Source organism: Neovison vison, chromosome 9 (assembly GCF_020171115.1).
Source record: "Neovison vison isolate M4711 chromosome 9, ASM_NN_V1, whole genome shotgun sequence".
NCBI classification, from domain to species: Eukaryota; Metazoa; Chordata; class Mammalia; order Carnivora; family Mustelidae; genus Neogale; species Neogale vison.
In genome coordinates, this window is record NC_058099.1 from 4043895 (window position 1) to 4248185 (window position 204291).

The window sequence follows — 204291 nt, forward strand, 5'->3', positions numbered from 1 at the left end:
TGGGTGGGGCTGCGTTCTTTGCTCCGCAGCCGATGCCCCGCCCTCCGCAACACGGACGCTTTCTATTGGCCGAGCCCGGTATCCCGGAAGTGGCGTCAACGTCTCGGCCTCGCGGCGGAGCCCGAGTGCGCCTCTTCCTATTCCCCGCCCCTCGGCGCACCAAAACAAGCCCGCGGCAGTCGGGGCGGGGTCTTCGTTGGTCCGGCGCCGCGCGCACGCGGGGGGGGGCGGGGCTTTCGCGCGCGGCGCCCCCGGGTTGGGCGACCGAGTGGGGACGGAGGCGCCCGGGTGCTGGCCCGTGCATCCGCCTTCGGCCGACGGTTGAGCCGAGGCATGGAGATGGGCTAGCGGCCGACGCGAGGCGGAGCGGGGTGAGGACAGCGGCGGGCTCGAGGCCGCGACCGGGCGGGCGTGAGCGCTCGTGCGCGACCGGTGCGCGCGGGGCCGCGTGGAGTAACCGCCACGGCGCGTGAGGCCCGGCGGGTGGGGGAGGGGCGGCGCGAGCGGGGCCGCTGCCCTCAGGAGGGCCGCGGCGCCGGAGGCGGGAGCAGCCCGCGGGCGCCGCCTGCAGCCCGGGGTCCCGGGCGTCGGGACCCCCGCCCCTCCCTCGCCGTCGTGTCCTCTGCGGTCTCGTGCGAGCTGCCTTTGGTCTGGCCACTGCGTAGTTTCTTCGGGGAGCCGTCGGGGGCTCGCGGGAGACCGCCTCCCCTTCCGGAGGGAGTGCGGGTCCCGGGTGGCCGCTCTCCCGGCCTGGAGGCGCCGGTGGCCGGCGGAGGGGCTCTGTCCTCCTCCCCGCCTGTCGGGGCTGCGAGGGGACGAAGACGCGCTCGGCCCGGCGGGAACCGGGCTCGGGGCTGGCAGGGGGAAGAAGCCCCGGTGAGGAAGAGACTGGCGGCCCGAGGGCTCGGTGACCTGCTCTCCGGGCGTGCGGGGGTGTCGGACGTGTTCTGAGCGCTGCCCCCGGCCGGCCGGCGGACCTCCCCGAGCCCGAGCCGTTTGACCGGCTGGTACCGTCTGCCTCCACTTCCCTGGACTGATGAGGACGTCTTCTGTCTTATTCCAGACATGCTCTCGTGGGGCCGGAGTCTGGGTCTGTGTGAGCGCAAGTCCTCTCCCGCTCCCAAGTAAGCCTCGGAGTCTCGGCTGAGCGTCACTTCTCTGTAGGCCACTAGCCCAGGTATTTATTTTTTAAAGAAACGTGTAGGACACTTCCCGCCCCTTAGTACGTGTGAAGCCCTGGAGTAGAAACCTGCCCGACAGCCCCTGCCCTGACAGACTCGGGACTGGTGAGGACGGAGCCGGTCGGGGGTGGGAGACCAAAGTCAACCGCCCCAGTGAGCGCTGGAGCGCCGGGATGGAGCCCGTGCCAGGCCCGAGAGGAGAGCAGAGAAGTCCTCGCAGACGGGAGAGGATGGGTCCTTCCCGACAAGCCCAGGGCTGTGGTGACACTCAGGGTCGCCCGGCGGGCAGGAAGCTCGCAGATCTTTTTATCCGAATCACGGGGGACGTTCCTTTAAAAAATGGAATCTGAATTTTACTTATCTCCTCTCTTAGTTCCTTTGGTGACTCCGGTGTGCATATCGGGTGAAGAACCAGGCGGAGGGATGAAAGGCGGATGTTGAAGGCAGTTGAAGGAGCTTGTACAAAGGCAGGGGATGCCACATACCACGAAGCGTTTTCGGAGGAGCAAGGGAGGGAGAGTGGCAGGAAATGCCAAAGCCAGGTTAGGGAGGCCTTCTGTTGGGGAGGTCAGAAATTAGAACTTTATCCCCAGATTGTAAGAATGCAAAACTCAGTTTTTGGTTTGTCCTTCACTCGCATTTTGGAGGAAATATTATTGGTGGTGGATGAAATCAGAGGCAGAGATACTTAGGTTTCTGTAATCCACACAGATGGTGAAAATATATTCATCCTACTCAGGCGGTAGCAGTGTCACTGAGAATAAAGGGCAGAGACGATAAGGGAGATGGACTTGACGGAATTCGTGAAGATGGGGGTTAAGGGAGGGAGACTGTAGGATAATTACCAGGTAACTGATTTGAGCACTGAAGGGATCCTAATGTCCGCACACAGGGTGAATAACAGATTTAAGGGGCGGGTCTCACTCTGTTATGACTTTGGTGGTGGCTGTCGGGAGAGGTTGGCTTCGCTAGGTTGGATATTGACTAGAAACTGTAGGTTAGGTTAGGTTACTGATTGAGCTCTCACTGATTGAGTGGCTCCGTTAGAGTGAATCATCACACGGAGAGTGGTAGCTGCATCCTCGGTCCTTGGGTGGCTTCATTACAGGTGGTAGTGGAAGCGTGGTTTGAATTAGGTCACTCAGAAAGAGGACATCGAGCGAGGAGTGCTGAGGCAAGCCTTTGGAAACTCGGGAGAAAAGAGTAAGTGATTGTGAAGGAGATGAGGTAGAGGAAGTGAAAGGTTGGTATGTCGTCCTAGCTGAAGAACAGATGGTGGGCATTCCATATGCTTCAGGGGAGGCGAGTCCAGAACGTCTGGGATTTGCCAAGACAGATTATTAGGGACTCTTGGAAGACCCGCAGTGAAATGTGAGGGTAGAAGCCAGATTGCCAAGGAGTCGAGGAAGTGAATCTAGATTACTTTTTCAAGAAGTTTAGCTGAGAAGGGTAGAGGGAAGTGATTGCTCTTTGAAGTTTCTGGCCAGCTAATATTGAGAAAGGTATCCTCAGGGCAAGTCTGGAAAGTCGGTGAAGCATCCTTCATTTCTGACAAATCTGCTCTCTTTCTGGTGGTGCCCAGAGTGCAGCTCTTATTTCTGTTCTGCAGTTAGAGGGGTCCCTGGACACCACCGTCTCTGACTCAGTAATGGTTCCAAGCAGTTAAAATCTGACAAAATCAACAAAACTGACTTTCAGAGGACCTGAGTTGTGCAAAAATGTAACAGGATTTATGGTCACCTATCTGCCATTTTCCCTTAAAAGAAACATGATCTATTTCATTTAGATTTTTGTTGGTGTAAGTATCAGGCCAGTGATTATTTCAGATTTGGTGACATAACCACCTATTTATGGCCTTGAGAGGAATCCTAGAAACTGTTTCTGTTGTTGACATGCTCTGTCGCACTGTTTTCTGTATTCTGGAGCCCATGGCATTCATCTCTTACATGAAAGGCAAGAAAATTTAGTTCTGCTTTCTGGGGTATGGAAGTAGGCTAGGCTAGCTTTCTGAGTGAGTGAAGTAAGACTCCTTAATTTTCTTAGCAGAAAGGGTTTTTTTGTTGTCATTGTTATTTTAAAGTTATACTAGCTTATTTGTACTTCACATCCTTAATTTTTCCAAAGTTTTGATTGACTGCATAAATCCTGCTTGACACAACTGATGATGTTTGAGAAATTTCCAAGGAGTTTCACTTTCTATTCTCAGATCTTAGATCTTCTAAGTTCACTCCCCACTTTGAATGAGATCACCGGAAGAAAACAGCTTCTGCAGACTTTGAATTTCATAGTATTTATGTTACTGGCGTTTTAGGTATAAGGACTTCTTCCTTGAATAAAATATTTTTATACTCTGCAAAACCACAGTATCCATTATGTTACCTGGTATTCCCTAGTTTGCTGCACACGTGGGCAGGCTGTAGGATGTAATTGAATTAGAATTAGGTCAGGAAAGAGACTCTCCAGCTGAATTAGCAGACTTTTTCTATTATTCAAGTGAGGACTGTGTAACTCACATTATTTTTATTTATTTATTTTGCTCTTTTTTTTGGAAGCTCCTAATTTAGGACGTGAAATTTTCTTCTAAATGAGTTTTGATTTCTCCTTTTTAGTGTCCTTTTCTGTATGTTTTCTAAATGTCCCTTTTTATATGTCCTTTTCAACTTTAATGTTGAAAGTCACCTAGAGTTCTTTACAGAAGCACGAAGAAAGCATAGTTAGTACTTCAATAAATTAAAAAAATTCACAAGACAAATGCATGTATTTGATTTTACTTATGTATTTATATATAATTTTTCAGTCAACGATACGAGAAAAAAATAAGGAAAGAAATTTTAAAAAATCAGCTTATTTTAGGAATTGGCATTATGCCAAAAAACCCTCAGTGGTGAAATACACTTTCTGTCAAGATGTCATTGATTTCCTGTTAGCAGAGATTTTTTTACTTTCGAGTTTTAGGATGATAATGCATTCAAAAACATCCCACTACCGGGTTTCCATATCTAGATATTCAGTGACTTGGCCGTGTTGTTTCTTAACCTTTTATTGTTCCTTTTCCCTCCCTGAAAAGAAATGTTTTAGACATTTCTTTCCTGTGAATATCCCATGAATTTTAAACCACCAATACATTGTATATCTTTTTATGGACTTTATGCATATCTGTGCTTTACACATTAAAAAAGGTAGGGCTTTTTTATGTCCTGCTAACCAGTTTTCATCTTCTTGAGGAAGATGTCACGTCCAGTTATGAAATGGACTTAGCTGTTAGTGTATAGTTTACAGTTGGGTTTGCAACTTGATTCACCTTATATAGGATGATATTTTATATTTGTTGGATAGTTAATTTAAGGTCAAATTTCCTTTTTAAAATAATTTTTATTATTATGTTAGTCACCATACAATACATCATTAGTTTCTGATATAGTGTTCCATGATTCATTGTTTGCATATAACACCCAGTACTCTGTGCGATTCGTGCCCTCCTTAATACCCATCACTTGGCTTAATACCCATCATCTCCACCCCTCTACAACCCTCAGCTTGATTCTCAGAGTCCATAGTCTCTCATGGTTTGCCTGCCCCTCTGATTTCCCCCCTTCATTTCCCCCTTCCTTTTCCTGATGTCCTTCATGCTATTTCTTATGTTCCACAAACAAGTGAAATTATATGATAATTTTCTCTCATTTCACTTAGCATAATCTCCTCGAGTTCCATCCATGTTGATGCAAATGTTGGGTATTGATCCTTTCTGGTGGCTGAGTAATACTCCATTGTATATATGGACCACATTTCCTTTATCCATTCATCCTTTGAAGGGCATCTTGGCTCTTTCCACAGTTTTGCTATTGTGGCCATTGCTGCTATGAACATTGGGGTGCAGATGGTCCTTCTTTTCACTATGTCTGTATCTTTGGGGTAAATACCCAGGAGTACAATTGCTGGGTCATAGGGTAGCTCTATTGTTAACTTTTTGAGGAAATTTGACACTGTTTTCCAAAGTGGCTATACCACCTTGTATTCCCTTAAGGTCAAATTTCTTTCTTTCTTTTTTTTTTTTTTTTTGCCCCCCCCCCAAGGTCAAATTTCTGAAGATGAGGCTTGGATATTTTTCTGGCCCAGTTCCCAATAAATCATTTCCATATGAAAGAACATTTGCTTCATTCTTGGGTGTGGTTTTCTTCCTTCTTGCGGACTGGCTGATAGCTGTGTAGACAATTGTCACTCTGGGTTTGTCTCATGTTTTTCTCATGCGTAGAAAGGGGGGGGTTTGGAGAAGCATTTTACAATTGAAGTTCCTTCCTCAGTACATTAGGTGAGGGGTTATCAGCTACAGTGAGGTGAGCCTCGATTACTTGGTTAAGTGTGTGTTTGCCAGCTGTCTCCACTGTAATGTCACAGTATCTCCCTTTCCATACTCTCTTCTTTGGCAGTGAGTCAGCAAGTCCCGCCCACACTCAAGATGGGGTGGGATTAAGCTCCACCTCTTGGAATGGAGAGTATCTGTAGGTATTATTTGGAATTCTTCTGTGAAAAAGGTTGGTCTCCCGCCTTTGTTAGTTCATGCAGTCATTTATTGATATCCCTGTAGACTCAGGTGCGTCTGTGCTGTGGGTTATAATCCACAGTTACATTGTTCGTTTTGTTGATCAAATTGTTTCAGCTTTGGCCCTCCAGAGCTCTTTCAGGTTGGCTGCAATTATTTCTTTGACATGCCCACAAACTTTTGGATTTTGAGTTCTTTATGGTATTTGGAGGCTCCCCTTGTATTTTTAGCCATGTTTAGCCATGACACACTGTTTACTGATGGCAAGCTTCGTATTTACTTTTATATGCGTTTAGTTAGGGATAAAAACGTAGTATCTTATTTTTATTACATTTAATTGGAGTTGGAGATCTCTTTGGATTTTGGCCTCCATTGAACTATTTGCTAATCCACGCATTTCCGTGCTGTCTGTAGTTTTGATAAACCTTCCTCATTTGTGTATCTTTATGAAAACCTTTGATGCGTTTGGTTCTTGGGATTTCCTCCTGTTCCTGGTACCGTCCTGTTACTTTGCTCTTTTTGAGACTGCTAGGGTTTGGAAAATTAGTTTAGCTTAACCCTTTCACATGAGTTTGGATGGTGGAGGCTGTGATGGTATTATACAAACCGAAAGTTGCAGATAGTCAAAAGTCGTTAAGTGTCAAACTTAGTAGCAATAGGTTGACATTTGTAGCTAATACAGCTTATAGTGGGTTATGGGCAGCAGTTCATACACAATGTGTGCAGATTCTTGTATCTGTACTTTCTAAATCAGGGAAAGTTCTCTTGTGTTTTTGTTATTGGTATCAATTAATACTTAATGGATATTTATATTTCCATGAATTTCTGGAAAAATGTCTTCTAAGAATGTAAAGGTTCCCCGAACTTTTGACTTGGCTCCAGCACATCACTAGAAAACTCCAAAATCTATACGTTGAAGGCATTGACAAGTTTCTGTCTCTGTAATTTTCTGTCTGTACCACACAGTTTTGAGCTTGCTTTATAATACAGTTGTGTTTTGCATGATGTTTTTTAGTAACAGAGTGCTTTCGTTTCATCATATTTTTTATGTGTCAAAGATAAAGTTTTTCAGAGTGGGTTCAGATTTGAGGTTAGGCAGTAATTGATAAACTGGCCAGCAGGACTTTCTCGATATGGTGGAGGCACATTTTAAATTGGAGAGGAGAGTCCCACAGAAGAGGCCTGAAGTATTGTTACTTTCTTTAGTGTTCAGAAGTTGTCTTTTCTGGATGCAGGTGCAGAATGAGCACATGTTGTTGGTGTACGCCAGGTGGCATTTCCACCGTTGACTTCCTGCAGCGCTATGCGTCCAGGACCCACTCTGGCGAGTTTCAAACAGCTGATGAAGACCTCTGCTATTGCTTAGAGTGTGTAGCCGAATACCACAGAGCAAGGGACGACTTACCATTCCTGCATGAGGTAATTTACATCCGATGGACAATACTTTTCAGAGCTTGGTAACAACGAAGAGGAGAAACCTCAACTCTTTTGGAAACATTCAGGAGCCAGGATTGATGGATGGAATTGAATGGAAGCCTAAAGCAGAATTTTAGGATCCTTCACTTTTAGTCATTGTGATATAAAACAGCCTTAAGAAATGACGTATGGGTTTTTTTCAGTTTATGTTTTTAAGTCTGTATATTCGGTAGTTTTACTTTCATGTATCTGAATGTCTTGGGTTATTTTATTGGTTGATTCCTTTTTCTTTTTTCATTTTTTAATGGGTAAATGGTATAAACTTCTAAGGGTGTGTTTGCTGGTCATAGTAAACAAAGTAAAACATATAATTTAAAATATGTGGCTTTGATTATTTGGTTTATTACATGAAAAACACAGCCAGATTGTAGAGTTATGTATGGATATATAGAAAGGAGGAGAGGCTGATTACTTACAAATCTGTTGAGGAAACCTTTGCATTTACAGTGTTTCCTAGTTATGAACCTAATCAGTGTCTTTACGCTAAAGCTAATGTTTTAAGGTGGGTATCTATGGCTGGGCCGTGGAAGTGCAGACAGAGAAGGCCTGATCATGCCTTTGACAGAGATGCTTCAACTTCTCATCCCCCTACCTCTTTGGGGGAGTGGGTGTGGAACCCAGCTTAGGGCTTAAACTCAAAACCCTGAGATCAAGAGCTGGAGGTTTAACCAGCTGAGCCATCCAGGCTCCATATCATTCCCTTTTGATAAGGGATGTTGAAATATTTTGAGCAAAACTCAGTGTTTACACATCTCAAGTTGTATGTACTCATATCTTAAAAGTGGCCTTGTTTAATGACTGTTTTCTTCAAATCTAATGTGGTATTTACTATTTAAATTTCTGTATTTTTTTATTTAAAGATTTTATTTATTTGACAGAGAGAGAGAGAGATCACAGGTAGGCAGAGAGGCAGGCAGAGAGAGAGGGGGAAGCAAGCAGGCTCCCTGCTGAGCAGAGAGCCCGATGCGGGGCTTGATCTCAGGACCCTGAGAGCATGACCTGAGCTGAAGGCAGAGGCTCAACCCACTGAGCCACCCAGGCATCCATAAACTTTTGTATTTTTTTTTTTAAATTCTCATATATTTTTTTAAAGATTTTATTTTTATTTATTTATTTGACAGAGATCGCAAGTAGGCAGGCAGGCAGAGACAGAGAGAGAGGAGGAAGCAGGCTCCTTGCTGAGCAGAGAGCCCGATGTGGGGCTCGTTCCCAGGATCCTGGGATCATGACCTGAGCCGAAGGCAGAGACTTTAACCCACTGAGCCACCCCGGCGCCCCAATTTCTGTATTTTTATACTTAGAAAGCTTTCTAAAAACATCATGACATCCAGTATTCTGTTGATAATAAGGTATAAAGCACACTACCCATTTTCCTTTTTCTGTAGGTTTTATGGGAATTAGAAACCTTACGTCTCATAAATCACTTTGAAAAATCCATGAAGGCAGAAATTGGAGATGATGATGAATTGTATATAGTAGACAACAATGGAGAGGCACAGCTGTTTGACTTTACTGGCCAAGACTTTGAAAATAAGCTTCGAGTTCCTCTTCTTGAAATACTGAAATATCCTTATCTGCTTTTACATGAGCGTGTTAGTGAGTATCATGAGTGTTCTACAAGTTTTATCAGTCTTTTTTAAGAATTGTAAAGGCTTAGTTTTATCGGTATTGAAAGTCTGTTTGTTAAACACATAATTAGGATACTTCATACTTTTCCCCAACAGTTTAGTATGCACGTTTCCAAACATACAGAAAAGCGAATGATATGGTGAACACATATGTCCATCATGCAGTTTCTACAGTTACTAAAGTCTTGCTGTATTTGCTTTATCACACATTTACTCATCTGTCCTTAAGTTAATTTTCATTCTTATAATTTGTCTATAGCAGAGTTTCTCAGCGTTGGCATAGTGACATTTTGGACTGGGTGCTTCGTCATTGTGGGACTGTGCTGCCCGCTGTAGGATGTTCAGCAGCATCCCTGGCCTCCATCCATTAGATGCCAGTAGCACTCCGCCCTTCCCGCTGCCCCTGTTGTGATGACAACCGGACTGGTGCCACATATTGCCAGATGACCCTTGAGCGTTGAGGGCAAAACTATCCGTGGTTGAGAACTACTGGTCTGTAGTAATATTCACTAATTACTACGGTGTGCCATATTATGGCTGCCTAGATTTGGGTCATTTATATTTGCATTTCTTAATATGAATCTCATAAAAATGAAGACATTTTTGTGATCTAACAAAAAGCCATACCTTCCCCCGACACACCAAAAAAAACAATAACTTTAAGCTACCTAGTATCTAGTCCATATTCAAATTTTCCCAGTAGTTGCAAAATGAGGTTTTTGGCTGGTTTGTTTAAATAAGAATCCATTCAGGGACCAAATATTGCCTTGATTCATATGTTGTACATCTCTTTGAATGCAAAACAGTCGACCTGTACACATACACAAATTTATTTATTTATTTATTGCCATAACCTTGACTTATTGAGACCATATAGTTACCCTGTAATGTATGTATAATGCACTTTCTGGATTTTTTAGATTGTTTCCTTGTGATGTTTTTTAACTTCCTTATGCTCTATTTTCAGCACACCGAAAAGTAGATCTAAAGATTGTTTACATACATCAATTCCTTCTAAATAAGTTCTAAATAATGAGGTTTTAAAATTCTAACAAGTCTGTTTTCAGGCATTTATTAATGGATACTCTGTTCAAGAAAAGTACATAAATGTTGATTTTTCACCAAACACACCTGTGTAGCCAGCACCCAGATACGGAAACAAGCCATCAATACCCAAGTGCTTCCTTCATGCTTTTCCTGTTATCATCACTGTTTCCCAAAGCCAGTCTCCATCACTAACAATATTCTTTGAAGTTTGAGAAAGTAGAGTTGATTCATTAGGTGGGGTAGATTAGTAGGAGTCTATTGAGGACACTTCTGAAAGGGTGCTGTAGAGATTTCCGTAAAGCAGCAGGAGTCAGAACAGTGCAAGCATGGCTCAACTTGGGGAACAGCATTGAGTCTGGAAATGAACCAACCATGTTTGGGAAGCTTGTTTGATGATGGTAGCTTTTCAAACTAGTGAAGCAAGTGGATTATTCAATAAATCAGAGTAGGACCAAAAAAAAAAAAAAAAGTGGGAAAGCCCACTTTATCACTAGTGCTAAACAAAGTCTATGTGGATCAAAATGTAGAATCCTAATGGAACTGGACTTATATCCATACTTCTGAGAAGATACCCTGTGGATATAATTACGCCAAGTGTAAGAAAAGAAGTGTATATCAGTAAAGTCAGGGTAGTTTATAGGAACACATGATGATCAGTCACACTGGGTTAGGCTTTTAGATACGTAAATACTGTTACGTGATCAGCATTTTTAATGCCTTATTTAAAAAAAAAAAAAGGAACACTTTTATTTACTCAGAGAACAAGCAAAAGAGCCAGATTTAGGAACTCTTGATAAGCTAAGATCTATTTATATTTACTTTATATTTACTGTCTTTATATTTACTGTGTTGCTTCTTCTGTTTAGATGAATTATGTGTTGAAGCACTTTGTCGGATGGAACAAGCTAATTGCTCCTTTCAGGTTTTTGACAAACATCCGGGCATCTATTTGTTTTTGGTCCATCCCAATGAAATGGTGAGTATAAATGGTGGGCAATGAAAGGACATGTTTTTTGCACTTATAATAGCTGTAATAGAGGGTTTGGGTATATATTTTGTTTAAAATATTAAACTGTTAAAAATGTATAATCACCCCCCTCAAGAGGTGAATGTTTCTGTGGAGGAGCAACGGAGCAGAAACACTGAGCGATAGATGGTGAAACCTGTAGGCCGGGGTGGCTTTAGGTAGCTGGAGTTGGTTTGTCAGGATAACAGGAATTCCAGGTGTACTCCAGGCAAGGCAAAGGACCAGCATCAAGGCCTGTGCTCAACATAAAGGTGAGACTTCCCTGCCTGTGAAAGAAAATGGACAGAAAGTATAGTAAGGTGCCCTCCGGGCCTGGTCTTCTTTACACCTGCACAGCAATAGAGGAAGCAGGTCCAGCCAAGCCCCCAGGACCCGAGCGAAGCCCGCACAGGCTTTGTGACCGAGTCTACAATGTCCCTTAAGTGACCAGTGGTGGAGAGTCTTGAGCTGCTGGTGTGAGACTGTCGAGTGAAATCCTTAACAAGAAGAATTCAGACGCTGTCAGGGATCTATGAAATCGATTGAATACTGTGATAAAATTTGTTATTTAAAGAAAAACTAAGTTCAAGGAAAGTGAAACCTTGGACTAGGTGGTATCACTGTGATGAGGTTGTCAGGCAAGGACACAAGAGGTGAGGGCGCGCGTGCCGGGTTCTTATCTGGTTAAGGACAGAGCTAGGTACTGAATTATCTTAAATAATGAATTTATATAGAAAATGCCTTAAAAGAAATAGAAAAAGTTCATACATACAAACAGGTTTAAAAATACCAGTATTTAATATAAGTGGGCTGAATTTGTCAGTTAAAAGACAAAGATTGGGTAACAAAGTCCGCGTAGCTCCTAAGACAAACACTCACACACAACATCGGGTGCAAGGGACGCCTGGGTGGCTCAGTGGGTTAAAGCCTCTGCCTTCCGCTCAGGTCATGATCCCAGGGTCCTGGGATCGAGCCCCACATCGGGCTCTCTGCTCAGTGGGGAGCCTGCTTCCTCCTCTCTCTCTGCCTGCCTCTCTGCCTACTTGTAATCTCTGTCTGTCAAATAAATAAAATCTTTTAAAAAAAAAAATACGGTGCAAGACGGGTGATGTAGGAGTTGGAAAAAGAACTAATTGGCAGATACTGACCTAAACAAAGTGGTGAAGCTATTGTAATATCAAATAGACATTTGGATAAGGATGGATAAGGTTATTATGTAATAAAATAATTTGGTTCAAGATCATAGATCATTTTTAAACAATATGCTGGTTAAAGTAGGCTCAAATAAGTGATGCATTTATTTGTAGAACTACAAGAAGGGATAGTAGACTCATCATTGTAAAAGATTTTCATGTCCTCATCTTCAGTCTTGAATTAGTAGGCCAATAAAGACCTCAGTGAGTAAGGGAATATGTGTACAAGGTAGTTTACAAACGTAACCTAATGAGTATATAAGTGAACTGGGCATCTAACTGTTTTTTCAAGTATACGTTGAACATGACAAAAGTGAGCAATGATAAATGTTTCAGCGCATTTCAAGGACTATCATGATTTGTGATCATAATACAATTTAGACAGAAGTTAATGAAAAGATGAGTTTTCATGTTTTGAAATTAACACATGCTAAAGAAGTCGTCAAGACTTAATACCCAGAATTGAATCATAATGACGATGCCACATAAAAAAATTATAGGATGTAGTAAAAGGAAGTGCTTTCAGGGAAATTTATAACTTGAAATAGTTATGGAAAAGCAGAAAGCCTCAAACTTAGTGAGCCGATTATTCAGAATAGATTATCCTGATTTTATGATGTCCTTCCAGAAAAGAAATACTCTTAAATTTATAAAGCCAGTAATAACATATAAATAACAACTTAATAACATAAAAACATAAATAATAAGACATAATAACAAAAATAAGACGCCTAACACATTAAGGGTAAATTATGATCATTAATATGCAAATATCTTAAAATTTTAGAAAATCTATAAATAGAATTCCACCTTACTGACAAGTTAAAAACTCTCATGGTTGACTGGATGCAGGAAAACTATTTGATAAAGTTCAGCAACCATTCAGATTTAAAATGCTTATTAGCAAATTAGGAACAGAAGGGAACTCTATGAGCTGATGAGTTGTATCTGTAAAAAAAAACCTGAAGGAAACATTATCCAAATTGACTAACTTTTAGTGAAGCAGTCCCTTTTTTTTTTTTTTTAAAGATTATTTATTTATTTATTTGACAGAGATCACAAGTAGGCAGAGAGGCAGGCAGAGGGAGAGAGAGGAGGAAGCAGGCTACCTGCTGAGCAGAGAGCCCGATGCGGGACTCGATCCCAGGACCCTGAGATCATGACCCGAGCCGAAGGCAGCGGCTTAACCGACTGAGCCACCCAGGTGCCCGAAGCAGTCCCTTTAAAATCAGAAATAGACAAAGGTGCTCACTATCACCACTTCTTGTAGAGTGTCAAGTTGGGAGTTCTGGTCAGTGCAGTAAAAATTAGAAAAAGAAACTAGAGGCATTAAAATTTGAAAGGGAGAACTAAAATGACATAATTTGCAACAATAAGATTATTTACATAGGAAGCCCCAAAGAATCTACAAGTTTTAAGAAATAAGTGTCTAACAAGGTGATTGAAGTATTTATAGAAGTTGGTGGTATTTTCTGTACACAGTCAGCCAAAAATTAATAAAGTTAAGTTTCCATTTATTATAGGTTCAGAAAATATTAAGTACGCAGGCATAAATCTAACAAAGATAAGAAATTTCTACCGGAAAAAAAAAAAAGAAATTTCTACCGGAAAATCATAAAACTTAATTAACACATGAAAGAGGGGTGCAGGGGTGGCTCAGAGGGTTAAGCCTCTGCCTTCAGCTTACGTCATGATCCCAGAGTCCTGGGATCAAGCCCCGCATCGGGCTCTCTGCTCAGCGGGGAGCCTGCTTCCCCCTTTCTCTGTGCCTGCCTCTCTGCCTACTTGTGATCTCTGTCAAATAAATAAATAAAATCTTTTTTTAAAAATTGAATTAACACATGAATGAACTTAAATAAGTAAAGAAAGACCCTGTGTTCATAAATAAGAAAACTTATATCTGTTTGCTTCAGATTGATTTATATATTGACAGTGTTTTTAAATAAATTCTGGCAGGGTTTTTAATGTAACATGTTAAGATATTTCTAAAATACATATATGGAAGAGGAAGAATCCAAAGTTGCCAGGACATTTCTGAGAATGAGGGAGACCTACTACGAAGCTCTGATAGTTAAGACAATGTGATTTTGATGTGCAGACAGATATTTTGGCTGGTGGAATAGAATAGAGACTCAGAGTCATTCATATTTAAATCTTTGGTATTTGATAGAGATGATGTGTCAGATCAATGGGGCAAAGGAGGACTGAAATGGAAATGATACAAAGGTATCTCTATGGAGAAAATCATATTTTTAAATCCTATCCTTAAAACATCAGGTATTTAAAAACTCTAGATTAAATGTCAAAAATAAAATGGCCAAACTATTGGCAGAAAATCAAGGTATAACTGAGATTTTAAGTAAGGGAAAGCTTGCCTTTTTTTTTTTTTTGGAAAGGAAAGCTTTCGTGAAAAGAAAACATTGGGCTTTGGTTACAAAGAAAGGCTGATAAACGTGACTATATCAAAATGAACTTTTATTTATCAAAAGACATCTTGACGTGAAAAGACAAGTTACAAGTTGGGAGAAACTATAAGCAACACTAACAAAACCCCAGAAGAAAAATGGTAGAAGACCTGAATAGTCATTTCCCAGAAGAGGAATTTCTGTGGCTCATAGACCTATGAAGGACAGTTTGACATTAACGACAAGGAAGTAGTAAGACCACAGTGAAAGTTCTGCAGCGCGCGCTAGTTTGGGGCCACAGGTGTTAGAATGTGGATCTGCAGGACTTTGTTGCTGGTGGACGTGCAAACTGGGGCAACACCTGGGAGATTAGTTCGGCTTCATCTGCATTTGCACATTCCTTTGTCCTGTGATCTGGCAGTTTCCTACCTGTGTGTGTATGTGAGAGACAGACTCTTGAACATTTGTAACAGGCGGCACGCAAAAGAAATTCCATAGCACACTCCTCAGAGTTCACCCAAACCTGCAAGCAACCTTTGGTGCGTAAATTGTGAAGGGTCTTTACATAGGAATATCACGCAGCAGTTCAGACAGTCGACTCGAAACAAAATGGATGAATTCTGGTAATAGAACATTGTAAGTGGAATAAAGTTTCCAAAGATGATGTATAGGAGGAAACCCTTTTTATTGGTTTATTTATTTAAAAAGATTTTACTTGTTTATTTGACAGACAGAGATCACAAGTAGGCAGAGAGGCAGGTGGGGGGTGGGTAAGGAGAAGCAGCCTCCCCGCTGAGCAGAGAGCCAGATGCGGGGCCAGATCCCAGGACCCTGGACCATGACCCGAACCGAAGGCAGAGGCTTAACCCACTGAGCCACCCAGGTGTCCCGGAAGAAACCCTTTTTAAAAAGTTGAAAACAAAACCGATGTTTACAGGTAGGTACCATAACTGTATTAAAAAATAAGCAAGGGGATGAAGAACGTGGTATTGGAGATGATGGTGACCTCAGGTTGGAAGGGGCAGGAAGTAGAGGGGGCGTGGAGGGCCCCATATAGTTAGATGCGTGTTAGAGTGAAGGGACCTTAGTTTCTGTGTTGGATGAGGAGTTTATGGATACATGTTGCATTAATAATAAAAATTAAAAATGGGTTATGCATGGACCAAAGATGAAAGTTTGTCGTGAATAAAAGGTTATAGTCTTAATTCTGAGGTCTTCCTCCCTAATCCTCATCCAAAGAAGGTGTTCAAAGAAATGTTCAAATTTAGATGAAATTTGGGTTTAACAGATGTGTATTAAAGCATTGAGATAGGAGTTAGAGGCTCTACCATAAAACAGACTTTTGATGGGCCATCTCTCAGTCAAAAAGGCAGTAGAAAATAATTCACAGGTGACAGAAATGTGTCTGTTTCTGAAATCCTAGTGAGGAAAAAAGGTTTCCCTGAAAATTGTAACCAAAGCCTTCTTTTCATAAGAGAAGTTCCTGTTTGCCTGCTTGCTCAACACTTGCAGAAACCATTGCAGATCTTTCCAGAGGGACACATCATCAACTGAGTCCTTGCCAGATTCCCACAGACACATCCCAACTGAAGATGGCAAAATTTTAAAACAGCAAAACCACTATGTATGAGTAGAAATAAAAACAAGAAAGGGGACCCAAAGAACTCTTTACTAGAATGATCAGACACACAATATAAAGTGCTTCAATTAAAAAAGACTTGAAAACTCACGGTCCCAAGACCGGGAATAGTTTTTAAAGATTCAATTAAAATATGTAGAAATGAAACACATAAAATTAAACATTTTAGATGGATTGAATGGCTAGTTAGGTGTGGCTGAAAAGTTAATGAATTTAGAAGACGGGTAGGCTGCTTAGAAAGCAGACAGACAAAGAGATGGAGAGGGAAAGCTGGAGGCAGGAATAGTGGGAAGATGTAATCTCCGTTTGCCCTGTATTGGCGAAGGAAAGAATCAGAATGAAGAGATGATAGTGGTCTGTTGCTTCTTAGAGTCCATGAAAAACACAGAAGCATTCTCCAGATTCTGAGGTGGAAAAATGAAAGAAAAAGCCACACCAACGCACACTATAATATCACAGGACATGACAGACAGAGGTTTTAATTTTATTTATTTACTTTTTAAAATATTTTATTTATTCCTTTGACAGAGATCACAAGTAGGCAGAGAGGCAGGCAGAAAGAGAGGAAGGGAAGCAGGCTCCCTGCTGAGCGGAAAGCCCAATGCGGGGCTGGATCCCAGGACCCTGGGATCGTGACCTGAGCCGAAGGCAGAGGCTTTAACCCACTGTGCCACCCAGATGCCCCGGACAAAGGTTTTAAAGGAGCTGGAGAAATGACTCCCTGCGGGAGAGCTGCAGTTAGCTGCTTGGTGACAGGAATAAAACCAGAACAGTGGGATGGTATCTTCCTCGTGCTGAAGAGTGGTAGCGTCTGTCTAGAAAGGTGTGCAAGAGAGAAGGCGAAACAAGACCTTTCATACAGCTGGGGTCCTTACCGCCTACAGTCTCTGCAAAGTCGGCTTGTGCCTTTTCGCTTCATTTGGACAGTCCCTAGTGTTACATGACACACTGCTTTCTTGGATAAAGGCTCTTCGTGACCATAAATGTTCTGGTCTGCTGTGTTTTGGGTGCAGTGTTGCGTGGTTTCCAGATGTTAACTCGTTAAAACCTTACAGCCCACATTTCTTAGGACACAGAGTCAGACTTGTCCACAGTCGTCCGACTAGTGTGTTGTGACCAGGGTGTATAGGTACGCAGAGTCCCTAGGTTTGGTTTGGTTTTTTAACTGTTTGGAAAGTCCCACTTTCAGAAAAATCTCAAGAATAAAAATAGTAGGAGATACCTGTATCACCTTAAGCCATATTCATGAATTGTTAAGTGTCTCCGTTTGCTCTATCATTTGCTTTTTTCCTGAACCATTTGAAAGTTGGTTGCATCCCTCTGTGCTTCACCGTTAAATCCGTCATGCGTGTTTCCTAAGAAGAGGCTCTTCTCTTTCTGTAAGGACATTGTTAACAGGCTTCTGTGAATCTTGCACTGACCTGGTCATGTCCATCTTCCCGTCGTCCCGTGCATTCCAGTGTTGTCCTTCGTGTGTCTGCGCTGTGCCCCAGTATCAGGGCCGGCATCAGCTCTAACACGTGGTTATGTTCTTTGAATCTCCCTTCATCTGGATTGCTGTTCCCCCAGCCTTTGTCTTTCATGACGTTTCTGAAGTGTGCCGTCATCCCTGCCTCTGCCCCTTTTAAAAAAATAGAATGCTCTTCATTTTGGGTCTGTCTGCTTTTTGCTTGTTGTTCTAGTCAGGCTGTGTATTCCCAGCTGGGGTGCTCCATAGAAGTGGCGTGATGTCCTCCCGTACAGATGCAAGCCATAGCATTTGCCCTTCGTGGTTATGGTAGTTTTGATCAGCTAGTCACAGTGTTATCCCGTTTCTTCACTTTATAATTTCTGTTTCTTAGATACTGGAGATCACAGAAATGGATTTCATCCATAAAATACTTCGGTATCTCTCTAAAGACAAGGACTTTTTAAAAAATCACCACACCTAAAATAATTTCTTAATATATATATATATATTTTTTTTTTTTAATGAAAATTTTTAATTTCTTATTTGAGAGAGAGAGCACAAGCAGGGGGAGCTGCAGAGGGCGATGGAGAAGTGGGCTCCCTGCAGGGAGCCCGATACGGGGCTTGAGCTCTTAAAACTGACTGAGCCACCCAGGCACCCTTATATATTTCTGATCGTTGTTTAAATTAATCGAAATGATTATCTCAGAAATGCTTTTGTAGGGTTAGTTTGTTCAAATCAGGATAAAATAAGGTCCAAGCATTGCATGTATTAATATCTCAGGTCTTTAAAAATCTATAGAGAATCCTATTTTCTTAACTAGGTTCTTGCTGCACATAGACAATTATCTGTTGAATGAAGTAGTGAACGTGTTATGCCCTTAGGTTCGGCGTTGGGCTATCCTGACCGCAAGAAATTTGGGAAAAGTGGACAGAGATGATTATTATGACTTGCAGGAGGTTTTGACTTGTCTTTTTAAAGTCATTGAGTTGGGGCTTTTGGAAAGTCCAGACATTTATACTTCTTCTATCCTCGAGAAGGGTAAACTGATTCTTCTGCCCTCACACATGTATGATACCAGCAACTACAAAAACTATTGGTTAGGTAAGTATTGCTTTACACAAATACAGTGCTGTTTTTCTATAATTCTTAATGAGTATCCTGCAAAGGAAGTGATTTCTTGTGCTCTGATCAAGGATTTCATGGTTCCCGATTTTTGTTCTGTTGTTAAAATTAATGGAGTCATTATACATCCTGTTCTTAAACACTATGTATCCTAGACACCATCTTTGTAAGAGGTCGATGTTCAAGTATGGCAGATCTCTTATTTAAAGCAATACTGCGTATAACAAAACATTAGTATAGCAGTTGATTTTAGTGGGGTTTGTTATATATATATTTTTTAAAGATTTTTATTTATTTATTTGACAGACAGAGATCACAAGTAGGCAGAGAGGCAGGCAGAGAGAGAGGAGGAAGCAGGCTCCCTGCTGAGCAGAGAGCCCGATGTGGGGCTTGATCCCAGGACCCTGAGATCATGACCTGAGCTGAAGGCAGAGGCTTAAACCACTGAGCCACCCAGGTGCCCCATGGGTTTGTTATATTTTAAAGAGATTTTCCCATCTGTAAAATATTTCCTGGTTGAAAGGGATAATAGCTTTGGTTTTCAGTTTTACACTGACCCAGAATAGTTCTACCCTACTTACTTTGAGTCTTACAATCATACGTCATATTTGGTAGGATGAGTACTCAGGATATGGGGATCTTAAAATTGAAGGCACCTTAGATTTGAGGAAATAAAAATTGTGTGGTAGTCATCTTAGAAATTGTTTTCTAACCAAGTTTGTACCATTTCCTCCTTTTACTTTCAAGTCCGTCTAAAGTCCTGTTACTTGGGAGCAGTTGGGTATGACTATCTCAGACTTAAGTGTTTGAGGAACTGGATACTGGTTTGCTTCATTTTACCACCTTGTTACTCTTTTGCCACCTAAACCAGAGAAGGCATGAGCGCTGTGTTTTTTTAATCAAATCAAGAAAACTGCCAACGATCTTACAGGTATTTGCATGTTGCTGACCATTCTGGAGGAGCAGGCCATGGACTCACTGTTGCTGGGCTCAGACAAACAGAATGATTTCATGCAGTCAATACTTCACACCATGGAGAGGCAATCAGATGGTAATAACCTTTATTTGCGAAATGCTTTTGAATACTGTGAGGTAAAATGTTAGTGTCATTGCAAGAATTTGGGTGTATGGTGTGGACAAAAGAAGAGTGAACATTTGTATGGTTAATTCACAGATTCAGATTTTTCAATTGGAAGGGGCCTTTAGAGTTTAAATTTTAGTACCTTAACCTTTATAAAATTGGAGACTGAAGCCCAGGAAAGTTAACTTACTGTTTCATGTTGAAATGCCCAGTTAGTGGTAGAATCAAGACTAGTAGATACACACACACACACACACACACACATATAATTTTTTAAAGATTTTATTTATTAAAAGATTTTATTTGTTTGACAGAGATCACAAATAGAGATGTAGGCAGAGAGAGAGGGAGAAGCAGGCTCCCCACCAAGCAGAGAACCTGATCAGTCTCTGGACCCTGAGATCATGACCCAAGCCAAAGGCAGAGGCTCAACCCACTGAGCCACCCAGGTGCCCCTAGCAGATACATTTCTAATGACCTGGTAGTTAAAATTGTGGAGAAAGCCTTCCCTGTCTCAGTGTCTTCCTTTTTCCTGGTTCTTCCTTTCACTTTGATTCTCTAGGATTCCACTTTCCAGTATGGTAACTGTTAGCCAAATGTGGCTATTTAAGCTTAAACTAATTACAGTTAAATGAAGAATTCAGTTTTGCAGTCCCACAAGGTGTGTTTCCAGTGCTCAGTAGCCTCATATACCCGGTAGTTACTGTATTGCGCAGTGTGGGTCAAGGACATTTCCCTCAGCACAGAAAGCACTCTTGGTCAGTGCTGTTCAGATAGTCTAGAAAACAGAGTGTAAAACTTGTAGTAATATTTGTTATTATACCCTCACTTTCTTGTGCTTATGGTTGTGTCAAGCTGATGAGGAAAGATCTGTACTGAATGTTTCTAATCTTTTTTTTTAAAGATTTTATTTATTTATTTGACAGAGATCACAGGTAGGCAGAGAGAGAGGAGGAAGCAGGTTCCCTGCTGAGCAGAGAGCCTGATGCGGGGCTCGATCCCAGGACCCTGAGATCATGACCTGAGCTGAAGGCAGCGGCTTAACCACTGAGCCACCCAGGCGCCCCGTTTCTAATCTTTTTTTTAAAGATTTTATTTATTTATTAGACAGAGATCACAAGTAGGCAAAGAGGCAGGCAGAGAGAGAGAGGAGGAAGCAGGCTCCCCGATGTGGGGCTCGATCCTAGGACCCTGGGATCATGACCTGAGCCGAAGGCAGAGGCTTTAACCCACTGAGCCACCCAGGTGTCCCTGAATGTTTCTAATCCTGATGAAGTAGTAAATATCAAGGGTGTCAGATCCTATGAAAGTATAGGATCTTTCCTATACCCACATTCACTTCTCTTTAGGCAATTCCCATGTGGATATAAACTCATTTGTACAAGATTCTAAAAGAGATATGTAATTGTTACTCTTGAGGAGTGGGGGAAGGAGCTCATATTCACCACAGATGGAAGGCCAGGTGGCGAGAAGGTAGCAGGTAGCACAGCCACCTTATACCGCATACTGTCCTCGTGCACCGTCAGACCAGTGATGGCCTCAGTTCCATCACTCCCAGGCTGACTCTGGCTCCTGCCTGACTGCCTGGCCACAAGCGCTCAGGACCATTCAGAGGCATCATTGGAGGCTGTGTGGTTAGTTGAGCATCTGAAACGCATTCCTGACTCCTCCCATTATATGTGTGCTGCCAAAAGGAGCACCCTGACTCCTCTTATGAACAGGTTTCATATTGCTTTGTGGCGTTCCTGGAGCCTGGAAGGGGTCGGCTTGTTCCTTGGGGGCATCAGAAGGGGCGTCTCTGTGGCTCCCCTGCACTCCTCTCTGCTGCTGGCTGGGGCGCCCACATCTGCTGAGCTTCCAGTAGTGCGTCTGAGCAGCTGTGCTAAGAATCTGTGTCCTCCGCCCTGCCTTTGGGAGCTGGCGCATCTCCTGGCACTGCTGCGGCTCATCCTGTAACTGCCTCGACCATGGCTGCCACCACCCGACACCCAGTGCCCCCACCCCCCATGTTAACTTTTGTGATCACATACCTTTTCTTGCTACGTTATTCTTAAAGTTATTACTAATTCCTTTACCAGTATTTACTACATTTGTAGTTCATTCCTTTCTGCCTTTCCCGTACAATCCTGTCTTCTCTGTTAATCCAGCTCCCCTAACCTTCTTCAGAATGGGAGTCCCCTCTTTAAGAAGGCTTTCATAATGGTCTTCAACTGATGACTTTGTTCCTTACTTGAGAGCTTACTGGACATGAGACATTGTGTCAGCTGCAGGAAAGGAAGCAAGTAGAGTTTAAGAGTCCTGAGGGAAATAAAGCAGAAAGTTCTAGGTGGTCAGATAAGCTATCAGTGAGATAGGGAGGGAGCACCTGTGTCAGAAGAATGTTAGAGAAGAGTAAGGGACCAGGGAACGTTTGGTGTAGTAGAAGCATTTGAGCTGGGCTTGAGGAAGGACGATTCTGATGGGTGGTGCTGGTAGTGAAGGCATTCTGGTTCTTACTTGGGAAGAAGCCAGCTGTTGTTGCTGTAGATCAGGTATGATTATGGAAGTCTGAAAAATGAAGCTGAAAGAAACAGTAGAGTAGGATCTTAAAAGTAAGGGCATGACATAGGGCTTTGAATTCTTGGAAGACCTTAAGGAGCAATTGAAGGCCTTTGAGTGGGACGGTCTTTTGCCACTGCACATCTGATAGAGAAGAGGGAAAGGACTGGAGGCAAGAGCTTCTCAGTAATGGGAATTCCTGTCATTTGGATGAAAAGTAGGTAACAAAGCCACATTGAGATATGGATGGATGAAGGGGTGTGCATCTGCTTAGCCTAATATTAACTAAGGGATTCAGTCCTTTACAGCAGTCCCATGGCACACACAGTTCAGATCACGTTAAACCAGAATTTCTTGTATCATGTGCTTTGTTTGGTAGGAAGAATTGCTTCAGGTATGCAAACAGGGTGAGAGAGGTGAGTTTACCTAGACTATCTCAGTTTGTTCCCCATTTAAAACTTTCTTAGCAGTGTATATATAGCTTGAAAAAATGCAAAATTAACTTGAAAGTCGACCAGGCTTTTAAAAACCTGTGTTTGGCAGCACTTTATTTTAAATTTGCTGCTTTGCTTTCAGTTTTGTTGCTACGCAGATAAAGAATGCTTCATTCTCATCTTTTTCTGATGGTTTTGTAATCCCCTGATCACTCTGTTGTGTTTCAGATGATAGTGTGGATCCTTTCTGGCCAGCATTACACTGTTTCATGGTGATTCTGGATCGCCTCGGATCCAAGGTTTGGGGTCAACGTATTGATCCTATTGAGGCATTTCAAACCATTATCAACAATGTGAGCTACAATAAAGAGATCCAGAATATACGGAACAGCTCTGTGAGGTTTGTTCAGTCATATAGTCTCAGCGAGGAAGTCTGTTGTAACTGACTTGCAGTAGGGTTTTCTCCTTTTTGTTTTTCTTCATTTCAGTAATTTATATATATTCTTACTCTTGAAGGACCAAGTTAGAACCGGAGTCATATTTGGATGATATGGTGACTTGCAGCCAGATTGTATACAATTATAATCCTGAAAAGACCAAAAAGGTACAAAGCATTTTGAGAATTCAGATGATCCCGTATGCCTTTGTATTGTGTAAGCGATGTTGTCCATAATTAGATGAATTACTGATCTTTCGATACATAGCTGTTCTGAATCCACTGCTGCATGAGGGGTTTCTGACTGAACAGATGTATATGGGGAAAATGGACTCTCACTACAGGGTGATACTTTGAAAAATGAAGGGCAGTTAGGAAGGGTGGAAAGCTTACAGGATGAGGGAGATAAGTGACATGACTGGAATCAAAACCTGCTAATGGAGAGAAGACCAGAGTGCATGGAGGGGTACTCACGAACCCTTGACCTCAACATGGAACTGTGTTTTCCATTGGGGGGGGGGCATGTGTATATATGTGAACCAAAGTGGGAAAACTAGGCGATATATATTCTTTTTTTGTTGTTTTATTTATTTATTTATTTATTTATTTATTTATTTATTTATCAGGGAGAGAGAGTGAGCACAGGCAGACAGAGTGGCAGGCAGAGGCAGAGGGAGAAGCAGGCTCCCTGCCAAGCAAGGAGCCCGATGTGGGACTCGATCCCAGGACGCTGGGATCATGACCTGAGCCGAAGGCAGCTGCTCAACCAACTGAGCCACCCAGGCGTCCCGCGATATATATTCTTGTTTATAGCTCTGTATTCTATCTGTCATGAATTCTGTTTGCTTGTCTAATGTCTGTATTTCTTTCATTTTAGGATTCGGGGTGGAGATCAGCCATTTGCCCGGATTATTGTCCTAACATGTATGAAGAGATGGAAACATTAGCCAGTGTGCTTCAGTCAGATATTGGTCAAGACATGCGTGTTCATAACAGCACGTTTCTGTGGTTCATCCCTTTTGTTCAGTCCCTCATGGATCTTAAGGATTTGGGTGTGGCTTATATAGTGGAGGTTATTCATCATCTGCACTCCGAAGTCAAAGATGTCCTCAACCAAACAGATGCTGTGTGTGACAAAGTTACTGAATTTTTTCTTCTAATTTTGGTGTCTGTGATTGAGCTGCATAGACATAAAAAATGTCTGCATCTGCTGTGGGTTAGTTCCCAGCAATGGGTAGAAGCTGTTGTAAAATGTGCCAAGCTTCCTACCACTGCATTTGCACGGAGTTCCGAGAAGTCATCTGGAAATTGCTCCAAAGGAACAGCAATGATATCATCTCTGTCATTGCATTCAATGCCATCGAATTCTGTGCAGCTGGCTTGTGTGCAGCTGATTAGAAGTCTCCTTAAAGAAGGTTATCAGCTTGGGCAGCAAACTCTATGTAAGCGATTCTGGGATAAGCTCAACTTATTTCTGCGTGGAAATTTATCGCTAGGTTGGCAGTTGACTACTCAGGAAACCCATGAATTACAAACTTGTTTAAAGCAAATTATTAAAAACATAAAAGTCAAAGTACCTCAATATAACACTTTTGTGGATCTGAGTCCTGCATGTAAAAGCTCTCCTGTGTCTTATAGTAAAGAAGAAAATGAACAAATAGATAGGAAGTCTAATAAAGACCTGTCCTGTCTAGAAAGCTCCAGCCCAACATTTCCTAAAGAACCAATGAAAGCGGAGACCTATAAGATGCAAGAGAATGTATTGATCAAAGCAAGTAACACTATAGAAGAGGATAATGAGCAAAATTTTATAAAAGACTGGAAACTAGAAGATCATGTCCCAGCCGAGTCATGCATAAAGAAGAGTAGTAAAAACCTTTTCACTGAAAAAGGTCAAGATCACGTTAAAAAAAGTACAGGGAAGCAGAAGTCTGTGAAAGAGAATTGTACTTCAAGGAATGATCCAGAAAGGGGATGTGACAGAGGAATAATCATGTCAACACGTTTGTTAACCAGCTCTAGCACTGAATCTCTGGAGAAGGCATCCACATCAACTGAGGATTTCTCTTTCAAGGATGATGCTCTTGGCAAAACCTCAAAATCAAAAACTAAGGCACGTAAAGATGAAATCTGTGCTAAGTTATCACATGTAATAAAGAAGCAACACAGGAAAGGAACTTTGGTCAGTAATACTGGTAATTTAGAGGAAAACCTAGCTGTGTCTAACATTGACAGTTTCTATTCAAGGAAAGATTCAGGAGGTCAGAAAGGGGACGGCTTTATGCACAATCTCTCTTTAGATCCTAATGGCATTCTGGATGATAAAAATGGGGAACAAAAATCTCAAAACAGTTTATTGCTGAAAAAGAAACCACTGAAGAGTGAAGAAGTAGATATTTTCTCTTCCCATGAAAACAGCTATCAAATACAGGAATGTCACATTGATAATAAAGATTTGGTCTCATTTACGGAAGTGACCAACACTTTTGTGAAGAAAACTCCCTTCAAAGATCCTGTGACTGTTCTTGAATCAAGAGATAAGGAAAGTAGCAAGAACACTAGTCAGTTGTCTTCTCACTTGAGAGAACAGGCTCTTGGCCTAAGTCCTCAGTCTGACACCTTAACAGATTCTCAGGTAGACAGAGACCTCCACAAGTTATCTTTAATAGCTCAGGCCAGTGTTATTAAGTTCCCATCAGATTCAACTCAAAAAAGCTCATCCCAGCTACAAAGAAGAGTGAAAGATGACAGAAGGTGTTTCCTGGCTGACCAGAATAATACTGGGGAAGCCTGCCGCGGCCAGATTATTATTATTTCAGATTCTGATGATGATGACGATGATGAAATTCTGGGTTTTGAGAGACATATTAAGCAAGATAAAATAGGCATCAAGAAAGAATGTCCGGAGCAGCATACTTCAATAGCTAATGTGAATGTGGAAAAGAAGCTAATGAAGGAAGAGGAGACAAAGTCCCTTTTGCAGTTTGAGGAATCGGATTCTCAGTTTTTTGAGTTTGAAAGTCCATGTGAAGTGTTTTCTGTTTGGCAAGATCAGGAACCAGACAAGAATTCAGTTCAAGAGAATGAGAAAAATTCTTGTTCAGCTGACATAGCTGATATCACAAATGATTGGGGTTATGAAACAGATTATGTATCTGAAGAGGTTATTAAGAAAGTAGCAGAAGGCATTGAAAAACACACAGAACCGCAGAGCAGTATTTCTGTTGGGGAAATACGTGAAACTGAAGTAAAAAAACGTAAGCGAAAACGATTTGAAAAACCTATGGCTGAAGATCATCCAAGACCTTCACCTTCTGATAGAAATGAGGACCAGCCTGATATTCTTAATGAGAGAAGTGTGACTGAAAATGATTTTAAAAGTGTGGACCTAAGGACAAGTCCTAGTTCAAGTGTTCAGAGAGACAAAGACACTACAGTTGCACTAAAGAAGTCTTCTCCGAAGCTTCGTTCTTATTCCAAACCCATTAGGAGAGTCCCACTTTCTAAAACTCCTAAGAAAACGCATTCAGATACCAAGAAAGGGCAGAATAAAAGTTCAAATTACATCAGTTGTAGGACAACTCCTGCTATAGTTCCACCAAAGAAGTTGCGCCAGTGCCCTGAGCCAACTTCAGCGGTTGAGAAACTTGGTCTAAAGAAGGCTCCTCGTAGGGCATTTGAGTTGTCTCAGCGATCTCTAGAGTATTTAGTTCAGTTACGCGACCATGGCAAAACTGTTGGAGTGGTTGATACTAGAAAAAAGACTAAGTTAATTTCCCCTCAGACTCTCTCTGTGAAAAATAATAAGAAACTGCTGACAAGTCAAGATCTTCAGTTGCGAAGGCAGATGAGATCCAAATCACAAAAAAGTAGACAAGGACTTTCGGATTATGAAAGTAAAGATACTACAAGAGCAGGGCCGTGTGCAGCACAGAATTCTGACATACTTGTCCCAGAATCAGATGGTTCAGATTATAGTTCTAAAGGAGGAACTGAGGTGGTTGCTAACACCACTGGGAAACAGTCCATAAAATGTGCATCTTCAGAACCAGAACCCATGAAAACAAAATATGTCTCTCAAGTGACAGATGATACTTGCCTCTTGAGCCCGTGTGCTTCTGTTGTGTTAAATGGAAGAATACCAACAAAGGAAATAAATGTCTCTGCTTCAGCCGACCCCTTAGGTGGAAGTGACCCAATAGTACATCGTTTAGAGTTGGCAACTTTGAAAGACGGAGAGCTGGACTCGAACAGTGATACAGAAGATGAGAATATATTTCTGACACAGCACAATCCTGAAGATATGGATTTGTGTTCACAGATGGAGAACGGTAATGAGAAACTCATTGAAGTAATTCGTGGCAAAGATAAAGCACAGGTGGAAGAAGATTCTGTAAGTCGGCCTCACTTGGAATCTTGGAGTAGCACAAAATGTAAGTACAAAGATTGTGTTGAAACACCGAAAAACCAGGGTGAATACTGCGCAAAACACTCTGAAGCCAAAGCAGCCGATGAAGATGTATTTCGTAAACCTGGCTTGCCTCTTTCTGCATCTAAGCCTTCAAGACCTTCCACTGCTAAGATTTTTAGCTCAAGTAGTACTTCACGAATTGCTAATCTTTCCAAGTCTTTGGAAAGTACCCCTGCCCTTCCACCAGCTCTAAAAAATAAGTCAAGTGGGGCACAGGCTGTTTTGAAAGTCCCACAGCCAGCCTCTGTGTTGTCTCCAAAGCCGGTGGGTGAAGTGAAGAGTTTGTGCAATGTTCTTCATCCTCAGACTCCAAATAATTCCAGCAGGCAAGGTTACAAACTGACGTTTGGTGAAAGCAAATCCTTCTCAGCTTCCACTCCAGTCAACATTCTCTTGTCATCACAGTCCATCTCTGACACCTTTGTCAAAGAGGTCTTAAAATGGAAATATGAAATGTTTGTGAACTTTGATCAGTGCGGGCCCCCAGCAAGCCTTTGTCAGTCCATCTCAAGACCTGTGCCTATCAGATTTCAAGATTGTGGTGACTATTTTGATGTTTTTTTCCCTTTGATGATACTGAATACTTTTGAAACAGTAAGTATATTTTAATTGTATACTTGCCAAGACTTTGAAGTTGCTTCTTTTTTTTATTTTGGTAGTGATTAGAGTACAGTTAAAATGACTGACCTAGTTTTGATTTACATGGAGCTTTGAGATTATATGTTGAATGGACATTTATGCCAGACACTGTTCTAGTTGCTGGTGGTACAGAGGAATACTTTCTTAACCTCTGCCCTTCTGGGGCCTCTAGACACAATTCAGAGTGCTAATGAACCAAGTCCAGAGGTAGCACAGGAGTGTTTTTTGATACAGAGGTAAGGGAAGACTTCTCAGAGGAGATGTTTCCCTTCTACATATATTTTTAAGTAATAACAAACCTTTACTGAAGTTTTCTTGAGGAGGTGGCATGGGGTAAATTACATTGAACAACACAAAGCAGTAAATCCTAAATTCCTTTTTATATATCCATCTTCCCAGTTTCTCACTCATCCTAGCAATTGCTCTCTCCCTTCAATTGCCTCCCCTGTTTCAATGCATATTCTGGTTCTTCTGTCTGTTGGTGAGGATTGCCAAGTAAAATACAAGATTCCCAGTTAAATTTTAATCTCAGAAAAACAGCTAATGATTCTTTCAAGTGTAAGCATCCAACCTGCTTTGAAAACAAAGCAGGTTGGGGTGAGAAGTTACATTTTTACTTTTTCAGGTTACTTAAAAGAAAAAAAATGAGTGTGTAACAACCTGAATTTCTTAAAAACATAAGCAAGAACACTGAGATAAATATTTGTGTACTCATTCACCTGCAGGTATTTGGGTGGCCCATACGTGTCAAGTTTTATTACAGGCCTCTGCCTTCTGAATGTGATAATTTCAGATTAGAAGGGCCCTAGTATATCTAGCACGAAGGGCATAGGGCATTTCTGACAGAAAGGTTCAATAAGAAATAAGTGTTTACACTGGTACCAGAAGGAATCCAGCATGGGAAGTATATTCCAGGCAAGCTGAGGGCAGATACTAAGGGGGGGAATCCCGCTCAGCATGTTGAAGGAAAAGGAAGTGTATCACATGAAGGGGCAAGAGTGCTACGTAAGATCATCAAGTAAATGTGAATATTTGTTAAAAAACTTGAATTAGAGCATCCTTAAAATATACTTTATATCAATTTATGCCCTCAATTTTAGCCATTGTTGTAAGATATAGTTTAATAGTATTTCAAAAGCATTAGAGACAACTAACTGACAAAGGATCTTTAACATCTCCGTAATAGCAAAGTGAAATACTGATGTAGTATTAGGAGAATTATTTTCTTCCCATAGAAATATTCTTAGCTTAGTGAACAGTATATGTAGTTAAATGTGCTTGGGAAAATAAATTTTATTCATTTTGAAGCTAATTTTTTCTTTAACCTTTATTCTTCCTGGAAAATTCGCTGAGAAGCCATTCACAGCCCTTAAATTTAGGACAGATGTATTTTTTATTTACTCTTCCCTAAATTAAGAGCTAATCTTATGTTCCTTGATAAGATTTCTTCCTTTCAGGACGTTTTTGTAGCTCTAGTCTTTTCAAAACAATAGGCACAAGTTCCATTTATATATACACAAGAGTTCATTTTTTATGTTTTATTTTTTATTATTTGAGAGAGAGCACAAGCTGGTAGAAGGGGTGGTTGAGGGAGAGGGGGAAGCAGGTTTCCCACTGAGCAGGAAGCCTGACATTGGGCTTGATCCCCAGACCCCGAGATCATGACCTGAGCTGAAAGCAGACACTTAACTGACTGAGCCACCCAGGCACTCTCTACATATACAAAGTTTGAAATAGTCAAATACTTTTGTAAAAAATGGCACGTACCCCTCATCCCTTCAGTGACCATTTTTTATTCTCAGTGGATCCTTTTGATGTCTGCTTTCTACTTCCATATTTCTAAAACATATCACTCATGTGACATCTTAATTTTTCAGTTTTAGGCATTTTCTGTTGCTATAGGAAGTATCCTTTTTTCCAACCCTGCATTTGCACACATCTTTCCTGCCCCTCATCCTCATTACAGAGCTGTTTTATGATTTTTAGGTCAGTGTTTGTTGTTTTGACTTTATAAAAGGTATCCTTTTCTACAGCTAAGTCATATAGTATGCTATATGTTTATGCCAGACATAACTACTTTTCCTTTCCTTCTCAACTCTTGGCTTTCTCTGGATTTATTATCTCATTTAACTTTCTGTATACTTTAAATTAGATTCAGACTCTCTGGGATGTTTAAATCTCTAATGGTCAGGTACATGAAGTAATCTGTAAGTTTCATAGTCTTGGTTTATGGTGGTTATCCCAGAGGACTCCCCACCCTCATCCCAGGCCTTGCGTTTCCTTCTTTCCGGTGTAGGCTCTCTTTCTCTTGTGCCCCTAGTCTTCTTTCATAGTTATGCCATCATTTTAGGAAGGTACAGCCTTCCAGCTTCCTGAGAAAAGGATGTGTGGATGATAAAGTTTTGACACCTTTAATGTCTTAAAATGTCTTTGATTTTCTCGTTTTTTCTACTTTCCATCTCACTTTTCTTTTCTACTTTATTGGAGGCTTTCTCACCTATTGAATTTTTTTAACATATTTTGAGTTTCATGGGACTCTTGGTCTCTAAGGATTCTGTTTTATAGGATCTTGTTCTTTTCATGGGCATGGCATTTCTTTATTGTCTGCAATTTGTTAATGATAGTTTTAAAGTTAGTTAAAAAGTTCTCTTTGCGTTGTTCCTGTTCCCCCAGTTGCTTTTTGCCTGTTCATTTTAGAGTATACAGACCTTTTACATGAACTCTTCAGATAGCTAATGATTTGGGGTGATCTACTCACAGTTAAGAACAGGACACTGAAAAGCAGATAGGAACATTATTCATAGTAGCCAAAAAGAGGAAATAACCCAGATATCCATTAGCTGAAGAATGGACAAAATACTAATGTCCATACAATGAAGTGAAATTCAGTTCTAAAAAGGAGTAAGCCAAAAAAAAAAAAAAAAAAAGAGTAAGCCATTATCTGCTGCTTTTACATGTTCGTTGATGAACCTTGAAAAATTATTATATATTATAATGTAATATTATATAATATGTATTGTTATTGTTAGTATTATGCTGATATCTGCAACTAATACTATATGTCTGGTATACTTCACTTAAAAAGAAAATATATTGGTAAGTGAAAGAAGATACAGATGGCCATATACTATGAGATTACATTTATATGGAATGTCTAGAGTAGGTAAATCCATAAAGACAGAAAGTAGATTATTGGTTACCAGGGGTTGGGTTGAGCAGGGAGAGGAGACTCCCGATAGGTATAGGGTTTATTTTGAGATGATGCAAGTGTTCTGGAATTTAAGTAATGGTGATAGCTCCATGAAATAGTGAATATACCGAAAACCACTAAAAGGGTACACTTTAAAATGGTGAATTTTATATTGTGTGAAATACATCTCAGTTTGTGAAAATGCTGTAAAAAAAAGGCGGGGGGATGAATTTAAATAGTGATGGGTTAAAAGAGATGCTTAAGAATACCTGAAACTCCTCCTGTGCTAAAATGATCTTTTTTATTGCACTGTGCAAATTAAATGTGATCTGAAGGACACCAGAACATGGTGGAACCCAGCATTAATTTCATTCTTTGTATGAAGATTGTATGATTCAGTGTAGTTACAAATCTGTTTTGTGGAGTGTAAGATTAAAGAGAAGCTCTGAGTGAAAGGGTAGGACAGTTAAGTGATAGCATTTTGTCGTGAAGCCCCATCCCCACACTTACATGTCAACATCTGTAGTCTTTTTTCCTCTCTTAAGTGAGGTCAGATTTTCCAAAGGATCTTCAGATATTTCACCCGGAGCGGGTAGGTCTGATGGGGAGCTGACCAGGGAGCTGACTGAGGGATGAGGGTCGGGGGACAGAGGGAAGGGGGTCCCGGCATTCAGTGTAGAAGCATTTGGCTAATTTCCCTCTTTGTCAGTACCGGATCTCCACCATACCTGCTGTCTCCAAGGCTGAAGACTGTATTTTACCCTCTCCATAGACAAAATCTCTGCAGTGTTTTGCGGGTAGCAGTGAGGGGCTGTCTCCCTTCAGCCCTCCTTCCAGATCAGAGGTCTCCATCACATAGCTTACCAGTTGCAACTTGGCTTCCTGGGCTTTCTGAGTCCGCTACCGTTCATTCAGCTTGAGACACGTGTCTTATGTTCTTTGTCCTAATGAACTAATCCTGTTTTTAAAAATTTCTTTGGTGGAGCACCTGGGTGGCTCAGCAGGTTAAGCGTCTGCCTTTGGCTCAGGTCATGATCTCAGGGTCCTGGGATCAAGCCCCACATCGGGCGCTCTCTCTGCCTGCCTCTCTGCCTGCTTGTGATCTCTGTCTGTCAAATAAATAAATAAAATATTTAAAATCACACACACAAAAATTTCTTTGGTGTTTTGGTGGGGTATCAAGAGGGGTGAAAGGGGAAATGGCTGTGTTCAGGCTCTCTCTTTTTTTTTTGAAGATTTTATTTATTTATTTGACAGGGAGAGATGACAAGCAGGCAGAGAGGCAGGCACAGAGAGAGGAGGAATCAGGCTCCCTGCTGAGCAGAGAGCCCGATGTGGGGCTCAATCCCAGGACCCTGAGATCATGACCTGAGCTGAAGGCAGCGGCTTAACCCACTGAGCCACCCAGGTGCCCCAGGCTCTCATTTTTATTTGAAATTTTCTTTTTCCTTTTTTAACCATACAGCTTAAGCAACATTGTTCTAGCATTTCTTTCTTTTTTTTCTTTTTTAAATTTTATTTATTTGACAGATAAGTAGGCAGAGAGGCAGAGAGAGAGGGGAAAGCAGGCTCCCCACTGAGCAGGGAGCCCGATTTGGAGCTCCATCCCAGGACCCTGAGATCATGACCTGAACTGAAGGCAGAGGCTTAGCCCACTGAGCCACGCCGGCGCCCCATTAGCATTTCTTGTGTTTATTCAGGCCAACAGTTATTGGTGGTATTAAGATGCCTTGATTTTAATTTTTATTCTAATGAGCCACAGACTGTGGCATCAACCACAGCCTGGACCAAGGCTCGTAACCCTCATTCTGATGGAATTTGACTTCATAATGTTTGTTAATAGAATGCTATTTGGTTGGTATCTTATTTAGGACATAAAGCATATTTAGTCACTATGTCTTACTGCAGGTGAAGTGACATTATGTAAATTAACACTTGGTGCAAAAGACAGATGAGAGCAAATTCAAGTTCTGGCAATATGAGTCTTTTATTATACTGATGTGCCTGATAGAAGATACATTTGTTTTTTAATCCTTACATTTAATGCATAAAAGTATTAGATAAATGTTTGCCATTTTGGCAGGTTCCCCTTTTTGGGGGGGTTGTGGCAAATGCTCCTTTATCTTAATGTTTATATTTGCTGTCCTTGTCTGCAGTTCTCTCCTGTTACCAGGCTCATTGTAGGTTGTAGGATAGGGAGCAGGTAGGAAGAAAGTGCTCTTCTTGGGTCCTGACTTTGATTGTCAGTACCTAAATCCCCTGTAGTGAAATTGCTCCTTTAGCTCATCTCAGATTGTAATTTGTTCTGAAAGGAAGCAAAACAGGTTGATATAAATTACACTTGGAAACTGCTCTTGAGACCTGGCAGGGAGCTGCAGAAGAGCCTTCTGTGCAGGATAGAGGGGCATGACAGGAATGTGATGCTTTGAGATGGGAACTAACTGAGCATGTATGAGCAGAGAGATTAGGCTGGTTTGACTGGAGTGAAGGAACTGAGGGGAAAAGGGAAATATAATAAGATTGGAGAAGTAGGCAGGAGCCAGATGGTATATGGCCCTGGAAACTATGGGTTGGGGTTTCATCTTCAGTTTAGTGAGAAAGTGCTGGAAGATGTTTAGTTGGTGTTAGGGTGGGGGGTGGTAGTACGCAGTAGATGGCAGTTTTTTACCCATCATTCTTGGTTTTCCATGGAGAATAATCTGGAAAGGCAAGCATAGATGCTATATAGATGTGTTAAGGGGCTGTTAGAGTAGCCTGGGAGAAAGATGATGGTAGTTTGATTTGGGTGGCAGCTGTGGAAGTAAAGAGAAGTGAATTCATTGTGGGTAAATTTTGGAGATTTATTGATGGAATGGATGTTGGAATTAAGGAAAGAGAAGATGATTCTGAGGCTTTTGGTTAGGTGATGATGCTGTTTACCAGGCATCACATGGATTTGGGCTAATGGCTGTCTCTTATACAAGTGACATCATAGAAGCCAGAGGGATGTAGTTGAATGTGTAAGATGAATATATATTGTGGGAAAGCCTAGGGGCAGGTAGGACATGATGTGGGTCTCAGAGTGGGAAAGAAATGATAGACCAGACTAGAAGAACTGCCACAGATGGGAGTTAGAGTGGATTTTTTACTTTGCCCTTTTTTCCTTCCTTTCATCCTGCTGGGCTAGAACACTGCTTTGATGTTACCTTGTAGTGCAGAGCAGAAAAATTGCAGCTAGCTCATGTCTGCCAAAAGTAGTAGGTAACATTAGGGTTGTTCTATAGCCCAGCCCATATGAGGCATGGCTGACAGTAAGAGTCTTTGAATTCCTGGGTTCTTGAAAGTTCTCATCCCTAGGACTAGGTTATTCTAACCAAGGGAGTCAGAGTTTGAAAAACATAAGTGCTGGGATAGATTTGCTGATTATAATATTACCATGCTCATTCCATGAGGTATGTTCCCCCCATTACCCCCTACCCCATTCATAAGCAGAGGCACAAAAGCTAGAGAGGTGCTGGGATTTAGCCGCTTCCCCTCCTCCCCTGCCCCATGTACCTTTCCAAGTGATGTGCCTAGTATCAGTGGGGAGTATGAATTCAAGAGGGGGAGAGATGAGTCTACTTAGAGTACAGTCACTATAAGGGAAAAGTAGCAAACTGGAAAATACAGGGAAGATAAAGCAAAAGTAGTGGAGCAGACAAAAAGATTTTAGGCCTAAACATGTTAAGTATTTTCAGAGATAAAGGAGAGAACATGAAACACGAAGCAGGAGAAGCTGTAACAATGCAGAGAAGATAGTGTGGCTGAAAGAGATAATAGTTGAAATCAAGAATTCATAAGTGTCATGAATAATAAATATACACAATTTGAGGAGTCAGGAAAGGATGGAAGTGGGAAATAGAAAAGAAAAGGTACAGGTTCGGTACAAGTACAGTTCTGTGTGTAATAAGGATCTCAGGAGGGAAAAAATGAGCTGAGATGATAAAACTGGAAATTTGCCAGTTAAGAGTTTGGGTTGAGAGGGTTCTTATATAGAGAATATAACTAGCACACATATACCATAACAGTTACAGCAAGACCTTGATGTACTAGTCTTGCTGCAACTAGAATGTACTGAAGAGGCAAGTTCCAGTAGTAACACTCTCTGCCAGAGGCATGCGTAAAAAGAGCTAGAAAAGTTAAAATGAAAGGATGGAAAAAGATGGTAACAGAAGAACATGAACAAAAGAAAGCAGGACTGCAGTTTTACAGTCAAAATTAAATGTGAAAATAATTCAGAAACACAAAGACAGGTACTCATAGAAGGAATATTAACCCATTAAGAAGATAGAACCAGGGCGCCTGGGTGGCTCAGTGGGTTAAGCCGCTGCCTTCGGCTCAGGTCATGATCTCAGGGTCCTGGGATTGAGTCCCGCATCGGGCTCTCTGCTCAGCAGGGAGCCTGCTTCCCTCTGTCTCCCTTTCTGCCTGCCTCTCTGTCTGCTTGTGATCTCTCTCTGTCAAATGGATAAATAAAATCTTTAAAAAAAAAAAAAAAAGAACATAGAACCAACCATGAGCAGGTGTGGATGCAGTGGTTTAATCTCAAAATATTCAAAGCAGCAACTGACAGAGCGGTGGTTGTGGACCATGACAGCTACTCCAGCTAATATTCCATAATACAGTTAGGAAGGTAAGGAAAACAACAGTGAATAATTAGAAGCATCATAATCCTGATCATTTGCAGATGGTATCACTATCTACATAGAAACTCCGGTAGAATCAGTAGTTGGGTACATGGTTGATGTGCAGAAAAAATGTTCCTTTATAGCTGTAATAATTAGCTAGAATGTATGAAAGAAGTATCAGTTATAATCAGACCCAAACTGCAGACATGTTAAGAGCTTAGCAGCGAATGCATGAGGTATTTATGGAGAACATTTGAGTCTTAACTCTAAAGGCCATTAAGAAAGAGTGAACCAATGAAGAGAGGTACCATGTTCATGGATAAGACAATTTAACATTGTAAAGATATGACTTCTCTCAGAATCTATACAGTTGATACAGTTTCAGTTAAAATTCCAGCAGGATTTTTTTAAAAAGCTGCAGGGAGGGACAAAAGCAAAGGGAGCAGACTCCCCGCTGAGCAGAGAGCCCAACTTGGGGCTCTGTCCCAGAATCTTGGGACTATGACCTGAGCTGAAGGAAGATGCTTAAGCAGCTGAGCCACCTAGGTGCCTCCAAGCAGGACATTTTTTGAAGAGCTTTATAAGCATTTTAAAATTTATGTAAAGAATAAAATATTTTAATAGTCATTTTGAAAAAGAACAGCGTGATGGGGAGAGGGGACACTCACTCACCTTATTTAATATGAAGACATATTTAAAGTGTTGTAATTGGAGGGCACGGGAATGGGCAGACAGCTCACTGAAATGGAACAGAGACCCTTTAGCTCCTGAGACCTACCCCCACCCCCGCCCCCGTCCCCCCCAGCCTATATGACAACTTAAGGATAAGACAACTTAGGATAGACTGCCACAAGTCTATCCAGGGAAAGGATAAATTGTTAGATAGTACTGGGAAAATTGTCCTACTCTAGTGGGAAAAAATTAGCCTACATTACTGTCTTATAGCACATAATCTTCAACTAACACGTGTATTTGAAAGAATTACATGAGAGAATAAACAGTATCAGAAAACACATGTCAGTTTAGGTGACTGAAGTCCTAAAAACCCAAGAAGTATTAAGCACAAGGTGAAAAATTTGGGTTTTACCCTGTCAGAGTTAAAAATTTTTCAGTGAAGGACCCCCATATTCATAGTTAACAGATAGGAAGAAGAGTTAAAATATTCCCAAAGTGACAAGACAGCTAGAATATACAAAAAGCTTTTGTAAATCAACAAAAAATATGGGGAAAAGATGGACAAAAACTAAAACTAGCCATCCATCAAAGGGAAGACTAAATGGTGAATATACGTAGTGCTGCTCTAACTCACAAAGAAGAAAAGTACATTAACAGAGTGGTGAGCCAAGGTTTGTGATCCCAGCTGACCTCTTAGTTTCAGACTGAGGTGTACGCGTCAGAACACACATGTCCGTCCCTGGGGATCTGTTATTAAAAGATGTTGTTAAAAGGATTGTTTACAGAGCGGGAACCAGTTGGGTTGGATGAATAAGATATGGCAGTTCTAACTGCAGTCAGTACCAACAGACTCTTAAGTACTGACTGAAAACGAGTAGGCACGTTTACACTGCAGTGTCCTTTGGGTAAATACACGCCGCACTGGATTTTTTTAGTGATGCTCCTTCTAGACACAGAGTGAGTGTGGAGGGTGGAAGTTCTGGCCTTGGGGGTAGAGGGAGAGAGGCCTTGCGTAGACTGTTGATGGGAGTACATCTTGCACTGGAGGTTTTGATGAAATCTGTTGACCTGACATCAAAAGCAAGGAGGCAAAAAGAGGGCAAGGAAGTAATCTTTGAAAGTGGAGTATGCCACCTGGATGAGCCATTTTGGTGGGTTGGTTAGGACAGAAGCCAGGTAGAAAAGACAGGAATAGCAGGACTGTTTCTGGAAGAGGAAGGGGAGCAGAAAAATGGGGCGGTAGTTGGATGGTGATTCAGGAATTAAAGAAAGGTTTGTTTTGTTTGCTTCGTGGTTTTTTTTTTTTTCCATTAATAATCTTTATAAAGCATTGTCAGATTTACAGCAAAAGTGAGGACAAAGCACAGAGTTCCTGTATTACCGGCGGCCCCTATCCCCCCTGTCTCCGCATGGTTTGGGTTGGTTTTTTGTTTTCCAAGAAGTAGGTCAAGGTGTATGCTGATAGGAAGAAGCAATGAGCAGGAAGAAATTGATGTAAGACAGTGGATAACTTCAGAAATTGAGTCTTAAGGAGGAAAAGAGGGATTCAGAACAAAATTAATGGATTTGCCTTTGACTCCGTAAAGAAAGGGAAGACCGGATGTACGAGTGTGAGTGGCAGTTGCTTTGTAGGTTTTGGGTTTGGTTCTGTCTTGTAACCTGTAAGGCAGCATTGGTTGTTGGGAACCACCATTGCACAAACTCCTTTTCTGCAGTGAAATAGCTGTTATTTTAATAAGGGGATTTTTTAAAATCAAGAGAATTATCTTAACCATCTCATAATCAAAGAAAATGTATGTAGTGGTAACATTTTTATAAAAATAAAATGTTAGAATATTTGATCTGAAAAATTACCAAATTTTTAGAAACCTACAGTTTTATACAATAATCCCATTCTCTGTATTTATTGGAAAAAATAAGGCTGGTATGTCCTCTGAGGACAGGGCCTGACTGGACGTGTGTCCCCCCCCGCCCAGTGTAAAGAAAAGGGACACGGCATGTTTGAAGTTACAGTGTGTTGTATGATATTATAGCATTTCCGCTGTTCTGTGATAATTTGAAGAGCCAGTGTTAGTTTCTGTTCAGTGTGTTGTAAATGTTCTACCCAGGGAGCTTACTTTCTAACTATATGCATGATTATTTGTCCTCCCTAGGTGATTTCTTGCACACTTAATACTGCTTTGATGGACCACAAGCATTCACTTACTTGAACCTTTAACTACTATTTCACTTAGTGTGAAAATATTAGCACATGCCATTCATGATGTTTCAATTTTTGAAGTCCAGAAGGTTATGAAACAGATAAAACTGTAACTTCATCAAATGTACAAACCAGTGTATATATGGTATATTGAGTATATTCATTAGTATTTTTTTGAGTTTCTCTGTGCTCTCTCAATAAGTTTGGCCTCTAGTAGGCCATTATAGCTTGATGATCAGAGATCCTCTTTATTTCTGGCTCCTAAGGTTCCTTTGGAAATTAAAAACCTGCACATGTTTATAGCAGCTTTACTCGTAACTGCCATAAAGTAATTATTTTTATTAAACTATCTTTAGAGTAGTTAATTGGTTTACAGCAAAACAGACCCGAAAGTACAGAGTTCTCATATATTCCTGTCTCTACATGCATGCATGCCCTCCCCTGTTACCAACATCTGGTGCCAGACTAGTACATTTGTTAGAATTGACAGATCTTCATTGACTCATTGATTTCCATTAGGGTTCACTCTTGGTCTACAGGTTTTGACAAACGTGTGATGTCCTGTGTCTACCATTACAGTATCATACGGAATAGTTACATGCCCTAAAAATCTCCTGTGCTCTGCATGTTCATCTCTCCCTCCTCCCTAATCACTGACCGCCACCCTTTTCACTCTTCCCATAGTTTTGCCTTTCCACAATGCCATGGAGTTGGAATCCTCCATTCTTCAGACTGGCTTCTTTCACTTACTGTGCCTTTTTAAAAAATGTATTTTGAGAGAGAGAACATGAACGCACGTGAGTGGGGGTAGGGAAGAGGGGGAGAGTTTTGGATTTTGGCCATTCGAATAGGCATTTAGTGGCATCTCATTTTAATTTTCAGTCTCTAACCGCACAGGATTGTGGACATCTTGACCAGTGTTTACTTGCCATTGTATATCCTCTTTGGGGAGGTGTCTCTAGGTCTTTTGCCCATTTTTGGGTGACTTATCGTTAAGTTTTAAGGGTTCTTTGTAAATTCGGGGTAATAGTCCTTTATCAGGTGTATCTCTTGCAAATATTTTCTCCAGGTCTGTGGCTTCTCTTCTCATTCTCCTGACATTGTCTTACTCAGAGCAGAATGTTTTTAATGAATTCCAGCTCATCAATTCTTTCTTTCATGGGTCATGCCTTTGATGTTACATCTGAAAAGTCGTCACCATATCCAAAATTCTCTAGGTTTGCTCCTATGCTACCTTCTAGGAACTTTATAGTTTTGCATTTTACATTTAGATCTCTGATCTATTTTAAGATAATTTTTTGAAGGGTGTAATAATCTGTGTCTACCTTCATTTTTGTGGGTGCCCAGATGTTTAGCACTGTTTGTTGAAAGAGATCGTCTTTGCTCTGTTGCACTGTTTCTTGCTCCTTTGACCCGTTGACTGGGATTAGATCATTTATGCAGCTCTGTTTCTGGGCTCTCTGTTGGTTGCATTGATCTCCTTGTTTATTCGTTCATCAGTACCACACATCTTAATGACTGTAGCTTTACGGTAAATCTTGAAATTGGGTCCTCTGACTTTGTTCTTCAGTATTGTGTTAGCTACTCTGGATGTTTTGCCTCTCCATATAAACTTTAAAATCAGTCTGTTGATACTTTGCTGGGATTTTTATTGGGATTGCATTGAGTTTATACATCAGGTTGGGAAGAATTTTTCACATTTGGACAGTATTGACTCTTAACTACCTTTGAACATGGAATATCTTTGTTTATTTAGTTCTTTGATATTTTTCATCAGAGTTTTATGGTTTTTCTCATATAGCTCCTACATGTATTTTGTTAGGTTTATGTTTAAATATTTCATTTTGGGGAGTGCTAATGTGCATGATTATATGTTTCAAAATCCACTTTTTTATTATTAGTACATAGGAAATATTTTTGTACTTTAGCTTATATCCTGCAGCCTTGCTAGTCTGTTGATGGTATGGATTACATTAATTGATTTTCGAATGTTGAACATGCCTGGGATTGATTGCACTTTGTTGTTGTGCTGTGTGGTTCTTTTTTATACATTGTTGGATTCCATTTGCTAATGTTTTGGTGGGGATTTTTACTTTTATGTTGGAGATACTGAGCTATGGTTTTCTTTTCCTGTAATGTCTGTCTGGTTTAGTATTCGGGTAAAGTGTTGGCCTCATAGAATGAGTTAGGGACTACTCTACTGCTTCTGTATTCCGGAAGAGATCATAGAGAATTAGTATAATTTCTTCCTCAAAAATTTGGTAGAATTCACCAGTGAAGTCAGCTGGCCTGGGTATTTTCTGTTTCAGAAGGTTCCTTTTTTTATTGATTGAATTTCTTTAATAGATGTTGGCCTGTTCATGTTATCTATTTCTTGTGTGAATTTTGGCAGATTATTTCTTTCTAGGAATAGGTCCATTTTACCTAGGTTATCAAATCTGTGGTGATAGGGTTGTTCATAATATTTCTTTATCACTTTTGTGTCTGTGGGATCTGTAGTGATGTCTCTTCTTTCATTTCTGATATTGGAAATTTGTGTGTTTTTTTTCCCCTCAGCCTGGCTAGAAGCTCATCATTTTTATGATCTTTTCAAAGAGCCAGGTTTTGGTTTCATTGATTTTTCTTACGGATTTCCTGTTCTCAATTTCACTGATTTTTGCTCTTTTATTACTTCTCTTTTTACGCTTGCTTTTCTTTTCTAGTTTTCTAAGGTGGAAGCTTAGATTACTGATTTTCTAATATATGCATTCAGTGTGGATAAACTTCCCTTTAAGTACTGTGTCTGCTTTTCACAAGTTGTGTTTTTCATTTTCAGTTAGTTCAATATATTTTTCAAATTTCCCTTGAAATTTCTTTGACCGTGTGTTACTTAACAGTGCGTTGTTTAATCTCCAGATACATTGGGCTTTTCCAGTTATCTCTCTTGTTGATTTCTAGTTTAATTCTGTTATAGTCTGGAACAAACAGCATATATCTGTCCTTTTAAATTTGTGAAAGTGGATGTGGTCTGTTTTGCCACGTGAGCTTGAAAAGAATGTATATTCTGCTACTGTTGTGGAGTAGTCCATAGATTTCATTTGTATCTGGCTGATTGTTGGTGCTTTTGAGTTCAGCTATCTTTCCTAATTTTCTGCCTGTTTGATCTGTCCATTTCTGATAAAAGAGTGTAAAAATAGATAATTTTTTCTTGCAGTTCTGGCCTTATTTTGATTCTCTTTTGCTAGGCACACACATATGAAGGCTTATTGTGTCTTCTTACCCATGTAAGATACATGGACCCATGTATCTTGGAGTGGTGACTTATTTGTCCCTCACATGATGCCCCTCTTCATCCCTGAGAACTTTCCTTGCCTTGAGATCTGCTCTGCTGGAAGTTAATATAGCTACTCCCTCTTTCGCTTCTTTTCTCTCTTTCTTTCTTCGCTCCTGCAAGTGTTTGTTAGACAATGTAGATAATAAGTTTTTTTTTATCTGACCAGTTACTAGCTATATTGCTTTGGGCATGTTATTTGAATATTAGTTTTTTCCACTAGAAATGGCATCTACTAGCAGGTGCAGTGGTGTTAAGAAGTACATGGAGGGGCGCTTGGGTGGCTCAGTGGGTTAAAGCCTCTGCCTTTGGCTCAGGCCATGATCTCAGGGTCCTGGGATTGAGCCCTGCATTGGGCTCTCTGCTCAGCGGGGAGCCTGCTTCCCCCTCTCTCTCTGCTTTCTTGTGATCTCTGTCTGTCAAATAAATAAATCTTAAAAAAAAAAAAAGTACATGGAAATTGCCTTGTGTGCTATGATTTCCTTTCTATTACTTTTAGCATGGTTATCATTCTCTGTCCCTTTACTTTAAAAAAAAATTTTTTTAAGATTCATTTATTGAGAGCATGCAGAATGAGGTGGGGGATAGGCAGAGGGAGAATCTTAAGTAGGTTGTGCTGCGCACAGAGCCTGACGTGGGGCTCGATCTCACAACCCTGAGATTAACAACCTGAGCTGAAACCAAGAGTCGGATGTTTAACCACCAGCCACCCAGGGGCTCCTCCATCCCTTTACTTAAATCCTTAATGTGTCTTTACTTTTAAAGTCAGTTTCTTGTAGACAGTGTATAGTTGGGTTTTGTTTTCTGATTCACACAGTTTATCTTTTATTTGGTATATTTAATCATTGACATTTAAGGTGACTATTGATATAAGTGGGTTAATTTCTACTGCTTTTTCCTTTTTTTAGAATAAGAGAGCACGCACATGAGCAGGGCTGGGGAGGGATAGAGGGAGAGAGAATCTTAAGCAGGCTCCATGTCCAGCCCAAGGTGAGACTCAGTCTCACAACCCTGAGATCATCACCTGAGCTGAAGTCCGGCGTTGGGCACTTAACCGAGCCACCCATGTGCCTCCCTCCCATTGTGGTTTTTTGGTGTTTGTTTGTTTGTTTGTTTGTTTTAAGATTTTTATTTATTTGACAGAGAGAGGGACAGCAGGAGAGGGAACACAAGCAGAAGGAATGGCAGAGGGAGAAGCAGGCTTCCCACTGAGCAGGAAGCTCCCCCCACCCATGCAGGATCCCAGGATACTGGGATCATGACCTGAGCTGAAGGCAGACGCTGAAAAACTGAGCCACCCAGGCGCTCCCGCCATTGTGGTTTTCACTGAGCATTTTCTATAATGCCATTTTCTCTTTCTCCTTAGCATATCAATTATTTTTTACATTTTTTAGTGGTTGCCCTAGAGCCTGCAATACATATTTACAACGAATCTGAGTCCACTTTGAGGTAACACTTCATGGGTGTGTAAGTACATTATAATAACAGAATATTACCAGTTCTTCCCTCTCATCCCTTGCATCATTGCTAGCATTTGTTTCACTTATGTGTAAATATACGTAAGCATATATACACACATAAACGTACATAATTGAATAAATCATTGCTATTATTTTGAATAAAACTATTAGATTAGTTAAGAATAAGAAACATAAAGGTTTTAATTTCGCCTTCACTTCTTCTCTGATGCTCTTTGTTTCTGTAGATCCCAGTTTCTGACCAATATGCTTTTCCTTCTCAAGATCTTTTCTAACATTTCTTGCAAGATAAATTTAATGGTGACAAATACCCTCCATTTTTCTTTGAGAAAGCCTTTGTTTCTCCTTCACTTTCGGAGAATAATTTTGTGGGTTCAGGGTTTTACGGTGGTAGGTTTTTTCCTCTCAACAGTTTAAATATTTGCTCCACTTTCTTCCTTTTTACATGGTTTCTGAGAATTTAGATATAATTCTTATTCTTACCTTTTCTGCTCAGTCGGTAGGATGTTTTTCTCCACTGATTTTTTTTTTTTAAGATTTTTAAAATTTATTTGACAGACAGAGATCACAAGTAGGTAGAGAGGCAGGCAGAGAGAGAGAGGGAAGCAGGCTCCCTGCTGAGCAGAGAGCCCGATGCGGGGCTTGATCCCAGGACCCTGAGATCATGACCTGAGCCGAAGGCAGAGGCTTTAACCTACTGAGCCACCCAGGCGCCCTCTCCACTGATTTCTTTCACGATTTTTTTATCTTTGCTATTTCAGGTTTCTGAAGTATGAGTACGATGCGCCTATGTATAGTTTTTGGCATTTGTTCTGCTTGGTGTCCTCTGAGCTTTCTGGATCTGTGATTTGGTGTCAGGCATTAATTTGGGGGAAATTCTCAGTCATGATCGCTTCAGGTCTTGCTTCTGTTCCTTTCACTCCTGCTCCTGGTTGTCCCATTTCTTTGGCCCTTGCCCGCAGTTCTTGGGTATTCTGTTCTGTCCCCTGGTCTTTGTTCTCCTGCCTCGCAGCTTTGATGGTTTCTGTCGCCAGATCCTCAAGCTCAGCAGTTCTTACCTCAGCCGTATCCAGTCTCCTGACGAGCCCACCAGAGACTTCGTCCTTCATCTCTGTCAGTGTTTTCTGGTCTCTGGCATTTCTTTTGATTCTTAGAATTTACATTATCATCTATTCTTTTTTTTTTTTTTTTTAATTGAGTGAGGAAGAAGGAGAGAGAGACTCTTAAGCAAGCTCTGTGGCCAGCATGGAGCCCAAGGCGGGACTTGATCTCACAACTGTGAGATCATGACCTGAGCTGAAATCAAGAGTTGGATGCTAAAATGATTGAGCCACCCAGGCCACCCCCATTATCATTTCTTCCATGCTCTACTTTTTCCATTAAACACATAGTATATTAATTAGTTTTAAAAAAATTTCCTGGTCTGGTAATTTCAACATTCTTGCCGTACCTACCTTTGATTCTGATGTTTATTCAGGCTCTGTTTCTGGCCTTTGTTGAGTGACCTTACAATTTTTGTTGTAAGGTGGACATGATGTAGGTGAAAGGAAGAGTCAGCAGTAAGTCGGCCTTTGGTAATGTGGTAAGTTGTGGAGGAGGGGGACCTTTCTGTAATCCTGTGATAGCCCCTCAGTCTTCTGGGGAGGTTTGGCTCCTGGACTATGAACGATACACATGCTTCTCAGTTCCCCCCACCTCCCTAGCGGGGACAGGATGGCCAGAATGGGCTGCAGTTGGTTATTTTTCTTCCCTCAGATAGTTCTATTCTGGTAATAAGAGACTTTCTCCAAGATCAAGCCTCATTAAGATCGAAATGTTCTGGTATATTTCAAAATGGTTTATTTCCTCCTCCTTGTGCTGGAAGCATGAATGGGTTTTCTCCATTACTCGCTGTGAGGGCCAGAAGGGCTCCTTAGATGTAGAACTCAACAAAGTGTGGGGGACAGTCCCCCCTAAGATGTGTTCCCCGTAGAGTAGTTATCTCTCAGAGCTGTCCACACTGCGCCTGAAGCAGCCCATCAGTTCCAGTTCAGTGTTTCCTCTCCTGGCCCTGAGCTTTGGGCTCCTGTCACTTGTGATGATGGGAAGGGTTGAGTTTTTAGCTTGCTTTTTACTCATTAGGATCAAGTAGTGACTTCTAAGTTCCTTACATGCCAAACTGGAAACCAGAAGTCACAAATGAATTTTTCATGTTCTGCCACTTGGGATTTTAGGTTCTGGGCTTTGTTTGGGCAAGTTTTGCTGTTTAGAATTGGCTTTCCAGAATGTTTTTGCTCTCTTAATATGCCTTTTTACTTTGTATAGGTGGCACAGGAGTGGATCAGCTCTACTAACAAAGAGAAATTCTATCAGTTGCATTTACGAAAATTTCCTGCTGATTATAAAAAATACTGGGAGTTTGTGGGTAAGTTCTTTCTTCTGTAATTTAAAATATATAATAATTGGAGATTTCTGTTTGAGGAAACCTTATCGTCATTTGAATTTTCTGGGACATAGGTTTCCTAAGCTGAATTTGTAACCTCTTAAAAAGGAATGTTTTAAGCCTTAATTAGAGGGGTGCCTGGGTGGCTCAGTCGTTAAGTGGCTGCCTTTGCCTCAGGTCATGATCCCAGGGTTCTGGGATTGAGTCCCACATTGGACTCCCTGCTCAGTGGGGAGCCTGCTTCTCCGTCTCTCACTCCCCCTGCCTGTGTTCCCTGTCTCACTGTCTCTTTCTGTCAAATGAATAAATAAAATCTTCAAGGAAAAAAGAAGTCATAATTAGAATAATTACTGGGACAGTTATGAATGTAAAATTCATGGTTTTAACCATTCTGTAGAGTATCACAGGCCAGAGTGGAAGCTGGACATGGAAGAGATGGTGAGCGAAGGGAGCTTGACAAGATTGGTTGGGGGAGGGTGTCCCCAAATAATAGTGTTGATAGATTCTGAGTTAATCTTCCTATTTGCTCATTTCATCATTGGTCTGAAACACATATCACACTTGGGCATTAGTTATTAATCAACCATTCAGAACTCTTTAAAACAAGAAGTATAAATCCTCTTTTGCCTCCCCCTCTTACCCCCAACCCATCCTGCGCCATAGAGGCAGTTAAGATAAAAAGCACATGTGTGTATATTTTGGAGGAAAGGTATTACATGTTCATTGTAGGACACTGAAATAATATTAGTCAGCAGAAAAATAAATATCACCAATTCCAATCATTCCAAGATAGTCCTATGAAAATAGTAGTGTATATCTTACTGTGAGACTGTCTACTCACCAGTGTGAATTGTGTATATGTGGATGTAGTAGGGTCATTTTACCTATATGTTAATGACATTTTTCATTCACTCAGCAAATGTTTATTATCTTTATAGTACCATAGGATATGATTTTAGATGCTAGGTATATAGCTGTGAAGAAAACATAAGATTCCTGCCTTCATGAAACTTAAATTTTACTTAATTTTATTTAATATATTGTATCTTTTCAGAGTTCCTAAGTAACAGTATATTTAATGTTTGTGGTTATTCCATTGTAAGTATATTCTACAAATCACTTAACCAGTGGTGTCTAGTTAGACATGTACATTGCTTTTAGTTTTCCCTGTTATGAATACTAGGTCAGACAGCGCGCGTATTTTAAGACTTGTTCCCTATTGGCTCTGCCTACCGAAAGGAACATCAGTTTCACTTCTAACAGGAAGATGTAAGATGTAAGAATGTTCATCTCCCTCATCTGCTAGCTTCAACTTTGTTTTCCAGTTTTATGAATGTAAAGTATATCTCATCTGAGGTTATAATTTTGTTCCCAAATCTTTTTTGATCATGAGTATTCTTAGTGAGGGGAATGTGCCCTTCCTCCTCCTCCCCCTCCCTTTTTTTAAAGATTTTATTTATTTGGAGAGAGAGTGCAGGAGTGAGGGGAGGGGCAGGAGGAGCAGAAGCGGGACAGAAGCAGACTCCCTTCTCTGCAGGGCTCCATCCCATGACCCTGAGATCAGGACCTAAGCTGAAATCCAAAGTTGATCACTCAACCTACTGAACCACCCAGGCGCCCCCCCCCACCTTTTTTTTTTTGTTAGGAATGTTGTTTTCTTCTTAATGTATATGCGTTGTAAATTGCTTTTCGTAGTTTGTTACTGATTTTGAGGCATAGTTTCTACACATGTTCAAAACTGTACTAATTTCTTTATGGTTCTGACTTTGGGTTTTTATTGTGATTTTTGTTTTTTGTTGTTTTTTAAGATTTTTAAAATTTATTTTTGTGAGAAAGAGTGTTCCTGAGCATTGGGTGGGGGTGGTGATGGGGCAGAGGGAGAAACAGACTCCCTGCTGAGCAGGGAGCTCTATGTGGGGCTCAGCCCCAGCACCCTGGGATCCTGACCAGAACCAGAGGCAGATGCTCAACCCACCGAGCCACCCAGGCCTGAGTCTGGTATTTCTCATAGTAGTCTTGTATTTCTTTTAAATATTTAAATCACGAATTTATCTGGCATTATCTTGATCATAGTATCTACTCTTTAACTTCTTTCATTTAACCTGTGTGTAAACTTGATCAGTTTTGTGTGGCATCACAACGTTCAGTGATTCACTAGGACAACTCACAGGAATTAACATATATTCATGCTCATGGTTGTGACTGTTATGGTAAGAGGCTACAAAGCAGAATCAGCAAGGCGAGAAGCACATTCGGGTGAAGGACAGACGACACTGGGAGCAAGGCTGAGTCCTCTCCCAGTAGAGTCGCGTGCAGTGTACTTTACTTCCTAGTACTGAGCTGCACAGTGCATGGCTTGCAGAATGTTCCCTACTAGGGAAGCTTGTTGGAGATTCAGTGCCCAAAACACCCTCTGCCGGCCTGAATTCCTGACTTCAGAAGGATAGCAGGTGTTTGGCACAGACTATATTCTTTTTGCAAACACTTGAGGCCCAGCGAGCCATTCTCATTAGCACATGATAATCCCAGGATCGAGGATCCCACATGCCAAGGGCCACCCTTGTATGCAGACCTTTCTAAGGATAGCAGCCTTGCACGTGCTATGTTAAGTTTGTGACACAGCATTTCATGAGCGGTGCCACTGTGAGGTTCCTGTCTCAGTGTTGGTGTGAGGGCATTTTGTTGAGTCCTGTGGTGGATTGTGGAGTCTCTGGATATGTGTGTGTTCAGGCTGACTAGGTCACGCCTGGCCTGTTCAGCATCACGCCCCACCGACAGTGTGCGAGAAGTCACGTGGTTCCAGGTCTCCACCAGCACGTTTGTATTGACTGCCATGTTAGTTTTACGCATTGTGCCAGGTTTGTATTGATGGCCTTTTGTGGTTTTATTTTGTCATACCGTTGTTTCCAGTGAGGGTGAGCACCTTTTTATGATTTAGTAGATGGTTCAGTAATCTTTTTCGGGAAGTGCCTGTTAAAAGTTATTGTTAATTTTCTGTTACCTCTTTCTTACTGATTTGTAGGGGTTCCTTATATGATCTGGATACACGCCATTCTCTCAGTTTGGCTTGCATTTTGACTTTCACTGATGTCTTTAAAAGTTTTATTCCTATTAAGAATTTTATTATTTATGTAAGTCATCCGTACACCCAATGTGAGGCTCAAACTCATGACCCTAAGATCAAGAGTTGCATGCTCCCCCGAACAAGCCAGCCAGGCAGTTCTAGAATTTATTTTTTATTATTTTTTAAAAGAATTTTATTTATTTATTTGACAGAAAGAGATCACAAGTAGGCAGAGCAGCAGGCAGAGGGGGAGGGAGAAGCAGGCTCCCCGCTGAGCAGAGAGCCCAATGTGGGGCTCGATCCCAGGACCCTGAGATCATGACCTGAGCCAAAGGCAGAGGCTTAACCCACTGAGCCACCCAGATGCCCCTAGAATTTTTTTTTAACATAGCAAGTACATCTTTCTTTTTCTTTTCTTTTCTTTTTTTTTTTTTTAAACTCACAACCCTGAAATCAAGACCTGAGCAGAGATTAGTAGTTGGTCACTCAGTGCACTCAGTGAGCCACCCAGGTGCCCCTCTCTATTTTTTTTTTTAATGGTTAGTGTTCTGTACCTCATTTAAGAAACCTTTCCCTGCTGCAGATCATAAATATGTTATCTTAACATCTAGAACAGGTGTCCGCAAACTCCAGCTTGCAGATCTACCCCATATTCTGTTTTTGTACTGCCCTAGAGTAAGGTTTTTATGTTTTTAAAGATACATTTTTTTAAAGATTTTATTTATTTATTTGAGAAAGAGAGGATGCATGAGCCAGGGAGGAGCAGAGGGAAAGAGAGATGCAGACTCCCTCTCAAGCAGGGAGTATGATGCAGGACTTGATCCCAGGACCCTGGGATGCTTTAACTGACTGAGCCACCCAAGGTGCCCCAAAGAGCTTTGAAAAAAAGATGATGAATATGCAGCAGACCCTGTATGTGGCTTGCAAAGAAGAAGTTTGGCTCTTCACAGATAAAGTTTTCAGCTCCTTTTCTAGAGAGTTCATTGTTTTGTCGACCTGGAATTTATTTTTACGTATGAATGGGATGTGTAGGGGTCATGTCTCATTTTTTTTCCAAATGGAGTTGTGGTTATCCCAATATTATTTATTGAAAACACTCATCCTCTTCAGGCTCTGCAGTGCCATATTTGCCGTAAATCTAGTGTCCGTTTTACTCATGGATTTCTTTTCTGGACCCCGTTCTTTGGATCATTTGCCTACCCTTGTGCCCACATCACATTGCCTAGTTACTTAGTCCAGCTTTATAATGCGTTTTTAATAGCGACTGAATAGTTTCTTCTACCTGGTTTTGCCTTAAGAATGCCTTAGCGCTTCTTGTCTGAGTTCCCATATAAATTTTAGAGGAAAAAATGGGGAAATTGGGTAAGAATTGACATCTTTTTTTTAGAGAATTGACATCTTTCTAATAATTTTCTAATTTGTGAATAAGAATTATATCCAGTTATCTTGGTTTATTTTCAGTCATGTTTTAGAGTCTCTGATGGAGAGGTTTTGCAGATCTTCTTTGGTTTGATTTTTGTGGGTCTGGGGCATCATTTGTAATTCAGTGAATATCTCTAAAAGGTACAGACCTCTAAGATTTTATAATAAGATAAAATTTTATTGCTAAAGTATTAAGTTATCCCTTAATGTCAGATAGTTAGTCAGTGTTCAAATTTCCAATTTCATTATAAGTAACAATTTTTTTCAGCCAATTTGAAATAAGGTCCAAGTTAGGTCCACACATTAACACTAGTTGATGTCTTTTGAACTGTAATTTTCTCATTCTGCTTTTTTTCCCCCCTTTGTAATTTGTTTGTTGAAGAAGCTGAATTGTTGATCCTTTAGAATTACTGTCTGTACTTGTTGATTGTGTCCCCCTGGTGTTTGGTGGTATGTTTTTCTCTCTTTTGCATTTCTTAGAAATTGATAGTTGTATCTAGAGATATGGTCCGATTCAAGTTTGATTTATAATTTTTGACAAAACTGTCTCGTAGATGGTGGTATATATTCCTTTATTAGGCGGTGAGTGATCTTTAATTTCTCTTTTAGTAATATTTGTAGCTGTGGATGCTTAATACCTAAATTAGTTTATTAAAGGTACAAAATGGTGACATTTTTATTTGATAATTTCTTCATTTATAGTTGGAATAATTCCATAAGGACATTTCTGTATATTATTTGGTTATTCTGTATTGTGCTTTATAAAGAAAGGTAGAAAAGTACTTGACTCTTGACCAGTTTTAAAAAAGTGAATTAACCTGAGTTAATTCACTGCAAGCACTGGTGTTGACCAGTGTGCTTTTTTCTTTTTAATTTCATAAATTCATGGACTTAAATATACTTTTGTTTCTATCCAGTATAATGTAAGCCCTTTAGATAGGACTCTTACAAGTCTTTGAGAGCTGACTTGCTATCTGATATGACCAATATCATCTGTATTCTTTTATCCCGTATCTGAACTTGCAGTTTTCTAAGTATTCTTAGAATCCTGTAGAAGAAAATGGTATTTCAAGAATAATATGATTGATAGAGTAATACACTGTACGTGTGAACAAGTAATACATGTAAACATACGAATACAGAAAGGTTGAAAAAATAAAAGTTTGGAGAAGGACCCTCACACAAACCTATCAACAGAGGATGTGTTTAGGGGTGCCTGGGTGGCTCAGTTGGTTGGGCATCCTGCTCTTGAGGTCGGCTCAGGTAGTGACGTCAGGGTCACAGGGTCAGCCCCACGTCTGGCTCCATGCTCAGCAGGTAGTCACCCATACATATGTGCACACACTTTCTCTCTCTCTCAAATAAATAAAATCTTTTAAAAAAGGATGTTTAGCTTTGTTAATATCAGACTAAATAGATTGTAAGACAAGAAGAAACCTTACATACAAAGGGAATTTTGCATGAGTTTAGTTCAGCAGAAGAGATGACAATTCTCAATGTCTACATACCTAACAGAATATATAAAGAAAAAAACTAAGTGGCGCCTGGATAGCTCAGTCAGTTAAGCGCCTGCCTTTGACTCAGGTCATGGGATTGAGTTCGTGTCGGGCTCTGGAGCGTGTGTCTCCCTCTCCCTCTGCTGTTTCCCTGCTCATGCTCTCTGGTGATCTCTCTCTCTCTCTCTCTCTCTCGTCAAATAAATAAAATCTTTAAAAAAAAAACTAGAGAACTAGATATACTAGAACTAGATAGATAGAACTAGAGTATACTTTTTACAACATATATGAGACTTTGAACTGTTAAATAACCACAGGTGGATTTTTGAAAGCGTACCATAAAATGAAACACAATAGAAGTAAGTGAACCTAATTGTATATTACATGTATTACCTTTTGTTTTGGTTGAATACTTCTACTTTTTTTCTCATTTTAAAATTTTACTTTTTCTTCTTGTTTGGAAATTGTATCTCAATTTACACATCTTTTGCTATTTTAGAACAGTAAGGTTAAAACTTAAAACATGCACCCTTGAGTTATCAAAATCTATAGTTTTGTTTTTTTTTAAAGATTTTATTTATTTATTTGACAGACAGCGATCACAAGTAGGCAGAGAGGCAGGCAGAGAGAGAGGAGGAAGCAGGCTCTCCCTGTGGAGCAGAGAGCCTGATGTGGGGCTCCATCCTAGGACCCTGGGATCATGACCTGAGTCGAAGGCAGAGGCTTCAACCCACTGAGCCACCCAGGCGCCCAAAATCTATAGTTTTAGTAGCTCTTTTGAGTGTCTCCGTAGGTGAGGCAAACCTTTTAAACTGTGTGAGATAGGGGCACCTGGGTGGCTCAGTGGGTTAAAGCCTCTGCCTTCGGCTCAGGTCATGATCCCAGGGTGCTGGGATCCAGCCCCGCATTGGGCTCTCTGCTCCAAGCCTGCTTCTTACCCCTGTTTCTCTGCCTGCCTCTCTGCCTACTTGTGATCTCTGTCTGTCCAATAAATTAAAAAAAAAAAAATGTGTGAGATATAATCTATAGCTGCCAGGACAGTCTTTGGTTGTTGATGAATCCTACCAGTTGGTGTGTTTCTTCTCCTCATGTGCCTTGCTTATCTCTGGAGAGTATTGGTCATTTGGAAAGTTATTTATAAAACTAATTTGAGGCCTGGGATGATTCTGTCTTCCTCCAAAGAGGATTTTCCTTTGTTTCTGCCAGACTTCTCGGGGTACCTGTGATGTGGGATCATCTAGATCTGGTTTAAGGCATTGGGCTTTTTTTTTTTTAAAGATTTTATTTATTTATTTGACAGAGAGATCACAAGCAGATGGAGAGGCAGGCAGAGAGGGAGATAGAGGGAAGCAGGCTCCCTGCTGAGCAGAGAGCCCGATGTGGGACTCGATCCCAGGATCCCGAGATCATGACCTGAGCCGAAGGCAGCGGCCTAACCCACTGAGCCACCCAGGCGCCCAAGGCATTGGGCTTTTCTAAAGTGCCCAGCTGTTTGGAAGCTGGGCTCTTGCCCATGTCAAGGCACGTTTGCTGCTTTCTCATGCTGGGGCGTAGTCCTGAGGCCTCCTTCATAGTCCCAGTGTGAAGCATATAGAGGTGCCTGGGTCCCCACTCCCACTCTGTACAGGCCCTGGACTCCAGTTTTTGTCTTTTGAGTCCAACAAGGCCATCCCATGTATGGCCTGGCCTCTTGGCTATCACTCCAAGAATGGTTCACATGTCTCTAGGGGGAAATGACAGGGCTGCCTCCACTGGATTTCCACATTCCTCTGGATCTCAACGTAGTAGTTCTTCACTGTTGTAATTGCTCTCTGATATCGTCACATAGATCTTTCTTGCCTGCCAATTTTTATTTATTGTTTTAAAAAGATTTTATTTATTTTGAGAGAGAGGATACGTGCATAAGCAGGGGGAGGGGCAGAGGGAGAGGGAGAAGCAGACTCTGCATTAAGCAGGGAGCCTGATGCGGCGCTCCATCCCAGGACCCCTGAGGTCATCACCTGAGTCGGAGCCACCTAGGCACTCCATACCTGCTACATTTTAAAATCTTGTCTGAAGTTACTGGTTCTGTCTGCCTAAACCCAGTGCCTCATGTTTTAGTTTACTATACTGTTACTGGATCTGGTGGTTGGTGCTCAGCTTTTTTGTTGTAATACTCGCTGTTTTCCCAGCCCCCGTAGTTGGCAACTAGCCTCTCCCCCTTGTTTGAGATGCCACAAGTAGGCTCAGATTTCTTATATGTCCTTGGATCTGTTTTGGGGTATTCTTCTGGGATTTTGAAAGTGAGGACCAAAAAAGAATTTCTTGGTTAAAAACTAAAACTTTAAGGAAAGGAAATTTACTAGCTACTTTTGAATATTATGATTTTATTTTGGCTTTTTAGCCATTTTTTGGTAACAATTTTATTTATTTATTTATTTGAGAGAGAGAGAGAGAGAGAGAGAGATCACAAGCAGGCAGAGAGGCAGGCAGAGAAAGAGGGGGAAGCAGGCTCCCTGCTGAGCAGAGAGCCAGACTGGAGGCTCGACCTCAGGACCCTAAGATCATGACCTCAGCTGAAGGCAAAAGGCTTCACCCACTGAGCCACCCAAGCGTCCCCTTTTTAGCCGTTGTTAAGAAGCATTTTATAATACTGTGTAATCTGTATTTGAGAATGTTGACTGACACAGAGTATTACTTTGAAGTATATTACAACATCTTGTGCTGTATACTTGGTTGAACTTAGTACAAAGGTTTAATATCCTTTAAGTTAATCTCATTTAAAATAATTCTGTTAGAGTCAATGCCAACTTCTTATCATTTCATAGTTCATCTTGAGGAATGTGAACTCGCTAAACAACTTCATCCAAAGGAAAATGATTTGGTGTTTTTGATTCCCGAAAGACAAAACGGAGAGAATAAAGATACAGAGAGAGAGCACATGGAAGATCTCCGTGATTACCACTGCGCGTATGTTCATAAGTTTCGCCGCACTTCCGTCAGTAAGTACTCGACGGGACTGTGAAGAGGAATCTGTGAGATACCAGCTCGTCTTTTGTTTATTTATTTTTTTAAAGATTTATTTATTTATTTGACAGAGAGAGATCACAAGTAGACAGAGAGGCAGGCAGAGAGAGTGGGAAGCAGGCTCCCTGCTGAGCAGAGAGCCCTGAGATCATGACCTGAGCCGAAGGCAGAGGCTTCACCCACTGAGCCACCCAGGCGCCCACAAGCGCGTCTTTTAATTCCCTCGGAGCTGTGCTTTACCAGCCACATACTTGTTATGTGTATTCGAGACATGTAGTTGCCAGGTTACTTGCCTTCCAGAGTCCTTGTTTAGTATTTCTAGACTTACCTGGGAAAGGCCCAGTACTTACTGGGCTAGACTTACGATTTAAAAGCTTTCTTTTGTAATGTCCTCTCGTTCTGACACATTCCTTCATCTGTCATTGGGTTTGTTCTTAAACAATAGTTTGCAAACCAGCTATTTTTGTATATTAAATCACAACCTTGGAGTCGTGGCTAAGTATCAGTGAGAAGACCAAACACGTAAGTCACTGCAAGGCAACTTGAAGATTTTGCTGTTTCCATTGCTCCCATCCCTGGTGCTGTAGGGACCGTTCTCCCGGGAGTAGCATCACAGAAGTAAGGTCAGCACCTGCTGTGTGCCCAGCCACATGCCCTGTCCGTCTTGTGCTGTCTTCTCGTCTTCCTCAAAGCCTTGCAAAGCAGTAGGAGTTGTGTGTTCTCTGCTCATCAGGATAGGAAGGCTCAAGGCTTCAGTGCTCACCCAGGCGCATGCTCAGTAACGCGTGATCTGCCCGGAAATGAAACCTGCGTTTGTTTCACCGCAGCGTTGCCCATGTTCTTCATTGTGGGCCAAGCGGCCTTTTTAACATTACCGCTTCCTTAGTCTCAATTATGTCACGAGAACGTGAGTTCATTATTCCTTCGCCTTTTTGCAACTAGTCTTAAAAACGAAACTCCTTGGAGTTCAGCGTCGTGCCGCACTGTAGCTGGCGGGCTGCCCTTCGAGTGTGTTCCAGCTCAGTGCTTCCGTAGATTGCGTTTGGGCGAGTAGCCGGAGGGGTGCATACATAGCTCAGTAAGGGCTTTTGACTCTTGGAGATGACGACATGCACCAGATTTCTGTTTCTGAGTATTCTCCTTCTAGCTCCTCAAGCATCCAACTATCTGACCTCACCATTTGCAAATCTGTCAGACAAAAAAACCAAAGGAAGCACTTGATTGTCTGCCTGACGTCTACTATTCCTTCTGTTTTTCCCACGTCAGCACGTGGGGCCTGCGTTTTTCTAGTTGCTCAGACCCAAAACCCCAGGCATCCTTGATGCTTTCTTTGTCTCACACCCTACATGTAATTCATCAGGAAATCATGTTGACTCTTCGCGAAGTATCCAGGATCCAAGCTGTGTGTCTGCTCCTGCATCCTGGTCCGCACAGCCGTCCACTGCACTGCCTCCTGGTGGTTTGTTTGCTTCTGTGCTTTCCCCTTGCAATTCCATCTTCCCCCACAGTGAGAGTGATTCTGCTAAAGTGTGACTTCAAGCGTGTCCCTCTCTGGTACAGCTCTGCTCTGGGGTTTTCTACCTGACTCGAGGTAATATTCAGTCGGTATCGTGGTCTGCAGAGCCCTGTAAAACGGAGCCCCTGTTCTCTTTGACTCTCGCAGCACTGGTCTCCCTGCTCCCCCCACGCCCCGTGCAAGGCTTGTCCCTGTCCTGGGATACTCCAGTCACACCCTTGCTTCATGGCCCTTGCCAGTAAATACTCTCTCCCCGGATAAGGGTGTGGTTTTCTCAGTTATTTCAAGTTTCTGCTCAGGCGCAGTCTTATCTGGAAGACCTTCCCCGACTTGTCCATGATGGTAACACACCCTCATCACGTTGTCATCCCCTTTCTCTACTTTTCTTTCTTTCTCTTTTTTTTTTTCTTTCATTTTTTTTCTTTTTTGAAGATTTTATTTATTTATTTGACACAGAGCGAGAGAGCATAAGAAGTAGGCAGAGAGGCAGGCAGAGGGGGAGGGGGGAAGCAAGGAGACGGATGTGGGGCTCCGTCCCAGGACCCTGAGATCGTGACCTGAGCTGAAGGCAGAGGCTTAACCCACGGAGCCACCAGGCGCCCCGTTTTCTCTTCTTTCTTCACACTGCTCCTCACCGCTGACGTTTTTGCTTGGTTATCTGCTTCCCTTTTCTAGGAAAGAATTACCTGGTTCTTAGGAACCATTCAGTAAGCATTTGAGTGAATTACTTGAACAATATGTCATACAAAAGACATGAATTATAAAATACATAATTCTGAATAACCTTATTTTAGCTGGACAGTATTATTCATTGGTAAATGAAATTGCTTTTTCTCCTTCTTGATAATAGTGCGCAACGGGAAATCTGAGTGTTCCCTTTCCATCCAGACTCAAGATAATTTGCCAGTCAATTTAAATGAGCTCGTGAAATGCATTGTAATCAGTTCTCTGGTAACTACACAAAGGAAGTTGAAAGCCATGTCTTTGTTGAGTGGACGGAACCAACTGGCCAGAGCTGTTCTGAATCCAAACCCTATGGACTTCTGTACGAAAGATTTACTAACTACAACATCTGAGAGAATTGTGAGTCATGGCTAAACGAGAATGAAAAGTCTGAAAATTCTGTGTCAGAACATGACAGCCTCGTGTGTGTTTCTTCATCGCACATTCCCGTGCGTGCAGGACAAGCCGCGTCCCTGTGCGCGCACAGCAATAGCATGTGGCGCTGCATTTTCTTTGGTGTGGCACAGTCTATGTTTCGTTACTCAGCTTACCTCAGGAAAAAGGCATAGTGCAATAAAGAATTGAAAATATGGTTAGAGAGGAGCCCTAAAATGTGAAATGAGCATCCTACGTAAATGCTTGTTAGGTGGTGACAATTCAGAGGTAGCAGTAGGTTAATTTTGAGTTACTTTTGCAATTAAAAGATCGATGGAGAATTGACGGGTGAAGTTGCCATTTTACTTGGGCCCATGTTCTCCCTGTCAGAGCTGTGTATGTTCGTTCCAAGGAAGGAAGAGGAAAGTGGTGGTGTTTGGACTGCGGTTGTGTGCGGGGGCTTTCCATGCAGCATCATTCACTTTTCATCCTCCCAGGAGAGTCCCATTTAATGGATGAGAAAGGCAAAGGCTCAGACAGGTTAGGAGTTTGGAGACCTAGCTTATGAGTGAAGCGAGATTTAAAGTTAGATCTGATTCAAAATCTTGGAATGTTTTTTTACTGTCTAAGTAAAGAATAAATAGAAGAAATGTACAGATCAGTTTATTGTGATCCTCTTTGTAAGATTCACAAATAAAAATGCAGTTGTAGTAGTTGTAGATGGGCTGAAGTCTACAGACACTCACAAATAACTTTCTCTATAGTAGTGAAATTGGTTCTGTCAGTTAAAGATCATTTGGGGTCTTGCCTGATCATAACCAAAGCTTCTGTCTGATAAAGTCTAGAAGAAATTAAAATGGAGTTTTTCTCTTCCTCCTCTCCTGGGCTACTCTAAGAAGAGCAACTCACTCTCACTAATGTCTTTTCCATAGATCACCTACTTAAGAGATTTCAACGAAGACCAGAAGAAAGCGATAGAAACCGCATATGCCATGGTCAAGCACTCCCCGTCTGTTGCCAAGATCTGTCTGATACATGGACCACCTGGAACAGGAAAATCAAAAACTATTGTTGGCCTCCTGTACCGCCTCCTGACAGAGGTAGAGCATGTGAGGGCATCAGTGTTGTTAGCTGAGAGCATCGCTTCATGCGAATTCACTGACACGTGTAAATAACTACTACGGGTCTCTCTGCCTGCACTTCTGTGTAGCTTTTTGATACTTTGTGGAACTGTGTCCGAGAAAGAGGTAGCAGAAGGAGAGAAGGGTGTAAAAGATAACAAAACAGAAAATGCTGTCCTGCATGACACTGATCTGAAGGGTTAGAACGGTGGTCTTCTGGCTTAATAATGTGTCACGTCTAATGCCAAGAAACTGGAATGTGTTCCAGGGCTACATTTTGGTTGGATTGAGTATGCAGTAAAATAAGTGGACAGTGAGGTGAGGCTCAGAGAAGCCATGATAAAATGTCCTTTTAGAGTCATCTCAGCATCAACGTACGCTGTAGGTGCTGTTACTGATTTTTAAGTGTTTATAAGGGGAACTCTCGAACGTACATGGAAGTAGGAGCAAACTGGAAAACTCTGTAATAGAGCTCATCAGTATCTTTTGTCTGTCTGTCTGTTTGGCGTGTGTGTGTCAAATTGTAGAACCAGAGGAAGGGCCATTCAGATGAAAACTCCAATGCCAAAATCAAACAAAACCGTGTCCTTGTGTGTGCGCCTTCCAACGCGGCTGTTGATGAGCTTATGAAAAAAATCATCCTCGAATTTAAAGAAAAATGTAAAGACAAGAAGAATCCTTTGGGTATGATACTTACATGGCTTTTCATTTGTTTTTGGTTTTGTTCTCAGCGTTTAGTGTTGGCAGCTTGGAATGCCAGAGGGCAAGCCAGTTCTGATGGTAACTTCTGCTTGGGGCCGTGGCCCATATGTACTCATCATTTCGTTTAGCAGATTTTATTGAGCATTTATTCTCTGCCAAGGCCCTGTGCTAGGTACTGAGGTTTCAGCAGTGAAACCTTCCAAGAGACAGTAGTGAGGAAGTGGATCGGTGAGCAGTTAGAGTATAAAGCTGGACATTCCGGAAGAGCAGGGAGGTGTGGCTGTGTTCAGACAGCTTAGAGTGGCCCTTGGTTCAGTCGTGGGAGGGTTAGGGAAGGCTCCTGGGGGAGATGATGTCTAAGATGAGACCTGGAGAAGAGCAGTTAGGGTTAGCCATGGGAAGAATTGGTAGGGTGTGGGGAACTCTAGCAGAAGTTTCTTTCAACAAAAGGACTGGAATTGAGAGATCCTCCGTAGGGTACAGCCGGAATGTGATAAGCCCCACAAAGGCGGGGGTTTGGGCGTTGGTTTGCTGCCCTTCCCCGGGGTTCAGGCAGTGAGGGCGCGCGGGGACTCTGCTCTTTCCTTGGGGAGGCGCGGGAGTTCTCTATTGGGTTTTGACGTCACGTGTACTTCATGTGCTAGGTCAAGAGTTTATAAAAACGCTGGCCTACCACAGGTAGACACTGGAGTGAAAATGTTGGGCCGAAGGATTTCCTGCATCTTCGGTTTTCTGGATAGTGCCAAATTCTCCAGATTCTCCTCAGAAGTGGGTATAGCAGTTCACACGCCCAGGAGCAGCTCCCACGCATCCACAGCGCTGTGGTTCGAACGTGCCTTTCCCTGCGGGCTGAGGGAAAGGGAGGGCACAGGCGTGTGCTGCCCGCGCAGCTGGGCAGGGATCAGGCCAGGCCAGCCGGGAGTCCGGTTGGAGCTTCCATTCTGTTAGAGAAAAATTGCTGTCTTCTGGCCGTAGAAGAGAACTTGGGTCTTCTGTACCGCATTTTCTTTCCACTACTTCCAGCTGTCCTGGGCATCCTGAGAGAAAGGCCTTGGGCATCTCGCCATTAAGGAAGCTGTGGATTTTTGGGCTTTAGTGTTTACCCTCCTCGGGATAAAGAAGTTCCCTTGTCCTTGGTTTCTGTCCTGAAGGGCTGTTGAGATTTATTGCATGCATTTTTCTTGTTGCATGCGTTTAAATGATCATGAAATCTTTTTCTTGAATCTGTTAATGGGGTAAATGGCAGTGTTTTTCTAATGTTAAAATATCTTGGATTCCTAGAATAAGGCCAACTTGGTCATGTATTACTATTTCTTAACACGTTGCTAGATTATTAATGTTTAATTTAGTATTTTGAAATTAGTATTCATGAATAAGGCCAGCCTGTGATTTTTCTTTGTCGTATCTTTGTCTAGTTTTTATAAGACTGACTTTGAAAATGGAATTGGGGGTAATTTTTTGTTTATTCTTTACAATGCTTTATATATGACCGAGATCATCTATTCCTTGAAGATTAATTTGTTTTTGGTGTTGTTTTGTTTGTTGCTCTTTGTTTATTGACAGAAGGGTAAGTTTTAATCTACTGTCTGAATGCCTTAACTGGTAAAGTTCTATTCGGGTATCTGTATTTTAGTGAGTTTAGCTAATTCGTTGTTTTTCAAGAAAAATCAACACTCCTCTTAGGTTTTTGAGTATATTGGCATAAAGTTGCTCATTGTATTCTCATTTTAAAACTCTCAACTGTATTTTGATTGGGCCATCTTTGTCATTCCCTGAATTCTATATTTAGTCCCTAAATCCACATGGGGCATGGGCCTAGGGCTGGAAAGTCCTGGAAGAGAATTTAGTTTTCCCCGCTAAGCCCAGGCATAGAGAGCTTCATTTCCCTTTTCTCCTCCCACCTCTTCCGGGCCCTTCCCTTTCCACTGGGCTTTAAAATCCAGGCCTCCATTGTAGAGTTCCTGTGTCTTCACTGGAGTGGTAGTTTTGCCAGTGTAGACATTTGTCAAACTCTGTAGGACTGAAGATTTTTAAGTATCTGCATTTTATTGAATGTACGGTAAAAAAAAAAAAAAAAAAAAAAAAATTCTGAATACCTAGACAGTGCCAGCCCTGACTCCTCCTGCTCCCCTGGGGAAGCCTCAGCAGCCTGTGGGCTTTCAACTCTGGTTTTGAGTTTTCTCTTTGTTTTTGACCCCTAGGAATTTCTCTTCCATTTCTGTGAGCTTACCCTGCAGTTTAAAGGAGTCTGTTTTAATTTATGGAGCATTTCTAGATATTTATAGGGGGTGAGTGTCTAGGTAATTTCGTTTACCTTTCTGGTGGAAACACAAGTAAGTTAGCAGTTTTGAAACCTTCAAGTAAATGTTGACCAGAGAAGGTGGCTTCAAATTTAGAAGATTGAGCTGAACTAGAAACAAAAATACATTGTAGACAGCTGCTTAGTAAGTCATTCATTCATTCAGTAGACATTGATTGTACTTCCTGCCAGCCACTGTCATAGCCAGTGACCACAACAAAACCCTATTCCAGGGAGGGGGACCGACAATAAACAAATAAGGATGTGATCTGTCCGACTGGGGTAAGTGCTGATTGCTGTAATTTAGCCCAGTGATGGAGTGAGAGATGTTTAGCTTAAATAACATACCAAATATGGAGACCTAAAATAAAGGTGTGGTTAACTGCCTCTTCTGTGACATTTCCACTGTTCGCAGTTATCTACTCCACAGTTTCCAGCCCCTTGTGTCCCTTAGATTCTGGAGTAGCAGCACGATGTGGAGTAGAGTCTTAAAAACCTCTGTTGTGACTGCTCCGTAGAAAAGGGTTTGATAGTAAAATATGATTCTGTCTTGGGAATTCAAGTATGTATTCATAAATGGAAGTCTTTATATACCTGATATATCCTGTGGTTAAGAAATCTGTCCTATTTAACTCCCCTTCCCCAAATGTACTTTACTATGGAATAGTGTTCAGAACCTAGTTTGAGAAATGTTGGTATAACTGAATCTCAACTTTGTAATGTCCTATTTATGCACCCTCTATAGCTTTTATTAGGTGGAAATGGTAAGTACTCCCCCTGTAGGGTGATTGTGAATATCTAATGTGTATGAAGCCTCTAGTGTAGTTTCAGGTGTGGAGTTCTTTGATAGTTAATGTTGGTTCCCTTCCCTGATTGTTAATATGCTTCCTGAGAAATAGATACTACACGTGGAAATTGGCAGTGTCCTTATTAATCTCTAAGTATGATTTTTTTATCAACAGGAAACTGTGGAGATATAAATTTAGTACGTCTCGGTCCAGAAAAGTCTATTAATAATGAGGTCCTAAAATTCAGTTTGGATAGCCAAGTTAACCACAGAATGAGTAAGTACCATTAAGGCACAAACTGACATTACATCTTGTTTCCTTTTATGTGATAGGTGATGTGTTGGGCATTAAAGGTAATTTGGAGAAACTCGAAATAGCCTTGCTTTGAGAACTAATTTTTCTTCTCATTTTGTATGCATATGTGTATATTTATGAGAATTGTCATACCTTTTTTTTTTTTTTTTTTTTTTTAGAAAAAGACTTACCGTCTCATGTTCAGGAAATGCATAGAAGAAAGGAATTTCTAGATCGTCAACTAGATGAACTTTCCCGCCAGCGTGCTTTATGTCGAGGTGGAAGGGAAATGCAGGTACCTAAACATTTTTTGATGAGTATTTTTTAATAGCTGATAAGTATAGAAGCTAGTGATGAGTATTTGATACCATTGTTTTATTGTGGAATAGCATAATTTGTGTATAAAGATGTATACAAAAGCAATATGCCTTATATTAGGGATTAAAAAGCTCTCTAGAAAGGAAAGGTAGAAATAATTTAAACTTTGCAGGCCATATGGTCTCTGTTTCAGCTACTCAGCTCTGTTGTAACATAAAAGTAGTGATAGATAATACATAAACAAATGGATGTGGCTGTGTTCCAATAAAACTTTATTTATAAAAACAGATGGTGAGCTGAATTTGGCCCACAAGCTGTAGTTTGCTCTTGTCTGGCTTGTATTAAAGCTGTAGTGAATTTATTAGGTATGTTTCAGTTGCAAGTTAAACCCACGTTAGACAAAAAGGGAATTCACTCACTCATATACCTAGGAACTCTGGGAGTGATTAGCTTCAGCATGACTGATCCAGAGGCTCAGATGCCATTTTTCCATGCCTTGATTATTCTGTGTGTCAGGCATTTCTCATCTTGCAGAAGACAAGTGCCAGCGTTTGTGGGTACCACCACCCCAGCTTAGAAAACCCATGGGAGGGGCACCTGGGTAGCTCAGTCAGCTAAGCATCCGACTCTTGATTTTGGTTTGTGTCAGGCTCTGTGCTCACCAGGGAGTCTGCTTTCTCTCCTCCTCCCTCTGCCTCCCCACTGCCCCGCTGCCCACACTGTTAATCTCTCTCTCTCTCTCAAATAAAGAAAGAAGGAAGGAAAGAAAACCCATAGGAAGAGAAGGGGCTGCTTTCCCCACCACCCATGTCAGTGACACGGCGGGTGTCTGACTAGTCCCTGGGTGTGCACACAGGTCTGATCCCTGTTCGTAAGGGAATGTGAGCCATCGTTTACCAGGCCTGTGTTCTGTGCCCATCACTCTGGCCAGAGGAATGACTGGGTTGTGATGAATAACCTGTTTGAACCACCCAGAAATTAATGGAGGACTGAGCCCCAGGGGTTAGACTGCTCAGCAGACAGAAGTAGCACACACGGGATGCACTGGGCAGAACAGCTTCTCACACAGTGTTAAGGCTTGTTCTCAGGCTACGCGTAAGTGGAGCTCAGGGTGCCAGACCCGAGAGAACTTGAGTAGATACATTCATTACGCTCAGTCCTGCAGGAAGTACACGTCCCTCCTCCAGGGGCCACACAGCGAGGTCAAGGCAGAGTGTGGACAGAGAGGCAGGACCTGGGGTGTGTGTCTTCGTTAGGGTCTGTGGGTGGAGTGCTTTCCGGGTCCTGGGCTAGGGCCATGTTGGGCCACTCGGACCAAAAGGGCAGGGCTTGGATAAGCTGCGTGGGCGTGCATCAGGCGCACAGGCGCTGGAGGCAGCGGGGCTGCTGGCCGTGAGCGCGGTGCTGTTGGGGCTTTCATTTGCAGGGATTCTGGTTGCTCTCCTGCCCGGGCCCGGTGTTCGTGTGAGGGCTGCTGTTTGTGAAGGGTCTCTGCAGGCTGCCTGGCTGGACGGTGTGCATGTGGGCCAATGTGAGCCAGTGTGGCCCGAGGCACAGCCCGAGTGTCAGGACTCCGGGGGAGGAGAGAAGAGCGAGCCTCTCTCGGGCAGATCAGTGTCACCCGAAAGGCAGGACAGTCAGCTGGAAGCATTTGAAAATGCTCATTTTAACTTCAATGATTGCGTTCTCACTTTTTCCAGAGGCAAGAATTAGATGAAGAAATTGGAAAAGTTTCAAAAGAGAGGCAAGAACTAGCTTCTAAAATTAAAGAGGTAAGTGGTTCACCTGGAGCATTTTCCACATTTTTCTTTCTTTCTCTTTATTATGAATTATTTCACACAACCGATGGGCTTTTCTCAATTACATTTAAAAATTTATTTATCATGGGGCGCCTGGGTGGCTCAGTGGATTGAGCCTCTGCCTTCGGCTCAGGTCATGGTCTCAGGGTCCTGGGATTGAGCCCCATATGGGGCTCTCTGCTCAGCCGGGACCCTGCTTCCCCCCTCTTTTCTCTGCCTGCTTCTCCACCTACTTGTGATCTCTGTCTGTCAAATGAATAAATAAAATCTTTACCAAAAAAAATTTATTTATTATGAAAAACATCTTTAAATGTTAAAGTAGAGAAAATGATGCAGTTGCATGTACATTTGCTTTTTTTGCTTTAGCCTAATAATTCTTACCCTCACTAAGATTTCTAAGAGAGAGGCGATTATACAGCATAATCTTTTCCTTTTCTAGGTCTGGGTAAGCATTAAACTCCATTGTTACGTGCTCCCCACGCCACGCCGCTGCAAAGTCGGTTATGATAACTGTCATAGATGAATAAAAGCGAAAGTAGATTTGAAGATGTTTTTCCTGTTAAAAAGAAAATGAAATTAGTGCCCACCCAGGGACACCAAAAAAAAGGGGGGGGGAAGGAAAATCCCATGTCTGGATTCAAGTAGAGCGATACCGGCTGGGGATTTGGCAAAAGAGAGTGCGAACAGGTGTTCCGCAGTTCTTGACTGGAAGATTGACTCATATTTGTTTTTGATCTTAACAATCCTATAGTGTGTGTAACTTCTGCCCAGTATTCTTTGGATGTAAAAATACCATCAAGGGGCAGCTGGCTGGCTCAGTCAATGGAGCAGGTGACTCCATGTTGTGAGTTTGTGAGTTTGTGAGTTTGAGCCCCATGTTGGGCATAGAACTTATTTAAGAATAAAATTTTTTTTTTAAGATTTTATTTATTTGACAGAGAGAGAGATCACAGGTAGGCAGAGAGGCAGGCAGAGAGAGCAAGGAAAGCAGACTCCCCACAGAGCAGAGAGACACATGTGGGACTCCATTCCAAGACCCTGAGATCATGACCAGAGCTAAAGGCAGAGGCTTAACCCACTGAGCCACCCAGGCGCCCTTAAAAATAAAATCTTTAAATGAATGAAACAAGATGGGATTGGGAGGGAGATAAACCATAAGTGACTCTTAATCTTACAAAACAAATTGAGGGTTGCTGGCGGGAGGGGGTTTGGGAGAGTGGGGTGGGGTTACGGACATTGCAGGGAGGGTATGTGCTATGGTGAGTGCTGTGAAGTGTGTAAAGCTGGCGATTCACAGACCTGTACCCCTGGGGATAAAAATATATGTTTATAAAAAATAAAAAAAAATAAAAAATAAAAATAATATCTTTTAAAAAAAATGAATAAGATTTTGATCAAAGCAAGGATGAGCCAGGTGTATATTGTCCTAACCAGATTGCAGCCCTAATAAACTAGTGGGGGTCAGGGAGAGCAGGTTCTAGCCACTGGTGACGTGATTAGTATTTTTTTTTTTTTTTTTAGGTTTTATTTCTTTCAGAGAGAGAGTGAGTGAGAGAGAACATGAGAGGGGAGAGGGTCAGAGGGAGAAACAGACTCTCCACTGAGCAGGGAGCCTGATGTGGGACTCGATCCCAGGACCCTGAAGTCATGACCTAAGCCTAAAACAGTTGCCCAACCAGTTGAGCCCCCCAGGAGCCTGATGTTACTAGTGTTTTTAAGCTGAAATTTTTTTCTTGAATGCATTTCTCTTCCTGGTTGAGCTAAGTAAATAACAGTTGAACTTAATTCATATTTCCATTAGCTGTTGGTTATTTAAATAAAAAGTTATGTGGAAAGATTTTTATTAAATTGTAAACTGAGCCCAAAATTCCTTCCCAAATTTAAGGCTGAAGTCTGTATTTACTGAAATCTGATTTTGCATATACTGTGGGTTTGCTCCTCGCCACCTTGTCCTGTGGCCCACGGAGTTCATTGTACTCAGCACTTTTCCTTACAAGGTGGCTGAGAGGAGAGGTGTGGGACAGTGCGCTCACGCGGGCCCCTGGGAGCGCCATGGTTGCCCCCATCTCCCTGATGCTTCCACACGTGGTTGGCAGTCCACGTCTGTGGTTGACCAGATGTGCGGGGAGGAGCCCCTGTTCCTAAGCCGGAACGGGCTCCCTGAGGCCGATGAGATGGCTGGGTTATCAGCTTGGACCCCAAATGGGACGCGCACGGCCCCGCACCGTGAAGCGGTCCGTGCGGCGGCGGCGGACTGAGGAGGCCTTTCTCCCCGCGTGAGCACAGAGCTCCTCCTCTTCACGGGCGGCGGTGCTGGTACAGGCCTTTGTAAAAGAAGGAACAGCGTTGTGTACTTAAAAACTGACAGAAAAATGTGTATTCAAGCTGAGTTCTGACCCTAGTTGAACTCCGATAATTGCTTCACCACTGTCTCTACGCGTTCTGTACCTGCCCACGTACATCTGCTGTGAGGATTATAATTTGCTTTGACCAAATCAAGCCTGAATAAATTTTTCCTAATGAGCTTTAACTCCTGTTCTGAGCTTAGACTGCGCTGCGGTACACGGTGCTGTCCCGGGTGTTTTCTGATCGTCTTGAGCGTTTGTCCCGTTTTCTAGATTTGAGGTTCCTGGGACCTCTGTGCTCACTAAATATTTTTATCGTATAATAAATGGTGGATGTTTTACAGTAAAAACGGGCCTACCATAAGCAAGAATTTATGTACAGTGAAAATACTGATTCATCGTTATTTGTTATCTTAGGTTCAAGGACGCCCACAAAAAACACAGAGCATCATCATCTTGGAGTCCCATGTCATCTGCTGCACACTGAGCACAAGTGGTGGCTTACTGCTTGAGTCTGCTTTTCGTGGGCAAGGGGGTGTCCCCTTCAGTTGTGTCATTGTGGATGAGGTCAGTTGGCGCACAGCCATACGAGTTGGATGGTGCTGTGAGGGCCAAGTCTTGGGGGGCTTTGCGGCTGCTGAGCTCGGGAGAGCGGGGTCCTTGTGCCGCTGGTGTTTACCTGCTGTCCTGTGTGTGTAGTCTCGTATGTTGAAATGTGTTGTTGACAGCCCCTCACAGTTAAAACGGCTTTTCCAGAATTGGGATTCTGGAATCCTGACTGTTCCAACAGATCGTTCCCAAGGAGTATCTCACTTCTGCTTGGAATAGCCCTGGTTCCTTTTTGAAGCAGTTTTAATATAACTTTGGACAGCTCTGAGCCACAATATTTTCAGCTAACATCCTTTATCTGTAGTTCATTCATTGAGCAAGAATTTGTTGGGTACCTACTGTTTGCCAGAATGTGGAGCCAGAAGACAAAAAAACGCAGAAAATGAGATACAGAGGATCAATCCAAGATCCGTTTTCACCAAACGAAAGAACAGAAATCATGGAAGTGATGAAAATAATTGGAGAAAATGGCACTGAAGAGAAACTTGAGTCTTGCAGATGATGAGGCCTGCGGGGAACAAGGAAGAAAGGGGGTGGCAGGGAGAGGGGGACTCACAGCCATGCAGTTCCCTTGGGCATGTGCCCAGAAGGAACAAAGAACATAGAACTGGGGCATTACATGCCTTCCAGCTGGCGGCTGGTTCCCAAGCGGTCATGGTGCCCGAGTGGTGCCGGCTTCACAGCGCCCCTGTGGTGGTGGTTCTTAATTGGCTGTTGAGAGTGTTTGTTTCTTTGTTGTTTTATTTTCTAACCAAAAAAAAAAAAAAACCTTTTTTTGGCGTACTTTATTTTTCTTATTTTTTTAAGTTATTTCAGTCACCTGGTGCTCATCACAATAAGTACACTCAAAAATCCTTTTTTTTTTTTTTTTTTTAAGATTTCATTTATTTATTCGACAGACAGAGATCACAGGTAGGCAGAGAGGCAGGCAGAGAGAGGAGGAAGCAGGCTCTCCATGGAGCAGAGAGCCCGATGCAGGGCTCGATCCAGGACTCTGGGATCATGACCTGAGCCAAAAGCAGAGGCTTTAACCCACCGAGCCACCCAGGCGCCCCCCAAAATCCTTATTTTTGATACTCAGTGCAGAAAGAGAAAGTGATACTTTTCTGAATGTTAGAACTTCTGTGAATTAGATAAAGTGCACACAGATAAAGAAACGGCAAAGGTGATTAAGAACACCTTCTCATTCTGTACTTTCTTCCCAAGGCCGGGCAGTCTTGTGAGGTTGAGACTCTCACTCCACTCATCCATCGTTGTAACAAGCTCATCCTCGTGGGAGATCCGAAACAGCTCCCTCCCACGGTAATTTCTATGGTAAGTTAGTTTCATGTTCATATTGCTTTACAGTGTAAGGGCCTTCTTTGTTACTGTGTTTGGAGGGGTCTTTCTTGGATCATCATCTCTTACTTGGAAGGAAAAGAAGGGAATGGCTAAGAAAAGGGAAACACTGTTTGAATTTTAAGAGTAAGAGTCTGTAAAAATGTCCCTTTGTTCCTGATTGTGCTTCTGTGCACGTGTGACGTGAGCAGGGTGGATGCCCAAGACCACCTGATTTATATTTAAATGTATGCAAATTTGAAAACATTATAAAGAGTACTTTAAATGTATTCTTAAGAGTACATTTCCAGTGCTAGAATTTTGTGTCCTGTCATACCAAAAAAAAAAAAAAAAAAGTGCTGCTCCTGTCCTCTGAAAGTACAGTGTCAGGAAAAGGGGCTCGTGAACCTCATTTGTGGGAGGAAACAGTCCACACCTGGAATATGCCCGCCCCTCTCTCTGCTCCCTCACCACAGAGAGCTCCTACTAATGCACACCAGAATCAGGACGTTTGGTTAGAGGGTTTGTAATCTGAATAGGTGTAGACCGTGGCTTTGAATGTAATAGTAGTTGAATATTTCACTGCTCCGTGGATTGTTGGTACAGAGTGGTGGCTGCATAAATGACCCCAGAGAACAGATCATTTCAGAGCTTTTCTCTTCAGTTGTGGAATGAAAGCCAGTGGGTTGGTTGGTTTTTTGGTTTTTGTTCTTTTTTTTTCATTACTGTGTTTTGACTTTGGATTATTGAAAATGATAGCGCAGCTCTTTGACATCTGAGCACACATGTGCGACCACGCTGGGACTAGAAGCCCAGCCGTCTCCGAGTGGAAACCTGTGTCAGTAGGAAGGAGTGGGGGGAAACGGTATTACTTTCTAAATCATAGGTTATTTCTATACGTGATTTTAAATAGGTCTGTGTAACTAAATAAAATGTTAGTAGTAGACATTCAACAGTTTCATCTACGTCCCCAGAAGCTGATCTACTCGTTAAGTTAGCCAAACCTATTTTGAATCTCTCTGGGGAAAAAGAAAAAGTAACAGTTCCACTTGTAGAAAAAAACTGAGTACATCCTACAAGATGATGCGGATTCTGTGTTCTAACACAGAAGGATATTCCTGATCTTTTTACAGACTAGGAGAAAAGACAACCCGGTACAGAATGCTTCTGCCCCCTTTAAAGCAAACCCTGTATACATACAGCTGCCACACACAGACCTTCCAGCCACCTGACATACCACATCTTAGCAACTTATATACTGTTTGTTACCCCTCCATGCAAGCTCCGTAAGGGCAGGGACTCTTGTCTGTCCTCTTCACTGTTTTAACACCAGCGCCTAAAACAGTGCCTGAATTAGGCTGGCACTCGATGACTATTGATGGAAAGAAATAAATAAACACACAACAAATGGCTCAGCAAAATCTGTTAAAATACTCAGCTAGGTTGTTCCCAGTAATTCTTAGAAACAGGTGGACAGAAAAGCATGTTGAGAAAATTAACTTTGTAATTGTAATTTTCTAAATTTTTCTCAATAAGCCCATATTATTTCTATAATAATAGTAGTAAAAAGCCCAAGCAGATTTTTCTCATTTTTGTTGCTGTTTTTATCCATCACCAAAGCAGTGAAGTTGGGGCCCATCAACAATCCGTTTTCGCTACATGCTGAGTTCCTTCAAGAAGTTCAGTCCGTAAATTTGCAGAACACCATGTTATTTAAAAGAAATGCGGTGTGAGTTGGTTCTTGATTATTCTCCATGAACAGAATCACCGACAGCTCCCCTAATTTGTGAAGTAGGTTTTTGAACCTCGCGTGCACGGCTTCCACATCACGTGTGGCGATCCCGTCTCCATTGTCTTAGTGTGTTCTTCAGTGCACGTTTGTTTCTAGATTATGTAAGACGCAGTACTTTTTGAGTATTTCTGTGATTTGACATTGAAAAGTATATCCCAAGGCACAGCTATAATAACATTAAAACTGTTCTCTTCATTTGTCTCTTAGGTCACTAATTTTTCAGGTCTTAACTCATTAACAGGTTTATGAAATCAATTTAGTAATTATTGTCACTTGTCTTTCTTCTCCACTGAAATACAAATTCTGTGACATTTGGTCTAATTTACCTTAGCAGTCTCGGCACCCCAACTTCCAGGTGCTCAGTGTTACGTTGGATAGACGGACGGATGGATGCGTGGGGAGACTGGTGTTTGTAAGACTTGTGTACTGTGACAACAGGTATTTCTGTTTGGGACAGAACACCTTAGATATGATTGTTAAAATCTGTGTCGCAGTTCTTTGTTTCTTTTATTACTGATTCTTTCAGCTGACCTCTGTTAGCATCAAAATAGCTTTAGTTGTGGCCATTACAAGATCACATCTTTTCCTTTCTTTTTTTTTCCCTTAAAGTAAGTAGTCTCCACTCCACACATAAGCCTTGAACTTACAACTCTGAGATAAAGGCTCACATGCTCACAAGCCAGCCAGGTGCCCGAGATCACATTTTTCTTTTCTAAGATTTTTTTTTTTTTTTAATTTATTCACTTGTCAGGAGAGAGAAAGCACACAAGCAGGCAGAGAGGCAGGCAGAGGCAGAGAGAGAGGCAGGCTCCCTGCTGAGCAGAGAGCCCGATGCAGTACTCGATCCCAGGACCCTGGGATCATGACCTGAGCGGAAGGCAGGAGCTTAACCCACTGAGCCACCCAGGCGTCCCCAAGATCACATTTTTCTTACAAGCAGTATATGGGTTTTCCAAATAAACTGTTACAGTCGAGCTACATGGCTCTCCAAGGCCTGAAGTCAGAAACGTCTTTCTCTGAATCTGCTTGTTGGTCATACATATTAGCGCCCAGTCACTGTTTTTACAGTAGTGGGAAAAGTATGAGCAAATGCTTGAAGATCGTTGTTCTCGCCCTTTCCAGAAAGCTCAGGAGTACGGCTATGACCAGTCCATGATGGCACGCTTCTACAAGCTGCTGGAAGACAGCGTGGAGCACAGCGTGGTCGGCCGGCTGCCGGTCCTGCAGCTCACCGTTCAGTACCGGATGCACCCGGACATCTGTCTCTTCCCTTCCAGCTATGTTTACAACAGAAGCTTGAAGACGAGTAGGTGAGTTCCGTTAGTGGCTTTGTAGCTTGTTTTATTTGTGGGCTTAGCTGCTTAGGAAGAATAGCTGTTTTACTGTGTTCTTAAGTTTGACCTAAAAAGCATAACAGAGGTTTAGTACTTTTTTCTAGTTACAAAAGCCATGTTGATTTTAGCAAATGCAGATAAAAAAGAAGAGGGGAAGATTACCCTTATTTGTGCTGCCCAGAAATAATCACTGGTGACATTTTGGTAGATCTATTTCTAGTCCTTGTACTATGCATATCTTATTTTACTTTTTTAGTTTTTAAATTTTTGAAAAAAAGAATCACACTATACTCAGCATAGTACGGATCTTTGACTTATGACGGAGTTATGTCCCAATAAATGTATCACAAATCAAAAGTGCATCTAATACACGTAACCTACCGAACACGGCGTAGCCTGGCCTACTGAAGTGTACTCAGAACACTTACATTGGCCTACAGTTAGGTAAAAATTCTCCAACACAAAGCCTGCTTTCTAACTGTTGGTTATAAAACTTATCATATAACTTATCATATAACTTATCAAATACTGTACTGACAGTGACAGACAGAGTGGTTGTTAGTGTAGAAGTTGGTTACCCTCGTGACCGTGGGGCTGACCAGGAGTGGAGCCTCGCTGCTGCCCAGTGTCTCGTGAGAGGATTGTACTGCGTGTTGCTAGCCCCGGACAAGACCCAAATTCAAATTTCCAAGTACAGTTTCCACCAAAATGTATTGCTTTTGCGCCGTAGTTAAGTCACATAATGGTAGGTTGAACCATCCTAAGTCGTGGACTGTCTGTATTCTCTGGCTGGCTTTTTTCACTTACCGTATTAGGAGTGACTTTTTAATTACAGTTATCTTTAATGGTGTAGATCACTCTTCCTGGCCTAGAACAGAAATACAATCTGTTTTTTACCTTTTACTAAAACACATTTTGATAAAATAAGGTAGGTATTTTTTACCCCCAGCTCCCTCCCTAACAAAAAAAATGTTAATAAAAATAAAATATTTTCTTGTAACTTGTATTCTGAATGGTGGCTGCTTTTTTTGTAGACAGACTGAAACCAGTCGCTGTTCATCAGACTGGCCATTTCAACCTTACCTGGTGTTCGATGTTGGAGACGGTTCAGAAAGACGGGACAATGAGTATGTTCTCCTCTCTTCAATCCCCAGGGATAGTCCCAGAGTTGTTATTTTTGTTCATATTTACATGGAAAACATTTTCCATACATCTCTTTGCCTTGTGTCAGGGCACAGGCATTCTGTAGCTAAGCTACTAGCTTTTCCTCTATTACCCTAAATTAACTAATATCTTTCTCTGTACATTTTGGCCTTTTAGTTCTTCTTAATCATGTGATGGGGATCATAATCACTAGCATGGTAAGCACTTGAGTAAACACATGCTAAGATCACAGCTGTTGTAAAACAGATATGGCTGTTGTGCGTGGCTCTTGTGATCGAAGAGGAGACACAGACACAAATGGGAATCCCCAGGGTTATTACTTGCTCCAGCTGGTTACGTGGCGCGAGGGTCAGTGTAGACCCATTTGAATGAAGGTGGGAGACAGAGGGTACACAGTACCTGATATGTGGGATTGTGAATAAGGAAACATATTCATGTGGTGGGGGACGAGAAAAAGTGGTGAGCACAGGTCCTAGCATGGAGTACAGGAAAATTCAGGCGTCACTGAGCGCTCTGTAGAGCAGACGGCATCCTCAGGAAGGGTTATGTATTAGTTGAGCTTCCGAGGTTGGGGGAGAAGGCATGGAGTGAAGAAGTTAGGGACACAGAGAAGCAGTTGATCATAAGCGCTGTGGGGGGAGGGTCACAGGGGGGGGTTCACCTGAGAGGTGACCAAGGAAAGTAAATTAGACTTCAGGGGTGGAAGAGCTAACTGGCTAGGGGTGGGGGGGGTGGTTCTTTATATTTTTAAGATTTTATTTATTTATTTATCTGACAGGATAGTGAGAGAGGGAGTGGGAGAGGGAGAAGCAGGCTTCCCGCAGAGCAGGGAGCCCAACACAGGGCTCGATCCCAGGACCCTGGGATTGTGACCTGAGCTGAAGGCTGATGCTTCATGACTGAGCCACCCAGGCGCCCCAACAGGATTTTCTATAGACTTAAGTCGGAAGTTAAGATTGTGGGTATTAAAGGCCCTTGAAGTGAGACCAGAAAGGTGACCTCAGGTGCAGTGCATGTAGCTCCTAGAGCGGTAGTGAAGGGGTCCGTGTAGTTCAGGAGGTGGGTAGGGAGAGCAGGACGAGGCCAGTAAGGAGGCAAGCCCGCTGCAGGATTCCATGTTGTTCTCTAGGGGCCGAGTCTCGTTCAGACTGTGTGGACGGCATCACACCTCGGCTGTGTGGTGTGTGGTTTGCACAGCCAGCGGTGGGGTATTAAGGAAGATACATGACTAAAGCACTTTTTTCAGTGTGTGGAAGATAGTAAATTTCTTAGTTTTAGCTGTTGATCATTCATATCTTCGTTACCGTAAATGCTTTGTTCTTACTGTTGCTGTCCCTGTTACAACAAATGGAGAGAGCGGTGAGTAACCTTCAGTTGATTTCAGAATCTTTTCTTTCTTACACCTTCTGTTTCACTGGGTGGTTATAGGTCTGCAAGTGTGCGGTATTAATGGTCATTATAACAGCTTCTTTAAGCCGCTGATGACTGAATAAAGGTGAAACTTCACCTGCCTGCCCTTCACTGTAACGGAAAAGAAAGTAGGACTGAAGCTAGCAGTTGGACTGCTATTAGTTTTGATGTGTTTTGTTTTGTTTTTTTCATCTTATTTAGCTCATATGTAAATGTTCAAGAAATAAAACTGGTAATGGAAATAATTAAACTTATTAAAGACAAAAGAAGGGATGTTACTTTCCGGAACATTGGCATAATAACCCATTACAAGGCTCAGAAGACGATGATTCAGAAGGATTTGGACAAAGAATTTGATAGAAAAGGGTGAGGCATCTATATTTTTACAGATATTTCCAGTTTTTCTGTTGAATTAAAAAGAAGAAGGAGGGGATAAAAGGAAACCTAACTCCAGGAAATGGTCTTAGGCCGTGGTGATACAGCAGGAGGAGACTCAAGGCTTTGGTCATGCTGGGTAGGGAACACTCACACTCCCAGCTCTGCAGATCAGCTGTCACCAGAGTACCTCCTGCTGGTCCCAGTGTCCTCACCACCATTGGCAGTGGACCTGACTGAGAAACCCTCAGCCTTTTCCTTTAGTTCCGTGACTTGTTAATCTGAATTCTCGTTCTAGTAAGATTCACAAAGTAACACTTTCACTTAGATTAAAGTATTTAATCCTTTTCATGCCTTTATGTACAGGGTGAAGCTCATGTTTTTGTCTCCTCCTTACCTCAACAGTAAAATCAAAGATTAATTATTGGAAATCCATTAATTCAAAAATTTCTTAACTTAGGAACACACAAGCTACCAAAATTGGCTCTAGAAAAAATAGAAAATTTGAACAGACCTGTACAAAGTAAAGAGATGGAGTTAGTAATCAAACACTTTCCAACAAAGGAAAACCCAGGACCAGGTGAATTCTACCAAACATTAGGATCAGAATTAACACCAATCCTTCTCAAACTTTTCCAAAACATAGAAGAGGAGGGAAGACTTTCTCACTCCTTTTATGAGGCCAGTATTACCATACCAGAGCCATGGAAAGACATCACAAGAAGAGAGAAACTACAGGCCAGTATCCTTTACAAATATGGATGTTAAAAATCCTCAACAAAATATTGGGAACTGAATTCAGCAGCATATTAAAAGGATAATACAAAAGACCATAGTGGGATTATCTCAGGAATGCAAGGTTGGTTCAATATACAAAAAATCAGTCGTGTGACATACTATTATTAATAGAATAATGGGAGAAAACCCGCATGATCATCTGAGTAGATACAGGAAGAGCATTTGATGAAATCCAACACCTTTCATGATGAAAACATTCAACAGACTAGGAATAGAAAAGAACTTCCTCAACCTAGTAAAAGGAATCTATGAGAAATCCCCAGCTAACCTACTTGATGGTGAAGCTGAGTCCTGTACCCCAGGATCAGGAACGACACCTGCTCTCACCATTTCTGGGCAGCACGGTATTAGAGGTTCTAAGCAGGATAATTGAGCAAGAAAAGAAATTAAAGGCACCCATGTTATAAAAGAAGTCAAACTATCCTTTCTCATAGTTGGCAGGACATTTTATATAAAAAACCACATAAAACTATTCATTTTTAATGAGTTCAGCCAACTTGTAGGATGAAGATCAGTATACAGAAATTAGTTATATTTGTATTACAGTAGCAACAAGCATTCTGAAAAGGAAATTTTTAAAAAAACAATCGTTTGTAATGGCATCAAAAAGAACAAAATAGGAATGAATGTAGTCAAGTGTATAAAACATCAAAAAATACAAAACGTTGAAGGAAATTAAAGAACACCGAGGTAAATGGAAAGACAGTCTTGTCTGTGGTTCGGAAGACTTCCTGATGTTAAGGGGACAGCACTCCCCAGAGTGATTGATCCTACAGAGTCAGTGTTGTCTCTGGCAGAACCCAGCTGCCTGTTTTACAGAAATGGACAAGCTTAACCTAAAATTCATGTGGAAATGCGAGATACCCCAAATATCATGAAAAAGAACTAAATGTTGGAGGGTTCACACTTTGCTCTTTCTGAACTTACTGGCAGAGCTGGTTATCAGGACTGTTGCTGTCCCAAGGATAAGCCTATATACCAGTAGACTAGAATTGCCAGTTCAGAAAGAAACCCATTCATTAATGGCCAGTTGCTTTCCAACAAGGGTGCCAAGACCATTCATTTGGGAAAGAATAGTCTTTTTTTAAATGGTGCTGGGCCAACTAGATCTCCATATGCAAGAGAATGAATTTTTTTTTTCATAGTGTGCAAGTGGGGTGAAGGAGGGGCGAGGGAGCGAGAGAAGGAGACTCGTAAGGAAGCTCCGTGCCCAGCGCAGAACCAGACGGGGCTCCATCTCACCATCCTGAGATCAGGACCTGCTCATGCTGAGATCAAGAGAGGGAAGCCCAACTGGCTGAGGTTAACCCAGCTTAACCCAGATGCTGTGAGAATGAATTTTGACTCTTGTGCCACAGCATACAGTGAACTCAGAGTGGGTTAGAGCACTGAATCTAAGCGTAAAATTTTAAAGTTCAGAGCTATAAACCTGTCTGACCTCAGATGAGACAGCAGTTTCTCAGCATGACACCCAAGCATGAGTTACCAAAGGAAAAATAGAGAAACTGGGCTTCGTAAAAATTTAGAAACTTGTGCATGTCAAAGTACACCCATCAAAAAAGGGAGAAGACAGCCCCCAGAATGGGAAAATAGACAGATAGTTCCTGAATAACCATGGTTTGACTTAGAATTTTCCAACTTGATGATGGTGGCAAAGCAGTACACATTGAGTAGAAGCTCTACTGCAGATTTCGAATCTGGATCTTCCCTAGCTGATGGCAGGCAACACGATCCTCTTTCCCCTCGTGCTGTTGGGCAGTAGCGGCCACAGCTCCCGGTCAGCACCGCAGTCAAGAGGGCGCATCTGATAACACTGACAGCCATTCTGTCCTGGTTCCAGAGCAGTCACATGACTTACAAACAGGCTTTGCCGAACTGTTGGCTGATGTAAGCATTCAGAGCCTATCTGAGGTCTGCCAGGCCAAGCCAGTGTTTGGTAGGTTAAATGTAATAAATTAAATTTTCAGCTTAGGATGTTTTTAAACTCATGGTGGGTTTATTGGGATGTAACGCCATCCTAGGTCAAAGAAAATCTGTACTTGCTATTCATGCATCTGAATTATATAAAGAACTCACACAACTCAAAAAGTTAAATAGTCTACTTTTTTTAATGGGCAAAGGATTCAAATAGCATTTCTCAAAAGTAGGTTGTAAACAAGTGGTCAACAAGAATGTGAAAAGATGTTCCACATTGTCATCAGGGAGGTGCAAATCAAAAGCACAGTGAGATCCCTTTTCACCCATCTGAATGACTAATAAAAAGCCAGACAGTGAGTGACAAGTTTGGGCAAGGATGTTGAGAAATTGGAATCCTTTTGCATTGCTGGTGAGAATTTAAAATGGTAGATCACGGTGGAAAACATTTTGGCAGTTCCTCAAAGAGTAAAGCATAGGGGCACCTGGGTGGCTCTGTCAAGTGTCCTCTTGATGTTAGCTTGGGCTGGGCCTGGTCTCAAGGTTGTGGGATCAAGCCCCGTGTCAGACTCTATGCTGGGCGTGGAACCTGTTTGGGCTTCTCTTCTCTCCCTCTCCCCCATCGTTCACATGCATGCTTTCTCTATTTCTCAAAAAAAAAAAAAAAAAAAGTGAAGCCTAGAATACCTGTATCTTTGAGGTATATCCCTGAAAAAACTGAAAAAACGTTTGCGCAGAAGCTCAAGACATGAGTGTTGCAGCAACGTTGTTCATAACACTAACAAAGGGAAAACCGCCCAGATGTCCACCCGTTGTAAGTGCGTAAATAAACCACGGGGCATCTGTGAGTCAAGTACGCAGCCCTAAGAGGAGCGCGGGGCCGTTCACGCCACGGCAGGGAGGAGCCCTGAGCATGGTCTAAGTGAAAGAAGCCAAGCAGAAAAGGCCACATATGTACGGTTCCATTCATACGACATTTCCAGACACGAAGTCTGTCTTTTGTGGATGCCAGGCCTGGAAAGAGGGAAAAATCGAGACTAACTGCTAGTAGGTCCAGGCCCAAGAACTGCAGAAGTACCCGGTGGTGCTGTGTGCATAGCCCAGCGGATGTACGAGAAACCACCAAATGCTCTACTCGAGAGTGGTGACGTGTAGGTTACATGAATTACATACTGCTGAAAGATGGGGTGGAAAAAGCTGAAAAATGCCACTGTATAAATATGCATGTGTAGTAAGTATTCTGGCGGTTTCCGATAAGCATGTTTGTGTTCTGTCAATAGGCCAGCAGAAGTAGATACCGTGGATGGGTTCCAGGGTCGGCAGAAGGATTGTGTCATTGTCACGTGCGTCCGAGCAAATACTGTGCAGGGCTCAATTGGGTGAGTGTCACCGGCTCTTCACTTGTCTGTGATCTCGAGTCCCATCTGTTTCCAATTGCTGCTGGGGAATACCATTCGTTGCAGTATTTTCCTTTGTTAGAAACTTGTGTCACATCATGAAACGTTCTTGTTTCACTTGTAGAGTGGATCCGCTGTCACGTCTGCTTCTCTTGGACCTTGTCTGTCACCTGCCTCCAAGGGCAGTCTGTTCTTTGACTTCCTAAGAGTGACCATCTCTTGGCTCAGGGTAGTAGGCCTGTCCCCTCCACGATCTGTCACGGAGGGGCTTTTCATCTTCCCTGCGTTTTTGTGCTTTGCAAGTTTGTAAACCTTAGCTCCTGTCCGTTGACTCACTGAAGATGTCAAGGACACTGTAGCAAGTGACAGGAGACTCCCAAGTTCCAGAGCCCGGACACTCGTGTGGCTGCTTTTTCCTGCTCTCGAGGAATGGGTGAAATTCGCAGTTTAGAAATGTGTTTCCTTGCCCTTAAAGGAAATAGTGACGTGAGTTCCCTCCGCCCCTGTTCGGAGAGAGTCTGCATGGACAGGTGGGGCCCTGGCATTTCTGGGGCGTCCCAGGAAGCAGAACGGTCGCCTTCTTGACACAGCAGTTCTGTTGTCTCCGAGCCCTCCTCAGATCTGGTGGTACCTTTTCCTGATATGTGCGTGCTTCTGCTCTGCCTCCACAGCACTTTACTGATCCTCACACAGATTCCGAATAACTGACTAGTAGCATATTTTTAGGACATCTCTAGAGCTTAAGAACACCACCTTTGGGACGCCTGGGTGGCTCAGTTGGTTAAGCAGCTGCCTTCGGCTCAGGTCATGATCCCAGCGTCCTGGGATTGAGTTCCACATCGGGCTCCTTGCTCGGCAGGGAGCCTGCTTCTCCCTCTGCCTCTGCCTGCCTCTCTGTCTGCCTGTGCTCGCTCGCTCTCCCTCTCTCTCTGACAAATAAATAAATAAAATCTTAAAAAAAAGAACACCACCTTTAAACTTCCCAGTATCTCCTCCAAGGCAGAACACAAGATTGGCAGACGGATGCGTCACTTTGAAGGAAAGCTCCAGGCTTTTCGTTTCCAGGTCTTAACGGGAATGGCTGCTTCGCTGGGGACCCTGTGTTGGGAAGAGGGAGAAAGTGATGCACTGTTAGAGGAGGAGAAGGAGCCCCAGGACAGCCGTCTGAAGCAGTGTCTATGTCCCTGCACTCACGCTAAGTCACTCTGCGGCAGGAAGTAACTTTGCTTTTGTCGCTTAGGTTTCTGGCGAGTTTGCAGAGACTGAACGTCACCATCACCCGAGCCAAGTACAGCCTCTTCATCCTTGGACACTTAAGGACCCTCATGGTAGGTGCATTCTGGGAACAGAGTGCTCTGGAGCTCGCCCAGCGTGACTGATACTGGGTTGAGCTTTTGTCTCTATTTTCCATGAGTGTGGAATTGATGCAGGTTACAGAACAGTGAGCTGCTTCCCCGGCTGCCCTGTCCTTCAGCAGCTTCTGCCTGGGAGCTTTCGCAGATGTAAACCACTCACCCTGTCCCAGTCCGAGGCCCACACTCTCCACAATTAAAAAAAAAATACGTCTCTGTCCTAGGACTGTTGAGCTCTGTAAAGCCACCCACATGTGGAAAGTGCTAGCACAGTTGCTGGCACTCAGCGGACACTCAGCTGCTGTGGCTGTTACTGGCCCAGCTTAATGCCAGCTCGAGGGAGCTTGGATCTTTTCTGTCTTGGCACTGGGAGCTTGCTGCCTGCTCTGTGTCGCTTGGGTGGGGGGAGGCGGGGCGGGTTCGCATCCGACCAAGAGTGCGGCCTCCGTTGGTGATAGCACAACTAACCGGCGCGGGTGTTTGCTGCTTGCCTCGCTAGCGGTCGTTAACTTTGAATTCTTCCCATTTTTGTGTTTCACAGAGTCAGTGGTTATGTTAGTAGGGGAGCGGAGCTAATGCATTAGATTTTTTCAGCTAGTTTTTCCCGTGTTTTCTGGTATATACCACCAGAGGGCATTCAAACACAGTCTTTCTCATTCAGTTTTTCCCTACATCTGTGGTCTTCAATTTCTGTAGTTTGTGTGCCCCCTTGAAGGACTCTTTAAAAGCTGCATACCACCTGTTTTTAAGTTGATATCAAAAATTTGTTATGGTAAGTTTAAGTATTGTTTAAGATTTTGAGTATATTACAAATACTGATATTGTAAAATAAAACTTAAAAATCTGTACATCACTCTTAAATGAATCCATTGGAAAAAATTGGACTCCTGGTCCGACTTTTTATAGAATTGTTTTCCCTTATACCATGAGGATCTAAGTGTTAAAAAATAGTTTCTCATCAGTTGATGAACCTGTTAGAATTACTTTTTTTACACGGTTGAATTTTGGTAATGTTTTAACCTGAAAGTTAAAAGATGGTTAGAGCTGTGTGTCTCCTAGCGACACCCTGATTGAAGGAGACTTCCTGGGCACCCGTTTCCACTGCCCCCTCGGGCACCCAGGAGCCTGCTTGTGCCCTGGCAGCCGCATCACGCCCCGTGGAGAGACTGGGGCGGGGCAGCCCCCAGGAGCAGGCAGGGAGCTGGGGCGTCTGCACCCTTGGAAGCCAGTGGCACAGGAAGAACAATAGGAAAACTCCCAGTGTATCCCTTGGGCTGGTTTGTTTTGTTTTTTTAAATTCTTACCCCAGTTTCCCCTATAGAAATGGAATCAGTGGTGAAGGCACTTGATTTCCTCTGAGAAACCAAGAGTAACAGCCCATTCCCAAAACTGTTTTTATGATCCTCGGATCGGATTAAACACCAAGTTGAGGTGCTGTAGATTTGGCAAAAATAGCAGCGAGGCCATCTGCTTCACGGCACAGCCGCATTTCAGCCTCAGGGAGAGATGCTCTGGTGCGCTCCAGAGTGAGGAAGAGGTCCGAGCCCCAGGCCCGGGAGTGCTCCCGTGGACTATGGTGCTCCCCGGGCCTCTGCGTGTGCATTGTATGCGAACCTTTTGCCCTCACAGAATCCCAGTCCATCCGATCCAAGAAGCCATTATGAGAGGAATCATTATTTTATGTACTACTATTAAACTGTGATACTTTATTTTCACGTAGAATTTTTATATTTATTAAAAGAACTTTTCTAGGCTTGTTTTGGCAAGACAGACTTTTATCCTGTCGCCCTTGTTCATATGTAAAAGAGAAAGTACAAACAAGATGAGTGGGCCGCAGAATTCCTGAAAGGACTTCGCTTTCGGAGTCTCGCGCTCCAGAGTCGCTCCCCAGGTCACAGTCACACATGTCCTTGTTCCCGCCACTGGCTGTTCCCTGCGCCGGCAGAAGCGTTGGGAACTCCGTATTTCCTAAGGGTGCCTCCCCGTGGTCTCTGGGCTTCTCTGCCAACTCCTGGTCTCCGTTCTCCCCGGTGGTAGTGCTGCCACTTTCTTGTCTCCTCAGAAGGTGCTGTGGGTAGGTTTTTAGGCATGCTGGGACTCGTTCTGTACATGGTTTATTGGCTGAAAGTCCAGGACTTGCTGTGCCTAGCCATGAATTCCTCCAGGATTAGCTACTTAGAAAGTGCTGCCTGGCCAGGAGGTGCCCCAAATCAAGAAATGGTGAAATGTGAAAAAATGTGCATTTTAGAGTTAGCTAAAACATTATGCCCATTTTACAGATGAGGAAACAGGCTCAGAGAGGTTAACTTGACCAAGGTCATGCCGCAAGTAAGGACCGCTACCCTCACCCAGTGTTTTGAATCGGGCAGGAGGCCCCGCACGGGCTACTGTTGCCTTCCTTCTAAGGAGGTCACGTTCTGATGGTCGTGAAGCAGCTCATTGCTGAGGAGAGTCTAGCGGGAAGGGAGGAGCGAGGAGTGCAGCTGGGCTTCCTTCTCCTTGGGCATGCTTTCACGACTGAAGTTCCTCCAGAAAAGAGAGCAGACCGTGGGAAAATTCTGTGGAATGGTTGTCTTCTCCGTGGATGAAGACGGTTTAGCCCTTTGGAGTCTGGGAGGCCTTTGGGAATTGAGTGAAGGCTGTGCGACTCTTTCTAGAATAGTCACACACACCCCCAAAAGTTAGGGCTCTCTGAAACCAAGCTTTCCTGCTCCACAGTGTTAGCCTTTCGAGAGAGAGGCGGGACTCCAGGTCAAGTGTCCGGGGGAACTTCCTGGGGTGACAGAGCTGTCCTGTGTCTGCTCCATCCAGCGCACGAACCGAGAGCCACGTGGTGAGATGGTGGACATTCTTTGTCCCAGGCGGTGACCGGCGCCCTTTTCTGATTACATGGCTTCGTGATCCTGTATTTGAACTTACTTTTTCTTTAATGGATTCTCGAGACTCTTTTCGCGAAGTGCATTTGTTGCTACTCAAAATGAGAGCAGAAACTCGTACTTCCCAAGCCTCTGAGTATTCTGGGCGTGTGATTGTTTCTCCCTCCTCTGTTTCCAGGAGAACCAGCACTGGAACCACCTGATCCAGGACGCCCAGAAGCGCGGCGCCATCATCAAGACGTGTGACAGGAACTACAGGCACGACGCGGCCAAGATCCTGAAGCTGAAGCCGGTGCTGCAGAGGAGCGCGACACACCCCCCCGCCGTCGCCCCGGAGGCGTCCAGACCCCCGGGCGGCTTGCCCAGCAGCAGGCTGGACAGCGAGCTCGCCAAGACGTCCTTCACGTCCCTCTACCACACGCCCTCGGACTCCAGGGAATCTGCTGGTACCGTCACGGCGAAGGACCCTGAAAGGCCCCTTATCCAGGACCGGCTTCGGGACCCAAGACTGCTTAGGAGGCTGGGCCTGGACCCTGAAACCAGAGGGCCGTGCCTCAGGGATCCGCGGCCTTTGAGCCCCCAGCATCCCGGGGCGACACCGCCCTCGGGGGAGCCAGGCTTCCCCGGGAGTCCCCAGGATCTGGGAGGCGCTCAGCAGTCCACTGCCAGGGGGGCCGCTCTGAACAACCACAAACCTCAGGCGCACGGTGAGCCTCCAGCTGCTGGGACCGAGGTCTCCGCGAGTAAAAGAAGATGTGACTGGGAAGAAGGGCTCGGCTCCAGGAGAGAGACGCGCGCTCTCAGTGCGGGGGACCAAGAGAAGGGGAGCCCGGAGAGCCACCACTCGAAGAGCAGCCCTGGCTGGGACAAGAGGGGACTGGAGAAGGAGGACGGCAGCTCAAAGAGAAGAAGGCTCTTGTAGTAAAGCCACGCGGCACAGACTGCCGGCCGCCGCGCCGTGGCCGACTCCAGATGACCAGCTCACGGGACTGTCCAGATGAGATGTTGTTTTTTGTTTTTTTTTTTTCCTTAAAGGAGTTTGTGTGCCATTGGGAAGCATGGAAAGTGCACCCGGACCCCCGGGCCTCGTGATCATCTGCTGTAGCTCAGTTGCAGACGCTTTCGAGGGCCTTTGTGTGTCTGCAGTATTGTCCTTGAAGTCGGAGACTTCGAATGTTGATCCCTTGTTCTAAGATAAGGGGTCAAACGGGGTGGGTGTTGTAGAAGTTGAAATGTATATTTGTATAGCAAATAACAAATCGTTTTAAAATTTGATCTAGTAGACCGCTTTTCTTTCTCCTGCTTAAAATGTTGGTCACTTTCAAGAGAACAAACTTTATATTCACCAAAAAAAAAAAAAAAAAAAAAGGCAGGAGGAGGAGGACAGGCCCTTTCCAGACCTGTGCACAGCGCAGGTTCTGGAGGAGGCCGAGTTCAAGCGGTGGGTCAGGTGGCTCCGGTTCTAGTTCAGAAAACAAGTGTCCTCTCCTGGGGGAGCCTGTGGGCAGCTGAGTCGTGTTAGGTGCAGATCTGCGGACGTTGGACGTTTTCCGCTGAGGCTCCTTGGCCCAGGGTGGTACCCCGCCCTGCCGAGGCCAGCCGCCTACTCCAGGCAGCTCATGGTTTTCTCGTTGAAATTCGAGGTCCCCTTGAAATAGACGAAGACGAAACGAAAGAATAATTCTTGACCCACCATTCAGATGCGCCCAGCGTAGTGTGGGTATCCCGTAGCTCACCGGTGGGTGACAGGTCCCGTGGTTGCTGGGTCGGGAGCCCCGCGGGGGAGCCTGGGGAGCTGCATGTTAGACGTCTCCCCAGGGGACCCGGTCATTGACCTGGCAGCTTAGGACCCAGGACGGCGGGCCAGATAGAATACTGTAGGCGGGAAAGAAACAGCCCTCCAGGGAGAAGGCTGAAGGGAAGTGCAGACAGGGGAAGTTGGGACCAGGGAGAGAGTTGACAGGTTTCCTGTGATCTTTGCAGACCGTGCTGCCTCATGAAAAGACGCCACTGTTGAGGGTCATCTGTTAGAGGGGCTTGTGCTGTGGAACGTGGTGCCCTGGGGAAGGGGACGTTTGAGTATGTGCACAGGGTCGGGGGTGGGGGGTGTGTCGTGGCGAAGTTCAGCTTTCCAAACACACACAGACACGAGAGTAGGTTGTAGCCACAGATGGCGCTTGTCGGAACTAGTGGTTTGTGGGGAAGGCTGTGCCGCCCGTCAGCGGATTTGGGGAGGGCAACATCGCGAAGATGGGTGGGCACCGTTCAAAATTTTCCCAGCTGCTTTTAGGCAGAGGGCTTTGTGTCAAATGCTACTGAAGCTTGTTATTAAAAGCTTTAAATGTTTGTCAAAAGTGTACACATTCTGCTTCTTCATTACCCACATCGCCCCCACGGGGGTCCGGACACCTGGTGACGTCGAGTGGACACCCCCAGCTCTCAGGGAGCACACGCTCCAGCCCCAGGGTCACCCTGTCCCTGTGTGCCCGCAGAGGGTGGGTCCCCGGCCAGCGTGAGTGCAGGGCGAGCCGCACCCTGGCCGGCCGAGGCGTCTGTGAGTTTCCTGCTTGTGCCTTTGGCCAGAAACGTCTTGGTGACTTTGATTGACTTTCCTATTACTCCTCTTGAGCAAATTCTTGGTGTTAGCAGTTCAAAGGGTCTAAACTCCGTTTAGAGAGTTCCCATTCCCAGGCTGTGGACTTCGCTGCCATGCCCGGACCAAGATCCTCGGTGAGCCTGTCCTCACACACCGTGTCCCATCTGCTGGTTCCCCGCGCTCCCCGGTAGGAGCCTGTGTCCTGCTGGCCTTGCCCCACGAGCACAGCCTGCCGGACGCTGCACTTGACACGGTTGGTTTATCCAGTTGGTAAGAAAATGTTGGCATAAAGTGTCTCACGCGCTTGTCCCCGCGCGAGCGGGAGTCGCCCTCCTTGCAGAGGGAGGAACAGGGCTCTGCTCCGTCCTCAGCCACGGCGCTGCAAGAACACGTCCTGCCTCCGCTAGGCATTCTTCCACCAGGAGGATAGGCCGCTTAAAAGCTTGTTTTGCTGCTCTGTGTATGATTTTCCTTGAATTTATGTGCTGGTTTATTTGGTTCTATGTTTTCATGTATCACCAGGAGCGAATGTGATAAGTACATATGAGTAACTCCTGTAAATGGATTTTATAACAAAACTGTACTAAACTATTTTCTAAAATTAGTTGTGCAGATGATAATTTTTTGCTGCTGCTTTGACTCTCCGTGCTCTGAGTTCACAGCTGGGATGTAGCAAACAGTAGCCCTCTTTGAGAAAAGGTCCATTTTAAGAGAAACTGGTGAAATCAAAACCAGAAACCGGCCTCAATTAGGTGGGATTCAGGGTCCGTGCGCTCAGCAGCAGGCTCCGCCGCCACGTGGTCTGTCCGGAGCAAGCGTGTAGCGGGGATTTGCTTTATTCAGGTCTGTTCTTCAGCCCCCCTGCTGCCCCTTCCAAGCTCTTGGGGTGATGGAGTGTCATCTGTGAGGCCACAAGGTGTGTCACCACCAGCCCTGGTGGCCAGTCCTCTTTGGGAGCTTGGCCCGACAGAAAAAGACGCCCCCCTCCAGGCGGAGGCTGGGGAGGTGGGGGGAGGCCGGGCGGGCACAAGCAGAGCTTCCAGAGGCAAGACGGGTGCAGACGTCCAAGTCGGGGTGACTGCCGGCGGCCACAGAGGTGGGGCGCGCTTCCTATGCGCCGTGGCGGCAGGTGCGATGTGGGACTCGGCCAGGCTCCTAGCAGGGGGCGCTTGCTCATTCCAGATGCCGGAGCACGTCCCCAGGAGGGTGAAGTGAGGGGGCAGGGGTGAGACCAGGGCTCCGATGGCCATTTCCTCCATGGAGTTCATTACCGCCGCCATCTGTGGCAGGGATTTTTAAAGGCCCTCCTGCCCGACACCCATGCAGTTCCCGCCACCTCCCGGGGGTCGTCATTCATTGTTTGAGGAATAAATAATTCAGGGAGGAAGCTGAAACCGAGCTTCGGCTTACACAGAATTTACGGGTTGTGCCGCGCGGCAGCACTTTGTGTTCTCAGGGGACCCGTCTGTCACCCACCCTGGCCTGTACGGAGGCATCTGCCACGTCAAGGGGCATAAATGGTATCTGTAGACGGATGGGGTGCTGGAGGCCCTCTGGGCGGTCCGCGGGGGCCCTGCTCCCGGGCGCTCAAGCTGGGCTGTGCGGGTGGACGGGCCACCTTTGTGCTGCAGCCGCGTCCCCGCAAAGAGAGGTGTTAGCGTGTCATTTTCTTTTTTTAAATTTGTGTTTTATTTTTTTAATTTCAGTGTTCCATCGTGTCATTCTCAACCTGGGGACCCGCTTCGGAGTCACCCGGGGAGCTCTGGAAGAGTTCCACTCCTGGGCTCTGCCCGGGGGTTTCTGACATAGGGGCCTAGGGCCCAGCACTCGCTGCCTGTTTTGGTCCTTTCTCTTTTTTTTTTTTTTGAAACTCTTAAACTCCCTCGCAGGGGATCCCGCGGAGCAGCCTGGCTCCTTGGGGTCAGGAGCGAGGAGCAGCCCTCGGGCCCGTGGGGGTCGCGTCTGCCTCCCTCAACGCGTTGTCCGTCCCAGGAGCCCCAGATAGGGCCAAGCCCACCACGAAAGGCCATCAGGGGACCTTTGCTTTCGCTCAGATGCCGGTCCCCAAGGACAGCGGGGGGGGGGACGGGCGGTGGGGAGGAGACGGAAAACCGCTGGGGGGTCTCTGGGCCGTTAGAAGGGAGGACATCCGGAGGGAGTCCTCGTGGCCGAGGGCTTGAGAAGGCAGCCAGTCTGGTACCGGTCCGGCCGGGAAGGCCGTGTGGCTGTTGTTTAGGCGAGGGGACCCCGGCGCCAGGGCTGCATGTGGGGTCGAAGCCACACATGGCCAAGTCCACTGGGCACGTGCACTCCCCTTCGTGATAACTGGAGTTTTCCCACCAAGCGCTGACATCCGAGCCGCCGTTGTCCCTGTGGGGACTTGCCCAGGGTGCTGGAGCTGAGAACTAGCGGAGCTACGCTTCCGGGGACCGGAAAGCCCTTGCTCCTGACCCCTACGGTAGGTGCCAGCAGGACAAAGGGCCAGGCTGGCCCCACACACACAGGCCTGAGAAGGACTCGGTGTTGACCGGACGGGAGCAGCTCGGCCTAGCTCCGCCCTGGCCACCGGCAGCCTCTAGGGCCTTCACTCGACCTGAACGTGGAAATTGGGGTTTGAGTTCTTTTTCTGATTCTTTTCACCAGTAGGTTCCAAAATCAGGCCCCCAGCCCCGGGGTTCTGGGGAGGAAGAGGCAAAGCGCGTGGTGGGTTTCTGTCCCCGCGCATTCGGGCTGCTGCAACGAAATCCCAGGGACCGGGCGCCTTCCGAACGTCCTCGGCCCGCTCCGGAGGCCGGGAGTCCCAGGTGGCGGCACCAGCGGACGCCGTGTCTGGTGACAGCCTTGTCCCCCGTGTCCTCACATGGTGGAAGGGGAACGGGGCAGAGGGGGACACAAACATCGTGCCACGGCAGTCCGCACGTTGTTGGTTTGGGTGGGCAGAACTCGCTGCAGGTCTGCTTTCGGACGGGGACGGGAGACCCCGCGTGACACCGGAGGCGAGAAAAGCCGCAACCTCTGGTCAGCTTCTCTAGCACCTGCGCCGGGAGACTGTCCGGTTCTAGGACAGAGGGACCAGCCTCTCCTGGGGGACAATCCCCGTCTCCGGCCACGCGGGCAGGCGGACAGGGGCTGAGTCCACCTCGGCTTCCAGCCGGCCCTCGCTCTCCCCCTTCCCCTCCCTCCTCCTCCCCTAACCGCCCGCCTGTGGACTCCGAGCTCCAGCCCGAGGCTTGAACACGACCGCCTCAGCCATGGAAGGCCAAGTCCAGGAGATAATACCTGATGTTGATTTTTAAAAAAGATTATTTATTTATTTGACAGAGGTCACAAGTCGGCAGAGAGGCAGAGAGAGAGGAGGAAGCAGGCTCCCCGCTGAGCAGGGAGCCCGATGTGGGGCTCGATCCCAGGACCCTGAGACCATGACCCGAGCCGAAGGCAGAGGCGGCAGAGGCTTTAACCCACTGAGCCACCCAGGCGCCCCCATTGTTGATTTCTGACAGGAATTCTGCTTACCCGAACTCCCAGACACGGAGAGCTCTGGTCCCTCCCAGTAGCAGAGTGGCTCGTCCCTCCTGCACTGAGGAGGGCTGACTGTGGGAGCAGTTGGGTATGGGGGGAACACGGGACTGCAGGGGTGCGTGCTCTCTCTTGGATCTCCTGCTCGAGGGAAGCCAGCCCCTTGCTGTGAGGACACTCAAGAATCTCCATGGGGAGAGGTCCTCATGGGGAGGAACCTCCTTGTGCCAACAGCCAGCGGCATCAACGTGCGCAACGAGGACGCCATCTTGGAAGTAGACCCTCCAGCTCCAGTCAGGCCTTCGGATGGTACAGGCCTAGCGGATGCCCTGATGGCCACCTCATGAAAGTCCCTAAATCAGAACCACTGAGCTGAGCTGCACTGGAATTCCTGACACAGAACCCGTGTGACCTAAATGTGGGCCCAAGTCATCCCCCCCCACCCCGCCCAAGTCAGTGCTTTTCCCCAAAAAAGAATGAGCTAGAAAGAAGACCCACGGCGTTATGCCGTGCAAAGTCAGCAGCACTCCAGCTCAGGGAGGCAGGGAAGGCTGAGAGCTGACACATGGGGCAGAAGCTGACATTCCAGGAGCCCCACTGAAGAGAGCGCGGGAACCCAGCGGCGGGAGCTCGCAGTCAGGCGGAGGGACTGGCCGAAAAGACTAACTTTTTTTCAGCTGGCGAGCAGCCAAGCCTTACTCTAAGGGCAATAGGAAGCCATGGAAGGTTTTCAAGAACTTAAATGCCTTGATCGGAACCCCCGTAGCCGGCACTCTCCTCCCAGGTAATCTTGGGGCTCAGAGACTGGCCCTCGGCCCGAGCCACCACGTGCCACCCATCAGCAGGGGCGTAGCTAATGACGGCACCTCCGGGGCGTGGTGACAGGGCCTCCGGTATACTTTTCAGTCGTTTTTTTCTTCTTTTTTAAATAATTTACTTGACAGAAAGAGACACAGCGAGAGAGGGAACACAAGCAGAGGGAGTGTCGGGCAGAGAGAGAGGGAGAAGCCGGCTCCCCGCTGAGCAGGAGGCCGATGTGGGGCTCGATCCCAGGACCCTGGGATCGTGACCTGAGCCGAAGGCAGAAGCTTACGACGGAGCCCCCCAAGCAGCCCTTTGGTCGTTTTTCTTGACCTGGAAAAGCTTCATAGTATCATGGTAAGGGGCGGTTTTATTTTTCTTCTCTGTGTGTGTGTGCATGCATGTGTACATACAACGCACAGATTTCTTTTTTAATAGGGAAAAAGAAACCCTAAAAAGACAATTTTCCAGTATGTTTAACAAGGACTAGGTAGTTGGGGTTTTTAAAACTAGCTTTATTTGATAGAGCATTTTAGGTTCACATCAAGAGGGGAGGAAGGTACAGAGTTTTGTCTGAAGACCCTTCTCCCCCCACACCAGCCTCCCCACCGCCTCCAGCCCTCACCGGAGGGCACATTTGCTGCGGGCCCTGAGTCCATGGTTTGCATAAGGGTTCACTCACCTGCATTCCAAGGGTCTGGAGATCGTGTGATGACACCCGTGGGCCATTCCAGTGTCACACAGGATGGTTCCACCGCCCTAGAAACCCTCTGTGCCCGACTAGTCCAGGGAGTAAATGCAAGTCTATTACAGATATATGTTTTTTAAAAAATTTTTTCTATTTGTTGTACAATGAGTGTGAATTATTTTTATAATAAAACTAACTTTTAAAAAAAGATTTTATTTATTTGACACACAGAGAGAGAGCACAAGCTGGCAGAGTGGCAGGCAGAGGGAAAGAGAGAAGCAGGCTCCTGGGTGAGCAAGGAGACGGATGTGGGACTCGATCCCAGGATTCTGGGATCATGACCTGAGCCAAAGGCAGCTGCTTAACCCACTGAGCCACCCAGAGCTTTTGAGAAAGGCTGTGTTAGCAGTATTTTCCTCACTCCCTGGGAGCCACTTCCCTTTGATGGGTTCCGGGTCCTGGGCTGCCCTGCACAGGTGCTCACTGCTCCCAGGGCTCTTGGGGTCCCCTCAGGCCACAGCCACCAGGTCTCGGGGCCTTCCCACCCAGGATCCCCAGAGTGGGGGCACTGCCGGGGCTGGCGCATGGATGGCCAGAGGGGCAGCTGCGCTACGGGGGACACGCGCAGCCCTCCCCAGCCAGGGTTGCGCCATGTGGGCTCCACTCCAGGAACAGCAGGGATCCGCGCCGTGCCAGGTGCTCGTGCCAGGTGCGCCCCAGCTACCCTAATGCGAAGGAACTTGCCACCGGCAGGGAGGCGCTGTTGGCCCGCTCCACGCTCCCTGAGGCCCGCGGAGGGGACCCGCCTGGGGATCTGACCCCAAGCTCGGCTCCAGCTCCGGGTGGGTGGTGGGGACAGTGACCCGCGCGGCCGCCCTGCGGCCTCGGTGCACGCAGAGCAAGAGGCAACCAGCCGGGCAGAGCCGGGAGGAGCTTGCAGGTGCGGGAGCAAGTTTTCCCTCAGAGACGTCCCCTGCGCTGTGTTGCGCAGCGATAAATGTTATTTGTACGAGGGACTCCGGGAAAGGGGCGGAAACCGCCCATCTGCATGGGTCATTCTCAAAGCCAGTTTGACCTGGGTCCCTTTATGGACAAGGGCCCTTTATGATCTGGGTGGCTCATTTGTTAAGCGTCTGCCTTTGGCTCTGGTCGTGATCCCAGGATCCTGGAATCGAGCCCCGCAGCAGGCTCCCTGCTTGGGGGGTAAGCCTGCTTCTCTCTCTCCCTCTCCCCCTGCTTGTGTTTCCTCTCCGGCTGTCTCTCTCTCTCTGTCAAATAAATAAATAAGATCTTTAAAAAAAAATTTTTTTTTATCGTTTTAATCCAACTTCTTGTCCTGAAATTTTTAAATGTAAAAGAAAGTTAAAATAGTGCAACTATTTTCATCTAAATTCAATGAAGACGTAAAGTACGCAGGTTCCGCAGTTTCCGACACCTTACCACGTTATGCTTCCTTGTTCCGTTCATCTGTCTCTGCTTTTGGTTTTCTCAAATCAATGTCAAAATGTGTTGTGATAATCATGATATTTCACTTCTAAATACTGGAGAACATATTTCCAAGAAATAAGGACTTTTAAAAACACAATAATAGTATTGTTATCAAAATTAGATGTAATTATCTAATTTGTGTTCAAATTTCTGCCATTATCCTAAAATGTCCTTTATTGCTGAGTTTTTAAAAAAGACTTTCATTCCGAATCCAATCAAGGATCACACATTGCATTTAGTTGCCCGGTCTCTTCAGCCTCCTGTGTGTAAAACATTCCACTCCTTTGTAAATTTTATTTTGTGTCAGTCTGTCATGGTACAGACATTTTTGACAATTAAATGCTAGGTAGCTTTTAGAATAACCTCAGAATCTAGATTTGTCCGATTGTTTCCTTGATTAGAGTCGGGTTAAATATTTATTTTTATTTTTTAAAAATTCATTATCGGAGAGAGAGAGTGAGAGAGAGAGAGAGAGCATTAACAGGGCAGAGACAGGAGAAGCAGACTTTCCACTGAGCAGGGAGACCGATGTAGGACTCGATCCCAGGACCCCAGGATCATGACCTGAGCCAAAGGCAGAGGCTTTAACCCACTGAACCATCCAGGCGCCCCCAACTCCCCTTTTTGAATATGAATGGGGACGGAGGGTTTCCTTAAAACAAAAACAACAGTGTGTAAAAATCTGCTGCTGTCATTTTTCTCATTCCACTCCAGTGATCTCCAGGTCCTTTTCCTCTTCCGAGCCCCTCCGTACCTCGTGATATAAAAGGTTTCAAGCTCATCTCAGACTTTCTTTGTCCCTGGGGGAATCAGGATGGGACACCTTCCCCATCTCTATCTCCAGGGTCCCTTCCTGCTCTTTCCCTGTACCATCAGCCCTCACAGTCTGCTGGTTCAGACCCTGGGCCCCTGAGCGGGACCCTCCCCTGCGTATCCAGTGCCTTGGTTCGGGACATGACAGTGAAGATGGGGGGGCCGTCGCTGTGCCCCGGCCAGAGCTGGGACCGGGGCCGGGGTGTCGGCCTGATTCCACAGGCCCCGGGGCCTGGCACTGAAGGCACTCAGATATAAATAGAGATCGGGAGAAGGGCAGAGTGACGCACCCCTCACAGGTCTGTTGGGGTCGGGGGGAAAGGGGGGACCTGGGCAAGGACAACAGTGCCATGCGCTGTTCTAAGCACGGTCTCAACTTGCTGAATTCCCCCCAATGGCCTGAGATGCTGGTACTGGTTTTACTAGTGTAAACACCCCCATTGCACAGCCGAGAGAGTGAGTAACCTGCCCGAGATCACCCAGTTCTGGGTGGGGAAGACAGCAGCAGGTGGAAGCAAAGAATGAAAGGATGTGCTTTTGCATTGCTTGCTTGCTTGCTTGCTTTTCTTTTTTTTTTAAGATTTTATTTATTTATTTGACAGACAGAGAGGCAGAGAGGCAGGCCGAGAGAGAGGGGGAAGGAGGCTCCTCGATGACCAGAGAGACTGATGCGGGGCTCGATCCCAGGACTCTGGGATCATGACCTGAGCTGAAGGCAGAGGCTTAACCCACTGAGCCACCCAGGTGCCCCTGCATTTCTTTTTCACTGCCAAACACCCCCTTTGATATTCAGGGCCAGGCCATTATTGTTTTAAAAGGTCAAATAAAATAGAGGGAAAAGGTGGCCGCGTGTAGTTCAGGGTGAAATTCTTGGTTCTGCACCAGAGAGTCTGGATTTGCACCCCAGGCGCTGTTTCTTCCTGGCTGTGTGGCTCTGGGCCGCTTGCCTTACCCTCTCTGTGCCGGATGCTCTTTGTTTCTTTGCGCCTTTCCTCCGGCTGCGGAGGAGAGACCATCTCCCTGGGTGGAATGGGAAAAGGCTGGGCGTACTTGGCAGACCTGGGGCTCAGGCAGGGTCCCCGGAAGCCTCTGAGGGCACAGGACACGTGGCTTAAAGTAATCTCTTCTGCCTAAACTCCCCGGAGCTAGCTTTTGTGCTGTGCCTGAGCTCTCTGAGCAGGGCACTTCTGGATGCTCCCGCTGTCCTCAGTCACCTGGTCATGCTGACAAAGCCCACTTCCCAGCTTCCTGGCTGGGATTCGGGAAATAAGGAATGTCAGGCCCAACCGCGATGCTTGCTACGTGGCTTTACAGTCCCCCCTCACCCCGCCCCAAACTGTCCGCGTACGTTTGCTTTAAGGAAAAGTACTAGAAATGGGTATCAGAAGATATTAACTGTTATTAGCTCCGAACAGAGGATTGTGGGTGATTTTAATTCCAAAATTATTATTATTTCGCTTCTTTGTATTTGCTAACTTCCCTACGGTCTGATTTGTGTTTTGAAAAGGAAAAATAAACAAGTAAAACTTTTCTTCCCTGGGCCTTTGCCCTGAACTCTTCCGGCCTGAGATGTGCTGAGATGTGCTGGGGTCCCTTTGGGGCTGCTGAGGGGGGCCGGCCTAGCCAGAACTGTGGGGCCTAGGGCAGGGGTGCAGGCGTGGGGTGACCCCCTTTGAGCCCTGCCCACCCAGGCCTGCCTGGAGATGCCGAGGGCTGTTCCCCAGGCGCCCATAAATGCCTCGTAAGTGTGACGCATGGCAGGGAGGCCAGAAATGCTAACACAGCAGTCCTGCTTATTTAGAGGGGGCGAGCGGGGGCAGGGGGCAAGCCGAGGCTGCTGCAGAGGGGCGGCTGGGGTGAGGGGAGACATTTCCTGTGACAGCAGAGCTATTTGGATGAAGCCCAGCTCCCCAGGGCTCCTTGCTTTGCCTGCCGTGGAGCTCGCTATAGAGACTATGTGGGGGCACAGGGTTGAAGGGCAAAGCAGGCAGAAGCAGAAGCAGAAGCAGCTGTGGGCCCTCCCTACCCCTCACCCCAACCCTGGGCACCTGCCCCCCTTCCTGGGCTGCTGGGCTCCGGAGGCAGGCTGACCACTCATCTCCTGCCCCCCGGCTCAGCGAGTGTGGTTTCAGGCCAGTTGCTTCTCTCCTGGCCTCCCTTGGTGGACCTCCTCTTCCCTGTCTGTAAAATGGGTATGACAGTCCCTTCTGCCTGGGGCCGTAGCTCTCCACAGGCCTGTTTGGCTCTCGATCTGCAATGCCTAGAAGCACTTTTGGTTTTCACCCCAGAGAAGGAGCTGCTCCTGGAATCTTGGGACCCGAGGCCAGGGATGCAGCTGCCTTCCCGGAAGTTTCCGGTCCTCATGTCAAAGGCACCGAGGATGGGAAACCCGTGCTAGGGTGAGGAGGGGCATTCGCTTGTGCGCGGGAGCGGGCAATGACCCATGATAGACGGCTGTTATCCAAGCTGCGGAATGGGGACCTTGGCCTCTTGACCTCTAGAGGCAGGGCTCCGAACCTGAGCTCAGAAACAGGACATGTTATTTAGGAGAGGCTGGGCTATGACTTTGGGTCCAGCTAACCTTGCTTCTCCTTCTCCCCGCTGCCTGGAAAATATCAGAGTTTTCCAAATGGCCACCGGGCGCTCCACCCTCCAGCCAAGGTCGGGGTCTGAGCGGCTCAGGGACTGGGGCTTCTGCTCTGATGTACCTGCTGTCCGCCTCCCGGCCTCACTCAGACCAGCCCCAGGGGGGCAAACACAGCACTGGTCTGGCCGAGAGAGGTCCGGGAGGACAGAGCGTTGCCCACAGACGCCCCTTTCCTCCTAGACCCCTCAGGACCCTTCCAGGGACACACCCAGGATGACAGAAAGGGGAAAGCCTGTGTGTGCACGTGCAGAGTTGTTGGTACTCAGCCCAGAGACGCTTCATGGGAGCACCCCGCCCCCTGCACTGCTGTGTTGGCCTATTCACAGCTCACGGCCACCTGCCTTCTGTACTGCAGGACTGACGGTAGCCCCCCAAGGCAGGATGGGGCCAATGGCAGCGGGACCTGAAGACGCCCCTTGCTTCACAATGTGATTTTTGCTCCAAAGTCCCCGCAGCGGACCAGGCTGATGCGGGACATCGGTGCTGGGCCTTCCCCACGCCCCACACCCTAATTCCCTCACTACCTCAGCAAAGGCATATCCGAACCCCTGTCTCAGGCTCTGCTTCTCACATGGGGACCGGACCTAAGGGGCGTTTTTGTGTGTGTGTTTGGGGAAGGCCTGGAGACTGCAAGGCCTGGAGACTGCAGGCGAATGCGGTCATCCCTTGTCCTCCTCATGGGCTGTGTTGTGGGCTGGGGGTGGTGGCAGGCCGCAGCTGAGAGAGGAAGGGCGTCAGTCTCTCTGTCCTTAGTGCACTCGGGCGCCGGGGGGTGGGGGCCCAGATGCTGGTGAGGAAAGCCAGTAGGTTAAGAACTGGAAACTCTGGACCAGACAGAAAACCTTAATTCCAGTGTTTTAATCACATCAAGATTTATGTTTTTCTCACACATGAACAAGTGCAGAGGTTGACAAGTAGGCCTGGTGTGCTTGTCTCTGCTGGTTCCTCAGCTCCACCATCCTGGGAAGGATGCCCTCACGGCGGGGATGGTGGTGGTGGTGGGGTGGGGTGGGGTTCCGGGAGTGGGGGGGTGGCTCTCACTTCCACTGCCTCGGCACTGGGGGAGGGGCAAAAGAGCAGGGCCAGGGCCCCAAACCCGCCAGCTAAAGTTTGGTGGGGAGTAGGAAGGGGAAGGATTTTTAAGGAACTTTCTAGAAGCCCCATCCATCCCTCCTGCTTACATTTCAGTGGCCAGAACTGTGTCACTAGCCCACTCCCATGCACAGGGAGCCCTGGGAGGCCTTATTTTCACTGGGGTTCCGACGCTAAGGAAGGAGGTAAAGAAGCCACGGGGGCCTGACAGAGGCACTTCTTTTAACGGTTGGGAGTTGACCCCTGGTGTTGGGGTTGGGAAGTGAGAGGCCAGCAGCATTGGCCTTTGGCCTTGACAAGCCTTGAATCCTGTTTCATACCCAGTTGTAGCGCCTCCTGCGGCGCTGCATTGTCATCTCTTCGTCCTCAAGGCCAAGTTCTGTGGAACTGGGTCTTAGCCTTGTTTTGGGGAATTGAGGGTGGGTGGGGGAGGCAGGTCTAAACTTCCCAGCCTGGAAAGAGTGGCTGCAGATTCCAGAAGGCAATTGTGGGTGGGGCCGTGGGCGGGGGCGGGGGTGGTGGTGGTGCAGCAGCAGCAGCGGGGAGCCAGAATGACCCAGGGCGCTGGGAATCTTTGGGAGAAATGTGGACCTTCTGGAGAGTCAGCAGGGCAAAGTACGAGCATCCAAGGGCAGGAGAGATGCAGGGGACGCTCCCACGGCGGATAGACCCCCTTCTTCAGTGTCTCACAACTCCCAGGCCGCCCCTGGGTCTTCTTGGCCAGCCCCTGTGCAATCTTTGGGAGGGAAAGGGGAAGGAGAGGGGGGTGGGCTCTGGATCCCATCTACGGATTCCAGCCCCGAGTGCTGGAAGGAGGCTACAGCAGCAGACACTGGGCCCGGGCTGGGGGGTCCCACAGGTCTGAGACCCCTCCATCCCGCATTATAAACCACCAGTCCCCTCCCTTGGACCTCTTAGCAATGACACCAATGTCCCCCATGTGTCTTTAAATTCAAAGACAGCTGAGGAAAAGTGCCAATAAACTTTGCATTTTTTTTTTCCCAAGGGAAAGGAGGGAGGCACCCGTCTGTGGAAGCTGCTAATGTGTGGGTTCCCCCCTAAGAAGGGCTTAGCCACACCGCTGGGAGGAGGGCTGCCTGTTCTCGTCACAGAACGGCCGGGGGAAGTGGTGGCGCTCACGGTGAAAACCTTTCTCCAAGTGTAGACGAACACAAAGAAAACAGGCCCAGGAGGCAGCAGTGAGCAGACTCTTTACTCGGTCGGATTACACACCATCAACCACCAGCAGCGGCTCGGGTCCTCCTGACAGGGGACGGTTAATACAAACAAAAATAGTTCTCTACGAAACAAAGTTTCCAGCCCTCCCAACCCTCCTTCCTAACTCCCTCCCCCAGACGGTGAGTCCCTTGGTCACCAGGCCTCACGGAGTCTGGTGGGTGCAAAGGAAAACAGAAGAGTTGTAGGCAACTGGACTCCGGTCCGCTGGCCGGCGGCAAGCCAGGGACAGGCGCAGGGGTGTCCGCAACAGTCGCGCGCGCGAGTGTGAGTGTGTGTGTGTGAGTGTGTGTGTGTGTTTGTGTGTTGGGAGGCGGGACCTGGAGGTGTTGAGGTGAGCAGCGTTTCTCCCCACCCCCATCTCACCGCCAGCAAAAAAAAAAAAAAAAAAGGTGGGGGGCGGCGGGTAATAGAAAAGAAAAAACTAAGACCCAAATCACAGGCTGCGGGGCCGGCGCCCCACCGCCCCCCCCCCCCCCGGCGGCGGGCACTGCCAGGGCGGGACGGGGCGGGGGCCGCGGGGCGCGGGCGGGCGGGAGGACTCTGCTGAGTAGCACCTGGGAGCAGCTCGGGCCGCACCCTTCTCGCCGCCCGGCCTCGGACGCTGGCCGCCCCCCCAAAGCCCCGAGCCCCCCCGCCCCCGGCTCCCCGGGCGCGGGGTCGTCCGGGCCGGGCTCAGCAGCCCAGGCGGGCGGCCAGCCCCAGCAGCAGCAGGCAGCCGAGCAGGGTGGCGGGGCGCGGGGCGGCCCCGGGCGCGCGGTCGCAGTCCAGGCCGCCGTCGTCGGCGGCGGGGTCGCAGCGGGGCTGCTCGCAGCGGACGCCGGTGTAGCCGCTCGGGCAGGCGCAGCGCTGGTTCTGCACGCACGTGCCGCCGTTCTGGCACAGCAGCTGGTCGTCGTCGCACACGTTGGCTGCGGGGCAGAGGGGCAGTTAACGCGGGCGGGGGCCCCGTCCACCCCCTCGCTGGAGATTCCGCGACTGAAGCGCGGCGGGGCGGCGGGGGGTGCTGGAGGCTCAGGGCGCACTTGGTGCGAAACGCCCCTGCGTGCACGGCGACAGTGGCCGGGCGAGACCTGGCCTCTTTTCTCCCGCCACTGCCCGTGTCTCCCTGCTCCCGGGCCCACGGGCCTTGGGACGCACCTGCTCTCTCCCCTCCGGAGCTTTGCACCTGCTGTTCCCTGCGCCCTTCCACCCTCTCCCGAGGCTAGCGCCCACTCGTCCTTTCGGTCCCGCCAGGTCCTCATTTCCTCGGGCAGCCGCCCTTCCTCCCTCCCTGTCACAAACCCCAACCCGCCAGCTCCACCTTTGCCTCCATCTCCCTTCTCAACCAACCCCCAGTTCCGCCACCCCATGGTTCCCACCTGGCACCCGCCCCAGAATCCGGTCGCATCAGGCCCCGCCCACAGCCCCGGACCCCGCCCCTCGCCCCACCCACAACCGAAGCCCCGCCTCCGCAGGCACTAGCCCCCCCCCCCCCGCCCCGCAGCAGCAGGCTCCGCCCACCGGGCGCGCACTCACGGTAGCAGCCCTGGCGCCAGTAGTGCGTGGGGAGGCAGTCGTCGCACTTGGGTCCCGCCGCGCCCTCGCGGCACTCGCAGAAGCCGGTCTCGTTGCACCGGTCGTGCACGGAGCCGATCTGGTTGCAGTTACACTCTGGAAGGACACGTGCCCGGCGTGCGGTCAGGACGACCTGTGGGCGTCCTCCGCACGGACCCCCACCCGGTGCGGCCCCCATCCCTCCGGCCGGCGGTGCACCCCACACCATGCCACGTGAGCTCGCGGCTGCCCGAGGGTGCACATCTCTAGGGAAGACTGTTCTGTCTTGGTTCTTTAGCATCCATTACCCACTCTTTCCCCCTGGCCCTGTTGCTGTGTGGCCTGGAGCAGCCCCAACCCCTCTCTGGGCCGCAGTTTCCGTCTGTGGAACTGGAGGGAATGCTGATCCTTCGACGCTCCAAAGGGCTCCAAGATTCTTGTCAGGTGGGAGGAGCCTCATCGGAGGCAAGGCTTGTGGTGGGCAGTAGTCCGCCTCTGCATCTCCTCTCCAGGACGGCGTGGGGGTGGGGGAGCAGCCCCAGAGGCCCCCAGCCTCTCCCTAGCCCCTTCCCAGTTAGTTTCCTGGGGCCTCTGCACTGGATGGGGGGCAAGTGTCCCCACTCTGGGAGGCCTTGAAGCCCAAAGCTGGCCCAGAGGAGGCAGAGAGAGGCAAGGAAAGAAGGAGGGTATCGGGAGGGGGAATGCCTCTCCCCCAACCCAGAGGCCCCACCCTGTCCCTGCAGCTGGCTCCTGTGACATCAGCAGCACAATTCTGTTAGGTTCACTTTAGAGTTGATGGAATTATCTGAAAGCCAATGCCATAATTCAGACTGACAGCTCCAGCCTTGAGGGCAGCCCCTCCTCTGTGAAGTCGGCGCTGACCTGGTGGGTGGAGGAGGGGCTTAGGGGGCTTAGGGGCCTGGGGGCCCTAGGACTGGGCATTGGCCTCCATTGGAGACAGAGGCAGAGGTGGTGGGCAGCCCTTCCAGGCAGGCGGGTGTTAGCCGAGGCCATGTGCTTGGCCTTTTGGGATGGGCAGCCCCACCCCTGGTCCAGGGCCCTCCAGTGGCTTTCTTCTCTACCCCAAAGCCAGTCCTGCAGCACACTCGAAAGAAAGCGGTCCGAGTGCCCTCCGGGTCCTACAAGCTGGGCCTCTGCTTATAAAGCATCAGAAGAACTGCACTGGGAGAAAAGCTTCAGCCACAAAAGGGAGTTGAAAACTTTTGATCTAATCCACTTCCCCACTTTACAAGTGGGGAAACTGAGGCAGAGAGCAACCTCTAGAATCAGCCTTTGACTCTAATTAGTAGTTCTCAATTTCCAATGTCTGTGGGGATGGCTGAAGGGGAAAGTTATTAATAGAGCAGATTCCAGAAACTTCTGTCTTTCCAGACGCCCAGAGGAAATGGGTCCCAGAAATCCGCCCCACGCCCCCAGGGTTCCCCAGCACCTGTTGACACCAGGGTCTCCGGAGCCCGTCCCGCCCAGCGCCCTGCCCCTCCTCTGCGCCGCCCCGGAGCGGCTCACCGATGCACACGTTCTCGTCGTCCAGCTCGGCAGAGCCATTGCGGTAATAGCCCAGACGGCAGTGCTGGCAGTGCTGGCCTCGCGTGTTGTGTTTGCAGCTGACGCAGGTCACCACGTTTAGGAAGTCGATGTAGCTGCAGCGGTTGGAGTGGCCATAGCACTCACAGTCTGGGCCAGCCGAGCGTGAGAAACACCACGGGTCAGTGAGCCAAGGCAGACTGTGCCTTCCTGCCACCCCCTGCACCATGTATTGGGGGAAACTGAGGCACGGGGCTAGGACAGACCAGCCCGAGGACATGCAGGGAGGCCTGACTGGCACGGGAAGGTACCACGGGCCTCCAACACTTCTGTACCATCTGGGAGGAGGCAGGCGCGCCACCTTTGAGCCAGAGGAAGGACCCGTGTGGGCCCAGCCCACAAGTTCCCACCTGGCCCTGGGGACAGGAACCCAGGGAGGGCCTGTGGACAGCACCTGCCAGGCTGGGGGTGCAAGGCTGACGTGCTCTTGGAAGGATGCCTGAGAGATGCCGGGTGATTGGAAGTGATTCATGCAGGGAGGGTGGGTCATGCGGCCGGCGTGAGCTTAGGAAGGGCAGTTGCTGGGTCCGTGGCGCTCAGCACTGCACCCCCAGGGACTCGGTGAAGGACAGACGCATGCACAGACGCTGGGTGAGATGCAACGGGCCAGGGGCTTCCTCCACGTGCTGCTTTGGAAGGTGGTTGGAAGGGAAACGCCCACCTGCTGGACCTTTTACTATCAGCCTGAGCTGTTCTGCAAATGCGATTGGCACCAGAGGGCCTCTTCTTGCACACCCCCGAGAATGAATGTCATCTTGGGGCTTGTGCCCGGGCCATCTTGTTTCGCCTCCTGATCATCTTGGCCTGGCTTCTGACTCTTACTGTGTGCACACGGCTCCGCACCGAGGACAGCGATCCCTGTGCCGTCCTGCTGTCTCCTGCAGCCTCACCACCCCACCCCGGCCCCCATCTCCCAGGACTGGGCGAGTGCCATGACTGCCGGGGCGAGGCATCCTAAAGGTGTTGAGGCTTCACTCCCTGACCCCACGAAGGCGGCCATCCCTTGGTGTCCCTCCTAAGGGGCCCAACATTCCCTTCAAAGGGAAAGCCAGTGTGGCTGCCCTTGCATGGGAAGGACGCCGGCCACCCTCCTGAGGGTGCCATCTGTGCATCTCAAGAGGACCCAACCTCCCTTTTGTGGTGGGAGAGGAAAGAAATGAGCCTCGGAGCTGTGCCAGGGAGGAGACGGCGGGCACGCCACACCTTGGGCTTCCTGGACCCTCCCCCTTCACCTGTCCCTTCCAGGTGAGGCATCCGAGTGTCTCAAGGAGTAGTGGCAGTGACCCCTGCGTCCCAGCTCTTGCTTCAACCGAGACAAGCCCCTGGGCCACCCCCCCAGGGGAGCCTGGACAGACTATTTCTGGTTGCTGCTCTGCCTGCGCCGTGCCTGCCCACTGTGCTTCTGACTCATACCTGCTCTCAGCTCCCTTGGGGAGGGGACTGAGGGAAGAGAGGCTCAGTTTCACCTTGACCCAGCTACTCCGGGAGGGTTTTCTGAACCAGGCATGGGTGCTCCGTCCCGCGTCATTATTTTCCAGCGGAGGTGAGGACAGAGGTGCGAGAGGAGGGCTGGTCCGGCCCGGGGCCTTCCCCTTACCTTGGAACTCTTCAATGGGCACCACTTGAGCTGATTTGGGCTTGAGCTGGGAAGGTTTGGAGGCCGGGGCAGGGGCAGCGGCGGAGGTGCCCACAGCTTGGAGAGATGAGAAATAAGCTCCTTCGTCGCCACGGTCCAGCTGCCCCGGGCGGGCTGTCCGGGCCCCGGGAAGGCCCAGCAAAGGCTTCCAACGTGCCCTGGGGATGCTCCGGGGCAGCCTTGTCACCTGCTCAGATGTGAGGGGACACAGCACATCCAGGAGCATGTGGAAAAAGCCCTGCCTTCGGTGCCCCTTCGGAGATCACTTACACACTCGGCTGGATTAATTCCCCCCAATTCCTTTTCTAACCCCCAGCAACCCCTGACAGGGTGCAAGGTGCTTTGCTGAAACTGATTTTTTTTTTTTTTTTAATGATCTCAGGCATCGATCGAGACCCTCAAGAGGAGATCCTCTCTTCTCCAAACTCCCGTGAGCATCAAATCCAGAGAGTGGCCCTGGTGTCCAAGGCTTTGGCAACTCCCCTTCTGACGCATCCCCCCCTCTTCCAGCCAAAGTGAGTCCTTTCCTATCCAGATTCCCTGCTCAGCGGTGTTGCGAGCCGAGCCGCAAGCCCAGACGGCGCCTGTCTTCCGCATCAGAACCCACCAGGACCTGGCCACATGTTGGTGAGTGAGCAGGACGCTGGCCAGGCAGCAGAGAGGGCTCAGTGTCCCTCTGGGAGCCTGCAGCGCCCTAGGTGGTGCAGGGCAGGGAAGGGATGGCTCCAGGGTCTCCATCACCAGGGAGGATGCAGGACACCTGCAGACCCTCACCTAGTGTGGATCCAGCTCCAGAACTGCCTGCCAGCAGAGGGCGTCGAGAACCCTGTTCACTGCTCACGGAGGGGCTGGGCTGTTGTCTAAGCAGGCAGTAGGACTAATGTCCAGGGAACAAGTGAGCTGGGATGGGAACAGCCTCCCTTCCTGGAGAGTCGGGCAAGCCCCTGTGTGCTTCCTGCGCGTGTCCGTTTCTGGCCACCAATGAGCCCACGTGGGTCTCCTCCCACTGCTGTAGGAGGCTGAGGCTCCCAACCACGTACCAGTAGCTTCGACTACGCCTCCTGCCCTGTTCACGGCCACCCCACCACCATGCCTCTGCCCTAGCTGGCCCTGCACCTGGAACGTGCTATCTTCTTCCATCGGCCCATAGCCCGCCCCTCTGTCTGGGTCTGACTTCCACCCGGCTCCTGCGGGAGTCCTGACTCTCTCTGGGCTCCAACCCTGCCCCCGGGGTTCCTGGACCGACGGTGGCAGGACAGGGTTCCTGCTCTCAGGGCAGAGACTCCACTCAGCTCCAAAGCCCTTGAGGAGAATGAAGGATGAACAGGCGTTGGGTCTGGCGGTATCACCCTGGGCATCTCTAAGGCCAGAGTTGGAGTGGGGGCAAGTAGAGCTCCAAGCCCCACCCCCAGCTCTCACGGACCCCCGCCCCACCTGAGTCCCACCACATACACCTGCTGCCTCCACTAGAGAGGGAGGGGCCTGGGGTCTAAGGAGTTTTCAGGGGTGTCTAATGCTGGTGCAGACCCTCCCCCCATACCTTCTGCACTGGAGGGCGTCTGGGGCCATGGGGAGCTCTCCCCAAGGGGGGCAGCGGCAGATGGCCTGATCCGCTCTTGGGGGAAAGAAAAGAAGAAACTCAGTTATGGGACAGGGTGGGGCTGGGGGGTCCTGGAGACACACTGAGGCATCACACACCCTTAGCAGCAGCAGCCCGGTAAGAAGCAGCTCTGTCTACACTGGCCAACTAGAACTGGGTCCAAATCTACTGGAGAGGCAGGGTCTACACTACTGCAGCTTATGGAGGGCACACGTGAACTTGAAGCCAGATAGGGGGACGGGGGGGAGCCCGAGCATGCTTTTGGCTGTCCTTTGCTCAGTGGGCCTCCTGATTTACACGACTTTTCCACTCCCCCTATGTGTCCCTGTTCGCACCGAGGGTAGACTTGGATCCAGCTCCGTGTCTGGGCCCAGACCTCTTTGTGCTGAAGTCCTTGGCTAATGACTGCAAAGGGGGACATGTGTCATCAAACGTGTCCAGAAGGGTCCTTGGAGGCTTTCTGCCCGACACCAATGCGGGGCCCGGAGCCCCTCCGCCATCTGGCCTACCTCCCCAACCCACGGTTAGGACCCACTCTCACCAGGGACCCCAATGCGAGGCAACCCCCACTGCCATAGAGCCTATCTCTGGGATCAACGGGAGGGACACGAAGCAGGGGAGGCAGACTGGGCTGGCCAAGGCAAGGCATCGCTCCGCGCTGAATTTCAAAGGACAAACCCAGAGGGACAGGGGAGAAATCGGATTCTTTCCGCTTCTTAAAGAGATTACGCACGATGCCGGGTGTGGTGAGAAAAAGGAAATCTACCAGCTAAAAAGTGCAGGAGACTTTCCAGCTGGGAGCTGGAGCCTTTGGACATCAAATTGACATTAATATGGTGCTCAATGAGGAGAAGAGGCTGCAGGACCCAAATTGGCAAGGGCTTAATTAGAGCCACAATAAAACCCGCCCTGAAGGCTTTTTGCTTTGGAGCCTTTCTCCCACCACCCTCTGCGGGCGAGGATTAGGCATCTTGAGCAGTTTTTCCTGCCCCGCAGCCCCTGCCCCGCCGACAGCTTGACACTGGCAGGAGGGGAAACATCTGGGCCCGAGGTTCACAGGCGCAGCTGGACTCTGGCCAAAGGGCTGAAGCACCTGTTGGGAGGCACATGGGGGAGACTCAGGACCTCGTTGGGGGCTGGGATCTGGGGGCCAGAAAGACCCCCGGCTGGGCTCTCTGGGACACGCTCAGGTGTGCGGGAAGAGCATTCTCACAACGGCCCGCGTCGCGTGCCAGGCCAGATGGAGGACCCGTCTGCTCCTTTGGAATTGGGGAGCTGCGCGCAAGCCAGGTCTTAAAGACCGCACCAGCTCCCGGCCTCTGAGGCTGGGCGTGGCCGCGCTGGGTGGTGGGGCCCGGAAGCTGGGCTCTGGGGTCAGCCAGCCCTGAGTTTGGATCCTGCCTGGGTGCCTCTGTAACCCTGTTACCTTGAGCAGCTGCCTCTTCCTTTCTCAACAGCTTAACTGACGTGCATTTACTTACCGTGAAGGGCCCTAATCCTCAGAGCTGTGACTCAGGAGGAGTCCACACTCTGCCAGCGGGGCGACTGTCATTCTTAGTGGGGGTCCGGGTACATGGGGCCCAGGGCACAGGCTTCCTTTGCTAAGAGGAGCGACGGCCCCCAACCCGTGGGCTGCTGGAGTCGTTGTCTGTCTGCTGTGCTGGAACCACCTTCCCTCTGAGCGCTCTTGCGCCTGGCACTGGGCTCAGCTGGCAAAGCCGACCACGACTCACTGAGGGCTTGAGGAGCCCCTTTCTTGCCACTTGGGTCCTGGAGACCCACACAACTCGAGCTCCCCTTGCCTCGGCTCACTGCCCTGGCCTTGGACTCTCTCGTCACCTCCCAGCAAGGCTGCTTTCTTGCCCTAAGCCGCTTGCCCCAAATCAGAAGCAGCTCGGAAAATGGAGTCAGGGTTCCTGTGTGCATGTGCGTCTCCCCCCCAGACAGGCTGCTGTTGGCACGCAGACGCGGCACCCACCCCAGCAAGTCTGGCCTCCGCGCGCGCCTTGGCTAGTCACAGGCTCAGCACAAACGATCAGGCGGCCGGCCAGCTTCTGCCCTGGAATTGCCAGCATGGACCCATTCTTCACCCCAAAGAGGATCCCTGGGCAGGAGGTTCCCCTGAAATCCCTGAGTCCCCTGGCTACTCCTGCCTCCTGCAAACGCCTCCCATGGAGAAGAGAGGAGGACAGAAGTAAAAAAGCCGGGGCTGGTCACCCTCCGGGTTCCCAGGAGGCCTTAAGCAAGATGGCTCTGGAACAAGGGCTTTTCCAGGGCATTCAGCCAGGCTTGGAGAGGGCGGAGCCCCACTCCAGGCCGGGGGCGGGGGGCAGGGGTGGGCAGGGGGCAGGCTGAGTGTGGATCTCTTCCCCAGCTGAAGGAGGGGTCGCTGCCCATCGGAGATGTGGTCTGCCCCTCCCCTGGTCTGCGTGCAGAGAGAGGAAGGGTCACGGCTCTGCCCAAGCAGTGACGCGCCCCTGCCATCTCCTCTTCGCTGGGACGCCCCTTCCCAGCTGGGACCAGGAAGAATCCCCTCGGACCCACCCTCCCGGCACCCTCTGGGAAGGACGAGTCCTTTCAGATGCCCAGCATTTGCAGTGGGTGGAGACAGGTGAGCCCAGGGGGCCACCCAGCACCCCAGGCCTCGAGTATGTACCCATCCAACTTTGGAAGGGAATTAGGACCGGCGAGCAGGCGTTTCCAAACCTGTCTGTGGCTGCAGACCCCACAGAGTGGCTGCTGTGGCTGAGGAGGGGCAGGATAGGATGCTGGCCCTGTCCCCCGCACTCAGCCCGGAGAAGCTCGGCAGGCCCACTCCTAAACCCCCGGCCCAGAGGTGCCCTTCTGCATTGCTGATCAGAGTCTCTCGCCTTCTTGGCTAACTGCGCACTGTCCACTCCCAGGGGCTCTGGTGCTGAGATGGTGGGGACAGAGCGGGCCCTGGCGGGGGGAGGCAAGCTCCACGGAGCACTGAGACAAAATCTCCTGGGAGAGCTCCTCAGTGCCACCAGGCACCGTCCCTTCCTTGGTCACTCTGTCCTCTCGGCCATGTTGGTCTCAGGACCCGCCTGACCAGTGCTGTGGGACGCAGGAGGAAGAAGCATCGAGGGGCTTGAAGGGAGCCCCAGATCCCCTCGCTCAGGCCCAGTCATGGGGGACCAGACGTCCTGGAGGCCCTCTGTCAGCCCCACAATCTCAGGCTCTAGGGTCTAATGTGCTCTAAGAGCCAAGCCCCACGGCAGACACCCGACAGCAGCACACATCACACACGGGGCTGGGGACGAGGTGGGACCTGGGGAAGAGCAGGGCAGCCGGGCTGTCCCTGAGCACCCACCTGTGGGCTGTGGGGTGCTGGGGGCCATCGGGGCCCGCCCGGTGGAAGTGGAGGGGGCGGGAGTGCTGGGGTCCCCTCTCAGGGCCACAGTGGCCACAGGGGCTCTGGGGACAGGGTCTTTCCGGGGCCTGCCGACGCCTGGCAAGAGACGAGAAAGGCAAGAGGGTGGGGAGTTGGCAGGTATGGGGCGCTGCAGAGAGGCCACTTCTGGCCTCACTGAGTGGGCCAGCATCCCCTCCGAGGTCCAGCTTCCTCTGGCACCGTCTCTTCCCCCAGGGTCCCAGCAGTGAGCAGGCCACGGTGGGCCGTGGCCCCCCTCGAGCATGTCTGAAGTGTGACGTGGGCCACCGGCGGCCCCTTTGACCCTGGCGAGTCCTCTCCCGCGGACTCTCAAAGCGGGTGGCAGAGCCCATGGTGGGGGGCGGTCCGGGAAGCACCATGCTTAGAGCCCGCAGCCTGCTGATGCCGCGTCAGCCCGTGGGTGCCCACGCCCCACCTCCCTCCCACAGTCTGAGCCCTCTGCGAGGGCCTGCAGGCAGCAGGACCCCGGCGTACCTGCCCCAGCCTCCCAGGCACACAGGTGCAGACTACCTGAGCCAGGCACACCCCACAGTCGGGCTGCGGGAGGGGGTACTTCTGCCCCTGGCCAGGGAGAAGGGACCCCCATTCTTGTCCTGGAGGAGAGGGAGGCATGGGGAGTTTACCCTGGGGTTGCAGGGCTCTTTCCAAAGCAGCACTGACCAGGAAGCTTGAGGAGAGAAATGTGGGGGCGTGGCTGAGGGCCACAGGCCCGGGGTGTGGGGGAAAAGGGGTGGCGGTGAGGGGGTTTGGGGGGGTGGGGACAGGAGGGAGCGGGAGAGGTGACGAAGTGAAGGGGTGTGGTTGGAGTCATGCACTGGGGGCGCCCTTGGCCTTCCCCAGGGCGGAGGACCGGCGCGTACTTACTGCCAACAGCAGAGCCTGCAGCAGCACCTGGGGGAGAGAAGGAGGGTCACAGGGCTTCCCGTTGAAGTAGGGGGGTGGTGACAGGGCTGGGAGAGGGAGGCCTGGAGACGCATGCAGGACTGACCCTGTCTACCCGGTTTCATCCTCACAGCCGGCTGAGGGGGAGGGGCCCCCTCTGCCCATTTTGCAGATGGAGAAGCTGAGTCTCAGAGTTGGGACCGACCCCCAGGCGACCTGCTGGTAAGTGTCAGACCCTCCACTGGGGGCAGCACGTGCACTCGTCTTGGAGGTTAGACTCTCAGGTCCTCCTGTGCAGGACAAGGAGGAGGGGTGCCTTTCTTCGGGGAGCACCGGGGTGCCGGAGGCCTGGAGGGGCACCGCGGCCGGGGCAGGCGGGTTTCCCGGAGGCACTGGTGGAACTGCCCTCCAGGCAGAAACCACAGTGTGTGTTTCCATCTGCGGGAAGCGGAGATGACCAGGGACTCGTGGACACGGGAATCATGGCAGTGATTGGGCGTGCTGGGCGAGGCCCCGCGCAGAACCCCACGGGGGCTCATCACTCTACAGATCTGGGACAGCGGGCGCCAGGTAAAGTGACCTGCCCAAGGCCACACAGCTGGGAGTGGCCGGTGTCCATGCCCCGGGGGCTGAAGGATGCCCGAAGAAAGGAAACGGGGGTAAGAATCCTCAGTCCCAGAAGGAAGGAGCTGGTGCCAGGCTTCCCTGGCTGGGTGTCCCTGAAGAACGACAGAGGGCGAGGACACCCCTCGGTGCCCTGGGAGGCCCTTGGCGGGGGGTGTGTGTGTGTGTGTATGGACGCAGGCTACATGGGGCACAGACCTGCCCAGATTGAGCCCAGGGGACGCCAGGGTGGCCCGGGAGGATGAGGAGCTGGATTGGGTTAGGACTGGATTCTGAGGGCCCTGGGCGGGGCACCCCGGTGGTGAAAGCCCTTTGCCTGTGGCGGGGAGGACGGAGTAGCGGGGCCCCGACGGCAGGGGTACGGAGACCAGGTGGGGGCAGTGGAGAGGAAGGGTTAGCATCTGGGGACCCCCATACTGGCAGCTTGGCCCCATGGGTGTTGGTGCCATTGCCTGAGATGGGGACACGGTGGGAGCAAAATTAAGCTGGGACTAGTTTCTGCCTGTGTCTTGGGGGCTGTTTTCTCCTGTTGTCCTAGAGAAGGGGGGGTCCCAGGTGAGGAAGGGACAGGCTGAGGACGCGCAGCACTTCGGGCCTCATCTCTGCTCCTGCGGATTCCAGGAGAAACCCCTCTTTCCCGGGGCAGCCGGGGACTCTGGAGAAGCAGGAACCAGTTCCAGGAGGTCCCCCAGATGAAGGGGTTTTGCCTGCCCCTGCAGGACAGGGGGATGAGGGTCCAGAGGCAAAGCCTGGTCTGCGTGTGCGGGTGCATGTCTGCCCCCGGCGGGCTGGACAGAGGGTGGCCCCCTCGGTCCGAGCGGGTCTGGGCACCTGCCAGCGTCAGGAGATGGCAGATCCTTCCAGGAGGTGGGGCAGAGAGCAGGGGGAGGAGGCCAGTGGGACAGATGAAGGGAGGCAGACTGCCGGGGAGGGAGGTGACAGCCACTGAAGAAAGGGCTCAGGCAATGGCTCCAACAAAGAGATGGGTCGGCACCTGGCGAGGAGGGAGCCGGGCGGGGCGGCTGTCAGCGCCCAGAGCTCTGGGTGCCTTTGAAGGCCCAGAGTGCCGTGAGCGCCTGGCACGTCACCCCTTCAAAGGCCTGTCGCCCAGCACAGGCACGACATGCCTGTCACGGCCTCGCTGTGAGGTTTTCAGCTTTGATCAGCCTAAAGTCACATAAATCTTTCACGTCGGTGCAGGGAGGGTGCCAGTGGAGGGGCTCCCGCAAGGATGCCCAGGTGGTGGTGGTGGGGTCCGGGGGCGGCCGCCCTGCTCTGGCTTTGGAACTGGGCCCACACCAGTTGCTCACTGCTGGACCAGGGCTGCTGGGCCTCAGTGTGCCCATCTGGGGAGTGGGGGGTACTCGTTCCGCCCGTGGGGCAGCTGTGAGGGCTACGGGAGAAGCTCTGTATCGGGTGCCCGGTGCAGCCTCTGTCAGAGAGCTGGACAAGTGTCGGACCTCAGCGAAGTTGCTGCGGGCTGGCCAGGGAGAGTCCACCCTGGGGCTGAACCCCAGCCCCTCCCCACAGCAGCTTGAGGGCGCCCTGGGATCTGTGATTTCATGAAAACATCCATGGACTCTGAGCGGGGGGCCCTGATGAGTGCCCCCCCAGGCTGTTCCCGACGCAGGCACGTCTGGGTACACCCTAGCCCTGGCACAGTGGAGATGATGCAGAGAAAGGAGGCCTGCGGGGATCTCGGGCCAGGACCTCCAAGGACCCCTCCTTAAAATGGGATAAAAGAGACCCACTTCCTGGGGTGACGCTGAGGGTCGAGGGTGTGGTGACCGCGCAGCGTGCCGCGCCCGAGTGGCAGGCTGTAAACGCCCCGGAAGCTGGTTATGGTGCTGCCAACCACAGCCTGGAGGCAAGGGTCCCCCCACCCCTGCCAACACCCCACGTGCCGTCTCCAGCCTGCAGGGCCAGGCAGAGGAAGGACAGCAGGAAAGACGCTGAGCCGCTCATCTGGGGTTTCCCCTGGCACCTGGGGTGGGAAGGGCGGCTTAGGTATTGCAGGGGACAGGGGCACCTCGTAACGGGGGGCGGGGGGCAGGGTGAGTGTGCACGCTTGTATCTGTGCACATGCTGGCACGCCCGTCTGCACAGGTGCGTGCTCGTACGCTCGCAGGTATCCGCACATGCGTGTGTGTATGACCCACAGCCCCTGGGGTGGAGAGCGGGGGAGCCCACAGCCCCCCACCCCTGGGCTGGGGTCGGGCGGGGGTACGTACACGCGTTGGGAGAGCCGTGGGGCAGCGGCAGGTAGGAGCCGGCGCGCCAGGACCGGGTGCGGAAGTTCCGCTTGCACTTGCCGCAGTCGGGGCCGGTGGTGTTGTGTTCACACTCACACTGCAGGCTGCCCTCCCGCACGGAGCACAGGTTGGCGTGAAGGTTGCACTTGCACCTGGGGGGACCCAGAGGGCCAGAGAGGTCCGTGAATCCTGCACAGGTAGGCACGGAAGGGTGACGTGGGGGCCTCCCGTCCAACCTGCTGGGACTCTCCTTTGGGACAAAAACTCCCCAGCCGATCACTCCGCTCTTCAGAAAGCACCCGATCCCCCTTTCCCAGGCTAAAGCTGCGCCCGGAGCCCCCGCCACGGGTCCACTCCCCGGTGGGTTGGTGCCTACGGCAGGGTGACCTTGACCCAGACACCGTGTCCTAATCACCTTTGCTCTCCACCGAGGCAGGATGACAGGCAGCAAAAGCCGCTCACCAGCCCTCCCCTTGCAGAGCCGGCCCCAGCCCCCGGCTGCCCCTCAGCTCTCAGCCTCGGCCCACACCCACACCCCTGAGGGCAGATGGAGAGAACCCCTACCTCCTCCCAAACCCCGTTGGTTTGTCCACACATGTATTATTCATTCCTTCATTCAAATATTTATAGGCAACTCATTATTCTGAAATCCAGTAAATAAAGGGAGAGAATCCAGCGTGTCCTCTGTGTCCTGTGTAAACTGTACCCCCGCGTAACGAACTGTGGATGGGGGGGTGTTTCTTTTTATAGAAGCGTCCCCACTAATAACCCAAGCAGGCTGGAGTGGGGGGTCGCTGTGCAGCAGCCCTGCCCCGGCCAACGGCTCCAGGCTGCGAGCCGCAGCAGCCGCCGCCTCGCAGAGACAGCTGACGGACGGAAGGACACACGGCACCCGACGGCCGACGGACGGAAGGACACACGGCACCCTGACGTGGTCTCACCCAAGCCCGCTGAACTGGAATCTGATGGGGCCTCCGCATCGGTCTACAAAATCCCAGGGAATACGGAGGCCAGAGACACACACACGACAGCAGCGGGACGCAGTCGGCCCAGACAGAGGGGACTCCGGGAGTGACCAGCCAGCATTTCTACCCGATGAAGGGTGGGGGGCAAAGACTGATGGGGGGGCCACACCAAGAGAAGCCTCGGAGGCGTCAGCCATCCAGATCCTGATTCAAACAGCCTCTAAACTCAAATAAAATATTCATGAAACAATCGGAAATACGGAGAACGACTGTATTTGATGACTTAAGTTAACGCTGGTTAGAGGCAGGGATGGTCTGGTCACATTTTTTAAAGTCCTTCTCCTTTCAAGATATACACTGAAGTACTTACAGATGAAGTGAACCAGGCTCTGGGATTTGCTTCAGAGCGACACGGAAAGGAAGAAGGTGGCCAGAGATGGCGATGAAACCCGACAGACCACGGGTTGGTAGCTCCCCGGGTCGGGAGGACAGGTATATGGCGGTCCTCTGCTGGCATCCGTGGTGGAAATCCTCCAGAGTAAAAAGAAGGCCGGAGGGCTCTAGGTTCTGATACGGGAAGATTTCCAAGGTGTATTGTCCATGTTTGTAAAAAGCAACTTGCAGAATAACGTCCTTTAGTAGAATTTTGTTTTTGTTAAAATATGCAAAAACTATAGAGATCGGATACCAACTACGTGCCAGGCTCTGGGCTGGGGAGCAGATCGTGGAATGAGCAACAGAGTGGGGGTGGGAGGGTCCCCGCTCCCGCAGAGTATATAGTCTGTCTAGTAGGGGAATGATGAAACCAGCGATTGGGTTAATCCGTGAAGCACAGGGGGCATTCTAGGGCAGTGAAGCCATTCTGTGTGACAAGGTCACGGTGGCAGCAGGACTCTGTGCACTGGCCCAAACCCACAGAGCTGACAACCCTGAGAGGGACCCTGACGCGCCTGAGGGCTCTGGCTCCCAGGAACACAGCACTGCTCATCGCCTGTAGCGAATGATCCCACTAGCGCAGCAGTCATGATGGGGGGCCGTGTTCACGGAGACCGGGTATCGGGGACCCTCTATTAGTCTATTGGTTTGACAATAGTCATGGTGCCGACCTTTAGTTCATGGCCATCATTACAGGTGCCTAAGCACCATACAGAGGAGAGGGTGTAAGGGGGGGGGTCCTAACTTAGTCTTGGGGGAGCAGCATAGGCTTCCAGGAAGAAAAGTTTAAAATTAAGGCCTGAAGGAGGATCAAGAGTTTACCAGACAAGGAGGAGAGAACCTCCTGGAAAGAGGCAAGAACAGGAGGAGGGCCCCTACTAGGGCCGAGAAGAGTTCCACCCCTGAGGTCTGAGGGGAGCCCAGCGGTGGGAGGGGGCCAGGCCAGGACACAGAGGCCACTGGGAGGTTGGAGGTGGCCTGCCCTGACCCACTGTTTCCGTCGTTTACCTGGGGAGCCAGAGCCCGGCTGGGGAGGTCAGGGAGGAAGCTGGGCATCGACTGGAGGTGGAGAAGCCAGGCCTGGGCTCGGATGGAGTCGTAGAGGCCCCCAGTCAGGCCGGTCTGCGATACCCAGTCATGGTGAGCCCAGGCACGTAACATGTCTCTCTTCCTGTTACATTTAAAATACATATATCCACCCCCAAATCACCAGGAAAAAAAACGTAACTGGGTTTCAGCATGGTTGTCCTAGGTTGGGATGGGATGGGCTGATTCGTGGCTTTTCTTTTTTTCTTTGTCGTTGCACATTTCCTACAGGCTCTATCATGAGCAGGTATTAGGTTTAGAAGCAGATGGCAAATGTTATTTTCTACCAGGCGGTCAGGCCTGACCCTCTCGAGAACTTACTGCAGCTCAGACCTGGGCTCCACGGGGCATGAAGAAGCCTGTTCACTCTTTCAGAGTTCCAATCTGCGGCCACAAAGGCACAGGGGGCCTACCGTGTGCCCGGCTCTTGGAAAAGCACTGGGGGATGGGCTGGCACCTGTTGGCGCTGGTGACGCTTCTTCCCTGGGCAACCGGACTCCAGAGCTAGTCCTTGGCAAAGAGAGGTCCTGTGCTTAACCTTACTGGTCAGCACATACGATGCTTCCTTAATGCCCTAATGCCCCCCTCCCTGACCCCCACACCCACAGTGCCCATTAGCAGATCACAGGCTCTGACAAGTCCTGCAGGAAAGAAACCTGTCTGACTTTGTCTAACAGAAGTTTGTTTGCAAAACGAATTTGACCTCAGATTTTTTTTTTTCCCCTTCTGAATTCCTATTTAACATCCCACTGAGCTAGCTGGAGAGGAACCCCCCAGCTGTGTGGAACCAGGAACATACTCCATGCCTCTGGCCCAAGGATGGGATATTTTTAGAGATCAGCTACATAAAGAAAAGACTGCCATCTCAACTTTGGGTGATAACACTGACCTTGGCTTGTTAAAAATGCATAAAGACTGGCTGAATCGGAGAAGCAAATTGTAATGATGGTGGCGGGGAGTCTGGGGTGTCAGAGTTGGACAGGCCCGTGGGGCCCAGGCTGGGGAGAAGCCGAGGCCACGTAGCTAGTTCCTCAAGACCCAAATCCTGACCCGGGCTCTGCCCCAGTTCCGTGCTGGCCAGGCCCTCCCACAGGCCTCCTCTCCCAGAGGGTGCCTTGGCTTCTCCACCCTTGCTGGCTGAGCCTGGAATGAGCTCGGTGCCTCCTCCCCCAAGGAGAGAAGTTCCCCGTTGGGCATGGCTGCCAGGAGAAGCCCACATGGTGGGGGAAAGCCTCACCAGGGCTGGCACAGACACGGAACCCCGTCAATGGAGCTGCTTCTTAGACTTCCTGACTTTGCAGGAAGGACTGGGAGATGCTATCTCTGTGTTTATACAGGTGCGCACCCTTGTTCAGGGCTTGGCCTTTCCGGCTCTCTCCCTGTCTCTCCGGGTCTCTGTCTCTCCCTTGCCATCTCCACCCAGCCTGGGTTCTAAGCTTGCTTTCTTCTGGACCTCCGCAGATGCTGTTCCCTCTACCTGGAGCAGCTGCCGAGCCCTGCCCCCGTCTCCTAAAGCTCACCACTGGGGGAAGTGCTAGGTTTGAGACCAGATGTCACTTGTGCAGGGGACTTCTCAAGGTCCCAGCTCTGTCGGCCCCTGTTACACTGTTCCTCACCTCAGTAAGCATCAGCGTCGGTGCGGTCTCCCCCCGTGGGGCACACGACGTGACCGTGGGAGAGGCACGCGTGAACCATAAAGCAGTTTCGGGGTTTGTATTTATTTTGAACACAGTATTTTTTTTTAAGTGACAAACGCATCAGACCTGGGATCTTAAACATACCATCGCCCAGGTGAGGCAATAAGGCATATTCACTTAAAGCAACTCTGAAGCAAGGAAATTAATAATCCGGGACGTCCACATGCACGAGAGTGAGGTCACACCACAAACAGAAAGTAACTCAAAATGGATCGAAGACGTATACGTAAGAGCTAAAACAAGAAAAACAGAAACATACGGCCAAATCTCTGACTCTGGGTAAAGCGGCGGTTTCTTCGCCAAGACACCCAAAGCACAGACAACAGCAGAAAAAGATGTATACATTGGATTTTATATAAATGAAAAACTTGGCGCGTGTCAGAGGCCGTCATCAAGAAAGTGAAAAGACACTTCATAGAACGGGAGAAAACTGCTGCAGCCTGTGTCTACGCTACTGGATGAGCTTCTGCACCTCCGCAATCAAAACATGACCCGGTTTTTAAAGTGGAGAAAGGATCCGCGTAGACCTTTCTCCAAGACACAAGCGGGGCCAACAAGATCGTGACAAGATGTCAGCCAAAAGCAAATCAAAATCCCGCACGTTACCGTCCGAGGCGTATCTTATGTTGATTATCAAAAGCACAGACAGTGACAAGTGTTGGCAAGGACAACGCACCACCCAGGGATCCCGCCCACGGGTGTACACCCGGCAGACACGAGGGCACAGCCCGCAAGAGGAAGGTGTGCGGGTCCCTCCTAGCGGCCGCCTTCACAGTAGCCGAAAAGCAGAAACAACCCGAGGGCTCGTCCACAGAAAAGCAAAACACACGCAAGGGAATATGACCGGGCCATAAAGGGGAACGGGGGTGGGACACCTGCTCCGGCAGGGGTGAAACTGGAAAGCACGAGGCTTAGCAAAAAATAAGCCAGACACAAAAGGGCAACTGGCTGTTTGATTCCATTTATAGGAAATGTCCAGATTAGGCAAATCCACAGAGACTGAAAGTAGATTAGTGATGGCCAGGGGGCTGGGGAGGGAGGAGGGCAGGGCTTCTTTTTAAGGTGATGGAAGTGTTGGAAAGCCTGCCTGTGGGGTTGGGTGCGTCTGTCAGCAGATTGAAGTCACTGAATCGTACACTTGAAATGGGTGCCTTGCATGGTAAATTATATCTCAGGAGGCTGCGAATGAATGAATGAATGAATGGATGGGTAATAACTGGGGAAATGCGGGAAAATAAGGGAAAATTGTGAAGCGGTTACTTAAGTGACCGAAGCCCGGGAAACAGGGCTTTATTATCCTCTCTCTCCTAGAAATCTTCAGAGGCGTGTTTTACTATCGCATCAAATGTTATCACGCTGTGCCTTAAAGAGGGCCGCCAAGGGCTGCAGGCGAAGGAGGCCGACACGTGGCTCGGCTCTGAGAGCCCCACGGGAAAGGGAGCAGGGCCTTTCCAAGCAATCCCAAGAACAACACATCATTATCATATCCACTGAGCAGATTGGGAAACTGAGGCCCGGGATGGGGGTGTGAATGGCCCGAGGTCCCCCCGCCGGGAAGGGGCAGAAGCCAGAACTTGAATCAAGGCAGCCCGAAGCCTGAGTCACACTCAGTGCCTGAACTCCCTGGTGGCCAGTGGGGGTGGGGGCACCACGGAGCCCGGGAGTCCCATGGTGGTCACCTGCCTACTGAGGACTGGGGGTGCCGGTCACCCGTGAGTGAGGGAATGAACGAATGGACAGGAGTGACGCACCCGCCACATCACGTCACTAACCGCACACCGCGGGGACCAGGCAGGGTCTGCGCCGCTTCCTCCCGCCTCTCCTGGTGATTGCACAATGGGAGCCCCGGCCCCGGGTCACACTAGCCTGGCATGTCTATGCCACCTTAGGAAGGCTGCGGAACATCCCATGGCTCAGTTTTTAATCTGTAAAACAGGGCAGCAGTGGCATCTGCCCCCCAGGGTTATCGTAAGACGCAATGGAGATGTGGTCTGTGACCGGTTGGTTTCCTCATTCCTTAAACTTAGGAGCTCCTAGAGACAGGGATCCTGAGATCCTTCCAGGAATGAAGACGTCAACTCTTCGCAAGAGCCTTACGAACGGTAATACTGCCGTCTCTCTATCTTACAGCTAAGGAAAGGAGGCACAGAGAAAGGAAGGGAGTTGCCCAAGGCCACACAGCTGCTGAGTCCCCTTTAAGAAGGACCGCAAGCAGGCAGGGGACAGTGGCTTGGAGAGTGTCCAGGACTGCCTGTCGGACAGACATGGGCCCAGAGGAAGGCAACGCACCCACAGTCCCCCAGACACAGGCACGCCCCTTCCCACCCTCCCTCAAGCTGTTTGCTGACCTTCTGGGGTTTTTCTTCGCCATTCCAGAAGGCCCCCCGAGATGACATAAATAAAAAAATAAGCAAGCACATATCAATAATTTATTGGGCACTCCTATGTGGACAGGCACTGTGCAAACGTGCATCGTTAACCGAATCCTTGTGAAAATCCAGAAAGCACGATACCCCACGTCACAGGGGAGGGGCTAGACGCCAATGGGTTCCTGTCAGTAACTCACTCCCGGCATCTGGGTGTGAACGGGCGAGATTTGAACTCAGGGCTCGCGGGTGCCTGCGGTGGACCTCACGGCCCCTTTCCCACCTCTTGCAGCTGGACTTGCTGATCGCACGAGGCCAGGAGAGGGGACACAAGGCTGTGCCCCCACCCACAACCTTCACAATTCTGAGGCCTGGCCTTGGCACAGGAAATGGGCAGCCTCAGAAGAAGCCCCTTTCCCACCTCCTGTCTGAGCACTGGCCCCCGCCTGTGTCCAGGCCTGGGGGTGCTGCTCTCCCTCCCGCCTGAATGTTTCTCCTGCATCCGTGGGATCAACTTTCCCAAGGAATTGCTTTCTGAATTTGACCTTTGAGAACCATCAGTCTCACCAGAACACCAACCCCTGAGCCACCTGACCCCACGACACAGCACTTTCCAGCTCATCCGTCAGGAAGCATTATTTAATAATGAACAGAGGGACCGCGTGAGGCCGGCCAGCCCCCAGGGACCTGCCACTGGCTGGCGGACACTCCCAGCCTGCCCGGGTCTGCTACCCCTCCCACCCCCGGCCGCATCTCAGAGTCCCGGGCTTTAAATCTACGGACCCGGCCGGAGTAGCTCCATGAGAGACAGAGAGAGGACAGGGCAGGAGAGGGACAGCAGGAGAGGTGCCGAGTCAGCATCCAGATGCACGGCCGGGCTTCTAATTTGCAGGGTGACCTTGAACAAGTCCCTTCTCGGGACTCAGACCTTTCCTTTGCAGCTTGGAAGGGTTGAATTACATCTGAGAGTTTCAATTCTGCTATTTCATTGCTCGCAAGTGCCCGACACACTGCGGGGCCTCCGTGGGCTCTCCGTGTCTGTGGAATGAATGAGCGAGGTTATCCCAGCATCGGGAGAGCGGCCGCTCTGGTAAGAGCCAGGCAGTGTTACATCTGGTGGCAGGTGACCAGACTCCGGGTGTCAGTCTCCCCTCGGACAGGGCCGCTGGGAACCAGGGGCAGCGTTATGTGGGGAGCACAGCACGGGGTCCCACACAGAGCAAGCCCCACGCACATCACTAGTGGCTGAGAGGTCACAGAGGTGGGAGCGGAGGGTTCCTAGCAATAAAGATGGGCCTTACCCTTACCTGGCAGCCCCCAGGTGCCCAGCCTGACACAGGCTCCCCCTCTGTCCTTTCTACCTTAGAGCCTGTCCGTGGCCAGAGCTCCCAGGTCAGCTGGCCTGTTCTCCACACCCTGGGGGTCCCCACGGGGTGGATATACACACTGTCATCTTGGAGCCACTTTCCTGAGGAGACAGAGGTGGCAAATAAAAATATACGTTGCCTGATTAAATTAGAATTGCAGGTAAACAATGAATAGGTTTTTAGTAGAAGTATATCCCACGGCATATTTGGGGCAAACTTATACTTAAAATTTCTTTATTATTCTGAAATTCACATTTAACGGAGCACTTTTTCTGGCACCTCACCTGCCACGCTGCTCCTGTATGGGTCTGCATCATGGCTTTCCAGCCCGACCCCTGACTCCTCTTAAGGCCTGGCATGGGCTGTACCCGCTCTCCCACTGGAAGCTGGCCCTCCTGCTCACCTCCAGACAGAGGCCTCCGCCCCCTTCTCCAATCAATGAGTCCCTAACGAGCCCCGAGCCCCCAGGACCAGCAACTGTCTGCGGCGGGGCCAGGCCTCACCTCCAGGGCAAGGCCTTCCCAGGCCACCCAGTTCTTGGGGGACCGCGCTCTGCTCCTCCCGCCAAGAGGCAACCCGCACGCTGCCATCACTGCCTCCTGTCCACCTGCAGGGCCTGACCGGGGCCTCGGCAGCTGCATGAGCCTGGGGACCCCAGAGCCAGCGGCCCCAGCCAGACCAGAGCAGTGCCCTGCCCCGGGGGGAGGGCGGGCAGTGCCCCGGAGCGGCCGGCAGGAGCGCCATCTGGCCGCGGGCCGGGCACCAGTGCTCCACGGAAAAATCGTGAGCGGGCCCTTCCCTCCTCGGGGCGAGAGGAGCGGGTGTTTGGAGCGCCTCCCAGACAGGAGGGCGGGAGGAATGTAGGTCAACGCCTGGCAGCCGGAAAGAGTGATGTCATCGCTCCTGGGGTGGGGGTGGGGGCAATGAGAGAGAGAGAGAGAGAGAGAGAGAGAGAGGCAGGTGCTGGAGCCCAGCAGGGAGGAGGGCCCCCGGGGCTGGCTCCCCTCCAAGGTCAAACCCGCCAGGATTTCGGGACATTCACAGGGACCCCTTGGCCATGGGGCACACAGTGGGGGGCTCAGGGAGAGCCCAGGGCCCTGGTGGTTCTCGGTGCTGTGTCCTCTCTGCCTGGCGTCCCCCCACTTGGCTGCTGCTCCGACTGTTATTACACGCAGGCGAACAGAGAGGACTTGCGTGTTCCCGACACCCGAAGCCTGGAGCTGTTGGGGACAAGAGACTATTTTGAAGCAATCGTGGTGTCTGCCCATTTCTCTGCCAGATAGAGCCTGTGCCTTTGGGTAAAGACGGTTCTGTTTTCTGGGAGACATGTCAGTGGGCTGCACGGTTTAGAGGGAAGCTCGCCCCAAGCCTGTGCTGACACGTGTTGGATGTGGACGGACGTGTTGGCACAAGAGGGTGGACACACGCTGTGCAGGACCAGGGAGAAGGTGACAGCTCCAGGGGCACTCAGGGGCTCACGGCTTCAGGGCTGGGCTCTGCATGCCAAGGAGGGAGGATGTGGCCTTGGGAGGGGGCTGGGGCTCCCTGGAAGAGTCCGGGGCAGAGGTATCCCCTCCCAGCCAGCGGGTGCCATGGAAATGGCTGGGTCTCAGGGTGCTGCTGGCCAAAGGTCACCTGTGAAGTGTCCTTTCTCCCCACAAAGGGAACACCATGGCCTGGGGGCCATAGACCTTTCTTGGGGGGAAGATGAAGGGAGAGACTGTGCTTGGCTGGGGCACACCGGCGTGGAGGGATGGGCGGCCGTTCCAGAAGCAAGCAATGGTGGGAGGAAAGCTTACAGCTCCTGCTGGATCAAGAGGTGATGAGGGACCAGAGGGACACACTAGGGACAGTGGGAAGGGGAACCCAGTAAAATGCTGGACTTTTCCAGTGAATTAGTGGCAGGGGGTGGGGCTGGGTCTGGAAGGGAGGGAGGAGGGCTCCTGGGCGCAGGGGCCACAGGAGGCGGGAGCCTCAGGGCAGAGCGGCAGGGAGGGCTCCGGCTTCCTGGGGTAATGTGGATGAATGCCGGCTGCCGCTCCTCCTGGAACGCAGTCAGGCTGGCAATTGAGTTCATTGGCCAAATCAAATTTGGGCTTCTGTGCGAAGTCCTTTTATATTAAGTGCTTTAACGTACATCACCTCCTCCAGACTATTGATAAATCCCATTACCCATTACAGAGCCAGAGGCAGCCTCCCAGCCACCGGGTGAGGCTGGTGGAAGGGAGTGTGTGGCTTGTGGACGACACAGCGGGGACAGTCAGGGAGGGCCTGGAAAGGCCACCTCGCCCCCCAGCCTGGCCAGGCCGTTTACTAAGCCAGATTTGTGTCCTCCCACCGTGAAGGGAGGGCCAGGCCCGGGTGGTCGGGTGATCAGGGCTGCTGGGTACCGAGGATGGCAGGGAGCAGCAATAGGGTGGGCGTCAGCAAGCCCGGCCGGCTTTGCCTCCCTGCCTCAGAGCTCCCTTCTGCTCTGCAAGTTGCTCTGATGGAGAGCGCGTTTGCTCATGGATGAATGAGTGAGAGAATTCAAGAAAGGTACAACGTGCCCAGCTGGCTCCCACTCCCAGCCTCACGGGGTGACGAGCCAGACCCCACGCAGCTCCGCGCCTGGGGCGGGGCGGGGGCGGGGCTTCGGATGTGTCCACGCGGGGCCGGGGAAACTGGGGCCGAGCAGTGGGGCCGCCACACTCCATGAAGGCCCGAGCGGGGCATGGAGGGGTGGCTGCCCAGGTCTCCAGCCTTCGGGAGCCTGAGAGAGAGGCCGCCTGAGCCAAGCCCGAGCGAGGAGGAACCGGCCAGACGGGAGGGCGGAGATGGCCGGGTTGTGCTCCAGGCAGAAGGAACAGTGTGAGTCAGAGGGACCAACATCAGGGCCCCAGGTCTGTGAGGACCCAAAAGCCCAGGCTGCCGAAGGAGGGGGGCAAAGCTTGTGGGCCGTGGGAGCAGAGCCGCAGGGGCCGGACTTGATAGGGGGTCGGGAAGCCACGAAGGGGAAGGGACCCAGCTGTACTTGTGTTTGGGAAAAAACCCTCTGCACGGAAGGGGCAACACTATACAGAGAAGCCAGACATCTTCCCAGATGAAATCCTGGCGCTGGTGGTGTCGCTCTCTGAGGGGCAGGGGGGTGACCGGAGTCCATGTAAGAAACCTGCTCAGGCCGGGAGTGGGGTGTGTAGGGGTGTGTAGGGCTGGGTAGGCATCTAGAGGGAGGGCACGGCCCCGCAGAGTGGAAAGAGGCCTCCGGGATCCCAAGCTCAGAATGGGCAACTCTGAATGGGGGGAAGCCCCAAGACTCCCCAAGTCCCAGACAGCCGAGCCAAGGCCCCTTGGGGACCCAGGGTTCCCACTGAGGCCTCAGGGCGTCCTACAGCCCAGAGCCTGGGTCTGTGAGCAGCAGGTGTGCCATGCTTCAGGGGTGAGGAGTTCAGCGAGGGCGGGTGCTTGGGCAAGCGGGCTTCTGCCTGTGGGGGTGGGGTGGGGCAGGACACACCCCCGGGTGTGGGGGGCGTGGCACGGTGCAGGGCAGGGAGCAGCTGTGACTCGAGCCCATGCTTGATGCTGGGCGACGTGCTCCGAGTCTTCGGGATGACCCCTCCGCCCCCACCCCACTCACTCCGCTGCGGAGGCCGAGGCCTGAGAACACACTCAGACGGATCCCCCCCTCAGCCCCGACTCTCACCGCCCCTCCGCGGCCTGCCTGCCGGTTCCATGCCCACGCCTCCAAGTCTCACGGGTCACAAAACTGGGGGCTGGGCTCACAGCCTGCTGGGGCCTGGGCCTGGGGTTCGTCCGTGGGGTGCCGCCAGGCTGTGGGGACCGCACCGGAGGGGAGATGAGACCCAGAGGATCCCCCCCTAACCCCCAATGAGGGCCGCACATCTGGAGTGAGTTTTGCGTTCAGGTGAGTGAAAACAAGACTCCTTGTTTTCAAGTTACTCTTTTGCAACAAGGGCGCCTACTTCTTGCTCACCTGCGGCGTGGGGCCTTGAGCTAACCGGCAGGTGCGGGGGGAGCCTCCCAACAGCCGGATCCAAGCGGGGGAGACTTGCCTTGGGCCAGAACCTCGCAGAGGAGAGAGTCAGATGCAAACGTAGGCTTCCCTTGGGCTCCGAGAGCCTGGTCACCACAGAGGGACCTCTTGGAGCCTCTGGGCGGGTGGGGGGTGGGTCTGGGGCGCGGGCATGGCCATCCTTGGTTGCCAGAAATATTAGAAGTCAGGTTTCTAACCCAAATATTGCATCTGTCAGTGGCGTACGTGTGCCTTTCCCCCTTACATGTGCTGCAAGGTCCCCCTCCGTCCCCCCTCCCACCTGCCAGCCCCCTCCCCCTTTCCTGCACCTCGTCCGTTGGCTCTTCCCACACTGGGGCACCTCCCCCATTCGCAGGAAGGACTCTCTTCCCCGTGTCTCCCCACCGGCTCCCTTTCAGGACCACACTTCTTAAAGGTCTTCACAGCACCCCGGTTTTACCCCTCCTTCACCTTCTTTCAAGTTCTTGGGCAACCCCAAGACAGCTTCTGTCCCCCGACTCCACCCCATCTGCTCTTGGGGATGTCACCTTTGATGTCCCTGTTGCTGAATCCCCACACCCGCCTTGCCCTCCTCCCTCTGGAACCCCGGCGGCATGGCACACACTCCTGCTTGGCTTTGGGCTCTGTCCCTCTGGCCACTCTCCCCTCCCGGCTGCCCGTGCTCCGTGTCCGGCCTTCCCTGTCCAGCCTCTCTGGGCTCCATCCCAGCCGGACGCTCTTCCCGTCTCCCCACTCGGGGTTCTCGAAGGCTCCCATGGAGTCGGAATCTCTCGAAGCCCCAGAGGCCCCACGGCTCGGTCTGGGCTGCACTCCAGATGGAGGGCTCCAGGGCGGCCCAGAGCCACAGGTCCCCCTTCCCCGTGCACAGCCCTCTAGAAAACCGGGCAGCAGTGTCTTATAAATTCCAACATACACTCATCACAGGCACCGTGATCCCACGCCTGGGCATTTACTCAAGGGAAGTGAAGACTAGGTTCACCCAGAGACCTTTGCATGAATGTTCACAGCAGCTTTACTCAGGATCGTCGCAAACTGGAAGCAGTTGAAATACCCAACAACGGCTGAATGAGCACAGGAATAGAGGTACGGACGGCACACAGTGGGACGGCACCCAGCACACAGTGGGATGCCATCCAGCAACAAAACAGCCAGTTCCTCAAAGGCACTGTGCTGAGAGAAAGAGGCCACCCACGCCCCGCATGACCACACCTATAGGACATTTTCAGGAAGACAACTGTCCGACCAGAGAGCACATCTGTGTTTATTGGGGGTGGGGCAGCTACAACAGGGAGCCAGAGGCAGTTTCATGGCACATGGACGTGTCCTGCCACCACAGGGTCGTGGCAGTCACCTGAATCTGTGCAGGTGTTAAAATTCATAGAACTATGCCCCAAAGGTATGATTTTTACTGTACAATAAAATAAAAAGTAAAATGTAAAAATGTAAAATCAACCTCCTCTGGAAATGTCCCTCCCAGCTGTGCACATGTGACCAGGTAAAATCTCCATCTATCCAGGGTCTCACACCAGAATCCTGGGAGTCCCCTGGAAGCTTCCTGCTCCCCGTCCCCACCAGGCACACGATTAGCCACTGCCAAAGCCCCCCCATCCCTAGACGGCCCCCAGCTCCCTCCTCCACTGCTGGAACCTGTACGGGCCAGTGTCAGCCTTGGAAGAACCTGCCTAGTTTCCCTGCCACTCCTTGGTCCCTTCCCAACTCAAATGTCGAAGCATCAGAAATCAGATGACGTCACTTCCTAGCATCCTGCAAGAGCTCTCCAGGAACTTAGAATAAAACCAACTCCCTCCCACCGCTGCGGGGCCGGCAGGATCCAGCCACGTCCCCTCTGCTCTTGTCCTAGGGCACTCACACAATCTAGCCACGTCACACGAAGTTCTTAGAAGGGACCATGCGTGCGAAAGCAGGGCCTTTGCACCTGCTATACTCTTGCCGGCAACGTCTCTCTCCCACCTGCTCCCACTCGCCCTTCATGAGGTTCTAACTCCTGCTGCATGAAGTTATATGCAAGCCGGGTCTTTGCAGATATGACTAAGACATAAGGTAAGGTGATACGGAGTAGGGTGACCCTAATCCAACGGGGCTGTTGTCCTTCCAAGAAAAGCTCCAGTGAGCACGCCAGGCTGGGACAGGCAGCCGGGAGGAGACAGAGGCTGGGACCAGAGGGACGCAGCGACAGCCATCTGGGCCAGCGGTCGCTGGCTGCCTCCGAAGCTGGCAGGGAGGCACGGACTGGTTCTCCTCTACACCTTTCAGAGCATGGGTGGCCCTGCCCACCCCTTGATTTCAGATTTCACGCCTCCAGAGCTGCAAGGCAATACGTTTTGGTTTTTTTAAGCCCATCTGGTTTGTGGTACTTGGTTCTGGTGGCCTTAGGACACAAATAAAAGTGTGCATTAAAAATATCTGTGGGGGGCGCCTGGGTGGCTCAGTGGATTAAGCCGCTGCCTTCGGCTCGGGTCATGATCCCAGGGTCCTGGGATCGAGCCCCGCATCGGGCTCTCTGCTCTGTGGGAAACCTGCTTCCTCCTCTCTCTCTGCCTGCCTCTCGCCAACTTCTGATCTCTGTCTGTCAAATAAGTAAATGAAATAAATCTTTAAAAAATATATATATATATATCTGTGGAATGAATGAATACGATAGTGAGAGAACTCTCAGGAAATCCTTCTCCTTCAGCAAGAGAAAGGGGGGCACGGTTCTCCTGGCACTGTCGGGGGTCCACTCCCAACCCACCCCACATCTTGTGTGACTCGTTCGAACCGGGAGCCCTTCCTGCCCCCTGTACTGATGGAGGGCGCCACATCTGGGCGGGGAACAGGGGAGCTGCCCTGGGCAAGGGAACCCCCCATGCAGTTCCCCAAGAACCCCTGTTCTCCCCAGTTCTCAGCGGACAGACAACTCTGTCTTAATTGTGCACATCTGCTCTTTGGTGGGGAGGACGGCTCAGGAAGCTCAGCAGATCCAGCTAAGGAGACATGACGGACCCCTAACGAAATCCCCGTCCCCAGTGAGCGGAATTTGTATATGTCAGTTTAAAAAAAAAAAACAACCAGCACCCGAAGATGACGCTCCAAATACTCGGGATCACAGGCCCCCTTTGAGGACGGCCTAGAACCTGGGGCCCGACTGGCAGGCTGACCACCCACACCGCACACGATACCCAGCAAGTCCTTCAGGGGTCCTGGCTCCCAAAGCCCGCGTGACCCTCCGGAAAACACACAGCTCGGCGGGGGAGGGCCCCCGGGATGCCCCCCACCACCTGGCGTTTCCCGGGCACGATGCCGGCCTCGGTGCTTCCAGATGCTCCCCAGGGTCCAGCCACAGCCCCAAACCCTCTTCCTGGTTCCCCTCACTTACACCCCATGGTCGCTGTCTCCATTTTACCAAGGTGGGAAAGGAGGCCTGGACAGCTGGTGTCACCTGCCCCGGGACACAGCTCGGGCGGGATCCGCCCCAGACCGTCTGACATGGAAGCCATCCACCCACCTGTTCCTCCTTCTGCTTCACCCCCCCCCCCAGGTTTCTATGTAATTATGTTTTTAAATCATCTCTACACCCAACATCGGGGCTTGAACTCCTGACCCCGAGATCAAGAATTTTCTTTCTTTTTCTTTTAATTGAGGCAAAATATACATAACATAAAATTTACCATTTTCCCACTTTTAGGTGGTTCAGGGGTATTAAGTACATTCACGTGACTGGACGAGTGTCCCTGCTGTCCGCTTCCAGAATATTCGCATCATCCCAAACCGAAACTCTGCCCCTGCTCCACGGTAACTCTGCGCCCCCGCCTTTCCCAAGCCTTTATGTTACGTTCTATTGCTCTGATCCTGACTTCTCCAGGCACCACATCTGAGCAGAGGGAGACGGCTGCTGTCCTTCTCGCGTCCGGCTTATCTCACTCAATCTCGGGTCCCCGGGGCTCCCCCACGTTGTAGCAGGTTCAGAACCCCCCCCCCCCGCCCCCGTCTTCCCTGCTTTCTCAGTCATACCTAGGAGTGAAACTGCTCTGCCTCGAGCGGGGTCCCAGCATCTACAGGAATTCACACATTCCCTGCAAAAAGGCCCCGGGGAAGAGTCTAGAAGGAGGGCCAGGCACGCAGGTTGGGGGGGAAGGCGCCGCTCTCTGATGCACCCCCCGCCCTCACCGACTGTCCTCTCCACTCACACCCAGAGCAGAAACCTTCCCTCTGAGGTTTCTATTCTCATCCTGAGTTCCGTCCGTCTCCAGTTACCGGGTGATCAATAGGGACAGGACGTTTGTGGAAGAAGACCAGAAAGCGAGACGTGGGGAGGAGGGGGAGGGGACAAGACCAGGGGCGTGTCCACCGGCCCAGGGACTCAGAGCAGAAACTGGCGAAGCCGGGAGGCTCCGCCAGTCCGGGGTCAGACGTGCCCGTCGGGGCCCAGCACTGTGTCTGGGACAGAGAATGTCTCCCCCCGCTCCAAGCTCCTCCTGGGTAAAAAGGCAGTGAGGACCCAAGGCCTGTAATCTAACACTCGCTGAATTTCTAAGTGGTATCTATAAGCTCCTGCTCACTTAATCAACATTAATTATCATTGTATGGAACAGGTGCACAGGACCTTAATGTGACCCACCGAGCTCTCTCCATCATCTCCCACAAACACCACGCTGCTGGGCTTGAATACCTCCAGGAACAGGGAACTCACTCCTCCTTCTCTGTCCCCAGTGATAAAGGCCTAGCTGGCCTGGTTCCCTGGAGCCTCCAAGAATTTTCTGAGCAGGGGAATTTGCCCCTGGTCAGGGCTTAGGGCTGAGAACTGGATGACCTCCGTCTACTCTCTGTTCTAGACCCAGAGTAGGCGGGACTGGCAACACCGTTTTGCTGGTCTGCCTGCGCCACAGCCCCTGGGTGCCCACCCTGCTGGGGGCCTGCTGAATCCTATTAGTACAGAGGCTCTGCTGTCACAGCTGGGACAGAACAGGGACATCTCAGCACGTGAGGGGCGCATGGTCAGCTCAGAAACTGCCCTGGGCCACCAGTGTTTTTTGTTGTACCTGCAGGGTTTTCAAAAATAATTTTGAAGTGCCAAAATTTTAAGAATCAAGAGATCTGGGGTACCTGGGTGGCTCAGTCATTAGGTGTCTGCCTTTGGCTCGGGTCATGATCTCAGGGTCCTGGGATCAAGCCCCATGCGGGGCTCCCTGCTCAGCAGGAAGCCTGCTTCTCCCTCTCCACACTCCCCCTGCTTATGTTGCATAAATCTTAAAAAAAAACCCAAAACCAAGAGACCTTACATAGATACCTGCTACCTGCCTTCTCTTGTAACCTCAGAAGACCTGGCAATATTTGGTCTCTTGTTCTGTGAAGGGCCTGCTCTCCCCATTTCTCCACAGACTGCACTCTTCCCTGTTGTCTCTACGGGTCTGCATCACCCAGGGATGTTGTCCTCCGGGCCCCTGTAGACACATAGGCTTGCCACCGCACTAACCCAAGAACGCACGCTTCCCTGCATCTTTTCTGAGCTCCGGTTTCTGGGGATGGATGTAGCCGTGGACTCCCACCCAGGCTGCGCTGGCTCCCAACACCTCCCTCCCTTACCTCTCCTGCCACCTAGGGAGGAAGGGGACGCTGGATCAGCTCTGTGCACACACCGGCTCACTGAATCCTCATCAGGAGCTGGTGAGGGAGTTACTGAATTTCCATTTTGCAGATAAGAACACTGAGGCCCAGTTGGATTAAGGAGATCGAGCTCATCAGTGATGGTGCCCTGCCTCTCCAGCTCACTTGATGGTTTTCTGGACCTTGCTCCAAACTACAGGATCCGAGGCTCGTCGCGGTGGATCTGGGGAACGCGTCATCTTAGCTCTCCTGTGGGGTGCCGGCCGGGTCTGGGCCTTGCTGTGCTGGCCACTTGGGGCGGAGGTGCGGGTTCTGTCTCTGCTCCAAGGACAGTAAAGGGATGATCAAGCGCCTCCCCACCCAGATGTCACCCTGGATCTGCTGCGCAGTTAAACCCTGATGCTCTCAGGTTCCACACCCGAGCTTCCCCGTGTGCGGAAGAGAAAAGAGCTCCCTGCCCCCTCCGGACTTCCTGGAACGGGAATGAGTAAGAGGTAGGACCCACCCCCCTTTCCCTCTATCCCAGACCAGAGTGGGCAGGATGGGCAAGGCTGTTTTGCAGGGGCCTGCAGGGAGGCCGGGAGGCAGGGAGGCAAGGCCAGTGGGGGCAGAGGCCTCAAGGTGCTGAAGCCTCTCCCCTCACCCCTGCTCTGTACTTGTGCCTCATTCCACAGGTCCCTGGGCTTTCTCCAGCTGCTTTGCTCAGTGAGATGGCCCTATACAGAGATGTACTTGAGCTTGGCCATGCCTGGGTTGAGTCTTAGCTGTCTGGTGTTTAGTTTAGCTGTGTGATTTCCTTATACTCCCTGACCTCAGCCTCTGTGTCTGAAAACAGGAGGTAGAGGGGAGTGCTGTCTCTATAGCGAAAGCTCTACAAGGTGGGGATCAGGTCCGGCTTACTCAATGTCACGTTCTCTGACTGTGGGATCTTAGCAATTCAATAACCCACTGGGGAGTCAAATGACTATTAATTTAATAAGAAAATGCCCATGCAGACCTTAGCTCGGAGCTCAGTGAGACTCAGTCAATGCGACTGTAGCAAATGCTCAGTAAGTATCAGCTACTTTTGTTGGCAGGCTATAGGGGGAGGCAGTCGGGCTGTGAGACTCAGGAAATCCCAGAACGGGTTCAGTCTGAGATCCCAGAACCCAAGAACCCCCAGGTCCCCCAGGTGCCCACTCAGAAACATCAAGGGCACCATCTGGGCGATTCCTCCATACGCCTTTGTGGCCCCATCTTGTCTCCCTGGCCCTCTCTGGCTTCCTGGCACTGCTGTGCTTTACCACCCGGAATTTAAAAAGGAAAAGCAGAGGAAGTTGCAGCCGTTTGCTGAACCATCTAACCAGACCTAATTAATCGATAAGCCAAGCTGCCACTTTCCTGCCAACCAGCCGCCTGAAGAGTACTTACTCCCTCAGTGAATTGATAGCCCTACTTTCGCCACCACTACGTCTGATCCCCGCCGCCCGCAGAGGCTGGGTGCCAAGGGGAGCTGGGAGCTGCTGAGCGGGGGCCGCCCTGCCATCCTGCCAGGGAGACGTGGTCTCCAGGTACCCAGTCCTCAAGTTACAAGTGGGAAACTGAGGCACAGAGAGGGGCACAGAGGGGTCGGGCTGGGACCTGCTCACCTGCCCTCGATCGCCCAGTGAGGTGGAAGGAGGGCCGTTGACCAGACTCCTGAAGAGGGGGGTCCTCCTGCAGCAGCTAAAGGCAGATCAGAAAGGCGACCACAATCCCCAGAAGGTGTGCCGCTCTGGTTCCCACCACCACGCTGCTAAGCCCGCTGGGACTGCGGGTGAAGAAAGGGTCTTATACCAGCCACTGCATCCCCCGGGCAGACAGAGGTCACGGAGAGGACCAGTGTCCCATAGCCTGGACACGGATCAGAGAGCTTCATCCTTGACCCCGAGCTTCCACAACAGTGGCCATTTGTCAGGTGGTTTCCAGAACATTCCTGATTTAACATATCCTGCCCCAAGTGGGGGAGGGTTAGAAGTCACAGGTGTCAGAACCACAGGACCCCGCATGTGCATCTGCCAGCCTTGACCCTGAACCATCTCATCAACCACTTGCCTTTGCCTTGCCTCCCGCCCCGTTATACACACACAGAATCCACAGGAAATAAAATGCAAACATGAGCTGAAAATGACAGCCCTACTCTGCAGGCAGGACCATCGTGATCGGTCAGCACACAAGCTCCCAGCCTCTGCCCCGAAGCCCTGATGCTCTTCCTGTGTCCAGACAGATTTCTTTCCAGTGCCTCCCCAAGATGTAGAAATTATGCACACGGGTGTATTATACATTTTACAGAAAAGGGGTTATACCGGACACACCATGCAACAAATTGCTTTTTCCTCTCATCAGCAATTCTATACCTGGGGTCTTTGGAGCCTGCTGTGGAAAGATGCCCCCAGTGTATGTTGTCCTAGTGGAGTTCTTGGTGGGACCCCTGCCCACATGGCCCAAGCCAAGCTCCCTATCCCAATTAAGCCCCACGTTAGCCTGTTTAACTGTCACCACCATCCCATGAGAAGGACATGGTTGTTATCATCCCCATTGTACAGACTGGGAAACTGGGCCACAGAACGGTCCTTGTCCGGGGCCTCACAGCTAGTGGCTGGCAGTGCCGGGAATCCAGCCAGGCTGTCTGGCTCCAGAACCATGCTCCCACCGGGCGCACCAGTGTTCTCAGACTAGAACACCCATCGGAATTCCCTGCACGGTTCACTAAAACACAGATTGCTGGTCCCACCCCAGAGGTTAGGATGCAGTAGGTCTGGTGTGGGGCCCGAGAATGTACATTTCTAGTAAGTTTTCAAGTACCGCTGAGGCTGCCTGTCCAAGAGTCAAACGAGGACAGCATCACACAGGGCTGCTCCCTATCACGGAGGCCTCGCTGACCCAGGGATGAGGCCTTCCCGAGCCTCTCCTGAGGGCAGACCAGGGTGTTAGGGAGCTGGCTCAGGGGCAGAGCTCTTGCCTCCACAGACCCGCACATTATCTGTTGAAGGAACAAATGACTCAGGTATCCTGCAATCACTTAATCATCTGCCACCTTTCCCGGGGAACAAAGGCTTTTTTTAATCTACATAGTTTTTTGCCTCCACCCAAAGTGGCCTGGAGATATATTCTTCTCCAAAGCTGTGAGTAAAGGATTAGCTCAGCAGGTGTGGGCTGTCCACACCCTGCATATGCCAAAGACAAGTTTGGCCCTTTATCAGCCTCCGTGAGGTCATCTCTGAGAGATTGGAATGTCTTGACTGGTCAGAGTGTCTTTGTTTACCTGGGGCTTTGGGACACATTAGTTAGTTTGATGTGATTTAGGGCAGGGGGCCTCTAGGTCAAAGGATTGAAGACCAAGGTCAACCATACAGGCACTCAGCCATGCCTACACGATCAATTCTCAACAAAACACCCCGGACACTAAGGCGTGGGCAAGCTTCCCTGGCTGGTGCTACGTCACACGTTATCATACATCATTGCTAGGAGGACTGACTACGGTCTGCAGGATTACACTGGGAGAGAAAACCGGAAGCTTGCACTGGTGTCTCCAGGAGCCACCCACGTACCATTTTGGGTTGCTGATTTTAATGTCTTTTCAGTGTGATAAACTGTAATTGAGAGTGTACTGTTCTGCTAGATTCTGTCCTTCTAGAAAATCACTGAGCCTGAGGGCAGCCCTGAGGACCCCCAGACACAAGCACCAATTCAATAAGAGGCTGGACAGTTACAGAGCACCTCCTGAGTGCCCAGGTTTCACCCAAGCCCTGTCCACACTGCCCAGCTCCACTGGTTCTCTAGACCTTCCAGCTCTCCAGGCCCTCCAGAGGACATTATCAGCCATAATTCACCTCCCTCCATGGAAAAACCAGGTGTCTTGTCTGTGCAGCCCTGGCCACCATAGACAGCCCCTCTGATGTAACACCAGGTACCACCCCAGGTACCAGACAATGTCCCAGGAGCCAGGTAACATCCTAAGCATCAGCTGACATCGCAGGAACCAGGTAACATCCTGGGAAACAGGTACCACCTGAGTACCAGCTGACCCCAGAGCCCGGCGGCAGCCCAGGACCCAGGTCACCACCCCGCGCCCCCCAGCAGGTCTTCCTTACCTGCCAATGACCTCGATGTTGGAGATGGCATAGAAGTACTTGTAGAGGTTCTCCCGCTGCACGTAGGTGCCCCCCAGCGCGGGGCGCAGCAGCCGCATGCGCAGGTCCGTGAGGGTGAAGAACTCCTTGAGGCCCTTGGCGCTCTCCAGCCGCGTGTAGAGGTTGCCCATGTTGCGCAGGTCGGGGCCGGCGAAGATGGCCAGACGGTCCCGCACCTCGAAGCGCACGTGCTTCTCCTTCTTGGAGCCGGCCCAGCGCGAGTACTCCTCGGTGCACAGCACGCGGTGGGCGCCCGAGGACGACAGGTCGCGGGCGCGGCGCGCCACCATGCCGAAGGCCTCCATGCAGTCCTCGGCGTAGAACTGGTAGGGCTGCCACGTGCGCCCGTTGTCCAGGGACTTCTCCAGGACCATGACCGTGGGCCGGCCGTACTCGAAGGTCACCACCACGTCGTCCGTCAGCTCCACGCTCTTGTTCCACGACAGGGTGATGTTGGCTTCCAGCGGGCTGGGGTAGCGGCTCCACGTGACGCTCTGCCAGTACGTGGCCAGGCCCTCATCCTCCCTGTCGAACATGAGCCGGGGCGGGTGGGCGAGGTCCGGGTTGGAGGCGTCACACTCGTTGCTGCACAGGTAAGGGTTCTCCTGTGGAAGGAGCAGACGGGAGGGGTTGGCGCCGACGCGGGGGGGGGGGGGGGGGGGGGTGCGGCAGGGCCGGGGCGGGGCCGGGGGCGGGGCCCGGGGAGCCTCCAACCCACCGGGCCCCCACGGCGCACCGCCAGGGCTTTTGACCCCACGAGGCAGAACCTGTGCTCTGGGGTCCAAGCACCAGGAGCCTCCCCTGGGCTGGTGATCTGTCCCCATTTCCCACTCCCGAAGCCCCCTGTGGCTCCTAAAGTCCCACCTGTTTAATGCAATTCTTTAGTCCGTCCGTCCTTCCTCGGGACCTGCAGGCCCTGCTCTCAGTCCCCCCCCCCCACCCCGGCGGCCTTGCCCAGCCGCCCCCCCCACTCCTACCCTCCGCACCCGCTTGCCTGCCCTCCCGAGCCTACGCACATGGCACTCCCTCTCCTCCATGGACCCTTCCCCTCTGTCTGCTTTGAAAATTCCTACTCATGTTCTTAACTCTTCAAACATCTACACCAAGACACCTTCCTGACCCTTACAACAGCAGCATGAGAGGGACAGGCGTGGCCGTGGGAGAGGAAGTCAAAGTCCCGGCCAATATTGCAGCTCCAGGCACGGGAGGCCAGCTATAGACCTCGGCGTCTCATTTCTCCCGCCTGCTGTCTCACCCCCCAACAAAGAATGCGATGATTAGCTCCAGGCTCCAGGCTTCAGATGAAGGAACCTGGGCTCGGGAAGGTGGGGGGCCCTGACCCAAGGCACCCACCAGGCGCTGGGAGCCACACCTGGGCCGCTCTGCTGCCCAGCATGGCAGTCAGGCCCGCCTCTGCCTCGCGGGTGATGTCCTCGCCTGGTGTGCAGTCGGGGCGCCCTGGGAGGACACTGAGTGCCTGTAGGGTCCTCTCAAGGGGGCGAATCATTTCCCAGGGCTTGGCACAGGCCCAGCAGGCTCAGGGGTGGATGCTGGCTGCGGGACACGGGGCACTGTCCACGCTTGCTCTCTCTCCTCCTGTCTTACCCCGAGAAGGCTGGCAGCCCCCCTCCTGGGCCCCGCGGGCACCCGCTGTGGCTCCCCTCCCTGATGGTTCAGATCCATTCCCCGAGTCTGCTCACAGCGTGAACTCACCCGGAGGCCTGGAGACGTCACCTGTGTAGGGACTGCCCGGGGCTGGAGGGGTGACTAGGAGGAGCATGGGGGGATTTTTGGGCAGTGAAGCGATTCTGTGTGACACGTCGTGGTGGAGGCAGGACACTGTGCATCGGTCCAAACCCACCGGCCGGACGACACTGAGAACGGCCCCCGACGGACCTAAGGACTCCAGTTGACCGTAACTATGGGCGTTGCTCATCAGCGGTGACAAACGTACCAAACCAGTGCAAATGTGAGTAGTAGGGGGAGGCAAGGGGAGCACTGGGAACTCGCACCACTGTAAGCCTAAAACTGCTCTAAAACAGGGTCTATTAATTTAAAAAAAAAAACCAAAACTGTCATGAAGAACCACAGCGCCCAGACCACTTCTATCTCTTTGTGATGAATATTTCACGTCTCTGGTTTGCTCAGAGACAAACAGCTTGGATCTGAATTAAAGTCTCTCACTCCAAGATGAGCCCCTCGGCTCCCACGGGGTGGGGGGGATGGTCTCGTTGCCTCCCTGGGGGGCAGCTGAGCTGAGGCCCCCACCGGCAACACCACGGCAGCCTCGCCGCTGATGCCCTTTAACGGGGGACACACTCCCGGGCTGCCCAGGGGTCCTCGGTGGGCAGGCTGGCCCAGGGTTTTACTGAGGCAGGTTCCACAAAGCCCTCCTCGACCAAAATAGATCTGTCCTTGGTCCCCTGTGGTGCCATCGTCACCCCACCTGGCCCAGGCCTGCTGATTCTCAGGACCCGCAAACCTCAGGATGGAAGGGGTTTACCACCGAGTCCAAGGCCTCGTTCAGCAGATGGTGAAACTGCTGGAGGCCGGGACTAGGCAGGACTGGCCCAGGCCTCCTTGGCAGCAGGTGGTGTTCGAGGAGGAAACTCTTCCTGTCCCAGACAACCTCGGGGCTGTCCTGAAACACTAGTGTCCTCACATGCTTCCCGGCAGGGAGAGGGGTCTAGCTTGTAGGTCCCAGCTTCCCTGAGCTCCAGAGGAGTGACCCTGCACTGTCGCCCCGCATGGGAAGGGGCTGAGAAACCCCTGGGGTTGGTTCACTGGCCTGCAGAGGCCAGGCCTGGTGACTAAAGGAAGCAAGCCTGCCTGTGGGGTGGGGGACAGCGCCCACCCCAGTCCCTCGGCTGACAGCGCTGAAGGACACCCAGTCCGGAGGCAGAATGGGCTCTGGTCATGGTCATGCCATTTGGGATGGAGTTGCGGCAGAGCTCTCGCATGGACACCGGGGGCAGGAGGACACAGTTTGCGCCTAGGTTGGCATCCCTGCCCACCATCCAGCAACCCCCTCCTCTCACCCCCAGGGCCCCTTCCACTGCCCCCGGCACCTTGTTGGGGGCTGCACTGTGTCTCCCTAGACCTCTGGCTGTGGGCATGTGACTGGTTGGAGAGAGGGCCCGACAGAGGCCGTCAGGGTGGGTCCTGACCCACCACCACTGTGGTCCCTGGAAAGAGAGGAAACGGAGATCTGTAGAGGGACCCCAGAGGCGAGCGTGCACGGAGGAAAACCACGTGAAGAAGAGGATGAGGGTGGCCAGGAGGGCGGCCACCTGCCAGCCCCGGGGACGGGCCTCTGAGGAAACCAGACCCGCCCTGGTCTTCAGGGGTCAGTCAGATTCCAGCTGCCAGAGCCCCGAGCAGATAGATCTCCGACACCACCTGGGCCCTAGCAAACAAACGCGTGCCTCGCCTCGAAGCTGGGGCGAGGGGAAGGTCAGGGTGGGACGACTGACATGTGAGTGTTTGATGATTTCCACAGACCCTCTGTCAGGAGCGTCGCTCTCCAAGCCTGGTGTCGAGCCCACGGGTACCGGACATCAAGCTGCCTTGCCCACCCCGATAACTCCTATCCACCCAGCGCCAAAGGCTGTGCCCTTTCTCTGGCTGCCTCAACCCCTCTTACCTCTGAGCTTATGTTCCCGCAGCCACTCTCCCTCCTCAGCGTTTTCAGAGCCCCTCCCCCACGCGCCTCCTCCAGGAAGCCCTCCTTGCCTGACTCCCTATTTAAACCCAGTTCACTTGTCATCCATCATGGGACATCTGTGGTTATCTGGGACAACATAGTAAATCCTCTGTATAGGGCTTGGACCTCACTAGCCGCTCACTCAATTACAGTTACTACTCTCATCCCATTAATTAGTCATTGATATAATGACCATTGGATTAGTATTACTGTATTTCATGTTGAATGCTGGTATTACTCCCGTCACGCCCGGACTGCTGTGAATCACCCCACACCTCCCCTTCCCCCAGTCCTCCTTCATCCCCCGTCCTAACTTCCCTCACCCTGCCCAGCCTCCTGGCAGTCCCCACCACGGGCCGTGGATCCCACACAGCTCCCGGCTGTGCTGGCCTGTCTGTCACCTGCAAGACTGACACGGCCAGCTCTGCCAGGGGACGGGGGTCGGCCCGGCTGCCGACACCACGCTGCCATCACCTGCGGGGCCCGCTGGCCCCCCGCCCCCCGGGCCGGGAAGCAGATGGTCAGAAAGTAATGAATCAGCCTGTGTATTTACCAGCCCCGCGCCTGCTGCTGAGCGGGCTTAATCAACAGCGAGCACGATAAATAAATCCCCAGCCATCGCCAGCACAATTCTCTCCCTCTCCCTCCTATTTTTCTTCTCCATTGCACCGCCCTCCTGCCCCAAGATCTTGGAATTCCATTTAACCGTTTCGGGGTGCAGGATGCGTCTCCTGTTCAAGGCGCTGTCCCTGCTGAAACGGCAGCTCTTCCCCAGCATCATTGCTCTCTCCCTGGCTTTCCTTCTGTTCTCCCCTAGTGAGGGTTCCCAAGGAGGAGCCTGGGCCTGGGAGCCCAGCTGACCCCCAGCCCCCCACCCCCAGAGCTGTGCCTCAATCTGACAGCTCATGACGGCACGTGGGAGGGAGGGGCCGGGCTGGAGGGCCCGCGGCTGTGCGCCTTCTTGGTCCGCACATTTCCACCCATCTCCGTGAGGTCAGACTAATCATGAAACACAATCCAGACAACACCTGATTTAAAGCCAGAGAGAAAGTTCGGGGTGTTGGAGGCACCCCTAAACTTTTTAAGATGATACCAAAGCCAACATTTGATATTATTGAAAGCAGTAATTATTTTTTTAGACAGTTCATAAATATTTCCCAAAAAGTAAATAAATAAAAACCATACGTGATTCCATCTTTGAAACTTTCTCCCTCCAAAATATGTAACACACGACGTTTTCTATGCAAACTCTGGGGACTCATGGGGTCCTATCGTCCCAGTGAGGAAGCCCTGTTCTGGAGCAGTTAAGGAAACTGGCTTTGGGGTCTGAAAGTCTTGGGTTTTAACCTCAGCTCTATCCATTAAAGCTGTGTGACCTTGAGGAAGTTGCTTTACCTCTCTGAATATGTAGTCTCTCATCCAACAGCATGTGATATAATGTGTATGAAATACCTAGAAAACCTCTCCAAATGGCAGCAGTAATTATTCCAGAGCAGCTCCCAATACATGAGCTCAGGAGCTCCCCAGCAACCTTCAAAGGGAAGAAGGAAGGCGGAGGCCAACTGGCTCACTCACGGTAAAACCAGGACTTCACACCAGACACAGACTGCCTGGGGGGTTGCGGGCTCAGAAGTGGGTAACGACCATGACATTCAGCGAGTTTGAACCAGGTGCCAAAGCTGGGCGAGGCACATCACAGCCATTCTGCATGGCATCTTCCCAGCAGCCCCTTGGGGTGGGGGCAGGGCTGCAGAATTACCTCCTCTTCACAGACGGAGAATCCGAGCACCTGCCAGCCCCCACGTCCCTTCCTCCGAACAGAGTGGGACTAGCCAAGGAGATCTTGGGGACACTGAGCCCGTCCTATCATGCCTTTCCTGTCTCTGCAGACGCACCAAGGCTAGTCACCTACAAGGTTAGGTGGTGGGGGTGACTGGGAGGGGTGAAGGCAGGGGTGCAGGGCGAGAGGAAGGCGGACAGCTAGGACAACAGCGCCAGGGAGTGGGATGGGAACAGACCCACGGAGACGCTGAGCAGGAGTCGCCCGGAAAGAACTCTTCCATGGAGAAACCATTTCGTTCCACCAATTTCAGACCTTTCAATGGTCTCTTGAATGCTTTTGCTCCTGTGTTATTTTCTGTGCAAAGGGTGCAGCTGGGAGTCAGAGGCCAGGCTGTAAACAGTGCGGACAAGCTCCGGGCAAAAAAATATAATTGAGTGGGAAAGTTGGCTATTAGCAGGGACGCTGGTAACCGAGCCCAGGGGAAGTCTGGCTGTTTGGACCTCAGGGCCCCTACCAAGGAGCCTGGGCAGGGGCGGACACCGGAGTCGTAACCAAGTCTCGGGCAGAGGAATAAACAGCTCTGTGCGGACGAGCCTTGCATCCTAACCTGTGTCGAGATGAAATTTCAGTCACCGGGCTCTGATGCGGCGGGTCTGGGGAATGTGGGCAGCAGCGGCCAGAACATGGTGGGAAGGGCCCTTGGATTTGTGGCAGGATAAGCAAATGGGACAGCCCTCCTCCAGGCTCCCCCCGGCCATGTACAAGTCTCTCTGCTTCCCAGAGTCAAGTCTCAACGCCTGCTCTGCAGGGGAAGCGGCGTGAGGGCAGTGGCCTCATCGGCTTCCTTCCCCACGACAGCCAAGACCCTGGCATTCCTGGGGGCTCCTTGGGAGACCTTGGTGGAGTGGATGGACTCCAGGGGCGTGGGCAGGCTGACTCCTTGGGGCCCTTGTGAGAACGACAGCAGGGGCCGCGTGGCGAGCACCTCACGCGGTCCTAGCTCCCCAGCCACGGGTGGAGGGACAGCATCCCGGCCGTCACCAACCCTGCGGCTTGAGCACAAAAGCAGGGTCCACGCCCCGCCCGTGCGCTATCCTGGAAGATGGGGTCCTTCCATTTACACTCTGTAAATGAGGAAAGGCCGAGCAATGTCTCAAGGTCACACTGCTTCCCAGTGGCCGAGGGGGGACCAGACGCCGGGGAGTCGGGCTCAGGGGCAATTCAGGAAACTCTGCCCTTCACCTAGAAGGGAAGGACACGCCGCCTCCAGACCTGGGCCGCTCCCTTGAGATTCGGGTTCCACCCGGAGGCAGACAGCCCATCGCACTGCCACCCAGGCGTGTGGGCAGGCCCAGGGAACAGTTTAGCAGCTGACAGATTTTTTTGAACCTGTCTGCCGAGTTGCCAACTGAACCGTCTCGTGCTCAGCCCGTCAACCTCGGCACGGCTGGAGGCATCTGCCTGTGGGAGGCGGGAGGCGGCCAAGGGGAGCCCTAGGGAGGGGTGGCAGGGGACACCAAGGGGGAGGGACGCGGGGCAGGGAGCTCTGAGGGTCATCCAGGCACCGCCAGCTCCCTCTTGCAGAACAGGACTCAGGGAAGAGCAAAGGTGGGGGAAGCCCCCCGGTAGCTAAGCTAGCCCCAGCCTCCACCTTGCATGATGCTTCTAGAACTCTGTGGGGGACTCTTCCAGCCTGGGCAGGTGTGTAGGTCAATAACAAGTTCCCTGACCCATAGGGTCATGGAGCTGGGACACAGGAGACCGTTCTTAACCACCACGTATGACCTTGGGTGGGGCCTTGCCTTATCCGTACCTCAGTTTCCCCATTCATGAAAGGATCACGCTCTGTCCCTGACCTCCCCAGTCCACGTTCCTCAGTCTCCCACGCCCTTTGGCATCCCCACCTCTACTCCAGGGAGAAAGCTGGGGTATCAGGGGAATTCTCCCTAACAAATTATTTCCTATTTATTGGTAAGAGAAGTTGCAGCAGGGATAAATTATTAACAAAGCGGAAACGAGATCCTGTTGGGAACAGATCCTAATTCTAGCTGCCCTGCCCGTCTCTAACCTCCCCCGGCCCCGCAAGACTCCCCGTCCCGCTCCTTCGGTGGTTCCACTGACCCCTGTCCCTGTTACTCTCTCTCTCTCCTTCCCTCGGCCTGCAGGGTTCGCTCCCCTTTGGGTTTCTGTTTGAGCCGAAGCCTGGACCTCAGCAAGGTCATCCCCCCCCACCCCCCCAGCCGTGAATCAGCGGAAACCACCGGAACGCTGCTTCAGGGCTGGAGCGGCAGCTGGCCAGGGAGGCTTCTCTTGTTGGGGTGGGATTTGCTGCTATTGGGTTTGGTTTCTTGTTAGATGTGTTTCTTCCCAGCCCAGCCACTACTCACTGGAAAGGCCAGGGGCCTGAACAAGGGGTCTTCCCCGGGCTCATCCACCCTGGCAATGAGCATCCAGAGGTCACGGCGACAGCCACCGCCTCCCCACACCGGGTCATGCCCAGACCTCGACTCTGAACCAGCCACAGTGGACATCTCCTAATCAAGGAGCCACGTTAGACCCCCCGAACGTGCCCTGCCCTCAGGTCTTCAGCTGCCCAGAGCTCTCCTCTGCCCAATTCCCCAAATTGTTTGGGAGGAAAGGGAGGCCTTTCACTTCAGCCCTGCCCACAGTTGACCTCCTTCCAGAACCTTCCATGACTGGGGCTGGACTCTAGGCCAGCAGGGATCAGGTCTTGCCCACCCTTGCTCTACACCCCCAGTGCCTATTTGCACGTAGTGGTATTTGCTAAACGTCCCTACCCCCACACCTGGATCCCACAAGAGTGTACGTGAGGGGCACTTTCTCGCTTGTGTCACTCCATCACATCACTCTGGTGCGGCTCAGAGAGGGAAAGGGCCTGCCCAGCGCCACCCAGGGAGGACAGCGTGGGTAAGTGACTACTGAGAGGCGGGGAGCGGCAGCGAGCCCGGACGCCGGGTCCGCAGTCCCGTACCTACTCTGGCTTCCCCACCAGACACGGCCAGCAAGACCTTCTGCCGACCCGAGGGCGTCAGGCTGCCCTGGAGGACTGTCCAGGAGAGGGTCAGCTGGGAAGCCCCGGGCAGAGGGGCAGGGATGCAAATGCCGAATGCTGCTCTCCAGGATCGCAGACCTGGAAGGACCGATCTCCTCCCACGGCTGAACGGTCGGAGGGGACGGGCGACGTCTTGTCAGGGCTCAGGTTGGCCGGACAAGAGTTCGCCTCTTGTAGTGTAGTGATCTCCCCGCTTATCCACAAGGGATACTTTGCAGCCCCCCAGGGGACTCCTGAAAACCCAGATGGTACCAAGTCCTACATAGACTTTTTTTCCCTGTATGGACACGCCTATGGTAAGGTTAAATTTATAAATTAGACACCGTGAGAGGTTAACCGTGATGACTGATAGTAAAATAGAGCAATCATAACCAAATACTGGAAGAAGTTACGTGAGTGCAGCCTCCTCTCCACACACACCTCCCTGTGCCGGGCTCTCCCCTCTTGTGACGTGAGAAGATAAAACGTCTGGGTGACGCGAGGAAGCGACAGCAGGGACGTGGGCATGGGGACGAAGCGTGAGGCTAGGAGGGACCTTCTCACTACCTGCCAGAGGAGGATCACCTGCGTCCAGACCTGGGCTGACTGTGGGGAACTGACACCGCCGAGAAGGTGGGGGCGGGGACAGCTGAGCTGTTCAAAAAAAAACATTAGAAAAAAAGGGTACGTTCTGTTTTGCCCTGGGCGTGTGTGGATTCTTCCCACAGCCAAATTTCTAGCATGTTTGGGGTGGGAGGTTCTATCCCAACTGAAGAGAGCCTGGGCTGGTCTGTGTGGCCCCCCGCAAGGGCGGCTTCTGCACCGCAGCCCCTCACCCGGCGGAGCGTAACTGACCAGACCCGTGTAGGCGTCTGAGTCAGACAAGCAATGGCTCCCCGGCCACTTGCATGCCCCCGGTGACAGGGGCTCATTACCACAAGAAGCAGAAAGGCCAAACTAGATGGCTTGCTCCCTAGGAAGTTTGGCAATAGGTTTGGCTCACGCTGCACATGGTCTCTTTGTTCCAGGCTCCCTTTCTTTTACATGTTGGTCCTGTGTTCTCTGGTCATGCTGTAAACACTTTCTAATTGATCTGAAAAAGAACTGAGAGAAGCAGGATTCGCCCAAGCTCTCCTCCTCCCCCATGCCCAGAGCTCAAAAAACGCTTCCCCACTGGGGCCAGCAGGAAGGCTCAGCCGCTGGCCTCCTCCCGCTGTGCAGGGACACAACCTGTTCAGCCAAGGACCTCCAGCCTGGGCTCTGCCGAGCTGCTCTCTGCTCTCCGCGCCCCCCTCTCCCCACCCGCAGGCTGCCACCCAAAGAGCCAACCCTTTCATTTAATCCCTCTTTAAAAAGTAAAGAAAAGTAAAGAAGGGGGAGATGGGAGGCTGAAAGAAAGAAGGAGAGAGAAAGGGAGAGAGAGAGAGATCGGGCAGGATGGGGGCAGGGTGCAGGGAGGAGAAAAGCCGCATCCAGAGAAGCCCAGTAAAGTGCATTATTGATTCAGGACTCAGAAAATGCTTAGAGAGTAGGAAAAGCGTCCTGCTCTTTAAAAGCTTGTGCAAAGCCTAAGCCAGACACATGCAGCCTTCCCAAAGAGGGCCTGCTCTGCTGACATGAATATTTTATCACGGAGGAGAAAAAAATGGGCATGGAGGATTTAAACACTGGGGTGGGGGGTGGGAGGGCAGGGTGTCGAGGGGCGCCCTTCTCCTCTCCGGGAGCAGCCCTTGGCTTCCCTGCAGGAGAACAGAACAATGGGGCCTGGTGGTCCCTCAAGAGGCCAGGGGGCTGGGGGGCGTGGCGGGGGCGAAGCACCCACGGAAAGGGGCGTGTCCAAGAGGGGTGAGGTCGAAGCCCCTCCCCTAACTTTTGTCCGGCTGCCCCATCCCCCACCAGACGCCCTGTATAAGCTGCCAGTAACCCTAGAGGCTGCCCCTTCCCATAAAGTCCAAACCCAAACTGTCCCCGACCTTCCCCTGGCCCTCCCTGCCTTCGGTTTCCACACTGAGTATTGCTATTGGCGCCGGACATCGTGATCCTGATTTTTCCCGCAAAATTTCATTTCCTCTATCTATGACAATCCTGTGAGCTAAGGCACAACTCCGAATTCCGTTTTTCCGATGACGAACGGGAGTCAGGCTAGCCAGGCAACGTGGCCAATGTCACTTTGGTGAGCAAAAGGCAGAACCGGGGTTAGAAGTTCCAAATCACAGGCTCGGTGGGAAGCCTAACGCGCTGCCCAGCGTCTCCGTGCAGCGTCACTCCCTGGTTTAGGGGCAACGGAGGGGATTTTCCCACCACAGATGGCTTTACACACTGTTTTATGGTCCTATTGAAGTAATTTTCTTGCCTCGGTTAGTCCTCTGGGCTCTGCTTCCTTTCCTGATGCCCCCGCCCTACCCCTGGCTTTCAGCATGGGGCAGCCTGTCTGGAGCTCCTCCCCTCCAGCCCGAGGGGGTGTCTGCTTAACTGTCCCTTCCTCAGGGCCCGCATCCCTGGCCACTGCCCTCGCCCCAGGCCGGCCCCCAGCCTGGAGATGAGCACTGTCTCTTCTCCTTAGCACCTTCTGGGGCTGATGTGTGCTCCCAGAAGGTGGAGCCCAGTACCTGTAAGGCGCTTAATTAAGGCTTGCAGAGGGACTCCCCCTCCTCGGCAGGTCCCTTGTCTGGGTCCTCCAGATGCCATAGAAGTCTCCAGAGTCCATACAGCACCCAGACGGATGGCGATGGGTGGGGACGGCCGTGCCAACAACCGCAAGCTGGGACCGGCAAGGGTTTCTCCCTCCTGGTCTCCAAGGAGTTAAGGAGCGGTGAGGCAGAGGAGACAGGAAGGACTCCTGGGCCTGCTCCCCCAGGACCCAGCTGGGCACACCTGGACAGGTGTGTCACTCTGTGCAGGAACCGTTTGGTGAGGGGGGGAGTGGTAAGACTGAGCCTGCAAGATTTCATTCATCTTTTCACTCGCTTCTTCATCCACTATTTCGGAATGTCCGCTGTGTGCAAAGTCGTCGTGGGGAAGCAGCCATCAGACCTGGCTGCTATCAGAATTCCTGGAAGAGGAGGGTAAGCAAATATTCCTGGGCCCTAAGGCCAGAAATTCTGCACCGGATTGAAAGCCAACCAGCCAACCCACCAACCCTGTCTGCAGGCACTCGGATGCCCGGCCAGATTTGGGAGCCTGGTGCAGCTGATCCGAAGAAGGGGTCCGATTCTACGCCAGGAGCCCCGCTTTCACCATCACCCCCATAGGTGAGGAGGGACCTGAGGCCCCTAGAGGCCAGGCACTGACTCAAGGTCAGGTAACCCGGGCATTTTGAGCTCTTACGAGAGCAACTGAGCCCTCTGCGGTGACCCCAGAAAAGCCACCTGTGGCTTGGTCCCCACAAATGGCCCAGATGACAAGCCTGGATGGGAACTGGCTGGGATGGTCAGCAAGACTTCCTCGGGAAGGTGGGGTTTCCGGCGGGCCTGGAAGAAGGGCGGGCAAGATGTGGACAGGCGGAGGAAGGGTTAACTGGGCCGGGAGAGGAGTGGCCGCACTGTGAGGCCGAGTGAAAGGCAGGCGGGTCCTGCAGAATTTGCACAGGGAGAGATGCAGGGAGAAAAGGGTTAATGCGCTTGGCAGGGCAGGGGCCGGCGGGGAGCATGGGAGATAAGGGCCTACGGGCTGGCCGCCTGGAGCCAGCGTCCCTCTTGACATTTAGCAGCTGCCGGAAGGCCCTGACTCTGGCTGGCCAGCCTTCCTCCAAGGAAGAGGGGTTAAGAACCTGGGAGTGAAAGGCTCAGGACATCCAGGGGAAGGTTGGCCTCCCACGGCCCCCCAAGGCTGGAGCAAGAAGGGAGCGCCTGTGGCTCAGGCACTAGGATGGGTTCTAAGAACAAACTCTCTCCCCTTCTGGCCTTTGAATTTAAAAGATGACAAGACCCTTCAGGCTGGAAGGGATCCAGTGCCGTCCTAGGAAAGGCCTCACGCTCAGCTGTGCCCGGGAACACCTGGGAACTTGACTGAGCCCTGGCACACAGGCCCGCGCTGGGGACCCTTCGGGGGGCTGGCGGGGGCCCCTGCCTTCTCCACTCCCCAAGAGTCCCAGCTGCCCACCTGGGTTTAGAGCCTTTCAGAAAGTCACTGCAGGGGTGAGGAGACAGGACTAAGGGAGGAGACAGGCACAAAATCGGAGCCGCTTTCCTGATGTGGAGATACAGCTTACGGTGGTTCTCAGGTTGTCCTGCCTGGGGGCACCCCAGACTGGCGGCATCACACCCTCGGGGTGGGGCCTGGCTCTCAGCCTGGATCAGCTCCCCAGGAAGTTCCAGTGTGCAGCCAACGTTGGGGCCACTGGCCCCAGGACACTGTCATGGGACAATTCTCCATCAGGGAGAGGCCCCGGGGCCCCTCTTCCCCTCCTTCCTACCTCTGCCCTCTCCATGCCCATCCCCCACACTGAGAGGCGGCCAGATATTTGGGGAACCCCCCCCCCCGTGGGAAGGGGCGGGCTGCCCGTTCCAGGCAGACATGCCCAGTGGAAGGCGGTCTCCACGCTCCCCCTCCCCGCAGCTCCCCCCGCCCCTCTATTTTTAGGTCCATTACTGTCCATTGTTGGGTGTATTTCTTTTCCCACTCCTTCCCCAGAAAAACAGCTCGGGTTCCTCCAGGCAAAACCATCTCGCCTTCCCCAGAGCTGGTGCGTGGGAGCGTGCACGCTGCCAAACAGACATGATATAAGTGAATTATCAAGTAAGTGGATTAGCAGACTCCGCCATGTCTCAAAGGGCAGCGGGGGTGGGGCGGGGTAAGGGGGTGGGTAACTGCCACCATCACTCACTCCTCCCCTGCCCTCCCTCCTCCAGCTGACAGGGACCATACGCTCACCCAGCGCAGAGGGCCACAGCACGCACGCGCGCACGCAGATGACAACTAGCTCTATCCATCTGGAGCCTCCCAAGACACCCAGAGTGCCTCACATTAGCTGTAGATGGCCCCCGTTAGCAGCTAAGTGCTGGGGCCAGGCAGCTCAGGATAGAGGGGCCAAGCTCCTCTATTTCAATGCTGTGTGACTTTGGGAAAGTGCCTTAACCTCTCTGAACCTTGGGTTCCTTGTATTCAAAATGGGTATAAATATAGGATCCACCATAAGACTTCTGTGAGGATTCGATGAACTGTTTAGGTCGAGTGCTTGGTATACAAGAGGCACTCAATAAGTGTAAGCTGCTCCTCCTCTGAGGAGAAAGGTAAAATCAAAAAAACCCTCAGATAACAAGGCCATTCAGTTACAAGAAGACAAACATTGGTTTTCCTGAGTGTAGGGGCCCCCAGAGGGACCACAGGGGTCCACCGGTGGACTCAGGGTGGTCTGGGAAGCCCCATGAGTATTTGCAGCCATACATGTGTGCCCTGCAGGTGTGTGTGTGTGTATGTGTGTGTGTGCACGTCGCATGCTGTTCTGAATGAGCACCATGAATCCCCAAAGGCAGGAACCCCTGCTCTGGGGTTTTGCTGCTGAGGTGTGGCCTGGGCTCTAGCTTTGCTTGTCCCCTCTGGGTCCTCCTGCGTGTCTGGGACATTACTGGTTTTTTCCTTATCTCTCCCTCTCCTTTCCCCTCTCTGGTTTACTCTCCAAGTTTAAAAGTTCCAAAGGCTAGAAACAGAACCAAGGAATGCAGTAGGATTCTGAGGGGAGTGTGCAGGCAGGAAATCTCCACCCCAAGACTTGCCTTGAGGTCACCCAGCTCCCAGAAGCTAGTCCAGTGGGGAGCCCAGACCCCACCCAGTGTCCGCCCCAGAGCTGCTGGTGAGGATTTTCCAAGATGCCTGTCTGGAGTGGGGACAGGGGCAGAGACAGTGTGCCCTTTGGCCGGCTGGCTTCTCTTTCTACTGTCACCTGCCTTTGGCTGTCTCTTGATACCCAGAGGGAGGGGACACCCCAAGAACCCCAAATAGGTACCAGCATCCACGTGGGCTGGAGCAGAGGGAGGGAGCCTGAGGGTTACATGCAGGCTGCGTCTCCCCCTGGCCTCCTTTTCACCTTTGCCCAACAACAGACTCCTCTATGACCGGGGGGAAAATGTCCTGGTCGTGTTTCATTTCCTTTTATTTCCCTGGTCGACACTTGGAGTCAAGTGGACGAATGACACGGGCAGAAGGAGGGAACTGGAACGAGGGACGGAGGGGTCCAAATGGTCCCACAGCACCCTGGCAATGGCTGGGGGACAAGGATGCCAGATCGTTGTTGATGGTCTGAGTTCCCTTCCTGGGGGGGCCAGGGAGGGCAGCCCTAGAGCATCCCCGGTTAGGTGTGGAGGGCAGATCAGATGTGCAAAATTTCTGCAGGGGGAGATAGGTTGCATTTCTCTAATGGAGGTGACCCCTGCGCAGCCACACCTTGGGGTCCCGGGCCCCTTCCTGTCTGCCTCTCACAGCACTGCCCCAGCACAAAACACCACAGCCCGTGGGCAGGCTGGCATGGGGGCCTTGGAGATCCCCAGGACCCTGGAGAGCCAGCTCTGAGAACAGCCGTGTCACCAGGGGCTCACCCAAGGGGCCCAGAAAGGAATGCGTTAACCTTACATCACATCTACACTGAAGGGTGAGCCCGGCCCCGCCGTGGGCTGCAGGTGGCTTTCGGGCAAGCAGCCCACGCCCCCAAATGCCATGAGGTCAAATCCTAGGCACAAGTGCACAGACAGAAACATGGTGTGGAACGCCACAGGTCCCCAGGGCTCCGGTTCACTCCTTCAGGAGAGCCCGGGACCTACAGCTGACTCTCTTGGGTCTGCCGTCCCTCCCTAGGGGCCCGAGGAAGTCACTGCATCCTGTGGGGCCTCCGTTTCCCTCATGTAGGAAACGAGGGAGCTGGAGTCACCAGTGGTTTCCCATGGTGTTCACAGGAGTCCTGGGACTGCCTGGGGGTGTGGGGCTCAGGGCCTCGCGTCGGGGGCAGAGGGTCACTGGCAGCCCCGTCCAAGGAGCTGTCTTTCCCCTGAGCCATCCGTCCCACGGGCATGTGCTCCTAGGTATTTCGGTTCCTCTAATCTCTCAGACCCCTTCCAACCTGCACTCCCTACTTGAGATGCAGGATAATTAGCAGTGGCATTTATGTGTTGGGGGGCGAAGTGAGACCCAGGCTCTGGTGCCCTGCTGAGTGGGTCCGGGAGGGGGTTGCTGTAGAAGCTAAGGAGGAGCCACTGTGAGACTGGAAAGAAGTCACAGGCTGGGCATCCCTCCCGTGACCCTCCTCTGAGCATCGGAGCTAGCATCCCAGCCTGAAAGCTTGGTCGGGAATAAAGGAGACACAGAGGAGGAAAGGAGGGAGGGAGAGAAAGGGAGGGGGAGGGCAAGAGCATTTGGGCTCCCCCTCCTCCGGCTTCACCCCGGCAACACATTAAATGCCTGGGATCTGAGTTCAAGCCCAGACTCTCCACTTAATGCTGGGGTCTCAGTCTCCTCATCTGTAAAATGGGGAAAGTAGTTTTTATAGGCTCTTTGGGAGGCTCTTTGGGAGGACCTGAGGATACACCACGCACGGGATACTCAGTGTTTCCTGGGAAATGATGGACAGCCCAGATGCCAACCCTCGCATGGACGGTCAATGGGTTGTCCACAAGGATGACAAGAACACGTAGTGGAGAAAGAACAGTCTTTCCATCACACGGTGCTGGGGGAACTAGCTATCCTCGTGCAAAAGAAGGATGCCGGAGGCTTATTGTACACCACAGACCCAGATTAACTCAAAACAGATCAAAGATCTAGACATGAGGGCGAAAACTCTGGAAGTCTAAGAAGAACACATGGGGGTAAACACTTGTGACACTGGACTTTGCAATGGTTTCTTTGATACGACACCCAAAGCACAAGCAACAAAAGGAAAAAAATAGATCAATTAGATTTCACTAAAGTTAAAAAAAAAATTGTGCATTAAAGGACACAACCAAGAGAGTAAAAAGGCTAACCACCAAGTTGGGGAAATATTCACAAATCATATGTCTGATACGGATCTAGCACCTAGCACACACATCAAGGACATGTAAAAGAAGACAATCCTGTGAAAAAATGGGCAAAAGACATGAATACACATTTCTCCGTAGAAGATACACAAGTAATCAGTAAACCAGTCACTCACTAGAGAAAGGCGAATCAGACCCGTATGAGATGCCACTTCATACCCATTAGGTTGGCCATAATAATAAAAAACACAAAAAATGGGAGATACGCCGTGCTGGTGAGGATGTGGAGAAATTGGAACCACGTCCCATGCCGGCGGGAATGGAAAGTGGTGTGGCCACTGTGGATGACAGTTTGGTGGCTCCTCAAAAACTTAAATATGGAATGACCATATGACACAGCAATTCCACTCCCGGGTGTAGCCCCAGAGCAATGTCCACACAAAAAGTGCACACACAAGGACATAGCAGCATTATTCCTAACGGCCCCAAAGCAAAATCAACCCAAATGTCTACTGACTGGGGCACGGAGGCAGAAATGTGGTCTAGCCATACAGTGGAATATTCCTCAGCCTTAAAAATGGAACAAAGTAGTGACCCCTACCACCGCATGACAAGCCTCGAGAATGTGATGCCAAGTGAAAGACGTCAGGCACAAAAAGGCACGTGTCTCGTATGATCCCATTTCCACGAAGGGTCCAGGAGAGGCAAACCATGGAGACAGGAGGCTGACTCGTGGTCGCCAGGGGCCAGGGGGAAGGGGCCTGGGGAGTGACCGCTAGTGGAGAAGGTTTTCCCTTCTGGGGTAATGAAAAATGTCTCAGAACTACATAGAAGCGGTGGTCACACAACATTTTGAGTGTACTAAATGATCTGAAACTGGATCCTTAAAAATAGTTAAAAAGGCAGATGTTATGGTCTGTGTATGTTACTACAATAAAAAATGTTAACGGTTCATTTCACGTAATGTGAATTTCACCTCAATCAGAAAAAATTTTTAAGTTCTTTTAAAAACAGCACCAAAAGGAAAAAAAAAAAAACCCAAAAACCTTTAATCATGTGCGGGGATAGATGTTAACTAAGTTTATCATAGTGGTCATTTTGTAATATCTACATATATCAGATTGTTACATTATACACCTGAAACGAATACAGTGTTGTACATTAATTATATCTCAATAAAAAAAAAGAATTTATAGACCCAGACGGAAATTATGTGATGTACCATTGTATTTTTAGTGCTCATCTTTATTTTTCTTGGTTTTGATTTTCATTTATGAAACTACTTTACTAAAAGAGTTTGAACTTGAAAGTCTAACGCTGGACTCGGCACTCAGAACCACTCTATGTGCCCTGGGATCCCCCATTTTTTTCTGCCTGTGACCAAAGCTGAACCCTAGCCCAGATTTCTCCAAACTCCCAGAATCTATTTGGCCATCCTCCTGGGGTGCTGGTGAATCTAGGCACACCGCATCATGGCGCAGCGGGGGAAACTGAGGCCAAGGGGGCCTGGCCTGGCGTGCCAGCAGCAGGGAGGCTTTGCAGAACCTGGAACCACCTGGCTCCCCTCTGGTGCTTGTTCAGCTCTCGCACGCTCCCCCACCCCCCGCCAGCAGTTGGTGTGTGCTCAGGGAATTAGAAACACATTTTCATATATTTAAGCAAATCTGCCGCTGAGGAAAAACAGATCAGAACCTGCAAAGCGAAGCCGAGCAGAACCGTTTTCTGCATCATCCGCCACTTCCTAGTTTCCCTGGCACTTGATGCCCGGGGCGCTCGTGGGCCAGATGGACCCTGGCCAGGTCTAAGCCGGGGAGCCTGGGCCATGGGGGCTGTGGGATGGGAATGGAGCTTTGCAGCCCGGGCTCCGGTCCTGGGGTGGCCAGGGCTGTGCGGCAAGGGGCCCCCCTCCTTTGAGCCTGCCACACTCTGCTCCAGCCCTTCCAGCCTCCGCCTGACCACTGTTCCCCTCCTCCCCTCCCCTCCCTCCCACCACATCCTTGGCCCAAGCCCCCAGCCATCCCCCAACACTAGGAGCCAGAGAGAAGAAGGCTGAATCCCAGCCCCACCCCTGAGTGGACCTAGGGAAGCTTCGGTGTCTCTGTTCATCGACCTAATGGAACCGCAAACACTCCACCGCACAGAATTACAGGGAGGGGGTTAGATGGACGAGGCAGTGACATGGCTTGTCCCCCACCCAGGCATCCACACGCTCCCTCCGCATGTCCCCTGCACACCCCCACCCCATGATCTTGCGCGTGCCGCTCCCTTCGCGCCAGCTGTCACGCCTCGGCATCCCTCCGACCCTCCGCGCCACCCCAGGCCCCCCATCTCTGAAGTCCCATCGGGCACGCGGACTCTACCTCCCATTCCAGGCCTGGTCAACAGCATCGCCTTCTATGTGTTATGTTCTACTGTCCCTCCTTTTGTCTCTCCAGCTAAGTTCTGGGATGGAAAAAGAAAATCCCTTTTTTGGGAACATTCATTCTGTGCCAGGCGCCCAGCTGAGGGCTCTCTGAGGCTTGCCTCCTCTCGTTCGTCAGCCTTCCTCCGAGCCTGTGGCTGCTGTCATCCCAATGATCAGATGAGAGCATCGAGCCTCGGAGTGCAAGGGACTGGCCAAAGTCCCACAGCCCAGAAGGACGGGGTAACAGCAGCTCGCATTTGCCCCTTCCCAGATCCCAGATTCTCACCCACAGTGGGCGGTCGCCTGCCCGGCTGTCCAGTTGTCCGTCCCCTTCCTCCCCGCATGTGGGATTTGAGGCAGCCGGTGATAATACAGGCAACGCCGGAGACACGTGAGCATATATTAAAAACCAAAGCTGGGGAGTGTAGAGATGGAAGAGGAAGATGAACCTGGGGAAGGCAGGGGTGTGTATGCTGGAAAGTTCTAGAGCTTCTGACACTTCTGACTCTGGAGGCTACCACCTCCAGGCTCCTTCCCCTCTCCGCCGCACTCCCGTTGTACTTTGTCCACCCTCCATGGGGTGTCTGGACCCAAAGCCATTCCCTTAAGAAAGGTCAGGGGCAAGGATCTCACGCATGCGGGCACTGACCGCCCAGCAACGCTGCCCCCAGCCTGTCACTCATCCGCTCCCCAGGAAGGAGACTTCACTGTGCAGGAAGATGTCATGCATGGAACTATTCTTGTCCCAAGCCGGGCCCTGCCTCAGGCATTTCAACAGAATGAGCTGCCTTAACTAAGGGTTGGGTGAAGCTCTGGTTCCAAAGTCGCCTTCTACTGAAGGACAGAGCTGTGCAGACCGCCTGCTGTCACCCCATGCCAGTCCCACAAAGCAGGGGCTCCAATGGAGCCAAGTGGGAGCTTCTGGGGCTTCCTCTGCCCTGATCAAAACCCTAGTTCTTCCTGTAAGACTCAGTTCTAATCCCTCCTCCTCTGAGAAGTTTTCCTGGATCACATCCACCTTCCACTTACCGACCACTTGTTCATTAAACGCGTGCCTCGCACAGATTGGAGACAGAAAGCTGGGACAGCTCTGCTTCTGGGGAGCTCACAGTCCAAGGAAAAAGAAAACACCAGGAGTACAATAGCCCTCGTGAATAAGCGTCAACCATATGCCAGGCGCTGTGCACCACAGTCCTGTTGGCATATCCTATTAATAGCAGCAATTTGAGGCTCAGAGAGGTTAAGCCTCATACCAAAGGTCACACAGCATGAGGTTCTAATCTCTATCTCTCTGCCCCTAGGACCCACGCCCTAAACCACTAGGCCAACATCAGTGAGCATGAAGACGGGGATGTGACCAGATGGGGGCCTTTTACCCACCTGGGTTAGGGAATCAGGGAAAGCCTCCTGGATGAGGGGAGGTCCAACCTAAACCTTGAAGACTGAGCTGGGGTTTCCCAGGTAAATGTGGAAGTCTTGGAAATGAAGGAAGCAAGGGAAGACATTCTGGGTGGAGGAGGCAGCCCAGGCAAGGGTGCAGAGGTGGGAAGCGTGGCGGGCTGGAACACAAAGGGTGAGCTGAAGAGACGCATCTTCACCTTTCGGGGGCTCCCACCACAGCAGCTCTGTCTCCCCACCTGTTGGTAGTGTATATGGGTAACGTCTGTCTGCCGTTCTGTCTCTTTGAGGACAGGAGGGGGCTAGTTGTTCCACACACTCTCCCCTGCGGGCTTGGAAAACAGAGGGGGAAGGAGGGCTGAGCCAGTAGAGCTGTCAGGTCAGTGTGGCTTGGTGGGAACATTTTGTGAACATGGTGGTCTGGCAGGAGGAGGGACATCTACGACCTTGATTCTACATATGGTATTCAGTGTCACGGTGAGGAGGGGCTTGAGGACTCAAGGATCCACCCAACCCAGCAGTCCCCTTGGGTGGGGGGACAGGACCATGTGCTCTGCATCTGGGTAAACCGAGGCACAGAGAAGGTAAAACTTGAGGAAAAAGGGTGCTCAAAGATACACCTTCATGGCCTATTCCTGGTTTCCCGTCAAGCCCAAGACCAAGGGTCCTGTACATGTAAAGTCTCCTTGGATAAAAAGTTTAATGTTCATCTATTTCAAAATCAAGAGGATCAAGATTGGATCAATAATCATATCAAAGCCTGATGCGAGAACAGAAGTCACCCTCTTCAAGCACTTCTAGATATTCTGAGAGAAACATTTCCTTCTTCCAGGAAGCTGGTGGGGCGGACAAGGCAGCCCAGGATCGCCCCCCCATTACAGACGAGGAAACCAAGGTTCAGAGAATCTAAATGACCAGAGAATGGCAAAGCTGGGATGGGAGCTCGGGTCCTCAGACCCCAGGCCTGTGGCTCTAGACGAGATACCCACAGCCTCTCTTTGGAAGCTTCCAGAGGGTCTCAGGGACATCAGCTCCCAGCTCCAGCCCTCACTCCTGGGCTTGCTGCTCCCCACCATCTCCTTGAACAGGGATTCGTCACATAGCCCCCGCAGATCCCCTGGGAACGTCAGCCGTGGGGTACACGCACCACGAGGCCGTTATATACCTCGGACTGTACCCTGGATGTCTCTGAGATCCCTGGATCGCATGTTAAAATGCAGTTCCTGGCTCAGCAGTCTGGGGCAGGCCTGGGATTCTGCATTTTTAATAAGGTGAATCCAAGGACTACATCTTAGGCAGCAAGGGGGGACCCGTAGGATCGCTTTAACCACCACCTGCCTGGTCTGTGTCCAGCACCCCACCCCCTCTCTTCCTCACCAAGTCTCTCCTGAGACCCGAGGGTCAGCTTTTGTCTCCAGAGGCACAAGGAGAGTGTTTTGGGGCACCGTGGGGCTGCTCCCGACACCCAACAGCACAGGGGATGAGAAGCCTCAGCAGGTACGGCCTCTCCTGCCCCCTGGACCCTGCCGCGTGGCCAGGCGGGCCCTCTCCCGCTGACCCGGAACGGAGGGTGGGGGGCCGCCCGTGCTCTTCTGCAGTCCTCATTGAAATTTTGCCCTTGCCCTCGGATCCTTGGTTGAGAGCTCATCCCTATTAATTCTCATTGTGCATTTAGAGCCAATAGGTTTTTATTTATTCATTTATCTTGGTCTTCTCCCCGCTCCCCTTCCTCACCAGGCTGGAATTTACAATTCAGGTCTCAGGTGGCCTTGCGGAAGGACGGGAAGCCTGGCAGGAGGGAGGGTCCGCACCCTGAGCCCTGAAAACAGTGGCTGCTTCGTGCCCTCCCCGTGCACCCTGGGGGGTGCTCCAGGGCTCACACTCCCATTGGCTGCATGTGGGGACAGGTCCAGCAGTCGCTGCAGGGACCCACTGGGCACTGGCCAGGCTAACGGGTCGGTGAGTGGCCGGATACCGTTAGGGCGCCCCCTGGTGGTTCATGCCGCCGGCTGGGCCTGCAGGAGTCGGAGCTCCCTGACCACCCAGGGCAGGCCGGCTGCCCAGGGACTGGGAATGCAGGGCGTGGCATTCTGGAGGCTGGACAGAGGCAAAGAAGAAAAGCCAGGGACACTGCTGAGCCCGTCCTAATGATAATGATAAACACACAACTCCTACTGCACATTGAGAACCCACTGTGTGCCAGCTCGCTCTCCCCGGCCGGCCCCATGCCTCGAATACGGGATTATCTCTCCTTTACCAGGCAGGAAGCTGAACCTCTGCGAGGGAAGGCGGAGCCACCTGGTGGGGGAGCGTGGGCTCGGGCTGCAGACAGGCTGCCGTCTGCCTTCCAAACTGAGTGACCTTGGCAGGATTTAGGCAACCCCTTCTAATCCCTACAACAGGATTAGAACAGGACCCACTCAGAGCATCCTAGAGATGATTAAATGAGACACAGGCAGGACCTGCTCTGGGGAGGCAGCAGGGGGTGGAGGGGTTTAAGTTATCTGGATAAACCCCCACCGCTCCCTGCAGAAGCCAGCCCCCCTCCACGGGCCAGGCAGAGTCCCCACTCTTGTTGGCTGCACACTTGTAGTAATAGGCAGAGCGGGATGGCAGCCTGTGATGAAATATTTAAGTCCATCAGACAGGTGTGGAGACACAGAGGACCCTAGGCAGGACCTAGGCAGGAGATGCTGAAGACGCTGTTCTTTTTCTCCTCTAGTCCCAGGAGAGAAGGAGAGGGGATGGCAGCTCCTCCCAGACCCCAGCACTCAATGACACCTGCCAGGGCTCAGGCGGGACAACAGTAGGATTGGGGGAGGGTGAGTACCCCACCCTGGCAGGTGCCCTGGGTCCTCCCTATGAGATTGGGGGCAGGGCAGAGGCCCAGTGAACCAGCTTCGGCCAGGAGAGGGCCTCAGACTTGCATTTGATGGTCATCTCCACCCCTCAAGCCCTTGACCAGATGCTGGTCCAGTGAGTTATGATGTAGCGGCCCCGTCCCACACTCTTCCCCCCAGTACATTAAAGCATTGATGAATATTTAAGAGAAGAAATACAGTCAGGACTCTAATATGAGAAGCGGAGGTTGACTCTGTCCCGGGAGTGTGTGAAGTCTTTGCATGAGCTGGGCTGGGTCGCTCTCCGAGTACATAGGCTCAGAACTGAGCTCCACTGCCCCCCAAGTGTGGCCTTGCCCCTGACCTTTACAAGCTGACCCCCTTGCTCATCCCTGAGCCGTGAAGCCCTGAGATCCCCAGTGCAGTGATCCCCATGAGCTATCCAGCAACCCTCACTCCCAGCCCTCTGCTGCCTTCTTTCTCTCCACCCCCCCCAGCTTGCTCCCTCGGCCCAGCCACCAGCCATAGTAATAGCCTCCCTGCTGACAGCCCAGACAGGAAGCTACCTTCCCAGGCTGACTGCTCTGTGATCGGAATGCTGCTGCCCGTGGGACTGAGGCATCCTCAGGAGCCCAGCGGAATACCTGCTCAGTCCAGGCATAAGCCCAGAGACCCGGAGGCTCCCTCAAGGACACACGGAGGCAGCAGTCACCCCGAAGATGCTGCCGAGCAGCTCCTGCAGCCTGGCTGCCCAGCCCAGCCTCCTGCCAGGCACAGGGGCGGGAATGGAGAGCTAAGGCTTGGCCAAGTGGGAAGGTCCCTCTCGGCAGGCAGCTTAGCTCAGACCCTTGAATCACAGCTTTACCACTTCCTGGTGTGACCTGGAGCCTCAGTTTCCCCATCTGAACCACAGGAATGACAACAGCTAATACCTATGGGGCACTTGCTCTGTGAAAGGCCCTACTCAGCGTTTTACACATATGAATCAGCTCACTTGCCCCTTACAACGCCCATTTTACAGACCATGGAACAGAGGCCCAGAGATGCCACTGGTTCAGAGCCCACCCCCTAAAACTCCTCCTTGATACAACAGAGAATCAGCCCGGGTGAGCCGATGGGAGAACTTGCACATCAAGCTCTTAGCCCACACGAGCGGCTCCCATGAATGGTCCCTCCTATTATCACCGCTGTTGTGGTTGGTAACACAAGTTACTCAAGTGCTCCATGGCTCTCAGACCCCGTCCCTCTCTAATTAAGGGTTCAGGTGACAACACCTGAACAGCTGCTGTCCCCCTGACTTAACCAGTGACTGCAGTCACCACACATAGGGATGGGATTGGAAAGAGAACCAGCCACACTGTCCGTCCTGGTCTGGCTCTCTCCTTGCACCCTTCTGAACCCCCTCTGCACTTGCATCAGACCTTCCCCCTGCAGAGCTCCAGTCGGCGTGTGGCGTGCGCTGGCCCAGCAACACTGTCTGCCGGATTGGAGCAGGTGGGCTAGGACGTGGTACCATAGAAGGGATGCACAGAGCGCTCTGGGCCCTGTTCCCTTGCTCAGGGGAGGCGGGGCTTGTCTGCACGGCCCGGCCCAGGACCCATCACTACTATGGTTTTCCCGAGAGAAAAGGATCTGGTGGTCAGCTGGTCAAGAAGGTACCCACCCCAGAGAATGACGTCACATGACCGCAGAGCCCTGGGGGTGGCCTTGGTTTTGGCCCTTTTCCAAGGTGGGACAGCCAACCTGCTTCCAACCCAAGATGCGGGAAAGTCAACCTTGCATCTCTCTGGTCCTGCCGTTCTGCCCATCCGTCAGCAGAGTCTGTCCCGGACCCCCTCCCCCTTGGCCTAAGCAAACAGAACAGTGGGGGGCTGACTTACGTGGGAGCAGAACCTCTCAGGGGGGTCTCCGCACGTGATGCCAGAGGGCTCCACCTTCACTTTGACGTAGTCCTTCAGCCGCATCACCTTGGGCTGGCAGGCATAGAACTCCCAGGTGGGGCCCTCGTCCGTGGTCACCCAGGATTTGCAGATGTCATAGTCCCCCGAGGCCAGTGGGAGGCAGTGCAGGAAAAGTGCGAGCAGGGGCAGCATGGCTGCGCAGTCCGCAGGGGCGTGGCCCAGACAGGCCCTGGAGAGGCAGCGACTGGGTCAGGCGGGACTCTCGGCCTCAGCATGGAAGTGCCACATCTACCAGGCACCGGTGGCTGGATGTCCCAGGGACGGGAGCAGTGCCGGCTTGTGAAGAGCGAGGAACTTGTTTCTTCCCAAAGGCCGATTCAGAAAACTCAGAGCCAGCGATTCTCAGACTGCTGATGGGCAGATCAAAAAGTTGCCCGTAACTTCGCGTCCTCCTAACCTTGGCATTAGACCTCTCCCAGAGGTGAATCTGATCAAATCAGGCAGGCTCTCGAATTGTGACAGTGGATGGAAATGGGATAGGGAGCAAATCCTCGGGGATCTGGCATGAGGCCGGATCAGATTGCTTTTAATTTTTGTCCTTCCAATCAATCCCGGTCTTTAAAGGGCCCTTAAATGTGTGATGTGCTCAACAGAACTGCAAAACAACCCTCCAGCCTGCGTTGTAAAGATAAAATAAAATCAGGAGGTGTACGTATTAGCTGGAACTGTGTTCCCTCTGTGGGACTGGACTGGCATCTCAGACCAATAAAAGAGATTTCTTTTCACATGGGCTTAAAGTGACAACAATTGTGTGGCTGGACTGCCACGTAAAAAAGCGACTGAGGTTCTTAACTGGGGAGAAGCTTATTTGGCTCTGCTTTGTGGGGACAGGCACTAATGGGGGCCAGCTGACCTTGGCTGGTAGCCATCGGCAACTTATTATGAAGTTTCTGACACTTCGGCTCTCAATCCATCCAGGTACCCGGGGGCTGGCTTGTCTTTCATTGTAAGAGGGGAGGAAGAGAGCTCATTAGCAACAACACCTGCAACAAATTAAAAAGAGAAGGGGGGGCGATAAAGATGCATAAGAATAAAAGCTCTCTGGCAAAATGTGCACAAAAAAAAAAAAAAATGAGGCTGCATTAGCAAGGTCTCCCGAGAAAGCCGGGTTATTTTTATTAATATTAGATTTGCACATTTGCGGCTCGGCACATTATTTAGAAGGGGATTCGCTTTTCCCCCCTCTTTTCTCGGGTTATTAGGGCAGCAGAAGTGCCCTTGCCTGGGGTCACCGACTTCCTAAAACATGCTCAGGGGTCAGGATTGAGTGGTGGCTCTCGATACTGTGACTGACAAGTCAGAATGTCAAAGCTGTCACCCTGAGTACCAACAAGCCTGTACAGACAGGTACAGATCCAAGTGTGGGCCAGCAAGTAAGAACCAGGTGCTGAGAAGTCTCTCCCCAAATTCTACAACGGTCCATTGGATTTTCAACGCTAAGAAACTAGGGACGGTGAAGACTACCGCAGAAGTGACGATGGTTTGTCATGTTCGAGTTTCTGATCAAGGCCAAAATTCTGCAATCATCTTTGGAGGGTGTGTCTATAAATGAGTCACTATTATGATTATTGCTTTACTATTTTAAGCTACTGATAATTATTTAAGAGCCCAAATAACTATAACGAAGATAAATGTTACATTGCAGAAAACATGACTCCGGTATCGTGGTGTGTACATCGCCAGGAGAATCTGAGTCCGGCCAGTGTGGGATCCTGGCCAAAAATACAAGCCAGTAGGGCAAAGGTTATGTGATGAGTCACACCAGACAGCCCCATTATTAATTATTCTGGTTATTAGACCTACGAGGACTGCCTCTTCATCCCCATGCTGCTTGGGCTTTGGTGCTAACTAACCTGAGCGATTTTCACCTGCCACCCCCTCGGGCCACCCCCTCCAGGGAAGCCTCCCTAAAGAGTTAATCACTTTGCCATGAAACCCCATTCTCCGCCCAGACACAGACACTCTACTGCCAAAAATGACAAACCAGGGGGGTGGACTTTGTCCAGAGGGGGCTGGCGGCTCCCCTGGGCTCCTACAGTAGCCCCCAGTCAGTCCTAGGGAGTCATAAATCAGCATTAAGGCCGCCCCTGCCCCTCTCCCTCGCTGAAGGGATCCAGATGGAGATGAATGAGAAGCCTAGTGGGGACCACATTTTCAGGGCTCACCTCTGGCTGTTTAAAGAGAAACCTGTCTTAGAACCTGCCTGGCCTTGAATGCGCTCCTTGCTAGAAAACTCTCAGAAAAAACCCGCCTGGCGACTATTTTTACAACCTGAGAAAATGTCGTAAAAATAAAATAGCGCGGCCGGCAAAGGTTTGGATGCCTCTCCCCAAGCTTTGAGCTGCCCAGAAAACAGCACGTCCCTAATTAATTCTTCCAGCCCAGGACTCCCAACTGTTCACGGACAGGTAGGAAGCTCCTGACGGGGGAGGCGACGCCAGGGCGCTGGCTGCGGGCTTCCTTCCTCTGCAGGACCAGGCGCTGCCCAGGGTTTTGATTGCGCCTCGGGCAGCCTTCCCCAGCGGCGGCGGGGAGGCAGCGAGGCCGGGAGGCCGGGAGGCCACGGAGAGCCAAGTGCGGAGCAACTCGAAAATCTAGGAAACGCTTTGCAGTTCCCTCGGTTTAAATGCGGGGGCATTCCTTGGAAAATGGGGTGGTGGTTGGGGCGGGGGTGGGGTGGGGGGAAGCCAAGGACAACCCAATCTGCTGGGGGCGGGGTAGCAAATGTGCTTACAACTCGTCAATCAGCGGGGCGTTGCTGGTATTACAGCGAGATTAGTGAGCTCAACAAGCGAATCTTACAGCGGCTTTTGCCAAAAAAAAAAAAAAAAAAAAAAAAAAAAAAAAACCACCAAAAAAAAAAACCAAAAAAAACCCACAAAAAACAAAAAAAAACCCACACACAAAACAAAAACCCAAAAAACCAAAAAAACCCAGTAACAACAACAAAACAAAAACCAAGGAGGGACGAGAGAAGCAAGAGGCCCCGGAATGAGGAGGCGGCGCGCGGGGAGTGAGAAGCCAGCCGGGAAATTTCAGAGTAAGAGGTTGTATCCCGGTGGATCGTTTTCTCCTTGGAAAATAAATCTTCACCTGATATTATTAAGAAACTGCAGCTCCCAGGAACAAATAGAATCAATGCGCTTTATTTCTTTTAAGAGTCCTCAGGAACCGAGGGGGCCTGATAGCCAGGGTATTAAAACCCGAAAATTAGATTTTACCAGGATTTCTGAACTCCGATTTCTCTGTCTTATTGAATTAGCGCCTCTCGGAGCTGGCTGGGCTCAGAGCGGGCTCCTCCCGGAGTTGCCCGCTGCGCCCTCGTCTCGTGGGAAACTTGGCGCTGTGGGCGCGGGGCCCCCCGGAGGGTACTGGAAGAGGGGTCCGGGGGGTGGGCTGCCCACCCTGAGGTTCCCTCTCCCTTCCCATGGGGGCAGCGGGGCGGAATGAAATCTGCCATCAAGGGGGTGGTGCCCGAGGTCTAGGAAGGAGAGGGGAGCCCGCTACCGCCGGGTCACCTTCCCGCCCTCTATCCCGGGCCAGGTCCTCCGGGGTGCTCCGGGCAGCGCTGGCTTAGCTAGCATCCTGCTACCCGCGGTCCGGGTGCCCCCCAGCCCTGGAACAAGTGCCCTCGCGGCTCCTGGCGCCCCCCCCACTGCCTCTTGGCGGCCGGGGAGCCCCGAAAAGTTGAGGGCTGGGGGGGGTGGGGCGCGAAAAGGAGGCCTGGGCTGGGCGGGGGTCGGGGGTCGGTCTTGTCTGGGCCGAGGGGTCGGGGTGGAGTCCGAGCGAAGGGTAGGCTGCACCGGGGCATGCATCGCACAGGGGCGTGCCCCCCAGTCCCGCAGCTGCGTTTTGTCTTTCCCAAGTTGAATGCAAGCCCCGGCAGCAATTAATAAGCAGGACTTTAATAAAAGCCCCGCCGGCACCGAGGGTGCCCCCTCCGTTGGCACCGCCTCCCTCAATTAGAAGACACCGAGCAAAGCGCCCGGGAATTAGTTATCTCCTTTTACCCCGCGCCGCTTCCAGCAGGGCCCCTGCCTCCGCCGCCCCCCGCCCGGGCGGGCAACTTACTCCGAGCCGGCGGACCCCGCGAGCCCACGGTCCTCTTCCCGCCTTCCCGCTGCCTCTGCTCCCCCAGTATGCGCGCAGCCCAGTTCCAGGCTCCACTCCACGCGTCCCCAAGCCGGTCCCTGCTCGTCCCCCTCCCCCATTAGCCCACCCCTCCACGGCACGGAAAGAAGTTTCCAGCCCGGCTGGCCAAGAGTTTCTCTGCGCAACTCGCACAGACCCAGTTTTCGGAGAGATGGGAAGGGGATGCGGGGACGGGGGGCTGGCGGGTGGCGATCGAGGGTGGCGATTCAATTGGGGCGGAGGAGTAGCGCGAGAGAAGGGTTAATTTCCTTTTCACAAACACATGCACGCATTCTTGCAACATCTATCCCCACCACACACGCGCGCGCGCGGACACACACACACACACTCGCGCGCGCGCGCGCTCACACACAGGATGGAAAAAGACCCTGGTAGGAAAACGCCAGCCGGAAAGACAAGCTTTTCCTTTAAGATGCTGCCACAAATGCACACTCACACACCCCTCTCGGGCGACTCCAGTCCTCCGCTAGTAACAGCAGCCACCAAATAACTTTTGCATCCGAGCCTCTGCGGGGCCGCTTTTAGTGGCTCCCGGGCCCCGGGGGAGCTTGCACGGTCACCGAAGCCCTTTAAAAATGAAACCAGGCTGGCAAAGCTGCAGCCGCTCTCCCCCCCGCGTGCCCGCCGGCTCTCCCCGCCCTCCTTACCCCGGCTCGGAGCAGCTTCCCGGAGCGCAGACCCGGGAGGCCGAGGACCGCCGCCCGCGGGCGCTCCGCCTGCCCTGGCCGGCGCTGGGTGGGGGCGCGGGCCGGAGGGCGGCGAGCCGCAGCTCCTCGGCGCGCCGCTCCCGCTCGCCGCTGTGGCCGCCGCCGCCGCGGCCGTCAGATCGGGGCTGGGGAGCCCTCCGGCCGCCGGGGGGGCCGCCCGCAGCCGTCCCGGAGACGCGGGCCGGGGGAGGGGGCCGCCCGCGCCGCCCGCATCGCCCGCCCCGGACCGAGCGGGAGGTCGCCTCTAACAAGTGCAAACTTTTTGGGCCCCCTGGGCGGCTCGGAGAGGACCGGCGCGCGGGCACCGGGCAGCCCCCGGCCCGGGTGGGCTTCGCGGCGGCTCGTCGGGGCGCCGGGGCATCCCCCCCGGCGCGGCGCGGGCCAGATGGCGGGGCGCTTCACCGCCCCCCTGCACTCCGCTCCAAGTTAATGCCCGGGCTAAATCCTCTTGCCATCTCTCACGATCACCATCGGGGCTTTTATCTCTCGGTCTGATCCGGGCTGCGTAACTTCCTCTGTGTGGCTTTAACACACCATCCCACCACGGAGCAACGGTCTTCTTAAAGGTGCAGGAAGGAAATACTGCGAGACTCGGGGGACGCGCCACGGCCCGGGGAGGGGCGCCGCCAGCAGGGGCGTCCCGGCGGGCCCGCGGCCAGGGTGGCCCCAGCAGGCGGCCGCGGGAGCGAGCCTGCTCTGGGGGGTCGCTGCCTAAACATCTCCTCCCGGCTCGGGGGCCGGCGGGTCCCTGCGCGCAGGGCGCATCCTCAGCCGGCCCGGGTCAGGCGCCGCGGGGCTGCAGCTTCCTTTTCCAAAACCCTGGGGCCTGACGGGGTGCCAGCGCCCAGGGGTGTGGGGGCTGCCCCATCGGCACCAGGGAGGGGGCCAAGTGAGTCAGTCCACCCACCCCCAACAGCCAAGGGCTCAAGCCTGCCGCTCTGACTCCCTCTGTGAAGTGCTGCCACCCAGAAGGCCCCAAGCAGCGGGTAAAAGGGTGGGTGGGTGGATTTGGGGAGATGGGGAGGGGGAGCGATCTGAGCGCACAACCAGAGCCTGAATACCAGCTGACACATCGCCGCCTCCACCCTGATGGGCCCTGCTTTTGATGAAGCCAAGCCAGCTCCAGAGGGAGCGCCGAGTAGGGGGGCAGGAGGGGCCTCACTCCTGGTGAGAGGGCGGGGAGGGGTGCGGGAGGACTCCTGCAGGCGGCCCGGGTAGAGGCCAAGGAGTTGGCAACCCTGGGCAGCCCCAGGCTCTTGAACCCCCCTGGAGGTTTCCTGCCAGTGCTGTCTTCCAGGGCTGTGCAGAGAGCTGCCTCCACCCTCCAGGGGGACATGTGGATTTCAGGTGCTCCCGGCCTCCTCCTCCGGGGTGGGTTCCCACTGCAGTGCTCAGGCTGCCAGCCCTGCTGTTTGGATGCATCGAGAACAAAGCCTGAGGACAGGGAGGGAGAGGGACTGGTCCAAGGTCACAGAGGGTGTCAGGAACAGGAGCCAGAGAGAGCACCTTAGTGCCCCACCCCTCTGCCACCTCTTACCTCCACCCTGACCCCTCCCTGCCATTGGCTCCCCCTTAGCTTGGAGAGGGGCCCTACGGCTGAGAACCATTTCGGCTCTTGTCGCAAAACAGGCAGACAATGCGGAATTAGAGACTGTCATCTGCTTTAATAATAATAACAGTAACAATAATTTAACATTTCTTGAACACCTGTTTTAGGCCAGGCTTCATGCAAACCAGGTTTTGTGTATCCGCCGCTGATTCTTCCCAACAGACCCATGACTTAACTCCTATTAGCAAAGTCCCAAGTTAGAGAGATGGTAAGTAGCTTGCCCAAGGTCACACAGCCCAGGAAGACTCTGGCCTGTAAGCAGGGCTCTCTGGCTCCCAGGGGGTCCTCTGCCACTGCCTGGCTTCCTGGTTAACTTGGGGCCCAGCACAGATTGGGGCCTCAGTTTACCCATTTGTGAGATGTGAATCTTTCCTTTTCCAAGGAGGGGTCAGAACAGCCTTTGAGTGCCTCCGCCTTTACGGGCTCTAGGAACCCTCTCGCTAGAGAGGGGCTCACTCCACAAAGCTGTCTTGGAGAGCAGATGGGTGCCAGCCTGGTCACCTGCTCCCTACCCCCAAAGCATCCAGTCGGAGGAGGCTCCTTAGAGTCGAACAGATCCCAGCCATTTGATTTGCAGGCACCAGGCCTGCAGGCAGCAGAGAAGGGCACAGTGTGGGGCTTCTGTGGAGGCAGGGTGAGTGATGACCCTGGTTGGTCCTCAGCCTGCTGTCGCCCCCAGGCAGGGTCATCAATTCCCTGGAAACGCCCTGCTCCTCCATCATCCCTGACACGGGATGCCAACAAGGGCCAACAAGACGTGGAGGCTGTGGTTCATCTAAATACAGTGCAGGGCCTGGGGCGTGTCCTCTTGTTACGCTTTAAGGGACCCGCAGGCAAAGCTCTGGGCCACTGGAAACAACACTTACAATACCTCTCCAGCCCTGCTCTCCCCTGTCCTCCCTGCCTCACCAAGACGCTGATGCCAACAAACTTTTTCAGGGACCCATCTGGAAACTATCTTCTGGTCTCCCCATCTCCAGGCCCTGGAAATGACGGGATGGTAGAAAGAGCACTGACCTGAGTCAGGATCTGGGGTTTTTCTCCGTTCAGCCCCTAACTAGGTATGTGGCATGGGGTCATTGCTTACCGGCTGTGGGCCTCAGTTTCTCCATCTGCATAAGGAGAGGTTTGCCTGGGAAGGTGGTCCCTTTGCGATGATTGTGACAGCAGCCGCAGGCAACATCCAGAAGATGTGGGTCCTGTCAAGTGAACTATAAAGATGGAAAACAAATAGGATTCTGGCCGTGTAGGGACCAGGTGGTCAAGAGACGTTCATTTTAAAACTTCATCAAGGTACCTTATGACAAATGACCTCTTCCTGGTGGTAATGAAAGGAAGCTGAGCACCAGGGGCAGGAAAGGGTTAATGAATCCCCCCCCCCCACCAAAATAAAATGAAATAAGATGGAAATCCTTGTTGCTGATGGGCCCCACCTCCGGAGAAGCCCAACCACCCTCCTCGGTTGCGTGATTTTGGCTCTGAGATGCAGTTTTTAATTTGAATTGTGTATGTTACATCTTAGTACCAAAGAGCGTCTGCAGAACAATGCATTTAATTTTATTCCATCTATGTTTTTTTAAGGCTATATATAAAATAAAGATACCAAAGTATGAACAGGAGACATGGGGGGGGATGCCATGCTTTATTACGTACATAATCTCCCCGTGTTGCTTGACTCCTGTACAATGAGGAAATCTGCATGGATGGAGGTAGACGAGTAATAGGAAATTATAAAGTCACATGCAAAAAGGATCTAGTAGCTTTGCAACGAGAGGTAGCAGATGAGGTCCAGGCCCTCTGGGATTTTTGAGAGAAGACGAATCCTGCTGCAGACAGACAAAAAGACAGACAGATAAAAATGAGCTCACATTACTGGTTCAAGTCAAGGGGACGCTGAAGACCACCCCCATGGTGTGTTTACCCTTGGCCTCCTTCCCTCCAGTCTGTTTTGCCAGACCAAGATTTTGATTTGTCCCCCTGACCTTGAGCAGTTGCGATGCAGCTGTGAATAGTTAAGATCCAGGGAACTAGCCCAGGACCATCCAGGGGTTTTCAAGCCATCTCTGGGCCCCTTACGTCTACTGCCAAGGCAGCAGGAGAGAGACCAAGGCCCACGCCCAGGGCCTTCCCCAAGGTGACAGCTCCAGGCAGCGGCAGAGCCTTCAAGAAGCACCCTGACTCCTCCCTGCCAGTTCTCCGCTCCAATCTCCAGACCATAGTCCCATTAATTATTATTACTGTATTAATCATACATGTGATTAATTCAGTAATGGTGATTCATAATTGATTGCATTTTATATGGCGCCTTTCATCCACACATCTCCCAAGATGTGCACTGCCTACAACAAGAGACACATAAAGCAGAACGTGTTCTTTGCTCGCCTGCATTTTGTTGGAAAAACTTCTCTTTGCAGAGGCAGGGCCTAATGGTTTTCGGGCAGACTGTGCTTGCCAGCCCCGTGCCCATCTCCCTGGGTAGTGTAACTCACACCATGCTCTCCCAGCTGGGGGCTCCTGCTACACCCTGCCTTGCCTGGGGGTGGCCATGCCCTGGGGGCCTTGCAGACCCCATTCTCCGGGCGGGTAATTCTGCCTAGGACCCAAGTTGCAAGGCTGGGCAAGGCTGGCTTGAGCTCTGTGTGCCGCAGGGGGGCTCTGGAGGAGGGCTCTAGAGTTTGGCTCACTGGGTATGAGTCCTACCTCTCCCATTAATTAGCTGCGTGACCTTGAGTAAACTACTGCCCCTCCCTGCCTCAGTTTACCCAAACAAAGAATGGGATTGATACAAGTATCTTTCCACCGAGGGTTATTATAAAGTTGACATGCAATGATACACATGGAGGGATTCCTACCTGGCACATAGGAAGTGCTAGGTTAATGGGAACACTGACTGTGAGGGCTGGAAGCCCCGTTCCAGCGGCAGTCCTGTGACCGCCCTGCTCTCTTCTCATCTCTGGGCCTCGGTGTTATCCACCGTAAAATGGGATGGCCAATCAGCTTTGAGGGTTAATTCCAGGTCTTAAATGAGCACACGCTCTAGTAAAGGTTGGGGTTCGAGGCTTCCGAGACAAGCGACCCTGGGCTCACACTCCTGCTCACCATTTCCTAGTTGTGTGACCTTGGGTCTTGGGCTCACCTTGCCAAGTCTCGGTTGTCTGCTCTGGAAAATGGGCATAATGATGGTGTCCAATGCCTTGGCTTGGTGGAAGGATTTAATGAGCTAATGCTTGAAACCTGTTTGGCTTCTAGAAAGTGCTTAACACAAGGTGGCTCTGGTATTCCACACCAGGAATGGTGCTCAGCACGTTACGGATGTTCTCACATTTCTGCTTTCCTACCACCCCGTGAAAATGCTCTTATCCTCTCCATTGTTCAGATGAGAATGCCGAGGTTGTGGAGCCTGTCCTGGGTGATTGGGTTAGGGCCGCGTCAAGATTTGAACTCATGTCTCATGGCTGGGCTCTCGGTGTATGGTCTCTCCCACAACCCCAAGCCTTGCTGGGATCCCGGGATCTGCACGAGAATGTCCCATCCCTGAGCCCCAGGGTGTACCTGGGTACACTGGTGTACCCCAGCCCCCCCTCCAGTTCCTGGGGAGGCCAGTGGACAGCCCGAGTTTCAACCCAGTTGGAGCCTAGAGTGACTTTGACAGAGAGCAGGTCTCTAGCCTACTGCTGTTCACCCCTGTGGATTCCAGAGTGTCGGGGGGAATCCTTCAGGTCTGCGAGATGGAGGGAACCAAGGACCACTGGCCTCCCCCTTTCAGTGGGGGGTGGGTAACCGCCCTGGTCCTGCCAGCTTCCATCTATGGAGACATCTCCCTGCAGGAGACCGTGGGGTACCCGTGGAGGGCCTACTGTGTGCTGGCACCCCACCAGGCCTGGGGAGGCGAGTGATCACAAGTCCTCTGGGTCCCGCCTTCAGATTATTCATGTCCCAGGCCCCGAGGTGCCCGTGCACCTCATAAAGGTTTGCTAAGCACCTAGCATGTGCCAGACACAGTCAGGTCAAGCTAAGGGGGGCGTCTGAGTCTGGGGAAATATGAATGTGTGTGTGTGTGTGTGTGTGTGTTCATGCACACGCATGTGTGTAAGGCCCAATGTAAGTGTGCCAGCTGCCGAGTTGCCAGAAAACACTAGACAAATCCAAGTGAACTGCAGAGGCAAGGCCTCACTCTCGGGATGGGAGGGAGGAAGCTACCAGAACCAGAACCAGAACCAGGCTCTGTGGGAACCCAGACCTTGACTCCCGCCCTCCCAGCCTCAGTTTTGTCATCAGCCAAGTGGGGAGGCTCAGCACCTACTCCCTGCGGTTGTCGCGGGGGCAGGGGGGGGCATTCTCGGAGAGGGGCCTAGGAATCCCCAGCTCTGGTTGTAGTAAATGCTCAGTAAATGTTGGCTCTGGCGAGTGTCCCCGGAGCATCTCTGCAAGGGCAAGTCCAGGACCCCGTGGGAGCCGGGGGACCAGCAGAGGGGACTCCTCCGCTCGAGTCTGGGAAATATGTGGGAAACCAGCCCCAGCGTTCCTCCAGGCCCACACAGCTCCTCTAGCAAAAGGAGTTCGAAATCCGCACAGTCTGAAGTCTGCTCTCGGGAGGCTGAACGGCCACCCCCATCCCCACCCGGTCCTCTCCCCAAACGCGGGATGTTCCTCCCAGCTGTCAGTGTGGGGGGCAGGAGAGCGGGTGGGGGGGGTGTGGGGGGCCCCAGCGGAGGAAGGAGCCACGCCCACTCTCACAGGTGCCGTCCTACACCTGGGTCCTCCCCGGGCTCGCTGGGTGTGCAGGCAGCTGCCGGGGCTGCCTGGCGTGAGGGGTGTTTGGAGGCGGGGGTCCACACCAGCCAGGAGAGGGAAGCCGAGTCGGAGCAGCAATCCGGCAACCGAGGGAAAAGGCCGTGTCAGCCAGAGGAAGCTGCTTGTTGTTCCCACCCCGGCCTCCTCGCCTGGAGGAAAACATTTTTCTTTCTTACCGACCGGGTGATCCAGGCCTCCAGACAGCTGGCCCGTGTGGTTTTCCTCTCCGGTATGTGCCGATCACAAAATAATTCACCCAATTATAGTAATACCTGCTGCACCGCGCTGGCCGGCTCCCTCCTGCTCCCCGACCCTGGAGGGGCTCACGTCCCCCACCAAGCAGACAGGCTGCGTCCTGGGCAGACCGACCTCTGCATGGCGACCAGCCAGGAACAAGAGTCCCTGAGACACAAGGAGGCTGGAAATTCCAAAAGAGCTCTCGGGGAGAGAAAGAAATCCGCAGAAAGCCTTTCCCTCCAGCTCCGTCCTTGCTGGGCATTCACACGCACGTGCGTCACGTTGCCTGTAACAATTTCCTCATCAGGCTGTCGTCTGGGGGCCTCCGGGTGTACAAACTTCTCTGCCATGAAAACACTGAATTCTAGGACCCCGGCTCCTGGGTTGAAGGGGCCTCGGCTGTGCCTCCGGGAACTTCCGGCTCTCCCCGTCACTCCTGGCCAAGAGCTTCTGCCCGGAGTGGGGCCTGGGGATGAGGGCCCCCGAGAAGCTGCAGGCACCATCACGCGTGAAGCCTGACTCTTGATCCCAGAAACCCGCTTCGATTTCTCTCCTAACAGCAGTTGGCCTAATGGACGGGGACAGTTTGCAGCTGACGCCCTGCCCTCGCTCAGTGGACTGCTGTCTGTCGCCCGCGACCTCCAGACTGTCCACACTTAACCCACCCAGCCCCCGTTCCCAAGAGGGTTCCTCCCGCTCCGAGAGGTCCTGATGATCCTTTGTCTTCTCTGGGGTCTTCCTGGCACTTCTGCCTTCTGGTCCCATCCCTGCTCCCCCTTCTCACTAACAGATTTGTCCAGGGCTGGGGACGACAGGCCAGCTGGTCACCTGACCGCATGCTTTGCGTTTTGTGACATCTGCCAGGCAGAAGGGCACGGCTTCTGATGTCCCACCCAGCGGAGGACTCCCAGAAATGTTTGTTATTATTACTATTTTTTAATCTGGAAAAACACAAGCTCCAGATCAATGTCCTCCTTGTCTGGCCTCTGCTGATTCCTGAATCCAGATGTGTCGGCATTGTGCATGGGTCCCTCTGCCTCTGACCTGCTCATTTCACTGCTCCGGACATCGCTGTGGGGCCTCTGCTCGCCGAACAAGGGGCGATGCCCTCTCCTCCCCCGCCAGGCACAGCCTTCAGACCCAGAGTGAGGGTCTCTGGCCACATCTGCATTTGGCCTGGCGTTTCCGAGCAGAGCGGCCGACCCCGACAGCCGGGCGCAGCATCCCCGCACTGCGGCTTGTTCCCCTGGACACCTGCCTGTCCCCCCATTTTCCATCCGTACAGCGGGGTCCACAGCAGTGCCCGCCTCTGAGGCTCCTGATGAGGATCCCATAATGAAGCCATTAACTGGTGCTGCGGAGTGTGCTCGGAGGGCTGCAAGGGGCCCCCCCTTGGGATCAGGCTGGTGGGCCAGGTTGGCCCTTGATCCCACACAGCCTCCAGCGACAGGATGTGCTCCGCTCATGTACGTTAAAGGGGAAATAGCAGCCTTGCTTTGAAGTCCCAAACTACTGCATGGTCCAGGATCATAGGGAATCACTCAAGTCCTCCACTGTGCAGAGGACCTGTCCCAACCCCCCTCCCCGAGGACGGCTCAAATCACCACCCCCTGCAGGGCTGGGAGCACTGACCTTCTCTCTTCCAAACCCCGCCTCCCTGGGATTTCCCGATCACCTGAGCTCACCCGTTGGCCCGTATGTGCGGCCATGACGACTCTGGACAGCAGAGTTTTGGAGAGACTACTGGGGTTGAAAGAAATCTCTATCAACTGCTAACAGACCATGTGCCCAACCTCAGGGGGAGGTTCTCTTTCTTTGCCTCTGCCTTACATATGGGGAAACTGAGGCTCAGAGAGTGACACAGCTCAGACTCAACCTCAGACCCGCCTGACCCCACAGCCCATGCTGTTGACTGCCCCGCCCCCATACCGCACTGGCTCAGAGCTTCTCACCCCAAATCTGTCCCCTGCGAGCTTTGGGACACTGCCTGAGTCTCACACTCCCTTGCTGGGCCTCAGGACCCTCACGGTTGCAAGTGAGGGGGTCCTCCCAGCACAAGCGTTTTCTGACGAACTGCCGGTGTGGCAGGTTCTGTACCAAGGGCACAGTCTGAGATCACCCAGTACAAATGGTCAGATTGGTCAGCACTTGGGGCCTCCGGGTCATGAACTGCTCTAATGATCACTGCTGGCCAACCCCCCTCCCTGCTCCCTGAGTCCAGACGCCAGCCGTGCGGTTCTCTGCTGTCTCACAGGGTCCCCTGTGGATGCCTTCAGGAAGACCCCACTCCCAGGCACCCCTCAGGGTCCAGTTCACCGGAAGACCCTTAGGGCTGTGTTAAGCAGGATCCCAGCTTATCAGGACACAGTGCTGCGATCGAGGGGTTTGGCTCTCTGGGGATGGATCTGGGGACACGTGCTCGACCTCACGTCGTTCTCCGTGATCGGGAGGGAGTGGATGAGTCTCTGTCCGCCCCTTGGACAGCCCAGAATTGTACAAGACACAAATAGGTGCTTAGGAAATGCTGCTCGTGGAGGAGGACGTGCAGCTTGGTCTCAGTCCCCTGCATGGACCGAGGGCGTCCTGTGCATGCTTACCCGGACGATTAGCGGGGAGGGGAACGAGCAGTGATAGTTCGGGGACATTTCAGGGTCAGTTAATTTCTCCATCCATCCACCCACCCACTTCACAGCTGTATTTTGAGTTCCTCCTGTATGCTGAGCTCCATGCTGGCCGGTGGAGATACAGACCAGCTCTAGGATGTTCCCGGCCGGTGTGGGGAGACAGACAGGTGACTATGGGCGGTGTGTGAGCTGCTGTTGGTAGCAGGGGGTGGATACGGCCCTGCTGTTCGCCTCCCCAGCAGAGCCGCCCTCCAAGGACCAGCCGGGCTTATTAATATCCTGCTGAGTCAGGGGGCCCTTGAGTTTCCGAATCACAAGATGTTAGATACTCACGACTCCTGACTGCCCTCTCCCTCCTTCTTCCCTTCCACCTGCCCTTCCTTATGAAGCCTCCACCTGCCGCAGGCTGTCCAGCGGCTGCAGGTGCTGCTGGAAAGAGTGCAGGGGAGAGAAGACCTTGGGAGAGTCCATGGGTGAGAACAGGCGCAGATCCCCGTTCTGCCACTCATTAGGCCCCCGTGAAAAAGTCACCTCTCTGAGTCCCCTCCTCTACAAAAAGGAGATAAGAGCTGTAACTCCACAGCGTTAAAGGGGCTGCTGATGCCTTAGGCCGGCCCCGAGGAGTCGTTCAAAAGTGATGGCAGTTCCTCCAAGTGCCCACTGGGGCCTCTCTGTGTGCCTTGTCTGGGGGCGCGACAGAGAACCAGACCCACATAGTTCTATGGTCATAAAACTCAGATGGGTCAGGAGACAGCTTGGGGCCTCTGATGGGGGACCCCAGGGCCTGGCAGCTCCCAGCAGAGCCCAGGCTTTCTCTTGCATGGAGGCTCCCACGCGGTATGGCGATTTCCTGGTTCCTGATGTCCCTTCCCCACACCCCTGCTGGAGCGTGAGTTGCACGGGGACAGCTGTGCCCATCTGGCCGACGGGGACCTCCCAGTGTCTAAACCACGGTAGGTGCCCGGTCAGTGTTCGCTGCCTGCAAAAATGGACAGGCAGCAGGAAGAGGAGGGCGTGATGCTGTTGATTCTAAATCATTCGCGTGTGCACAGGTAAAGCTGAGTAATTAGTGGGTTAATAGGCTCGGTATCGCTGCTAATTGGAATATTAAAATCAAATTTCCTTTCTGCTCCTGCCAGCACCCTGCTCATTTCCTCTCTCCCCTCTCGCTTCCTCTCCCCCAAATAGAATTGTCTCCACTGTCGGCGTTGACTTGGCCGACACACTCTGATAAAAAGCGTGGAGGCCTACGTGTGCCTCACTCGGCGTCGCACACATCCCGGGGCCCGTCTGAGCTCTCCCACCCTGTCTGCAACTCCCACACTGGGTCGAGGGGCACCAGGAACTCCTGCCACGGGCGAGACGGACCACGGCCACGCAGGGTCCACCTCGGCTGCCCGCCACACGGCCCTGGTCTTTCCGTCCTGTTTCCAGGTAACCCTTGTGATTGCTCGAGCACAAAAGGCGCTTCTGATGCTCTGACTGGGGAGCGTCTGATCATCGGGTGTGTGTGACCTGCGGCTCCGTGAATACCCAAGAAGAATGTTCTTCCGTCTGACCTCAGCGAGTTTTTGAGTTGCGGGGGTGGGGAGGGGTGGAAAGCAGCTTAGTTTAAAAGTGCATCCAGGGAGGGGCGCCTGGGTGGCTCAGTGGGTTAAGCCTCTGCCTTTGGCTCAGGTCATGATCTCAGGGTCCTGGGATCGAGCCCCGCATCGGGCTCCCTGCTGCTCCGTGGAGAGCCTGCTTCCCCCTCTCTCTCTGCCTGCCTGTCTGCCTACTTGTGATCTCTGTCTGTCCAATAAATAAAATAAAAAATCTTAAAAAAAAGAAAAAGCGCGTCCAGGGAATAAATGGCTGACCCACGTGGGGTCCCCCAGCAGACAGCTTAGTTCTTGTCTCCTCTCTTTGATTCTATGTCTCCAGGCCCCTGCCTCCCCGCTTCTTTAAATAAGGCTCAAGATTGATACGTCGGTGCCAGCCCAGGTTACCTGCGTGATCCCTTCATGGCCCCACCCCTGCCCCTTCCTGCCCCAGTCAGTGGGGGGGGGGTTCCCCAAACATGCCTGGATGTCCCCTGCCCAGATTTGTCTGCCACTGGCAACAAAAAAGCAGGCACTTAAGCGGACTCGAGCGGATCTGAGGCTCTCTGCCTGCATCCCTCTGCCTCCGTGGGTCTCAGGAAGCTCTGCTCGGCTTCGAAGGCTGTGGCACCCACACTCTCTTCCCGGAGAAGCCGACCCTGGCCTTCGTCCTGGAAGAACGAACCCCAGCCCTTGCCCTGAGGCCCCTGGGCGACTCTCGTGGGGAGAAAACACAGTGTGACGACGAAACTCGTGACTGCCGACGCTTGGGGTCCCAGGCACGCCTTCAGGACGTCTACGACTTTGGACACGTCAGCTGAACCTCAGCCTCCCCCACGGCGGGACGGGCATAAGGGTCTCCCACGGGATGGCTCTGGAGATGGGAAGGGATCACGCACGAGTGTGACTGTGTGACTTCCGAGCCGAGGGTAACGCGTCGTAAGCGCTCGGCAGACACTGGCCGTGAGGACGTGATCACGGTCTGACTTACGCTGCCGCGAGTGCACATATGGCTCCCTCCTCTTCTAGCCTGCGAAGAACTTGACGTCAGGGACCATTCATGTCTCATTTTAGTCTTTCCTTCCCTCCCGTGCCTTCCTGCCCTCACACCCCCACTCCCTTGGGAGGAAGGAAGGAGGAAGTGGTACTAGAACAAAAAGACAATGCCATTGCCAAGTCCCAGCCACGCAGCTGGTTTGTGTGGGGTCGTGCGCCTTATAACCATCACCTCTACCCCCCGGACCTGTGCTGTAGCCCCCTTGTGTGCCAACGAGGAAACTAGGTTCAGAGTGGTAAAGTCACTGGCCCGAGATCACCCAGCTGGTGGGAAGCAGCCTGCTGGGTCCCAAGGGGGTGCTCACGGCCGCCACGGACAGTGGCTGCAGAGGGCGCTCCCACGTGTACGCACGCCCAGCCAAGCAGGCCCGAGGGCTCCCAGCCTGCGTTTCTAGTCCGAGACTCTCAAACCAGGTTGAGCAGGAGCAGAGAGCGATGGAGAAGCAGTTTGGGGACCACCGTCCTATGGGAAGCGGGACTCGACGTGGGCCGCGGTGGACCAGCCCTGCTCCCTTCTCCCCCCGCGATGCTCTTTTCACGCGTGGTGGGAAAAAGAACCGTTTCATTCCCCTCTCCCGACCCAGCCCCAGAAGGGGTAGCTTGTAAACATATGGAGAGTGGGGAAGAGAGAGTCTGAGCCTTGACTCAAACGTCATTCGTGTGCCAGTTTTCCAAGCAGACGAAAATGAAAGCCGGTGGCAAAGCACTCGGAGGGAAGTGAAACTTGGAGAAACGGAACAGCAACCGAGCGGCTTCTCCTTCCGGTAACTCCTGCTCCCTGGGCGTAAGGCTGCATTCCCTGGCAACAATATTCACACTTTACTGAAATGAAAGCTCCTACCAGCTAGACCCGTCATTAAAACGGAGCCCCCAGATCGGCACATTCTGCGTGAGTGTGGAGGGCCTGCGGCTGCCCTCCAGCCGGCTGGACGGGCCTCCGGAGGCGCGGGGGCCCCCGAGACAGAGTCGCAAGAAGCCTCGCTCCGCCAGACCCCGGATACTCTGGGGCCACTCCACCCAGAGTCTGTGACTGCCACTGGACCAGGGTGCCTGAGGACACTGGGGGACCCCGAGACCTAAAAGTGGGTCCTACTGAGCCGGGGGGCCTGGGGATGGGGAGGTGTTGGGGAGAAAAAGCCATTTAAAGAACTGCGTTGGCTAATACCCAACTATCAGACCTGGAATGGGTCAGTTCTCCTCTCTGTACTCAGTTTTCACATCTGTCAGATGGGTGTAACAGCACACCCCACCGAGGGCTGCATGCTGATCCAGCGAAGAGATTTATGCCGGCGCATAGCACTTAGCACTTAGCAGTTAGCAGTTAGCACGCGGCACGCAGCGCACAGTACGCAGTCCACACGTCCCAGCTTTCTGGTCAGTTCTTCTAGAGAACCACAGCTAACTTCTCAGGAACGTACCTGTTGTATTAAGGGAGCTATTATTTGACCATCTGATGCTCCGTGAACACTTTTCCTGCAGGCCCAGTGCTAAATATGGCTCCAAGCTGTGTGTGTGAGTACGTGGTGTGTGTTTGTGCGTGTGTGAGAGAGTGTGCGTGTGGCAGTCACGGTGCAGATGGAGGGGAGGAAGCTTTGGGGCCAGAGCAATGGGGTTTGAGTTGGGCTTCCTCATTTACCCGGTGTCCTGGGCGAGTCACTTCACCTCTGCTCTTCACCTCTGCTCCCTGCCTCCTCTCCTCTCCAGGGCGGTGATAAAGTCCCTCCGTCTTAGAGTCGTTGAGATTAAAATGACAGCTGTGCAGGAACCTGACATCGGCCAGCCTCGCGACACACAGAACGGCTGGGCCCGAATGCAAAGCCAGATCCCAGAGCAGAAAAAGGATGTCAGAGGAAAAAGGGGTGGAACCCTTGACCAGTTCTGTGCCAGCGCTAATTTCTGTGTTTTGACCAGTGTGTCGTGGTTACTCAGGATGCTGACGCCGGGAGAAACTCGGTGAAGGGCCTGGAGAACTTCTCTGCACGGTCTTTGCAACTTCTCTGTAAATCTAGAATTTTACCAAAATTAAAAAAAAAAAAACATATATGTCTTTGTAATTTTTAAGGGCTGAGCCAATGGTCGTAGGGGCCCTAAAGATGAGGCAGCACAACCCGACTCAGCGTGGGTTGTTGGATTGGATCCCACGCCAAGGAAAAGAAGGAAATCACCAGAAGGAACAGCACTGCGGAAATTAGCAAAATGTGCACATGGGCCGTGTACTGGGGGGTCGAGTTCCATCAGTGGGAAATTCCTGCCCTGATGACCATCCTGAAGCGGTGAACGGGAGCAGCCCTCGGAACGCAGGCAGGTGCGGCCGGGACTGGGGAGGAGACTGGGAGCGACCCCGTCGTGGCTACCGGTTTGAGGTGGGGCTGCGGGAAGTGTTCCGGACTAGACGCTGGATGTGCTGAGCGCCACGAAATTGCTCACTTCGGAATGGTCCGTTTTAGGGGACACACATTTCACCTCTGTGCATTCAAAAATATATGGGAAAAAGAGAGAAAGCATCTCTATTCTTAGGAGACACAAACTGCAAGTGATTGGTGGTGAAGGGCACAACGTCCACAGACTTGCTCCTAAATGATTCAGCAAAACACCACCACCGAGGCCAGCACTAGGGGGCGGCGGGGGCGGAGTGGGGATACAGCGCACGTGGGGAGCAGCGGAGTCCAGGCGAAGGCTATACTTTACTATTCTTGCAGAGGTCTGAAATTTTTTCGGATTAAAAACAGAAAACAAGGACACTTAATTTAAAGCAAGCGCGTGCTGGCTGCGTCTCAGGGAGCTCTTTCAATAATGCGGTTACTGTCGCCGTGCGCCCACGCAATAGTAGACGTTCACCCTCATAGTTATGATTTATCTTCGCAGGTATGTTCTGAACCCTCCTCTGGGTGCAGCCGGAGGGGAGGCGAGGGTGAGTCAGCAGCACCCCCGCCCGGGGGCTCGGGGGCAGGGTGGGGGAAGGTCTTGTTGGGACTGTAGTCAGGGGACAGCAGGTTTCCGCTGCCGCGCCCTGGTCCTGGCAGCGAGCCCGCACAGGCTGAGCGCACAAGACGACCCAGGAGGTCCTGGACCCCAAAACTGTAGGTGCTGCAGTGTGGTCCAAGGTGCCCTGTCCGAGTGGTGGGGGTTCTGGGGGCTGTGTTACCTCACCCGTCCTTCGCGGCCACCAACAGGTGGACTAGAAGTCACTTGGGAGAGTTCAGTGGTGGCCGAGTCTCCAGGGGCTGCTGCCTGGGGCTAGGGGCTGGTCTGCGGGGGCCCTGCCCCGACCCAGAGGAAGCGAGCCCCGCGCTGGCTCCTGTAGAGCCCCATCAACACGTGAGTCACTGCGTCCTGCATTAATGATAGCAATCAGGTTAGGAGCGCATAATTAGATAATTCAATTGCTTTCCAGGGAGAGCTGCTGTTTAATTAAAGAGGACTTGAACTGAAGGCGGAACCAGGGAGCCAGGGAAGACCAGCTTGATCGGCCGGAGGGATTGAGGCAATCTGACAAGGTGAGGGGCGGCCGTGCCTGCAAACGCTGCCGTGGGCTGCTGGTGGCTGCCTTGGGCACGGAGGAGGAGGGAGCACCGGAGGGAGCACCAGCTCGCTTCCGTTTAAGGACTGGGAGCAGATCACGGGGTAGCAAATCAGAGAAAGATCCTGTCAGCCTAGGTTTTGAATCAGTTTGCAGGGAAACAAGCACCGTAGCCTCTGGTCTGTCGGTTTCTAGCTCTGTGACCTTAAGAGCTTCCTTAACCTCTCTGAGCCTCCGTTCCCTGATCAAGGTCAGAAAGTGAGAAAGGTGACTCTTGGGTAAAGTGAGGGAGTCTTTTTAACCTTTGATGCTTTGTAAACCCTTTTTATATTAGACAATCGCTAAAATGGCCTGCAGCTCTGTAGCGGTGGGGTGTGCACGCGGCAGGGGCAGAACAGATTGTCTCTTCTTTGGGACACACTGATTAGGCGCTCACCCAGCTGGAGAGTGAGACTTCGGTCATACTACGTGTCCGAGGGTTACGTGAGCTCGTGAACGGAAACGGTCAGAGCAAGCCCAGGGCCATGCCCAGTGCTCAATAAATGTCACTTGCATTTAAAAAAAAAAATGGACTTATCTTGAACCCAGAGAAGAAAATTTCTGCTAAGTTCCTGACATGAATAGGTTTGTAAGGAAATACACGGTCAAGCAAAGCCACTCTTGGTGCACCTGGGTGGCTCAGTCAGTTAAGCATCTGACTCTCGGTTTTGGCTCAGGTTGGGATCTCAGGGTCATGGGATCGAGCCCCGTGCTGGGCTCCACACTCAGCGTGAAGTCTGCTGGGGATTCTCTCTGTCCCTCTTCCTCTGCCTCTCCTGCTCGTGCTTGCTCTCTCTTTCTCAAATAAATAAATCTTCTTTAAAAAAGGAAAGAAAGCCCCTCCTAAGCCAAGTACAGATGTTCACATGTTCTCTGCCCCTCCCCCGATCATTCGCAGACAACTCAGAGTTGCTTTCAGTGCACTGGGGATATGATACTGTCATCATCATGATCATTGTTGAGGATGTTGAAAACGCATCTATGTGCTGGGCGCCAGGGAGCACGGTGGCAGGGTCCCTGCCCGTGAGAGTTTTTAGCTGGGTCCACGCCATCACCTTTGGTCTCGGAGGTAGGAGACCCTAAGCGGTAGATGGATGATGAAACTGCCGCATGGGCAGGAAACAGACACATACGAGAGGAAATAATTTTTACTCCAATAGGACAGACAAAACAAGGAGCAAGATCCAGTTCGTGCCACTTCCTCCCCCAGTTTCTTGCAGGGTGTCCCGTGTCCCCCCCGCCCCCTCGCCAAGATCTTCCTCAGAGACCACAGCTGCTGCTCCCCCCGCGACCAGGCCCCGCACGCCGAGCCCTGCCGGCGGGGTTTACATTTTTAATTGGCGTTTTCACCCCACTGCAGCTGCCCTGACGCCGCTGGCTCCTGGGGAGGCTGCCCCGTGGCTTTTCACTCTGCCCTCCCGGGAGTGAGTTTCAGTCTCTCTAATGAAGCGGCCCCGTCCTTCCGTCTCTGTCATCTTTGCTGCCATCTTATTAGGGAAAGCTTAGCCCTGCCCCCCAGGGTCCGATATTGTCCTCCTCTTCCCAGAAACCACCATGGCTTTGAACTACAAAATAGAACGATTAAAAGGCACACAGTCCCTGCTTCCTGGCTGGAGTGGGTGGGGATGCCCCTTTCTGAGCTGCCCAGCACCTGCAGCTGGGGGTCAGGAAGACAATGGTCACTGTCCCTGAGTCAGTGGGTGGCAGAAATGCTGGCCGTGTGCCCTCCAGAGAGGACAATTCTGGGAAGAGTCCAAGGTTTGGAGAGCTTGGGTAAGGGATGGGACCCGACTGTAGGAAGTGAAGAAATAAGGAGTAAGTGCCTGTATGCGAAGTATTTTTAAGGGTCATTAATATTAATAGCATCATTCCAAACAGAATAATGAGCTGGACTCTAATTAATCATTTTTAATGGCAGCTTCGCTCCCATTTTCATACTGCATTTTTAATCAACAAGTCTCCCAAAGGGCCTTTCGCCACTGGGAATATTAAGTGGCAGTGGCTGCTCCCCTCCCTGCCAGAGGGACCCCAGGCCAGCCTGTGGTCCGGCGACTGTTCCCAGGTCAGAATATCCATGAGGCTGCCACCAAGACCTGGCAGTTAAAGAGGTGACGGTCACGCATTCATTCAGCAAACATTTTGGAAGTCCCGTCGTGCATCTAGCCCTGGGCTGGGGTCTGAGGCTGCGCTGTTAGCGACGACAGTCCCAGCCACGGCCCGCCTCGGGAAGACAGATGCGTGAGCAGCCATAACCACACTTGGAAGGCCTTCCCGGGAGATCCCGGGTGCTACGGGAACCCCTGAGGAAGGGGACCACTCGTCTGTCCGAGAATAGCAGGCAGGCTTCCTGGAGGAAGTGGCATGAAGTCGATCCCTGAAGTGTGGGTAGGAGTTAAAGAGGGGAGAGAGGACCTCAGGGATAGACAGGCACGTGCAGAGGCCCAGAGGCGGGAAGAGAGAAGTGACAGGTTTGAGGGCACCTCTGAGTGTTGTCGATCAGTAGCGAGGTGCACCCCCATGTTCACAGCTGCGGGACTCACAGCCATCAAAATCGGAAGCAAACCAACTGTCCACCAACGGGCGGTGGGTCAGTGAGATGCATTAGGTCTGTACAGTAGACTATTATCCGGGCTTGAAAAGGAATGGGCTGCCGACGCCTGCTTCAAGGTGGATGAGTGTTGAAGTCGTTGTGCTGAGTGCGAGAGTCCGGCAGGAGAGGCCATGCGTTGTATGATTCCGTGATGTAAAGTGTGGTCCACGAGGACAGGACAGGTGATGGCCGCCAGGGGCTGGGACAAGTAGTGGGGAGGGTAGCCCAAGGGTACAGGGCTTTCCCTTGGGCTGATGTTTGGGGACGAGGGAGAAGTGGTGTGGAACAGCACTGAGGACGTGTTAAATGCCCCTGAATTGTTCACTTTAAAACGGCTAATTTGTTATGTGAATTTTGCCTGGAAAAGAAAAAAACAAGTGAGAGAAGAAACAGAGCATGTGAGAAGCCAAGCCAGAGACAAAGCTGCATGTGGTCCGTCTCCTTAAATGACCCCCAGCCAGGAGTCCTCAGTCACCTGCCCCCGCATTTCCAATCACAAGCCCCTTGCCAATCCCCCGCCCCCACCAAGAGAGAGCCCTCTCGACCCAGCACCGCACAGACACCGGCCAGATTCTCAGATTTACAAGCACTTTTCTAGAAACTATGGTGATGACTGGCTGGCCATACCGTTATCCAGGATCCAAAGAATTAATGCACAGGAAAGTGCCTAAAACAGCATTTTGCACAGAAGCAATAGCACCAGCTAAAAAGAATCAGGTGTGTCCTTTGACCCAGACATGAGGGCCAGACTTTCCCTGTGTCATTCCATTCCACACACGGTCCCCAGCCCCATCAACCAGGCACTATTACTATCCCCAATTTACAGATAAGGAAACCAATGGCTCAAAAATGTTAAGTCATTTGCCCAAAATCACACAGCTAAGCAGGAGAGGACTGGGTCTGGAATTCAGGTCTACCCAGGTCCAAAGTCTGTGTTCTTTTGCCATTATGCTCTGTTGCTTCCTAAATGATAAATTATTAAGAAAAATAAAACCACGGGGGTCCTGGGTGGCTCAGTGGGTTAAAAACTCTGCTTTTGGCTCAGGTCATGGTCCCAGAGACTTAGGATCGAGCCCCCCATCGGGCTCTCTGCTCCGCGGGGAGCCTGGTTCCTCCTCTCTCTCTCTGTCTGCCTCTCCGCCTACTTGTGATCTCTGTCTGTCAAATAAATACATAAATTCTTTTAAAAAAGGGAAAAGAAAAAGAAAACCATGACCTTTTGCAGATCTGGTTGCACTCTGCCCCCTTTGCCAAATCCTCAGGATGTTTTCTCTCTGTTTTGAAAGCCTGGACACTCATTTCTTTCATCCCCGTCGCACCGTCCCCTGGGGGATGTTGTTGGTAGGAGCAAGATCAGGGCTCCCTGTCCCCAGCCTACATCTTAGAGACCCTATCGCAGCATCCCTTACGGGTGCCTAAATCCAGCCCTGCACACACCTGTGTCCCCTTCCCAGACGTCGGGGGCATGCTGTCCGCTGCGGAAGGGGCTCTAGGCCCAGTACAAAGTTGGAGATGACCGTTGTCTTGACCACTTTATCAATGGCCGGAGCTAGAGCTATTGGAACATGTGAACTGAGGGGAGTTGACCCCGTACCTTGCATATCGATTGGCCATCAGGAGTATTACGTGTACCCAGAAAAGGCATCTTCTCATCCCAGACCGGCCAGGAATGGGCAAATTCAGCCTCATTGGTGTGCCATGAGTTGGGCAGCTGCCCAGGAGCCCTCTCTTTGGAGAAGATGCCCCCTCCGGGGTGGTTCCAGAAAGTGCCACGCCACCTGCAGAGACCGGAGGCTGCTGCAAAGGGCTTGCGACCAACAGATGCAGAGCACAGAAGGTTGGACGTGCGGTCCCCAAAGGCCGCCGGGGAGGTTAACGGGGCTGAAACAGAGGCGGGCATCGCAATCGTATACATAAAAGATGTGGCCCTGTGCGAAAAAGATTGGACTCATGTTACCGGCGACTTCCCTGGGTCCGTCTCAGAACCAGCCGTTTTTAGTACTGCACTTTTTTGCAACTCATCGGAGGGTAATCGACGGGCTTCGGGCCTCACATTGATCTGAAACATAAATGCTAAAAAGAGGAGGGTGAGGTGACGTTTTTATTGACTTGGTTGTAAAGGAAGTCAGAGAACCCAAGGCAGGCGGCCAGTGAAAGGCACCAAATTGTAGAGAGTTAGAATCCATAGCAACTCACGGCCCCAAACCACCATCATTCCCCCAAGCCGTGGTGGAATGTTTAGAAATACATTTTTGGGGAGTTCTTTGGTAACAGTGGGGAAGGCAGGCCCCATGCTGTGGCAAGGCCACCCCCACTCGAGGTCCACACTCCCCGGGACCCGGGAGGGAAGGAAAGAGGGGCTCCGAGGACTTGACCCCAATACGGCAGTCGCCAAATAGCCAGGAACCTCTAGGTCAAAAAGCTCAGTTGCCAGCCATCTCCCGTGACAGGGGCTCAGGGCCCTGGCACTGCTCACCGCCCGCACCCCCCACCCCCAACAGCAACCTGGCTTGTCTGTGAGGAGCGTCTTCAGCAGACGTGGAGGGCCAGGAAGGAGGCCCGAAGCAGCCGTGGCCCGGAGTGATGGGGGCTGGGGGAGGGGAGGCCGGTGGAGAGCACAGAAGAATCCCATTAAAGAACAAAGCTAATCAATATTTGCCGCAACCAGGAAGGTTTAAAAGCCTCTCCACAAAGCCTGCTCCCCCATCAGTGGGGGGGACAAGTGGCAGGAGAGCTGTTTGGACCCTTCTCTGGGAAGGAGCACTGTGTCTGGCAGGGAGTGGGGGAGGGGCGGACCACGGCTGAATCACAGCCTGCGGGGGCGGGCCGAGGTGGTGGGTCAGCTGCCCCTCGGGGATCTGAGGGCATCGGACAGTCCAAGTGAGCCCTTCCTGGAATCTTCACTGTGCCTGTGCTGGACAGGACTTTGGAAACCTCCCATTTTACAGATGGGGACACTGAGACCCTAGAGGGGAAAAGAGTGCCTGAGGCCATGTGGCTAGAAGGTTCCAGGCCTCTGTCTCCTGGCACAAGTGAATTTCCTTTTCAAGGCCTATTAAAAGACTGTCCCTCTCACTCTTTATTATCGTTAATGAGGCCAGCCTTCTTAGAACCTACTATTAACTGACTGAAGCCCATTACCTGGGTGTCTGCTCCGGTGTCTGCTCCCGCGCTGGCCGCTGGGTGTGATTTAGGTGAGTGGATGTGAAAACAGCGAGGCCGGAGCCTTCGGAACGCTGTGAAGCCGTGCCCTTGCCACCCTAGTCTGGAGCGGAGACAGATACTCCTAGGTTCCATGACCGCCTTGGGGCTGATCTGCATCCCCTGGGCTCCAGAGCTCCGGCTCCCAGACGCTGCACATGGTGCTGCCCTTGGGAGTCAAGGACCAGTTGAGATGGGACCAGGGGGAAAGCTAGGAGAGGGGAGGCCCTCCTCTGATGCTTCTGTTGCCTCGGGGACTGTGGGGTCCATTAAGTCAGCCACCCCCTAGCTTAGCTGCCTCTCCTGACAGCTGCCCAGGCTGAGAGTGTGAGTGGCTCCCCCTGAGTGGGTCCCTAGAGTCGGCAGAGGAGAGAGGGGCTCTCATAGCAGGGTCAAGGACACTAGGAAAGGGAGGCCCCTATGTCCTCATGGTCCCCAAGTTCTCCCAGCTCTGTCATTCTTCATGTCAGCCCCATTTACAGACAGGACCATGAACACCGTGACTGTTCATGGAGGGCTCTGGGTGGGCCAAGCCCTGGACAAAGACTGTGACATGCTCCCCACCTTCCTAAGAGGTAATAAGTGCCCTGATAATTCCCATTTCACAGGGGATGGGACTGAAGCCTGGCACAGCTGAAGAAAGAGCTCAGGGTTTCCCACCAGTAAGTGGGGGGACCCAGATCCGTGTGCCTCTGGGGGCACAATGACAGAGGTACCGCCCGGCAGGAGTAGGTGGGGGGCTGGTGGTTCCTTAGAAATCTAAACACAGAATCACTGTAGGCCCCAGCAGTTCCACTCCTAGGCACAGACCCGAAGGAACTGAAAACAGGCATGGAAACCAGTCCCCCGGCGCAGGCGTTCCCGCGGCACGTTCACTGCGGCCAGCAGGTGCAAGAGGATGGATCTGGAAGCGGTGGAGTCACACAGTGGGTTCCAGTGGGTTCGTTGTATTATCCAGCCACAAAAAGAAACAAAGTACTGATACATGCCGCAGTGTGAAAACATATGCTAAGGGATCAAATATTGTAAGATTCCGCTTATAGGAGATCTCTGGAGTGAACAGATCTCTAGACAGAACACAGCCCGGTGGTCACCGGGGTTTGGGTGGGAGAAGAGTACATGTGGGTGGGGAGTTACAGAATTGTTTGGGACCGGATAGGGTAGTGGCTGTACAACATTGTAAACGCTCTAAGTGTTAGTGAATGCCACTTTACAGTATTTAATTTTATATCGCGTGAGTTTCACCCAAATAAATTATGTTTTAAAGAAAACAATAGTGTGGGTTTTATTGCTGTTGAGCTCCCCCTAATCATGGGACGGGGGAGAGAAGAGCTAAAGTTCTAGGTAAGAGCATGGGGGGAGCAAGACCTTGGGGAGATCTTGATCTCACCTCATTTCTGTTCCCACACCTCCTGAATGTGGCTCAGAGAGGACCACAGGGCATTTGCTTCTGAAACGGGGTGAGCAGAAGGCATGGATCCACAGCCCAGAGACTGTTCACACAAGGCCGGAGGAAAACAGCACGCACACTTCCACGGCAGGCACACGAAAGCCCCAGCTGCCGCGTGAGAAGCTACAAGAAGCATGGCTGCTCCTCTTAGCCCCCTCTCAAAATCTGTAAAAGTTCTACAACCTGTTCCCTGGGAGGGGAAGAAAAAAGGCAAAAAAAGCTTTGGTGTGTAGAGTTGGCCAATTTCCACGGTGTAAATGTTCCCGCCATGGTTGATTTCACGCTGAATGTGAGTTTGGGAATAGATGCTCAGCGGCCATCGTTGGGCGCCCCTCAACCACACAGACAACCGCACGAGGAAGGGACTAGCGGAATGTGGTGAAATAAGTAGGAGGGAGGAGTTTTGAATATTTAATGTGTTTAATATAATTTATTTAATTATAAGTTTAAGATTTTATTTATTTATTTGACAGAGAGAGATCACAAGCAGGCAGAGAGGCAGGCAGAGAGAGAAGGGGAAGCAGGCTCCCCGCTGAGCAGAGAGCCTGATGCGGGGCTCGATCCCAGGACCCTGAGGTCATGACCTGAGCCGAAGGCAGAGGCTTTAACCCACTGAGCCACTCAGGTGCCTCTAATTAGAAGTTTACATAATTTAATTTTTTATAAAGATTTTATTTTTTCATTTTAGAGAGAGAGGGCATGGAGTGGGGACAGGCAGAGGGAGAGAGAGTCTTTTTTTTTTTTTTTTTAAGATTGTATTTATTTATTTGACAGATAGAGATCACAAGTAGGCAGGGAGGCAGGCAGAGGAAGAAGCAGGCTCTCCGAGGAGCAGAGAGTCCGATGTGGGGCTCGATCCCAGAACCCTGGGATCATGACCTGAGACGAAGGCAGAGACTTGAACCCACTGAGCCACCCAGGTGCCCCGGGGGGAGAGAGTCTTAAGCAGACTTCTTGCTGAAACCAAGAGTCAGACACTTAGCCGACCCTTACATAATTTAATTTTTAATAATGGGTGTGTTCAGGACTTCTGATTTCGGCTCAGGTTGTGATCTCAGGGTCTTGGGATAGAGCCCCGTGTCAGGCTCTGTGCTTAGCGGGGAGTCTGCTTATGGATAATAGCTTATTACTAGATAATAATAATAATCTAATAATCTAATTTAATCTTATAATCTAATGTGTTTAACAACCAGCTCACCAATTCTTTAACCTTTAATGACCAGCTCCGGAGATGGGCCCCTCCAGTACAGAGCGGACCCCTCCCTCATCCATTGACACTTCTCCCCTCCCCCTTCCTGGTTTCTTCAATCCTTTTTTTTTTTTTTTTAAGATTTTATTTATTTATTTGACACAGAGAGATCACAGTAGGCAGAGAGGCAGGCAGAGAGAGGGGAAGGGAAACAGGCCCCCTGCTGAGCAGAGAGCCCGATGCGGGACTCGATCCCAGGACCCCGAGATCATGACCTGAGCCGAAGGCAGCGGCTTAACCCACTGAGCCACCCAGGCGCCCCTCTTCAATCCTTTTAATGTGGAGTAAAATTTTTCCTTTCCCAGGCATGGCTCAGGTGTAAGGTGTAGGCTTAGCTCACGCCCCTGGAAGGAAAGAGCCACGGACTCAATGCAGATCGTTCCCCTAAAGCAGAATCGGTGGATGGGGTCGCTAAAAGGTGGACCTTGCAGAGGGCTCTGTGGAGTCGTGGGGGGCTGTGCGGATGGAGGGGGAGGGGCATAGAGTGAACACGGTGGGGCGGGGGTGGGGCACTGGGAACCAAGGAGCCTGCCGACGGACCCCTGACTGTCTTGCCAAATTTTCACCCCAAACTGCCAACAGCGCCCTTGAGCCGAGTCACCTAACCATGTGCAACAGATTTCTCCAGAGCCTAGCGGCTTCAACTGTAAAAAAATGTGACTGTTCCTCCCACAGCAGGGGCCTGACTCGGCTCCGCGGGGCGGTTCTGGCTCAGGGTCCCTCTCGTGCTTGCAGCTAGACAGTGGCTAAGGCCGGAATCTGCCAGAAGTGAAGGCACAGCAGTGGGGGAGCCTGTCTCTCCGCGCGCTCCATTCATCTGCTCAGCTGGGCGGCTTCAGAGCCCCCAGATTTCGTACAGGGCAGCTCAGCGCCCCAAGCCCTTGTGCACGTGTGAGGGGAGAGAGAGAGGGAGAGTGGAGAGGAGAGAGCGAGCCCCTTTGCTAACCCAGTCTCAGAAGTCACGTCCGTGCCAAGGCAATCCATTTGCTGCAAGTGGGTCAGGAATCCAGCCCATATTCAGGGACCGGAATTGTTACGGGAGGAACATCAGAGGACTAGAGGACTTGTTCGCGGGTCACCACAGGTCACTTGCGCAGATGCACCCCGCTCCCTGCTGAGAAGGGTCATTGTCGGGCTTGCGCATCTCCCCAGGGTTGGGTCAGTCTTCTTGGCCATCCTGGCCTGGGCGGCACCGAACTCAGCCCTTCCCGAGACCACCTGAGAGTTGCTAAACCCAAGAGGTTTGCTTGGTGTTTGCCACGGCTGGTCACCTCTTCCTGAGAGTCTGCATCTCCCCCCAACCCCGGCAGAGTCTGGTGCTGTGACCCCGACCACCTGCCAGCCTGGCCGGCTGCTCCTCTCTCCTCATAGCATCTTGGTATCCTTCCCACCGTCTCCCCCGGCTCTGTTCCTTCCCCTGGTTCTACCTCCCCTCGCCCCATGGCCTCCTCTTACCCGAGTGGTTGACCCTCGAACTCTGTCTCCAGCCCCTGTTTGCTCCACCTTTGGCCCCTATCTGCCAGTTCTGCCCTCCCCCCGACCCCAAACCGAGCCCATCCTTAGCTGTGTCTCCCTACTCTTTTGTCAGCCCCACAAACTCTGCATTACAGACGGCCCTACACTTAGACTCTGATCGCATTCCTCCTGGGCTTTCCCCCACACAGAACAGACGGGCCGAATCACGGGTGTCCCTCTGCAGGATTTCTCCTCCCCCTCTACCCCTCCCCTCTGCACTCCTCTTGACTTCACCTCCCACCAGAGCTCTTGGCGACATCTCTCCAGGGCCACTGCAAATCCCCCCTGCTCCAGAGAATCCCGGAATGGTCCCCTTACGGGCTGAGAAGGCTCTGGGGTCAGGCAGACCAAGTTCAAATCCCCCATGAACTTCTCACTAGCTATAGCCTCCAAGTGCTAGTAAACCTTCAGAAACCCAGGTCCCCATCTGTAGAATGGGAATTAGAAGCTGCTTTGTGCACTTAGGTGGGAACTAAATGAGGCTGTTTGTAAATTCCCGCCTGCTTGCCCCCCAAACATGTCCCTGTCCTAATCTCCAGACCCTGTAAATATGCTACTTTACATGACAAAAGCAACTTTGCTGATGTCTTTAAATGAAGAATTTTGAGATGGGGAGATTACCCTAGATTATTTGGATGGGCCAGTGCAATTACCAAGGTCCTTACAAAAGGGAGGAAGGAAGGTCAGAGTCAGAGGAGGAAACACAAGGATGGAAGCAGAGGTCATGGCAATGTGGGGCCTTGGGGCACAGGTGCAGGTAGCCTGTGGAAGCTGGAAAGGCAGGAACAGGCTCTCCCCTGCAGAGTGTCCAGAAGGAACCCAGCCTTGCCAACACCTTGACGTGTCAGAGGCCGATTTTGGACTTCAGGCTTCCAGAACCATAAAATAACAAGTTTGTATTGTCTTAAGACATTAAGTGTAAGATAACGTGTTACAGCAGCTACCGGAAACTAATACACTGGCCCAGACTAGACGCCCAGTAGGAGCAACTTTCCTTCTCTCCTTAGGAACGATCCGATCCACCTGCTTCCTGCCACCACTCATGGACCCCCCCCACCCCCTCCCCCCGCCTCTGATTCTACCTAGAGTCGAGTGCCACGTTCCCAGGGCAGCTCTCTCTGTCCCCCCGAAGCTGGCAGCCAAGAAGGGCTCTGTCTGGACCTTCCTCATGACTCATCACAGCCGACCCAGGGAGAACTTTCTATTTCCAGCCCCGCCCCACCTACCAGGATGCGTGTCTCCAGCCAGGGACAGCCCTTGTTCAGGTGCGGATATCTCACAATGCCTGACTCTGAGCCCAGCACGAGGCTGCCTTGGTCCCCTGTGGGACCAGACTGAAAGGGGAGGTTGTGGATGGAGGTGGGGGCAGTGTCCGCGGCGTGGCTGGTCACCACTCTGCCCACTTCCTCATCTTCCTGGGAAAGCACAGAGCCAGGAAGCTGAAAGAAGGCCACGGCCAGGGCTGAGCAGTGTGAATACTTTATAATGTAGATTTTACACAAATCAGCAGAATCTCCATCGAAAGGGAGGTGATGGGGTCCATTGGTCAAAGGAAGGGAGGTCTGCTAAGGGCAGGATGGAAAGTTGTGAAAGGTCTTAGGGAGCTCCAGACATATTTCTGGGTTGAAATGAGCCAAATGCCTGAGCAAACAGAACAAGGCGGGAGTCGGCTGTCGAGGGGGCTGGCTGTGGCTGCCCTTCGTGGCCCAGCCCTGCTCAGGAACCGGCTGCAGATGATAAGTTGGAACAGAAGCAGCGGGGGGAGCGTGTCCCCCACCATCCCTGACGTGTGGTGGGAGGGGAAGACACCGGCCAGGAGCTGTCTGGCCTTCTCAATCTACCTGAGAGCTCTACCTGCCTGGAGCTCAGCCACGGGCGTGGTGAGGCGCTTAGAACCTTCAAGAAGACACAGATGATAACCAAGGGGAGGTAGACCAAGGCTGGCGTTGCTGGCAAAATGCAAAGGCCTGAGCATCAGTTGGGGGGTTGGGGTACGGGGGCGTACAGGGAAGAGTTTCTGAAGCGGAAACTCGTCCCTCAGGCTCGGCTTGAGGGGCTTAGCTCGTGGAGGGTACGTGGTATCGAAGATTGAGGTGAGAACACGCTTCCAGCCACGATGATAGGAAGATGCTACAAATCCGAGGTCTCTGCCAGGAGCTGTGGGCGCCAGGCTGAATTTCACGCAATCCCCGCCTTCCTGGGTCTATCTTTGGGGAGTGCGTGGGGAAGGGGCCGGGGATGCTGGAGGGAGGCCATCCTTTGGTCGGCCCCAAGCAAGGAGAGCCAGTCTGAGAGCAGAGCGGGACCCATCGCCTTTACCGTCAGTCTCTCCGGACTTCATTCCTGAGGGATTTCTGCCCACAGTGTTCCCTGCTGTACTCCAGTGCCTGGAACCGTGCTTAGCACCTAAGAAGGGCGTAGTATATACTGCAGACGAAAGAGAGGGGATGACGATTTATGGAAGCAAGTGTTGGATGTGAAGTGTCTTACGCCCGTGATTTCACTTCTCACCAGTGATGCCGCATCCCCCTCACACCCCAGGCGAGGAAACAGGAGACTCAGAGAGGCAAAGAAACGGGCTGAGCTCACCAGCTAGAGAGTGGTTCAGGCAGGAATGATATCCAGGTCTGCCTGTGCCCTGGACCACAGGTTTCCCTGGTAAAGTGGGGCTGAACGTACCTGAGCCCATCTCCATCACCAAAGGCAGGTCAAAAATACCCAAAGCAGGAAAGAATAGGGCAGGTGGCTGCCCAGGTACGCCCTGTATGAGGGACCCTATATTATATTACCAGGGCAGCTGTAATACAGACTGCGGCCAGGGGTGAGGGGGATGGGCGAGTTAAACCGCAGAAAGTTATTTCTCATGGCTCTGGACGTTGGACGTTCAAGAGCGAGGTGTGGGGAGGGTTGGTTTCCCCTGAGGCCTCTCTGGCTTGTAGATGGCCTTCCTCTCCCTGCCTGCGTCTGTGTCCTAACCTGTTCTTATAAAAACACCAGTCATATTGGCTAGGGCAAGCCAATGAGCTCATTTTATCTCTTGAAAGACCCTCATCTCCAAATACAATCACATTCTGAAGTCTTGGAGTTTAGGATTTCAACATACAGATTTTGGGGTCAGGCACGGTTCACCCCATATCAGGGCTTAAAGGGTGCCTTCTGCTCTTCGAAATAGCTAGCGAGCTGCGACGCCCGGAAGTGAGGGCAGCTGCAGGAGGGGAGGGTCGTCATCCCTGCAGAGGGAAATAACTGCACTTTGCGCTGTCCTGGTGCCTGAAACAGGCCTCTCAGGCAGCACTCACTTCTTTCTGTGGCAGTTTAAGGACCTGCCCCCAGACCCTTGAAATCTAGAGCGAGCATGCTCAGTGAGCCTGCAGCTCCCCAGGCTCTACCCACACCCGCCTCTCTAACCTTGGGGGGTGGGGCTCATTAGTGCCACGGCGCCACACTTTGGATACATGGTCCACGCCCAAGCCTATCCCCTCTCGGAAACATGGGTCCTCTGGGCAGCACTGAGAGTAATCCAGTGCAAACCCATCCTCCCTACTCAAGAAGGAAAATAATCAGTTCGCGTGTTTGAAACTGGTGAGCTCTGCACTCTGAGAACCAGGGCCAGCGCTGTGGTCCCCTGTCTTTCCAGGAGCGCCCCGGCTGATGAGACTGAGTCCCTGAATGGTCCTGCTCTCATCATTCCAGGAGGGATGGGTTAGCTTCCGAGGCACGCTGTCCAAAAGGCCGTCAGGCGCAGGGTTGGGGGGAGGGGGCTGCCGGCGTCTTTGTGCCTTCCGCGGTGTGCCCGCTGCGTGCCGGACTTTGACAGGGATGCAGCAGCTCCCAGATGGCCGGGGTCCTGACCCCTCCTCTCTGTGTCCAGCCAACCCCCGGCAGCACACCACACACATCACCCTGCCTCTCCAGTTCCCTCCAAGCCCCCTGCTGCTGTCAGAAATTGGACACCTTAGTGCCATGCAGGTGACCCTTTCTACTGCAGAGGCAGCAGAGGAAAACTCATGGCCCCTCACCTGGCTGGTATTTTGATAGTCCTTCATCTATCCGATTCAGCTCTGATGAGCCAGACTGGGGATCCAGGCACGAGCCAGACTGATATGGCCCCTGCCTTAGGGGCTTCCATTCCAGCGGGAGAGACAGAGAACTCAGAAGTGAGCAAACAGAATCCTGATGGCTTGTAAGAACACCTGTATGAAATACACGATTCCTAGGCTCCCACTCTAGAGCTAAGGCTTCAGCAAGCCTAGGACGGGGCCTGGAAATCTGTTTTGTTACCAAGTCCTCCAGGGCACTGGGATGCCCAGGCAGACATGGGGACCCCTGGTCTGAGCCATCTGACTGCCTACAGACACTCTCCGTAATGTTCCCTTTCACCCAAGAACCGCACGTCTGGGAATCGATCTACGGGTCCTTCTGCACAAATAAGAAATGATGGGCAAGACATCTTGCACTGTGCTGTTTACAAGAACAAATGGTCAGACACGATTCTGGTGTCTCGTGTGAGTGTCTGGTCAGACATGGGACACTCAGCTGCCCAGTGGAAGAGCAGGGAGCTGCGAAGAACAAGAGCAGCGGCCCGCGCCACGGCTGGGGACTTCCCGGGACACGTCGCTCAACGAGACGGCCACAGAGGGAAGGGTCCGTGCTCACCGCATGCTACTCTTGTATGCAAAAGGGAGAAGCGAAATAAGAATATGTATATTAGATATAATATATATACATATCTCTATTTGTGTCTGCATAGAGAACCTAGAAGGGGAGCTAGGAAGGTAACGTGATGCTTGTCTGCAGGGTGGGGTGGTTGGCGGGGGAGGAAGACCCCTGGAAGCAGGCGTCTCAGTGTCTCTACTCTTCCCTGTGCGGTTGTGATTGGGGAGTCATGCAATTGCTTGCTGGTAAGAAGATCGGGCACGAAGGTGTTGGGGGTAGGAAGGCAGGTTTGGCAGAGAATCCTGGGCTGTGAGCCCGGGCTCCCCGGTAATTCTCCTGCCTTCTCCACACCTGTTCCGCCTTCACCTGAGGGTGAGGACGGCCCCCTTGACCTCCGAGGTCTCGGAAGGCGAGTGAGCGTGTCTAAAAGCCTCTGCACAGAGCACGGCACGAGTGAGACCCCATCAGCATCTCCCAAGTCTCCCTCCTTTGGGAGGAAGCTGGGTCCAGGGGTTCATGGGGAAAGGAAATATAACGTATGACATCATTAACCATACCCCTTACCTTTTTATAGCAATTTCCCTATGTTTAGAACTTTCCCAAACTGTTCTCATTTGCTCTTGATGTAACCTAAATATCCCTATTTATAGGTAGGGAAGCGGAGGAGGTCCCTGTCCTCTGCTCGCCGCCCCCCACCCTGGCCTCGCCTCCCACGCCAGCCGGGACTAGACCTGTGCCCGGGCCCAGCCTGGCAGAGTTCCTGCTCTGAGCGGGGAAAGAGCCGCGGGGACCCAGGCTGGAGAGAGAGGTGGGGAGGGGCGGAGGCCCGAGGCCAGGCTGGGCCTGTGCTGGGGCCCTCTGGCTTGTGGCCCACGTTCAGCAGCGGGCTCACCCGTGTGGGACTTGGAGCCACGTGGCCCTGTTTGGGTCCTCTTTCTGTCACGTACTAGTGACCCCAGGCAAGACCCCAAACTTCATGAATCATGTTGTACAGCCTTCATTTGCAAAATATGGGTAAGAAAACCCCATTTCTAGTCCTCTTGAAAGGCCTCCTCCAGATCCCACACACTGAGCCCTTGGAACCATGCCTGACCCTCCGTAAACAGTAAACTGCTACTGCTCGCTTCTCCCCATCATCCGTGTTCTTGAGGAAGTGACACAACATACCTATGCGTCACCTGAACCGTGTCTACAAGGGGACCACCAAGGCAGAGATCTGGAGTTAATATATTAATTAATACATTAATAACTGACTTATTGAAATTCTCTGTGTCTCAGTTTCCTCATCTATAAAACAGGAATCACATCCACCTCAAGGGCTGGTATGAATATTTGGAGAGACAAGGCTTGTGTGTGAGCGGGACAGATCCTGGCACCTTACGAGGGAACGGGAAGTGTCCGTTACTAATTATTATTATGATTCGTTAAGGAAGCAGCTGTCTGGTTCTGTTTTTCCAAACACTGCTTTCTGCAGGCCGATCACCTCAGCCCGCATGTTGGCATCCCGCAGGCCCAGCCCTCATATCCTGCTTTCTCAGGCAGACGCAGAAAAGAGGTGGAAAGACAGTGAAAAATCTCAGTCTTGGTAGGAGTGAAGGTCAAGGCCCCGAGACGTGATGGTCAGTGAGACTTTACTGAGGACCATCATGAGACGAATACCTTGGGGGGCTCAAGAGAATTAGCCCCTCTGCCCTTGCCGAGCTCCTCCTTCCCCCACCCCAGGGACCCTCCACTCCAAATCCAGCTGCCTGTTCTTCCGGCACACGAGCCGCAAGTTCTCAGCTCTGCCCGCGCATGTGCTGTTCCTCTGCCTGGAACACCGTTCCCTTCCCTGTCGTCATCCGCACGTTTAAATTCTATGCAACGTAAAAGACCCAGGTTGAAAGGGTCACCGCCACCAGCTCCCGTCACCTGTAGCCAAGGCCCCTGAGGTCCTGGAGTCATCTCCCTTACTTAGGTCAAGGACCCAAGGACCTGCTGGCAGAGGCACCGGAAGTGACCCAGCCAGCCATGGGGGTTGAGGGCTGCCTACGGAGGTGCTCATCTGGAGAGAAGCGTTTGCACAGATTGCTTCGGCTCCCCAAGTACGCCAATAACCATGATACCACTTGGGGCTCATAAAACATATTTTTTTACAATTTTATTTATTTATTTGTCAGAGAGAGAGAAAGAGCGCACAAGCAGGGGGAGGGACAGAGGGAGAAGGAGAAGCAGACTTCCTGCAGAGCAGGAAGCCTGATGTGGGGCTCCATCCCGGGACCCTGGGAATGACTCATTTACCCTCTGTCCCTATCGATTTGCCTATTCTGGACATCTCCTATGAAATGGAATCACACGACATTTTTTTTTTTTTTTTTTTTTTTTTTTTTTTTTTTTTTGTGGTGCCTGGCTTTTTTGACTTCGGAGAATGTGTCCAACTTTCATCCATGTTGTGGCATGTACCTGGCTTCTGTTCCTTTTCATTGCCAAAAAAAGATGCCCTACTGTGTGGATGGAGGGCGCATTCTCTCTATCCAGTGGATGGCGAGTGAGGACTTGGGTTGTTTTGCTCTTGGGGCTATTATGAATGATGCTGTTATGAATGTGCCCATACTCATTCTTTTATTTAAATTCAATTTAGTTATATAATATATATAAAATATATATTATAATATATATAATATATAAAATAATATACAAATATAATAATGTAATGTATAATATAATATAATATAATAATAACATAATAGTGTATTATTAGTTGCAGGGGCAGAATTTAGTGGATCATCAGTTGCATACAAAACCCAGTGCTCAACCACATCACGTGCCCTCCTTAATGCCCATCACCCACTTATCCCATTCTCCCCTCCCCTCCAGGAACCCTCTGGTTGTTTCCTATCGTTAAGAGTTTCTAAGGATTTGTCTCCCTCTTAATTTTCATCTTATCTTCTTTTTCCTTCCCTTCCCCTGTGCTCATCTGTTTTGTTTCTTAACTTCCGAACAAGGGACATCGGATCGTATTTTTCTTTCTCCAACGTCCTGCGCTTAGCGTAATGCCTTGAAGTTCCATCCACGTGCACGTACACATTTTTGTGTGGACACGTTCTCGTGTCCCTCGGGTATGTCCCCAAGAGTGGAATTTCTAGATCAAACGGTAATTCTGTGTTTCACGTTCCGGGGGTCTGCCACGCTGTTTCCCAAAGTGGTGGCACCATTTTACTTTCCCGCCAGCGGTGCCTGAGGTTCCCACGTTTCCTCACGGGCACCTGTCACTCTCTTTTTGATTCTAGCCACCCTAGTGGGTGTGAAGTGCTGCCTCTCCGGCTTTGATTTTCGTTTCCCGGATGGCTACTGAGCGCCTTTTCATATAATTATCTCAGCAGGGCTCCCTCCCTCTCTCTCTTTCTTCTTCTCCATCTTCTTCTATGTTTGTTTTTTTTTTTTTTTTAAGATTTTACTTATTTGTTTGAGAGAGAGGGAGAGGGAGCGAGACTACAAGCAAGGGGAAGGGCAGAGGGACAAGCTGGCTCCCCGCTGAATAGGGAGCCTGACGTGGGGCTCCATCCCAGGCCCCTGGGATCATGACCCGAGCTGAAGGCAGATGCCCAACCACCTGAGCCACCCAGGTGCCCTCATCGGGACCCTCTGAAATGCAAGTGACAGAAACCTTCCTCAAACCACTGTCAGCACGAAGGAGTGTGTTTTTGTTGGTTTGGGCGAACAGGCCAATATGAGTCGGCAGAAGGGCTCCCTGCATCCAGCGACTCGGACGGGACTGGAGATGTATCTTTTTGTCCCTCTGTCATCTCAACTCTGAGCCCCCCTGTCTGTCGGAGAGAGCAGTTGTAGGCAGCCCACAGCCTTCCAGTTCCAGAACTTAGGGAAAAGGGGACTTTCCCCTTCTGATTCAGCATGAAAACTTTTGGGGAGGGACTTCTGTGGGCCTGGCTAGGGTCACACCCCCAGTTAATGGATCATCCCTGCAATTCCCCGAAGGAAAGTGAGTTTTTGGTATCAGGCGGACGGGTAGACACGAAGTGTATACTGTGTGTCCCCCAACACGTGTGATGGGGCTGCTGGCAGCCAGAGAGGAGCCCGTGGTGTTCAGTCTCCCTGAGCAGCCCTGACCCCGCCGGGGTCAAATTGACTCAAACCGGCTCAGAGTTCCTCAACCCCACGTGCTGCCATGTCGCCTCACACGAACCGCGACATCCATGCACCCCCCCCAGCCTGTCGCCGACTTCATATTTTTATTTTGAATCATCTGATGTGTAACTCAGATATAAGCAGTTCAAAAGAACATTTTATATCACAATGGTAAATGGAAAATCAGTACAACTCGCTGCAAACCTCAGGTAACTGTGAAAATAAATACAGCGAGACCAAACAGTGCTGTCAGTCTCCAGAGTTAATGCTCCCGTTCCAGGCCAGGAGCCCGAGGACGGCTCTCCTCGGTAAGGAGGGAGAAGAGTGGGTGCGAGGGAGGCTGAGAACGACACAGGGAGGCGGCGGGGGGTGTGACGCAGGAGTCCCCCAGTCACAGACTTCCCTTTAGGGAACGTGCAGGTTGGAAGTGAATTGGAGAGGGAGAAATCCTCACTCTGACTTGACGTTATCCACGTCATGCCCAATTTCCACCGAATACTTTCCACTTACCACTGGGGCCACGCGTCCCACACGTTGGCAGGCGGCGAAATAATCCATAAGGAGACTTGGTGGGGGTCCCCGTGCCAGATTACAGAAATCCAAATCACCAGGCTTGTCACACCCTCCATCCCCCCTTTGCCCTTGGTCCTTGATGGGGGGGCAGTGGGGCTAACTGCCTCTGAGCCAAAGTCTTCCCCTAAGAGTCCCAGGACGGCCAGGGGCATAGAATGGGCAAGTGTGTGTTTCCTCACACAGGAAATCTTGTTCCAAACCCATCTGGACAAGGTCTTCCCTGTTATGACAGGACCCCCTCCCCCGCAACTTCCAACAGCCTCTGGCACTCCATCCGCCAGCTCTGATAAATGGGTAGCATTAGTATTTTGATAACTGGAGGCCCCGAAGCTACTCACCAGCGGAGACAACCCCACCCCGGGGCTAAATTATTAATACACTGACGACGTGATTGGAGAAGCTAGACTGAGGCCTCCGTGGACCTTGCTTCGAGAGAAAGAGCCTGAACGCTTGCTGATCTTCGGGGAGGCGGTGGGCCGGGCTGGCTGTCGCTGTTTTTATTAATTACAGAGACATCAGCTCTCCGTGGCTGCTTTCTATTCTGTATTTTCAGGACCAGGGGGTCCCTCATGGGGGGGTAGGGGATGGAGGAAATCCCCATTTTCAAAAAGAAACTCATGTCAGCCTTGAGCACCAGAAGCGGGGGAAGGGAGGCTCTTAGGGACCGGCTGGGTTTATTTTGGGGGCTTGTGGAGAGAAGGATGGAATATGAGACTTGCTTATCGAAAAGAAACTATTGATTGCTGGACATCAATAACAGTGAAGAGTTCTGGCTGAATCACCGGCTTTGAAGGACTCAGAAATCACTCCCTTTCTCACTTTCCTTCTCTGCCAGGACTTGGAGAGCTCTCGTGGGCCTGCAGGTGCGTTTGGAGTCGATGGTGCCTAATGGGAGCAGTGAGTTTGCCCTCCTGCACCTACAGAGGAAGGAAGACCTGTGTTCTTTCTAGATGCAGGCAGGCCTTTTCCTTCAAGGAAACCCAACACCCGGTTCCCTGATTCGGGGGATCTTCCGATCTTTGAGGTCAGGGGACAGGGATTAGGGAGGAAGTCGGGGTAACCATCCTAAATGATGGGTTTCTACTAGACTTAGGAGAGCTTTGCTGAGTCTCTGGTGGTCTCCTGAAACCAGACCATCTGCTGAGGGCCAGCCGGCCAGGAAAAGAGAAGACCGGAGGGGTGGAGAGTCTGCTAATACAGGAGGAGGGGGTGAGCCTGCAGGGAGGCAGCAAACAGCTGCCGGGCTGACCCGGTTTCAGCAGAACCCTGAAGTCAACAAGGACTGAAGACTGGGGGAGCTCAGGACCCCGGGAAGAAGGCGAGGAATTAAACCTTAGGAGCCCTGATCAATACTGAGACGACACCAAGAGCAGCTCCTATTTTTTTTTTTCTGTTTCTTTGTGATTGCCCAAATCCTTTACACAGTTTTCACGTCTTCCCCAGCTCCAGATCCATGTGGGGAGGGACGGAAGGGGCATGGGGCAGACTGAGGTCCTGCTCCCTTGTCTTAAGGTTGAGCACGCGGAAGCCCGGGGTGCTGTGGAAGCCTGGGGCACACGTGCTAGAAGTTGGGAGGGAGGAGGAGGCTGAGGGGGGTCCTCACCTGGTTCCCTCTGGGTAAACAAATGCGCCATCAGCACATCAGGGCGATGAGCTTCCCAGGGCCCTGGAGGAATTACCTAACCTACTTAGTATTTTGGGAAAATGATATAGGCTGAAGGTGAGATGGGAAACGCAAGATGATCTGTGTGTGATACAAATATCTCAGAAAAGACAGAGGAGTTGCTCTCCAGTCCCTCGCCCAAACTGAGAATGCCACCCGTAAGGCCACCTCCCCAAAGGACTCACAGAATTACTGCTCCCTTTCTCCCCTTGGTGATGTTTTGTTTGCTCCCCCCACCCCCGTCAGACTGTTACTAGAGCCAGTCAAGCTGATGGGTTTTCCCCAGACAAGGACCTGTTGTCAGCCAGAGGGAACAAACAGGTCATCCGTCTGGTGTGGGACAGACTGAACTGAGCCCAAGCAAGCACGCGTCTCAGCGCTCTGCCGCAGAGCTCCGGCCGTGTCTCTTACCCGTGTGTGGGGTGTCCTGCATCCTGTGTCTTTGTGGGCGCAATGACCCTTCAGGTGAGGAGGAGATAAGCTCAGAAACTTGAAGCCTTTTCAGGAATCCCACCCAGCGAGTGTGGTATTGGGGTGGTCCATCTTAGCTGGGTATTACACATTTGGCGTTGTTGTTGCCTTACCGAGTGATTGAACGGGTCAGACACAGACAGTTTGGCAGGTAGTCGGGCCATATTCTAGTTCAGCAGATTTCAGCATCTTCTGCTTCAAACACCACCCACGCTCAGCCTTCTGAGCTTCCCTAACTCAGGTCAGGATTTCCTCATACCTCTGGCCCCTTGCTTCCTTTTGTTTCTATCTTGTCCTCCTCCTCCCTCCACAGCTTTTCCCGGCAAAGTGCATTTGGGTAAGTAGATGTTCTCTATATATCTGTATAGACATATTTTGTAATTGTTGCTAAGCTGAACAGTATGTATTTTTTACCTGCAGAGGAACGATTTGTCATACAAAAGAATCCCAAAGTGACTTCCTCTGCAAAGTTAAGAGGGTAGACATCTGTCAGGGTCATTGCTGACAAGGTGGTTGTATTCGGGGTGAAAGTCGGGGTGAAGCAGGGACTGGGTTCATGTGAACAATCTCTAGGCTTTCTTTTAGTGCTTTCTTTTAGCTCCAAAGGTCCCTGTGTCACATATCTTGACATTCTTAGTTTCTCTTAGACTGTCTCCTAATTTATATAGCTCTTTGTTTATTTTACATGACAAATGTCCTTTAAGATGGGCTACACTGGGAACTCTATGGGGTAAATCACCTAGTTTCTTCAACAGGTAAATGGCATTTTAAAAAAGACATGTTGTAGATGAAGAGATTAAAGAGACATGTCCACCAAATACAAAATGTGGTCCTTCTTTGGGTCCTGATTCAAATAAACTAATTGCAAAGAGGTATTTTGTAGACAATCCAAGAAAAAAATTGAACAAGGACCAGATCTTAGATGATGTGTCATTAAAAATTACCTTTAATTGGGTTAGATGTGATAATGGTCTCGTGGTTACACACACACACACACACACACACACACACCACACACACACACACCAGAAATCCTTATCTGTTACAGGTGCATTCTGAAGTAATTACTGGTACAATATGATGTCTGGGGTTTGCTTTAAAGTGTTCCAGGGAAGGGGCACCTGGGTGGCTCAGTTGATTAAATGTCCAACTCTTGATCCTAGCTCAGGTCTTGATCTCAGGGTCCTGAGTTCATGTCCCACGTTGGGCTCCACATCAGGCATGGAGCCTATTTCAAACAAATAAACAAACAAACAAACACAGTTTTCCAGGGAAATAAAAAGGAGAAGGAAGATGAGGAGCAAAGAGTTGGAATAAAAACAGCAAAATTTTGCAGCCATGGACCCTGAGTGAGGGGTGCATGGAGGCTCATGTTCATTCCATTTTTGTGTGTGTGTTTGACATTTTCCATAATGATGAGTTCAAGTTTTCAAACACATGCCACACTCAGATATTTTAAAATGCAGCCTATACCTGATTGCATGCCACTTTCATCAGAATCCTGGTCCGCTCTGGCCTCCCTGTGTGGCAGGTGAATGTGTGCCAATGTCCCTTTGCTCAGTTGGACTGTAAGGTTCTTGAGGACAAGGACCGCTTCCTCTGTTTTCTTGTGTCTCCCCAGAGCCCTGGAAACCAGAAGCTTGTAGGTATTTCATATATCTTCTTGGCTGGCCAACCAAGTGATATGGAGATACTAGAGAAAATTCAGCTAACATCCCAAAGACCACTGACTCCCTGGCAGAGTTTCTACTGGAAACAAGCAGGTTCCTCAGCTCGCTCCTTCTTCTGCTGGGACCTGAAGGGCAGGGGTGCTGTGGATGGTTGTAAGATCAGGTTTTATTAAAATGTTTGCCATAATTTCTATGAAATTTTTCTTATAAAATAAATTGAAACCTGGAAGAACCTTCCTCTGGAAATGAAATAACGCACACAGGCAAACCAAAGATAAATGACAGAGTGCGGCCTCCCTGCCGGTGTGTGGGACTGATGTTTGTTCTGCTCTTAGGTAACATCTTTAATAATGATCTGGAAGATGGAGTAAACAGCACACTAATGAAATTTGCATAAGATTCTTAATTGGGAGGTGCTGCTATTGCCAAGAAGGGCAGAGAAGGAATGCAGATGCCTCAAAGGGGGTTAAAGATATTGATGGAAAATAACAAAATAAGATTTGGCTCAGAGAGAGAAAGACAAATTCAATTGGGAGGAAAGTCTAAAACAGGATACTCCCTGGAGAGAAGAACAATGCAAAAATAATGCTGAAAGAAAGGCAGAGAGCAACCTTAGTTAGAAGAGTGACATGGGAAAAATAGTCAAGATTATGGAGAACACTCAAAGAGCAGATATGCATGCCCTGGGTGGGACCTCCATGCCCCTCTTCTCCTCCAGAATTTTATTTACCCCAGAGACTCCATCCTGGGTCACACAGGTTGGTTGGGCTCCAGACCCTCTACTTGGGAACATGTCCTTACAGAGGACAGGGGTTTTTCTGTATGAGGTCACCTGGCTCATTGGAGGCCAGACATCCATTTCCCAGAGGCTCATCATCCTCTGGGAGGGTGCTCTGGTACAGGAAAATTCGGCTCCTGGATAGCCAGTCATGCTGACCCAACAGGCAGTCCTTTATGGTTTCTGGACCAAAGAAGGAGAAATGGTAGGCTTCTGGAAAATCTTCCCAGAGACTGAGGAATCAGAGATTGGGCTGTATGCAGGGTAGAAGGCATCTTACCCTGCTTGGAGATATCAGTACCATTTCTGGAATTTCATTCACTCAACAAATATTTTGTGAGCACTCACTACAGTCCTAAGCATCCAAGCAGACATTGTCCCTGTCCTCCTGGAGCTTGTACTCTGAAAAATGGTACACTGGTACTTCAATGGCCACCTCTCTCTAAAAGAATCAAGAAGAAAGTGGTAATGTGATTGTATTATTTTCTAGAAAGATATCCTCCAGATGACTGCACAAGTTCACACACACACACACACACACACACCCCTCCAGGAGATGAGCAGGTGACAAACAGTGATTAAAGAAGTAGGGAGAGGGATCTGAAAAGATGAAGATAAATCACAAGAACAAGAAAGTAAGACATGGATCCTTGTCAAATTCTGATACACTGATATCACAATACCATTTTTCCAGTGGTAGCTTCCAGGCTGATGGCTGTTTGGGGCTCGAGTGTGCAATCCAGTGAGAAGAACCACCAGCCAATAGCTTCAAGTGAACTGGTTACCTTCGAATTAACAGGCTGAGTTTCACGTTCCAGCTTCAACTCTGACTAGCTGTGCAGCCTTGGGCAAATCACTTAATGTCTCTGAGACTCCGTTTTCTCCTCTGTCAGGTGGGAATACCGACAGCACCTACCTCTTGGGAGCTGGTGTGAGTCTTAAATGGAATAATGCACTTGGAGTTGCTAGTGCCGTGTCTGACCTTCGGTAAGCTTTCAGTA

General features: G+C 50.8%; 2 protein-coding genes across 6 annotated transcripts; one reads left to right on the top strand and one right to left on the bottom strand.

Moving 5' to 3' along the window:
* Nucleotides 1-275: 275 nt before the first annotated feature.
* SETX (senataxin) lies at nucleotides 276-87016 on the top strand. Of its 3 annotated transcripts, XM_044264620.1 has the most exons (27): nucleotides 276-371; nucleotides 1064-1177; nucleotides 1555-1723; nucleotides 6957-7140; nucleotides 8583-8793; nucleotides 10739-10848; nucleotides 18450-18669; nucleotides 19622-19741; nucleotides 22972-23143; nucleotides 23260-23347; nucleotides 24057-28244; nucleotides 46093-46192; nucleotides 55000-55173; nucleotides 57565-57797; nucleotides 58745-58912; nucleotides 59461-59617; nucleotides 62897-62998; nucleotides 63196-63311; nucleotides 65035-65106; nucleotides 67896-68045; nucleotides 69294-69401; nucleotides 72319-72506; nucleotides 73565-73657; nucleotides 75306-75470; nucleotides 79472-79570; nucleotides 80829-80916; nucleotides 83995-87016. In XM_044264620.1, exons 3-27 carry the CDS (start codon nucleotides 1656-1658, stop codon nucleotides 84736-84738), a joined length of 8118 nt encoding a protein of 2705 aa, XP_044120555.1. In that variant the 5' UTR covers nucleotides 276-371; nucleotides 1064-1177; nucleotides 1555-1655; the 3' UTR covers nucleotides 84739-87016. The 3 variants fall into 3 exon arrangements, with proteins under 3 accessions (XP_044120555.1, XP_044120557.1, XP_044120556.1); XM_044264622.1 differs by lacking the exon at nucleotides 75306-75470; XM_044264621.1 differs by lacking the exon at nucleotides 1555-1723.
* Nucleotides 87017-99368: 12352 nt separating this feature from the next.
* Nucleotides 99369-163902, bottom strand: NTNG2 (netrin G2). Of its 3 annotated transcripts, XM_044264624.1 has the most exons (9): nucleotides 163831-163902; nucleotides 159885-160014; nucleotides 158951-159646; nucleotides 133909-134552; nucleotides 112223-112395; nucleotides 109350-109376; nucleotides 101757-101924; nucleotides 100212-100346; nucleotides 99369-99604 (listed from the first exon to the last, which is right to left on the bottom strand). In XM_044264624.1, the coding sequence occupies exons 3-9, from the start codon at nucleotides 159161-159163 to the stop codon at nucleotides 99369-99371; spliced, it is 1596 nt and encodes a 531-aa protein (XP_044120559.1). In that variant the 5' UTR covers nucleotides 159164-159646; nucleotides 159885-160014; nucleotides 163831-163902. The 3 variants fall into 3 exon arrangements, with proteins under 3 accessions (XP_044120559.1, XP_044120558.1, XP_044120560.1); XM_044264623.1 differs by having other exon boundaries at nucleotides 158951-160014; XM_044264625.1 differs by lacking the exon at nucleotides 163831-163902 and adding an exon at nucleotides 103432-103527 and having other exon boundaries at nucleotides 158951-160168.
* Nucleotides 163903-204291: the final 40389 nt, after the last annotated feature.

Excerpts from the sequence above, each read along its gene's own strand:
- SETX (XM_044264620.1), top strand. The coding sequence starts at position 1,656 with ATGCCACATACCACGAAGCGTTTTCGGAGGAGCAAGGGAGGGAGAGTG. Across the intron at positions 1,724-6,956 it reads GCAGGAAATGCCAAAGCCAG|GTGCAGAATGAGCACATGTT; the intron begins GTTAGGGAGGCC and ends TTCTGGATGCAG. Across the intron at positions 19,742-22,971 it reads CATGGAGAGGCAATCAGATG|ATGATAGTGTGGATCCTTTC; the intron begins GTAATAACCTTT and ends GTTGTGTTTCAG.
- NTNG2 (XM_044264625.1), bottom strand. The coding sequence starts at position 159,163 with ATGCTGCCCCTGCTCGCACTTTTCCTGCACTGCCTCCCACTGGCCTCG. Across the intron at positions 134,553-158,950 it reads CTGAGAGGTTCTGCTCCCAC|GAGAACCCTTACCTGTGCAG; the intron begins GTAAGTCAGCCC and ends CTCCTTCCACAG. Across the intron at positions 99,605-100,211 it reads CTGGCGCCAGGGCTGCTACC|CCAACGTGTGCGACGACGAC; the intron begins GTGAGTGCGCGC and ends TCTGCCCCGCAG.